The 259,232-nt window shown below is 37.7% G+C and overlaps 3 protein-coding genes and 1 long non-coding RNA gene across 8 annotated transcripts; 1 reads left to right on the top strand and 3 right to left on the bottom strand.

The window, feature by feature from the left end:
• Nucleotides 1-3,099: 3,099 nt before the first annotated feature.
• On the bottom strand, nt 3,100-88,745 carry LOC121673370 (sodium leak channel non-selective protein-like). Of its 4 annotated transcripts, XM_042046632.1 has the most exons (13): nt 88,322-88,745; nt 87,065-87,507; nt 86,473-86,582; nt 77,475-77,621; nt 74,958-75,140; nt 58,587-58,670; nt 56,869-57,008; nt 55,922-56,050; nt 36,858-37,012; nt 7,336-7,478; nt 7,113-7,217; nt 4,347-4,433; nt 3,100-3,236 (listed from the first exon to the last, which is right to left on the bottom strand). In XM_042046632.1, the coding sequence occupies exons 4-13, from the start codon at nt 77,580-77,582 to the stop codon at nt 3,156-3,158; spliced, it is 1,215 nt and encodes a 404-aa protein (XP_041902566.1). In that variant the 5' UTR covers nt 77,583-77,621; nt 86,473-86,582; nt 87,065-87,507; nt 88,322-88,745; the 3' UTR covers nt 3,100-3,155. The 4 variants fall into 4 exon arrangements, with proteins under 4 accessions (XP_041902566.1, XP_041902564.1, XP_041902567.1 ...); XM_042046630.1 differs by lacking the exon at nt 87,065-87,507; XM_042046633.1 differs by lacking the exons at nt 87,065-87,507; nt 88,322-88,745 and adding an exon at nt 87,863-87,987.
• Nucleotides 88,746-97,251: 8,506 nt separating this feature from the next.
• Nucleotides 97,252-228,840, top strand: LOC121673369 (integrin beta-like protein 1). 2 transcript variants are annotated; one of them, XM_042046629.1, is made up of 11 exons: nt 97,252-97,552; nt 98,830-99,041; nt 154,014-154,160; nt 157,401-157,523; nt 160,616-160,756; nt 163,505-163,645; nt 167,874-168,020; nt 210,918-211,034; nt 221,008-221,154; nt 226,355-226,468; nt 227,973-228,840. In XM_042046629.1, the coding sequence occupies exons 1-11, from the start codon at nt 97,479-97,481 to the stop codon at nt 228,062-228,064; spliced, it is 1,455 nt and encodes a 484-aa protein (XP_041902563.1). In that variant the 5' UTR covers nt 97,252-97,478; the 3' UTR covers nt 228,065-228,840. The 2 variants fall into 2 exon arrangements, with proteins under 2 accessions (XP_041902563.1, XP_041902562.1); XM_042046628.1 differs by lacking the exon at nt 97,252-97,552 and adding an exon at nt 98,112-98,194.
• LOC121673372 lies at nt 167,700-184,568 on the bottom strand. The gene is made up of 3 exons (XR_006019193.1): nt 184,471-184,568; nt 172,792-172,795; nt 167,700-167,710 (listed from the first exon to the last, which is right to left on the bottom strand). It is a non-coding gene; the product is annotated as an uncharacterized LOC121673372 (long non-coding RNA).
• Nucleotides 228,841-229,185: 345 nt separating the features above from the next.
• On the bottom strand, nt 229,186-238,731 carry LOC121673368 (fibroblast growth factor 14-like; the record flags this gene model as incomplete). The annotated part of the gene is made up of 2 exons (XM_042046627.1): nt 229,186-235,999; nt 238,518-238,731. Coding segments are annotated over 2 exons (351 nt in total), but the record flags the coding sequence as incomplete, so codon positions are not given.
• Between the last annotated feature and the right edge of the window lie 20,501 nt (nt 238,732-259,232).

The following is a 259,232-nucleotide window of genomic DNA, read 5'->3' on the forward strand; positions in this document are numbered from 1 at the left end:
GGAAGACATCACAGGCAAAACACACCACATCACTGCAATTCTCAGCAATTTGAGATAGTTCACAGCACACAGATTCACTTGTGTCGCGGGTTCGGTTTGTAACCGGGCGGAAACACCAATTTAGTGTAGTGGTTTGGTCCAAAATACTCATGAAATTACAGCTGCGTCAGCATCTGCCTATCTCAGCGCAGGTGCTTTTGCTCACGAATTGAACACTCCACCCCCCATATCTTCATGAAATTACAACAGGATACTCTGATATATCATAGCTTCACAACAGAATTTCAGCTTTAAGCATCTCCTCTCTCTCTTCCCTCAGGTTTTCAGCTCTTCACAGCAATAAAAGGGTTACTCTCACCTCGGCCTTGCAGCTTTACAGCTGGAATGTTGAATTTTTTCTTATCGCAGTGGAGAGGGGGGAGAGCCGAGCCGCTCCGGCTGCCCACGGCAAGGCAGTGGGGGGGGTTCCACGGCTGGAACAGGTCCATGGCTTCAGGATGGCCGTGGCCCGGCCCGGCCTGGCCCAAGCAGGGCCTGGCCGGGCCCACTGGGCCCTGCTCGGGCCCTGCAGCCACCTGTCCCAGCGCCGGAAACGAGAGAGAGCTTGGAGGGGGAGTTTGCCTATTCTTAAATGTGGATCACAGAGGTGATCACAACTTTAAGTGGCTTAGAGAAGTGTCCATATTCAAACTGGCCAGCTGATAGGTTCTATCAGTTCCCAGAGGAAACTGTAAGCACCCCTTAGCAAGGACGTCCCTTCCGGAACTATGCTTGCTAACCTATGACAACTTGGTTCCCTGCTCTTCCTTAGGTGATAAGATTGCATTCAGGAAACAAGGGAATGCCTTTGGTTGGCTTTAATTTCACTAGTTCTATTTTAGTGGAAGATTTTGTACAGTTTATATAAACAAGTTAAAGCAGACTTTATTTCATGGAACAGGAGTTCCAGAGGTCATCTTTTCCAAGCCCCCTGCTCAAGCAAGGGACACTGAGAGCCAGTTTCCCAGGACAGCTACTAAATATTTCCAAAGATGGAAATTCCACCACTTCCCTGGGCAACCTTGCCTGCACTCAGTCACCCTCAGAGTAAAAAGCTGTTTCCTGTCCAGAGAGCATCTCCCATTGTTTCATGCTGTGCCCATTGCTTCTGGTCCTGTCTGTGAAAGAGGATGTTAATACTTTTGCAAGGAACCAAGGAGATGGAAGTTAGTTTATGTATTTCATTCTAGTGTCTAACTAAGTGGGAAGCACAGGACAATCTCTGCAAAAGCTCTGGTTCCTGTCAGGGAAATAAAAAGTATGATCTACAGGAATTGCAGAGATGTCTCCAGTGCAATCAGCGACTCATGGTTGCAGTGCTTGGCACTAGACAGGTCTTTAATCTCAAATGTGTGAAATACTTCCTCCAGTTAACTTGACAAGCATTTTTCTACCAGAATTTAGCCTTCAAACCCACAAATCTCAGCAGCACAAGTCTTTAAAACCAGGCAGTAGATAGGGCCTGTTGCTTCTATTTAAAACTTTGCTGAGCTGTTCTTCAAATTTTTGCTACATCTATTTAGTTTACCTCCACAGCATTATCAGCTATTATTGTTATTTGCCTCTTCTTGCAAGGATGGAAAAACTGGAAAGATGGCAGAGCTGCAGAGCCCCAGGCAGGGAGGCATGAGATGTCTAAGGTGATGTAAAAAGACTGGTTTGGTCATTGATTCTCATTTCTCTCTTTTTTCTGTACCAACTGGAAGTTTCCTACAAGGGACAAAGGTATATCTGCCTTGCACCTTCTCCCTACTCCATCATGGGCCTGTGGGCATCTGGAAGCTCAGCGCAAAGGGATGTCAACAGCCCCCTTCATCTCCAGACCCCATTACTTTTCTACAGGCAGCTGGAAGCCTATCACAGTCATGGGCAAAGGCACCACTGTTACACCACCATATCTGTACCACACACCACCTCTGAACCCCACTAGGTTCCCACAGGTAGCTGAAGCCTATCCAGGGCCATGGAGAAATGCATCTCCACACCACCTACAAGCTCTGTATTTCACACCTCTGCACCCCATCATTGTCTTACAAGTAGTTAGACTGCATCTTTAAACAACAGTGTATACATGTATGTGACATGCAGACATATAAAAATAAACATAAATAAAGTGCATCCATGAAAAAATCTGAGAACTGCACAGAGGAACCGGGGTGGTTGGAAGCCACCAGCGCTGAGTATTTTAGGGGTTATAAGGAGCAAGCTGCACAGGTTAGCAGACCAGCCACCTCTCTGATATTGGCCCAATACCAAACAAGAAACAAAAATAATTATATAACTGATTTTTATAGTCATTTCCACATGTCTTTTAAAACAAACTCGATTGAAATTTTTGTACTCATGCTTTATAGTTCACTGTTGCTGAAGGAGGCACTTCTCACATTCCCAGACTGCTCCCACTAATGTTCTGGTCCCTTTCTTGTGTCAGAAAAAACATTTAGGCAGCTGCAGGGAGTCTGATCAATAACAAATCCACTCCTTTCCCCCTGACAACCTTGATTCCATTCCCTGAACAACTGCATAAATACTGTGCCAGCTCAGGCATGTAGTGAGGGGGAAGCATAGCAATGAGGAAGGGTAAGACTATCTTCTTTCTGCAATTCTTGCATTATAATCTGATGCAGAACAAAAAACATCCATTTCTCAGAACATTTTAAAACCATTAGACCACCCTAATATGTGTAGACCAGCAGTTAAAAAACTAGAAGAAGTACTACATCACACAGAATACTTATATTTATGAATGCAGAGGTATCTAATGCATGGAAGTTCCAAATTATAGAAAGCAAGTCTTACTGCTCAACTCTTATTTCTGATATTTGAAAGTTAGAGTGTGCACAACACACTTAAAACATAGAACAGCAATCCTCTTTACTGCCTCCATGATGACAACACCAACATCAATACAGCTTATTCGTTGATAGAGACAGTAATGCCATGAAGGATAAAGTTCCTAATAGGAATTAGGACATGGAGTTCATATAGTTAATTGAATACTGGACTAATGCACTCCTAACAGAGTTCATGTAGTTTAATGTCTTAAAACGGACACTAAAGCACTGTTTCAAAACTTCTTTTATTTCACAAAAGGATGAAGAACAAGAAGAAAACTGCTATCTGAGTGGCAAATATAAAAAGTTGAATGCATGAGGTTTATGTCTACTGGAACACAATTCACTGTGTTCACATGATTCCTAAAAGGGGAAAAAATGCAATATTACAAAGGCAGACCATGGAACTCAGATGGTATCTTAATTTTCATCTGAAGTTGTTTTCACTGTGAGTTCAGTTACACTTTATCCACATACCTGAGACCGTTACTTGAGAACACCACAAATGATGTTCCTGTTGCTGTCAAAATCAAGAATTAAATTTGGGAAGATGAATTATCTGTTCAGACATATGCTATAATCAAATATATGGCAGTGGTTTGGCAAAGCAGAGATATTTGAGAATGAACAGCTTGTGGAGGGGATTGAAGGTGCTTGCCAGCTTAGGGTTCAGCAATGTACATGCTGCCAACAAGAACGTGTATTTTAGCTTACACATTAAACCAAACATAACCAAAAACTGCCAGCAAATGCTATAGTTGATTTGGCTTTCCATTCTGAATTTAGTTTGTTTATCGAGAAATGACATTATTTAACTTACAAATAAAAATCTGAGCTGCTGTACAGTGTTCTGTACTAAAAATGGATTTATAAAAAAATTACTTATCTTAGTCTGGATTTATTTAAACAATGAGGACAGAGTTTTACAAATTAACTTATATCAAAGTAAGAATATAAAATCTGTAAGTTTCAAACACTGTATGGCTTGCTGTCTACATGCTTCTTCTCCATTTTTCTGTGAGCCTATTTTCACAAGGGAACAAGAGAAATTAGGTACTTCTGTGTTTATTATGATTATTCATGCTTCTTGGCATATTTGATTGTATTTTGCAGTTAATAAACAAGCATTTATGCTGTGAATATCCTAGGAACAGAATATGTTCGTATATAAATTCTGAGAGATAAAACATGATTAATTATTTTATATTATATTTCAAAATCTTAAATCTCTCTCTCATAAGCACACAAAACAGAGCCTAGAAGGAATGATTTTTCTAATCTTCTCCCTTTGGGAGTGGTACATTTTCTTTTGTTGATCTGTGATTTTCAAGAACAAGTCTACACTGCAGAAAGCAATGCATTTAAAAAAATATGACTAGAACTGTTGTAGCTATTTCTCAGCACAGTTTCCTTATGGCAACATTTGAGTGATGCTGGTTACACACACTGATTTATTAAAAAGCAATGTCATACCTGTAGACATGCAGGAGCTCTGCCTTGGGGTTTATTCACATCAACAGCCACAAGCTGCCAACCTCCAGCAGCATCTTCATGAAACATCTTGAAAGGGAAGACTGTTGTCAGAATGTTTTATGTGGCAATAAATACAAGTGATATGTAATACATTCCCCTTAAGGACCAGCATACATTTTCGTGATAGCTAGTTTAAAATAAGAGAGGAATGACTCTTTCTGCTACAGGAAAAAAAAAGTAACATGCTTTTTCCACCATTAATTGTCTGAATTTTACTCAGATAACATAGAACACAATATATCTCTATTAGTCCTAATATAGAAACCAATTCAATTAATCTCTGACCAGCATCATTAGATGGTGGTACCTGCTCAGAAAAATTTCGTTACTAAGGTAAGCTTATCCTAAGGAAACACAAATACATTGTGACCACAAAAATAAGTTTCATGGTGAGTTTGGCGATCGCAGAGAACCTCATCTTTTTACTGGCAAAATTATTTTACTGCAAGTACGACTTCATTTTTGTTGCACTGATGCATATCAAGAGTAGCTGTATAGTCCTTATGTTATTGTTTCACAGAGCTTATAATTCCTGTAAATAGTTGAGTATTTCCAGGCTCTAATGATGTCAGTGGAAAAGGCTCTCTTGACCACATTTTATCAATAGCCTCTGGAAGAGTAGATGTAGGCATTCTGTTTTATTGGGTTTTTTTCTCAGAAATTAGGACACAAAATGATGCAGACTGCTGGACATAAGGAACTGTGAGAAACCATGCCTCAAAGTGATTAATGCTGTCCTTGAAAATGTCCTTGAAAGAAAATGAATGGCTCCAGCATTTTGAGTTGCCACCTGCATGTACTATGTAATGAAGTGTGGCAAAGTTCCCACTTCACTCCCACCTTTTCCTTGACACCCAGCACTCAAACGAGTCACCTCAAGAACACAGCCACAGGAGCGTGGTTGAAGCTTAAAAGTCATCCTGAGAGAAGTGCTCATTAGACTGGGGACAGTGTCACCCAAATATGGTTGTAATTCTTCCAAGTCTTTATTTAGCATCTCTGCAGCAGGACGAGTTGCCAACTAAGATCAGCACAGTTACTCCTCTTTTTACCATGCTTTAAAGTGCAGCGCTGAAGTGCTTTACAAGAACCTCCTTTTATAGTTTTCTGGAGACTCCTTCTTAGACTTCAACTGCAAGGACACTCATTTTCTTTTCTACAGGAATAAGTTCAGGAAACAGCTCAATAATGTATGAAGTGGACAAATGAAGGCAGGTATCTCCAGGCTACTTCATGCACAAAACAAGCAAGGGTTTTAACTTTTGTCTGGTGCTTTAAACAAGAAATCCTGCAAGATATTTGCTGCCCTTCTTAATACAGAAAAAGATGAGTTGTTTTTGCAGTTTGGTAACCTGGACTCTCTTGATGACCCAGTATGTCAGTGACTCGAGGAACAAAGCAGTCATTCGAACCATTTGCTTGTCTGCAGCCAGTACACTATTTTAAATTTGTGTGATGCAGATTATATGCAACATGTTCATGTTCTTTGGCATGATGACATTATTTTGGATATTTTAAATTTCTTAATGTTGGCTGCTTCTTGTGTTTTCCTACATTGAACTCTCTGTTCCATCTTCTAGTTCAGAGTATGCTGGATAAGCCTATATGCTCAGGATTTGTCCTACGAACATTAAGTTCCCCAGGCTAAGCATATGTCATGTAGAAACGTCTTTTTTATAGATTTTAAATTGATATCACAAAGTCTGCTTTGACAAAGACCTATATAGAGCAGAAATTATCGCCACAAAGTCTATTTGCGGCAAAAGATGTAGCAGCCGGCAGAAAAGGACTAGATTAACATATTGATTTCAGGAATATCGAGAAGAATATAAAAACTATTAAATAATTAATTTTGAAAACTTAAATCCTCTGGCTTAGGAAAAGAAATAATCTCCAGCTACACGGTCAGAAAAAATTCCCTCGTGGGTATGTTTCTCATATCTGTCTTTCTAAGAGCTTTTTGCAGGCAGTTGGTACTAGCTCTTCACAGAGATGGCAAACCGCACTAGCCTGGAAAAGCCTGGTCCTCTGCCCATTTGGGCACATAAACTGATGGTTAAAATAATGAGTGAGAGAATTTAAATCTCAACCCAGTAGCTCTTCTTTTTTATACTGGGTTGTTTCCCTCTACCCAGCCCACCCATGGCTTCTTCTTATTCGTTATTTCTATTCAGGATCTCACTTTCTGTGATTGCCCCAGCTGTAAGCATGGCTCTTTCCTTGCCCCAAGAACTCATTTCTCTTTGGTCTCAACACACCCTTCTCAGTTCCTGGACCAGCTTCCCCAAACACTTCAGCTACCCTCTGACCTCTCTTCTTCCAGCTACAACTTTGGGATTTCAGCTCTTATTTCTTAGCACAGAAAGTGGTATCCAATAGCAACCCTGACTTCAAACCCACCAATGACATGATAAAAAAGCATTATCATACTTTGTTAAAAAGAATACAAACACAGTAATAACATACCTAGCCATATAGAGAACCATATTAACAGTCTTCTCTATTATTCCTTTCTAAGGAAGACTAGTTAGATAATGAAACAAAGAATTTATTTTTTCATGAAAATTCATATGTAGTGTTTAGAATATAGGTAGTAACATGCAAAGTCAAATGTATCACATATGACAGGAATTTTTTGCTTATTATTAATTCATAAACTAAACCAAATCAAATCCCCAAAGAATCTCAGCATCTCAAGTGCTTCACCTGGGTGGTGGCAGTTGAAGTAGTACTGCTTCTGGACCCCCACATCTGCTGGAACTGCACTCTAATTTCTGCAAATGTTTCAATGATGACTGCAATAAAAACATTCTGGAAAAAGAACAAGAAAGAATGGCTGACACAAAGCTCAGCAAGCAGAAAAGAGAAGAAATTACTTCTAATATGATCTATGTTTCAGGCCAATTTAAAAAGACATATTTTTCAGTACCTTAACAAGCCAGGCCAGAAAGAAAATTAAGGTGATGAAATAGAAATATGAACGCCATCGGGGAAAACTGTCGATTGCTCGGTACATAAGGAACACCCAGCCTTCCTGAGAAGCAGCTTCATAAACAGTAAATATACTTGTGCCTGTCAGAGGAAAAAATGAAAATGTTTGGCATTAAACCTCCCTGAAAGTTTTCAGTATCAGCAAACAACAAACTTTTATCTATCTCATTTTTGTTTTTTCTAAAGGGTGTCAGCTCTCCATTCCTCCTTCAAAGAGAAGTTTTTCAGGTGCATTTCCACATTTCTTCCTTTTGCAATTGAATATGAATTGGTTTTGTATCAAACCAGACTGATTCCCTTCCCTCCCTGGACACACATGTATAATCTCTTAGAAGGGTTCACTGGCAGTCTGCAAGTGTCTCCAAAGGCAGAATTTGTCCCATTATTTGCATTCAGCAGCATCCCTGAGAAAAGGCAGATTTAACAAGGATTAACATTCAGTAGGTTAAAGAAATCACTATTAATATCAGTAATATTGAGCAAGCAGCAATACACCAAGAAGGTGCTTGACACTAGCAAGCACAGGTAAGCATCTACAGCAAGCTACTGAGCCATTTTGAAATTCAGAAAGAAGCTGCATTAACATACATATGTTGCCATAAAGAAGCATTTTTAAGTTGAACTTGCTATATCACTGGGGAGTGGGGGGAGAGAAGATGAAAGGAAAGTTATGAAAGACCTTTTTGTGCAGAAAATACTCTCAAATAAAAGCTATAAAGCTACTAATTTTAAACGTAAAGTCCAAACTCAACCTAATGTCTGAGTGATAATATGCTTTTGCTAGCTTGCCCTTCCTCCTTATCTCTGCAATGAAAGCTTCAAAATATAGACCAGTTATGGCTTCTAAGTCATTCTTGTTTAAAGAAATTTTTTGTTCCAAGAAGAAACACAATTAAACTGTGAAATTAAACCGTGAAATCTCACAAACTGCTGTGAAATCACAGAATTGTCCTACAGCCACCCGCTAGTTCTGCTCCACAACTGTGTTTCATGGAACGTCTTCGATAAAAGAGAGGGAGCATGACAAGCACTGCCCTTAGCAAAACACAGCAGCTGCTAGCAACATAAAGACAGAAAGCTGACAATCTGATTCTTTTCACAGAGACGAAGTGGTTCTGAGCAGAAATTCTGGAGTCCAGGAGTTTCCCAAAAAATCACACCAGCCTAAAAGGAACTCTGCACTGTTATTTTCCTGTTGAATTTGCAACATCTATATCCTTTTGTCTGCTAACAGGGATGGGATGAACCTGGAGCCAGAGTGTCCCTTTTGCAGATAGATCTTCACTTATGAGAGGAGATAGGGATGAATGGCATTTTTTCTGTATAACACCTATACCTTTGATAGGTAGGTGTCAAATGGTTAAGATGGGCATGGTGGGTAGGCAAAACTGTTAATCATTTCTGTTAGTTTTTCTAGTAATTGGATTCCTTTCTTTTTACTGCATACGGTTGTCAGGACTAAGAGAAAGAAATGAAAAGGAAAGGAAAGGAAAAGCATTCAAGCATAGAAAGCAAAACCCTTTCTATTTCTTCAGAAGAAAAAGTGGTCTCTACAATACTGAAATATTCATCAGTGATTACTTCATGGGTATTTTACATTTCAAAAATTCAAAAAGTAATGGTTCAATTGTCTAATAATATACTGTTGCTGAACTGATTAAATTATTGAACAAAACAGTGCTGTTGAGGACAGGCAGAGATTAAGAAAAAAAAAGGAATCTATTAAAAGTTGCTGGCTAGGAAACTGTCATTAGTCATTACCAATGGGAAAGTCACAGTGAAGATTAGTAAAATAGAGGGGATGTCATGCAAAGTATTTATAACACATCACTGGGCCATCTGCCACAGTAAAGCAATACTGTGAATGGACAAAAATGCACAACCCAATTAAAATGAGTTTGCCTGTGACACTAAAGTAAAAATGTCTCTATAGTGTATAACTGGTAGAGTTATTTTTAAGGCTATTAGAAAGCAATCCCTCTTAAGAATATACATTCTTGCTTAACATATGTGACTAGAAAGTAATAAAACTTTCACTACTGATGCCAGGAACCATGTTGTTAACTATCTCTGGAAATCTTCTTTCAACTGGATACAGAATAAGGGATGCAACACCATGAGATGTTTTGCCTTCAAAAAGAAGAAAAATTCTTAGTTAACATCTGCCTTACTGCATGTTTTTGCTCTTCTGTTTTTTTCTGATTATTTCTTTAATATCTGACTACCTCTTCCTAAAGCCAATGCGTAAGTTATTTAAAGACTCTCCTCTCACAGCAACATACTATGTTTTTCTCACCATGTTCAAAGCCATATGGAGGGTGAGAAAATATCAAAATTTTAAGTGATGGTGGGATACATCCCAAAAAACCAGACACTGGAATGCTGCCATAAATGAAACTTAACATATGCCCCTCAGATCAAATGGCAAATTTCTCGTTTTCCACAGATGTCTGTATTCTATCAGTGACACAGTGTCTTTTTCTACTAGTTAAAAAGGCTTAAGTAATGACAGCTTAGTGCTAAGAGTCTCACGGTTAGGGCATATGAGAACATAGATCCCTCTGCAGCAGAAATATGGGTGTCACAGAATGCGGACTTGAAAACCTGCACAGCCTGGCTACTCAATATGCAACAGGCCCTGCTACTTCAGAATGCAGTCACCTCTTGTCAATGTCCTGAACATTAAGATCATGATTTATGCAACATAACTGCAGGCATCAGCGAGACTTTTCAGTCATGAAGTAGCTTTCAATCATGAAGAGAGTTAAACACATGGCTGTTATGACATTGCTTATCAGCTTAGGCATGCTGGCATGGGCAACATGCTGAATTTGAGATATAAAAATATTGACCAAATATTTATGGTAATTTTCCTACTTATTTCAGTAGATGGTTAGACCTTGATGGCATTAAATATTAATTTGGGAGGAACTTCCTGATGACAAAAGAGGTAAAATAAAGTAACATGCTTTGAAGTTTTTGTGTTTTGTTTGAATTTGTCTTATAAATTCCACATTTTGATGTTATGATAAAAGAATTCCTTTAAACACAATGATAGTAAAACAAAGAAGGAAAACACTTCTCAATTAAAACTAAATAAATCAACATAATAATCTGTACCAATCTCAAAAGACTACTTTTATCCAAACAAGAAACACTTCTACCTTTGGAAATGTTTTACAGCTGTACATGGTCATTATCAAAGAGAAAAGAAAAAAACAGTTCAGAAAATGAAAGATTTAGTGAAATACTAGGAAAGAGTTTGAATCTTGCTCAATTTATGTGACATTTTTACTTGTTCCATACTGTATAGAAGAAAAGACAGCAATGAGAGACGAACTGTATCCTTACTGATATTGTATGTTTAGTATATGGGGATTCAGCACCAGAGTGCAGGGGGCTTATTTCTTCTTCAATACATGTGCCTTTCAGATCTAGAAGATGGGAACATTAGCCTGAAGGGGTTTGGAGAAAATAATTTCTTTAACACCTAAATCATAATAATAAAAGAAAATTCTAATGGTATCCATGTCTAAACAGGAAGCAAGGTAGCCTGGCTCTTCCATGCTCTACAGATAAATAGATTACCAGGGAAAAGAAAATGATTAAAAGAGCCAGAGGACATAGGTGATGACTTTTCTTAGGGGAGTAAAGAAACACATCCTGGCAAAACCCTGTCTTTTAAATAACTAATGAATATAGAAGGTATATGTATTTTTTAAGAAAAGGACTCAAAGTTAACAGAAAAATAATATTACTATGCAGGGATGGTCTTCAACATTCTGTATTTTATATTTATACATATTTTTAAAATACATAGGATTTTCTGCTTGTTTCTGTGACCCTGACACCATCATGCTCTGTGACCATCTCCTTCTATAATCAGTTCCTTCTGCAAATGGACATCATGAAAAAGAGAGTGCACTGAATAATGCTGTAGTTTTATAATAGAAGAATTAAGGGAGCAGAGCTAAAAGGTCACATGGAAAATTCACTGAGACTGGAAACAGAACCCTTTCCTCCTAACTCGATGATGCATTCTTGCTTCTTGATTCAAAATCCTGTATTATTTGAGGAAGAGAGTGTATGGTGCTGAGGAGGTGTCTTTCATTAATTAATACCTTTGTGCTATGTGTAGCTATTCCAATTGAGAAGTAAAACCTGAAAATAGCCTTAGATATGCATTAACACTAGAAATTTCTGCATGTGTACCTATATACATACCTATATTGACTACCTTGGCTTACCATGTTAGGATTTTCTCAGTTTTCTGGTGACTGCTGTGAAGCTGCTAAGAAAGGAAATCTACAAGAGGGCCACTTCATGTAAAAAAAAACAAAAAAACCAAACCAACAAAAAACCGAACAAACCAAAGTTTGCTTTTTTAATTTCTTGTTTTTCTTTTTAATCAGGAATTATTCAGGCAAGTAAAAATCCATGCGTTGTTATTAAAAGCTTAAACTACTACCCATTGCCACGCAAGGTATGCACCAGATGTCGGGCAGTGACACGCTCCTTTCCCTTACTTTACAGCAGCCGCTAGATGGGGGTCGTGCACCTCGGGCACATCTGGAACATCAGGCGGCGGCGGAGAGCCCACCCCGCAGAGCGCAGACTGTGTCAACCTCTCGGTGCGCCGGCAAAAGGATTGATTCCTCTATTTGCCAGCAAAATTAAGTCGCCTTCTGGCAGGTGCTGCTTTCTAGTTTCACTCTGCTGTGCTGCACACTGAAAGGCAGCCTTCCTTAACACGGTTCTATGACTGATTGTCCGTAAAGCAATATCCTCTTCCTCAGCTATGGAAATGTTATCATGCCTGTTTCTGTCCCCGCCTACCTTCACTCATAAATCACAAAGCTGAACGTTTCTGCAGGGCATGGATAGTTCATTGACCAGTCACCTTTTAATTTATCTTATCTTTCAGTATTAAGATACTTGTAAAATATTGCATGCAGTCAGGTTTTCCAGGTGCTTTATACTATTGTTTCAGTGAAACTGGAAAGGACTAAAAATTGTCCAGAAATGCAAGGACAAAGCTGTTAACACCTCTGGGAAGCAACTGGCAGAGAGGACTGAAATTGACTAAAAGATCAAATCTTGAATGTCTTCATGGGGTTTCTTGCTTGTCCCTGAGTGAACAATCTATTTTACTTTCCTAAACCAACTGTCACCAGCCAGTTTGCCAGCCAGCAGAAATTAGGAAGAAAAGAAAAAAAACAAAACCATGCCAATTCTCTGCTCATCTGTTGAAACCTCAAGCCCCAGTGCCATTTTCCTGTTACTGAGCCGTTGAAAAACTGATTTACAACAGCAGAAAAAACCCACTGCCAGTCTGAACACAGTCTTTTAATCCTTGCTAAGCATAGTGACTTAAAATATACAGTAGTGATGTGGCACTGATTCTTCATTTTGAAAATCTATTTGCTTTTGAGAAGATGAAGCTTTTATGTATGAGAAAAGAGTATAAACAGAGACCGTACAGATAAAAGAACCAATATGGAGATAAAGAAACATTGCAAATACAAGTTCTCTGATCAATGCAATCTGATCTACAGACTTAGTAATGAAAAGACACGAAGTCAGTAAACTGCCAAAAAAAAAAAAAAGAAAATGGACTTCTCTGCCCTGTTTGCAAGTATTTTAGAAATGCGTTCAATATTCAGAAGAGTCAGCTTACCAACAGGAATGTAGGAATGCTGGCCACATGTATGGACTGCACAGGGTAAATAGGAGCGTGCTTTGGGTAAGTCCATGATTAGTTGTACCATTAATGTCTTACATGTGATAGTGCTTAAGCTCCCTGATGTAATATTTTACGCTTTGAAAAGAGAAACCTGCTTTACATTTTTGAACAAGTCCAAGGCGTAAATAAAGACCAGCATTCTTCAAAATGACTTTACTTGTGCTTTGTTTATGGACATTTAGCCAGACTAGCATTTATATCTGCTTTTCTTTAATAATTTTTTATTACAATAGCCATAGATTCACAAATAACTTAGCAAAGAGGGATCCAAAATGTCAGCAGACCTCATAAGCTGACTTTATATGCAGAAATACTGTCTGCTTTTTCCTTTTGGCAATTACACAACTGTAAGGCTAATATACTGTCTGTCTGACAATCACTTTTGTGAGTGTGGGGAGGCAACTTTACAAAATTTAGTGGCAGCTGGAGACAATCAAGTAAATGCTGAGCTGTGAGATACATGGCTTCCTGGAAGCTCTGCAGCACAGTCAAGTCTGTCACCTCTCCTTCGCTTTAGAGAGTATTTTTAAGGACACAACTTTTCTTGGATCTCTGGGGTCTCATCCTCAACAGAACAGGCAGAGCTTCAGGCTGAAGCCTAGAAATAGGACACTGCCATAGCTGTGCTTTTCCTTATCAAATGGTAATAATACTCTTCAGATCTAGAAACCAAGAATACAGAAACCCCTAGACCTTGGCTTTAAGAGTGACAAACACTGAAGATGGGCCAGTCACCACCTCAGTCTTTCCAATGAAATCCCTCTGATTGAAAGTGCAGTCATAGTGGAGTCAACGAGAGATTTACATTACATTATTTACATTATATTACTACATTACCTTACAATTTACATTATAGTAGATGCTATGACAAAACTGTATAACAAAAAAAGTTCAGTGGAGGAATCTCTATAATTTAGTAACTTATGCCTTTGAAAATGAACCATCTTTTTATAGGACTGTTACTTTTTCTTTTAAAATCCATTACATATGTAGAAGTGTTTAAAACTATACAGTAAAAGTAGCAGCCCAGAAATCAAAATTTAGAAATTCCCCAAAATTGTTACATCTAAAATTTAATGAGCACTTTAAGGGTTATCATATTAAAGAGAAAAGTTCAAGGCAGAAGTTTTAGTACAGATATGTATTTGGATTGTCATTCAGCCAAGTGCTAGGAATGACTATTAAAAACAAGGTAGTGATGGATTACTTTGTTAGAAAACAAAGTATGCAAATCTTCCTTGATATAAAGCATGCAAATTCAGCACTGACTTTTATACACTGTTAATCAAAACTATTCACTTCTTGCATTAGCTTTCCCAATAGTCACAGACAGAGCAATCTAATTCATTTTAAGTACAGTCATGGAACAGCAAAGCTGCTTCATCCTAAAGCTGTATTTCAGTTTCATTTGGCTCCTCTGGGCATCACCTGTGAATTGTAGGCACTTCTCCGAGGATGTACTTGCTCTCTTAAAATGAAGAGATCAGCCCCTTTCTCTTGAATGGATAACAGGTTCAAAAGCAATTGCATGAGATTTTACCAAAATCAGTGGTAAAACTGCTGTCATCTTAAATTAGATGCTTTCAAAAATTCCCCCCAAAAAATCCTAATTTGATTTGCTTCAGCTATAGTGCATATCAGAACAAGATTTTATTCTTTTATAAAAGTTTCACCAAAGGGCAACAGTAGAAAATCCCAACTAACAAGACCTGCTGAGTATTCAGTGAACAGAAATAAGGCAGCAACAGCACTTAGATCAATGCATTTCTGTAAGAAAAAAGAACAGACAGTAAAGCTCTAATGTCAAGTAGACATTATAAAAACCAATACATGTTAGAAATCTCATTAGCCTCCACATATCTGAATAACAGGAACAAATATACAGCATCAAATGCATCATAAGAGACTAATTGAACTGAAGAGACAATAACTTCCCTTCCAAAATAAAAGAAAGGAGCTCTGTGATTGACTGCTACAAGAAAACCCAAATGACACTCACTCAACGACTTGTTTAGTTATTAGTAAGTACTCCCTGGTGCCTTTTACATGCCACTAGAAGGAAAATAATTCACCTACTTTGTTGATGTGAGGGAGTGGTTTGCCCACTATCCTAATATATGCAGTTAGTGAGAGCATGGAGACACAGAGAAGTGGTTTAGTGAGCTGATGGCTCACTGAACCCCACAGCACCTTTATGAGATAAGCATATTGTCCTGCTTCAGAGACGGCTGTATTAAGTTAGGGACTCTGAGACTCTCCTCAAGCAGCAACACAATAAATGTCTAAGATGAGGCTATCTTAAAGATTTCTGATTTTAAAAGAGCTGGGTGTCAAAAGAGAAAGAGCCTGATATTTTTTAAAATAAAAATCCCATACATGGATGTCAGCAAAAAACCGAACAACTTCTTTTCCTTTCTTTCAGAAAACAAAATACTGAATTGAAAAGAAAACCAATTCTTGTAACATCTGACTTGTTTTATTCTTGACTGTCTTAAAGAAAGTATTTGCATGACCAGAGATCTACTGATTATCAAAAGAATTCTTGGAAGATGCACTAATAGACTAACGCAGCTGGCAGGTTTATTAGGAGATTAAAATCAAAATCTTTGGCAAGAAAAGCTGTATAAACTGCCAGGTTTTTCTTGGGAGAGAGTATTTCCAAAGTTTTAATACACTCTCTTTTAAACGTTGTTTTCAATATTATCTCCTTTTGCAGAAGTGCTTTCTGATCTTTATGCACTACTGAAAATAGTCCCACATACCCATAACAGAAATTTCTGGGACTTCTCACTGTCAAATCAATGATTTTTTTTTTTTTTCACAGATAGGCCTTTTTCTTGTTTTTTCAGCATCAAGTTTACCTGCAAAGATGTTTATTCTTTGAGTAGGTGTGTGTCAACTCTGTGCTTTGACTCAAAGCTGCATTAATTTCTTATAGACCAATGATATTTAGCATAGTTTTTCTTCAAAGCTTTTTGCTTAAGTGGAAAATGCGGCATTTTGTACTAAGACACATGAACACGTGATTTGAAAAAAAGGACTGTGTATGAAAAAAGACATTTTGGCATTGCTCAGTGAAGCAGTTTCACAAGAAATACAAATAAGACCTACTCCTAGCAATTTTTTATCAAAGGATGAGCTAAAGAGACCTCATTTTCCATATGAAAATAATTTTCAGTGGGTGAAATAAAAACAGAGCTTTTAGATCTGAAGGTGCAAACAAGTGCTATGCATAAATTCAGGGTTGATTTTCTGCATGCCATTTACTTCACCGTGACTACCTCTTTGTCTACTCTTCAATTAGAAAAAAAACCAACCTTGGAAGTCTATCCCCTCTCTTCACTGAAGTCAAAGGCACCTCTAAAAGCATACATAAGGATAGTTACTGCTGGACCTTATAAACACGTTGTTATCCTCAGTAATGTGTCTGCTAGTCCTACCATGGCTTGGGTAGAAATTTTGTGTTGCTACACTACGGCCCCATATTTTTCATAACATGAAACAAATCCTGATCCTAGCTTGTAAGCTCTGCCAATACATTTCTGTAATATTTTGGAGAGGAAAATTACGTTCACAATTTTTAAAACTCACTGCCCAAAGTCAGGCATGTGAGCTGATGTTGAGATAGCTGGATATACTCGGATTCTTTGAAATGCTGAAGGAAACAAATTCAAAATTTTTAACCCTGGCCTAAATGCTAGTGCTTGAAGCAAAAGAAGAATTTATCATTCCTTTAGCAGAAACAGCGTTAAATTTATGGCTCTGAGATTCTACCATTTAAGTCCCCACAAAACATAAAAGATGCTGGGAAAATGGTATATTTGATCTACATGGTGTTTTCAAAACACTTATTAAATTGCCTGCCACATAAAAAATAAAACCAGAGATTAATACTATGACATGCAGTCGCAAGAACAAAGCACAGCTGTTTCCAGACCCATTAATTCTACAATCTCTCAGAGATGGGTTTCCTAAATGAAGACAAATGCAACAGGAGAACTTCAAAGAAATATCTGCTTCCAAAAGGGACTGTCAGGCAGATCCGTGGTACCCTGGTACTGAAACCCTTTGCAGTTACTTTCCTAAAAAGCTTGCAAAAGTACCAAGTAAATCCTGTTAGTAGTATTCCTGAGCTCAGGTCAGAGATAACTGTAACAGCGGAGAAACAACTGCTAGCAGACAATAGCAAGCACTGGAATAACCAAGAGTTTGTCTCCTTGGAGTTTGTTTAAGAACACATCAGCTAAGCACCTATAAGAAATAAGATAGGCACAGGTGACTCAATCCTGGAGTGGCCTGGCAATGAGCTTGACCTTTGGATAGATATCTTTTTTAGGTTCATACTAATTTTCTCCAATTTTACAGCATTTAAGAGTTCTCTAGACCCAGTGTAGCATCTTATCTTTACTAGTTATTAAAAGAAAAAAACTTATTAACATGGATAAAGTAATCTGTATTTGTTTAGGCTGCACAACACCACAAAGAAATGAAGATCAAAGTCCAAAAAGCCCCTTGCACTAGGGTTTAGCCTGGAAAGTGTTGTAGGAGTGGTGGTGCAGAGCCAAGTTCCACTTCTTCTGAACTGGTTAAACCATAATTTTTCAGCAAATAAAACTTTTTTTTTTTTCTCCATAAAGAAAGCATTTATGAGTCATAGGTTGTGGTTCTAACTTCTGTAAAGTAAGAGATGTCAACAAACACTGGGAATAAATAAAATGTCACTCAGGACACGGTTTGATGATAAATTAACTCTGGAAGGTTCTGACTACTGTGTGACAAGCACCAAAACCATATGACACGAAGCACTGATTTGCTATAAACTGACTCTGCCCCTTAAAAACACCCTTTTATTGAGAGCTTCATTTTGTAATGAAAGGTTGAACACTTCAAGTGGCACTGTCCATCTGCACCCCAACTTGCACCAGAGCAGGTCTGCTCTTCTACCTCCAGCATAAAGTTGTCCCAAAGGCATTAAGCTGGTATAATTTCAGCATTCTGTGCCACCCTCAGTGACACTGACAGTAACACATTCATGTGCCCTGCCTCATCCTGAGCAATTGCTACTTGGGTCTCATCACGTGTCAAACCACAGCCTAGGGCTACTGCAAAGTAGCTCTCCTGTGGGCACTTATGGAGTGAAACACCTTAGCTCCTGTTCCCTGATCTTATCTTTGTACGGGTGTGCCTGGACCAAGTGTGGCTCCCTCCAACCCCAACACACACCTTCAGTACTATTCCAAATAGGCTCACATCCTCAGCATCTTCCACAGGCTGACATTCCCACATACCATGCATTCCTTCTACACTGGGTTACAAAATCACATCCCTGGTGGGCTGCGACAGCAGGAATGTGACACAATGCTCACAGGAACTTTGGACTGAAAAGTCTCCTATTTTTGAGTTATGTTTTAGGGTCACAGTGGTGACTCACGGGGTCAGTGGAAATCAAAACCAACTCCAGTACATACGGATATCAACCATTCAGCTATCGAATGGACCAGGCTTGAGCACTGTAAACACCTGTCAGTCTATATCACATTGTTTGCAGACCAAAGACCAATGCCAAGTAGATGATATTATTAGTGGAAATCCTGCCCCTGACACAGTTCCACAGTTCATGTTTCCACAGTACATGGCTCAGCAGCACTACGCATCCAAAAAATACATGGCCAAATATCTAAGTGTGAATACAACCAATATCAGTAGGAAGTTCCCAAGTTTAGCCTGTCAAAAATTAGAATACATAGAGGGCAAAACAGCACTAGGTACTTGTCTCTGGCCACAAAGAAAGGCAAAGGATAATACTGGCATTGAAAGAACCTGAGGTAGGCTGGCTTTAGGTATTTTCTAATCATCAGAGAAGTGAAGTCCTGAAAGAGTTTTTAATCTTGTTTTGCCTCTTTTGAAGTTGGGACTTCACACTTTGTATGAAGAATGGATATGACACGGTTCCCTAAGGTCACAAGAAGGAGTAGACAAGAGCATCACCAAGGTTCTTTCCAGATGAAAAACAAGGCTTCATCTGTAAATGTGATGATATAGGCTACGAACAAACCAAACCCCTTCTAAGTTCAATAGAGTGCAATTGTTTTAAATAACACAGGCTGAATCCTCAAGTCGCAAATAGTACAAAAACACAATTTCATTTTCATTGGCTTCCTGACAGAGATTTCTAAGAATGCTTCTAATGAAGTCATGTAGGAAGGATTAACACTGTGGTCTGTGCAGGAAGAACTCAGCAATGTGGCTGATTTAATAAAGTACTGCACAACAGCTGGGGAAAGTAATTCTTTGGTACAGTGTCCGGTTTCATTACAAAGTATGTGTTTACTCTGAACTGCACTGAAATTCTCCAGCGAAAACTCAGTTCCTGAGTTGCACCTTCCCACTTGTGCCTGAGGACACTGTAGACACAGGTGCAATTGTGCATGTCTGTGGAAAATGAATTGCATATAAAACTAACAGTATGTCTATACTTTGGCCAAAAACATTCACTGCACAAGCTCTAACAATTTGAACACTCTAAAAGCTGCTGTCAGCATAGTAGGTCAAACCTATTTATAATATATTTAACTGAAATGAAAGACTGCTTAAGGACTGAAGGAATCAAGCATGTGTTTAGAAGGAAGGGAGGGGAAAAAAAGAAAAAGAGGTCACAGCTCTTGGAAATATTAAGAGTCCACAAGTTCATGAAAGCCTGTATATTATGGATTTCATAGCATTTCTAAGGTATGAATGAAATCAGAAAGCAACTGGAGAAAGACATGCTGATGGAGACTAGCTTGTCTGGTATAACATAAAGCATCATATCTGACAAATTTAGTAAAGTATTTAAGCAGAGAATAGAAACAGATGGGCGTGAAGCAACTAAACCACTTCATTTAGGTTTAAGACACCTGTGAAACTGCTGTAGAAAGCAGGTTAACCACAGTTTGAGTAAGTGCACAGCAGAAGCAGCATTCCTCAGTGGATAAAATGACCAGGTAAAAGCCTGGAAAGACTAATCTGATTTTGAAATAACTGTAAAGTCATCTATTAAATTAATCCTACAAGCTTCCCAGAGCAACTATTCAAAACCAATATTCCCCCATGACACTCCAAAATCTCTTCAGAATTTCTGTGAATGCTCAAATCACTTCAGTCAATATCTTTAGCTATTTCCAGAGCATTTACCATCTTGCTTTGTGAATGTCAGTGAAATACATATTTGTGGTTATAGTATAATGATGGTAGAGTGCTGAAAATTTTTAAATGTTTTTTTAAGTATGCAATTTTCATTTATTGCCACTACCTCCCCATGAATCCTCATTATTGCTCCACAGTTTTGTATCCTATAACAAGGACAAAAAGAAAACATCCAGGTAATGACAGAATTATGATTCTACATGGAAAAATATGAAAATAGAAGAGAGAAAACGCATATGGACTTTGTTCTAGAGAAGAAGATTAAGCAGTAATTCAACTGAAGCCTTTTGCTTCAAAGAGAGATGGTAGTAGACACAGTTAATTGTCACTTAACTTCAGAATTCTAATTAAAATGCCTAAAAACATCTGAGTAAAACAAATGTAAGAAAAATGTTATTATGTACAATATAGCAATGGCTAATATGGAAGGATATGTAAGTAGTACACATACCAGTATAAAAACTATGCAAAACCTGCCACAGGCTGGTAATTAGAAGAAAATAATATCACAGTTTATCAGAAGAGACATAGAGAAGTCCTGTTGTGACTAATCTATCTTACTTGAATTTGTCAGCCCCTGGGTAACTTCTGTCAAGATGAATCAGCCATGTGTAGAGTCAGCTCCTCAAGATATAGAACAGATTTCTGAAGTTTTTATCTTGTACATATTTCCGTAGAGCATCTATGCTCCATGAACAGTTAGATGTCCCTGTCTTGGTGATGACTGACAAAGTCTTTTGACAGTAGATTTGCTAACTGTTTTCACTTTTTTTGAATTTTATGCAAGAAATAATTTTAATTCTTTCAGTATCATTAATTTAAAAAGTGTGGAGCTTAGCTGGAAATGACCTCAAAATCATCCAAGTTCACTGTAGCTGTTTAAATTAAGAGCCAAAATTTGGAGCTTAGTTACTGCAATATTCTTCACATTGGAAAGAAAAAGGTCATAGTGTTGTATGGTTAACTCATTTTTGGATGTGAGCTTAACTTGGGGGTTGATACAACGATGAAATGAGACAAAGTAATGATCATTATGGTACTTTCCACAGCAAGGTGGCAGTAGCACAGACTTGTTGGAAAAGTAGAGGATAACCTTCTAAATGAGTTTTTGGATGAGAGCGGAAAAGGCTGACTGTACTATGGGAGAAGATGTACATTGACATTTCCCAAGATGGCCAGTCACTCCTTCCCTGGAGATGGAATGCATATCTTCAAAAAGTCTTAAAATATGCTCAGTATTAAGGAGTACTTCAGAAGCAGCTTGAACAATTAAGCAGTCTTTTTAGGAAAAATAGCAATTATTTGCGTGTTGAAACAATTCACAGAACAAAAATGCCCCTGTGGCAAAGAGATCAAGATGTATTTCCCAACACTGTGTCTTGAGTAATACAGAAGTGATAACTATATGTAAGATGTGTTAAAGATTTATTAAAAAGATTTAGTTAGATCACCTGCTACTGCAAGATCTAGCTCTCAGTTTGTTTACAACCAAAACTTATGATCCGAGTAAAGAATACACAAGGTATTTAATGTTCTTAGGTAAGATTTTGGTCTTTCAAGCCATTCCAATCTTTCTCAGTTGCTATGAGAAAGGCAGTAACTGGAAGTGAATGGTACAAATGGTCTTACAGTTTTTTTAAGAAGTATTTCAATATTTCACATCAGATCCAAAATATTATACTATTCTTTTAGCTTGTAACCTAGATCTTTTCCAATACCACTCAATGCATACTAGATAGCGTGGTAAGAATTTCTTCATGAGGCAATGTCATGACATTGACAATGGAGTAGAAATACAGTAGCCACTGGAAGTCTCCAATAACAATAGAGAAAAAGCACTGGGAAAAACAAACATTCAATATTTAAATACTTGAGTAACAGAGTAATAAAGTGAGACTGTGCACTATTTAATGAGGAAGGAGCACGGCATCACACATTTGCCGCAGGGTAGCAGCATGTATGAAGCCAGTTACCACAGATGAGCTGATGTGCTGGAGAGTCACACCTAAGCTGCTGCTCTGTGTGCGCTCCCCCCTCTTGAGTGGCCATCTGTGAACTAGATTTTCTGGAATAGCATTATCCCCCGTTATTCCCCAGTAGAAGTGGGAACGCCAAGCTGCAAGCTGGCCCTGTGTTATCAAATCAAAGGTCTTAAAAATGATTTGGTAAGCTGCTCTAATTACAGTAACAGAGGGCATGTTGCATCAGTATTGCACATTGGATTTCTAGTGGGTGGCTTTGCTCATTTCCACCAACTTTATGAAAACGATGTCTAGGATAAAATAATCAAATCTCAGGAGGCAAGGTAAAAACCACATGTCCCCTGCATTACACAAGTGCTGAAGGTCAAAGCCTGTAAACTGGTCACACCCTGAAGCTCTTGTCTGAAAGTGAAAATCTTCCACTGTGAAAAAAATTACCTCTAACTCGGTAACTGCAGCTTTCATTATGCAGCGCTATATTGTCTTAATGGCACTGACTGATAATTAAACCGATAGGATCTAATTTTCTTGGTACAGAATGACAGGTTTCTAATTGCCTGACTTCCTTCTCTGTCTATTGGCTAAGTTTTCTGCTCCTTAGCATGGCTGAAATTAGTCACACCTTTTGTTTCCAGGCTGTTCACACACCTGTCACACCTTTAACTCTCTTTTTTTCTCATTGTTCTCCATTCCTTGTCAGACTGTGAGTTGTTGAGTAGCTATCCACACAAACAGTCATTGTCTTTGACACAAGCCTTTCTTCAACTCTCATGCGTAGTGAAAACTGCTGGGCTGGGAGGTTGGTTTTGCTTGTAGCAGCTCTTTCTATTTGTTTTCTTAGTAAATCCTCATTAAGGAAATTATCTTAGTGTGCATTTATTTCCCTTTGACCATGATATTCCTAGAATACATGCCCCTTGGTTGCTTTACTTAGCCTCTCAAAGTTATCTGACCCTTTGGTTACCATTCTGCACTAGGGGGAAAAAGAAATGTCATGGTAGATAACAGACCTGAATGTTTTATCTCATGCTTTCCATAGGAATTATAAATAAACTGTAGCAGCAGTAAAGCGAATTTCCTCCTCTGCCTTCACAGAACATGTATCATAAAATCATGCTGGGAGGCCTTGCTGTGCTAGAGAAGGGGCAGTAGAAAGCAAGCATGAGAAGGTCACTGTGGAAATAGTATCTACATTGCATGTAACTCTCACACAGCAGCAGAGGGCACTGGGCAGGCTGAAGGGTTTCCAGGAGATGCAGTGCAAAGATTGTCCCCAGCTAGGGATGCCCTCTGGGAGCTTGGATCCTGCAGAGCCAGCTGCAATGTCTCCAGCACCACATTTTCCAGCAAGCTCCAATCCAGGCCTCCTCAAACCATTGTGCTGTAGCACATATGTCTGTCCTCATCTGTCCTCTTGAGATGCAGTGCAGTAGGGAGCAAGGGGTGTTGATACTTAAGGGGTTCACTAAGAACTCAGCAGCTGTGCTGGTGCCAGTGAGCTCTCCAGTGCTCTGCTGCATTGGGGGGTTTTGTTCGTTTGGGTTTTTGTTGGTTTTTTTTGTTTGTTTGTTTGTTTGTTTTTTGGTTGGGTTTTTTTATTTTTTTTTTTAAATACATTTGATCTCCTACCAATCTCAGGAGAAAACTTACTTGTATAGAATTTAAGACTATGCTACTTCAGATAAATTAAGAAACAGTACATGAAGTTTTATGTCAGCAAGGCATCAATTCATCTAAGGTGATATAGCCTACAGTTGAAAAAAAATAACAAGATGCAATTAAAACTTGCATTTGACCTGCCTCAACTTTCATTTTCTTACTCCCTTCTAATAAGTTTGCCTTTCTGCCACATTTTGCTCTTTCACCTTTTCGTCTTATGACCAGTGACAGTTTATGGGCCTTTTATCTAACATCAGCGAATATGAATTTATTTTTTTTTTAACATTGTCATCATCATCACTGTAATACAAGCAATTATTAGAAGGCATATTAGAAGGAAAACTTCAAAAATAATTACTTTGATAATGAAATCTAACCAAAATATATTGGTCCAGTATGCAAAAAACTCTGCATTCTCAGGAGCAGATGGGAATGAAAGAGATAGAAGGAAGTGCACAGCACAGACATTGGATGACTGATTAAATTCTATGCAGCATACCATAACAACACAGGCGATATATCAAAATATATAAAGTAGCAAAAGATGCCCACCAGGAAAGGTCCACAATTACAAATAAAACAGAGAACAAAAGAAAAAGTAAAGTTTTTTTGAAATTTGTTTTATTCCACTATAGATCCACCTATTTAGGTACCAACACTAACACAGAACACCCTGAAATGGCAGGGGAAAGTACGTTCCACTGAAGACTCTCAGCAGCAGTAAAGTTTTCTTTGACTGTCAGTACAACTATACTAATCTATTCACATTAGTTTCACCTGATTGCCTGACTTAATGCAAGACTCAATTACTTCGGGATTAACACAGCAGTAAATTAAAATTCTGGAGGGCTGCTCTGCTCAAATTCCTCTAAGTTTCCAAAACTCTACAACTTCCCACATACCACTTCGTTAGCATAAGAGCTAACTCAACAGACATTATTTGTGCAATTTTTTTGTTTCTATACCACTGCTTAAAAACAAAAAGTCTTGATTAACTAGGCAACTAGAATGGCTTAACTGAAGAGTGAAGCCTTCAGGAACATCAAATAGCTAAGGAAGTGTCTTTTTTTGTTGTTGTTTTGGTGGGGATTTTTTGTTTGTTTGTGTGTGGCATTTTTTGTTTCTTTTGGTTTTTTTTTGTTTGTGTTTTTTGTTTGGCTTGTTTGTTTGTTTTTGTATTCAGTCCACTTTTTCACTTGTCTGGAATCAGAACTATTGTCCTAGTATCCTCTGTGGGATAATATATATAATGATAAGAAATACAAAGTGCTCACCGTGACCATGAGTAACAGCCAATATTAACATCCCAGTCATGTCTGTGGACCCACACTATACAAGCAGTTTAAGCAGTCAGTGTGTGCTGTAGAACAGCAGGACAGTGGTGCCTTAGCTGCAGGAAAGTGGGACAGCAGCTGCCTTCTGGTCCACATATCATGGTTCTTTCTGCCACAAAAATCAAGAAGGAATACTGGTATTGGGTCACAAAAATAGGTGGCAACAGACACAGTATACAGAACCAAGACCTCAGACATGCAATCTAACCAGCTGAGAAGCAACCTTTAGTTAAAGGTTTTCCATTGAAAATTCAGGGTTGAAAGGCCTGTTCAGTCCTAGCAATAATAATTTTGCCATGTGCCCTAGCATTTTTGCTGAACAGAGCGAACTACCACTCACCTTAAAACTTCTGTCAGTGCCACACTGTTTGGTAACTACCATATCTCATCTCTAGCAGGAAGAAATTGTGAATCACATGCATTGGCCTGCTTTTTATAAACCTTTTCCATAACTATTAAGTAAGAAAAACTATTTTTTAAGTATTATGTATAAGGATATTCACTTACATATATAGTTAATAGAGGGTTATGATCCCTGGCCCGTCAGGCTACAGGAGCAAGTGATTTACAAAAGATAAACAATATATATATTTATGACCAAAGGAATTCAGTAAGTACGGGCCAGTCCCTCAGTGTCTGCTAAGCAGAAACGTCCATACTGAGGATATCAGCATTTCTAAAACCAGTCTGCTGCTGGCCAGTCATCCTGGGAAATGCCTTAAGACTTGTTAATGTGATGATAAGGTTTATGAAACCTCAAATAAACTTAAATCTAAATGGAGAATACAGGTATAATGAGGGCTGGGCTGTCTCCAAATAAAGAAAAAGTTTTGTGGAGTCAACAACCCAGTGTGAGTGCCTTTGGGGCCTGCCGATGCAGCAGCACAAATGTTCTGACAGCATTATAGCTGAACAAAACATAGGCACCTCTATTTGGAGCTGAGCTAAAGTTCATAAAGCAATCCCTAAGCATTCACTTAAGGGGGTCAAGTTACAATCATAAGGTGGGACATCCTTGTCAAGACAGAAGCAGTGGACCCACCACCCACCCCATGACAGCACAGTTCTGGAAACTGCAGAACTGGTGACCCACTTGAAAAATTATGTGGCTAATTTCAAAGCTCCTGATAATATTTCTTATTCAACAGGTGCAGAAATGGGATCAAAACATAAAGTGTACTTTGCAGGATGTGGGGAAAGGCCAAGGGAAAGAAATATTGCTGTCTGTTGTCTGCAAGGTGTTGGTTTACCAGACTCTGCTTTACCATGCAATACAAGATAACGCACATGCCATGGACACTGCCAAGGATGGGAATATTTGTGTCATCTAAGCACACTTTGATAAATTAAGTTTGCCTAGTCTTCATTTCTGTTTCCGCCCATAAGCAAGTCCTTTCGTGGTGCACAAATTTGAGAATGAAATAATATTATTTTGCTTCTTACACAAGTCTGAGTATTCTGTAGTAAACAAATTTTCTACACACTGCATTGCAAAATCTCTTCGTTCTGTCAGTTCAAGATTATGTAATTTTTATTTTTTATTTCAAGGTTAAGTAATTAACTAAACTATTGGGCATGTCAGCACTGGGGGAAGGATGGAACAGAATGCCTGAAACTGTTTTAATTATTCAGTTAGTAAGTTAATGATATTAAATGCACATGGAGGATAAAGCACTCAAAAGAAAAGCCTTCTAGAGGAAAGGAAAGAGCGGTAACTTAGTCACCTACGCGACATAAAATCATGAGAGACAGCATACTAAGAAGGCATCAGAAATGTAATGACTTGGCAAACAGAGTAAAAATCTTGAATTTCTGAGAAAAAAAATCATCAAGGATAATACACCTTTATTGCTTTGGTTCGTGACAAGAGTATCCTAAATGTTTCGACTTGATTTATCAAGAAAATTTCAGTGAGAGGAAAATTTGATCTAAAACGTATTATCCTGTAACCTGTACAAGATTTAATGCCAACAAAAACACAGGCAACCATAATGTAAGACAGAGCTTCCAATGCTTTCTAACTCACCTGATGGCAAAAATTACACACTGTACAGAAGAGCATAATAGAAAAGGATGCTTGTGGGTAAAATCCTTATAGAAAGATTGCTTTCTGAAGCTAAGCTTCTACACAAACTGGCATTTGGAACCTTAGAGGAAAGAATGGCTAAACAGTGAGTGGAATCAAAGGTGAGCATCAAGAGAAAGGAAAATTTTGTCAAAAAATACAGCTTTTTTTTTGTATTCTGTGAAAACTGGATATATTGCAGATCTGCATTTTTTCACTACAGGGAGGAAGAACAGGTTTAGAATTATTAAATGTTTGGAGAACAGGAAAATATAAAACAAGGAGTAAAGTCAACACCCCCTGGTCCTTTTCTGTTGTGTCATCTTGTCATACGAGGAGATCAAGTTAGTCAAGCAGGACCTGCCTTGAATGTTCATCTTTTCCTAAATGTATCTGTCTACGTTCAACTTCCAACCACTGAATTTCATTGGTACCTTTTCTGCCAACTAAAATGAATTCCCAAAGAAAAAACACAACTGAAATAAGTTTAATAACTTCTGTTACTAAAATTTTTCTAATGAGAAACTAAACATGGCCTTGTAACCACATCCTTAAGAAGCTGAAACCAGTGAAAACAGTATAGTGCTTTAAGCCCAAACAGGGATTTGTTAGTTGACTCACTTTCAATTTGTCCATTATCTCCAAGAAACAAAGTGAACTTATACACCTTATTTACATAGCCATGTTTCACTCCTCACAGCATTTGCATCCCTCGAAACTATAATTACTTCCCAAGATGAACAACACAATGAGGAGTGCAAACTGTTCTCACCTGCACAGGGCACACAGACTGTTTTCTTTGCTCCTCTGTGCTCACCAAAACCCTGTATAACCTTCTGAAAGTGACTATGTAAAGGTGGTTGTCATGTCTAAGTTTATTTAGGTGGCTTCAGTGTGCAAAACTGGTAGGCGTTTGGTAGTAGTGGACACTCCAGAGTGGGGACAGCTGTTAAAAAACTGCTGCCCATGGCTAAGTCCATTTTGGAGCAGAGGAAATTTTTAATTAGGAAGGAGCAGCAGAAAGAGAGAAGGAGAGAAAAAGAGAGAGAAAGAGAGAAAGAAAGAAGGAAAGAAAAAGAGAGAAAGAGAGAGAGAGAGAAAGAAAGAAAGAAAGAGAAAGAAAGAAAGAAAGAAAGAAAGAAAGAGAAAGAAAGAAAAAGAAAGAAAGAAAGAAAGAAAGAAAGAAAGAAAGAAAGAAAGAAAGAAAGAAAGAAAGAATTGCAAAAAAAAAAAAAAGTATTATGGATCTACTCCAGATTCCTGTACCACTCCCCACCTCAGACGCTGCAAGAGCAGAAGAGTGGGGACTAGGACATTGGGAGGAGATGACTGAAGATGTGACAGGTGAAGGAGTAAAGGCATTTTCCCTAAATGCCTCTTAACTGTTTGCCTTCCTTAGTTCTTAATACCTGAGTGAGCGATTATACTATGTTAATTGTCAGTAAAACAAACAAGGGAAATTTCCTGATTTACCCACTGAAGTGCCTCAGCTGGTGTCAGGGCTCTATTGCTCAATGTCTGCAAGGTCTAGGAAGGAATTCCAGTGGGGAAAAAAAAAAAATCTACCACCATTTTTGAAATAATGATTTCTAGTGGTTTCTCAATCAGTGGACTAATGGGACCTGCTTTAAGTCATTCTGGCTCACATTTACAAAATACATGTTTTATTACTAGACAGTCTGAATAGCTTCCCTAATTACATTCTGACACCCTCACACATTAACATCACTATCACTTGTCATGTTACCACATGATAACTCCACAGGTTGAAGTCATGGATGAAGGGCTTCTTCCTTGACACTGTGCATGAAAGTGCCTGAACCAAAGAGCGTCATTAGTGGAATAAATTAGACCTCTTTATCAAAGTATTTAATACTATGATATACTTTCTAGAATAAATGAAGCATGAAGACTCAATACATGTATCAAGCGTATATATCATCCACAGATTAAAAGAGTCTGACTGGAAGTTTTGATGAAATCATTATTGAACCAATGCTTATTTCATAAGAGCTCAACCTTTCAGCCTTCAATGAGTACAATTAAATGGAGACTCTGACTAAACAATTACATCCCCTCATTGCTTTCTATTATCCCAGATACCAAATGACTCAGAGCCCAGGGATGCGGGCTGTGGTGGTGATGCTGATCTGCATTTCTGGCCATCTTTGTCTGTGCAAAGTGACACCAGCTTCATTCAGGAGACATGATTGTGTGAAAGAGCAGTGGAGGGAGGAAGGAGGCATGTTGGGAGGCTGACAGAAACCCTTGCAATCCTTTCAACTATCAGTTGTATCTCCTACTTTGAGCAAATAACCTGATAATATAAATTTTATTCAGTTCATCAACTCATAATTAACTGCTTCTCATGGACGTTGAAGTCTCACAGCTGGCAAAGTAGTCAGTTTCTTAGGACAATTTATCAATCATAATCCACCTGCCCCTCTCACCTATGCCAAAAGGAAAGACCAAGTGGCTGCTAATACTGCCACCAAGAGCCAAGCTGCCTGGGTCAGGTGGGTGGGTAGTGACAGAGTACCTAAACGGTCAGCCTCTGCCACCAGTGAAGGGCACTTTTCTCATCCAGTGGCAGCTGGAATGTAAATCAGATTCTCAAGCGTTCTCTTTCATCTTGGTATGCCTTGTTAACATTCTGCCTCCTAAATGCTAAAGATGGTTTTACCCATGCTGTGGAGAGGTGGTCCATGGAGAAAAACTGGTAATAATTTCATGGAAGAATGACAAGGAGCAAGTCTTTATAGAACTCCCTCTAGAACCAGTCTCCTGTTGCTTGCTTTCCTAAGGTGCCTGAAGCAGGAATTCCTGCTGCTGCAGACTCAGAGGAAAAAAGAAGGAACCACACTCTGCTTAGTCCGTACATAGGGGTTAGTAGGGAATCCTTCCAGAATGCAGGACTCTCCCTTTGACCACTGTACTACTATATAAAAACATGGGTCATTTTTACTTTAGCTTTAAGAACTTGTATCAAATTAATGATAAAGATGTCTACATAAACAAATGGACTTGATGCTCTGAACGCTCGCAGTTTCTAGAAGTACCATATTTGGGGTCTGATTTAGACTCACTTTTCAGCTTTTATTTTAGACTGGTGTGAGCATCCTTCCTCCTTCTCCAGATTTTTGCTCTTTAAGTGTTTATGACATCACACCACTCAACAAACTCTGTGGCCATTATGAATTCTAGTCCAAGAGACAGGTACCCAATTTCTAAGAAACATTAAAATCTCTCATGGAAAATTTACTTAATGGATTGTGGCAGATCCAGATTCACAGCATGCTAACTTAATCTTAATTCCTTCCTTCTGAACAATGCACCGAATGCCACCCAATCTTCCACTCTAAGAGCAATGCCTTTGCAATTCCAACTGGTTGTACACTCACAAGTATTTTCCCCATCAAAATTTAAATTGTTTATCCAATTTATGGGTAAACAAAGGGGCTATTTTGATCATTGAATGAGTCTTTTATTAAAACAATACCTATAAGAGAATTGAGGAAATTCGGTCCCACTGTGAAGTTTCCTTTCACAAACATTAAATTATGTTCACTTTTAATCTAACCATGGCAGACATTTTTCACAGTGACATACAATTTTTTTCATACAGTTATCAATTTTAAAAAGGCTCTCAAATGTAGGCATGCAAAAAATATTTAATTTCTGGGTCCCACATTAAAAGGAAGAAGTCCTTGTAATAAAAGTGGGAAATATCTGAGACCCAAAGCTCTGTTGCTGTTTCACAGGCCATAAAATCGGATGGTTTTGCTGGCTCACTGTGCCAATGAGCAGTGTTCACTTCTACTGTAAGGCAGGTAAGATTTAACACAGATGTAGTCTTTGTATATAGACTTTGAAGCACTCCTTACCATGGAAATTTTGTTATTTGTCTTCAAGATAAAGTATGAGTGTTTATCTCCTGTATGTAAAATGGTCATTAACATGGTGGTCTTTCTCAAATACTCTTTGCAGGTACAAGAAGTAATTAGTATCATTTAATAGGATACTAGCCCTAGCAATTGGAAGATGGGTTGATGATAAGGATACAATTAGATCTCCTCCTCCTCCTTTCACAATGATCTCTCATGACCTAAAACTTCTCTTTCTTACTTTGTAGAATATTTTTAAACCTTTAGGTATCTTAATTTGGGACTTCCTTTTCCTTTTGAGACTATTTGAAGCAATGCAAATCACTGTAAATCATGGAAAAAACCTTCTCCAGAATTATGTGAAGAGTGAAATCAGTGATGTGCTGCAAGTGTACATCTGTAGATGATTGCAGATGATTGCACCCATGAGGCATGTGGAATGATTACTAGCTGATGTTACAAAAACCTGAATGCAAAAGAATCTGTACAGTGTGGAAAGTGCAGGTAAGGAGGAAATCTGTACAGGATCCAACAATAGTGGGGATTCTGGCACATTTGCATCTATGAAGCACCCTTTTCAACAGAACCCTATGAATAGACCCCTCTGCCAACACCCTCAGTGTGGCCCTGATAGCAGTTACTGCCATGTTAAATATTGAGTAAAGGTAGATGCACACTCAGATAAACAGTTAGATGTAAGGTAGAAGTACTTGTCATAGCCCTCCAATTCCCAAGACTTGTATGCTCGTATTTAATTCAACAATTATATTTATGCTTTTTAGGTGCAAATACTTAAACAAATATAATCATATGACTAATAATTTTTAAAATTAGTAGTGTCTGTTCACCAAAAAAAAAAAGTAATTTTTCTCAATATTTAGCTCAACTTGTCTTACACACTTCATAATACTGTCACGGTCTCAGCTGCACCCTACGCAATTAAACATGGCTAGGAAAAATACAGAGAAGAAAAGAACACAATCAGAAAGAAGAAACAGGCTAGCTGTGAACATATCTGATGCTCCCAGTGGGAGACAAGGCTGAAGGCTGTTCTAAGATGAAGAAAACATCAATCTTTTTATAGAAGCCTGAATCAAAACCAGCTAAGAAGTCTGAGAAAGAGAAGAGCTTGACAGTACCATACAGGTACAGTCAATAGTGAGGAACTTTGCTACCCACGTCCACACAGGCTTCCAAGCCTTTCATTCATATCCTTTCTCTTACTTCCATTCAGCCCCACACGTAGTGCTCAAAAAATCTTTCAGGCACCCTGAAGAATAAAAGATTCAATTTTACATTAAGGCTCACACTGTTACAACACCTACTTAAGAAGTCAAGTTCTGTGTCAAACTGTTGGAAAGAGTAGTTGGGTTTCTACTGAGTTCATAAGCAATTTACTATGGGAAAGCAAGAACTTCCTGTAGCCTCCCATCAGGTGGAACCTGAAACAGCTGAAGTCACCTCACCTAGAGGGGTACCTTATTCTTTCCTTACTATCCTTCCTCCCGTTTCAGAACTTCAGAGACAAAAGGATTTGAGGTACTGAAAGCTCAGCTAATTGACTCCTGTTTCATCAATTCTTCAGTTTCATGAACAGTTATGAGGTAGACCTCTGTGATTTTTGCTTATAACTTTTCCAGAGGTACTGCCAGACAGAACTTCCCTGGCTTTTAGTAACTGCGCTCTCTTTAGAGATTACACTTGCAAAATTGGCAATACTAATTGGTCTTTACTTCATTCTACATGCAATCTAGAAATATGCACATTGAAGGACAGAGGCATTAGCTGTAGATATATGCTGATGTGGCCTGTTTTGGAAAATGATCTTCACAATCACCTTGTGTAAATATCATGTTATTAATATATATTAAAGGAGACAGGCACTTGACAACCTATGGCTCAAATCTTCCTGTATCGTTGCTGTACAAATGTGGAATGGAGGCCAGTTTTGTAAAGAGAAAGGAAACACTTGATGGTCTACATCTTTTAAAAGGCTTTTAAAGTCTTTTAACACTGTCTTGCCATGACAACACATAGGAATATGGCTAGGTGACACTGCTCTGTGATGTGTGCAAAACCATTTGTTAGGTGTCCTTATGAGCAGCTATTAATGAAACACTGTTAGAAAAGGAAGACTGTCAAAGTTCCAGAGACTAATCTTGGTCTGGTTCTATTTATTTCTTCACTCTTGATCAGGTTGATAGAATATAAATGATACTCATGTAATTTCAGATAAAAGTAAGATAAAAGGCAGCACAAGTAATCAGGAGGAGAGATTTAAAACTCCAAAAGATCTTTCAAATTGAAGAAATAGTCTGGAAAAACAAAAGAAAGTATGCTATTCAACAGAGACAAGTGTAAGGGTCTACATTTTAAAAGAAATAAGTAAATAAAAAAAGGATAGGAAACACGGATGGCAGCTCTTTCAGTAGGACACAAGGGCTGTAATAAATTAGAAAAACATGAATCACCCACAACATGCTGTTCTGAAAATGGAAAACATCTCACTGGGATGTAGAAATTGTAACAGAGCTTAAAACCACATAAAATTATGGCTCTACTGGGGTATTCTGACAGCACTGCATTTCAACAAAGTGTTGAATCAGCCAGAGAAGGTCTAGAGAAGGACAGTAAGAACAATTCAAAGTATAAAATGTAAGTCTTTTAGCAAAAGACTGAAACATTTAGAGCCATATGGAAGGCATAACGAAAGATGCAGAAATGCTTATTTTTAAGGTTTTGTCTATGCCAGTAGTGAATAAGGTGAGAAATTACTATCTTAAATTGCATAAAGAAGAAAGATTCAGGTTATGCTTTAGGAAAATCTTCCTAAGAGTACAGACAATGAAGCAACACAGTAAGTTGCCTGGAAAGATGATGAAGTCTGTTTCTCATCAGAAGGAGATGGTCTAAATTATCTTGACAAGATGACTTCAAGACACATTTATCAGTAGTCTATAACTATGTTCTTCCTTAAACAATATGTATACGCTTGCATGGAAACATACATAAAACAGATAAACAGAACACCTCAGAACTAAAAATAGAAAACTTGAGAAATAAATATATTTTATTTATTTGAATAAGTACCAAAACGAACACTATCATGTTTCCAACTTTCATCCTTTAAAGTCAAAGCTAATTATAAAAGTGGGACCAAGGTATGGCCAAAATCAAGGTATTTTCCAAATAGGAAGCTACCTAACTGGTATATTCACAGCATTAAAAACTCTATTAACTTTTATCTGATTAGGACAGCTTGGTCTTCACCCAGCAATAAAATTGTAAAAATCCCTTCTTTTTTCTTTCAAGAGAACAAAAATAACAGAAATGATCAAATATTCATAGCTTGTACTTATATGCCACAAATTAAGAGTTACTAATTATAAAGTAGTTGTAAAACTGCTATATTCTTGTGATTTTTGTAATGATAGGATTTCAGGATCCAACAGGACAGGCTGCATCATAATAACTGCAAATGAAATACAAATGAAAGTACAATAAAATAGTATAATTACACAGAAAAGATTTATTTCATTACTTACCTGTTAACTACATACAAAGGTGCAACACAAAAAGGATATTTATAAAATATTGATATACGTGATGGTTATAATCCTGTTTGTAACAGTCCTAATTTGAGGAAGCTTATTTAACATTTTGTAGGAAAGCTTCTGTGTCTTACTCAGTATTTTAAAGTTTAGTAATAAGCCTTCAATTGATATTCAATTTAACTTCTGGCTACTGTACTTAGAGGTGTTATATCCTGGTTACCTATTTCTAGACAAAAACAATTTATCAGCTACAGGTCTCCTAGGTCTATTAGCTATCTCTGACCTTTAAAATGCAATACTCAGAAATACACATTGATAAGGCATAGGACTATGACTCAGGAGACCAGAGTTTCAGTCCTGATTTTTTAACCAGTTTTGAAGGCATCCGTGGACAAAACATTTCACCTGCCTTTGCCAACCTGCCCCCATCACTAAAAACAAGCTGGCCTCCTTTATTTAAGCACTCTGGGTCTCATTCAACTCTTCTACCCATTGAAGCTTGTCTAAGACATTGCAACTACTTTTCCCCGTTGACCAGGTAGGCAGCTAGAACAACACCCTTCAATGCCACTAATAATTTCATATGTCAAGTTAAGAAGGGTGATTTCAATCTGAGGCCTAATTATTCTGACAATACCCCTATCTTGTGCTCCCCTTCCAGTGTGAACTCAGCCCATGTTCTTCCAGGCATGGCAGTAAATCTCAAGGTTGACTGAGAGATCAGACAGGATTATCCTTTGAGATCTACAGAAGAAAAAAATTATAGAAAATTTGGTACTATTGATAGTGTTATTCATTTAGCAGTACTGGTACAAATGGTACTCTTTTGACTCCCACAGGGAGTCAAAACAGAATGGTGCTTGGTTGAAATCAGGTTTTTCTCCCTCTCACAAGAAAAAATAAAGGACATAAATGGGACTTTTTGTTCAGAAATTATTTGGTATTACAGAGTACTTGTTGTAGCAGGACTCTGAGACTTTCTTGTAACTCTCTGGCTCATAGTGTATATTCAGCAACCTGAATATTTAGGAACCAACTGAAGCAATTTCAGCTGTAAAGACTTTCGATACTCAAAAAAACTTTTTGGATTGCAGACATTCAGTCATTAAATCTTTTCATTACCTTCAAATTCAGCTGAGGCCAGGATAACAGTCTGGAGCTCAAGCCAGAAAAATGAAAAGGAAAAAAAAAGCTTATCAGAGTCAAAGAGATGCATCAGAAAGAATTCAGCCTGTGGGTATGTTCTGTCATTTGAAGGTACTTCCCTACCTGTCCTGAAATGAAAATTTACAGCTGCAGACTCCTGTTAGACCTCTGTCTGTTAAATAAATGTGAGATAACCACAACGTTCTGACAGAGTAACTGCATATTTTCCATTTGGATGCAGATCTTGCCACGGCTGCCCATGCTCTTGCCACCTTTCCTGCTTTTGTGTTCTACACTCATTTCCTCATGGGGATGGCACAACACATTGCAGCTGTCAGAGAACGTATTCTCCTGGTAACTGCAGTGATTTGCACAGAACACAAATTGCACCAGTTTTGCAAAATCTGCCTGACTCTCAATGATTTTTCTGGCTGATGTTCTGACTTACACAGTTTGGATCAAGATTGCCACAGATAACATGGTATCATTTTTTCTCCCATCTTCTCCTTAGTAACAAGATGATTATCAAAGTAATTCTGGATGGGGTTTTTTTTGCATGGGAATTACTACTAAAATTAGACAAACAGAAGGAATTTTATACTCTAAAATGAATCAAAAATAAAACACAGAAATTAGTCATCACATTTGCATACTGGTGATAATCAACAGTTGACTCCTTATAAAGACATTGTTTTAAAGTTATTTAAATCCTGGGATCCCAGGCAATGTAAAAATATATCTTAACTGCAAAGCAAATAGCACAGCCTCTCCTTCTGGCATGTGCTCTACTTGAGTAGAATACTGATTGCACTTGATGTCTTTTCAGTACAGACATGAACTATCTGTTCCATTCATCTCAAAAACATTTTAAAATGGATACTGAAATGGATTTTACCAGTAGGACAGACCTATCTCATTAAAGCCACTGTAGCCCAGCTCTTGCCTGCTTAGTCCCAGATCTTCAAGGTCCATGCATTTAAATCCAGGTGGGCACTGGTAACCTTCTTCCAGCTCTCTGGAACAGTGGGTGTCTGGGATAGCTAAATTATTCCAGGTTACATTTCTGTGAAAAATACAAAATTAAGTTGTTACATAAACTCAGCCCATAGCAAAACTACACATCTGAAAGTGTTGAAAGTGAGAGGACTAAAGTGAAAAGTTCATCAGCAGTTATTTTTACTATCTGATGTTCTTTGGTATACGCTGTTTTCATTAATTAAGCACTTATTGTAAAGAGCAAGCTAACACTCTCCTACAACTTCAGCCTTAGGCAATGACAGTACAAATACTAACAGCAGAAATTTCATACTAATGCCTAGAGATCCCATAAAAATGGAGACTCTCCAAGAAATGGAAGAGTTAACATTCAGCTGTTCCAACTGCTCTGTAATGCAATTTGGACACGATGTTTCAAGCTCCTTTGCAGATCCTGAGAGTGTGTTCAACTGCAGCCAATATTATGACATTGACTTACAAAGGCATTACCTGTGCTTGCTTTGACACTCCTTAAAAGGATCCTTGTGGATGACTTGTCAATCACCTGAATATGTATTCAGCTTCTTGTAACTTAGTCAGGACAGGTTTCCACCATGGATGAAGGGTCACAGGAAAGAAGTCAAACCATTACTTGTGTAGTGCAATTAGTATCTAGGCACTGCTGAGACTGAAACAGATCTGATTTACTTCTAGGTCAGTCCAGCAATGATTTAGTAGAAGAGGTGAAAAAATTTGAACTGGTTTGAATTGGTTCAAACTGATTTATGTAACTGACCGTTAGTAACATTTTAAAATAGAAAGATCATGAGACAAGGGACAGTGCTCCAACACAGTGACACAGTGTTGGTCATTTTTCACTGTTGTCAGAGGCTGAGCATCACTTGTTTTCCCTGTTTCTCTGGCAGCTGTGGTTGAGCTGTTGGAGGCTTTGTCACACTGGGCAAAATGGGAATTTAGGTAGGCCCAGAGCTAAGGGCCATAGAAGCTAAAAGGAGAGGGACAAGTTTGTTGCTCTCTGTTCTATTAAATATATGCCTCTGGCATGTACACATAAATACGGGTTACCTAAGTACTCCCAAACTTTGGGAAGGAGAAGCTCAGGCAGTTGATTCCCCCTAATCACTTACAGTGCCCAGTTAATAATCACAATACACAGTCCTCTGCCAAAACCAAAGACTGGTCACCCCATTTTCCCAGAAGTCGTTTGGTTAAGAGGCAACCTCAGCAAACCATCCCACCCCACCCTGAGCAGGTCCCTGTCAGGGTCTGCAAAGCCACACAGCACAGAAGTGGGGATTCACATCACTTGTGCTGTGGGGCTGCTGGGCAAACCAAAGAGAAGAAAGGTCCAAATAAGGCTCCAACTCTGCTGAATGAGCACACAGCTAAACAACAACTGTTTTTCTCCCTGCTTGTATTCTCTCATCCAGCATATGAAAACCCTGATTTTTGGTTCAGGCCTAGGGCAATTTCAAATCAGATGTGAAAAGCTAATCACAGTGAGTTCTGGTCTGAGAAAAAAAGTCAACACCATTTTCCATTCATGTTCAGGTTGATTTTGACCTCCTGGTTACAGCACAGACTTTTGGTATAAAAACACCCAAAATGAATTGCTGAAAGTTACAAAAAAATGTTGTAGTATTCACCCTGTTATCCCAAGGCTTTAACCAGTGTCTTAAAATATATCATTTTAATCTTGCTTGTCCACAGAAAAGGGGAAACTTTTCAGCCTGCCCTTTAGGATAATTAGCATCTTATTGTTTTTCTGAAGTCCTTTTCCTTTAATCTAACTCACAGATGCATTTTGACAACTAAATTGGGTGAACAGAAGCTTTAATTACTTTATTTTTATTGCTTTTATGCACTGCATGGAATGGCAATACATTAGTTGAAATCTGTCGGTGTGAAACCAAAGCTTCCTACAAAATTTTTCCTAAGCAATTATAAATGCAGATAAATAACTATTGTCACATCTATCCTGTAGTCATTTCTTCATGATACCAGGGAGACATATATATCTGCATGGATGCACACACAGACATGCACAGTTCCAGATGGAGTTTTAAAGAACACCCTGAAATTTACAAATGTGCATAACTAAAAATACAAGATACACAAGCATATGTGTATTTGTTCCACTTTTGTAAACATGCTCAGCACATGTCACTCAAGTATTTAAAAATTAATCTGTGCACCCTAATTCCTTTAAACTAGAAGATGTTAATTCATACCCAGTTGTATGCTTTATGTTAGATTTATGATACTGCCATCCAAAAGTCATTATAATATATAGGACTAACATAAAACAATATTTTACATATATTTTTAGAAATTAAGATTAATTCATTGGCTCAGGCAGATTCAGAACCCCAGTAGCTAATGAACACTGGTACACTGGTAGTTAATGAACTTCACATCATGGTTTGCATTAGAAAATCCCTCAAATCCCAAGAGGCCAGCAGTGTGAGGGCATATTATTAAAAGCATTGCTGGCTCAATCACTGCAATGAAAAGCATTCATTTAAGTGCTTCATTTAAACCTAGACCATTTTTTTATTTAACCTCCTTCTGAAAGAAAAAAAAAAAACTGACCCCATGCATTGAGTATGATTTAGGGTAAAAATGAAGAATCTCTGCTTATAGCACTTGTACAGATACAGGCCTTTTTGGATCACTGTCACTTGGCAAATTGTGTTCTGCCTCTAGACAGTAAATAAGCATAGACTCACCAGATGTTTTCAATATAAGATGACTTAAATTTTATTCCTTCATGGGACATACTCAATATCAATTAAGTACTGAGATACTGATTCAGCACATACCTAGTTTTAAGCATCTCAAAAGTTCAATTAGGCAATGTGCTTAAATGTCTTGCTGAACAGGGTGCCCAGATAAATTTATGAACAAGAAATAATTCATCCCAATAGACCAACAATATTTCTATGCAGAGTATTCAATGTCTGTGGAGTGCAGCATCAACCCAACAAGCGAGCTGAGAAATTAGTTCTCCACAGGAATGCCAAGGATGCAGAAGGAGATAATTGACTCCACATCACTTGATAGGCATCCTTCAATAACAAGATTGTTGCAAAAGACATAGGACTGTTACTCTGACATGTTTTTAAGTGCCTGAAGAATGTTATGATTACATACATGTGTACATCACAGGAAGAACCTGAACTGTTATCTCTTGGGAGTACAGTGCCTCTTTTCCATGGCATCTGTTACAAAACTGGTCTTTCAACCACTGTGTGATGTGAGAACAATCTCTCTTTTAGTACCTTCTCCTTATTAGGGCAGTTCTTCAAAGAGGGGTTTTGACACCTTAAGAGACAAATTACCACGGTAGCTTCTAGCTTCTTGTTTTCTGCCAGCCTGACTTTCTCTGTTGAAAATAGAGATGGGGAAAAAAATGGGATTTTTTTATTCTGGTATTCTATTAATTTTCTAAGATATGACCAGAAAGCTATTCAAAATTAGCAAGCTTCTTATGTAGTTTCCAGATCCAGAAAATTTAAAAAAACCCCAAAACTAAACCTAAGAGGTATATTTATTGATAAGGTAATAAAAAAAATCATTTCAAATGGTCAGTTAGGTAAAGAAATTAATAAGTAAAAATGACTTAGCTGGAGCTGAAGGATTTTCTGCATTTGTTAAAAGGAACCTCATGTCTGTCCCTGTACAAAACCAGGCACTGCCCAGCTGCTGACTGGAGAGCTACTGCATGTTAAAAATACCACAGCAGACATAAAAATGGCTGGTACATCATGAAGCAAATAAGTAGTAACTGTGCAGCTTCCAAAGAGGGAGCAATACATTAACTGGGGTCTCAGAGGAGTTGGCACTGATTTCTGTGCGATCCATTTTCATTAGTGACCTGGGGGACCTTATGAACCCAGCTTCATCAAAATCACACCAAACATATGATGAAGGATAACAAAAAACCTTTGAGAACAGAGAAAGATTATGCAGTTCTGAAGACTTTAAAGGTTACTCTCAATAACTGTGATTTTATGTCAAGTAATGAATTCAGAAAGTGATAGAACCTAAACACAAAATGGACACTGCTGTATAGAAAGTACTAATACAGAAATAAGCTTAGATCAGATGACTGATAAAATATTTTTCTTTTAGATACCAAGAATTATAGTCTTTTCTTCTGCTAGACATCTAACTCTGAACATAAAACTCCAAAAAAAAAAAAAAAAAATCCATTCCTGTACATTTCAGAAGAGATGCTTCTGCTTTGCCATATTGCCAGAACACAAGGGAAAAGAACCAAGTTAGTGAGACTCCAGCAAGAAACTTAAAATAAATTCAGAGAACTCCATGGTACACAGAAGTTGTTCCTGAAGCTGAAATTAAATGGATGATGGGCTAGGATCTCCCAAATAAATACTTTCTGATGAAGTAATACTGTGTTTCTACATTGACTTTAGACAAGTTGTCTGATGAATAATAATACACTGCTCTCTTACATATATAGGTCAATAACATCTAATTAATTTGTATTTATTCTGATGATCAGGGTGATCTACTACTATGAAACAACTTCCCTGCACCATTCAACACAATGATTATAGTCCATGAACTCATTTTTTAAAGCTTTAAATTTTATCTTATATCAGTATTTTATGAAATGAGATGTAAACTACAAGCTGAATTCATAGTTGGAAAGTAAGGTCAACTGTGACAAGAGCATTCTGATTTTAACAGTGTTTTGGAGCCACTTTTGAAACAACAAAAGATAAAAGCAAAATATGTATAGATGTATATTAATGGTAGTGGAACCTCTCAGGTCAAAAATATGACATAGTAAATGCTAATTGCTAGGGTAGCAAATAAAAACTCCTTTTTTACAAATTTATTTATAATTCATTGAATCATACAAAAGAACAGATTTTCACACCAAATGCAGAATAAGTTAGTTTAGTCACCAACACTTCACATTCTAGATTTAAAGCTCCCTCCCACAAATGAGTCCATGAATATAGCCAAGACTTGTAATTCAATTTTGTTTTCCTCACACTGATTACTGGGGCCTTTGGGATGCCTTGTGGTAGCCCTTTTAACATTTAGATGCTGATCTAGGAGGTTGCACATCTCTGAGAGGCCTGTATCCTACTTGAGTGTCTTGGATACATCAGTAACACCAAATGCCTGCACATGGGTAAGTGCATCAAGTTTAAAACTCTTCAAGTTAAAAAAAATAACACTTCCTATCATCAGCCAAGTCATCAGCCTTAGTTTGTTTTCCCCCCATACCTCCAGCCAGTTATAGAGCACATGACCTTGTTCTCCAATCAAAAGACTTTCCTTAATGAAGATAATTTATAGAATTAGAAAGAAAAAAAACATATTCATGGCATAACCATTACTAATGGCTGTAATTTTATACCAATAAAAATGAGAAAATCTGCAATTAAGATTCTTATGACAATATCATACAGAAACATTGTGCAGAAGGGAAGTTTTAAATTTACTTTTCTATTTAGAATTTATCCTCTTAAAAGCTCAGATAGTTCATGGCAATTACTACACACCTGATGATATCATTAGGTAGTCAAAAGTATTAAAATTTTTATTTTGTATTCCAAGTTACATTTGTTTTCAGAAACTCTGGGAACTTGAAAGATAGGAAGCCTAGATGGAAAATTGTTTGTATCACCTGATTCCTTGTAAAAAAGTAAAATGGAGAAAGCTTAAAGTTTATTTGTTGCTTAGCGACCATGAAAACAATCTAAACACCTAGGCAAATTTCCTTCACTTTGTCCTTTTAAATGTGTCTCTTATTCCCAAAGCCATATCTTAATTCTTACTGTGTTCATCCAATCAAATCCTTTTCTCCTGTGGGAAACTCTGAACATACAACTGCTATTAACAGATGGTTCCTAGACTACTTCCTTACACTTGTGCTCTTTTTACAGGCCTAACAATAATAACAGCTGCTCCTGCACAGTTGTTAGAATAATAATATTGTGCTATAATAATTGCTACAGATTTGTTTCTATCATGAAGTTTTCTATTTAACATTTTCATAATTATTACCCCATTATGATCTCATCTTAAAAAGGACAATATTAATGAATAAATCACTGATATTGATAGTTCTAAAATTTGCAGTAGTAGTTTATCATTATGATTGGGCAGAATTTTTTCAAAGTGCACTCAGTGTGAGCGAACTCTCTTCTCACTGAAGTCAGACACATATATAATTGCTAACTTCAGTGAAACGGCACCATACTGCAATTGAGTTCTACTGATAGATCTTCTAGCTTGTGCAGAAAGAGACTGTGACTTAGAACCATGATGCTGCTGGAGTTATTACAGGTTCTAGAGAATACAATAACAGTGTCATCCAAACTCACTGGTGAAAGTGAAAGAAATTTCAGAGAGTACCTCTCTGGTTTAAGGACTACAGATTTGTTTAGGCACAATTCTTCCTATGATATTTTATAATTTTAGCATTTTGCTTTTGGTCAAATTTAAATCTAAAGTCATCATGTACCATACTTACAGAGCCAGTTTCCTGTTTTTAATCCAACAACAAAATCTGTGTTATCTTTTAAACTGTAAGTGTGAAAACTTCATCCATATTTAATGTTTCTCATAATTATATCTGTAATTACAACTATAAAGCTTTCAACCCTTTCTGGTAACAGATTGTCTCTTATATCTATTCATTATTTTTATCACATTAAAAGATAAGATAGGGCATGCTTAAGGACTCATGGCTTTACGAACAACATAAACACATAGCTTAAGCTTTGGCAACATTCCATATTTTACATTTTAGCTTGGCAAACACAGATTCTACTAATCAAGAATTAGTAACTGAGGAGAATATCAGACAGCATCTGCTAGGGATAATTATATTCAAAGCAACAAGCCCAAATAACTGAGGGCATCTCTTCCATTAATTTTTAATAAATCTTGAAATAGCAGGGAAATTCCGGAAGAATGCTAATGCCATTAATTTTTAAAGAACAAGCAGCCCAACTGCTTAGCCTGACAACCAAGACAAAAGAAAGAGTGAGCTGGTAAAAAGTCTAATTGCTAAAGAGTAAAGAGCATTAATGTAACAAATGGCAGCCAGAATGGATTTAGATAAAATAATTCTCATCATAGTAACATGATTTTTATAAGATTACAGATTTGTCAAATAAAATTGCCTAGCTTTGACTTTGTAAAGCAATTAATTCAGTAACACATGACTGATTAAAAAGTTGGCACTATATAATATCAATAAAGCCCCAGCTAAATGGGCTGAAAACTGATTAACTGACATGCCAAAAAAAACACTTGCCAGTGAAATGATCACCATGATCTACCGGAATCAATGAGGGAGAAACATACAAAATTAAGAATAAGGATAGAAACATAAATAACAATAAGAGCAAGACATTCTAACAAGTTGGAATTATTTGGTTACCTTGATCAAATAAACCAAAACCTGCTTTAATACAGGCAAATGCAAAGTTACAATGGTAGGAAAGCAAATCTTATGTCCTGTGGCCTATAGATTAAAAAGGATAAGAGGATGGAAATACCGTATTATAGAATACAGGTGCCACATAAAAGTTTGAGATGAGGGGATAAAACAAGGCATATATTGGTCCCAATAACATCATGGCAAGAAAAAGCCAGTGCTTCCCCTAGACTGTATACACAAAGCAATAATGAATTAATGTTCCTCTCTGTATGACACTCATACAAATTATGATTAATTTTACATACATATTTTTGATCACAGTTTAGTATTTGAAAAACTGAGGAAGTTATAGAAAAAAAAGAAAATTACAACACTGAAGAACATATTTTGCAGTAAAATACCTAAAGAGCTAAATAATGTTAGTTTATTAAAAAGCATATTGAAAGGTGCTTCAATTGTTGTAAGTGGATTCACACAGAGAAAATACTAGGAATTAAGGTTCTGTGTAATCTGGCATAAAAAAGTATAACAAGAATAGAAAGCTAACAGTTGAAGCCAGACAAATTAAAATGATGAATTAGGAACATTTTTTAACAGTGAAATGGTTTTTGTAAGAAACAAGAAGTTTCTTTTCTAATGACTGTTCTTCTGCAAACTAGTCAAGAATAGATACACACCTGGGAGACACACTGGAGTCAGACACAAGGTATACGGTTTCATAGAAGTGAAACAAATTGAAGTCTGACTAGATGATCCAATAGTTACTTTTAATTTTAAATTCAATATATAGATACAGTAATATTTTACTACTGCTAATATATTTTCTTTCAGTAATTTTTCCCAAGGTAAATGATTTTTTTAGTATCGTGAAATTCAGTTTAGCTCTTTTATTCACTCTTTATCTGTTCACTTTCAGGCTTCAGTGTTGGGGTTTTTTTGCCAGTTTTCACAATCTTGTAGTGTCTAAGATCGAGTCTGTGGATGGAACTTGGATTTTCTTCCTTTTTTTGGCCAATTTTACAAGAAGAAAATTATTTACATGTTTATTCAACAAATTAAGAAAAGTAATGGTCTTACTCACTTTCTTCTCCCACCCATATTCAGTAATAAGGCATCATTACATCAGACTGCCTATTACGTGAGGCAGCAATACTGAGTAAAGTTCGATTTGATTTTGATTGTATTATTTTTTATATTATTACCCATATTATATATTTTTTATATTATTACCCATATGTGACCTAAGTTAAGGTCTAAAAATATACCTTTGATGTTCCTTCTATTGCTACTCACTGCACAGGAATTTTGAACAGGTTGAGATTAAATCACTGAACTTATCTCACACTTCAGGATGCAAAAGTTCAAAGATCGAACACCTTTTTGCTGAACCTCTAGAAGGAGTGGCACAAGTAAAGACTGCAGCTCTGGTGTCCTGACTTACCCTACCTCATTTTAGGCAATGAAGACAGAGAGAGAGAAATACATCTCCAGAGGTTCGAGGTCAGTGGGTTCATCCACACTCCTGAGGCACCTTTCTCTCTGTGACTGTCAGAGAGGAAACTCAAGGCATTCAGGTTCCTAGCACAGGTGCTAGCATCAAAGTCAGATGATTCTCTACTCATGGCAGATCCCTTATGTTACACAAAGGCAATAGTGTCATTGCCCAAATGAAAACAGGATGGCTGCAGCTACTCAACAAATTTGACAAGCTATTGGTTTGATCTCTTGTTACTGGCACTAGAGGAAATTAAATTCAAATCACTCAGCCATTACCCTTCAAAGTAACAAAGTCACTGAAGTTCACCACAGAAAAATGAGAAGAAATATTTCCTATGGACAGGGCTGAAATGTACATCCAGGCACTAGAAAACAAAGCTCAAAAATTTCAGAAGGTCCAGTATGCATTTATGAAGTAGCATGCAAAAACAGTACTACTTTGAGATTTCAACAAATTCCACATGACATAACAACTCTCTGACACCCCATTTTTGTGACTGCAACAATCAGTCATGAGGGAGCTGAATTCAAATGACAATTGCATGATATGTATGCTAATGCAATCCTGTTTCACAGGAATCAAAACAACATGAATTAATGGCATTCACACAATGAAGGAGGCTGTCACTCTAAGTGCTTAATATACAGGAAATAAACAGGAAGATTTAAAATCAAATCTAGCTAGCTTGCATGAATCTGCATGTCACTGAGGTATATTAAATTAGACTTATTTACAAGCTGAAGTGATCTCATACATATAGTACTATTACAATCAAAACCAGCATTTATTTATAGAATTTAAAAGAAAGAGTAAAAAACCACATCTCTTCTCTTTTAAATTACAAAGTCATGAACTGAAATGTATGAAACAATCTAAGCTGAAGACTGTATCCAAGTACATTTTAAAGTACGTTCAGGACCACTTAAAAAAACCCTAATGTTACATATCGGACTTCTCTGGATGAAATACAGAAAAATATCTTCTAAGTTGCTGTCTAACCACTATAGGGAAAACACAAGGCCAATAATCTGCACTGTAGGATTTGAAAATCCCAAGATTGAAATTCATCTGGGAATTACTTTCATCAAATCTTACGAGCACTTTTGGATGCCTCACCCACAGAGCAGAGTTCTAGCTACAACCATTGAATGGGGGAGGTATTCCTGACTCTTTCTCTGGACCAAGGCACCATGCAGTTTTATCTCACTAGATTTTCTCCTTAGGCACAAGACAGGGTAATCTTCAGCATGATAAAAAAATACTGCCATGAATCCAAATCTGCACTACATGCAAAACCAATTCCTTCCTAAAGCTTGTGTTGCAAAGTGTCAAGACCATACACAGAATGCCTTCATCAAATACACTTACACACACCAGTCACAAACATCTGAAGTGTCAGGAGATGTGACTTAGCCTAGCAGAAGGGGCTGCTACCACTGAGCACGTAAGAAAAAATTTTCAACATCATCCAGCTATCTCCAAAAGGAAATTATTTAGCATGTGGTAACTGGCCAGCTGATTGAGCCCATCTGCCAAAGCTCTCACTTTACCTGGGAGAAAGCTGCTTGATATCTCCATTTGATAGCATGACTGCTACTCAAAGTGGGCAAGAAGACTTACTGCCAAAACTGATCACTGTTTTATCTGGTGAAATGGCTTCTCTGTCAGGGCATTACAGACAGCAGTATCATAAAATATGCAGCTGCAGACCTACAGTAAGGTCAAATAACTTTTTCAGGGATATAAAATATTGCTGGGTTTCCAAGATACCCAAATGTAAAATCTCAAATTGGTCTAGCCTTCAAGCCTACAGGCTACCTCCTGATCTAAAGAAAAATTAAATGAGGCATTGACAGTCTGTAACCAAAGCTTTGTCCTCAAATAGCAGCTGAAAAGCCCTTCTCATTAACCTGCCAGGTAGAAGGTGTACAATAAATTGGTTTGGATTGTAGTTTTAATACTGCTGCTGGGCAATGGCCATGACAATCAAGAAAAGAGGCAGACAGCACAAAAGACCAAATTGTAACAGGCAGTAATTGTAACAGGAACTCTTGTTCCTGATGCCTTGGCAGGCGCCCCACATAAGGAGAGAGCATGAGGAGGTTAAGCCTTTATTTGAGGTGAACTGGAGATGAAGACAAGGAGCTGAAAGGAAGAAGGTGGCAGTGATGTACAGATTTGTGAAGAAAACTGGTCAAATCACACATCAGTGAAACCAGCACAGCCTGCTACAACAGGGACAAAAGGGCGGCAAGTATTTTAGGCTCTGGAAAAGAGCGAATGTGGTGTGCATTAGTGTCAAGTACAAACAGTTGTGTCAAGTACAAACAATGTGGTTCACTGAGTATAACAGCAGGTGTTCTACAGTAAGGACTGATGTTGGATTTGGGGGCCTTTTCTTGAAATTTATTAAAAAACTTCTCTATCTTACATGAGAGAGAGAGCAGGGGAGTGAGAGACCAACTACATAAGAGGCTAAAAAAGCAGTGATAGGGATGGGAGATGTATATAAAGATTGAGTAGAAATATATTTTACATAGCTGGAACCCAAAAATTAATAATAACACCTCTGATAGTAAGAAGCGTGTTTTGGTGGGAGGTTTGGATAGTCCATGTGGGGTAGGATGAAAAATGAAGCCAGAACATTCAGGAATAGGCTGTCACCCCTACTCCAAAGTTTGTACACAAAGGGAGAGAAAGCAATAAAAACTGCAGGAAGCCACTCTCTCACTTCTGTCCTAATGTACAATAGCTCTGCATCCAATCCTCCTCACTTCCAATATGTCTCCCTTTAAAAGAGATATAGCAAAAGCAAAACTCTTCAGATGCCCAGGATAACAATACCTGACCTTTTGTTATGTCAAAAAGGACCACATAAAATCACAGAAAAATAAGGTTGGATAGGAACACTCAAAAGGACATTAAATATAGTTCTCTGCCACAGTGTATTTCTACATTTCCCAAGAGAAGTTCCCACAGCCTGTTTTAAAGATCCTCAGCAGGGAAACTGAGAGCCTCTCTAAGGAATAGACAGGTGCAACTTTATCTCTACCACTACAAACTTTTTTCCTAATATCCTATCTGACATGAAATTTTCGTCCTGAAATTTGATACATGTGTTTCCTATTCTAGGATATTACAGAAAGAGACACCAGATTCCTGTACTCTGTGCAAAAGTGCTTATCCACTCAAAACCTGTGATATGTCCACTACCTTTTTTAAGTTAAAAAACTGCTGAACACTATCAGCTCTGCCCTCTCTCTATATATTTACCTCCTTTAGACTCTCTCCAGATGATGCCTATATGATGTATGATAATACAATTATACGTTTTTACAGGAGCACAGTACTGTTGATCTCTGTTCCTTCATTATGCTCCTAAATCACTTTATGAAGATCTTTTCCACATCACTCACAATGCTGTATTTGTACAGTTGGTATTTCCTCAGTGCAGTATATTGTCTCTGCTTTCATCCAACTTTTCAGAGCATGTCTTCAATTTTTCAAGATAATTTTCATTCTAATCTTGCCTTCCAAAACATGTGCAGTCCTTCCCAACCCCCCATCATCCTCAGTGCAGTAAGTGTATCCTATGTGCCACCACGCAGGATGTTAACGAAACTCCAAAAAGCACATGGCAGGCTTATGTGGACCCCCTGCTCTTTCTGTTCTGACACTAATAGCATCTCACTGAGCAGGTTTTTTAAGCAGTTTTGAACCTATTCTACAATTATTTTCACCTTAACCATGTTCCTCCTGCCAGCTTACAAAAATGTCCTGTGAGACTGCTATAAAGCCTTTCTAAACTAAAGAAATATGACATCCACTCCTCTCCAATTCACATGGCTATTATCCTGCCATAGACAATTATATTTGTTTGACATGGTTTATTCTTTACAAATCCATATTAGCTCCTACTCACTTCCTTGTTTTCCTCCAACTGCTTACAAATTTTTTGTTTGTTTATTCATCACCAAATTCTTTCAAGGATACAGTATTTCCCTGTAATTCCCTGGCTTCTCTTGCCCTGTTACTTATCCCTTCCTCCCTTTTTAAACTTCTACTGTTTTTCTGCTTCCCACCCACCCTCCACTAGCTCTCAGAAATAATAAAATAGCTGAGATGATAGCTTCAGTCTGCTCACAAATATCTCAGGATGACTATTCCAGCATTTCCCAGGCCTTACTGAATTGCATTAATCCAAAGGATTGGGAAACGAATCAAATTTAGGCATCACATTCAGCTTCCAGAAAACAACACAAAAAAAAAAAAATCACCTGGTTTTCAAAACAGTATATGAAATTGATCACTCATGGAAAGAGATGTGAAACATAATGGAAACAGATCTCTTTTAAAACTTCTTTCTCAATATTCCTTATAAATGCTTGCACAGCTAGAAGTGACTCTTTTGCACAGCATTTCAAGGTTAAGTTAGATGTTCAGTGATAACTGCTATTTAACCCGTGAATGTCAGGACATCCACAGCCTGCTCTATTAGTTGCCTGGCTTCCTCTTGCAATATAAAGAACAGAACTTTTCCAGCTTTCTTTATATTTAAGAAATCAAACAATACCCAATCACCCATCAGGCAGATTCAGTGGAGATCATTCTTGGGATTCCATTTCTCTGGCGATGTCTGGTCTTTCCCTAAATTTTGTGATACACTGGAGGATGTTCTGAGTTCCAGCATCATGGTCTCCTGCAGGTCTCTGTGGAAAGCTCACTACCCACCAGGCCTTATCTCAGTACAGCGATTACCGGGTAAAAAATCTTGTGGTGGCTAAATATAAACTTTCCTTACAGCAGAGAGGAGATTAGGTAGTTATGTTATTTAAATTCTTGTATATATAGTGAGCCAATTTCCCAATAATCTATAACATCCACTCCAGCTTACTCAAAAGGACTTACTCTCAAAAAAGCCCCATAAAGGTTGACCGGCTGAGAAGAAATTCAATCAATTTTGACGTCTGCACTGAGACAGACAACTGTGTAAAGCTAAATGGCTCCAAATCTTAATACAGACAAGCATAAGTCATTACTGAGCCACCAGGAGCTGAGGTAATTGGGTTCTCTCATTCTATCCTAGACCATCACTAAAAGATCACCTTTTTGTTTAAAACTGAGCTGGATAAACAAAAACACTGTAAAATCTGTGTTAAATGAATCAGAAGCATACTAACTTTGAATAACTATCTGTATAACAATTCTAATAAAAAATAGGATTTCTGCTCAGAAATCACATGCCCTCTGAAAGTGATGAGAGTCCAGCTCCTGAAGGTTCTTTCCCCTGGGCACCAGTACTGGTCACCACATTAGCACTATCTTCCACTCTTCTGACAGGATTGCATTTAAACTGCATGACTTCACTTTTTGACTGATGCTGTATTTTAATTGGTTTTGGTCAGGGTCTGTTGGGGTTTTATAAACAACATCAGGCCTGGAAAAGTAAGATTTTTTCCATTCTCTTGTCCTTGAGGAGTTTATACTAGAGACATGTAACCAATAAGAGACAGTGTGAATAAATCCCAAAGACAATATTAAAGCAGATCTGGTTGTTCACTAAAATCAATAAATTAATGTGCTCTGTTAAAGAAGTCCTGTTACATTGATTTTTCAAGCTTGGTCTTTGATTTCTTCCCTGTCTCAGAAACCCGGTTACTCATTCTTACTTTCCCACTGCTGATGTAAGACAGTATCTCAAATTCCTTTTGTTCTTTTTAATCGTATTTATTTTCTCTATTAGATATTGTGGTGAACTTTCAGCTTCAGAGTCTTTGAAGTTGTTTTCTGACATTTTCGTGGCCTATCCACAGACACATGAAAATATGACCAGGAACCTCTTAGATCTTTCCATTACTCAGTAATTATTTTTTTATCTGTTTTCCTGGGCATCTCCTGCTTTAAACAAGAAACCTTGCAAAGAAGGATTTTAAATTGACTGCCATGGTGACAAGGCAGATGGGTCTACAGAAGTATTCAGACTATACCTTATCAAAAGTGTTCAAAAAAAAAAAAAAAAAGCACCTTAAAAAATTACTTTGGGAAAAGAAATAGGCAAGATTAGCATTTTCTCTGTTTATGAAGCTTCCTCTCTCCTAGCTCCAGTGCAGACTGAGATTTACAAAAGGAAAATTTGCTGTTGTGGAATAAATATACACTGATTATGCACTTTGAAATCATTCTTGTGTAGCCAAACGTATCTTGGGAGTAAAGAAAGCACTAAGTAGCTACAGCAATGATTTGGAAAAAATTTCTCTCTCCTGTCCTTGTGAAAGTTCCTTTTGTATACTGGGGGTTACCAAGAGTAAATTACAGTAGATCTAGGAACACAACTTTTTTCACCTTAATTAATTTCATCCCTGAAATTAATCTCAGATATAAAAAAAAATATCCTGCCAAACTGTTTATAATATATAGACTTATATATTATTATTTATATATTAATATTATTATCAAGATAATTGGATTATACATAGATTACATTCCAAACATACCATCTTTCAAGCAACTAGAGAAGATCCATACTAAATAAATCCATGTAATATACCAATTCTTGACAGAAAAAGATATATTGGTTGGAGATATCATCAGGAAAAAGTTTTTACAGCATAGTTGAAAAAAGGTAAGTCATAATCATGAGGGAATAGAGTAATAAAATCATCTAAGAAGAAGACAATGTTCCCTACAGGGAAGATAATTGTAAGAATGAAGGAAAAAAGGACTTATCAAACAACAGTAAACTTTTCAGCCTTTGTAAGCAAGTTAGATTCTGCTGATTTCTCAAACAGAATGAAAACTCCGACTGTGGTTAGCTCACTTAAGTATTTCTGTTTGTTGGAGTTAACATCAGAAAATGACCGAGAAGGTGGAGAGACAGGTGGTCAGGCAGTGTGGGCATTGAAAAGGATGAAAAGATAACTTGCAGTAGTCAAGAGACAATAAATGCCTGATAAGGATGTCATGTCCTTTCAAATAAAAAAGAATAGGAAGATTTTAAGACACCATTTTCAAAAGACACTTGACTCCCTCATAATAAGAATTCATAAGGCAGTAGACGTAACAGTGATTTCTAAAATGTCAGAAATAGATGAAGTCTTGACCACAAAAATCAGATTTTACCCTTGCTGCTTGCTGTGGAGTTCTGCATAATAAGAAGCAAATTACTTAAAATTAAAGTTCTCACAGGTGGTCACTAATTGGATGCTTTTTATTTCTCTAATCTTGACTTAGGAGCCTGGGATCTGGTTTGCAGAAATACTGAAAATTTACAGCTATGGCTTAGTAAACACTAAAGTTATTTAAGGACAAGTACAGCCAACTTTGGCCACTCTCCATTGCCTGGAACTGAGCCACCTGAAAGAGAGACAGACAGACTCAACCTCTGAGAGGAATGTTTAACCCTCACTATAACGCTGAGAAACTGAACCTCAAAAACAAAAGTAAAATTTGGCAAGGCAATTTTCATGCTTTTGTACTCTATTACATCCCAGCTAATATACTTTCCTGGATTCAGAAGTGAAATGGCCCCTTCTTTCTAACTATATTTTGGACCAATATCTGTCCATATTGTCCTCTTTTCGCACCAGAACTGTTATTTCTTTCTCTATATTTATTTTCCTAGCCCATGGTGGGAATTATAAATTCTGCAGTTAACTCCAGGAAGGTCAGCCTTGACCTACATGAAGGCGGCCCACTGTAACTCCAACCTGAGCTTCCACACCGCATTCCTCAAAATTTAAATAGGTGTAAGTCTCCACAATATATCACGGTAAATATTACAGACAAGAAGAGGAAATCAGTATTTTCAGAGTAGGAATGAGCAGTATGCCAAAACTGAGGTATACATTCACATGTCAAGAAACAAAGAAGAAAGTATGTTGTTCTTTGGATGAGCACCATTCATCAGAATAAATGGGGGAACACTTTCAGGGAAAAAAGTGGTGTGCAATGTAACTGTAGTCATCATGCACAATCACAGGAACCATTTAAAATTATAACTCTGGTTTGGAGATAGCAAAAGTGATTAACTGCTTGCTGAGGGTGCCAATCCCAGGTACCTTAGAAGTAACTTAAATTAGATTACTAATATTTATACAGCTAAAGCCATATATACTTGATGATATTGAAAAAAAAAGGAGTTAATGCTAGATGTTCAAACCTCAAGTCTAAAATTCCCTTAGTTCTGCATACTTGACTTTTCCAACTTTAACCCTATTTAGGCAGGTTTTAAATTTTATTTTATACACTGGACATTTGTCCCTTCTAACATTTTCCTGTAATCCAGCCTTTCAAAAACCTAAAATTGAGGGGTTTCTGTATACCTTTTTTTTTTTTTAATAATAATAATAATAATGCCTTATTCAGAGAGCAACCCAAGACATGCAGAAAAATTAGCCAAAATATTTATGGCCAGCCTTAAAGTTATAAACTTAAATTTCCATATGGCAAACATCATTATGTCACATTTCATCTTTTTCTGCTGATTTTAAGGAACAGTTATATTCAGTGACACAAGCAAGTACCTGATGCGCAATCTTTCCTGCATTGTGTATTCCATTTCTTGTTCTTCCAAAGAACATTCTTTAACTCACAGAATTACAGACCTTCTCATTACCACAAGCAAATTTTTTACAAAGAATCTTTTTCCCCATGTCTACAGGAAACTGTCAAAACATCTGTCCTATAAAGATTTTCTCTTAAAAAAGAGAGGAAAAGTTAGAATGAAAGAACTTATGTGCATGAAATATATGAAGATCAGCTCCACATTTTACTACATTATTGATTACATAATTGAGAAAATGCCCCAAAGCAATTTTTTTTAATTCAACAAAACATCATATTTTGGTATTTGGTATACCGTATTCTCAAATAATTTTATAAACATTTTTGTATCTGCTGCTTCTGATTTTATACTTGATAGTTTTTAGTTCTAGTTTAGAAAAAGCTTTAACACAGTTTTGCAATGATCAGATATTTTATTCAGCTCAGTAGCAGATTAATTGGTGTTTTGCTTTCTTACAATACTTACTCTATTAATTTTATGTTCTGACAAATTCAATACAGGAATAAAAGGATCCAATTTGACTAAAACAAAGGCCACAACTCCAGAGCCAACATCTCCCTATGCAAAGGAACAGGGACCAAACAAAGAAATAGATGCAATAGCCTCTCACAATGTAATGGTAGTCAAGGACACAGTCAAGCCCCCAATTCAACAGGACAGGTAAGCATGTTATCTGTGATTTTATGAGCCATCTCAGTGACTCAAGAGGCTATATTGTACTTTCGAGGTAATCTTGTGGTTAAGTACATGTCGAATCAAGAACGTGACGTATACTCGATTACCAGTGTAAAATATTGATCATCGGTATTTTGCCAAGGCTGGGAAAAAAGGATCTTTGAACCATAGCATCAGGTCCCAGAGAACTCTTATTTCTGAAAGGGCCTGAGATACTGGAAGAGGTTGCCCAGAGAGGTGGTAGATGCCCCATCCCTGGAAACATGCAAGGTCAGGTTAGACAGGGGCTCTGAGTAACATGATCTACTTGAAGATGTCCCTGCTCATTGCAGGGAGGTTGGACTAGATGACCTTTAAAGGTCCCCTCCAGCCCAAACTACTCTGTGATTCTATGATTCTACGGGTTCTTTAGGTCTGGCCCCATATAAAGACATTCTAGGAAAAGACAGAAGAGTGCAAAAGCTGACGAATCATCAGTGACCCAGATCAGCCACCAGTGGCAATGCTCTTCTTAAAAATCCCTTATGCTTTCCTGCTCTCTCACCTCCCTGCCCCACCCAATATACACAGTCACTCAGTCCCGTAAGTCAGACTACAGCCAAGTGCCACAAATTGTAATCTCTCTGTCACGGTTAGAATTTGTATTTTTCATAATTCTTACTATTTTTGTTTCCCCAATTTGCGTTAGTGTATTTTGCTGGACTGCTTTTAATCTATTAAGTCCATTTTACATCTACTGATGCCAACTAAAATAAAACATATGCAAAGAAAGAACAGGCCCACATCATGCCTGCACAGGTGAACTCACCCTGGCTGTGTGTCGTCAGTCACACAATGGTATGTAAAAGTTCCAAACATCTGCACTCCCAGGATCCCATACAGGAGAAGAAAGAACAGAAGGAAAATTGAAACGCTCCATATTTGCTCTCCAGAACGCCTGGCAAAAAGATAAACAGGTCACTGAAAGCACAGGCAATGTGAAGTCTCCTCTGAAAAGCTCTAAAATAGAAAATATGCTCATGCAAAGAGAGCAGTATTTCATGCTGCAGAAAATTCGTCCTTAAAACTGTTCTCTCGCTCTGTGCACAAACAGAAAGGGGGGCTGTGATTTTTTCTAAACCCTTAAGTTAGGGTAATTAAACCACCTGAAAATGGCAAAGGGTGGAACAAAAATACCCAAATAAAATGCATAAAATCTAGCTTCTGTAAAATACTATTTAACAACTTATACAGACAAGATATGGTAACGAAATAAACTTGATAGTGAATAAAGACCAAAAAACTCTTTCACTTTACCATGACATGTTTTTTGCCATTACATGCTGTACCAAACACACTTACATGTGTTTGCATCTCTGTATACACACCAATACATGCACAATCATAACTGGAATGGTTAGAGCATGTGCTCATGTACTGTTATTTACAAATATTATCCTACTAAGGGTATTCACCTTGATTATTAAATGGCCATATTAATGGAACAGAATTTACTACCATTGGTTGAAAATTGCTGGCTACAGTTACTAGCAAAATTTGTTAAAATTTATTTAATATTCGAAAGTTCAGATCATTTTCTATAAAACCTGATGATTCCTTAAATATGGAAAACAGCAAGAATTTTTTGGCCAGAACTAAAACTCAGGAGGGAAAATGCCCATTAAGCATGAAGGGTCACTGACTGACTACATAGTCAGTCTTCTAAGTCAAAACTGAAATAAGCTCTGTTATTTTTCAGACAACTGCCTTACTTACTTCAAGATATTTGTTATCCTAGTTCTTGGCAGCTCAAAACGAAAATATATCCGGAATGCTCGAATCATAATGAGCGGTCGTGGAATCCGTAACATGCCCCAAGGTGACATTTGGTCAACTATTTCAGCTATTTCAAACACCTACAAAGAAAAGAATCAGTACTTTGTCTTGATGACCCTGTCCTGCACCCATGCTCATTTAGAGAGCTTTAAAAGTATTAATACTATACATGTTTTTTATTTTCATTTTCAATCTTTTCTTAGTTTATTTTATAGTTTATGTGTACCATATTTTTTTAAAAGAAAAGTTTTTGTAAATACTTCAATCCACTTCTAAATTACCCTCATGAAATTAACAAAATATAAGCTGCTCATGTTCATAATGTCTGAGTCTCAAACAGCTCAAGAAGACCGTGCAAGCTTGTGCCATCTGCCTGTTTCTGTGCTAGTCCTACCCCAAACGTTTCCCACAATGTTGTTAGAAGTTATTAGCATCTATTTCCAAATATGAAAATCAGTATCTGTTAATGTTGTACAGCACTAAGGTTTTTACTATTATATAAAAGTACATGTACACAGATTGCCTAATGAGTTGCAACATGATTATAAATTCTCCATTCAATTCCAAGTGCATGATAAAACTGTACATCATCTTCTCCTAGACTCCACTTACAACATAAATTTCAGCCAAGGCACAGAACAGGGAACCATTTCCTCAGTACACTGACAGGTTATGCACTCCATAAAGAGTATTTAGCTGAATGATTGGGTGCAAATGTCTTGTTTTAATCCTTGTCTCTCACTCTTGGAGAGTAACTGCTTGATTTAATGTTTGCTCAAAGTACTAAGAAAATGGAAGGGGAACCTGGCAATGCATGAACTGGGTAATGTGCGGTGCTTATCTGTATGATCAAACTTCATTCTGCACGTGTACAAGGTGTACCAAAGTCTCCCCTGTGTAAAAAGCAGAAAATTACAATGTGTCTTAAATTTGTAAGAAATGTGTAAGTGCCGAACAGCAATCACTAGAGAACTTTTACAATCCTTATGCTACTTTAAGCTCAGTGTCAGAGTTTTCAACCTGTTCTTACCCAGAAAACCAGGTACAATTAAGGACTGATTGATTTGTAGGACAAAATTTGACCTACACCTTAACACTGTAATTTTTTTGCAAAATGTCCAAGTTCCCTTCTTTATAAAAATTTATCAAACTGTTTCCAAATGTATTTTTTTTTCATCATGCTTTAATATGAATTTTGGAAAATGTTTTTTAGGTGTGAGTGATATTGCATGAAATCACTCCACTCACTATATCATTACACTTACAGAATGGCAAACATCTACCATTGGAATAATTCTTCTAGGTGCCTGACCTAGTCACCATGGCATCCTGCTAGACTCACTGGAAGGAAATGAGCACAACTGTCATGTGGAGTAAGAGAGAAATGTCTCTCTGAAGATCCTCTTTCTCCTTCTGACTGCACAGGGTTTATGTTAACAAACTTCATTTTAAATAAGAAAAAATAATCAAGATAAAGTCTACTACTAATGTAGATATGCTGCAATGTGCAATTATAAACCTGTTTAATTCAGCACAGTTTTTTAAAAACAATTTGATCCATGTACAACTCTACTTCCACAACTCACATTTATTTGGTTGTGCCATGTATTTTTCACAATTAAGGAACTATTCATTGTAAAAGGAAGTGAAATGATTACCTGTAAAACCAGTGACACCCAAAGACAAAAGACCATGAATCCATCAAACACACACCAACGATCCTTTACGTAGGAGCTATCACCCTACAAGAAAGGAATGCTAAGAGGTTAATTTTTGTTTACTGTCAGAATTTACAAATATCATAAGCAAGAGCTCTTGGAAGGAGAAGAAGAAGTCTTCCCTGTGTATTTTTAAGAGGTCACTTTTGAAAGACTCCAAAAGCCTAGTATCTGGATTAGAATATGCTAGAAGCACATATACACATCTTGCGGATGAATAAATACTAACTTCATTCTTGTGCAATAATTCTAAGTTTGTTTCAAAAAGAACTTACAAAGACTTTGCTGTAAATCAAAAAACACACAAAATGAACTCTGTACTTTTCCGTTGTATTGCCCATTACAAAATACTTACACAGGAAGGTAAGTGTAAAATGCTAGCAATCTAGCAATCTGTTGTGCCATTCAATTATTTGAATACTGTTCAACAGCTTTAATTAAATCAGTATCATTTTACACCCATTTTTTCATAAGTTTTCAGTCATTTTCCATGCTCTGGAGAAGCCTTGCTATTTCAAAAACACTTGATAGTAACCACTGTAACAACATCAGAGCATGGTTTTGTGTCAGTCCAATCCAGAGATCACTCCTAAAAGGCAGCGTAGAGAATTCTGCATCCAAGCTCAGTTTCCTTTATACAACACTATTCTCAGCCTCTGTTCCAGTTTGCATGCTTCAATATCCTCATGTTTCACACCATTCCTGACAACATGTGACACAGGCCCTCTACTGCAAGCTATAAGAACACTTCTTTGTTGGGCTGCTAATGCCAGACACTTCAAACACTGAACTGAAAAATATCTACATTTATTAGATAGATTATGGCTAAGCATTAGATAGTTTTGTGGATCTCGTGGAGCACAGAGGAATTTGGGGAACAAATGCACATATAGAGAGATGAAGCTTGTTGAAAGGGAGACTAGACAAAAAGATGCCTAAGGAAAGTGGATATCCTATTCATGTAGAAACATATGCAGAGACAATGACAATGCATCTCGGGGCACAAAATCACAGCTTTTCAAATGAAGTTTCTCACAACAGATTTAATACAGCCTTCCCTGCCTTATACATTCTTTGGGTCCTCTTCTGTTAAGTGATCTTCCAGGTACATATGACAATGCTTGACATCCACTTTTCACAGGTATAATTGAGGGAAAAAATTATTGTCATGCCTCAAGAGTCTTGAAGCCGTTATTGGACTTGGCCTAATATGTGATTCCTGGCTTTATAAACATTTTTCCGTATCTCAGTTATAATTATTTCAGTATTTGTTTTTAAATGTCTCAGCATTATCATTGATTCTAAAAGCACAGACAAGATGTTTTGTTTTAATCTAATATTTTCAATGACATACACTATCCTAAAAATGATTTATCATTCCTTGCAGTAGGTGACAGCATGATATATTGTGTAAACAGAGACAAAATATGTTTTAAATATTTATTTCTGTTGCTTAAAATTATTCAGGGCAGAAGTGAACTGTTAGCGTATCAGGAAAATACAGTAAGTGATTTTCATATCAGAAATAAAGGACAGAGAATTTCAGCCAAGGATTTTCTAACACCTAAAGATGTTACAGTTCTCAATTCAAGAACTAAGAGGGGGAAGACTGCAAATCAGGGAAGAAACAGAACAGGAACTTTTGCATCATATTTTTTGCCCGTCCTTCCTGAAGAAAGTAGACTTAGTTCCCTGAGTAAACTGAGCTACTCAGTAACTCTTCACTCAGGGCTGAGAGAACTCAGCTATTTAGTTGTTATGTTCAGTACCTGTGAAGCAGAAATATGCTATTTCTCTACAGAGATTAGCTACTCACACTCTGAATCTCTTACTCTGGAGCAAATCTCCAATGAGATTTGTATCAACATGCAACTTGAGTCCTTCAATTGTGGCTCTGAACAAAAATGCTGATTGGTCTTTCTCTTGCTGAAGAACTCCTTGAAAATTACTTTTCTTCTCTTAAGCACCTTTTGTCTAAACAAAAAGTCTTCCCTGAGTTGTTCTGTACAGATCTGAGCATGAACTTGTGCAGGAGTTCCTATATTCACTCCCTTGTGAATAACCCACCAAGTTCTCACTGAAAGCCAAATCTTTTTTTAGAAACTGCTTTTTCTCTCCACAATAGGTATGGTATGATTGAAGCAGCTTTGCTGTTTTCTCCTTACAAAGGAAGATGTCATGACCCTTTCCAGTCTTCTCACCAGTTAGGCTGCTGCACCACCTCACTGCTCTCTCTCACTCCAGGCCTGCTTCCACCGCTTCACCCTCCCAGTAAGGGTGGCTTTCAGTGGATCACCCACAGAAACTCAGAGCACCTGAACTACTCAATACTGAAAAAAAGACTACTTTTAGGGGAGGTCCTGGCCCTTTCCACTTTACATGTAGAGAGGCTTTGGCTAAATCCTATTTCCCTTTTTGGCTAAATCCTGTTTGCCTTTTGTCTGGCAGTGGATGTGGTGGGGAATCTTTAATGCTTTCATACTGTGTACTGACATATTGGATGTTAGTTGCTGTTGGAAGCATTCTTAAGGCAGGACCACATTCTGCTTAATGCAAAAATCAGAATATACCTGCTACTTCCATGAAAAATCTAATTCTGGCTAAATACAGGCTAGAACTTACATATTAATAGAAATGAACAGTGAGTTTCATTCACATTTGAAAAAAAATTCTTTGGGCTGAAATACTACACTCGTGGTCAATGGCAGCTTGTTCTTAGACTTGGAAAGGAATACGCATAAATGACATTTAAATACCTCTGGTGACATTGTACCTAAAGTAGCTGAAGTATTGCAATGTGTTAACCCCACACCATTTTTTCATTGTGTCTGCTGAAATCTGAGAATTATTGAGGAAGTTTCATTTGGTATTTTTTTCTGAATGCACTATTCCAGAACATGAAGGATTAGTACTGTAGACAAGAAGCCTTATGCAGAGACTAATCAAGATATCTTAAAGTCATTAAAGTTGCTGACTTCCTACTGCCTACAGTGGATAGTGGATTCTTGTTGTGCACAGCAAGTCCTGAAAGCTTCTCCAGCAACATGATTTACAGCCTATCTAGACAACAAAATCATTTGCCACTTCTCCAAAATAAAGCACCACAAGGTGCCAGAAGATCCACTTTCTCAATTGTGCTGAGCACATTAAAGATAAAACACCTATTGCCAATATTAGGTGCCCTGAACAATCATTATACAAGTTCACAGGAAAAAAAAAAAAAATTAAGACCTAACACACTGAAAATGTGAGTCAGTACAAAACACAGAGAGAACCACAGACAGAACGAATAACACCTGGGGCAGTCTCTCCATGAGAGCCATTACAGTTTGAGTTGTACCAGAAGGGATGACTAGATGGACTGCAATTCTTTAATAAATGCTTATTTCATTATCAACTCTGCTGAAAACAAAATAGTCTGTGAAATTAACATCCAAATTGCATAAAGCAATCTGCTTAAAGATTGATTATGTCTGCTAATTTTCACAAGCAATTTCAGTATCTCTATGGTAAGGTAGATAGCTTAGCTAGATGATAGCATAGACATTCCCTAGGTCATTTCTGCCCTGCTTGTCTCTTAACACCTCAGGAACACCTTGGGATGAACAGCAAATCCCTGCAAATGAACAGCCTCCTCTGCCTCCCTTCTTGCCTTCAGGAATCTCTGTTTCTCTGTCATCCCTGACTATAACCTGTTCTCTCAACCCTTCCCTCCTGCCTCTTTCCAGCTGACTCTGTCTGAAAGCTAAATGAAAGAAGTAATATATCTGCCCTGAAAAATCAGATTTACCATCATTTGGAAAGGACTCCTGTAGTGTTGGCTCTCTCATTAGACCCTTAGTCTCCCACTTTTCCTCACAGTCTCTGATAAACAGGATATCTGAAAGAATGCAAAGAGACCAGCAAGCTCCGTAACAACAAGCTACTGAGCCATTCTGTCATGATCACTGGATCCTACATGCGCTGGTAGTGGTAAATAAAGCAGATCCAAAACTCTGGTACACCCTTCAGATTATCCTGTGGGCTACTTTGTGTAGCTCTACAAACAAGCATTAAAGTGTGGAGGCTGACATTTATGGAGATTTTAGGAGCAACAAAAAAGCATAGGAGGAAATGGAAGGAATAGAGGGAATCAGAATTTGGGAGCATATTTTTTTTTCCTCCAGATGCAATGCTCATTATAACACAGAAAAAGCAAGCTATAAGAGAGAGCACAGCTGAGTTAGGGAAACCAACCTTCCCTCCCCCACTCCCTGACTCCACACAAACACTGCTTGGCACAGAAGTCTGAGTGGGACACAAAATTAAATCAGAGCTCAAGGGAGCACCTTTCCTAAAAATCCTATAACAGTGTTTTCTGTAAAAAAATGGGTGGAGGAATTAGTAAGAGTTAAAAACCAGTGTTTTAAACCAAAACTGCTAAGTTAAACAAACAAACAACCCCCACAAAACAAACAAAAAGAAAACAGCACAAAAAAAACCCCAAACAAACCCAAACCAGAGACAAGCATCAAAGTGTTGCAGTCACTTCATCAAGTACAAAACTATCGAAGGGAATAACCATTTCCACAGAACAATGGAAAGGAATGCTACAACACACCACCTGTGTCACCCACAACATTGTAGAGCATCTCAGTTCAACTGAGTATCAAGTATTTTGGATTCACCACTATACAGACCCTCCAGGCACACTCTTCATATCTAGTCCATAGAGGAGAGATGCTAATTCCCAACAGAAATATGAGTCCTAAACCCTTGGGAAAGGGAGCTTTGCTGCTGTATCACATTGCTGCTCTCTTGATATACCACCTTACCATTGTAGCTGCGTGACAACATGCCCTGCAGAGATTTTACGGGTTACTGCACTGAAAGCCTAAATTTCATTTCCCACTCCATCTGCTCATTAGCCATCTGTATGCAGTGCCCCAGGTATTGCCTTACTAGCTGACTCAGCTCCCCTGGACATCTAAAGGGTTCAGCAAATCTAAAAGTGGTTGAGCAGGAGGAGGATTAATAGGATTCCCCTACATGGAACTGCACTCACTGTTTCCAGGAAGCGCACAGGAAAAATATCGCCACTGTGAGAATAGTTAAACATCTGATCACGCTGCCCAGAGAAATGCCAACATGTCTTTTGCTAGAAATATTTAAGACTCAGCTTCATAGGACCCTGACTAATCAACTCTGATCCCTGCTTTGAGCAAGAGGTTGGTCCACACCATCTCTTCAGGTTCCTTCCAACCCAGACTGTTCCCTGGTTGTGAGCATCTAAGCCAATCTCCTCCAAATGCCGCTTTCTTGGGCTTGACTCCAGTTCTACATCTAGTTCCACATGCATGGATATCTGCTCACGCTTGGAAGTAAACTGCAGCCCCGCAGAAGTGATGTGAAGCAAACAGTGCTGCGCTTTGTCCAGCAGTATTCTGCCCTTGCCTAGCTCCAGTGTTTATGGTGGATGCAATGGGCAGATTGGGATCCAAATGTTTCAAGGTGAAAGCTTTTACTTTGAAGTATCAAATATTGCCTGGAGGCTGAACAGGGAGATTTGATAGGCAAACAGTTTCATCTAACATGACAAAACTCAGATTTATGATTGACATTAAAAGCTCTCATTCAACAGGAAAAAAAGCCACAATGATGAGGGTTGGAATACATAAGAAGGAGCCACTTTACAGAAAGAGGATTGTATTATTTGGTAATAAGCATTATAAAAAACTGAAGAATACATTTTATACTACCGCGACCAGGAAAAGTTTATTGAAAGAAAAATCCTAGTATAGCTGTAAGAAAGCTGTATTTATATTAGTGGTGGAGAAAACAATACTCTGAAGTCCAATTTTACATTCATCTTACTCCCTTAAAAATCCCACACAAATTTCACCATTTTTATGAAAATACAGCTGCACAGAAATGTTCTTATTCCCTTCAACAGGGATTTGGATATCATTAAGATCTGTTTATCTTCATGTCTTGTTTGATCCTCTCAAATTAAGAGAGATGGCATGGGAACAAAATAAAATAAAACAGAATTTTTTAATTATAGCAAACTTCCTGGAAAATGCAAATTTCAATACAGAAAGGTACATTAGGAATGAATTTCCCTCTCTTGCTACCTGAAAACGTAATGTGTTATCCAATATGTTGGTTTCACTGCTTTCCCAGTATATGTGTCATTTTATTCTGATATGAAGTAATACATTAAAAATATCCCTCAATAATAGCTGCTTTCATGAAGAATAACAAGAAAGTAATCCTTGAAAGTGCTATTAGAGAGGAAAAAAAATAACATTACCAAAACATAATTTTTGTTCATCTAATTGGTCTGTATATTGAAAGAGCAATTTCTAGCTACACTATGAAAGTCAGCGTGCAGTATAGTTTTTGCCAGTAACTTTTAGGTTAAATTTTGATCACCATGGTAAGTCACTAAGTATTATATGGACACCTACTTCAATGCATGCCCCAGAATGACTTCTCACTAAAAACTCCCATGACCCCTTGACTGGTTAGAATAAATACCATTTTTATTTTAGAAATACTGCTTATGTACTTTCACCAAGTAATTTAAATGCCCTTGATTTTCTAATATGTTAATGCAAAAATGGTGCAAAAAGCCCCACTGTGTAATATGAGTCATTACTTTCCTGTAATAAACACTCCAATAAAACCAGACACAAGTAACCATAGAAACAGGTGTGTATATTCCAGTGCCATGGTCTCTAACCTTCCCTGGCCCACAGGCAATAACACCCAACTAGCAGCCTGCTGCAGGCGACTTCGAATTTCTTTTCCTCATGATAATCAGTTTTAATTTCTTTAATTTCCTGTGACTGGAAACAGCATCCAAGCATTTTATGAGCAACACAATCCCAGTAGGCTGGGAACAGATGTCCTTACAATGGACGTGGACACTTAGCAAAACAGCAACAAACACAGGAAAAAGGTGAGACAGAAGAATCAACTTTTGTAGACTGTCTTAATTCAGATAATGGATATAAATACTGTTTATATGAAATAATATTTAAAACTAACAATCACAGCTCCAACACTGAAATATTACAGTATTTAAGTTATATTTTAAAACAACTTGAAATAACATATTCTTTCCCAACACAGGATAGCATAGGACCTGCATGTCACATCTACGTTTCCAACACCATTATACATAGTGCAAAATTCCATTTTTGATATATATGTATATATATTGTATGTATTTTAATATATTTCTATATTTGTAAAATAATTTGTCACAAGGATAAGTAATTTTCATCTTATAATCCCAAGACATAGGGTAAAAGAGAAACTCAAATCTTATGACAAATGGTCTTTTTGTGTTTGCTCTGTTAGCTTTTTACTAACACAGGTAAGTAGTTCTCTCTTTCTTTTCCCTACACTCTGTTTAGTCAAAGCATCCCAAAATTTTCTTATCCTTGCCACTAATTCTGCTGGTTATGTCCCTGCCCTCCAGGTCAAGGTTCTCACTTGTTTGTGACTTGCACATCCCAAGACTGAGCTTTCAGCAGAGCTATCGAAAGCACATCAGAGCACGTTATTGCTGGATAACAGGAGCCACATACTCTGTTTTACTAGCCGACCTTTGAAAAGAACACAACTTTCTGATCCTTAACTCATTTATAAACTATGGGTATACAGCATTTCTAAAGTCATGGAGTAAAATTATTTTCAAAATTTCAATCTTCTATTTTCAGTCTGTAATGCAACAGAAACACCCTTGACAAAGTTATCAAAAGCTGGTGAGCCAGTTAACAGTGTTTCACCATAATTCTATTAATATTTCCATCACTTATCAGAAAGATTAAACTACTTTTGTGTTTTCTCCATTCTTGTTTGATGAAGATGGCATATTTAATATTAAAACTACTGAAAAGAAGGCAAAACAGATACTTGTAATAAAGTGCAGTAAACATGAATTCTGTAATTGATAACTCAAGACAAACTTCTGAATTAGGATGATTATGGAAAAAACTCATTTAAGCATAAAATGAGCTAATGCCGTAAGTATTAAAAAAGAATTTAGCATCCCATTGTCTCTATACTTTCTGTAGTCCCCACCTGCTCACTGACAATAAATATACAATGAGTTAGAGAATTGCTGACTGTGAGATACATGCTGGTGAGGTGTTAGCCTGTGTACTTTAAACTTCCCTTTCAGTCAATGAAAAAAAAAGACCAAATAAATTATCCTTTGAAAGAGTCTACTTTAGACACAAACAACTAATTGCAGACAACTGCAGTCCCTCAAATTAGTGCTGATGAATATTGGAGTTTTTTGCCTATTTTAAGTCTAAAAATCTATTTTTTGCAAGCTCCATTCCCAGTTCTCTCCTCTTGAGCAGACAGACAGCAACTACAGCAACCAAAGCACCTATCAGAAAAATGATGAGGAAATGACGAGGAAAATGTTCTCTCTGAACAGGACAAATGCTGCCTGGAAACACCTGATGTAGGTACAAAAATGCTGTTAGCGAGGATTTTCTTGTTATTTTCTAAGTCCGTGAGAGACTTTTCTCTCTCACAGAAGAGGTAGCAGGGAATGTAAACAACCAAGCCACCTGCAACCTTGAAAAGTCTTGTTTATGGTATAGTAGAAAATATTTTTATAATGGATGTTTTAGGATTTTGGCCAATCACCCCCAAGGGGTGGCTGGTCCTTTGTCCAATTAGACTATGAAGAAAAAAGTCTATACAAGAGTTTGTAAAATAATTAAATAAATCAATCTTGGCTGCACAATTCCTGCCTGTTGGATCTTCTCTCCTCCTCCTCCCTATGGCTGCGGGACACGGTGATATACCGTAGGAACCAGGCCTGCGGTAATAACCTGACATGCTGGAAGAGACTGATTTCAGTTAACTAAGTAATTTGTTGTCTTTACTACTAGATAGAAGCGGGTGAAACTGATCCCATCTATTTGTGACTGTGTTGGTAGAAGATGAAGCATAGTTTCAGTTCCTGCCTGAATTCACCAAGAACGCAGAAAGCTATTGGTGCAACCATTCACTTCTGCCCCTTGCAGGAGTACTGAAGTCAGTGAAGAGCACACAGTGCTACGGAAATAAGACTCTGACAAATCCACTCACAACTACTTCAGTTAGTACAAAAGTTTTGCTGTGAATGTAATTGATTTAACAATGGGGAAAATGTTAAGGACCATTACCTATGACTTTTTGCAATCTCCTTTGTTAGTTGACATGTGTCACAACTGCACAGAGAAAAAAAAGAGATACTTCTATTGAATTTAGTGCAGTGTTTATGCTGTATAAAAAAACATTCTCATTTTCAGCATTATGTGTCAAAGTGGCTTTTTTAACAGACAGGAGAAGGAACTCTCATGTTTTTTTTACAATGTAGGAGTAGGATAAACCATGCCTTCTTTTCACAACATGATTTTGGCGTAGGTTCTCTCATACCATCGTAACAGTGATGAGAAGCTGCAAGGAGGATGCAGTCTAATGAAGAAAATTTCATATACCTTCACAGTGTCTATGGAATGAAACTATATCCATTCATCTTTAATTCCCTAAAGGCTGAATTATCATCTGAGATAACTGTTACTTGATTCCTTTTTGTTATAGTTTTGGCACATTTTCCTCTTTGGTTATTTTATTATATATAATGTCACCAGTGCAACTGTGCCTAATACAATTTACCTGAAATATTTCTCTATCTCCCCACACAAAAGCCAAAAGTAAATACTTCTAATAAAGGTAAAAGATGCCTTTAAAGTAAGGTATCCTTACCTTGATCATACCCATGTGAGATTACCTTCAGAAGATGCATTATTAGAAAGCAGAAGGTATTTTTTCATCCCACTGACTAAACGAAATAAAGTCCTTCTGTCACAGTTAGGATGCCCTCTTTCTTTGAGAAGTCTGATGTTCATCTAATATCACATCTGTTTTAGGCTTGAGAGTCACCCTTCATTTCTCCAATTCCATCCCACCTCCTTTTTCAAGGAGGAGATAATTTTGGAAACTTTCCTTCAGTGAACAGACTTGTGTCAAGCACATACAGTCATGCTCTTAAGTGACATATGAGTGGGCACATCAATGAGAGCTTCGATTCTGAGGGACCGAAAGACTTGTCAGTTCAGTTCCAGGTTGACTCATGAACTATTTTGACAGACCCAAAGAGTAGTTGCTTCATGGTGCTCTCAGAAGCCTGCCAATCAATCAGTAAGTTATGCAGTAGACATAAACTGCATGTAATTTGGAGAGCACTTTAAATTTTATTGATGATAAAGTGAAGGAGATTGATCTGCTTTCATTTGACAGACAATACTTCCTTGATGCAACTGATTCTTGCAAAGCTCTTTCTGACCAAGGAGCATGAAACATGACAGGAATCAGAACCAAAGAGTCACTGAACCCTGTTTACATTCTGGGAACTAAAGAGCATGAGAACAAATCTAGGATCAATCAAAGGAAGTGGAATTCTAAACTGAAAAGATCATGAAAATACCAATGTCAAAATGAATTCAGTAAGCTTTAACTATGCACTGAATTGATTACATTTTTTATTACATTTACTATCACAAGCCATCATTCTTCAATATAGATTTTTTTTTAATTCAATATATAAGATTATTGTTTAGAATGCAAGCATATGTCGTAAGAAACAGATTTGCTTTAATTCTGTCTCTGTCTCATATAAAACTTCACAAACCACTCCAAATTCTTACTGCTTGTACATGTATTTTATACAATGCAGCCACTACATACATATACAATGCAGACAACATTAGGCAGACTGTCCTAGAATGTTTATAAGGTATCTTAATCAGTATGAAATTACAGTCTGAATTTAATTCTTTCAGATACAAGTTTCAAAGTAAAGACAGATGTATTAATAGTATTAGTTCACTTGTTCATGACGTGACAATAGCTGCATGGGCAGCCCAAATTTTGGATAGATTTTACTAACACAGCAACAATAACACAGAAGGAAACATGAATAATAAAAGACACATCACCCATGGCAACATTTCCTTCTGGGACAACAAACTCTTGGATGGAGGCATTGGTTTCTTTTGTCACTTAGTTTACCCAGGGAAAAGGGAAACATTTTACAGACAAAAGGCTAGCAGTTTAGAAAGTACTGTTCTTTCCTAAAAACCCCTTGAAATCAAATGAAGTGTATTTTTCATTTGTCCTCAGAAGGTGTTAATTAGACATGACTTAACATTTTCAAAACCTTCTTAGCTCTATACTTGCATTGTTATTAATTGGGACTTTAGTGAATGGTGCCTAACTTCTCCATAAATTAGGTTTCTTGCTGGACTGTAATTTTGCATTAGTCATGGTTCAAAGGTTTATTAGCATTTCAATTCCTAAAGCATTTACAGAAATACTGATTCATGGTAAAATTCATTAGAACCATATGGCAGTGCATTCATTGGTACTACACTCACTAAAAGTCTTGAATGCATTTAAATTAGGAGACTTCAGTAATGAACTGCCTTATATAAAAATGTTTCATATACAAACATCTTTAATAAATGCCAATAGGTTTCTAAACAGTGCCTTATTTACTTCATTTGTCACTATCTTTGGCAGCCCATGGATCAATATGTTCTTGGAAAAACTATAATATTAAACTAATATTTTCCCTAGAATCAATAATCCAAAGAATAAGTCAAATACTTCACTAAAAAGGATTATTCATTGAACAGCATTGAAAGAAACATGGAAAATTTTGATTAGCCATTAGGAGAAAGATTTTTTGCATAAGGTTGGTCAAGCACTGGAATAGGCTGTTTAGAGAGCTTGTGGAATCTTCATCCTTGGAGGAGTCTGAGAATCATCTGGACAACACAAGCCATGGGCAATGTTACCTAACTGGACCAGCTTTGGGCAGCAGATCAGACCAGATGACCTCTGGAGGTCCCTTACATCTAAGTTATTCTATGATTCCTTGAATGGCACCAAAGAAGGCACTTCATTTCAGTGTAATTATATTCACTGATGAATGCTACAAGACATTAAGTTTTAAGCAAATCCTCAGCTGTTAAAATAATGATAAATGCAGCCATTTTCTGCTTAAACTATCTTTGAGTAACAGTGGTTATGTCTAATCTATTTTACTGTATTTTTATCAGATAAATGAAGAGCAAAACGTCAGTGCGTGAAAGAAACAATCTGTGTTGTTATCTATGCATGTATAAAATGAATCGAGGCAATGGGACCAGCTCCAGACAGCTATTAATTCTGTGTGCCCAGACTCATCAGACATGCTTCAAAGACAAGCTCATCGTATGACAATCAGAGATAAGTTCACCCTGTGCAGAGCAGCTAAGGACTCCAGGTCTGTCGAGTCCAGAGAAAAGGAGGCTGAGGGGTAACCTCGTTGCTCTCTACAGCTTCCTGAAGGGGGGAAGTGGAGAATGAGGTGCTGACTTCCCTGGTACCTTGTGATACGACGTGTGGGAATGGTTCAAAACTGTGTCACAGAAGTGACTGGTAATTAGGAAGCATATAGAGGGTGGTTAAACACTGGAACAGACTTCCTAGAGAGGTGGTTGATTTCCAAACCCTGTGTTTAAGAGGCATTTGGACAATGTACTTAGTAAAACACTTTAAGTTTTGGTCAGCGCTGAATCGGTCAGGCAGTTGGACTAGATTATGGTTGTAGTTCCCCTCCAATGGTCCCTTCAAACTAATTCTATTCTATTCTATTCTATTCTATTCTATTCTATTCTATTCCATTCCATTCCATTCCATTCCATTCCATCCCAGAATCACAGAATAAGCTGAGTTGGAAGGGACCCATAAGGATCATTGAGTCCAATTCCCAACCCTGTACAGAACGGCCCCAAGAGTCACACCCTGTGCCTGAGAGCATTGTCCAAATACTTCTTGAACTCTGTCAGGCTGGTGCTGTCACCACTTCCCTGGGGAGGCTGTTCCAGTGCCCAGCCACCCTCTGGGTGATAATATCCAACCTAAGCCACCCCTGACACCACTTCAGGTCATTCCCTTGGGACCTGTCGCTGGTCACCAGAGAGAAGAGATCAGTGCCTGCCCCTCCTCCTCCCCTCATGAAGAAGTTGTAACTGCAATGAGGTCTTCCCTCAGTCTCCTCCAGGCTGAGCACACCAGGTGACCTCAGCCACTCCTCATACCAAAAGGCCCTTCACCACCTTTGGACACCCTGATAGTTTAATATCTTTCCTATATTGTGGCACTCAAAACTGCTGACTCATATTTGGCTTTCTGTAGACCTGGACTCCCAGGTCCCCTTCCATGGCACTGCTTTCCAGCATCTCACTCCCCAGTCTGTCCATACATCCAGGCTTGCCCAATCCCAGGTGCAGAATCCAGCACTTTTCGCTTGTTGAACTTCATACGGTTGGTGATTGCCCAGCCCTCTGATTTGTCAAGGTCTCTCTGCAGGGCCTCCCTGCCTTTGAGGGAGTCAACAGCTCCTCCCAGTTTTGTAGTGCCTGTGAACTTGCTCAGTATCCCTTCCAGTCCTGTGTCCAAGTCATTTATGAAGATGTTGAAGAGCACAGGGGTAAGGATGGAGCCCTGCGGAACCCCACCAGTCACAGGTCCCCAGTCTGATGTCACCCCGTTCACTGTAACCATTTGTGCCTGACTCATGAGACAGTTGTTCACCTATCACATGATCTGTTTGTCCAGCTGTGTACTGGACCTTTTGTCCAGAAGGATCCTGTGAGAGACAGTATTGAAAGCTTTACTGAAATCCAAAATGATTACATCCACTGCCTTCCCTTTATCAACTAGGTGGGTTACCTTGTCATAAAAGGAAATCAGATTTGATAAGCAGGACTTTCCCCTCATGAAGCCATGCTGGCATTGTCTTTCAGGTGTTTTTCAATACCTCCCAGAATAATCTTCTCCATAACTTTACCAGACACTCAAGTGAGATTGACAGGCCTGTAGTTTCTGGGGTGCTCCCTCTTGCCCTTATTGAAAACTGGGACAATGTTCTCCAGCTTCCAGACAGCTGGGACATCTCCAGATTACCAAGACCACTCAAAAATTGAGAGAGGTTTTGTGGTGACATCAGCAGCTCTTTGAGGATTTTTGGATATATCCCATCAGGCCCCATAGATTTGTAGGAATCCAGCTGAAGCAGCAGATCCTGCACATTTTCAGGGCCAACTGGGAGTTGATCATTCCTGCAGTCAAGGTCCTCCAGTTCAAAAGCTGAGATCCCCTTGGTCCATTATCCATGCTGAACACAGAGGCAAAAAATGTGTTAAACACCTCTGCCTTGTCCATGTCCCTGTTTGTAAGGTGACCATTCTCATCCTGTTAAGGGCTGACGTTATTCTTACACTGCTTATTCCCATTAATATACTTGAAAAAACTCTTTATATCATCCCCCACAGTTCTGGCAGGTTTAACTCCAGATGAGCTTAGCCCCATGAGTTCTCTTCCTACAATGGCAAGCAGCATCTTCCCATCTTCCCATGTCACCTGATCTTGCTTCCACTGGGCATACATCTTTCTTTTTTGCCTTATTTCCAAGAGAAGACTTCTGTTCAGTCAAGCTGGCCTTCTGCCTCTTCTGCTTGACTTCTGACATTTGGGAATTGCCTTCTCCTGTGCCCTTAGGAGATGATGATTAAAAAGTGACCAGCACTGATGGGCCCCAGTATCTGCAAAAAAATTTCCCCAGGGAACCTTACTTACTAATTCCATGAACAGCCTGAAGTCTGCTCTTCTCATGTCCAGAGCTGAGGTTTTGCTGATACTTTTCCTCCTGTCAACAAAGATTTTAAACTTTCGCCAAGATGGCCACCAATCTCCACTTCACTCATGACATCGACTCTGTTGACAAGCTGTAGATCAAGGAGGGCACCTTTCTGAGTCACCTCCCTTGGGGCTTGTTCCATAAAGTTGTCACCCAGGGTTTTTAAGAATCTTCTGGCCCAGGTTGTACCAGCTATGTGATGCTCCCAGGTAATTTCTGGCAAGTTGAAGTCCCCCATAAGGACAATGGCAGTCCTTAATATTCTTTTCGCACAAATCCAGAAATTTAAACAACCCAGTAAAGACAGTAGGCTATGCAGCAGCATATCTTTTATAGCCCCTAGGTGTTGACTGACAGTGAAGTTGGTATTTGCATACTCAAAAGCTCAGAAATCAAGCCTTGTACAAAAGTCACACTGTTGGCCAGACTTCCTTCTCTCTCTGCATTAATATCTACATTTCCTTTTCTCTGCAAAGGCTGTACTGGTTGTAACAGTAACTTTTTATCCCCACACTGTTCAAATGTACATGATGGTCACTAATTCCTCACGCATAATCCTGTGTCCACATCTTCACTTTCTTAATGGACACCTCTGAATAAGAGAGCACAGGTAGCACTGCACAAAGGATTACTTTGGCTTTATACAGCCCATGAAGATTTTCTGAGAATCATCTTATTTCAGTAACTTTCTAAATATTAATATTAATGACAATTCAACTTCTGCTATTAATATTCATTAAGTATGATGACACAGTAGCTTGGGTTTTTTGTTTGCTATCTGCAAACTCAGAAAAAATTCAAGAGCTTAAGTACAACATCAGATGGCTGGAGTCACCAGACCTTTATTTAAGGAGTTAAAAGCAAGTATAACATAACACACTGATTATCTATTATGTGCAGTAGTGATATAATTGCATTGCCAGTAAGGTCTGCATATGGATTTTCTACATGAAAGCTGAATTTGTATCTTTTTGCAGAAGACTAGAAACAATGGTACCAAATAACATTTACTAAAATATTTCACAGTTCTGCAGCCTCAAATCCGCTTACACAAATTAACCCAGCAACAACAGCAGACATATATAAGAGAAGCATTTTGTTTACCAACATGGACTATATCAAGGTAAAAAAATTCAAAGCAAGATCACTTTTTCTACTAGCTCACCATAAGACTCATGCTCTTATTTAAGTAACCATACAACAACACATCCAGCCATAGGAAACGAAATCAAAATTCTAAGTCCATATATGGACCAATAGACATTTACAAAATACTCTTGCTAATGTGTATATGGCTTAATTTTCCTTTCATTCTTTATAGTAATAAAAAGAAACTATCTGTTTCTTTCTAGAAAACCTTTATTATGAATGTTTGCATTATATTTTGGGGGGATTAAATATGCAGTAAAGCTACATCCTTATCCATCTGTCTTTTCAGTTTATACACCATGATGTTGCCTGCAGATAAAAACAATCATAGCAAGAAGAGCAAGTTAAAAAAAAATACCAAATGTCATTAGCATACATTCAGATCACTTGGAGCACACAGAGAATACTGTTTAAATGCTTACCTTAACTATCCCACGGATATGCATTTTTGCTATCATCTCTGCAGTGTAAAGAAACATCAACAGAGTATCAAGAGCAAATGTAACATACTGGAGAGGTGGATAATGCTCGAAGGTCTTTGGAGTGTTCATACATACAGAAATAACACTGATGATGGCACAAATTCGTAGTAAAGAGTGTACCCACTGGAAAAAAACAAAAACCGAACACAAGATATTGCAAGATTGCTTTGATGTTCAAAAACACCTCAAATATTCAGCCTCCATAACTTATCTGGCACTCTTTTGTAAACACACGTCTGTGTCCTTTTACATCACGATCCACATACAAAAGATCTTCAACCAAAAACAAGCACTCCTAAATTACTTATACATATATAGACCCATATATAATTTTATTAGTTAATTTGTGAGGTTGTATAATTCAGAAACCAAGAATTAAGAGCCACGAAACTGAGAACTAGGATTCCATAATTTCTATTTTGTGGCATTTGTAATTCAATTTCTTTTCAAATGACAAGTCATCACATTTATGGGCAGACAATAAGTAGAATTAGTTGAAGTTATAAATTGGGTGGATAGATTAAATAAAATATCTGTGGAAAATTTTAGCTCAACACTTAGAAGAAATTATTTTAAAATAAATTCACAATTCAAAAAACTAAGTGAGAGGCACAGGATTAAAACCATCCTTCCAGTTATGAAAATAATAATATAAAAAGAATAAATATAAAAGAGACTATGTCACAGACAGCTACTTCTTTCAGGATTCATTTTTGTTCCAATCAAGTTTTGTTGCTATAGGAGAACAGTTCATTTCTATTACTACTTAGGACTCAGTCCCACTCCTTACTGCCAGTCAGAGAGGGAGGTGTAACAAAAAAGCACAACATATCAATACAGAGGTTTAGGGTTGGATTTTTTTATTTTAAATCAAAAAATCATTGAAACATCTTGAAGCTAGACAAATATAATGAATCATAGTTGGTAAAGTTGTACTTATCAAAACAAAAAGGAAAAGATACTTCAGCAAGAAAAAAAATCTTTAAACAAAAACCACTGAAGTATATTTATCAAAATTGTTCGTCTGGGGAAAAATTCTACACTCATTTACAGTGTATCTCAGACCTTTTGATATCCAGAAGACTTAAGAACAGCTACCGAATTTAATATTCACTGTTCACTCACTTAACTACAATGATATTTGACCCAAATTGAATAGCTCTATCATTTGCATACTCTGAGCCCAGATTAATAATTTGGAAGCAGAAGCCACCTGATGAATGATCTCTAATGTCCCTTTAACATCCACTTTGTTTTGAACCTTGTTTCAACTGAAAAAATTAACGTAGGTATTAAAGTGTGGCTGATATAAACCCCATTCTCTTCCACAGTAAATTGTCAGTACTACAAACACTAAGCAATATACAACTAGTCCATCAGCACGACAAGAAAAAAATTATTCAATAAAATAAATTCCTTGTGCATTGTGTGATGAGAAATGTAGGCAAATAACCCATCAAATATTTCTGCAATGACATTTTGAGTTTATTACAGCAGCCAATATAAACAATCTACTTAAATCATTTACAAGACAACATCCATATATTAATTCATGCTAAATAGTTTTAGGTGTTAAAACTCAGCAGCAAAGCTGAGGGCATCTGGCATCCTTACTGCAAATGAGATGATGGTTCCCTTAAATGAGTGCAATGCTAACAACAGGTATTATTTCAGCATATTTTACTTTCTGCTATTAAAAAGTAAAAAATTTATACAGTAAGAGAAATATGAAAATGCCTTCTCTACAAAACCAGAAATCATTCACAATATAGGAATCCTGGATGCATGCTCACTGCATTAATAAATAATAATTATTATTCATATATAAATAAATTCAATAATCATAACTATATTTACATGGTAAAGACATTTTCTTTATACTGTACAGTCTATTAATAACTCCACTCCTAATGTAACTTTCCCCAGTTTCAAGTTGCCAGACACTTTTACACCTCTTCTTTTCTCGGGGCAGGTTTTAGGTTAAATGACACCAGAAAAACGAGAGCTGTACTTCAAAATTAACAACCAAAATACACTTTTACATTCATAGATATTGTAAAAGGAGATATTTGAAAGTCAAAAATGCTTACTGCTGTCTACCACTTGAACAATGAAAAGCTCCTTTTAACATCCTTTTCAAAAGCTCATTTTATGAACTTTTAATTTCAACAAACATTTTAGGAACAGGAGACATTGAAAGGATGGCTGTTTTAAATGAATCAATCAGATGGACTGGTGGGAACACACTGCTTAATCATCCCATAATTTTGCAACAGCCAAAAGAAACAATTTTATTTAGTCTTTGACATTTTTCAAAAAATTAACTGGTACACTAGCAACTATAATCCAAAATTTGTTTCTGACTAGTACCTAATTCAGAATTTTTTGTGGAAGTCATATTTCAACAATACAAGTTACATTTAACTTAAAATAGTAATTACATAAAGAGATACCTACTGGTTTGTTAATCCATAGAATATCTGCATTGTCTGACAAGGATTCATCGGGACCAAAATCTGTAACTGGCTGGGCTTCCACCCTTGAACTCTGTTTCCTTTTGAGCATCCTGAAGTTAACTTCTCTTATCTATAATCATGAAACCTCCTTGGTGAAAAAAAACCCAGAAAACATTAATTCACTTAAACAGTTTTACGATGCATTTTGAATTGTTTTATAAATAACCTAGAGCATTTTGTTTTCATGCATACTTTTGTACTTACTAATAGGATATTGATTTTACTATATATAAATCACTGACATGACTCTTGTTAGTTTACAAAAAAATTATACAAAGGTATGCAACACAGACAATTACCAGAAACTTAGCAATGCTGACAGAAAATTTGTTCCAATATGCAAAGAATGCTATTGCTATGAACTTCAACACTGAGTAATCATTGGATGGATTTGACCTGGAGCCATTTAATGAAATGGTGACATTTCCATTTATTACACTAGGCTAAGATAAATCCCAACATGCCAAAGGCAAACAGGTGATGTTAAGCAGCCAGTAGATGTTATTTACTGAAATCAGAAGAGCCTTTTTGCTATATACTACTATTAACACATTTTTCTAATACTTTTTTTTAATGTTAACAATTATTTATCCAACAGCCAGACAGCTGTCTGTCTGTGGGGCATGTGTTGGCACATGGAAGGATGGAGGAAAATGTGTCACTTTCACAAGGTCAGGCTGAGTCTGGATATTCCTGCATGGGGGGCAGTGACTGAGCCTTCTGTATGCTCAGCCATGTGAGCCACAGCTAGGGGACACACCAAGAGAGCAGAAAGGTGAGTTAGATCTTAGTATTGACTTTCCCACAGACACAATTCATGGATCCCAGAGTCTAAACAAATCCAAACAGATGAGGAAGATACACTCTCCTGGGAAGTAGCTGTCTGCCCGTGAAGTACAATTCTATTGTTCATGAAATACAACTCCTTAGAGATTTTTTTTTCAGCCAAGTGAGAGGGAGGAAGAAAGCAAGATCTTGAGACCTTGTTCTGGACCTTTAGTCTGGACCAAGTGCTGTTCGCAGGTGACACTGCCTTGTGACAAACAAAAGTGTATCAAAACAAGTATAAGAATCATAGAACGCTTTGAATTCAAAGAAACCTTTGAAAATATTTAATTCAACTCCCCTGCCATGGGCAGGGACATCTTTCACTAGATCAGGTGAAAGTCCCATACACTTTTCAATGATAGGGCAACCACAACTTCTCTGAACAGTCTGTTCTTGTGTCTCACCACCTTCATTGTTAAGAATTTCTTCCTTATGTCCAATGTAAATCTTCCCTTTTCCAGTTTAAATCTGTTGCTCCTTTGTCCTGTCACTACAAGCCCTGGTCATTACAGCCTCAAGTATCACAATGACAACTGCAACATGAATGCATGGAGGAAACACTGTCCTCGATTAGCTGGAGGCAACAGTGGTCTCAGGACTGCAGAAGTGCCCATGTGCTTGGTCTCAGCTGGCCTTTTCAATCCCATGGGCTGCTGCTTCATGTCCAAACACTATGCATGCATCCTTGTCTGTCTCTTCTTTTAGCTTTTATGGCAAACGTAAACCCTTAATCTTATTCCAAATCCCTCAAAGTCTACCCCTCCTCTGTATTCTCTTTCAGATTCAAGAGGTCAGTTCCTGTCTCTGTAAAACCAAGTCTGAACCACTGGTCTTTGTACAAACCACACAGTAACAGGGCTGAGGTCTTGTACTAATGTGCCCAGCTGGAGGAGCTGACATTATGCAATAACTGATTTTTTAAAACAAACAGAAATCATATAAAGGCACAAAATAAGGGACAATTTCTGACACCTATATTCATTTTAAGTGGTCATTCACAGCAACCTTAGTACAAGTGAAACTGGTAAGCTGTCACTAAAAACATGCAAATACTGGAAATGGATATTATATATTAATAACCCTTCTCTAACAAATGAAGACTGAAACAGTATTCACAGAGATTGTATGCTCTCACGTTCATGCTCAAGCTTCATGCTCTCAATTCTGTCTTCTAACTGAATTGACTTCTTCCTTCTCTTTAGCATTCTTTTTCCACTTTCTCTTATTTATTTCTGTCAGAGACTGAAATACTATAATTTATGACTTAAACATTTTCTTGAAGGACTTTTAAAACTGTATTACAAAAGCTGCAAAGAAGACTATGGCACCCTGAATGGGGGCCCTGACTGAGGCCTTACACTGCTGCTCACTGATGAAGATAAGATAAAGTAACAACTCAGGGCTGGGGACATTCACAGAGCACAGGCTTAACACCTCCAAGGTGGAGACCACAGCCCCAGGGCTATCAGCTGCCAGGCTCCCACAGACCCTCGCACCAAGGGGTGGAGGGAGGAGAGGCTTTGGGTATCTGGGAAAAGCCTGTGGTCAGAGGTGCAGTGACTGCCCATCCTCCACTGTGCAGAGGAGCCCAGCTGAGGGGTCCTCACTGGGGGGAGAAGCTTATCCACAGCAGAAAGGGGTGACATGGCCCATCACAGGGGCCCCCCTCAAAGGAGTCCCCAGACCCTGCACCAGAACACCAGAGATGATGCAACAGACCCTCTGTGTTGCAAGGGACAGTGTCAAGCCAGCCCCTGCAAGGGGAGACACGTGGGCGTTCCCACCTGGCCCGCAGTGTCTATTAATCCACGGGATTCTGCACTCTCTGGTGTGTGCTGTGGTGGGGTGTGGCAGCGTGGCCACGGCAGCGATGGGGGACCCTCACCACCAGCAGACCAAATGCAGGGGAGCTACGAGACATCATTGGGACCCTCGGATGGGTGATTGCTTCCACCTAACCCCTGTCATGTCTCCCTGTTCCCCCACCCCCCATGCACACTTCTTTTTTCCATTTCTTTCTCTCTTTCTTTTCTCTTCCCTTCTCTTTGCCTCTTTTACTATTAAATAAAATACATCCATTTTTTGGCATCAACATCTAACCTCGTTTGGTTTTAATCTCGCTTCTGGGAATATTTTGAACCTTCTAAGTTCTTTCCGGCTTATGCTCAGAAACTTAGCTTGCTTTGCTTTCCTGGGTTTAAACCGGATCGTAACAATTTCTCAGCCTAATGTATTGACCTTTTTTCTCTACTTAAGCACAACCAGAAATGCTTCAAGTCTCAGAGATGCTGGTGTGCTTTCTGAGGTCATGAAACCTTAAAATCTTACATTTAGCATAGTGATAAGAAGTTACTGCAATGCCCTGGGAACTGCATTTCCCAAACCCTTAGGAAAAAAATCCACTGCCTAAAATGTTTATTTTAAGTATGTTCTTTGGGAAACTGTTACTTAAAAGCAAATCAGTGAATTAACAAAATAATAATTTTATGTTTACTAGTTCTGGTAATTGCTATTACTGTCCTCCTAGTAAGCTTTTAAGAAAAGATGTAGAAATAAACAGAATTAGTAAGATAAGCACAATCAATAATTATGAGAAAAAGTTCAGGATTTGAAACACTGATTTTTTTTTTAGGCACTACTAATTTTTTTTTTAAATAAATGGTGGTCTAAATAAAATACTATGTCCATTTGGGGAAGAAAGCAAATTATTATCAATGCTCTTTTAGAAAGACTGTTGTTTTTATGCTTTTCTGAGAATTGCCTATTTATATATCTGATGTGTAGGAAGATTAGCCATATCCTTCTAATGAAATTCCCACTTATCCTTTTACCCAGTTCCTCTTTGTTTGTTTGTTCAAGTAATTTTTTGACTGGTCCAGGCACAGAAAATAACATGAACTTTAGATGTTCATAATAAATATCCATAACGGATTCAGTTCACATACTTAGATCACAGAAATCACAGAATATTCTGAGGGACCCAGAAGGACCATCAAGCCCAACTCTTAAGTGAATGGCTCATACGGATATCAAACCCACAACCTTGGCATTACTAGCACCATGCTCTGATCAACTGAGCTAATCAGTGTTGTGACTGAAGAGATTAGAATTCTTATTTTTAAGAGGAAGCCTTGAATAAACAAATCTCCATGTATATAAACCAAATGGAAGGGAGGAAATGTTATGGAATATAAGAATCAGCTTGTTTACTTCTCTACTTGAAATGACCAGAAATGCACACAAAAAATTCAGAATGAAGATGACAAGCCAATAATATTCTGGAAATGGTCTTCAGCAAGATTATTCAAAATACAGCATAGTTGCTTTCAAGCTTTTATGCAACTTTTTTTGTTGTTCTCACTACTTTTAGTTTACCAGGGAATACACACGCTTTTCCGTGTGCTGCAGTTTTGGGACTCTGGTATTTATGTACAGAATTTTAACCCTTGGACTACTAATTCCTTTTGCACTTGTTTCTTCAGGGAAGAACCAGCTGGAGGATGAAGAGAAGGGGAGCTGTGCACGAACTCCTTGCAGCATGTGACACGCAGTGAGCGGCGCACCAAGCTGTGCTAAAGGGGGGGATGCAGTCCTCCCTAACCCTGATACAAATCCACCCCTGCAGCTCCCGCATTGATTCCGACACACGTCATTAGCTCTTTCTTTGATCACAACCTGTTATTAATGTGAAAGGCTTAATACATTCCCTAGGATGTAGTTCTAGCTGCTGTGCTTTTAAGACATACTGGGTGCAGGGCTTTCAGACAGGAAAATATAATGGAGTTTTGGGGCTACAACCACTTCATATTTCTTTGGAGTACTTTCTTTATAGTAGCAATGAAAATTCACATTGCAGGTGAACCTTTTCAGGGAGCAAAGTAATGTCTTTGCTTTTAAATTTCTCTTATTTTTAGAAGCAAAGGCAAATTAAAAGGAATAAAACTAAACAGAAAATTACTCATACTCTGAGCCCCTCCAGATCCATTAGGCCAGCCTTTTCTCTTCCTTTCTATCTCTGAATTTGCAGGCATGTTCTGCAACCTCTACACTTTCTAAACCACCCCCACCCACTAAATTTGCAGCTTCTGCTGAAATGAAAGCATGCCAGCACAATGGTTGGGGTGAACATAAGACCCATTGTGCACTTGGGAAAAAATGATCTGAAGAAGGTATAAACCAGTTTGCAATATTCCCACTAAGAGCAAGACACTCCTTCTGATGGAAATATGCAGTTCCTAAAAAAATCAAAATACAAATTTTAAAAAGTAGCTTATCCTCCACAACATCAAAAGCTGAGAAATCTGAGTCTCGTTTATAAAGCAAGCTCACTGTATATAGCATAATCTGCTCAAAAGATCTCTATCACAAAGTCAGGGAAACATGCTTATAAAGGCTCTGGCTGATAAAAAAGGCAGCTGAAAAATGACTTCACAGAAATATAAACAGGAAAATAAAGCAGATATTCCTACCTACAACTTATGGAAAGAGTTCAAAAATCAGACAAATCCTTGGAATCAGCAATGCCTGGCTTCCAACATACTTTTCTCCTGCTGCCTATTGACTTTGTCACCTGAGATCATATGAGTACTGCCTGAAGGTCCTCCCAAGGCAGACCACCTACTAGCACTCTCTTCAATTCTCCTTTGAAAATGTCAACTCCTCTTCCAACATTTCCCAGACCAGGGACACAGAAAGTGGCACATACACTTCAAGACAATAATTACAAATGTGAGAGCTAAAATGGGTGACAGAAAGATGATGTGAATACCCGTAAGATACAGCATGATGACAAAACCCCATTTCCATACTACACATTAAAAAAGCCCCAAAGTACAGGCTACCTTAAAGAAACTGATTGCTCTTAACTGTAGCATGCATTACATGGTTATAGCAAAAATATAACTTCCCATTCTTTCATCTCACAGCTTTCTCCTTTCCTTCTTTGCAAACTGACGCTATTTATGTATTGCCTGCTCCCTCCATCCACGCATTCTTCCACCCCTGTACAGCTAAATGGCATTTCAGTATTTGTTTTCATGTAGCAAAAATTTGACGTGAGCAAGTTGCACACGCAATAGTATAGATATATTTATTTTACTTCTAAAGTAAGACAGAATTCCAGTGGATACAATCACATGGCACATGCTACCTTTATTAACTCATAACTAATTTCAAGTTAAGACTTATTTCAGTTCTTTTTATCTCTCTGTGGTATCATTGTATCTGATGAAATGTTCTGAAATGTTCTGAAAGATCTCTTTTTTATTTAAGCATGATATACCGCTAATAACTGACCAAACTTTAGTATTTATTAAAAACAAAGCTGGTTCCTCACAACGAAGGTACACTGAAGGAAACATTCTAAAAATCAGGTACATTCACATTTTCAAATAATTTAGATACAGGTAGGAAAGAACAACTGATGATATCTTGTACTTACTAACAGGATCCCAGGCCAAAGATACCAGGACTAGGGTTCATAATTATGCTGGGAAAGGTTTAACAATTGCTTGAGGCTGCAAATATAAGAATATCTAGTCTCAAAACAGACAGGTGTTCAGACTTTAGCTCTTTGCTCGCAATGCACTTCCAGTGTCTTGCCTTATTATTGACTAAGGACAATGCTCTTACAGTATTTATTTCTTACATAAATTCTTCCTCTCAAATGTAGCCAAAATAATACTCAGCAAGCAGAATCAAATATCTCATTGCATACAAAGGCAGATCTCTTGTGAGTCAGACATACAGTCTACTGCTACTGTCACATAATCTTGTTCTTTTTACTATAACCCTTCTAATATCTGGAATATACAATTTTGAAGAAACTACACATGCATGTACATGGTGCCATGATGCAGCCACAAATGGAACTTTTTAATTTTAAATAGAATTGCTTAGCTTTTCCACATTTTTTTAATTAAGAGATTTGGTTGAGTAAAAAAAAAAGCCAGAACAACTGAAGATGATTTTTCAAATGATACTTTTAGACCACACCATGTCACATACCACTACACCTGTTTAACATACAAAACAGAGATACAGGTACTCCAAAGCAACTTATGTAGTAAAAAGAAGGTACCCTCTCACATTCCAAAGTCCCAGGTCCCTATGTATCCCAAAGCAGGAACACATCCAAGCATGAAGCAGCTAGTTCCCTGTACAAGTAGCCAGCTTTTGCTTTTCAGTGGAAACCAAGGCACAAGACTGGTGAGCACCCTCCATCTCTCCCCAACAGGCTGGTTGTTGGAATGACCGGTGAACATGACAGCTTTCCAAGTCCTACAATTATGCTGTCAGAATGGCTGATAAAACACTAAAATTTACTGATGGCCACTGAATGCACAGTAATTACAGAGAAAACACCAGTGGCACTGTATTTCCTTTAGGAATACATAGCACAGTTTAACAACTAGTTTATTTTGAAAGTTCACTTTGACTGTGGGCCACCTACCCACCATTTGCTGACCTAAGATAGGTCAACTGCAATGTAGTCTATACAAAAAAATGTCAGAGCCCATTCCTGACAAAGACATGCAGCAACATCCCTAGTAAGAATCATGCTGGAAAAAAACAGAGCAGTGTTCTGGAACTTGCTTTTGCAGCCTAACCCATGTACAGGTGGAAATTGTGTTTACTCCTTCGGGAAAGTAGGGGGACAGGCAGTACCAGGTCATTGTTTGAGTGGATTCAGGGAGCAACCCATCTTCTCTCTGTAATACCCCACATTCAGTAACACGCTCTGAGTACTGTGGATCAATTTTTCCGGGTTTTAAAGGAAGGAATGAGGGTATCCTTCCCAGAATGATACAGGGGTGGAAAGGAGCTTCTCTGTAGGCAGACAGCTGGCAGCATGCCTGCTTAAGTGATTATTTTAATGTTTCTGGTATTTTGTTGTATCATTAATTATATACTAGTGTGCCTAGAACCTTGTATACCCATCTTTTCACAACTTAAATACATAAAAATTAAAATAAACAGCAATTATATTCTTTTAGACTTGTTACAATTTTTGCTAAAATAATTATTGAAAAAATTGAAATATTCTAGATCATCTTCCCTTCCCAAATTCTTCCTTTTCTATCCTTTAAGAAATTGCCAGCAAAAAAGTTAATGCCTATAGATTTTAAACTTGAAGTCCTGAAAACAGAATTAGTACTTTTTCTTTTTTATCCTCTTATCTTTCCTTTAAAACAAATTAATTGATGTGCCCTTACTGCAGGGCAGGTCCTAGAAGTTGCAGCCATAACCTCTGGTACTGTAGGTACTGTACCCAAAGGCTTTATTTTGGAATGAAGTAAAAAAAAAAAAAAAAGGAAAACTGAGTTCACAGAATCATAAGCCAGTTCAGGTTGGAAGGACCTCAACTCTACTCTCATGAGACCCCACCTGAGTTCTCCAGGGGGCCCAGCTCCAAGGCCTGCAACACAAGAAAGACATTGATCTGTTGGAACAAGTCCAGGGAGGCCACAGAGATGGGCTGGAGCACTTCGCTATGAAGACAGGCTGAGGGACTTGGAGCTGTTCAGCCTGGAGAAGAGAAGGCTCCATGGCAACCTTAGAGCAGCTTTCCAGTACCTACAGTCCCTGGGGAGAGACTTTTCACAAGGACATGTAGTGACAGGACAAGGGGGAATGACCTCAAGATAAAGGAGGGCAAGTTTAGATTAAATACTAGAAAGAAACTCTTTACTGTGAGGATGGTGAGGCACGGGAACAGGTTTCCCGGAGAAGTTGTGGATGTCCCATCCCTGTCAGTATTCAAAGGCCATGATGGATGAGGCTTTGAGCAATCTTGTCTAGTGGAAGGTGTCCCTGCCCACAGCAGTGGGGTTGGAACTAAACGATCTTTAAGGTTCCTTCTAACCCAAACCATTCTATGATTCTATAATCTCAGAAAGTCTGCAGTCGTATCTTGTGCTCAAGCGTGACAGCCCAGGCTATTGCAGTTTACTCAGGTTACTCCAGTCTGATCTTGAAAACCTCCAACAAAGGAGGTTTTTTGAGCAACTTGTTTCACTACTTGATTATCCTCACCGTGGAGGGGGGAAAAAAAGAGAGAGAGATAAAAGATGAAAATATCGTAGAAAATAAAGAAAGGAAAAAGAAATTACCTAGTAGAACCAAGACAATTTGCAACTGTAGTCTAGGACTGGTACTTCTCAAAGCAAGGCATTTATCAGTACTTAACCAATCCAGGAAACTTCAATTTAAATAAAAGGTCCTATGAAGGTAATGAAAGGGAGAACAGAGAAATGTTGAAAGGGAAAGAAAATATGATTCAACTTGTAACACCCATATTAGGCTGACTTTGCTCTTTATCTCCAAAAGATTTCATGCTCAAAGTCTATGGGAAATCCAACCATGGAAGCATTCTATCAGTAGCACAGTAAAAATAATTTTTGAATGCAGCACTTCTAGTTTATTCACAAGCACATCAGAAATCTTATTTGTAACAGACTGAACTCTTAAATACCTAGGCAGGTGTGTAGGAAACCCAAATCCCCAGAAGTATTGGTTCTATCTCATCATGAGCTACTCATGCCTCAAGAAGACATTCTCATTGGTAGAAGTCTTCCAGGGCTAGATCCAGTAGCCCATTACCCCCTACAACATAGTGTGATAGTATTCATCTCCTACTGTGAAGGTTTAAGTTGCAAAATGTCTTTGACTCAATACTTAGGTTTCGATGAATGCCATACAGACCTATACAGTCCTCATGGTACCAGCAGTGTCCTAGAGCTGGAAATAAGTCAAATCAGAGTAAGTCATATTTCCAGGTGGTATAGTTTAAATGGGAATGAACTGTGATGGACCACATTTCAGATTAAAATAAAACAGATGCACCAAACAAGAAGACTAAAGCAAAAATGACATGCTGATTGTTACAGTTTTGAAAGTTACTAAGCTCAAACGGTAAAATGAAAAAAGAAAACAAATGAAAACAAGTCCAACTGCTCCTAGAAGTCTGCAAAGGTATATGCATATTCTTGAAGAGCACTGGAGTCTTCTAGCAGCCAGAGAGACCAACTCAAAGAAATGTGAAGTTAAGAAACTTTGGCTTTGTGATTCATGCAGCAGAGCATAGTTAATTGTTAATATATATCATTTCTCTGTTGATCGCTCAGAGGGCAGGTGGAAAGGGGCTGCTGGGGAAGGAAATGAAAACAAAAAGGGGACAACGAAATGAATCAGGAAACTGACGATGCTTAAGACAAACACAAAATACTCAAACAGCAATTAGTTAGTGTTTTCTCTGTGTAAATATTTGCCTGAATGCAATAATGGTTAGCCTCCCAAATCATAGCTGACTTAAAAGCCATGTTTGCACGTTAAGGCCATCAGAAACCTTGATCCTTTCTAGAAATATGTCTCTGATTTTACTGGAGTACTAAAATAAATAGATGTCAACAACAAAAGAATATTAAGCATCTCTCTCTCGATGAACGAACCCCTGACACCGCACGTTAAAGAGATTTAGCCCAGGCCTGGGTACATCGCTACCTCCAACCACGCCAAGCCCGCAGCCCATGCGAACCAGCCGAACGCTCCCCTCAGGGAGGGAGCTCTCCACGGTGACCCCCGTCCCCATCCACAACCACCCGATGAAACGAGTGCCCCCCGAAGAGGCCTGCTCGCCCCACGGCCCGCTCTGCCTCACTGACGAGGGCTGCGGAGGGTCGCGGGGCGCGGGGGAAGGCCGACGGCGGCCGGCCCGGTGCGCCCCCTCCCACCGCGGGGGAAGGACGGCCGGGGCGGGCGATGCGGAGGGCGCCGCCGCCCCTTCCCCCTGCCGCGGAGCCAGGCGGGCCTCTCGCCGCGCCCGTCCCTTCCCCGGGAGCCGCCAGCGTTCCCGGCACAGCCGCGGCGGCCGCGGGCACCGAGGGGCCGGGGAGGGGAGCGGGGAGGCGCGGGCCCCCACCGCGCTCCGAGAGCCAGCCGCGTCCGCCGCCTCCGACCTACCGCCAGCATCTCCCTTCATGGCGCGGTCGGGAGCGGCCCCCGCGGCTGTGCGGGTGTCGCGGTGCTGTGCCAGCCTCGCACGCCGCCCTCCCCGCGATGGATCGGGGCGGCGGGGCCCGCCCGGCGGCGGCCGCGCTCAGTCTCTCGGCAACGGCGGCGGGGGCGGGCGGGGAGGAAGCAGGTGCGGAGGAGATGGTGCCGACCGCGCACGGGCGCCTCGGAACAAATAGACCCCCGCCTTGCTCAAGAATCCGGCTGGGAAGAGAGGTGGCTTAGCGGCCCCGCAGCCGGGGGTGATGCCCACGGCAGTCCCGTCACGCAAAACACCCCCACAGCGGCTTGGAACTGAGCTCGCTGAGCCCCGAAACACAGGAGCGTTGCCCGGCTCGGGACGAAGCCCGCACTGCCCCTCTGCCAACAGCAGCGCGGGCGGACGCGCCACTTGCTGCGGCAATTTTGTAGGGCTTTAGTTTGCGCTTCAGCTTTTTTTTTTTTGTTGGTTGGTTTGGGGGTTTGTTTTTGCTTTTCATTATGCTCTTAAAGTGCTAGGATAGATAATTTATTTTGGTAAGAACCCCTATTTGTACATCTTAGGGCTTCTTCTACTACTGGTGCACCTCTTTGCCCTACTTCACTGGTGGCATCAGCTGGGTGGCCTGGTTAATTTTCAGGTTACTGATGAGCCATGTAAAAGCACAGTCTTGAGCTCCACAGCAAAATAAATTCATTAAATAGTCTCCCTTGTTGGGCTAGATTATCTCAGAGGTCTTTTCCAGCCTAAATGACTCTTTGAAAGAGATATCACAATTAGACAAAAAAAGAAATACTTGGAAAATTGTTTCTGTAAATCAAGTTGACATGTTCCAATCTGTATTTTTATCTTCTTGAACAAAGAAAAAAAATAGTAAAGTTGTGTACAATTTATGTTTAAATGAAACTGGATCATGGGGAATAATGTGAGCCTATAACTTTCTGGAGATGGTAAAGATACGGAATAGGATTCAGAAGACAAAGCCCTTAGCAAAATACCCCAGAAAGCTGAAGGAAAGTGTATGGCATAAATTGTATTAGGCTCCTTTAAATTATATCTATTTGATGCTGGCAACCAAAACTAATAAGCCAGTTAGGGAGCTGGCCTCAGGATTACAGATGCAGTCCTGCCAGCACTACTTACATGTATTACCAGCATTAGCAATTCCAGTAAATTTAAGCACCTAATTTTAGTGTTTGCAGTTTTTGGTAACAGTCAGCTGATGTTTCATGAGAAAAAATTTGAAAAGCAAAACAATTTAAGAATAAATGTGCTGACAAATAATACTCTTCCCATTTTGTCTTTTCCTCCCCACTTACATTTCATTACTTGGAATAAGTTGCTAGGCAGCATTATGCTGTTGGTGATAGCATCTCATAAATGAAAACTGACAGTTGCAAACAGTGAAATGTTGCAGCTATATCTAAACAAAAGAAATCAACCTTTGCCAGCAGATGTGACTTTGTGTGGCATTTTTTCTATGGATATACTGGCCTCTGGAAAATAATTCTCGATAGAACAATTTTCCAGTTGGAAGGGACCTCAGGAGGCCATCTGGTCTGACTGGTCTGCTGAAACCAGGCTCAGAGATGAGATCACACCAGCTTGCTTAGGGCTTTATCCGGTTGGTCTTGAAAACCTCCCAAGACAGAGACTGCACAGCCTCCCTGGTAAGCCTGTTTCAGTACTGGACTGTCCTCATGCTGAAAGATTTTTTCCTGACATGCACTTTGACCCTCCCTAGTCTGCTGTCTCTCCTCCTGCAATGCACACTTGGGAATAGCCCAGCTTTGTCCGCTTGACAGCTTCGTCACAGAGCCTGGCATACTGCTCCTAGGTGCCCCCAAAGCCATCTCTCCTCCAGGCTGAAAAAGCTGAGCTCCTTCAGCCTCTCCTCATGGAGCGAGTGCTCCAGCTCCAACCACCTTGGTGGCCTGCCACTGAATTCATATATTAGCACCTGTCATGTGTTGGAGGGGGGTTTAAAATTTGCTACAGTAACTTAGATACTGTTTAATAAGTTCCCAAAAAGAGGGAATTAATTTCCTTACATGTGGTTTGTGTTATAGAATACGTATTATGTATTTCGCACTTCTCCTTTTACCTGGTGTCTTATTTGGTAGCATATTGTTACTACCTGCCCTTCCTCTGTGAACCACAAGCTGCTAATGGGGACCACACTTTCAGCAGAAGACTGAAATCTCTTTGACAGCCTATCTGTGAGCACAACTTGCATCAGATGATGCTAGTGCTGGAAGAAGCCTTTGATACCTTGATGTACCTGCCTGTGTAAAGGCAAAACCGGAGTCTTCCATTCATAGAATTGTGCAGATGTTGGAGGTCTCCTGTTGGCAAGAAAAAGCCCTTTCTTGGGCTTTCTTCTCTGCTATTTGACCACAAATTTACTTTCAGACCTGGCACGTGAAAAGCAATTATGAACATTTTAGAATTCAAGTGGCGTATAGCAGATGTGTGAGGGTAAAATGGAAAACTTGGGTATCTGTAAAATTGCTAAGATAATTTTGCAAAGAGCCTATTAGTCCTTTAAAGTCTGTAACAATGTTTAATATTTAAGGCTGAAGTCTGTTTTAATTCTGATTTAGAAAATTCACACTGACCTAAGAAACAAGCCATAAACATATATATAAGGACAGAATTTGGGAGTTAATCTTACAATGTTACTTGATGGTAATGTTAAATAGGTCAAAAGGAAAGAGATTTCTTAGTAAAGATTTACCTCTAATCTCTACAAATCAAGACCAGATAAAGGAATTTCCTTATTCATCCTTCAAACTTCAACATGTTTGAAATTGGCCGTGGCAAAATGTCCATTCCAAAGAAAATTTTGGAAAATTCCAGAAGATTTGTATGGAGAATTCAAGGGGAGAATTCTCAACCTTACCTATAACTTTAATTTCTGTAACATGATCTACAAACACAGTAAGATCTTCCTGGATAAAAGGTAATTAACAAACCAAAGTTTCCTAGACCTGCTCACTCAGTAAGTCCTGAAAAAAAGGGGAATTCAAAACATCTATTTATTTTACATGTTCCCTTACAGAATTTGGACAGCCCTCAAGCCCTGGTTTTACTTCTGAATTTATTTGAACTTTATTTGCTCACTTGTCCTTACTTTCTCATAGCATCTCTTAAGGATGAAGAGTAACGTAAACAAATTTTGAAAACATCCCAAGGAGCTGAGCTTATTGAGATTGCCATTGTTGGAATTTGATTTACCACTTATGCAAGAACGCAGTGCTTGATCAGATTTCAGATAGTCTGTAATGACTAAAAGAATTCATGAAATATTCATTTTGAAATTATGCTTGAGCTTTTAAAAAAGGTCACAAAATATCATTTAGCAATTCAGAATTAAACCTCAGACCCAAAGGAAGATTTAATCATTTTGGCATAGGATACAAGTCAAAACCTGCTAAATTTCTTCCTGTTGCTCTTTAGCCTCAGTGTCCAAGTCCTTAGTCATCTTAATGGTGTTTACCACAAAGTTCTCCTATAGTCTCAAGTCCTTCTCTACTCATGCTGAGAAGCACCTCGATATTACTGGAGTCCCATGTGAATCAGATGAGCTGAGCAGCCCAGTTTGTTTCCACCTGTCTGCTCTTTATGTCTCTGGCTAGTGGTAGTTTCACTCAGAAGTGTGTAACCATAACAGAAATGGTCACACAGCAACATCAGACTAATGACAGCAAGAGAAACTCAGTTAACGTTCATGAGTAACTTTGATTGGGATGGGTTAAAAACTGTCATTCTTGAGTGTCCGTGACCTGTGTCAACATTGATGAACCAGAATAAAGGACATGGAGTATGGTTTTCTTAATTGCACAGCTTAAGGAGAGTCCCAAGTCTGCAACTAACTGTGTATACAATTAGTTTGCTTTCAGTAGGTACCGAGTTCTCAGAAGAAGGGCAATAGTGGTGTTTCCCAACACTTCCTTTTTCTTAATTTCTGTCTCTCCTTCATTTTTGGTTTAACAGCAAGCAGTGCAAGACAGAACATTGAAAACATACAAGATGGTTGCTGTTGCCCTGGAGAATCTGGTGTGCATGTGATCAGTTTAGGCACTCAACCTGAGTTACTGCTGTTTTGCCCTTAAGAAGTCAGCAGCATCTATTTAATTAATTTGCTATCCTTAGGAAGAGCTCTTCGGTCAAAACATGAGAATGATCCTTCATTGTAACTTAGTCAGGTAACTAGTTAAAAAGATCACAAAATAGTATTTCTCACTACTTTTGATTTTTCAAGATTCCCAGCATGAAGAAACATTATCCCTTTGAGAAATAAGGCACAAATTGACCTCAGAGTAATAATTTATGGTGAAAAATTACATGCCTTTTATTTCCTTTCTTGGGCTCTTAAATGACACTGTTAGCTTGGCTTATAACAGAGCTTTATTTGCTTTCTGAAATAAGTGCTAAACAGCTAAGAATGCAATAGACTTGAGTTTAAAATGCACTGTTGTTGCTGGCATTCTGAGCTTTCTTGCAAGATCATGCTTAAATATCTTCTGCTTCCTTAAGGCCTCTGTAAAAGCAGAGTATTATTGCTGTTTAGGGGAATTCACTGAACAAACAAAAGACCTACTAGCTATTTAAAGTTTCAACTGAGGCATGAAGGAGTAAGCTACGTTTTTACACAAGAGTATAACACAATAACATCTTGATTAATGTTGGCCTATGAACTGTTTGGGTAGCATATATACTGTACTATTCAGGCCAGCAACATTCAGACCAGCTCAGCTTTTATCTTGTTCTAACCTTGATCCAAAAGCTATTTGTATTCCCTGTGTGATACCCTCAGCTGTCCCAGATTCCATGTCATGTCAGCAAAATTAACACAAGGTTTTCAGTTCTCCACAGCTCTGGTGTACTCTGTCTCCTGCTCCCTTCCAGGGATGACACTGACCAGCACAGCGATGAGTCTCGAGAGCTGCATGCATTTCTGAACTGTTTAGTTTAGACAGATTTTAGTTAACTCCATCAAGAACTTTGCTTCATGGCTGTTAAAGTGGTTTGTCACAGATCTTTACAGCCATCTAACGCAGTGATTGTATATCCTGATCAGAAGAATCACTGGACACTTATAATTCTCCTCCTTCCACATTTTATGGAGGAACAATAACTTGTTTTGATATGTGGGATTTTCAAATTCTGGTTAATTTTAGAAATTGTGATATAACTGAATGTGTCTGCATTTGAATGCCTCAGTCTCCACTCTTACAAACCCATGCTATTACTAAAATGGCTTCAGTGGAAACCCAGGAGGATTATTTGACAGATTTTGATGGTTTCCATTTTTTTTTTAAGCTTAGACTGTTCACTGTATGTGCATTTCGATTTGTTTTATTAAGGAAAAAATCCTTAAGAATGGTATGGAATGTGTTTTGCAAACCTGATGGCTTTATTAAAGTGACTACAAAATTAAAATGTTCACTAGGAGGCTGTAATAAAGGAGTAGGCAAAGTCCATCTGCCTCCCCAAGCCAAATCAAATCTTGTTCAATGGCACAGTATGGCATCAGAGTCATAGAATTATGGAATATTTGAGTTTGGGAAGGATCTCTGGAGATGGTCTAGTCTAACCCACCTGCTCAGAGCAGGATAGCCTAGAGCATGTTGCCCAAACCCTGTCCAGATGGCTTTTGAATATGTCCAGGGGTGAAGATTCCACAACATTGCTGGGCGTTCTGCTCCAGCATTAGACCAGTCTTATAGTAAAAAAGCTTTTTCTTGTTTTTTTGCCTTATTTTTTAAATACTATTCTTATTTGATTTATTCTAAAAAACAGTTCCGGCAAAGTTAAAGTTAAGATATTGCTTGCCTTTAAAAAACATTTTAAAATCACTGCCTTTGAATTACCTCATCTACTGTCAGGCCTGCAACTTAGTTTCTACACAGTTCAGAAGACTACAAAACCACAAAAATAACCTTCACCAGTTTGGATAGGAAATTACCCTACTGGTTCCTCTACTGTCAATAAAATTGCAGGGGAAAGGTTTATCCCAGTCTCTGACCATACCTAATCCTGCAAAATTTTATCAAGAACAGTAATAGGAATACACTAAAAAAAATGAGGTTCAAGTGTAAGTGTGCTTAACAGCACTTTTTTTTTTTTATTATTCTATGTCTTTATTTGAAGTAATTTTGCATCTGATAAGTATTATTTAAACCTGGTGCCTACTTTTGAAAAGGCTGTTTACTATTAGAAGCTTCTCCTCCTCATCAGCAATATGTTGACTTTCTCTTTTCTACTTTTACTCTGCAAGCAGTGGCATTACCACTTGTAAACTATACATTTATCAAGCAGCTACAAGTCAAGAACCTTAGTCTGAAACTCCAATACATAGGAAAAGTAGCATTTTACGAGCGCTGTGCTTCGTGTAGGTGTACATTATCCAGCAGAGAACAAAGTTCCTTAGGGTTGTGCACAGAAGTGGCTGAATAGAAGGGAGCAGTTCTCAAGGCAGCATGATGGGTTCCCATTTAGAAAGAAACTGACTCCTTTTAAATTGAATTTACAGTTTGTGTGGAAGCCAATTAGCTCCTGAATACATACACATCGTATGTATATATGTATGTTTGTATACGTGTATATACACACATGCATACAAACATTCTAGGCTTAAATGATTAAATAATAAATCTGAGCAAAGGTTAAAATCCATTAAGGGAGCACTGAGATATTGTATTAGAGACATGTATGCATGGAAGCATTTATTAAATTTAAGCTCTGGGTGCACATTTCAAGTACTGCACCCTTGGACTATGTGAGCATACCTTCTCCAAATTCAAAAGGTCCACAGCCAAAAGGTGTGTATTTCTTCAAAACATGACAGATGTAATTAAATAAAAAATGAGACAGTGATAAGGTCATCATATGATGAATGTCTTCTCGCACATTTGGAGTTACAGTTTGTAGGCTGCTTTAAAGTCTTCTGAATACCTGTCAGCACCAGTCTGCTCAGGGATAAAGGAGGAAGATGAACAGATGGCAACCTTTAAATTTGTAGACTAAAGATAAATTTAGTGCTAAAAGGGAATTACTACTGTTTAAAATGCAAAGCTTTCTATTTTTTCTTCTACAAATTGAGACTTCAGGCAGTACAATTTCTGACAATCACATTGTTCTTAAAAGTGCTCCTTTCTGTAATTTAAGGGGTTTTAATTGATAAATATTTTTTTACTGTAGCATTATAAATACATTTGAAAAACTATCACACAGATATAACAGATAGTGCTGCATTTAGCATGGACTTCAAAGTTCAAGGACTGTCAGAAATAAATGCCTGCCAGTATTACTTCCCTTTTCACTAGATCCATCAAAGTAAGTCAGACGCATGGGGTTAGCAGCACTGTAAACATTCACAAGACTGAAGCCAACAGATCACTCAATACAGGATATTTATGATCTGTGTTGCTCGAGAAAATATTTTAATGCATTTGTAATATGAAATATACTATAAAGGGCATCAAAACTGATAAAAAATAGATACAGTATGCAACAGCTGTATATGGGGATTTTAGATTTTTTTATATCCTAATTCTACTTGCTTGTATTTTAGGGTAAAATTGTGTGTCGTAAAGAAGGTAGTACACTATGAGTAGACAGTGAACTTCTGCAGTTCACAACTTCAAGATAACTTACTCAAATATGACAAAAGTCTTGTGTTTTAATAGTCCATTGGAATAATATTTGGGTTGAACCTGTGTATCTTCAGGAAATAAGAATGTATTTTTACAAATATGCTAGAGCAGACTTTGTCCAGTCTCTTGTGTTTCGATAAAGTTTTATCCTCCACCAGAGTGGGTACTTGACTGAAAACAGGCCCCAAACTAGACTTTAAAGGTTCTTTTGTCATCTACACGGTCAGCAGAACAAGGTCAAATGCTTGATGCTTTTTTTTTTTTTTTCCAGGAAGATAGTTGGCAAAACTAGTTATGTTAGCAGGAATGCTGTGAATTGTACCCTTGAGTTCACTATGTAAAATGTAAGACACCCACTTAAACTCATAGGAAAGGCAGCCTCTGAGTCGGAGAATTTTAACTAAATCTTAAAATGTTTTCTGGAACAGTATAATCTGTGGTATATTAGATATTTAATATGAAATTAAAACAAGAGTTGTTCATTCTGAGAAAGCTGCTGGGCTTTAATCTCCAATACTCGCTTCAGAACCAGTGAAAGCTTCTGTCAGCTGCCTGCTTTAAAAACGTGTATGTGTGTGTGTAGAGTAGAACACCTATAAGTTACCATCTTCTGTGGTCAGTTTGTTTCTTTAAGAGCCTTCCATCCCAGGGAGGTATCAGGCAATCAGCAATTTCCCAGGACAGCCAGAGGGATTGAAAACTTTTCCACAGCATAAAGAACTGCACGTGGCCATATCTGCCAAAGCTGATTCATTTGGAGAGACTATCCTTCCTTTTAGCTTAAAGGAATACAAAAAATCTCCCACTGCTGCGATGAAGTATTGGACTGTGTTTTAATAAGGCGTTAGGAAATGGCAAACTAATAATACTTTGAATGTGTGGTCACTCATGCTGGTGTAGGTTGGCAGCCTGCAGTGTCGCACGGTGCAGTGACGTGAGCAGGTGACCTCAGGGGAAGGAGGGAAGGGATGGACCTGGGAAGGCAGGCGCCGCCAGGGAGGTGCTCCAGCAGTCAGGCAGGGATGCTGCAGCTGGGGAGCGCTGGTCCTGTCTCCTCGGAGGTACAAGTTTCACAGATTATCCCAAGCAGCCATCTGTCAAAGGACAGGGGGATACACATGCCTCAAATATTTACGGTGCCTGTACTTTGAGAATGAGACAGTTCGTTCACATCTGTGAACGGGCCACTTTTAAAACATCAAAATAAACCATCTGGCTGCGCAACTGTTTCTAATTACTTCCCTGCCTAGACTGTAAACTTTGGGGTTTGGCACCGGCCTCCTTCCCAGAGTGCTGCCCAAATCCCGCTCCCAGGCAGCTAATCAGAGCCACTGCAGCACGGGGGGAGAGCGCTGGAGCCGGGCTTGTCCAGCTCGCAGCTCTCCGCGTGCCTGGCGGGTCTGTCCGGCTGTCTGTGCGCCCGTCTGCAGGAGCGCTCCAGCTGCGGCTCAGCACAGCTCGCACCATGTTCGCACGGGGGCTGCTGGGGCTGCTGCTGCTGCTGGGCCCCGCGCTGCCGGCCGGGCCCCCGGCCCTGCGGTAAGTGTGGCTCTCAAGTCTCACGGGGGGTTGCGACTGATTGTGAGGTGCCAGGAGCGTGGAAGCTGCGGTTGTGGAGGGACCAGTGGAGCAGTTTGTTGGCTCTTCCTCTGCCTGCTTAAAAGTGACAGTGAGGGAAGCGCTCTGGGTCATTGGGAACTTCAACAGGTAGGTGCCTGTGCAGACTGCAGAGTTATTTGCAACGATGTATTTGATGCCCAAGATGTACACTTTGAAAGCAGTGAAGGGGGAAGAGCTGGATAGTGATGACTCTTTCCACCCAAACCTCTAAATTCTGCTCCCTGAGTGGAACAGGCACCTAACCACAGAACCCTGCTTATTGCCGCACTTCGGTGCATTGGCACAGCAAGGCACACTGCCCTTCGCTCTCCACCTCCACCAGCCAGCACACACCGGCTCCTAGAGCCAGCAGCTCCTTTGCTCCAGAGCCTTGCAAAATCTATCTGAGAAGGGCACGTTCTACTCATCTGCATCTTTAGTATTCCTTAGTGTTGTGAAGACCTATTTTTGGCCTGAGCAGTCCTTGTTCTTTTTTCCTATTATTCAGCTCCTGATGAGGCAAAGTGTGATTTTTCCTGAGTATGTCCTGAAAGTCCTGATCTCCACGTGCTCCAGTGCATGGTACAATTGCATGGCAGAACTGCAAATCTACAGATCTAGCATTAGATTCTGCTGGCTTTACTAAAACCACAGCCACAAACTACACTGTTGCATGGAAAGCTGTGGTTACTTTGGTTTCCTTTTCCATTGAAAGCATGGATCATATATGTCTGACAACCAGAAGGATTACTTTGGAAAGCATATTTTATTAGAATCAACCATAAGTTTGCTTTATGATATATATTCCTGTTATGCTACCCAGATGTTTGGATGTATGTGGTGTCTCTAAGCTTTTTGAATTAATTAAGATCAAAATGTTTCATGATAGATAATCAAACTATACGTGTCTATGCATATATACCAGATATGCCTGATGAGAAAGTAGATGAGCCCAAAGTAGTTAAAAAGGTAAGTAAAATAAAGTATAAGCATTCCTGCAGGTAGCAATGAGATTTCTGACGAAAACGAAGAAAATTGGGTGATTTGAGGCAAGTATTAATTTGCAACCATAACTGAAGAGGTGGTAAGAACAATATTCTGGGTATTGGCTGAAGCCAGTGGAAGGAGGGTGGTTTCCCATGAGCTAAGCTCTCATGGGCTCTGAGCTGCAGCCCCTGGCTTTGACCGCAGGTTATTCTGTTTGCTGTCCCCCACAGGAATAGTTTGGGTATTCCTGCTTCCTGCCGGCTGTCCCAGGCTGAGTCGGAGCTCAGGTGCCACGTCCCAGGGGGGAAGCTGTGCAATGACAGAGGCAGATGTGAGTGTGGAGTCTGCATCTGCCAAGTGACTGAGTCTGGCAAATACTACGGCCCGCTCTGCGAGTGCCACGACTGGGTGTGTGAGACCTACGATGGGAAGATCTGCGCAGGTGAGGAAGCCCCGATGATGACAGAATCTTAGAAAATTAGGAGTGTATGTTAAAAGCAGAATTATGTTTGGAACACAGCACACTGATACAGTAGAGGTGATTATATGTGGGTCCCTGAACCATGACTCTAAAGGGAATTGTGGGCACATCCAAAGATTTTTCCAGATTAAAAGATACGTGTTACAGGTACTGTGTCTGACATAAAATGGGACTTAGCCTAGAGCAAGATTCCTCTGCATCAGGGGAAAAAGCAGAAGTTTCTTTGGGTTGGAGGCTCTGCAAACTGTGTTTTAAATCTAACACAGGATGCAATATTGCTCACATTTGTAAAATTTTTTTTTTCATTTGAACTGCTTGCCTAATAATGGTTTATGGTATCTACCCACACTTTATCTCCAAACAATCAATTTTGAGGGCATATAAATATGAAAACTCTGTTTTTGTCTAAGTAATGATGATGCTTTCCAAATAAAGACTTAAACCGATGTAACTGTATTGTGGTTTCAGGGGTTTCCTGACAGACACTGTATTCTTTAATAACATACATTTCTGGGACAGAATTTAGTCCCTGCCAGTTGTTGGAACATGTTGCTTGGTTTACATCTAAACATTATCACTCTTTCATCTTTCCAGCTGTCTTTACTTAAGTTTCTGGGTTATTTCGGTCAGATTTTCATCTTTTTTTTTTTTTTTTTTTTTTTTTAAGCAGCTTAGAATAGGATTTTAGAAAAAAGCAGGGAGAAGAAATACCATCACATTCCTAAAGGGATTCAGCCTGGAGCTTGATGAAAGGGGCCAGAAGGGTACTTCATTTCTAGTATCCCTGCTTCAACAGCTTTACCAGATTCACAGAAACGTGTCATCTTTTCAGGCCAAAACCTGCAATTAGGTCAATGGGAATGTTACAGGAATTCTTCTAGTAAGAGGACAATACAAATGCATTCCAGCAGTTGGTTTGGCAAATTATGTAGGAAAAAAGAGCAAACTTAGTTTAGCAACAATTTATCCAGGAAGTCCAGTAATAACATGAGAAGATCAAAAATGGGATTATGAGAAAACGATTTATATTTGGCACCTATGACTTTGGAGTTCTGTAGAGAAACTGATTTATAGACTCTGCAGTTAGCAGTGTTAAATCCCCCTACATAAGAAATATCATAGCATTTCAGTGCTTTCCTACGCCAAACATGAATTTTTTGATTGGTAGTGTGATTTGAAAGTGCTTGCTGTTGTTGCTGGGTTAATTGCATAAAGGGAAACTGAAAGCTCCTTCAGTTTTAATATTCTGCTGTAAATTCCACCATCATGTTCCTGTTAATGTTATGAACAGTGGCTGCAAGTTTTTTCAGTGCTTTGGTGGTAAAGGGTGCTGACAGAATAAACAGAGCCAAGAGATCTCTTAACAATATTTAGCTTTTGGGTAGCACTTCATGGAGCAGTTCAAAGATGTGAATGCTAAGTGATTAAATGTATTTTAAAAACCAATTTTCTGTACTTGTCACTTTGTCACTCCTAGCTGGAGTATTGAAGCTGCTTTACCACTGAGATGTGAAATAATTTGAATTCTCTCTTCTGGGGAAAAAAAAAAAAAAAGGTAGTAAAAAATTCAGTACAAAATCCTGGGGAGGGAAATAACTGTGAAGGGTGCAGGAGTTTTGCTTGCTTTGTTTGGGTTTTTCGACAGTAGTGCTGAAAGTCCAGCTGACTTTGTTGCAGTCCAGGGCTGCCCAGCACTGCAGGAGAGCAGCCCCTGGTAACTCTTTTGGGGCTGGGATCCAGGTGGTGAAACACTTCCTTTCAGGCTGTGCTTGTTGCCCTCTTCATTTTTCCCGTATTCATGTTTTTAGTCACTGAAATTGTGTGTATAAGGGAGGAAAGGAGCGTAGAAAAGAAGGTCAGATCTAGGATAACTGGACCTTATGTTGTATGAGTAATATTTTCCCCTACCCAACTATTCAGTGAACTGCATCCACTGATGTTTCTTAACATTATTACATCAGCAGGCTGATTTCCAGTGTGTGTGACATATTTCCCTTTCTTTGCATTTTTGGGCCCATTTTTTCACTAATGATGAAATTGTGTTTCCTCTAAGTGAATAGTCAAAATATCTTACTGCAGTTATAGTTCTGTTTCTTGCTTTGTTTTTCATGTTTGTATTTTGACATTTGCTGTCCCGTTTCATTGCGGATCTCTCCTGATACAATAACTGTAACTGCTGACTGGTACCACATGGAGAACTTCTAAAAACACTTTCAAGTGGTATTTGAGGGTAATGCTGTTTAAAACAAGCTAGTTTTCAAGCTGCCAGAGTGATTCCTTCTTCAAGTGACCAATGATGTTCATATTCAGAGATGGACAGGCAGAGTTGTTTGGGTCACAAATGCCAAAGATAGCTGTGTTTCCCTGCCAGTCAGTTCAGACATACCTCCACTTCCCTTGCCTGTCCCAAGCTAAACAAAAGATTTAGTTGTTCAATATGCAGCTCATTATCTTAAAGGCACTTTCTGTGTCAGATCCACTTTCTGGACCAGTTGTTGAACAATCATATTCTGGGGAGAGACGGCCTGAAGGTAAAGAAAACGTCAGATGTCTATCTGATTGATTTGCTTTTTCTGATAAGCCTTGTATAAAAATGGGAAAGAGTTTATGCCGTGAGTAATAAAGAAGAGCAGATGTAAATGTTTCTGTCCTTTTACTTTCCCTTGACAGTTCTTTGCTGTATTTCCCTCCCATTATGTTTCCAGGTGCTTTAGAGGGAGTTCCAATAATTTTTTTGCCTTTTATCCCACTGGGATTGATAAAGTAAGAGGTGATCCCTAATGGAGTCAGAAACAAAGAAGAGAGAAACCAAGTACTGTGGTCTGAATCACTGAGTCTCCTGTCCTCCTCAGCGGCCTTTTTATCTGCCTGATGTATCACGGGGTGTAGAGGAAATCGAGTAGAAACTGTCATTCTCTTTGCAATGTCATCTTTATCTTTTTGTTGCTGATCTTCAAGGAGATGAGCTGAGAGGAGGAAGACTGAATCCAAACCAACCACATCCCCAAAGGATTTATGCTTCATTCAGAGCAGACAATATATTTGTTGCTGTTTATTTGCAGGTAGTAGTTCTGACCTCAGACAGTTGCATATTGCCTCAGGCTTTCTTAGCATAAGTAGAGCCCATGTTGTGTGCAAGGGAAAGTGGAATACAGAACTAATTTCTGTCACATCACTGCTTGATACCTATTTCTCTGTGGGGTTTTTTGCAGTATGGTGGAAAATCAATTTTAGTGAATTTTCTTTTTGTTTTGTTTTGGTTTGGTTTGGTTTGGTTTGGGTTTTTTGGGGGTTTTTTTGGTGGTTTTTTTTTCTTGGTTTGTTTGGTTTGTTTGTTTGGTTTTTGTTGTTGTTTGGTTGGAGTTTTTTTTGTTTGGGGTTTTTTGGGGGTTTTTATTGGTTTTTTTTTTTGTTTGTATGGTTTTTTTTGGGTTTGGGTTTCTTTGTTTGTTTGGTTTGGTTTTTTTGTTTAATCTTTTTTACTGCATCTGTGGTTAATGAAAATAGAAAAATTAAACTAAGCATAGACTTCCTTGGCCAACTGAAGTGGGAACACTTTACATGTTCTTAGAGAATGGACCACGGGAACTGCCAGCTGGGACATGTGACAGGATGATTGCACTGCTTGTAGTTGGTGAGATCAAAAGACAGATAAAATTTGATGACGACATAGACAGCAACATATGAAGAAGGTTTGTCTTTGCTCAGAACTATATATTCATTATCTTTGGTTATTTTTGGTTATTAAGATTTTATAATTCATTTTTCTTGCAAACTGAAATACCTTTTACATCTACTGAAAAATGGTGGCACAGTGTGATTTTCCATAAGCAGTTGCTGTGGAACTTTAATTGCTGCTTTTCAGGCCAGTGAAAGATTTTTCTGTTTCTTTCTCCAAAGCTGTGGTTGCTGTGGGTGCTGTACCTATTTTAAGACTAGTTCAACAATATAATGTCAGTGTTAGTTGTAGGTTTTCACAGCCAGAAGTGTTATCATACACAACATGAAGGGCAAAAGGATATAAGTGCCATTATTTTCCAATCTGTAAGGTTTTAAACTATGCAGAGAACACAAGTGAAAAATTAAAGTGACAAGGAGTAGATGTAGAAAGAACAAGATAAATCCAAATTAAAGTATTGATGTAATACTGTGTATCCAATTGAGTTTATTGGATGTATGGTCCTATATACCAGTTTGAGAGAGTTAGGAATTTGAAATGGAATTTGGAGGACATTTTGAGCTGTGCTCTTTCCACAGAAGCTGAATAGTGTCTTTAGGCAGAGCTGTCGAAGTTGGAAAGGCTCTAACAACTGTGCTTTTGTATTCATACTGAAGGGAGGTCTGACATGCTGATTGTTCATTGAGCAGCATTTCTTGCTAAAAGTGTGAAGGAAAGTCAGCCTGTGACCTGCATTGATTGCCATTTGATCCAAAGTGAAATTCAAAGCCCTGGATTTTGAGAACAGATGTAAGTCTCTTCTCTGTCAGAGGCCATGTTTGTGAAGATTCAGCTGTGGCACATGTGTCCATTGGAGACAGAGCCTCCTAAAAAGCCCACGTTAAAAATAGGGCAGGAGGCTACTGATGAAAATGGAGGTGGCAGTTCTGCTGTGACCTAGTTTGCTTTAGTCCAGATTTCAGAACTTGGCATTTTGTGACATTTCCTCCTGGAGCAGGGGTGTGTAGGTGTGATAATAGCATCCATATTCACCTCAAGACAGGTTCCTCAGGTTCTAGTAGAAGTGAAATCGTGATAGCATAGACCTCATTGCAGGTTCATTGCCTTTCTAAGTGCTCGACGTGCTGGCAGACTTAAAAAGCACAAGCTAAAGCCTATATTATTCTCAGCTTTATGCTGTTGGTATCTGATCTAGGTAAAATCAAGCAGCCTTTGATACATTGACAGTTGCTGTACACACACAATTTTTCCAAATGCAGTGTATGTGTTCATAGCAGTGGTGAGTGAGGCAGGAGGAAGCTTAGACACAAAAACTGCAGGGGAGATTAATGGAAAGGAAGCATTTTAAAAGTAATTTATTAAGTGTTATGTCCCTTAGCTGCTTAGCCCTCATTTTGAGCACCTTTATCTATAGATACTACTGACCGGAAATAGGTGCTAGTTTAAAAAGTAAAAATTAGTTTGCTGGGCATATGGAAGGTAAAGGCTTTGAAAGCACCTATCAGAGCTGGAATGTCATCCCTCAGGCTGTCACCAACAGCAAAACAAGGTGGGGAGAAGCATCTCCTTCACCTTTTGTCTTTCTGTAGTCTGGGGTGACAAGCTTATCCATTGCAGAGGAAAAACAAACCTTTGTGTGAGTTTTGTCAAAGCAAGTAAGTGTCCTGAAGTGTGTTTGAATTTTTATGCTTTTTACAGTCTGATAATAAACTGAAGTATATTTTTATTTATTTGAAAGAATGCTCTTTATGAAAAAATAGCGTACACAGACTATCCTTCTATTAATATTTGTGTTTCAGTATCATTTTTATTAAAAAGATATGGTGAATAGAAAGTAGATGGTGTATTTAATGTTACAGAAGTGTTTATTAATGATTTTACCTGCTTCATCGGTGGATAGGTTTCAGTATGTGCTCTTTTGACAGCCTTTTTTGGACAAACTGACTGGCTTGGTATAATTTTCTATGCTTATTAAAAGTTTTATTGCTGATAGCTGGTTCTGTAAAGGACTTCAAACAATCATCACTTATGGCACTGGACTGTAGACCTTTCAGTGTTAGTGTTCCCAAGTAATTTGTCTTGACAAACAACATTTCACTGATTAAAAAAGTTCCCATGAGCTTTTGTGGGAGGAAAGGACGTGTTGCTAGTGATGTCCAGGAAAAAGGGCAATTTGTGCCTAAAAGGTACTGGAGTTTGAATTTGGCCATGCAAAGAAGGACCCCATAATATATATGGGGTACCAGAACTTATCAGTGTTTTAACTGGAGGGTGTGGTGGTCGAGGACATGTTATGGTGCATTTATGGTGCACCACAGCTGTATTGCTGGATTCAAATTTCCTTTGGAGGTGGAAGAACTATGAAGGAAAAAACCGTGTTCTTCTTTTAAATGCTATTTTAAAAGGTTATTTAAAAGCTTCATTTCTTAGTCATGGAGGGAGTAATTTTTGCAGACGGGGGTTTGTGTACTTTTGGTACATAGGGAGTGGGCTGGAACACCAGCTTGAACAGTTCCATGACCATACTCTTATATGTAGAAGAATAAAGATTCAAGAGAGTTTAACTGGAGTTGCACCTGTCCCCTTTCTTGAAAGAGCTGCTTTGCCCTTCTGTGTGTCCACCTGACTGGCATCAGTGATATAATATTGGACACCTTCTTGTCAGTGACCTAAAGAGTCTCAGTCAGAGTTTTTGGAGGCATATCTGGGGCATTTTAATGGGGAAGGGCACTGGGAGTGCCAGCTCTGACACTGTCAGGCATGAGCTGCGTACTAACTTAGTGATTTGGGAAATGTCACAGCCGAATGCTGTTGCCTTGGCAGCTCCATGCAGCAGCAGATGTTCTAACTGGAGCACCTGGTCACAGTGTTTTGTTCCTGGGGACAATTCTGGGGTGGGGAGATTTGTGAGTGGGCTGGGGGAGAATCCTCCCATGCCCCAAACAGACTGCCAAAGTCTACCTTTCTCAGGCATGCTTTTTCCAGTTGTCTGCCTCCAGCAGGTCCTGTTCAGTCTTTTAAACCAAGTGGTGTCTGTCATTTTAAATATTGGGGATGTTAGCTTTTATGATCCACAGTTAGAGGCTACTGAATGTAAAAATAGCTCATTTAAGTATTTTTCCTGTTTTGCATATAATTTCCTGTTTAATTAAAAGGATGTATTAAAGTTATTTAAATCTTGAAGCTGTGTGGTTGACAGCTAAGAAATGCTAAATCTGACTGTCTACCTTTGTTGAAGAGTCCTGTGCATTTGCACTATTATGCATCTTTTGATTTTGTATTCATTGTGGTTTTCTCCAGTGAACTTATGCAGCAATGACAAGAGGAAAATGGTTGCTTCCTAGTATTTGAAATGGTTTAGTTCACGAACTTGGTAACACATTTAAAGCAAGATAAAATGTTAATCATTTACCTTAGTCCATTCATTTGCCTGAAATGTGGGGAAGACATGTGGCAAACAGTTTGGTAACACAGCAGTGTCAGGTAACACAGGTTTCTTGGCACCTCATTTCCTTACTCCAAGTGTTTTAAGCAATATTTTGCAGAAAGTAACTGGATACTTGTGAAATGGAATGGTACAACCTCATTAAATCTCAGGAGTCAAAAGCCCCTCTTCTTCAGAAAACCCTGTTCCTCTTGACTTCCTGAAACATCCAGACTAATTTCTTGTCTATCCTTACCCCTTTGTAAATTACTGGATACAAGCAGAGCTGGTATATAATTTGAATGGCTTTTCAGCAGAAGAAGATACAGGTGTTTTTTAAGAGATGAATAATGAATGGTATTCTGTGAACAAGTGCTAAACTTACATAATCCAAACCATTTATATGTCTGTATCTCCTGTGAGTATGTAGTTCCTGCCCTCCAGAAATGCAAGAGCCACTTCAGGTGTGGGAAACATGCCTGATATATGGCACTGAACTGTGATGGTCACAGCATCCAGTTCTCATATCCACCTTTCTTTGCAGTTCTTGCAACAAATTACTAGAAGGTATGCATTTTTCTTCTGACATTGAAGAGAGGGGAAGTTGAGGTCAGAGATCAAAAATATACCTTCGGATCATCAAAGGCTGATAGTGAGACTCAGAAGAGAACCCAAGGATCTGAGTTCTTCCTAGGGACTCTTAAACCACCAAGTCCCTATGAGTTGTAAGAATAAAATGTGTAAGTATTAAAACTATCACTTAGGCTGTGTCAAAACACATATTATGTTTCATGTTTAGATCCTAAAAATACTATTTCCTACAAAAAGTAGTCCTATATTCCTTTTCCTAAGAACAACCTGTGCATTACATATGCAAAAATTGTTGATTTCTATGTGTATTATTTGAGTGAGAGCAAGTTGGTTTTATGGAAACACCAGTGTGTTTCCAGCTTAAAAGTGTTCCACATATAAATAGGGAGGTGAATTTGTAGCAAGTCAATCCCATAGAGAACTGTAGGTGCAGTGACATGCCTGGTAGATTGTTCCAGAGAACAGTCTTCAAAAGAGTGGTTTGTAATGATTTGTAAGGATTCAAAGCCGTGCTTTGAAGGATTACTGGAGAAGTTCAGACCTCTCACTTCAGGAACAGGAAAGAACTGAAATGGAGGAGGACAACCAATTTCATCTCATGACCTGCAGAAGGTCCAAATCATGCTGAATGGTGGTGATGCCATGACAAAATGTCATATAAGAACATATTGCACTGTAGTTTTCCTGAATGCTTTTGCAGAATTGTGCCTTTTAATCACTGTGAACTTTACATGAAAAGAACACTTATGCTGTCTTGTGGAACATACCACACTTTTACCCTAATGGTCTTGATTGACTCAGTGCTTTCTCAAACAATTTTTAAACTGGAAAGTATAGTGGCAGTGAATAAATTGTACATCTGTAGTCTGACTTGCAGAGGTAAGGCTGAGACCTTCTGTTACAGAATCATAGAAGTGAGTATTACAAATTTATTTAGGGTTTTTCTGTGCCTTTGTAGTCAGGTAAATTCTGTGGGAACCAGGTAACCAGTAAGAAATACATTTAAAATCAAAAAATGGTCTTGAAGCACTTAAGTATTGTTGTTGCACTGGTACTTCTACTGGCTGTCTTTTGATATAATTTTGTTTCATTCTCACTTCTGTTTCAAGCCACAGCCAATCCTCATCAGAGACATAGCAAGTATAATGAAGCACAACTCCCAGACTGTGCTTAGGAAGAGATCAAGGTGCCAGCTATCACTGCCCACCACCTACATCCAGTTTCTCTGGATGGGAATGGAGAATGTAGGAGCTATTGCAGTTGGGTACAACTACTCTCCATTTATGTGAGTTTGCCTGCAGCTGGTGTTTTTGGAAATCCTTTTGTCCACCAACCCCAGATACAGTGAACTTCTCTTTCTAGAACATACTAGTTTCTCATTCACAGGGCTTTAGGGCATCATCCTACAGTGAGAAGTACTGGAACATTTCTTACTGCCTTTTTTTCGCCCAAGGCTGTCTAATTAATTGAAGCATAGCAGAGAAATGTTATAGCATATCATTGGCATTGGTAATAAACAGAGAGAATTAAATGTGGCATAGATTTTTGTATCACAATAAAAAGTAATTGTCTCTTCAAGATTTATAATGTTTAACTTCCTACAAACTTTGTGTATGTGATACAGAAATACAAAAAAAAATTGATTGGAGATGGGATTGGCAAAATTACCAAACTCCAGTCATGTACTTTGTTAGATTTAGGAGTGGATCCTGCCACCCATCTCTACTTTTCAGCTTAAAAATATGTTTTAATAAAAGCAGATTGTGTGGCTTTTTTTTTTTTTTTTTTCCCCAAAGCTAAAGAGAAGCCAATGTTTTCTGCTGACAGAAGTCCACTGAAATCAATAAAGTTATGCCAACAGAGAATTGGTCTCACAGCAATTCTGGCCCTTGTTTGGCCAAAATGTCTGGGTAATAGCAAACGAAATTACAACAGCAAAATGTAAATCCTGTCATTTACCTGAAGTGGTAATGGTAAAACAATAATAACAATAATGTCATCTCCAAAGTTTTGAATGCTTTTAAGCTTGAGAACATTTTACATGATTTTCTGTTTTGTTTTTCTTCTGTGTATTGTGCTACTTTAAATAGTTATGTGTTAGTTAGTGGTAATTTGACTGGACATTTACCAAAATAATTTTTTCCTACAGTGTCAGAGTTGGATTTAGCAGGAATGAGAGTTCTGTGTGAAAATACTCTGATAAATGAAAACCAGTCTTTCAAAGATTTAGACTCAGTTGTATAAATGAAGGAATTGTTTACGCTGAGAGAACTATCCCAAGTTTTATTAAATGGTCTGCTGGTTTGGAAAGGCACAGTAAAATTAAGATTTTTTAATTGGATGAGCAGGGTAAGTCTCAAGCCCCTCTCCTCTCACCATCCTAAAGCTTTTGTATATGCCTTTTTGTAAATGAGGAAATTCTATTCTAAATGTGTCAACTGCTTTAAATGTATGTCTGGTACACTTACATGCAGGTTAGAAAAGATTTTATTTACAGATATTGGCGAGAAAATACAACATGATTTCTCTGTAGGCAGTTTCAAAAGGCCATATCACATGAGAATTTCTGAATGAAGTTCTTGCTGGATAATACCTTGAAGGATAATATTTAAATAGTACAGTGACCACAGACTTCCTTTTATTTCATTGGTGCCAATTAAAGGAGCTCAGAGGTTTTTAAAATAATATTACTGTGTATGGAACATCATTTATCAAGCTCTTTCAAAACAATATCATAATTCCTCTGGCCCTTGATATGGTCTTCCAGTTCTCTGTATTTTCCAGGTGTTGTCCTGGCTTTTCCTCCCATCTTTTTCTGCGTGAGCCATAGTTGCCACCCACACTCTCAACATTTTCGTTATCTCCAATTGCCAATTTGTTTTACTAATTCCATTCCCTCTTCACAGAGTTTTTTCTCCTTTTTGGGTGGTCTCTATCTGGCTCAGTTCCTTGGCACTGCTCCTCACAGTTTTCTTAATCCATTCCTCTGGCACATCAAAGAACAGTTGTTTCCATGAGGACCTGGGTGGAAGTCAGATCCACCTTGGCTTTCTCTACACTCCCTGGTGGCTCTTTCTCCAACCTCTGGTCTTGTGTCCCAGGAATCTTGTGTCCCAGGAATCATGCCATCAAGAGGAGCTGAACTGCCTTGGGTATTCACAGACTTTGTAGAAGTTAACCACAGTTGTATTCAATCAAACACTCTTTCTTAGCTCACGCTTTATTCATGCAGGTGTTCACATGTAGGGGCGCTTGGTCGGATATGAATCTAAACCACAGAGACTTTAAAACAGGCATAAATCAGGTGCCCACTCCTGTATCATCATTTCTGCTTGCTTCACCCCTTTCTCCTCCCTGAGACAGGTGGCACAGCACACTGAAATTTTACAGTTTGTTTTAGTTTCTCCAAACAGTCTATTAGTTGGGCTTCTTATTCCCAAGAGATGGAATGGTTTTGACCATAGTAAAAAGCTTGTCTTAGGGAGACTGTGGAATCTCTGTGGCTGAGGGTTTAATAACAGGTTGGACAAGTCAGGAAGGATCAACACACCCTTGTATGTGACTCCAAAGAAGTGGACCAGAAGATCTCTTCCAGAGTTCTCTTTGAGACTGATTTTCTTTGATGCTGCTGTGAAACCAATTCTCGGTTTGATGCTCTGCCTTAGTGAGGAGGATCTGTGGCATTTTGTCATGCAATTATGTTTCTAAATGTAATAATTTATTGAAATGGATGCATAACCACTGATTTTAATCTATTAATACTAGGAACTTTCATTTTCTGCAGTATTTATAGTACTTTATAAAACATGAATGTGTTTCAAGTTTTTAAACTACCACATTTTTAAATGACTACTACTGAGTCTCTAAGTAGGAATGATTTTGAGAACAAGCTTGCTTGTTTGAAGTTTAGGCATCTTTTCAATAGAAAGACATAAATTAATGTTTCTAGATATAAGTGGTGGATGGACTTCTGTAGCAAGCTCACAGCCATGGAAAACATATTTTATCCATTCCTTGCAATTTGATGGAAAAATAACAGTCAAAGCATTGAACAGAAACATTTCTATTTTTAAATTTGCTTTGTTTTAACAAGTGGATTCTTAGTTGACTACTGACCTTCTGGAGTTATGGCAAAATGAACAAAACACAGGGTGAAATTGAATGGTTGCCCTGCAGTTTGATGTACACCAATATAGACCACGTTAAAAATTATATTCTAGAAGCTCTTAATCCTTGTTGGGTCCATTAAACAGCAAAGAACATAATTCCTACTTAAACAGGAATCACATCTGTTCTGAATTTTTCACTGGAAGCAAATAGGTAAACATGTTTTGTCGGATAATGAAACCAGGGAAGCAAGTAGTATTGGACTGCCATTTTTTTAACTGCTGCCATGACAATGTGTATTCCCTATATTGTCTCAATGCAAAATTATACCCTCTAGAAAGTTAATTATTCTTGGACAGCAACGAACTGATCTCTGTATTGGTAGCTGAAAACAGTACTTAGATTTATGACAAGTCAGAAGATATTGCCATTGTTGGGGGACAACACTTCCATTCCATCAAACTGATTTCTTTCATATCACTGGTCACTGAGAAACTGCCCCTACTATTCCCTTCTTCAGCTAAATCACCCATGTATACACAGGACAATCCTATATACACAGCATACAGCACAGGTCTGTATGAATATTTCTTCTTCCTTCTCTCATTCTCTTGATCTTCCTGCATTCCCTAGGCATATGTTATTCATCACACTCGTGCACATTTGTAGGAAGGAAATAGGGAATTCCACCCCCACAGAAAGCTTTCCCAGTCTTCTTTTCTCCTGTATCCAATGAATGTGAAAACATTACTGCCTAACTTCTCCTTCTACCCAGTGTTCCCCACATCCCTTTGGACAAGCCCTTCATGGATCTGTGTTTTGGTCTGGCTGATACTGTGTCATTCAACTGTTGCTGCTGAGAAACAATGGTTTCAGAAAGTGCTGTGCTGTAAGGGAAGTATCTGCATTTCTGGGCTGTGTATTCTATAATGCCAAATAACTTTGTGGTGCTTAATTTTTTTTGTTAGTTTAACCTGAGAAGAAAAGCAGTACTTTTAATGGGTGATGCTACTCCATCTGTGCTATGTGACAGAATTGTCACCTCACCAGTGTAGTGACGGAAGCTGATGTTGAGGAGTCCAATAGTCTTCACATAATGCACATTCCCACTGTACCCTCTTGATCTGTCTTTTCTCCCCATGTGAGTCACGTAAGTGGTTTTAAATGTCTTTCAGTGAGTCATATAGTTTTGCTAATTCTGTCCCTACTTTAATGTCACAATATACAGAGTAATTTTCTTACCTAAAAGCTAAAATTTCATTTGGTCATCTACTTGACACCTTTATAATAAATACTTGTTTTCCTTAAGCAAACTTTTTTGTTTGGTGTGGTCATAGCAGTGTCAAAATCTCAAGCTCTTGTTTCTATTCTGAACTGTCAGTTTGAATTTTTAAATCCTTTCTCAAAAATGGATCAGACTGAGCATTACATTGGCTACATACCTCCTAACACCTTCTGGCAAGCATCAGAAGCCAAGAGTTCCACTCTGCTGTGTCTTACTGCTTGGCTGAAAAAGAATCAAAATGCACATAGAAAATTTACTGTGGTGAAAGTGAGAAGAAAAGGATTAAAGGCTGGAAACAAATGTAAGGACTTCATATACAAGTGGCAGCTGGAATGTATGAAACCTCATGCAGTACAGAGTGTTCCTCAGAACAGGAAAATGTAGGTCTGTTATAGCAGCAACAGTTTTTAAACAGTGATTTAATTTTGTGATGGTAACATTCACAAAATTCCTAATTCAGTGGTTTCATTCTGCCTGCAAATGGAAGAGACAAATGCCTGAAGACATTGTGCATGTGGTATAGAAAGGAGAGACTAAACTGACAGATGCCAAAAATCAATAGGGAAATACTAACACCTTTCTAGGCAAACAGCTGGGCAGGGAAATCTATTTTAGACATTTGGATAAGCAAGATTTATTTCTAGAAGAAATGTAAGACAGAGCCAAAAAAGATGATTTGTTTGACTGCTGTGTTGAAACATATTGTATTGGCATTATATGTTTTGACATTAAAATGAAATGAGCAAGGAAATGAGCATAGTTCAGTATCTTCATTCCTTTCCCCCCAGTACTGGATTCTTCCATGGTAGTCCTTCAATGATAAAAGCACTTTCACTCTCCTTATGTAATATAATGCAATTTAAATGTTTTTTTTTTTTCCATTCCACACCAAAAATACTGGAATGTGTCAAATAAGCAGTTAAAAGTAATACTTGCACGATAGCTTTTGAAACTTTTAAGTTTGAAAACTAAACCAGATGCTGTCCAAATACAGTGGAGTGACTTGGTGAGCAGAGCATCAGCATCTGAAAACTAAGAGTCTTTCTTCTGGTTTCTATAGAGACAAATCAGTGAAGTCAGACTGATTTTTTTTGTTGTTTTAAGATGTAAACCTTAAAAGCAAAGATTCCTTGTTTTGTAAATGGAATACAAGCATCTTTAATGCCTGTAAGGGTCATCTGTTCTGCTGTTCTTGCATGCAGTTTTTCTGTTGCTACAGCATCTACGTTGATCAAGGGTACACTTCGATATACCTGGCTTTCAAGCAGTTCCAGAGGCAGTACAGCAAGAGTAGTTCTGTCAGGAGTTACTTGGTCTACAAATGCATCTTGAAACCACATTTCTTTTCTTTACAAAATGTTGTTGTAGTGATGTGTAGAGATTTCAGTTAATCTTTTCTGCTAATTTCCAAGCACTTAATAGTAGGATGTGCTACAGAAGGCTCTCTGAAGAGAGTGTATTGCGTACCATTTATATCAGTTCAACTCTCAAATTTTATTTTCTCTTGAATATATTTCCACCTGTATTTTAATATGACTGAGAAATTTGATCATGTTTGCTGTTTTGCAAATAGTGTAAGAATGCTCTCTGATTTACAAATCCTGGGGAATTAAAAGTGATGCAGATCTGTACAGTCTGCTGAATAGGCTTGTGGGCCTGTAAACATTTTAAGCTAGTATTGCCACAAAATTTCAAGACATATTTTTTGGTTCCTGAGTAATGAAAATTGGTCGTCAGAATCTCATAAACAATTGTGCAGTTGGTAAATGAGCAGGGAATTGACAGAAACACCGGTATTGGAACAAATTGTACCGAGGATGCCTAGAGGCAACTGTTCATCCTACAGGATGATCAGGGGAATTTCATCAGAGGATGAAAGAGAGGATTTCATCACAGAGGATGAAATGAGGAGGAAGAAGATAGACATTGATATAGCTGTTAATATGTATTAAAAACAACAGTCATTTTGCTTCATTTCTCTGCCTGCCTGCAAAACTTCAGTTCCTTTGCCTGCAGTGTTTGTAGTGGTCACAGTGAAATTAGCACATGCAAAAGGGAATTAGGTGCGACTAGCAAAGGGTACATCGGTATTTGTTTTTCAGACAGCAGAAATGACAGGATTAGGAAAATTAAACTTCTGCAATATTACTATGAGCTGTGCTGAGATGGAAATTTCAGGCTCTTCTTCTCATCGCTGTTGACAGTGTCATGATTTTGTTTATGTCACACACTCAACATTATGGGCAAACTAAACCTCAGGATCAAAAGAGGAATTTTAGTGCTCTTTTCTGAAATTCAGATGTACACATCCAGTTATACTCCCCTACAGGAATCTATCACATCAGAATGAATCCGTTTTGTTTTCCCTTTTTTTTTTCTTTTTTTTTGTTTTGTGTAAAATGCTAGTTCTCGTGGTCAAGCAGAAATTTTGGCAGGAGAAAAAAGGAAAAATATATACATCAGTCAGAAACCCCACAGAAGCAAATCCCTTCTTCTATATACCTTTTATGATAAATATACAATAATATATTTTGCCATCACAAAGTAAGGCTAGTCTAGAGGTCTTTTTTGCCATCATTTTTAGCAGCATTCGCTAAATGGTGAAAACAGAAAGAACGGTCTGGTTCATAGCCAGTTTACCAGAATAGGATCAGAGAATGATTTAGGAAGGGCCTTGGGGAGGTCGGCTGGTCCAACCTCCTACTGAAGGAGGGCTCTCTTCAGAGTTACTCAGGGTTGTTGTACACATGAAGTCAAAGTATGTCTATGTGACAAGACAAAAAAATCAGAAGCACAAATTAACTTCTGCTGAAATAATGCTTAATTATCTGACTCATTTGACAAAAATTAGGAACAGTTAAAAATAATTTTTGACATGTGGAGAGGTGGCTTATGAAACTAAACTGGTTTATTTTGCCATTATTTTAATGAAAAGTATAATAATTTTATCCTGGGAGGTTGTTTTTTTTTTTTTTTAATTAAAAGGTCTCTAATTTACATCAGGTAAAAAGCAAGCACAGAAAAGAAAAAATTGTTGTGGATTGTCTTTTAAGGAAAGTCTGTTCATTAAGGTAGTTCTGCCTACCTCATTAGCACACAATCAGTCCATCTGCCCCAGGTTACTTTGTGTTTCTCATATTTCTTTGACCTCTCAAGCCACTAGAAGACTTGGCTTTTGCTATTGAATATATGCTAACTGGTTGCAGTGATTGTTTCTCTGTGGAGTGTGTGATGCACTGTTGGGCATTTCCTGTTGGAAGACGAGGGGTAGATGGTATGTGACATGTGACAGAAAGCAGAAAGTTAAACTTAGTAGTGCAAGTAAGCAGTTTTGAAGTTTGAAGATCTTAAGAGTTCATAAGTCGAAGATACATGAAGGAAGGAACATGAAAATTCATCATTCAGATGAAAAAATTTAAAAAAGAAGATTTGGGTTTATTGCTTGGGCCCAAATATGTCCCTGTTAACATAAAATGGAATCATAAAACTACTCTCTGTGTCTCTAACTTTGTACCTAGTGAGATCATGCCTTTATCAAGTTGGTTTGTCACTGGTCATGAAAGGCTTAATGACTTCAAGACTCACAGTTTCTGGGAACTTCATTCAAAGGTTTTTTCCTAGCACTTGATTACAGCCTGCAAAGGCAGCTGCTTTGACACTGCTTAAAACATGATTAAGACTTGGAAGGTCTTGTTGCCCCCGCTCAATTTGACTGTGGGATAGGTTTAAGTTAACCCTGTGTCTCATCCTTCCTTTTACAAATGGGACATAATTACCATCCTTCCATAATAAAAGCTATTCTATATGGTCGTTGAAGAACATAAAATCTTTTCATGTTAAAAAGAATGCTCAATCTGGTCTTTTCTGTTGAGCCTGATTTCAAGACTAAATCTGCCAGAAAAAAAGTTAAATAAAAAAACACCTAGGTGACCATTTGCTCTATTCATCCATCAGCAGGGAAGTAAACAGTTTGTCTATGATTGCCTGTCTCACTTATCTATTAGGGTCTGTTTGTTCTTCCTACCCTGTAATTACTCCATTGGATCTGCTGAAATATCCTCTGATTCACATTCAAACTATTTTCAGAAACACCCTTTAATTCTGGCGTGATATTTCATTGCTCAGTAAATATGAAGAGGTGCTCAAGATTTGCTTTATTACAAAGTTCTGGATGGCACTGTGAACTTATTGCTGTGTGAGGTTCCAGTTTGGCAGCAACTGAAAACTGATTTCCTGCCTGAACTGAATGCCAGGAGTTGGAGGCAGGAACAGTAGGTGGCACGAAGTTGCCCCTCCCCAGTACTAAGAAACTAAGTCAAGGCAGTCTCCCTTCAGGGGGATACTCTAGCTGGCTTTCCCAAGTGGGCCAGATGTTAAAACCATGAATAAATGAAAACCTCCCACTGCAAGGAAGTTAATGGAGGTGACCCAAAAGGATGGGTGATTGCTGGGCTGCATCACACATGCTGAAGTGAAGGTGGTGAGCACACGAAGGCAGCCACCTTGGGGCATGGAGCTTTTTTCTTTTTTTCCCTACTTGCCTTTACCTTTTAATTCTTTGTCCAATATTTCTGAGATACAGTGCTAACCTTGCTTTAGCATTTTTGGTTGTATGCTGTAATTTACTATTGGAACTGACAGGATGCTCCCAGAGATTTCTGTGTACAGGTTTTTAACGTAAAATAACTGAATAGTTATAGGATAAAAGTGTAGCAAAACCCTTGCCAAGCCAAGTAGTGGCATTTAGGACCATCTCTTATCCTTACCCTAATGTCATTTCAGAAAAAGATTTTTAAAAAGTCAACTTTATATATGAATCAGTAGAATCAAAAGTATGTTTCTCCCAGCTTTGATGAGGAAAGCAAAAACTCTGTAGTGCTCAAATATTCAGAAATCCACACTGCTTTTAATAACAAAAAGAAAAACAAAGAAAGAAAAACTACTGATATTAACTCTAGAAGAAACAGTACTTTGAGAAAGGCAACAACAGGCTTTACAAAATTATCACTTCAGTCTCTTGAATGAAGGGTAATGAATTTATATGCAGATGCACATAGCACTTTTGTAAAATGTGTCAGACTGAAAACTATCAATAAGCATTAACAACTTTTTAAAAGACAGCATTTAAAACTTAGGAGAAAGCTGGGCTTTGCTCTCATTTAAGTAGTGTGTTTTCCTTGGATGCTGCTTTCCTTGGATGCTGCTTTGTTTTATTAAGCACTGACAGACCATTTTATCATCCTCACTGCTGTCAGTCTATTCCCATGAAGCATGCTTAAATTAAAATTCTGACTCTTGCCAGTTACATCTCACACTTTTCTTGGAAAAAGATATTTCCCACCTTACGTGTTGGAAAATTTCTCTATTTATTGTGAACATTATTACAGCTAGGGTAATGCAAGGAATTGCATATTATGCCATTTTTCACTGGATTGTGCAAATAAAGACCAGAAAAAATGTATCCAACCTAGCTACTCTAACTTTATAAGGTTTGTTTGTTGTTTCCTTTTTTTTTAAAGTTGTATTTCTAATTCTTTTTACCTTATTGATTGGAGATCTAATCTGCTTTAATGCAGGTTGGTTTTGTTGTTTAAACCTTTGTTCCATTTATTTCCTTGGCTGTTACTGTAAACTGAAGTTAAATGTAGTTGTGTTTAGAAATATTGCTCTAAAATGGTGGTAAAATACTTCCAGCCAATATTAGATACCAATAGAAATGAACAGAAAAAGTAGAATTGGTCAACAGTCTAATTAAAATATATGCAGCATACAGTCTTATTACCATTAAAAAAATAAATACAAAATTGTTGGCAAGTATGAGAAAAATAAGTTCATAGGTCAAATAGAACCTTGGGAATGAAAGAAATTTTAACAGCCTTCTCAGCTGTTTCCTTTTTCCCTCATCCACTTCTTTCCCTTTAATTGGAAGACATTACTTCTTATGGAATTTAGTCAGGAGAGACAAAGATGAAACATGGATACTGAAAGACTTATTACCTGCAAGTTTAAACAGCTGCCTGCTAACACTAAATCAAAATACTTGAAGTAAAAAAGAAAGCAGGTAAACAGTATAGAAGACTACAAATTTAGGCAGTTTTAATTTGTAAGTTGTTTAAAAAAAACCCCACTTTTTGATATCAAGAATTGTTCAGGGGAAAGACAAGTAACATCTATTCCTATACTATTTTATATCTATTACAAATAATGTATCTGTCCCACTACTACAGAATAATATATAATTAAAGAGAACACTACTATTGTGACCAGTAGCTTGGGAAACGATTTGAAAATAACACATCTTTCAATTATTAAAAGATGTGTTATGTTTGACTATGCTAGTTAAAAAATCTCTTATTAAGAACACAGTGGCAGTTCTTAGCACTGCTGAGTACTTTGGCAGAAAAAGCGAATTTGTTCAATGGGTACTAATGTTCTGTATTTGGAAAGAGTGACATATTATCATGTGATGATTACAAAATACCATCTCAACCCTTTATTATCAAGGGCCAAATGAAACATTTTTTATTAGGAAAAATCATTTTATGATTAAAATTAAATAATTTAAAATTTAAGTATGAAAACTTGCACACCAAAATTATAAGGTGATGCTCAGCTTACACATTATTTTATTAGAACTAAAGAGTTATGTATAATAGTAATGTTAAAAAACTCCAAATCAAATGATCCAGGTGACCCATAGGGTGTTCTAAGTTTGGGGTGAAATAATAGAAGGACTGTCTTGTGATTGGGTTGATAAAGAATTAACGAATAAGAATTTAATTTATAACTGTCAGCCTGGTTTTATGGATTTTTTAAAATTAATTTTCTTCAAATTAACTTGAATTAATTCTCTGAAAAAATTACAAATTTCGAAGTGGTTGTTTAGCTGGGACACTGTAATTTTGTGTCATATTTGTTTTGTTACTGAAAGTCTTCCAATTTAGATTAAAATTTTACCACCATTAATGTTAACATCAAGCAGTCTCAGAACCAGGCTCTTATTTTTTTGGTGGATTCACATTTTATTGATATTAGAGTATTTAGAGGTATTTAGAGTGAACTTCTACTAACAGCCACTACTCAATTTATTTTCTCATTGAGACCTGCTGATTTAAAAAGGCGTTGGATACTGATTACAATTTACAAGACAGAGAGACTGGCAGAATGGTTGATAAAGATATTTTCTAACATTACTATTAGTACATAATCAGGGAAGCATTAAATAGAACTATAGGAATTCACAATTCAAAAAGAATGTGCAGTAAAGGAGAGCCTGAGTAGAAGGACCAAGAAAGATGCACATGATGGGGGACAAAGACTGATTCCCTGGATAAACTCGCATTTGATTGAATTAACAAGATATTACTTGTTTTTGTTAAAGTATATTAATATATTTTCAAAAAACCCTTTTCTATATAGAGATGACCACAGATGCATACTGAAAAATAAGTGTGATGCCTTCACACAGCTCAAAAATTGTCTGCCCTTTGAAGAACTGAGAGGGTTTTCTTCTTCTTCAGAATGCCACTTTTCTGGCCTGAATTGGCTTGGGTCATAGACCCCAGGATGAAGGTGGTGTTTTAAGTCAGCACCTGGAAATGAGTATGGAGCTACCTGGGACAAGAGTTCACAATGCCAGGTCGTGCCTGCACTGCTTTTTTCACCCTTAGATAGATTTGTTATTTGCAGTTGCTATCCTTGCCTTTTCAGTACTGTGTCTGAAACATGTGACATAAAAGTTCCTGTGTCCTTGCCTCTGTGTTATAGGAGGCATCCTTCTACCTGTAGTTGGCTCAAAGGGCCGTGTCACACAGCATAGCAACTGAAGTGAGCCACCTGTGAAATTATGAGCTTTTTTTTCTTTTCTTTGTCTTTAGCAGAGGTATTTGAGGGGGCACAGTGGGCAGAATTTTGCCAGTCCAGAGCCGTGAGTTCAAGCCATCAGCATGAGCATGCCTTACATGCTCTAGCTTGAGAGGTTATTCTGGCTCAGGTAAGTGACTCTTCAGTCAAGGATAGGTCCTTGAGCACATGGTCAAGTACATCTGGCCTCTGCAATTCAGGCTTAAAATTCTCCACTGTAAATCTATGAGTCTACTGAATGAAGTCCTTTTATAGGGAGAAAGCAGCTTTACAGCATTGCCCTGTAGATAGCCAGGGTTCTTTATGCTTTATTTGCCCTCAGGGGATGCCTAAGTTTTGTGAGTCAGAATGATCAGGGCATATAACACTAGAATAGTGATATGTCTAACTGTCACCAAGGATGCTTATGTGATCCATGTTCTGCTCATGGATCTAGTGTTTGATGATTAGGGGAGATACTTCCAAAAGGCAAAGAAAGCTCAGGAGTAATAAAAGAAGTGGCAAAAGGGCCTGAATTTTCTTTTCATCACTAAATTTCTAATATTGACTTGGGGTAGGGAGTAGGGAATGTCCAGCTTTTAACACCCAAAGTTCTCTTTTCAGAGACAGACATAAAATAAAGACTATATCTTGCAAGGCTCTCATGGAAGGTGGCCAATGTGTGCACATTATTTTGATTAACTCATAAAAGGATCCTTGAAAAAATAGTATTTAACAACAATTATTACAAGGACAGATGATTGCATCCTACTGATATGCTGTCTGTGGACTCTTTAAGAAAGTTACTTGGCAATATGAGCAGAGAGGAAAAACACTGATTGAAATTGGCACTGATCATTTACAGTGGACTGTCTGTGTGTATCTAGAAAGGTTGCACATTGCAAAACAGTTATAAATATTATGAATCACTGAATATGAAAATTGGAACTGAATATAACACTGAATAAAAATTAACAAAAAATATCCTTAAATTTCATGTCTGAATTGAGAAAAGAAATAATGCTGATGTAACAGAATTAATTTTTTAATGAACAAGGTTATTATTATTTATCCCTGTGTGATTTTGTTATGCACTTTAATTAGTTTAACAAGGCTAATGGATAAACTTTCAAATTTTTGAGATACTGTTCAATTAGATTCCATAGAAAATAGTGGAAAAACAAACAGTCTGACAGATTATGGAAAGATTCAGATAAATTAAATTGGTGGGTTAATAGATGGGGACTGTTATTGAATCCTTTTAAATGTGAAAAGAACCTGTAGGAATACAGAATGAAACACAGTGGTATCTGTTTGTAGGAAGCTTGTTTCACAGCACAGGAGAGAGAATGTACAAGTGATGTACTATAGAAGCAAATCACTAAATTGTAAATGCAGTTAAACAGGAGTGGTGGAAAGAGGGTCAGTAAAGAACACTACCTGGGGAGATATTCTGTGGTAGAAAGCCATCACTTCCCTTCCCAGCCAAGGGAAGGATGGCTGGGGGGCCAGCTTCAGGGAGGGCATTTGGCATTTTCAGACTGCATCATTCTCATTATCATCTCAATTTCTCCCATGTTTCAGCACAGAGGATTCTAGAGGTTTGTCCTCTGAGGTAACAAAAGCAGGTGTATAGTGAAGGTCCCTAACAGTGGCCTTTTCACCCATAGGTGGTGTTCCAGCCTTGTCTCAGGGCCAGTTTGTGCTTTCTGATTGAGGTGAGAAGGAAATTAAATCCTACTTGAGCAAATTGGAATTACTGGGTCCAAGCAGCACTTGCGGTTCCTAGGGAGGGAAAAAATAAAAAAAGCTTGTGGTTGGTTTTGAAACAGAGGCAAAAACATTTTGTTTGAGGAAAGTATGTGTTGGTTATTTAGGAGATGAGAGTTTGTTAATGCTTTGCAGACCCATGCCTCCCCTGGCAAATAGATTTACAAGGATATTGGGTAAAGTGTTTCCATGGCAATGCTCAGGCCTTTTGTCAGCATTTTTCATGCGAGAATAGAGAGGTGCAATGCTGGGCAGTAGAGGGCAAATGAAAAGGCAGGAGGCAACAAGGTGTTGGCTGTGGGAGGCTTTTGGTAGCATTGTCTCTATATCATTCCAGATAGAAAATAGCTTGAGACTGCCTTTTCAGGGAGTTCAAACAGGAGACCTTTGATGCTGATGCAAGGAGAGAAGCCACAGAAGAAGAGGTAAAAGCTGCTTCTGCAAAGGAGTAGCTGTTTAAACAATACCTGTGTATAATGATTTAGCCAGATGGTTACTGGCTGTTGGATTTCAGACCTGAACAAAGTCTGATCCATGGGATTGAAGGGATGATTATATACTCAAGTACATGCAGACAAGCAGAGAAATTCTGCTCCTATTTAACTGGCTTTTTTTCCTCCTGTGAGAAGTAGTAATTCCAGTGCAGTTGGATGAGGGATGAATTTTGCTTAGTGGCCTGTCCAGAGTTCTGAGATGTAATTTTTTTTTTTTTTTTTTTTTGGTCTTTTTAAGCCTGAGCTTGGCAATAGTCCTCCGCCTGATGCAGGCTAAACAAATGATGTGTCCTGGAAGATGGTGGAGAGGAAGGACCCCTGAGTCCTCTGAAGAGGACCATAAACATTTCTGTAGATTTTTGGATTTGCCCAAAATTTCTCACAATGGGCATTGCTGGAATACTGTTACCTGAGAGCATCTTTGTATGAATGCTGGACCATGAAAAAACTTTTAAGTTAGTGAATGAAAGAAGATGTATCTGCTTGATGTCTCTAAATACACAATTTAGACTCTCTCTTAGTTAATCAAGTTGATGACATCAGTAGGTACAAACTTGGGGAAGTCACAAGTCAAACAGGAAAGAACGCTTAAACAAAAAACTTCTGGTTTTGGACGCTGTGTATATTTTTATATTTATCAGGGATACACTTTGCACCACCAGCCTCTCAGTAGATCTTTGTGTTAGTTTTAGCTAGAATTTATGTAAAAATGGATATGCAAATAAACTCTTCACATAAGCTGGGAAGACACTGCAGTAGTAGGTGCTGTCACAGCAGGATGATAGCTGTGAGGCTGAAATGAACTAGACATACCATTTGAAAGAAAGAGCCGGGAATCGTGACTTTCTTTAAGGTGCTCACAGGCATTCTACTAAGGAATATACAGGGCATACTCAAGTGTTTTCAATGCAAATCATGAATTTATTGATTCACTTATCAACCCACAGGTGAATGATGGTAATAGGACTGCTTCTGCATCAAGCTTAGAATGGTAAGCACACCTTTTTCATGTTAATGAGCCATCAGCAAACTGCAGTAAAACCATGTGCTGGTGCTGGTGGTGTTTTACCACAGGGCAGGGTTGTTATCAGCACCAAGTGGAGAAACTATTTCTGGAACATCAGAAGCCTTAGGTCAGACAGTGGTCCCAAAAGAGAATGTAGTTCTCTGGGTCTGGGGACACAGTGAGAGCCCAGAGGCTCTCCCTAAGGCAGGGGCTGGGGAGATGGTGCCCTTGGCTGCAGGTGGAGGGTCTCTGTCACTAAACAAAGGAGCTGCAGGAGGAGGTCAGCAGCTGCACAGCATGAGATGATAACAAAAAAGGCCAGATCTTCTCCAACACCATGCAGCTACAGGAACCAGGGTGCACAGCTGTATTGAAGAAGAGGCAGGCAGTGTCTGCATTTTTCTGACTGGAAAATGATGACAAAGCCCAGAAACTTGTGACTTCTGGCACTCATAGGAGATGATCACGGTCCTGGTAGCAGATGAGAAGCTGGGAGTTACCTTCAATGACAAACTGAACTGAAGCTGGCTGATCCTGAGCCACACAGCAGCACCAAGAGAGAGAGCAAGAGATCCCTGTGGCAGGGAATGGAGGTCACAGTCTGGTGTCCTAACCTGCTGTCAATGGTTGTTTGTTGCTGGTCACAGTTATGGACCCGAGACATGGCGAGAGTGCTGAGCCTGGTCCAGCCCTCAGACTATTGACCCTGCTGCTCTTCCATGTGATACAGGGGAGACCTGGAGCTTATGAAGTGTGACTGCGTGGCTCTGGGTGTAAGGGGCAAGGCCTGGTGCTCCAGATCTTACTGGTGAAGGAGGAATGGCTCTTATTTTTAAACAAAGATCTAAATTAACTTTACAGACAGATCCATTTCTCTAGTTTTCATGACTTCTTTAGAAATGAAGTAGCTGGTAGAATCCTTGTAATTAGAATAAACTTCAGTAAGTTTTAAAGATCTTTTAAACCTAAGTTTAATGTGTACATATCATGTGCAAAAGTACTGCACTCCTTCTAAGAGCAAAGTCCTGGTCTATGTACTTTGAAAACCCATACTGCTTCTCCTTTCAGTGCCAGGACATATTTTTATTCACAAAGGCCTTCAGAGTTTATGCCAAAGGTTAGGTGTTAATTTTTTTCATGGTCATTGGGGATCCAAATTATTGTTTATATTTGCTTGAACTCACTTCTGTTGTACTTGTTACCATTATAAGATTTGTCTCTTTTCCCATGGAAAAGTGTAACTACTTCAAACATTAAAGAAAGAAAAAAACTCATAATTGATATTTGGTAATTAGAGCAACTCAAGCTAGGCTGTAGGCTGTCTTAGCATTATTAGTTATATTTTGCCAACAGAAGATATTCAGCTTGTACTGCTGCAAAGAACACTGAGAGTCACACCAATGACCACTAGAAGTTTTAGTTTTTTGATACCTTTACTATATCGCTGCAGAGAAAAGGAAGAATGAAAATTAAGGGCAGTACTTCTAATTTTGCTCCATTGGGGTGGCTGTAGGAAAGTGTCTTGCAATTTTTTCAAAGAAACAATTCCTATTGATATCACTAAGTGCTGTGATTTTGCAATGACTGTAAAGTTGTACTCTGTCACCAGTCTCTGAACTGATTTTCTAGTTTTCATAGGCAAATGTTGTGATCTAGAGTTGATTCAATATTCCTGTTACCCTACAGAAATACTGGTGAACTTGGTTTAGCTATTTTTATGATTAATCTCAGAAATATTTTTTAAAATATTGCAAAAATGGATTTCAATTACTTCTTACAGTGTGACAGTGGTTGGTTACAGTTAATTAAAGACACATTTATCAATTAGTTGTTTGATAACTTCCTTTCTCCTGTGATTATTCTAAACTTTCTTGACAACAGTTGGTGAAAGCGTGGTCTGAAATGAACATTTTTCTCTAGATTAAACGTTGGTCATTAATTTTGTACTATAGTAAGTTCTGGTAGGATTCCTGTGCTGAGTTTTGGGCTCACTTGTGTAGCAGAAACATCTGGTTATTTGGCAGAATCTTCAGACAAGTATGTTGCCAGCTTCAGAGCTGTCTCCTCGTTTGCCTTATGACTTGGCTTTTCTTGGCAGATTGACTCAAATTCCTTAATGCCATTTTTTTTCTGATTTTCTTTTTATGATAAAGGCAATAGTTCAAATGTTTTAATTCAGTGTTTATACACTGGAAGTTCTTCTTGGAATATCACTGAAAGAGCACAGGTGACTGGACTGAAAAGTCTGGAGGTAGTATAAATTATTCCATTAAAAATAAAAATAACTTCTTTCTGTTTTCATGTAGCATACAAAATAGCTGAAAATTTTAATCAGTATGATGATGTGTGCTGTCCAAACTCTAATAATTGTGGTGCTTATTGTCCTGGAAGGCATTATGTTCTGACAGTATTTGCACAAATTATATCTCAGTTTACTACTGTATGTAAATTCTTGTAATTGCAGTCACCAAGACCCATGAGAAAGCCCCAGGACATCTGACAACATTTCTCAGTGCATGCTGTATGCCGAAAAAGTAAAATAGCTTTTCAGAAAAAATAAATGGCTGAATGTGGGGAAGTTCTGATAGTAATTCTTTGAATAAGGCTGATCAGGAACAAATATCATGGTAATATACAGTGCCTGTAAACTATACCCAGTTCTGTCAAGAACATTATCTACTCTGAGTACACTGACAAGGAATAATAGTTATGTTCATGCATTTTCAACATCACAGATGGTTAAAATTTGCTAATATTTTCCAACCAAGTGCCTATCAATTGATCATTTCCTATTGACAGAATGCTCCAAATAATTTTGTTCTGTACACCTACACTGTTCTTTTACATGGCTGTTCCTGGAAAAACACAGGGAGCTGTTCTTGGAAAAGCAAGGGGAGCTGGGTGCCTTATGCCCACATTTGCTTTTACAAATTAGGTCTGTTTATAGTGAGAGATGATTATGGTCTTTTAGGCTGTGCTTTCTTATTTTTTATTACAATTTCTATAGTGAGTTCTTCTTTCTCATTACAAAGATGAGTAACATAGTCCTGCTGGATATTTAAATTTTGACCTCTTTTGTCTTATTCTTATAAATGCTCTCAAGGAGCGTTATTTGCTTCACATTAGTTTGCTAGAATAAATTTGACTAGCCTCGGAGGCAATGTTAATCTCTTCTGATGCAAGTTCTGTTTCAAATGCCAAGACCAGGTGGCAAGGTTTGGTATGAATGGGATTGTAAGGGGTTTAGGCAATTTTTTCAGCATGTAATTCCTTAGCCTGGTTTATTACAGCCAGACCATTCGTCTGGTTACACCCGCTGAACATCCATCTTCATGACTCCACTTGCTATTTCTCTCCCATTTTGCAGCACAGTGCATGCAGAGTTCCTGTGTGTTTTAGGGCTGTGTGGTACATAGGCTGACTGGATGCTTCATCTGAGACCCACAAACCATGAATTGCCTGTCCATAAAACTGTTGAGTAGCAGACAATTTCTAAACTGTGGTAGCTAAAGATTTATGTAAATGCTACATAGTGAAAAAGCAGGGAGGCTGGAAAAGATTTTGTGAGGACCTACAGGCTCATTTCAGCTTTTTATAATGAAACTCAGTGATTTGCAGTTGATCTGCCTTTAAAATTAATTCAGATTAATGTTTTAAGTTGTTTGAATGGTATCCTATTTGGACTCAGTGATCCTAGAGACATTTCTCAATCATAACAACGCTGAGATTCTATGATTCTGGGACTTGGCAGCACTCCCATCTCATCTGTCCATAAATGTGTGCTATGCTGCCGTATTTAGTGAAATATCAACAGATAGAAAAGCGGTGTTGGAGCAGGGTCTGATATATTCAGATTTAGGAAAGATGAAAGTAACCCTGTGTAGCCACTTTTGAATGCTTTTATCCCTAATACACTGGAGCAATTATTCAAAAATATGTTAGCGATGTGAAAATATGTTCCTTGTGGTGCTATAAAAATAGCTGTGCCCTCAGGGTATCTGCTGTAAAAAGTGATGGACAAACAAGCAAATGCAGCTTTAATTTACCTTTAAAGCAGTACACAAAAACGTTTATGTTATTTTCTTTTCTTTCAGACTATTTTCTTTCTTTTTTAAAAAACATCTTCCCTGTTCCCCTTCTAGACATAGGCACTTCAGTATAAATGAATACTGATGATGAATTAATTCAGTCTACAGTAGATCTGCATAGGCTAAAAGTAGGTTATTGTACAAAACTCCAGTTTCTTGCCAAAATGATAACTTGGGGCCAGCAGAGGTACTAAAGTGAAGTATGACAGTAAAAATTAATCTGTTTTTCTAAAACTGGCTTTAAAATGTCACTGTAGCATTCTATTTTTATATCCTAATTGTCTATTAGTATCTTGTTTACATGCTTTCCATAATTATCTTATTCTATAACCTTACTATTGATCTTTAAAGGTGTTAACTTTGATTTACTTTTCTTCTTTTGAAATAAATTGTGGGTTTTTCCATCCCCTACATTGGGTAAGCTGTAATTTTCTCTTACCTCCTACTAGAATTGAAGTGGGGGAAAGGATTCATCTCTGTATTTTGCAAGATACTGAAGTATGAGCACTCAGGATTCATTCCTAGTAGGGCAGTTCTGCAGGTATTTCTTGGATGGAGTCTCAGACTAAAAGTTGGAAAACAGTATCAAGTTTTGTGGCTTTCAAGGCAATGAATAGGGAGCCAGAACCACAGCTGTGGAGCTTGCAATAGAAGTATTTTGGGAGTACACTGAAGCCAGTTTAAGGGACTTCTTATAAACCCATTTTCTCTCTTTGTTGAGAAGAAAATGTATACATGCCTTTCTTTTTTTGTTGTTTTTTTTTTCTTTTCTGTGCAATGCAGTAGTATCATATAGGTATATGTGTATTTTAACTTGTAGGAACTGTGTTACCTAATCTGTACCACACTGAAAATGAGGTGCTTCATTCATCTTCCAGTGTGTGAACCTAAGGAAATTCTAAGTGTTAGAACCAATGGAAAAAAAAAACCCCATATAGCTAAATTGTGCCACTGTTTGTGGTAATGTTTGTATATTAAACTTGATGCCACTGTAACTTACATTTTTCCCTGCTGAATCCTTGCAGGAGTTAATTATCCAGTGTGGAAGTTTAAGAAAACCACTGACAGTGAATTTAGCAGGTTTTCTTAGGTGAAGAAATTTGACAGCCTTTACCCTTAGAGACCAAAAAAGCCTGGAGTACAAACTACAAAAGCTTGACTTGCACAGATTTGTGTAGTCTACCTTACTAATTGCTCTGAAATTCCTCATTGGCTGCTGTATTTTTATAAGATGAAGAGAAAATTAGCGTGCCGTTGCAATTTATAAATAATTCTTGCACATTTAACTCATAATTTTCATCATTAGTCAGGAAGCAATTAACATTTTAAATGCTAATTTTTAGACTATTAGAGAAATATCCGCTGATATTAGACTTCTGAGATGGGGGAGTGCCATGGAAGATTATTATAGCTTGAAGACTGTAGAGGAGAATACTATATGTTTCAATTCAGTGTCAGCAGGAAGTCATATGGTGCAATTCTATAGAAATCTGGGAGATTTATTTTAACCTCTGGAGGAAAAATAACGAAGCAGAGTTATATAGAAAGCCTTACCTGAGACAAAAATTGAAATGTAAAGCAAAGAAAAGTTTTTTTGAATGTTGGAGTTCTGTTGTTTTTTAAGTAGGACATTTAGATTTGTCCATTTGTGCATACCTAGAATTAGAAATTTTACCCCTGTAGCCTTTTCCTGTTTTAAAGTTATAGGGATTATGTTAAAATGATGATATCTGCAGATCTTTGATACCCAAGGCTAGTAATTATATATAAGCAGACATTCCTACTGATGGGATGTGCAAAAGACCGGGTTTCTAGTTTAATCTCCTTATTGCTGTTCATTCCAGTGAGCAGAGGAGATTCTGAAATTGTACAGGATATAAGAAAATCACAAATGAGGGCTGTTTCTAGAGAAAGTCAGAGACCTAGTCAGTAAATGATGCTTAGGGGACAGACAGCTAATGCTGGGCTTGACCAGCTTTTGGGTCCGGGCATTGCCAGTGACTGGCTCTGTGATGTTCAGTCAGGGGTTCTGCTTCTAGAAAAAACAGGGGAATGATACTGCCTTCCTTCTCAGAGCACTTTGATCTTAGTGTCTTCTACGCTCTGTCATAATTACTATTTAAAACACTAAGTAATTGCATACTTGTATCATGGACAAAGAGAACCAGAAGAGCATTATGAAAGTTACGGAGCTGTATGTAGCCTCTGTTGCCCTTCTCCCCTTCCATCTTTATTAATGCTGACATGCTCAGTTTTAGAAAATCCCAGTGTTACCTATTTAGACCTGGAAGTGTGAGAGTTACTTTGTTTTTCCATTTTATGGTGCTCCTAGTTAAGATAATTATCAGAGTGTGTTAACTACAGAAACAAATTTACTAGATCCACTGAAGGCCAGACACTGTTGGTCAGGACATATATTTTGCTTTAGGCAACTTCTCATTTCCATTTTGTTAACACTTATATAACACCTAGCCTCATAACAAATGGGTGGCTTGATGAACTAGCTGAGTGTTATGGACTCTATTAGCCCTCAAATCTCTCCTACCTGGGCAACAGAGTTTGAAGCCATTCTTCTCAAACTCCCACTTTTGTGGCAAGTTTACTAGTAATGAAACAAATTCAGTAATGAAATTCAGTTGTGTTGTCTCAAACTGACTGTTCATACATTCAGAAAAATGTTCCTGTGTAGCAAGTGTCCATGTACAGGAGCTTATTACTGCACACCCACTCATTTTGCTGTTTTCAGCAGACAGCTTCTCAGGGCCCACTGGAAGTGTTCATTGCCCTCCATCCGTGAATGTTTGTTTGCATGATGCCATATTTGGTAGGACTATCTTTGTTGAATCCAGAGGCTTTCACTTAAAACCGATTATGACTTTTAACAACTGTGAAATATTCTGTTTTCTCCTTCTAATAGAGGAGATATTGATAATTTATGTGTGAAATCCTTGTCCAGTTGGAGTTAATGTGAGTGTGAGCAGGGCCAAACTGCGAACATGTCATCAAAATTGCTTGGGTGTTTTCCACAAAGCCACTTACAAGGGCTATCAGATAGCAATAAGAGCATTCAGATGGTTCTAAAAAATAAATAAATAGTATAATATTCTAAGTTATCTAAAAATAATAATACTGTAATAAATCTTCACATGAAAAGCTTAGTAGAAAAAAACAAAGTCCAAAAGATGATGAAACCAGCAAGGACGAACATAAACAGCTGTAAGTTTAAAACATTCAAATAAAATCTGACAACAGATTAATTGAAACTCACTTTACTAGAGCAACTGTCCTCTCTAAAACACATGTGTAATGTTGGATTTACCTGATGTCCATGGCATGTTACAATGGAATTATTTCACCAGTTCAATACTTGGAAAATTAAACATTGTCTAAAATTGCAAATTTATACTAAAGATGAGAAAAGCCACTGAAGCGCCATAGCAAGCCTTAGATTCATATGTGTGGCTGCAAGAGTTTGCAAGGCCAGAAAATTACAGAGAGCAACAGATTCTTGTGCAAAAATTCCTGACTGATCCATGCAATAAATACCTACCTTAAAAACCAAATCATTTGTAGAAAGTAACAAATGCAGATGACAGGTCAAATCAGTATGTACAGCCCCTCTAGCTTTTCTTACTGGTTTAAACTCACAATGACCCACAATGTTTTCATTTGAAACAAAAATTTCTTGACTTCTGCAAAGGAAGAGGCTCTGAAGAATGTCCTGTCCTCTCTTTCTTACAGGACCCTGTAGTTACAATGCATCAGTTGACACTCATGGCAGTTTCAGACCACCAGATAAGTAAATTTGTGGAACAGAAGTGGGAAGCTAGAATTGTGAGAGATGTTTCTATCCTGCACTGGTGAAATTAGGGTGGAAACTGCCACTAAAAATAGCATAATTTTTGTTCCTTGGTGCTTTTTCCTTTCTGTCTGCTTCAGAGAGGCTGAGCTAGAGTACCGGGACAGATTGTGCTGGGATGTGGGTGACACAAGATCCTAAGGATGAAATCTGATTTCAACAAGACTATTTTTTATTTTGAAAGCTTTCACTGCAAATGAAAGCCATGGCATAGGAAGTATGACTTCACCTTGGCTTTGTAGTTAATAGCATGTGGGAGGTCTCCTGTGTTCAGGTCAGCACAAGATCATGCAGGCATCTAGAATTTCAACTTTATTCACATCCTGGTGTTCCCTTCCTACTAAGTGGGTTAACATGTTTAGAAGAATTTTCTCAGTGATCTATTTTTGCAAGAAATAGTGAAAGGAGTGATTCTGGCTGTGCAGTATGGGAGGGGAAAATGCATACTGAAACAGCTTAAAGCACAAAGAAAAAAGTATTATAACTTGATTAAGAATTGAGTCTCAATTAGCTACCACAAATGTATGGAAGTATTTGATTATTGCATTTTAATCTCACCTTAATCCCAGTTTGAAACAAGCTGAGTATCCAGATCTGTGCTTTCAGCATTCTGCAATTTACAGTCTGAAAAGCCTTAATGGTATTGCTGTTCTTAAAAAAAGAGAGTATTTCGATATTACTTACTCCTACACACATTCCCATGTGTAGTCCAGCCTAAAACATCCCAACCTGTTATATATTATTTCTGGAAGCTCTGGAGGTATTTTGCAAGACTGCCCTCACTAACATAGAAGAAAAGCACTTCCAAAGGGCCAAAGAATGTAAGAGTTTCTTGCCAAGCCACTTTCCATTGTTTACCAGCAGTCCTGGCTAAGCGGGGGGGGTGTCCCTGTTTACTGGCAGTCAGCAAATATGACACCCATCTACAAGAAGGGCTGGAAGGAGGATCTGGAGAACTACAGGCCTGTCAGTGTGACCTCAGCAGATCCTCCTGAGTGCCATCATGAGCCCACACAGGACAACCAGGGGACCAGGCCAGGCCAGCATGGGTTTAGGAAAGGCAGGTCCTGCTTGACCAACCCGATCTCTTTCTATAGCAAGGTAACCCATTGAGTAGATGAGGGAAAAAGGCTGTGAGTGTTGTATGTCTGGACTTCAGTAGTCTTTGACATTGTTTCTCACAGCGTTCTAACTATGACTAAATCAGAAGTTCTTGAGTTTTCAATGCAGCTCTCTTTTGGAAAGTGCAGAGGTGAAAAAATCAGTATAAAATCCAAGTTAACAGAATTGCATTGCTCTTTCTAGGCAGCCATTGTGTGAAAAAGGAAAAGAAGATACTTCCTATATTGAATTAATAAATAAAAAAGTATGCATAATAAGATCCTGCTGCCATTCACATTTGATTTCTCAATTTCCTTCCAAAGAAAAGGTAGTTTAAGAAAAGTCATTGCAAAAGTGAAAGATTGAAAAAGAGAGTGTACTAAGAAAAAGAACAAAGCTCAACTTGCTCTAATAGCTTCTCGTGAAATCTACTGATGATTTGTACTGAAAAAGTGCCCACTTTCTATTTCAAAAGAATTTTGAACAGACCCACTGCATTTTTCTGCTTTACCCATTAGTAATGTGTGGTTGAGGCTTATTTTCCTAATACATTTTCAGAGACCTTTAAAAAATTATTTTGACATTTTATGGCAGCATGGAGATATAAATACCTTTTTATCTTCCATTTTACTTATTTTCTATTCTTTTTGCAATACCTCTGCAAAATATATATATTTTTTGTGCTAATTAAGGTATATTTATTTTTATAGATATATATGTACCTATATTTTATATGGGGGGGGGAAGGAGGGGGATGTACATACCTGTATGTGGAAATTATTGGTTTGAAAAAGCACTGGAAAAACTTCCAGGTAACCTTTCTGGCTTGTTTAATGCCAGGAAAACAATGAGTAATACTTAGCTCTGTCTTTAAAGTTTCTGTATGCTGTTCTTTCTTTTAGACATCGTGGAGAAATTAAGCAACAGATACACATATTAAAGTGCTAAGTGGGATATTGTGTACTTTCCCTGCTAGTAGTTATTTTTATTTACATTACCAACTTTAGTGATATCACAAACTATTATTTCTATTTCTGTTATAAAAAATTATCATGTAACAGGTATTACCTGAAGAGTAATAAACACTTAATGCTAAATATTGGTGGGGGCAGGGGATGGGGAATGTAGTTTATTTGTCACTTTGGAATTTTTTAAAATTCAGAATAATAACATTATTTGTGTGGTGATGGGAAATTATAACCTGATAGACCTGGAAGTACTCTGTTCAAAATTGTGATCTTGCTCTATCATGGCTCCCAATGGAGTTATCATCTCTTAAACTGAAGAGAGCCACACCATTATCTGGGATAGTAAGATAAACTTAAATTCTTTTAGGTAGTTTTACTACCTTTGCTTCCACATGATACTCCTGATAAAAAGTTGCGTATGGAAGACAAAATTATAATAATTTTTGGTAACTTAGTAAGTGGGAGGATCACAGTTGTGCAGTGCTCTTCTGTTTAAAACTTATTTCCTGAGTCTTATCCCTACCTTCTTCTCCACCATCTGTTCCAACTTCCTTTTTTCACTTCACACAAATTTTGTGGTATCCTTTCCACTATGATCTTGCATTCCTATCACTGAAAACTAAATACCCACCTACCTGATACAAAGGTTAATATCCAGACTACGTGGTCCACCTAGGTGATATTTTCTAAATATTGTTTTTGTTTCTTTTTGACTGCAGGTGTTTTCCAGATCTCTGTTGTTTCAAAATACCTACTTTCATGAATATACATCCTAAAATATTTTCCAATTTTGTTTTTAAGATCAATAATCCCTGTATTTATGAGGGAATACTCTTTCTGATGATGCTTTTCATACTCAAGTTCTTTTGGTTTCTGCTAGCAGGCACCATTTTTAGCCTAGATTTATCTTCAAACTCTCAGTAGACCAATAAACATTAGTACTTGGTTAGTTCCCTGGTATATTTACGTATTACCAATTTTCTACCTTACATTCTAAGTTTTTAAATAATTTTCTGTTTGTTACAGTCTCCTTGGAATCTAGGTATGTCAGTATATTGGTTTCTTACGCTAAGTATGTATTTTTAAAAATATTTTTGCTAATATCACCAAATCATAGAATGGCCTGGAATATAAGGGACCTTAAAGATCATCTAGTTCCAACCCACCTGCCATGGGCAAGAACATCTTCCACCACACCAGGTTGCTCAGAGCCCTGTTCAACTTGGCCTTGGATAGTTCCAGGAATTGAGCATCCACAGCTTCTCTGGGCAACCTGCTCCAGTGCCATCACAGTAAAAATTTTTTTCGGAATATCTAGTCTAAATCTACTCTCTTTTAGTTTACAGCTGTGTCCCTTGTCCTATTGCTAAATGCCCTTGTAAAATCTCCTTAAGTAATGTGACTTTCCCTATGGGAAACCACAAGCATTTGGAAAAAAACCCAAACCAACAGCCCCTCACGTATTTATCTTTAGACACGTTCATCTATGTAACGAGATTATACACAATATTTGTATGCAAGGTATTTTGTGACTAAATAAATTCTGAGCTGCAGCTATAATTCTAGAATGCTTAAACCTGAAGCAATTTATGGACCTCTATTGTGCATGCAGGAAATGGAATGACATCTGGCACTTGTTGCTAGGCAAAGTGTGCCTACCAAATAGCACTTAGAAGTAATCCAGCAGTTTAACTAGTAGGAATGCTAAATTGCTTCCAATGCAGTTTGCCTGTGATGTATTTCTAAAATGAACATAAACTTCTTTTCCTAACCAATAATTTATGCCCACAAAATGTAAGCCCCCCTGCTTGCGTGGGCAGTCAGCTCCATGGGAGAAAAAAATCCCAGCATTTTGGGGAAGCTTTTTTCTAGGATGTACTGAGCACCTCTCGAGAACGTTGATTTCAGTTGGAATTAACAAAACACACAATTGCTTTTTAATGCACAAAATTAGGGTCTTGAAAATCAGCACCCCTATTCACTGTGAGGGATGTGGATGTAGGAAAAGAATTTAGCCGGTCTTTTCAGTAGGTTCAGCATTTGCTTCATCTCTGTTCCATCCTATGGACACTGAAGTGAAAGAGAAATGATTATGTGTTTGTGGTGGTGGACTGGAGAGATCACACGAAGACATCCTTCAGGATATTCCTGATACAGTACAAAGTAGCAATAACCAGTCATTTCAGATGAGAGAAAATAGTGTTTGAGTATTACATATGCATTTGGGTGAGCCATGTAGAAGAAATTAGAAACACCTGTGATAATTTACATCTGTTTGTCTGATCTTAAAGCCTTTCCAAGATTTAAAAAAATATCCACTGTCTAACTGGGATTAAACCAAGCCGTGTTCATAATGAATTCATGAAGATGCACATTTTCCAAGAAAATCACACTATTACACATACCTTTATTTAAAAATACTTGTAACAGAGAAAGACTTTATTAATTTATATTCAAATTAAAAAAAAACAACTTTATTTCATTATGATTTAACTGGATTTTTGGTTGTGGACCTCTATATTTTAGGTATCTACTAAAGACCCCAGCTGAATACATACTGTAGCTTTGTAGCTTTGATTGGCAGCTGTAGTAAGAATGAGATACTGCTTTGCTCAGTGATTGTCATTCAGACATTCTTTGCAGAGAACATGAATTTGAACTAATGGCAAGAAAATTAAACAGTTCTTCTATTGATTTGTTAATTCTTCTTGTTATAAAGGCATTTCTTTTAGGGAAATTGCATTCTGTTTGGGAATATCTTCTGCAAGGCCTGAATTGATTCTTGATGTGATCACATCTCATCCTTTTGACTGACAAGGTTGACTCTTTCTGCCAAGGTTTTTTAATGTTTTTTTTAGTTGCATTTTCCATGTCATTGCTTTCTTCTTTCTTCTTTAATTTCTTTCTTTATTTTAAGTATATGCTTTAACAAATGTTTATATTTTCTCACCTTCCCTTCTTTTGTTTCTTCTGAATCCTCTCTGTGGTCCTCATTATATTCCAGTCCTTTCTACTCATCTTGTCCTGCCTCTGTCTCTCCTTGGTTTCTTTGTTTGTGCCGTCAGACTCTTTAATTTCTTCTTCATTTGCTTCTAGGTTCCTTACACATACTCTATTTAATACTGTCCTCTGCCTACCCCTACTGCCACAGCCACTTAAAGCAACTGATATTTTCACCCGGTTCCTATCCCTTCCTCCCCTCTCCAATACTATGCGTTCCCCTTCCAGCCTGTGCTTTTATCTTTTTTCTTTTTTCCGATGGGAAGCCTTGACTAAAGATATTTACTAAAAAGAAATATGTTCATCTTAGCTTTTAATTTTTAAGTACTATTTGCAAAGTAGTTACATTGATCTTACATTCACATACACTTTTTTGTCTAAGCCATCATAGTCAGTCTTAACTTAATCCATATTCATAAGTGTCAGTGTTGGCATGAGTTCGTTGTCCTTGTCTAATCTATCTTTCAAATTGATCTGCTTCTTAGAACAACTAACATATCCATAATAAACAGACATTATTAATTTCTGTGATAATTGATTTTCCACAGAGTATGAAAGCTAGCCAGGTTGCACATTGAAAAAGCTCTGGGAAACAAAGCTGTGCTCCCCAAAAGGGGAACAGGGAAACTTGGAGTTGTTCATGATTTTCAAAACACTATTTTAACAGTTATTTATTGCATTATTCTTGGGTTTTGTGACTGTAGTAAGGTTTTTTTCCAAGTTAATTTTTTTTGTCTCTTTTTAAAAATTATATTAATAACCATTTAATTCTCTGACTACCCAAGGTCTTATTGTAACTAGAATGGGTTTGTGATTATGTCAAGCTTTAAAAGGCATGAATAACCAGCATGAACAGAAAAATTATGAGTGCAGTACACATTGTGTTCCTATTGGTGTGTCTCAGAAGCAGAAACAGCTTGTTTTTATCCTTGTTTTCTGAACTGTCCATACTAGCTCCTTTTAGAGTTTCTAGGCCTTTCACTCCCACCTTCTTCCTCAAAATGTTTTAAAAGCGTAGAAGTCCTAGGGAACAAAAAAAAAGTACTCTTCTATTATCAAGCCAGTTTGGTGAAAATTCTTTAATTGTTTGTCTCCTCTCTTTTTCTATTGTGTCCTTTAAAAGGTTCATTCTCTTAACCTCAAACTCAGAAAAACAATGACAGTCTTGTTTACTGAATCTGTAATTTTAGAGGGTTCTTTTCTCTTCTTTTTTTCATTTATTGCAACCAAAGTTCTTAGGAATTTTGTCTTTTGAAAGCTGACAGAGAATCTGCCTTTATGTCTGTGCATGTGAGAGATTTGTTATTAAAAGGTGCCTAACATCCTTTGTTAGAACAGCCTTCCTTTCTTGCTGCTGTGATTGAGCTTTTGAAGATCCTCTGATGGCTTCATTAGATGAGAGGACACCTCTGTCATGAGCAAGAGTGAAACCAGATATGAGAAAATCAATGTGAATTTTGCCATTGACTTCATCAGGCCAGTCTCCTCTGTATCCTTCTCTGTTTACAATACTCATTCTGTATGTTCTCTTCCGTTCCTTCCTGGCTACCTACTCTCTAAGAAGGAAATGCACAGGGCAGAGTGTAGGGACAAGCCCACTGACTTATGTGATCTGAGTGTAAAGACAGGGACTGGCTCAGCTTGAATACCTTGGGAGCATTAGCTAAACTTACTTGTTTTACATGTCTTCCAGTATGTTTTATTCCTTATTTATAAAATGTGGGTAATTTTTTTCACCACAGTTTCTGGACATTATGAATGTAAATGGCCACACAAATGCCTAATAATAGATTGTGATATGCTAAGATAATCTGACAATAGAACTATATAAATATCTGAAATTAAAAGAATTCAGGACTTCACCTGAAATTACTTCAGAACTTTGGGATATATTCTTCCCTGTGCTTCAAACTTTGTAAGGACTAGAAAATGTCATTCAATTGTTTGGATTTTTTTTTTCTAAATTCATTACTTATTAGCACTACATTTAAATGTGCATTGAGAATAACAACATGAAGAGACTGAGAAGTTCAATTATACCACCCACACCTAGAAATAATCTTTTTGCACTAAGAATCTGGAACAATGTTTTAAATGCAAATAAAACAATCTGTTCACCTTCTATCTATTATGTTCTTTTAGTTGAGAAGATTTCCCTGATTTATTTTGAACCAAGGAATAAAAATAGAGTTAATTTCAGTTTGCCATGAATTGCAGTCTCTGGTATTTTAAAAATGTATAATACTGTGCTGATTACTCTTTGTTTAAAAGGATGGTAATCTGTGCATACTATCACAGTTGGAGCTCTGTTCCCACCTGCCAGCTATTTTCTCACTCTTTCTCTGGGCAAGGAGGGCTTTTTGTGTTGCTCTTTAAGTAATTTGATGCAAAGAATAAATATAATATCTCCTACTCTGAAAAAGCCTCTGCCCAAGTTTTCTGACCTTTTACAGAAAGGTCTGAGCACATTCACCTGCCCAATTATGGTGACGTACCCAAGGCACCTAAATTAGTAACTTATCTAGCTTACTAAGATGCCTACATTGTTTTTCAGACTGTGCTGTGCAGAGCTGTGAGGTGCTATGAACTACAGGTACATTTCTAAAAAAGGCAACTGAAGAAATCAGTTCTAATACGTATTTGACAAAATATATGAGTTTTCTGAAAACAATCACATGTTATCTGGGAGATGTCTAGGGGTCTAAAAGCAAGAATATTTTATATCCTGGTAGAGACTTCTTTTCTCCAGGCATAAGCTCTGAATCAAACCAAGCCACTTTCTGGGGCCACTGACCTTAGTGCTTTCATAATTGTCTCAAAATAAAATCTATCTATCTCCCTTTATATAATTATATTACTATATATAACTTATTTATATAAAACTTTTAGAAAGTGTCCAAAGAAGGTCCATTAAGATGGTGAAGGGCCTGGAGGGAAATCAGTACAAGGAGTAGCTGAGATCATTTGGTTTCTTCAGCCTGGAGGAGACTGAGGGGAGACCTCATTGCAGTCTACAATCTTCTCATGAGAGGAAGGGCAGGTGCTGATCTCTGTAGTGAGAAGTGACAGGACCTGAGGGAATGGTAAGAAGCTGTGTGAGGGGAGGTTTAGGTTGGATATTAGAAAAATATCTTCACCCAGAGGGTGGTTGGGCACTGAACAGGCTCCCCAGGGAAGTGGTCACAGCACCAGCCTGACAGAGTTCAAGAAGCGTTTGGATAATGCTCAGGGACTTTGGACTTTGATGATTCTTGTGGGTCCCTCCCAACTCAGATTATGGTATGATTCTATGATCCATCTGGAAAAAAGTAAATTTTTTCATCCCCGACACCTTCTTGTCTCTGGCAGTCTTCCTATTTATAAAGAAAGTGCAGTGAATTCTTAAGGAATCCTGTTTTGAATGCCTGATTTCTTCACCAGTCCTCCTATTATTCCACTTGCTGAGCCTTCCTTCTGATGGAATCAAGTCACTGGATGAGGAATATTTTCAGAAGTCAGGATGCTGCCGATCTAGACCTGACCTTATCTTGAAGATACTGCAATTGCAATATATTTTAGACTCTGTTAGCTCAGGAAAAAAATTTGCAAAATACCATATACCATGTTTTGGAAGGTGAAGTCTATTTTAATTTCACTAAGGAGCCAGTGCACCACTTGGTAAATTGGTAAGCCTGTACTTTGGAGAATGTGTTAACAACAGGTGCTGCAGGAGGTTTGGCTGGACTGTAGAAAACTTGTCAACCTGAGGCATGTTCTGGAAAACAAGATCCATCTTTATTTTTCTGAACTTCAGATTCTTCTTAAAGCTGATAAAGAAAACACCATAATCTCTGAACAGGTTAACTTTACAAATATTTATCTTTTCTAAAAGCATAGGGAAAAATTTGGCAGTGTTGATTAGTATTCAAAAAGCAAGGGAAGAAAAACCTAATACCTAGAGTACAGTGGAGGAAGAGAATAGCCAAAACAAATCTCGAGAAGCCTTTGTTTAACATTTGGCAGTAGATAAATGTGGGCGCAACTTTATATGCTCAGAATTGTATTTCATTTTTCATCCATGCTGTTCATTGGAATGTTGAGGTATAACCCTTATATGTGTCCTTGGTGGTCAGATATTTTCAAAACTTTCTAGAACAAGATTTTGATGCACCCATGTTTTCTGCTCTATTAATGGTCTATTAAAACTATGTGCCATGCTGTTTGTTTTAAAATGTTAGTGCAAGCTTGAATACTCCTGCTTTATACAACTCTTATTTTTGTACTGAGTTTCGCCCATATGCTAGCAAAAGTTTTGGAGACGTTAGTGATTCAATTTCGGGGATTACTAGCTGGTATTTAACAATTTAAATTGTGACAAGCTGCTGTTTCCCATTTCTGTTTTCTGTGTTGTATATATCTGCATTGTTTTGAAGAGAAAGGCACCAGATTTCCTGCCAGACATAATTCTAGAGGACGTGGTTAATTGTATTTATCATCTTGAGCTATAGGAAGAATGTGCAATCCCTTAATTTCCTCCAAATGTAAAAACACCATTTTAATGCCATTAAATAAAATTATCCATTTCAAATAATTAACTATATTTATCATGAAATGATGGATAAATTGTTTTGTAAAGCTGTGCCGGTTTGGCCAAATTTAGAAACATATCCTCTGAGAGAAGGCACAACCACCCCTCCCCCACACCAGGTTCAGGAAAAAATAAATTTTCTGCAAAGGAAAGTGAAAGAGATAAAAACTATTTATTTAACAAACACATGGGAAAAGGATAATAATGCTAAATAATAAAATCTCTCCCTGTGGAGAAAAAACCTGGGAAACTGTTAGAGCCCTCCCTTTGGTTTCCTCAGAGCTGGGGCTTAGCCCAGGGCCAGGCCCTCTGTGCCCGGTGGAAAGTCCTCCTGATGTGCTCTGATATTGAAGCAGTCCAGCAGAAAAGGGAGAAAATCCAAAATTCCAGGGAAGGAAAAAAGTTCAACTCTCAGTCTCTCTCGGGAGAAAAAGAAACTGAACCACTGGCCAAAAGCTGACTGGGCAGCAGCAAGGTGGGTGCTTCCTCGCTCCCCTGCTGCAGCTGGGGAAAGTCGCCATCTCTGTGTGACCTTGAACAAGCTGCAAACTGCTTTGAAAAAGTTTTGCTCAGTTTTTCCTTCCCCCTCTCAGGCTCAGTTTAGAAGCACAGAAAGGCACAAGAATTAATTTCTGGGCATAGGGCAGTGATATGGGATACACATCATAAAGTCACCCCAACACACATACACAAAACTTTGATAACAAATATTAGAAATCTATCATTAACAGATAATACTAAATGTAATTCTTTCAGATAAGAAAGCACATCATCTAGGAGATCCTGAGTTTGAAAACAGAAGTCTTTGTATCACCAGTCGGTCATTTCTTAAGCACAATTACTGAATAACAATACCTTTCACAATGCTGATGGATTTCTTTTAAGTGTAGTCATTGCAGGAGGCAATGCAAAGGAGATACAACATAAAGTTTTTAGCTTCTGACTCAATGGTGGCTACACGGTCACCAAACAGGCCTTGTACAGTGCATTGGCTTTAATTAGGTATAGGTTCTCCTGTGTGCAGCTCAGTTTTGTGCCAGGCTTTTAGTTTTGACCCTTTGGCCACTAGGTCTACCATGCTGTAAATAATATCTGACTCATTTTTGTACTCCATGGAGTTGTCTTGCCCAGCTGACTTGTTCCATGCAATGTTTCTGTAACTGGCATGTTTAACGGAGACTTGTTTGACCAGCAGATAACCAGAAAATGGTAGAATGTCTGGGATTTCATTAGAGAATGCTCGATAATTGTAACACACCTGTTCTAGAGTTTGTTGTGAATCCCAGTAATAAAGGCTCTCGGACTCCATAAGGTATTGTTTAAAATACATTTTGCTGGAGACAACACGAGAAGGATAAAACGAGTAGCACAGATCTCCTTAAGCTGTGCAGCATCAGAAGGACTTCTAATCAAGGCATGTCAAGCTGCCTGATTATCTGTCCACACTGAGGTTCACCAGTGTGATGGCCTTCAGACCTCTTATAGGATTTTCTTAGAAGTAACCATTATGGGTCATTCTGACTGTCAGGCAAAAGGATGTTCACATGACAACTTCAAGACCAAGGCAAAGCTACACAGGTGGCCACTTATTTCATACATAGCAGATCAAAAGTTACAGAGCTAATCTGAGCTCATCCGCTCCTTAAAGCAAGTTTTTGGTGTCAACCTGTGCTCTATGTAAGCTGCAATACCAGCTGGATTCATTTTGAATGTGCAATGTGTATAACATAGCTCTACTCCTAAATAACTTTCTGATTTATTTTTTTTCCCCTCAGAGCTCTGATACACTGGCAACATTTGGTTTGTGCTTAGCTAGGTATATTTTAGCCTTACTGTCTGTAGCTATCTCTTCAGTACTAATGACACAGGGATTTGGAGGCACAGTTTTTAATAAATCTATGTGGCCCTTTTTTTTTGAAAATAAAAAACTATGCAGAATTTGTGGGTTTTTCATAGGGAGATGGTAGTATGTTTAATCTCACAGGGAATCAGAAATTTCTTTTCAGTCAGGTTTGCTTCATTGCTTTTAGGCTTACAGAGCCCAAAAGGTCATGTGTAGCCACAGACCATGGAAAGAGCCAGTGAAGGGTATCTGGGACAACATTTTTTAGTCAACCTGAAGTACATGGCAAACTGACTAGACTCAGGAAAGTCTGGCTTTTTTGGGGATGATTTTCCTTTCAGTAGTTGGATGTGGCTGTATCTGTGCTGGAAACAGTGTTGACAACTCAGGGATGTTTTAGCTGTTGCTGAGCAGTGCTTGCACAGAATCCAGGCCTTTTCTGCCTCTCACCCCACCAGGGTGCAGGCTGGGGATGCACAAGGAGTGAGGAGGGGACACAGATGGGACAGCTGGTTCCAGCTGACCATGGGGATATCCCATATGGTGTCATGCTCAGCATATAGAGCTTGGGCAAGGAGGAGGAAGGGGGAATGTTAAGAGTGATGGCGTTTCTCTTCCCAAATCATGTGTGATGGAGACCAGCTTTCCTGAGGATGGCTGAACACCTGCCTGCCGGTGGGAAGTGGTGAATGAACGCTTTATTTTGTCTTGTTTGTGTGCACAGCTTTTACTTTACCTATTAAACAGTCTTCACCTCAACCCACGAGTTTTCTCACTTTTACCATTCCAGTTCTCTCCCCCATCCCACCAGGGTTAACTTCTCTGAAAGTTATCTCATGGAAAGGAATTGTTCATCTCTCAGGTATAATTTTGTTTGATATGTGCAGTATCTGTGCAAAAGTCTACACTGGGAAAGTAATATATGGAAAAGCAGTCTTCTAGAGAAGCCAAAGAATACTTGCTCTGCCTATTTGAAGACCTTCTTACTCAAAAGTTGATTATTTTTGTTCTAAAAAAAAAAAAGAAACCATTTGGTTAAAAATAAGTAGGAAATCTTTTACAGAAAAATTGAATTATTAATGGAAACCTTGACTGTAGACTGTTTTGATGGATAAAACTAATTTATCTCTGTCTCCCTGAGATATTTATATCATCTGTCTAAACAGCGTGAGTCACTTTTAAAATGATATCAACTTGTGCCACCTCCAGTGTAACAAACTGGAGCTGATTCAGCTGAGTGTTGCTTTCCTTCATTTGATTCATTCACAATATCCAATTGATTTTTATTAAAATTGAGTCAGTTCACTTTACAGGGAATTTGAATCCATAGCCAAGAGGGAGAAAAAGACATGTCACTGAGCAGCGGTATAATTTATTTTCTCTTGTCTTTTGGACCTTCTTACTACAGGTAGAGAAAAAATGTGTGTTGTCTTTGATTCTTGAGTTATGTGTATGTATACATAGGCACAAACTTACTAATTACACATGTGTAGTAATAAAACATAGGTTTTTTTTTTACAAATACAACTGTGGGTTTTATATACACTTCAAGTAAAAGACTCAAGCTATGAAAGACCATTTGGTCTCAGAGCACTGTCCAGTACATAGGTGTGCTAAAAATATGTATTACCTGTCATGTGTTGCAACTGGAAACAATGAAATTGGAGTAGAAACATTTGGAAACCTTTTATATCTTGCTTAATTTTTTTTTCTTTTAAACAATTATGAAAAAACTATTTCAGAATTTGCCATGAAATGAACTTCCAAAAACATTTTTTAATGTCATCTGGAACTCTTTGATATTAAAAAGAATTATTACCTATTGTACTGTTTTTGTGTTTATTTGCTGAAAGCAGTCATTTCTAATGCCTTGTTAGGCATTTAAGTGGAAGACGGATGGAGATGTAGAAAGGGCTACACAACTGTATAACCCAACACAAAGAGTTGTGTGCAGAGAAATTTTAAGAGCACAGGAGACAATGGCACCTATATGTCTCTTGCTGAGACAGATATTTGAGGGGGAAAAATTTTTTAAAATTTATACTGTGTGAAAGAGTGAAAATACTTCCTGGCCTCTTTCAGAAACTTTTGTTCTGAAATTCTAAAATATAGGATTATAATAGCATATATTAAAAAAACAGTACTATGACCAGTATATGCAATAAAAACCTTTTATAAGCATTACTTTAGTTTCTAATCTTGTCAGTGGAATTGCAATTGCCAGTAAGTATAGTTTTAAATTCCAAGACTAAGTAAAATCATTCATGATGACCTCTTTGGGCAGAGAAAGACAACTACAGTCTCAGTACTAGAGACTATTCATGCCTTCCAGGGGGGAGCAAATTTTTTTATTTTACTTTTTGTTTTATTTTTTAAATTTCTAGCCTATTTTAATTTCTAAAGATACTGATTTTAAGGTATTTTTTGATCTGATCCATAGTTTCTTATTTATATTAGTGTATTTATCTAATACACGCATGTATCGTGTTGATGCAAATTTTAAGTGTTTTCTTAAAATACTCTTCTGCAAATGCTAATGCTTTTAATCTCCAAATTTAGCAATAGTACTTTTAAATCAGCTTATCTGCACAACTTGTATTGAGAGATGATTAGAAGATTTAAAACCTTTTGTTTTCACATTGACGCAAGTCAACATGAAACAATGATGTTATTGCTATAAATAATATTGTAGAGTACGGATAATAGTCCCTGTGTCTAGTTGATTCATAACCTGAAAATTAAATACCATCAGCAGTCATGCCTTCACACCTATCTCTGGTAATTTTTCTGTATTTTAATGTGGGTTCTGATTGATTTTTTCATTTTAAAACCCTATCTGATATTTGTTTACTAAAACATTGTTCTAAGCAATCCCTGCAGCACACAGCACAAGTACAAGAGAAATTTTTTTGCTTTTTCTTAGAAAGTATCTACAGTAGTTTATTTAGGTTTTATCCGTACCTCTGTTGGAATTTTGATTTAATGACATTTATAATGTTTTCATTGTTAAAGTGTTTCCAGTAATGACTAGATTGAAATGATTTGTCATCAGTTTTCATTTTAACTCTGAAAGTTCATTTCAGATAAATTTAAATACAAGTGGGGAATCCAATCACTAGAGTGCTGAGAGGCAGACTCTGCTAGAGACCTTGTGTGCTCTTGTCAGAGTGACTCAGTCACTCAGGCTGCCCACAGCCCAGTGCTCAGTGGTTTTGTCTGTTACTCTGGGCTACTTCAAGGTCGGGATACCCTAAATAAACACAGATAAACTGGTTTAATGTGAGAGCATTTAAGTTCCAGTGTCGTAAGTTTTCTTTTCATTTTTAATAGCCTTTTGAGAAATAAATAAGGTTAAATTTCTTTTCTTCCTTATAGGTCTCTGGGCCTATTGTGTTGCTTTTAAAATCTCTGATGAAATTCTTATCAGCACTGAGGCTTGTTGATAAAGGAGCTTCAGTGACAAAATTGGCTTGAAATGTTCTACTATCATTAGGCAGCTTTTCCCTTGAAATCTCCCCCTGGCTTTTCTGAGCATTATTTCTAAATTCCAACCAGTCCCCTTGGTCAATCCATAGTTTAACCTCATCCTGTCATCACAGGGAGAGTAACAAGAGGTTGATGTGAAGGAGGAGGAGGCAGTATTTTTGTGAAAACCCCAGCATTGCTGAACCTCCTTTCAGCAGGGGCAGAATCCCTTGGGCATACTGCAAAGGTCAAGAAGACCTGGCTTTTGCTGGAGGTAGTGCAACACAGACAACCAAGACCCCAACCCTAAAAAGAGATTAATTAAACATACAGGGATAGAGAAAAAAAGTAATAATACCAACTTTCTTCTTATTTTTTTTCCCCCTGAAACTGCAACTCTAACAATTCTGAAAAGGAGATTCAGAGAAATGCTTCATCTGAATTCCAGGCACAGTTATTGAGAATCTCAAATGCAGCTAAATAGAACAGTCTTTTTTTCAAATCCTATCTTAGTATAACCTGAAATGTTTTCACTAGCTTTACATTGGTGTAAAGTAGCATAATCTATTTCACTAACTACTAGAAAGAAAGTCATCCCGTTGGAAAGAAATATTAAAAACATCTTCACTGTGCTGGTCTAAGTTGAAAGTGCAGAACAATTTTTAATTTTTTTTCCAAAGTTGTCAACTGTTACAACTTAATCATGCTTCCTATCTAATATCCCAGTCGGAATCTGGAATCCATAACAACAAATTCTTCATATTTCTTTACCTATTTAGTGAATTGATTTTTTTAGATTTGAAAAGCACTTCAGGAATCACTCAGGGGTTGCTAAAAATGCATAGTAATGTGCCCAATTCATTTAGCATGCCAGCTGCTGATTTTCTTCTGATGACTGACTTCATGCTTGAGAGAGAAATCCTTATCTTAGTATAAGCATCTCACCTGCCTGTAGAAAATTGATTCCATTACAATTTTAAAATAAGAACTGCCCTCAATTGTGTTCTTACATAGAATAATTGGGCTTTAGTTATCAAAAATACGTGACAGCAAGGACATCTGAGTGTATTTTAATGCCTGGTCAAACAGCCTGGATCTTTGCACTCAAGACACTTCTTTTGAAGTGAAGGTTACTTTGCTATAACTAATGTGGCACAACCACATATATAGGTATTATTCCAAAACCAGTATTTCCAGTTGTGTTTACTTAATGAACCAAGAATTTATTTAAAAGCTTTGGCAGTTTAGTAAGTGCATGACCATAGTTTCACAGTTCCTTCTGGACAGGGAGTGCTCTATTCATCTTGCTGAGAAAAATGGTGACTACATGTAATTTCAAAGGTAGTATGTTGCCTCATTTGGCTGTTTGTTTTCAAATTAGCTACCTCTAGTCATATGTAACATCTGAAAGCTCTTAACTACCAAGAAGTTTATCCTTACCAAAATTTCTATTACAAAGTCAATTACCAATTTTTGCTTTGTAAAGAAGAGTTTTTAAGCTCATCCCTTGGACTCCTGGTGATGTTGTCGTGTGCTAGAGGTTATCCAGAAAATGAAACATACAGCAGTTGAACCCAGTCACCTTTCTTCCAATTCAAGCTCGTAACATCAAGATCAGTCTTTTATTATTTTTGTTCCCTGTTAAGAAGTCTACATTTCTGTGCCCCACCACTGCTCTCTAGAAAAGATAGTCATGGCAGATAAACATGCATACATTCTCACACGCACTTACCAATAGCATGAGAGGTGACAAAGAAAGTAGTTTGTTTTGACTGCTTTCATTGCCTATGGAAAGTTTAACCACAAGGATGTAGCAGATTTCAGTCACGGTGAACATTAGTCTGTCGCTAGCCGGCCGCTGCAGCTTTGCGGTGCCAGAGTGCGGGTGCTGCCACCTTCCTAAAAGCGTCTCCAAAGTGAAGCCGCTCGGCAGCATCACCACACACTCACACGCGCGTGCACGCACACACGGATAGCTCCACTAATATGAGTCGACAGCAAAGAGGCAGGAAGGGTCTTCGTATGGGGTTCCACAGATGAGGTTTATTGCAGCCACACTATGAAGGGGTCCAGGTTTAAGTATGGGAGTGGATCAAGCATCAAAGACCAATGATCTGAGGGCACGGGGGTGGTACACAGGCGGGACTAGGGAACGGGAGCCAATGGGGAAACTCTGGGAGAGTGGCAATGGGGCAAGGGCCAATGGGGGGAACCTGGCATGGGGAACCTTCGAGGGCATGGGACATATAAGGTAACAAAGGGGCAGAGGGACCACAGGCCAACCAGGGAAGGAGAACTGGGGGAGATTAACATAACCGAACAGAGCATCCTGGGAGAAGCCTTTTCTGTTCACCCTAACCTGGGGAGGATCTTTTGGTACTTGGGACTGTCCCACCAGCGGACTCTCTTTGTTTCCTGATACCACAGGCTCACTGGCCACCACACATTAGTATGTAATAAAAAAAGTTAATGAAAACGGGTACAAAGGTGGAGGGAATCTTTTCCAGTAAGACGCACAAAAATTACAATAGCACTACTGAATGCTGCAATTTCTCTAGACACATAAAAATGAAAGCAACATTCAGACTTAGTTTCTGGTCCATCCAATAATTATTTAATGTAATTGTTTTTATAAACTGATGCAGTTCAACCTATAACTAGGCTGACATCATGCTCCTTTTTTATTCAAAGTGTGTCAGAATAATTAAAACCTGACATAAAATATTGTATAGATGAGTGAAGCAAAAGAACATAAATGAATCTGTATTTGCATGCAAGTGTATCTAGTGATGCATCGAACTCCAAAGTCCCAGCTTCCCAGCAGTTTAGTGAAGAAAGACGGACAACCTCTGAGGACTGTTCAGCCTACACAGGACCTGAGTCACTCTGCAGAAGTGCCTGTCTCTCATGATGGATTACAGACAGAGCTCAGCAAAAGCAGGCTTCCAAACTGATGCCCTGAATATGTGCAATACAGATGTGGATTCAGAACTTTTCGTCAGAGATTTTACCTTTTTACCTTTGCTCTTGCACCTGTAGGCATGCAAATATATGGTAGAAAAATATTTTTAGAAGGCACTTGGGTTGAGGTCAGGTGTCTAATCACAAAAGTATGTGATCAGAGCCTAATGCTTGTGGTTTAAATTACCATCTTTCTGCTCAGATGATTTAGTTCCCAACCAGTTGTAACTTTCTACGTGGTTAAAATTCTTCACGTTTTCCCTGGGAAACTTGACATCAATCTTCCAAGGTTTAGAGACCTAATGGCAGTTTTAAAGGATAAACTGGGCTCAGGACCATATCACATACACTGTGTGCATAACTTCAGATGTGGATTTGTTACTGGTTCCGGTCCCTAATGATATCTCTTCAATGGGCACATCTCAGACACTCGTCAGCTAAAGGCTTAGTCACGCCATCTTTCCAGGACTGATGTCAATATGCAGTCATAGTCTTCTTGTTGTTTCCAACTGGAGAGATCTTAGCCTGTGACATCATTTCCTTGCCCCTAGTGTGTGATCCTGTGCTTGTATTTCCAGTTTCAATCCACTTTTACTATTTCAGTCCTTCAGATTGTCAGTCCAGTTATTTTTGTATGATCTTTCATCTTCACCTCTTTAGTGAGGTTTTAGAGGTTTGTTATTGCCAAATGTTGTTGGTGTTATCTGAATTTTTGTATCAGTATCAGTAAAACACCCACAGTTCCAGAAACATCATTTGAAACATAGCCAGTCATCATCCTCTGTTCCAGTAATATCCTCTTTTGTCCTAATGTTGTTTCCTTCCTTTAAACAACGTTGTGATTCTTTTGCATTTCTAGAGCATTTTATCCAGAATAATTTTTCTTTTCTTGAATGGCATTGTATCCAACATACATGATCCTATCACATGGATTTCATATGTTCCTTTTCTTACAATATTCATTATCTCATAAAAAGATATGCCAGGCTGTTTTGGCATAATGATAGTCTATTTTGGGTTAAAGCTGTTATTTCTTATATTCCATTTTCATTACTTCAGTGTCTCTAGCTATGCAATGCTTCATAGTTTATTTCAAATCCTGGCATAGCTCATGAGGTCACAGGCACTTGTTTTTATGTTGTCTGGATCATGTTCACTCCTTTTGCTTAAAAGAAATAAAAGCTAGGTTTTATTTTTCAGACAGTTGATTTCCAGCCTGATAGATTCATTAAAAGTCTTTGTTGTTGAACTGCCATTTATTGTAAAAGTATTTTAAGTACTCTCAAATGGAGATTATGGGGTCTTGGCCTCTAGGTCTAGACACTTCCTTAAAAATAGTTTTATGTCTTTGTTTTCTTCTCATCTTAGATGAATAATTTTCATTCCCACAGAGCATGTCATTAGCCACACTGCATTTGCTACTGGTAGTCAACATCCCCATATTAATTTTGTTTTGGACTGCCTGTAAATTGTCTTTAATCTTAACTGGGTTTTGCTGCTTGGTGAAGCCACTCTTTTTTCTGTTTTCTTTTTATTTGGATGATGAAAGTACATTTTAGAACTTGCAATTTTGCAAGATATGACCCTGCCTAACATTTTCTGTTCTCACTTTCTTCATGTATTTTCTGACATCTGACAGTTTTCCTAGCATATTAGTTTTATGTTCCACTGTACAAGCTTTCTGCATAATCTGGATATACTCTCTGAGATGACTGCTCATTTAGTTAGAAATGGAGCCCTTTGTTATGAAAGGTTTCTCCACATGTTTGAAGCTGCAAGTTTTTCACAGTCCACAGCCAGTCTTTTTCTTAAAGGAATTACCGCTTTTTCTTGAGTCTTCCTTATTTCCTTGTTTTCTATTTTTTTGTTGATGTTGTTTTGTTGGGTTTTTCTTTAAAGTGAGGTTCTGATTTATTTATGTTTAGCATTTATTTGTGTAACAGCTATTCTAAAAAAATTAGAATGAACGTGTCATCATTTTGGGATACAGCTTTCTTCACCAACTGTTTAGTGAGGTCTTATACTTCATTTCTCTCATGTTATGTGTCACATCCTCAAATACCTGGGTCTACTCTTTATTGCTAGAATTTATTTTCTGGGAAGCTTCAATCTCACCTCATAATTTTCATAGTGCTAGTTACTCCTTATTTACTATTTCATAATACTATTTGATTTCTAAATAATGCAGAAATTTGTACGCAACAAATGGGATCCTACAAAAACCTTTCTGAAAGAAATCTAAACCCAATGAGAAAACTTCTGTGCTTTCTTTAATTTTTTTACAGTTTATCACCTACTTGATTTATACTTCATCACATCATTATTTTTGCCATGAGGAAGACAATAATATTGGTACACGTGGGTAATAAGAAGAGGATTATGTCAAACTGATTTGCAGATCTACTGCATCCTCCATGTGACAGGGAAGATGCAGCAAAGTATACAAGCTATTGCAGGCAGTTTTATGGCCTTCTATGCTTCAGTATAGTCCTCTCACCCAAATTTTTGGGCAGAATGTTGCCATTGCTTTACATTTTAAAAAAAACAATCCAAATGGAAAAAGTGATATATTTTAAGGGATGGTCAAGGTGAAAATCACACGTGTAATCTTACAAATTCATATTAGTTAGATTCCTGACAATTTCTTTCAGTTGCACGCAAGTGATCTTCCATTACTTCTCAAAGTTTAATTAATTTCTTTTCTTTTGTATTTTCTTGTTAAATAAAGCCAAGAAACTGCTCTGTATAACCACTTTCATGAAAGTATTTTATTAATCTTCTTTAAATAGGCTGTGTGCATTTTAAGTGAAATTATTGTTTTCCCTTCATGCATCATGTGTTAGATTAGTGCATCTCTGTCTCTAACTGAGAGAGGTTATGCTGGACCATTGGTAATAACTTATAAGGAGTGACTTCTGCCTTACTCTGTCATTCAGACATGGGAATGGGAAAATGAGTCCTACTTTTATCAGAATATCTTTTTTTCACCAGCAGACATCAAACTGTTAAATCACAAGTGTGTCTCATATAGAGAATGCAAAGTCATAGTGACAAGTAATCCTTCAAAGGAAGGAAAACAGTTATTTTTTTTCTTTACTTTTTTTGTAAGCTGCCCTAGGATTCACCACCACTTGTCTGTCGGTGAAGCAGAGTAGCCACTAGAGTAGGTTTTTTATTCTGTATTTTATAATTTTTTTTCTTTTCCTTTACCAATGGAGAGTTATTCAGCAATTTTTAAGGTGGAAATTCATGTTCTAAAACAAGAACTAGCATGTTCTCTTATGGTTTTGGTTTATGTGTTTTGCAGCTATTGAACTATCATGTCTTAGGACCATATTGGAAGGCAAGCAAAGTTTTATTGAGCAACAAAAGAGACTACCTTTTCTAATTAAAATTGTGTATTTACAATAGTTATTTAAATTCCTTCTTACTGGCAGCAGACTGAGGTTGTGTTTTTCAGGCTGTTGACTCTAACCGCAATGCGTTAAAAATAGACCGCAATTAGATTCTGTTTTTAAGATGCAGTGATAGGGAGGGAATCTTCTGTAAATCAAATATATATTCAAAAGATATTTATTTTAAAATTGAATGCCCTAATTTAAAAGAGTTGAAACTGTTTTCACATTTACTACCTAAAATTGTATAGGAATGCTAAAGAATGAAGTGATAAAAATTTGCATCTGGAAGTTAGTGTGAGAAATGATACCTAGTATGCAACATAAGTAGTGAAAATTGTCCAGCCTCTCAACCACCAGCACCCCCAAGTCCTTCTGGGCAGGGCTACTCTTGATCTGTTCATCCCCAGCCTGTGTTGATACCACGGGTTGCCCTGACCCAGGTGCAGCACCTTGCACTTGGTCTTGTTAAGCTTCATGAGATTCCAAGGCACCTAATTCTTGAGCCTGTCCTGTGGATACAAAAATGCTTCTAGCAAGGATTTTCTTGCTATTTTCTAAGTCTGTGAGAGACTTTTCTCTCTCACAGAGATGGTAGCAGAGTTCTGTAAAGAATGAAACACTTGCAACCTTGAGAAGCCTTGTTTATACTATAGTAGAAAAATATTTCGACAATGGATGTTTTAGGATTCTAGCCAATCACTCCCAAGGGGTGGCTGATCCTTGTCCAATTACACTATGAAGAAAAAAGTCTATAAAAGAGTTTGTAAAATAATTAAATAAATCAATCTTGCTGCACAGTTCCTGCCTGCTGGATCTTCTCTCCTCCTCCCTAAGGCTGCGGGACACGGTGATATACCCTAGGGCATTTTTAATACTGTCCAGGTCCCTCTGGATGGCATCACATCCTTCAGGTGTGTCAACTGCACCACTCAGCTTGGTGACACCTTCAAATTTGCTGAGGGTGCACTTGATCCCTTTGCCTATGTCATTAATGAAGATATTAAATAACACTGGTCCCAGTACAGACCGCTGAGGGACTCCAGCTGCCAGTGGTGTCCTTCAGGACTCTGAGCAGTGGATCACTGCCCTCTGGATGTGACCACCCAACCAATTCCTTTTCCACCTAACAGTTCACCCATCAAATCCATCTCTCTCCAATTTAGAGAAGGATGTTGTGGGGGACTGTGTCAAAGGCTCTACGAAGTTCAGATAAATGACATCTGTAGCCCTTCCCTTGTCCACTGATGTAGTCACTCCATCATAGAAGGGCACAGGTTAGTCAAGCAGGACTCCCCCTTGGTGAAGCCATGTGCTGGCTGTCTCCTTTCTATTTTTTATTGTATATGAACTATGTTAAGTTAATCTGTTAGTCATGTTCATTTAACAATGTAATTGATGTAATCTATTTTAAAAGCTGGATAAGAAAATACCACTTTCTGAATGAAAAAATAAGGGACTTGACACACTCTTTCCTTCCTTTGCTAGGCCATGGAAAGTGTGACTGTGGGAAGTGCAAATGTGATGAAGGCTGGTATGGTGAAGCTTGTCAGTATCCAACTACTTGCAATCTTACATGGAAGAAAAGCAATGAAATGTGCAAGAATTCTCAAGATATCATCTGTTCTGGTGCAGGTAAGATGTCTTTTGTTGCTTTTGATACCTTAGTGGTCTCCCAGTGTTATCTTGAGAATCATTGTCGTTTCTAACTAGTAATTTTGTAGAGTATGTTTAAGAGACTGAGATATAACTGTATGTATACTAAAATGTTTAATTTTCCTAAAGGCCTGTTTCTGTGCATGTAATGTACACTGATTCAGAACACCTACTTTAGTACTCTGGTTTATCCATAGCTGTTTTGATTTGATGAGACTCCAGCTGTGTCATTTCTATTCCTCATCAAAATGTTGTGATAATGGCATTATCACAGGAAATGATGTAATTTCTATCATTGAGGAGGTATCTTTTCAGCTTTTTACCGGCTAGCGCTCGTAGTTCAATGCCTTAGAAAGCCTTGAGCAACCTAGAGAGGTAGCACGGGCAATCCAGCATTTCAGTAGCTCTAAAATCGGTACCTGTATCAGCTGCAAAGCTGATACCACCAGCAGAAGCAAAGAGGGAGAAATATAGCTCTCTGCTCGCCTAATTTCCCGCAGTTAGATGCTTTCAAAAAGAAACAGGCGACAAGAGACGTTCGCAGAAAGAGTTGAAAAGCCAGAGAGGGCGGGGCCTCCCTTGATCTTCACTTTTATTGGGAGAAGGGGAAAGGGGCGGACTGGGGGCGGACCCGGGGTGAGCGGCCAATCAGACACTTCTGAAGAGTCTGAGTTACATTTGGCTTTGCCCGTGGTTGGAACAAAGGAGCTCAGAGCACATGGCAGAGGCAAGTGTCTTGGGGAGGGGAGGGGAAGCTCAGAACAGGCAGCAACAAATCATGTGTTTGTGTTTACAGAATGAAGAAATGGCATTTGCAAATATATTTCCCAGACATTTATAAACGGTACAATTTTTTGAAACACTTTTAAATTGTACCTGTGATTATTAAAATAGTGTGTAGAAGATACGCTGAATCATTTAAAGGAGCATTTCCATCTTCACTGTTTTGATTTGGTAACAGTCTCTTCTGTAATTGTTTGGTTTTATAACAGTCCTGACTTAAATAGAAAGCCCTTTCAATAAAAAAACCCCAAAACCGGAGGAAAACCAAATGGCTTTTTAGAAAACTTCATTGAAGAATGGTACATTTTAAAGGGCATTTTCTACCAATCAAGTTTTGAGACCAGAAATTGCCTTCTGGTTTTTCCATTACATTGATCTCCAAGTGAAAGACTGTTTCAAGAACCGCACTTCTGCTCACTATTGCTGCAGAAATTAAAAATCTTTAATTTCTGTTGAGTCCATACATTTTCATGCAACTGAATTTGTCACAAGTTAGTTCCTGACATGAGCAAAGGATCCCAAGGATTTGTGGGACTTGTTACATAGAAGCTGGTTCTCACAACAGGATAAGAAACCAATTTAACATAAAACTATTAGTATGCAGCATACTGAGTAAATGATACACTTAATTTATGACAATAGATGTATGAAAGTTGTGATCAAGAGAGAAATGAGAGATAGCTAAATGAGAAACTGACTCTCAAAAATAAGTATAGTTCATGGTATTTAGTCAAAGTTCTTAAAAAAGAACCTATTTCTTTCCTTGGTTAGAAGTGGCCCCCCAGTCTTCACAGGAAAATGAACATAGCATAATAACCACTCCAAGTAGCTAAGGGGGAAGTGTTTGTGGCATCATGAAAAGAATAAATGCTTTTGCATTAAACAGGACAGGAATTCCAATGAGACTGACTAAGGAGTTTGGGGTAACTTTGATGGGCTGTAGCCATATGTATTTTGTCTTGGTGAGATTGCTTTTTGATTTGCTACTAGCGCTGTCATTAGGGTCTGAGCTCTGTTGTGTAATTGCCAATAAAAGATAGGAAGGGATGACATGAGCTGTTAAAAATCAGTGCTCTGGTGTCACACAAATAATCATTTATTGTAATTTTTTTTTTGGTAATCAATCAAGATCCACCTAAAATTTCAGTTTTCTGACTCTGTTCCTTATCATTTGTCAGAGCAACTAGGGCATCTGCCTAAACTGAGTTGTCTATGTGAGCAATATCTGCTTTTGGCAACAGAAGGAATGAACATTTTTATGATACAGAGTCTCTCTGACCTGTTTAGATACCCAATATAGGAATCAATTTTCTGTTTTATCTTCTTTCTTGTTCAGGAATTGTCTGTAATCATAACTGTTTTCTCAAAAATTGCACTTGTATTTGTTTACCAAGCAATTGTTGAAAATAATTGTAGCCCTGTAAGTTACTTATGTTGTATTATCAGTTGTATTACCTTACTATATTAGCTCCTGCAAACATTTTAAAAATTTACTCTATTGGAATGGCCATGTCTGTCACAGAGTCCAATACTTCTCTTCTTTGGATTACCGTGACGTTTATTAAAAGTTCTGCTATGCTTGTAAGGGTAAAACATCAACTGGTTTCTGCAATCTTGTGTAATATCAGCATAAAACTTATATTTTGGAGAACTTCTTTGGTGCCAATAACCGTGTTTTCTAAAATACATATGGAAGTCATGTGAAGAGTATGAATGTTGTGAATTTTTAAAAAATCTCTACTAGCTGACCACAAGGCCCCAGTAATGGCATACTGCACAAAGTTCCTACCCTTTCAATTTTAATAAAGGTAGGGACAGAGGTAGGGAAAAGGGGTTTCTTATATGAATGGCATAGTAATACTTCTGTTTCTAATGTCATTTTAATGCATTTGTGATTTTTTTTGGACTGTGGAACTCATTCATATGTTTATTTATGGCCCCAGGTCAGATAGACCCTCTGAGGAAAAAGGGGGGATTCCTCTTTCCCAGGGAGCAATAAAGCAATTTTTTCCTATTCAGGAGGGCAGGTCATGGAGGGAGGCAGCCACAGAGCTGAGGGGCAACCCTCCTCATAACACCAAGGAGCAAAAGTGTGACCAGATGAGAGGTGATAGAAGAGAGATCGGTTTACAAATCCATTTGCATTCTTTGCATTTCCTGAGTGTGCTGGCTTTTCATTATGTCAGAATGCTTTCTTTTGTGGTTTATGTTGTGAAAAAAACGGCTTTACACTTCCAAGGCACTTGAGTGCTCTATCTCTGTACAGCTAAGATTAGGCTTTTTGTTGATATGGATAATTTCTGTGTCTGTCTTTATTTGGGTGGATGATCTTTAGATTTCAGCCTTCTCGGAAATAAAATATGTACCATCTTGGACAGATTAATGAAACAATTTCTATAATCTGCAGTCATTGAGTAATCTCTTAAATGTTTACAGGCACATGTCAGTGTGGCAGGTGCAAATGTGCAAACTCAGAAGGAAATGGACTGGTGTATGGCAAATTTTGTGAATGTGATGACAGAGAATGCATTGATGATGAAACAGGAGAGATTTGTACAGGTATGTATCTTAATGAGTGCAAGAAAAATGATGAAGATTAATACAGGCTGTTATTTAATTGTGTGGTTCTATAAAATATTTTTACTGAATGTACGGCTTAAAAGTAACTCTATTTGCAAGACTTTGGATTGCAAATTGTAAGGAGAAATTTCAGATGCAAAAATGAACTAAGCATAAGGTTAAAGAATGAATAAATCCTGTGACACTGCTCTTTTTGGAAGAGCTGCGAGGAGGATTGTACAGGATAATTCACTAAGGTAATTCATAGCTTAGTGTGTCTTTCTTGAGTAGAATATATGAGGAATGTGAGAACATTGTGGCACAGATGAGAGAGAGCAGAATGGACGACATACAAAAAAAAAAACCCAAACCAAAACTAGAAAATAGATTATTAGGAATTTTTTCAAGGAAACAAAAATTAAAAATATCAAGAATAAATGTAGGATGATAACTCAGAAGCAAGAAGATAAAAAGAGAAAGGAATGAGTAAGGAAAAAAATCACCTGCGACAGGAAAGGCAAGAAAATAAGATGGAATGAACTCTGCTGATAGATAGAAAAGCAACTGAAATTCAAACTGTTTTTTCATGTCATTATAAGGCAGGAACCTGGCAGTTAAATATTGTTTAACACACAACATTTATGGCATTATAAATGCTGTTGCCTATATTACGAAGGAGGCTTGTCCTTGAGCTGGAAGGTGCTACAAACTTTGTTCAAGCTACACACGTGAAGATTGTGTCCATACGCACACAAGAGTGTTCCAGTCTGCTCCTAGACTGGTGGAAGCACTATCTGGTGGTAGTGCTTCCTCTGTGTGTGTATAAAGAGAGAGAGTACTTGTGTAAAATAGCTTCCTCTGTCTTTTCCTTATATAGACAGCAAAATAAATTATATTTAAGTGTCTTTGAAGGCAAAAAGAACTATTTTTTTAAGTCCTAGGATTAAGTAGGTATTTTAAATGAGGGTATACAGAAAGGTCCTCCAAAGTCCAGATTCAGGAGCAGGGCATAGTATTTCCAGTAATTGCCTAAAATAAAATGAATGGAGTGCAACAATTTTTATGTGCCAGTGATTCCATTTATATTTGCTTCTAACCATTGCATATGGTACCAAATATGATAAAAAAATTGTCATTCATTTAGTTCCAGAAAATTTTCCTACTGGTGTTTTTGTCTGTTTTTTTTTCCCCACGCCTGTTTTGTTGCTGGTTTGTATTGTTAGGTTTTTCTTAGCTTTTATTTCCTGTTGTCTCATCCACTCATGCTGTATTCCCGAAAAGACCAAATGCATCTGTGTATAAAACTAGTCTTATATGTATGGAGGATTCAAAGGGATATAAAGGGACAGAAAGTGTTGGTAGATTGAAGTCTCTGAAGTCCGTGATTGATCAGTATTAAAGCCATGCTACCTCATGGAATTTTTGGAGTCTTCTAAAGTAAGGTATAAGTTATAAACTAATGTTTTGCTTGACTTGGCTAGGTTGTTGTAAGCTGAAAAGTTTATGCACACAACTTATGAGTGTTATATGTTGCTTTACTTTCTAACAAATATCTACAATACAAAATCATGTGTTGAACCAGGCCTTATGCAGGAAAAATGTGTATGACAGCCCATGAACTTAAGGTCAAAGGCACATCATTTCCTCAACTGTGAGCTGGGATTTTATCCTGGAAAAGCATACAATGTTGTGCTGAGATATAGATGACATGCCTTTTAATATTTGCACAAGGGCACTGCATTTTTTTTAGCAAATCAGTTATTAGGTAGGGCAAAGTTGCAAAGATGTGTTAAGCTTTTCCATCTTCAATTGGATTTTTATCAGTCAGCTGACTATCACTTTTTATTTGAGGTTACATAAACTTTGGAATCAAGATACAGCTTATTTTTTTTAAAGTATCATATCTTCTAGCAAATTAAATTCTGGTCCTGATCTTTTTTTTAAACTAAGGCTTTTTACTCTAAGGGAGCAGTTTTTCCTCCTGTCAACAAGAGGTAGTGGCAAATTTTATTGTTTAATTCATATTTATTTGAGGAGTATAAAAGTATGAGTGAAGAATGAAGTACTGATGTTTTAATCTGTGAAAATTGCCTCTAGATCAAATTATTACACTCCTTTAGTATTTTTCCTTTTATTTGCTGTCCACTGTTAATGATCAACCTCTTGGTAATAATAATTATTTTAGATTGTCTTTGTTGTTTAATTATCTAATTAAATTAATTGTTTTTTGACATTTAACCAAACAATTGTAACAAAAATTCCATGTGTAGCTGCAAAAACAGGAAAAATTTGCAGTCTTGATAACTGAGGATATAAATTGACCAGATTGTGACAGAGGTGCCCAGATCTACTGAACTCAAAGCAAGAAAGAACAAGATCCTGACTCGATCCTTCTATTAAAGAATTAACTTTGGGCTCTAAGATTAGTAAGAATTGAAGCTACTTAATTTAAGAGCTTTGTGCCATTAAGCACATGGCACAGGTACCTTAGCAGATCAAAATGTTCCAGAGCTGGTTTCATCCAGGCTCAGATGATGCAACCATCTTTTTTGGGAATGTATGTTTTGTTAAATGAACATCTGAAAGATTCTTTTTGTAAATAATTCTCTTTTATGAGCTGGTTTAGCCATGTTCTAAAATCTTTACTGGTAAGAAGGGAAACCATATACAACATAGTCTGTGTATAATAGTTGCAGTAAAGGGACCTTGATTTTATCTGAGGAGTCAGGGACACACAATGTGTTCTTAGACATGCCAAGTATGTCTCCTGCCTTAATGTGTAAAACTGTGCTTAAATTTTATTACAGTCTTCAAAGTTTACCTATAAAGTAAAAAAAAAAAAAAAAAGTTCAAAAAGATAAAATAATTATGTCAATTAGCGTTTATTGATTACATTTAATCTGTGATTAAAGGAAAAGTATAGTTCAGATATACTTTGTCTTATTTTATGTAGTCCTACATGGTCTATAAATTGTTTCTATTCTGTGTACAGCACTAAAAGTTTTTAAGAGAAAAGATCAAAACAGTTAAATTGTTAATGCCTTTTAAAAACTTGCCTCTTTCTTACTGTACAAAATTTGTTTTGGCTTAAGGCCATGGAAAGTGTTACTGTGGAAACTGTTACTGTGAGGCTGGTTGGCATGGAGATAAATGTGAATTCCAGTGTGACATCACCCCCTGGGAGATCAAGAAAAGATGCACATCTCCAGATGGGAAAATCTGCAGCAACAGAGGTGTGTCATTTGCATGGACCTTCTACACATATTTATATAGTTGGCTTTTATTTTACTCTATGCATTCTCCACAGTAGGACATAGATTGTGTTTGCTAAGAGTTTCTCATTGTGGTCACCTATTTCAGGTCTGGATATACACTTCCAAGTGGGTAGATACCTGTGTTTTGGTATAAACTTACACAAAGCCACATCCACTTCTTGATTAAGCAAACCCAAGTTGTTCATATTCTTTATTTTTGTAGTAAGACTGAGCAGGATAATTTGTCATTTAGTACATCTGTGTTTTGGTGAAATACCTACCTTGCAAAATAAAATATTACCAGATTTTTGACTTTGAATGAACTGGTGCTGTAAGGTCACAGAACTGTATATATTGATTCCCTCTTAAAGAAGACTTAGGAACCACAGTTGAATGGGGAAAATGAATACACAAAGCATTTAATTTCCCCTACAACCTGAAAAAACACCTGTGAAGTGTTCAGTAACAATGCTGTGGAATGTATAGAGTTGGAAAGGTAGACTTCATACAGTTTTTCTAACTATATGAGGTTTTATTTGCAGAAAGTTCTGGAATTTAAATTTTACCTTATGTATCTGTCTAATTTTGCCTTTCTTTGGCAGAAAAAAAAAGAAAAAAAGGAAAAAAGCACCCACAAAATGAGGTTGCTTTTCACTAGCTGCTGTCTTCAGCTTCACTGAACAAGGAGTTAAAAAAAATACTGGGTTTTTTTTGACAATAAGCCAGAATAATTATAGTAGCACATAAGCAAGAGTCACATAGATACCTCTCTTAAAAACATCTCTACTGACAAAACCTGCTGTACTGTGAACATCTAATCATCCTGAGAGCATTTAGAAAACTCTCTTCTCATAATTGGGAGGAAATTGAAAGCTTGGCTCAAATACAGAGATCATGTAGGCTCATTTAGTCTTGGGACTTTAGCATAAAATTTTTGTGTAGTTCTGGAAATAATAGATATCAAAGTGTTTTCATATCAGATGCTTTCTTTGCACTGAGAAAGTAATTTCTTGGCAAAGAATTTCTCATCAAAGCAAGCTTTTAATCAAATTTGAAATTTTAATGTGCGATGATTTCTTTAAACTGGCATTGCAATGGGAGAAATTGTGTGAATAGCATAGCTGATGTTCTGAGTAGCTGCAACCTCCTGTACAAAGGTACATTTGTGTGATACTTCCCTGTCTTTAGCCTGTCATGTATTTGTGATTTTATCTTCATAAGAATTATGTAGGCTTCTGACAACATGAAGTTGCTTTCCAAGAAAGTATTTCTGCTCCATTTAGTCTTAATTACTGAGTGTTCTGTGTTTATACATCCTGTGATAAAAGTGCAGTTCATCTTGTCAGTCTTGAGCCCTCTAAAATCAAGTATCAAGGCTAACCTTGCTGCCCACCCTCTTTCAGTACTAAGATGGATAAATTGTTCTTATCTTTTCCCCTGCTCTATCTAGTCAACCATCTTAGACCACATGTGAAAATTTAGATTTTAAACTTTGGTGAGATCATGTTCTGCATTCTGACATGCAGGACAGCTGATCCAAATTAACTTTGAAGTTGTTTTTGGGAGGATTAATCACTCTCCAGAGGCACTTCCTCTTTTTGTTGGTTGGTTGGTTGGTTGGATGTTTTTCTTCTTCTTCAGTAATGTCACTGAATTGTTAAAGTGTAAAAAATTAGGCACAAATTTCTTGAGGGCTCTCTCAGGGTTTTTAGCACTAAACAGGGTAGTAGCCCTTCCTGCTTCATGTCACGCATGCTGGATTGTGTAGACCTTCTCCTTTTTTTAGACAATGTGCCCATATCTATGTGTACTGTTTAGTCATCCTGTCCTGTTGTCCTCAAATGCATTATATTGTTTAGAGTAACATAAATAAGATGACAGTGGTGTAGGCAGAGTAGCAGAAGGTGAAGCCACTCTGCAAGAAATGAACTGCATGCATCAGTAAGGTCAGGCTGCTTCTAAAAGCCTGTTGGCATCTCAAAAAAAGTAGTGAGTGTGTTGCCCTGAAGCATATTTGCATTTCTGAATAAAGAAAATACCTTTTTTTGTTTGGTTGAGCTTTTTTTTTTCAGATTTCCCCAAATAAGTAGGATGCATATTCTCTTCATATTAGTAAAATATGCGAATTTGTATTTCTGTCATATTCATATTTCTTCTTATTGTAAGCAACAGGGTGTGGCCCTGAATATTGACTTGGGAAAAGTGGAAAAGTATCCTTTCATGTAGATCTGTGCTGTTGTTCTTCATAGGTAAAGAATGACCTCCTAGACATTTTCGGCTGTGCTAGTTTGGATTCTCTTGTAGTTTAAATGTTTATGCTTTAACAACCATTAATTATCCCCTGTGCCCAAGCCCAAGTCATTTAAACAGAATTGATTTTCATTGTCATTACTGACAGGGCAAATTACTGTTGATGTCAAAGATGTACAACTCTTCTGTGAGGTACATTTTTTTGTTGACTCCTAACAAGGCTCAGTAGCAAAAAGAAACATGAACAGGAAGCCAATTTGTTTGTATAAAGTATTGCTACTAAATAATCATAGAAGGTTTCAAATCATAGAAGATATGCACAACGTCATGATTATCACTTGCAGCTTTGAAACTGCATTCCTGTGAGAGCTGAAAATTCACAAGTGCAAATTCCTGTAATCAGAGTGCTATTACTCTAAATTACACAGTTAATCTTCTATCTCTGTGTCTTTTTTTTTTTTTTCTTATCATTTTTAGGCACATGTGTATGTGGGGAATGTACATGCCATGATGTTGACCCAACTGGTGACTGGGGAGATATTCATGGAGATACTTGTGAGTGTGATGAAAGAAACTGCAAAGCAGTGTATGATAGATACTCTGATGACTTCTGTTCAGGTAAGGTTTGTCTATAAAGGGGACTTATGTGTAGTTTCATAAAAAACCTTCCAGCTGGTCTGATCTTCCTCTTTCCTAGTGCTCCAATTCTCATTTTCCTATCTTAAAATTCACCCAGCTTGGGGGGCAGGAGGGGAGCTTGAAGGAGGCTTTTTAAATTAAAAGACATTATTCTGGTTTTTTTTTGATGCCGTTTAACAAAATCCTGTAAATATTAAATTCTTTTAGGTGCCCATCTCCTTTCTAATACTCTTGTGTTCAGTGTAACCTAAGATGAATTGGATAATAGTTGAAAATTTAAAGTATAGATCTGTACTTTCTTGGGGAAATTTGATTTTGAAAGTTCATTAGATCAAATTGTGTTTGTTATTTCATTTTATATGTCAGGGAGATGATAATCAAGAAGAAGAAATTCAAGGAAAAATAAAAAATGAGTCAATGAGAAATGGTACCTTGAGAATTCAAATTAATATGAGAACAAGTAGAGCATCAATACTTGAAAAATATGACTATGTGGCCCAGCTGCACATCTGAAGCTGTAGCCCAGACTGTACATCGTAGACACATCCATCTTCCTTTTTCTTCTACTTGTACTTCAGAGCATTATATTCAAAACAGTTTCCATCTGTCCATCCCTCCATCCATCCATCCATGGTTTGCAATTTAGATGTTCCATGCATCAGCTATCAAAAGCTGAGATTCTGAGAGAGACTTGCATGCAATTTCATGTGTATGCTAATAAAGATGCTAATACTATGCAGGAGAGAAGGACTTTGATCAATACACAGCATGCAGTTTGTACACACAGGAACTCTGCAAAAGCAAATGAACACGGTTTCAAAGGGACTTTACAGATTAGAGGTTGTCAGCTTGAATGGATCCTGTAGAAATCTGGTCTGGCCTGATTAATAATAGGAAGAATGCAGTCACATCAAGGACAATAATGATGTGGTATATTTTCATCCTATTCCTAGGGTGAGAGACGTCACATAGAAAGATCATAGGAGTTGTCTGTAGTAGAGAAAGAAAGCTGAAACCAACATGATATATAAAGTTTTCAGCCTTTTCTTTGCCTGTTTAAAAAGTGAAAAGTTTTGCAACTGTTGTGTTTATTTTTTTTTAAATACATATTCAGGAATTGCTAGCTAATAAAATGAGGGGGAAAAAAAGCTGAAAACCTTCAGTGACTCAATTTACTAGTTACTATTCAGCCACTTGCAGATATTATATAGATTTATTTAATGAATGAGCTGGAATGATGTAGAACTGTGTGCAGTCATGAGAGCAGCAGGAAGATTGACTTTGTTGTCAATTTTTGAATGTATCACTGTGTTGCTGTCAGTTATAGCACTCAGGCACTGATCAAAATATCAGCATCAGCTAAGGAATACAAAGCTTCGAATCAACAAGGTAAATGCACTCTCTAGTTAAGGGTGAACACAGGAGTTTTAAAGCTAATTAGATTAAAGCAAGCCTGTGGCATTTACAAATAATGCTGTAGAACTGAAATAATGATGTTTGAACTCTCCCTTTCCTGGACGTTACTGCCTTTGCAGCTGCTGCTGCCCAGGATGGTAATGGTTGTAAGAAAGCAGAGGATAAGAAAGTACAGACAGTTACAAAGGGTCTTGGGAGAAGATATTGCCATTTGATATCAGATTAAGGACTGGTACATTGTTCTTTATTACAAAGACATAACTGTAAATGAGGAAAACTTAGATATAAAAGGAGGGATGCATATGGTTTGCTTAATGTGACTAAAAATCAAGTTGAAGTATAGCTTTATTTTTCTGTCAACTCGTCAAAAATTTTAGTACTAATTATTTTTATCCATTCCCTTTCCATTATATTTTAGAAAAGCCTAATTCAGTCTTAGCTGGCCATCCAAGTATACATTCCTAAAATAGATTGTGCAAAAAAATCCATTTGCACATGCAGCAGTGTGAACAATGTCTTCTAGTCCTGCTGTTTAGTCCTGTTTCAGAAATAGAAACGATGCATAAATTTTAATTTTGGTTTATTGTGGTAGACAGGCAGAATCTGCAATTAAATCAAAGGTTTGATAGAGGAATTGTAGCGGGACAGGTTTTTTAATTGCTTATATGAAAACAATTTACTTATTGCACTAAGTGTGCACCCTTAGGTGTATCTGCAAAATATCTTCATTGTTTCTCACAATTATTTGTAAATTGATTTGGAATGAATCCAAGAGTGATTTGTTAGATTAGGGAAAATAATCCATCTCTCTTAAAACCTTCATCAAACAGAAATGATACAAAATTTTCTTGTCTTGTTCTGTCTACCTAATAGGTAGAGACAAGAAACCACTTTGTCCTGAGTAGCATGTAGAAATTATAGGAAATCACGTTTTCATGTAAAGAGTTTTACTGTAACTGAATGAAATTCTATTTTCATTTAATAAAATACAAATTACAGGGGTTGACAGCCCTGATGTGAGGATTTGACATCACACAAGGGCAGCTCCCTGCAGAAGCTTCATATGGCTTGAGGTGACTGTTATTTCACAGTACATCATATTGTCAACTGGATGCCTTCTTTTAACACCTGAAGTGCTATTCAGAATGTTACTGAATTCTGAAAACTGTATTTCAGAAATCTTCTCAACATTAAAGTGATTATCTTCATTTAAAGAGATAGTAGCTTTCATGACTTGACACAGAAAGAAAACATGCTTCCATAAGAAAATTCGTATGTTCATATATTTCATTAGTTCCTTTGGTGTGGCTCTAGCAAAGAAACTATTGTATGAAAGCACATAATCTTCTCATAAGTATCTATCTGGGTCAGGGAACATAAATACAATTCACAACCTGTCAGCAGGAACACATGAAAGCAAAGGACAGAATCATGGGATCACAGAATGGTTTGCGTTGGAAGGAACCTTAAAAATCATCTTGTTCCAACCCCTGCTATGGCAAGGGACACCTTCCACTAGACTGGGTTGCTCAAATCCCCATCCAGGCTTCCCTTGAATACTTACAGGGATGGGGCATCCATAGCTTCTCTAGGCAACTTTTTTCAGAGCCTCACCACCCCCACAGCAAAGAATTTCTTCCTAATAATCTAATCTAAACTCACCCTCTAAACAAGAGGAAGCTTGTTATGCTTTTGAAAAAAAACCCAAATGACTGGTAAAGAAAAGTTGTTTTGGGAAATTAATAAAACATATTCTGGGGAGCGCTCTGATGGCTACTGGAATGCTTGCTTCCTCCCATTTTATCCTTGTGAACTGACAAAATAATATGTTTTATAAATTAGTCTTAAAATGCAAGTATGGTTAGAAAGAGATAAAATGTCTGTAACTATGGTTTTCAAGAAGAGTATGGATAGAGAAGTGGACATTGGAGCAATGCTTTGGCCCTGTGTCCAATGAATGATGACTGTGTGAAAATGGTGAGAGATTTAATCTGCTGTCCAAGCTCATGGAAATAAACATTTGATTTTGTGGCAAGGAATGTTGTTTTGCTGATTCTCAAGCTTTTCTCAGTGCAAGGAACATGTTGTATTGCCAGAATGTCACTGCTTTACGCAAAGAGCATAAAGAGGGAGAAGGACAATGATCTTTGTTTTCTTAGTTTTTCTGGAGAAAAACTCAAGAAAAATTGGATATGTTTGCATTCATATAGAGGAAATGTACGTGCAGGGAAGAGTCCAAAACATGCAACCAAAACCCATATCCAACTGTCCTACTGAAATGAGAATTGATTATGTCCAATATTTCAATATTTTATTATTTGTATATCGCTGTAGTAGAAGGCACTGGATTGAGGCTTGGCATTGATGTGACATTTCTCTAGGGGATCATGTTGATTGCAAGTAGATAAAGGATGGTATTGATATATTTCTGAGAGAATATGCTGCAACTATGGTAGAAAAAGAACACAAATGAAATACTGCCTTATGACATTCCACTTTTCGAAACAGTGTTGAAATGTATATTTTTAATCCTTCTTCCATCCTTTGCATTAGATCACATGCTAAATGGCAAAACATCCCTTAAGGAAAAAACCAGAAAAGGGAATATGGCTCAAATGGAATGGTAGACTAGTGCTATTTTCAGAAACAAAAGTAGATATAGTGAATTGGCTGTATTTTTTGCCAGTCTAATTACTGAATGAAGCCCCAAGTTTGATAAAGTTCATCCAATTATGAGTTTTTTATACCTCATCAGAATGGAGGTTAATCTTGAATTGTATTCATTGGAAAGGTCATGGACAGTGTAATTGTGGAAGATGTGACTGTAAAGAAGGCTGGACTGGGAAAAGGTGTGAACATCCACGTTCATGTCCAATGTCAGTTGAAGAAAGTGCTAAGAAATGCCAAGGAAATTCTAATTTACCTTGCTCTGGAAGAGGTAAGCACATTTCTGGAAGAATTTTCTTGCCCTTTAAATGTACTTCCATTAAAAGAATATTAACAGATGTCTAGCATTACTAGTACTAAAAAATATGTACCTTCTTGGTTTGTTAATGAATCACACCCTGTGAGTTAGGAGAAGAGAGGAAAAGAATACAAAGGTCACCTATTTTTCCTGCTATGTGTTTTATTTTACGTATCTTAATGTTTATTTTGGATGTTTTCAAGGGTGCTTTGAAAATTGCCATAGTTTAATCTTGACTAAAGATACGTTAAAAATATGAATTTATTTTGTAAATTTTTTGACAAAAGCAGCATGAGATTTTCAGCCTGTGTAAAATGTTGTGCCACCATTGTGATAAGGACTGCTTGGATTTTCTCTGCTTAAGAAACTGCCCTTTAGGTGCAGGACTGACTTCTATAAAATGCAGCTGTGCTTCAGCACAGTTTGCTAGTTGGCCACTGGCTTTTCATTTGAAGCATTTCTTTGTGACACTGTAGCCTTTTCGAAAGCTTTGTCTAAAAATATATAGTAAGTCACTAAATACATGTTGCAAGCAATTTTTCTCAGAAGGAAAAGAACCTGCTAATTTTCCTCTGTAGCTGTGTGAAAATGTGGTTTTCTGCAGAGAGAAGAGAGAAAAGTAAATACAGGACAGAATATTGCTAGAACTGGTAATTGAAGTTATGAATTCTACCTATTTAAGTGTTTTCTGGGAAAGGTCTAAAGCAACTCTTGAATTACTGCATTTGACCCTTAATGTCAGTTCATTTGTGATTTATTCTTTCACTAATGCTATCTAACATAGTCAAAAATTGTAGGCTGTCTACCCAAGTTATGTCTGTGATAATTGTACTATTCTCCCCCTGTAATTGTCTAGCAGCTCATTTACTTCATAAATGTAGCATTAGGAGTATCTTAAAAGAACTATGTATTGACAGAATTGCTTGCTTTTTTCTTAATTAAGCTACAGTTTTCCAGTTAATTGTATCTCTCTTTTCCTGCTAAAATTTTTCACCAGAATTTTTGACTACAAGTTATTTGGAAAATAGGCATCTTTAGAAAATTAATATAATTTTATTGTTCATGTTTGCAAGAATGATAACTAAAAGAAAGAAGCATTGACTTTTGACTTACTTTATTTTTTTTAATACTGGATCTTTTTCTTCCTGCCCTTATGGATGCTGAATATCTCTTCTTTCATCTGCTGCACTACAAATTGTGTATCTTGAGAGCTTGGAGTCAGCTGATTTAATTGCATGATTTAATTGCATTGTCCTCTCTGAGAGTCAAATGACAAAGGACGAATGAAAATCATAAAACCGAGTTTAATTTTAATAAATATACAGTGTTGAATTCTTTAAATTAGGCATAATAAGAAGAGTAAGTTTAAAGATTTTAACATCAATGACAATATTTCTACCCTCTTGGCTATCTGAAAAAACACCTAATGATGCTGAGAATGTTCTCCTGTTGAGATACTGGCAGAAATAAGTAATTTGCAGGTGAATTCATTTGACTGAACGATCTGTTGGTCAAAATTTTCAAAAGCAGTATCTATGGGAACAAAAGGCTTAATGGGTAGTGGCTTTCACTGAACTTTGACTTCCAAACAAGAAGAGATCACTAAGGTGTTCAAGGAGTGCAAAAGGCACAGGTGTGGATTTAGGACATAGTGTGATAGACAACTGCTTGTTCCTAATAAAGGAACAAGAAATTCTGCATTCCAGGCTTGAAAAAAATTCCCCATGAAAACTTCCATTTAAAAATGGAAAATATTATCTTTTTTTAGTCCTATGAACAATTTTGTTTAAGAAATTGGGAAGATATTTTAGTCTACTCATCTGTGTTTTACTGGACAGTGTATTTTTTTTACCTTGGATTTACTCCATGGATTTCCCTTCCTTCCGTGATATTTTGGATATAAAAAAAAGTGTAAGAAAGTTTCTGAGCTGCTAAAGTAGGGGTTAGTTCCTACGAAAAATTGTCATTCGACTTGCGCAGTTAGACTCGGTGCCATTTTGAAATCTCACTGCTTGTCACGGGCAGAAGTGTGACACAAGCAAATGAAACAAAATAAGGTTTTCCAATCAAACACAATCTCTTTCAAGTCTTCAGGAGTGGGAAAGGCCATACACTTGTAAAAACATTCCCAATTTTTCTGATGTCCTTAGAGAAGATTGTGTGACGAGGAAAGGAAAGTTTGAAAAGGGAAAGGAAATGTTACCTTTTCCATCTGAAAATGATGGTAGAGGAACAGTAATCCTTGCACAGGTCAGTAATCCACTGCACTGCTGAGAAAGTTGAGTACTTATGTCCTTATTTAGTGGGAGCTTTTGGTAAGGCAGTTCACGTATGGAATAAGACACACAACAGGATGTCCAGAGATGCAGGTGCATGACTTTATGATTTTGCCATGTATAGTGTTTCCTTAAAGAATGTTTTCTGTTCATCTGTACCTCTTTTTTTAGATTTAGATACTCTTTTTGTCTTTAGCAATGGAAACTAAGAGAATTGGCACATCTCACACAGATTTTGAGAACCCTGGGTTCCCTTAACTATTAGTCATGTAATCTCAGCAAGAGAAAAAAAGGTGTAGGAGAAAAATAACAGTGAAAAAAGCATCTTCTTGTACCTTAAATGTATCAGGGGTACATAAATTTGTATTAAAGTTTTAGAGAACTAAAAAAATGTTAGGAAAAACACAATTAGACAATCACTATCTATAAAATGCTATAAATTATAATTTCTCAGTCTACATTTTGCTCTTCTGAGAGCAGATGAAAAGGTGAACTTGGTTTTCAGACTGTAATTCCCTTCCTGGTTTTCCCTGCTCACAGGAATAACAAGCTGTTTCATGGGTGCTGGTCGGCATGTGGGGAGAACAGAGAGGCTGCCAAAAACATATTACACTGAGGTCTTACATTTCTTAGCTGCTCCAGCAGGTGAAGGAGAGAGGAGGCTTCATATTGACATACTGCATAGTAAATGAAAATGTTTACATGCTAAAATGATGTTATAAAGACAGAGGAATTAGAAATCCTCTCAGTTACACCAATCAGGCTGCCTATACCATCAGTAGTTCCTGTTATATATAAAGTGAGAAAAGAAAATTTTGGGAATAAAAACACATTAAGTACTTTCCAAAAATTACTTTCCGTACAAAAGTCTTTTGAGGACGAGGAGCGATTCTAGGCATCTTCATTCATATAAAGTGAAGAATTGCTTCTACACTTTTATTCCCAAGAATGTTGATTTTTTTTAAACTTGCTGCATGACTTTTAACTGTAGATGTAATACTGTCATTTTTTTTTCACAGTGAAAATCAGTTACTTTTAAGAGCACACTGTGCAGCAAGACCAGTGTCAGAGATAAAGGAAAAGACATACTAAAAAATCATTATGGTTAGAAATAAAGAAATACTATATTGTTATCAGGATTAAGGGAAAAGCCAAACCACTTTTCTCTTTAAAATGCACATCACTCACTTGAGTTTCCCCTTCAGGTACAAAGCAGATTTAAAAATAGTTTTAATAAAAAAGCCTTCAGGAAGAGAGCTGAAATTAAAAAGAGTAGGTTTTGAGAATAATAGATGAGAGGGGTTTTTAAAAATAATCTTGTTTTCCTCACTTACCCTTGGTGAACGCAGCCATTCCATGGAAGATTTCCAAAGATAGATAAATGAAAAATCTTCTTATTGGCATTGTCTTTTACCATTTAAATATATTTTCTATAATTGCTTTTAGTTATTTGCCACATGGAGAAAATGAAACTATTTCTTTATTGGTGAAGTTCCTCCTTACACCTGTGCTCTAACATTGGCTAACTGAAAAATGAAGGGATTTTTTGATTCTGTACTTCAAAAATTTCTGTTGTTTTTAAAAAGGCCCCTAAATCCCATTTTCAAAATACTAAATTATTAGTTCAAAAATTGTGTGGCATTTTGAAAGTTTACTGACAGAATTACTTTACAGTAACTTTGCTGTTTCTTCTCTATTTAAAATTATTAGATTTTGATTGACTTAATGGAAAAGCAACAGTGTTCAATGCATTATTAAAGATTCATTGTGTTGAACTAAGACAGAGAATAAATCCCTTGTGTTCTGTAATGCTATTGCCAGTCTGGCAAGATACCATCTCCTGAAGTCTGAAAACAAGGGTCAGTGGGGGCTCCAAAGAGCAGTGCCCTTGGCCAGTGCTTGCTGCAAAGACTTAATCCTTTTCTGGAGTATCTTGTGTGTACTATTGTATGATATGCACTTTATGCTGCTCTGAAGCATCTCATTGCATGCACGTTGTTGTTGTGTCAACTGTTGTAAATTCCAGTCGATACAACATGGTGAACATATGCAGAAGGAAAGAGGAACACACATAAGGAATTGTATCTGTGTAGTGACAAGAGTGGATGGAACCTAGATAAAAATAATGTGCTAAATAGCTGCCTAAAACCAGGTGTAACTATACAACTCTCTTCTGATCTTTGTGAAGTCTTACATGACCGACGGAAAACATGACATAAAATATTCAGCTTGTAAATAATTTTTGGGTTGGGTCATTAACTACTGTAGCTTGATATAAAGCTTTGAATTACATCATTCAGTGTATATTCAAGATTTTTAAATCTATACAAACTGTAGTGGTAATGCTGATCTCTCCCAACAGGTAAGTCCCTACAATTAGGTATGATGCCTTTAAAGGTTAGAAGGGCTGCTGGTGGCCTTTTGGTTTTTCTGTTACCACTGGAGCCTCATTGATTTTATGTCCTCACAGTCCTGGTTATTTTGTTCTAGGTACAGTTATTAGTTAAGGACTTTGGGGTCCCTCTCTAGTATGATATTGCCAAAACTGATCAACAAAAAAAGTTTCCTGTTTCTATTAGACACTTATAGAAAAACATTGCTTCTAAAACCTATGGCTTGTTGGCTTAGTAAGGGGAGATGATAGTGGAAGTTGCTATTTGAATAATTCACTATACTTTCTACATGACAGGATGGGGTCAGAGCAGAAAAGTGTAAACAATCCTAAGGTAAAGTCTAGGTTGCTACCCCTGCTACTAGCTCTTTACTGCAGCCTCTTATTATGCAAATTGTGCTGTTTAATTGAAGTGTAAATTACTCTAATGTACATCATCTCTGAATTTGGCATGCTGTTTTCATTCATTTTGTATGACCCCTGCATTCTGAAGGAGGTCTTAATTAAAGCACTATAGTCGACAGCCTGGCAGCAAGCAGCATTATTAGCTGGTGTAACAAGAACAGAACAGAAATTCAACTCATGTGTCACATCTCTAGCTTTTATCTCATCAACTTTGAGATCGAGCTCTTTTCTACATCTGTGTACTTCAAGCAGAGAGGCACTCTTGCTATGCACATGTTAATGCTGAATGAGCTGGCCTAACAGTATTCGTTACACAATTTGGAGTACTCTTATATGCTGGACTGGCACTCTGCACTCCACTTGTTGTCTGTTGAAGTCTAAGAAAGAAAAATAGAAATAAATCTTTGCATCCCACTCCTTTTAGATTTGGGTATCAATAGTTTAGATCACTGATTTTAAACAGCTTCTCTGATTCAGGCTCTGTTTGAGCCTTCGCTCTTAATTGAAGCAGGATACACTGGATGCTGTCTTTTGTTAGGAAGGCTTCTGAATTTTAAATTTTAATTCTTATCGGTTTTGGTTTTTTTTTTTAATCTGAAAGTATTCAGAAGCTCAACACTTCAGTTTTTCTTTGTATAGGAAGCTACATATTTGTTTGTGACCCACCTACAGCACTCCTTGCTATTGTTTTTACTTTATACTGTTGTGTTTTTGGGAGACATCAAGTAGGGACAGAGGAACTAAGGGAAGACTAAATCAAAAGAACATTTCATTTTTTCAGTGAACCCTTACTTGCAGTGCTTATAACTCAGTAGTAAAAAAAAATGGCTCATAAAGTACTTTGTTTCTGCATAAGTGCTTTTTAATCTGTTCTGGTAGAAGCAGGGTGTGTTGGAAGATGTCTGTTTCTGAGATTTAGGTGATATTCTAATAGTGAAGTAATTCTGTAATAGAATTTATTACTGTTCTGAATTCTCTCACTTGTTTTCATGGTGAGAATTTTGAGAAGCAGTAAAGAATTGAGGAAAAGTAATATATCTGGTTCAGGATGATACTTAGGAATTAAGGCTGTGGGATAAAAGCCCAGTATAAAAAAAGGAATCTTTAAACCATGGATGCCACCTCACCAACCAGAATAATTTGACACGCTCTTTTTCAATGTAGCATGTTTTCATTAAAATATATTTAATTTTATTCTCACCAGTAAGAAAGGCAGTAAAGGACAAAACAAATTCTGATGTTTAAATGAATATGAAAGAGGCCAGATCAATTATTTACATACGATATATCTGATTATTCATATGTGATACATTAGTATGTAATTACTTACTATGAGTGTGGTAGGTGTCCACTACAGACCATCTGATCAAGAAAGGATGTAAATGAAGCTTTGCAGTCCTTCTTAGAGCTGAAGAAAGCCTCAAGGTTGGAGGCCTTGCTAATCACAGCCAACTTACAGTTTTATTTCTAATGAGGCATATGCCTATTGGAGTGTATTTGGAGGCACTGGTTTAGGTAAGGTTAATCTGAAGGGTAAGAATGGTTAGGGTACAAAAGACACAAATCTATAAAATAGCAGACCTACTGCTCAGGGAGGAATGTGTTTTTCTGATGGCTGTAAGCAATGACAACGTGAAAGATACCTGTTATTTTCTCAGTCAGTGCCTCTGAAATGCTACCACCTCTGGACACATTGCAAATTTCTTTTTGTGTGTGATGTTGTCTTCCTCATTCTTGTTCCCTTGATTGTAATTCTTTCTCCAGCAAAGACCTCTTTCATCCGTGAAAGACATCTGTGAAAGACCTTGAAGGCCAGGACTGCCTTCTTTTTGACAGCTAGCTATCTTCTGTACATAGTCTCTTCTGTATCCCAGTCTTGATTAATCTTCTTTGCCTATATCTCCCCATTTCAATTGGCATGATTCTCCTTTGCTGTTCTTCTAAGTGTCAGTGTTCAGTGATTGTTAGTGTGTCTTTTTTTAGTTGACCTTTTTTTCAGGCACCCCTGTTTTTTTCAAATTTTTTGAACTTGATTTCTTTAGCAGAGCAGGGAACATAATAGAGAACACAAACCAAGAAAAAAAATGATATTTGCCTTTTGTTTATATAACATGAAAGTCTCAATATTGAAATCGTTATCCAGAAAAACAGTATGTGAGAAATAATAGTTTTGCCTAAAACTGTGTGTGAATTTGGGTTAAATCTTCAGTGCTTGCTCTATTTGCAATCCAGTGAGATATACAACTGTAGATGATGACTATATTTTAGAAGAATTCACCTATGTATTAATATATGTAATAGATCACTGTATTAAATTATCAAGCCAAATTATGCTGTTTACAACTGAAAGAACATGGTTAGTATTCAAAATGTTCTGGCAAAGCTTTGCATAAGTGGATACTTGCGAGACTTTGCTACAGGCTGGCAATTTTAGAATGTTTTCCTGTATTGGATTGCTGTAATTATCATAACTGCCATTACCTAATCAAAGACTGGACTGACACTCATTTATGCTAGACTTCCTCTTAATCTTTTGTCTGGTCTGTCTCTTTCATTTGATTAGACAGTGAGCTGCAGATAGACCCGCAACACATCAAGGCCTCTGATGGATGGTATGTGCTTATAGAGCCTAGAAAGCAAATACATTGTTGTCAGTGCTGGACAGAGAAACTGCATGCTCTTAAGCAGTAAATCCTGTCAGTCAGAGATTTGAGGTGGAGTTTTTTTAGTTTCTGCTGAAGGATGCCTAACATACATTAAATATCATTGCTTTTGATATCATAAACTAATTTGTAAGGTGGTAGAATGTAAGCTATGCATTTCAGTCAGAGAAGATATAACCAATTAAAATTAATAATATTTTTTAAAGTAGCTTAGATTTTTTCTGCTCCAAGTTATCCTATTTTGGTTCACTTCAAAAAGTGGTGTCTGACCAGAAGTCAGGATTTATGAACGTCTTGAGTACTTGCAGGGATATGGGAATAATTCACACTGATGAAAAAATTATTCATTGCAATGTGCAAGGGTAATTGTAATATGCTTTTGCAATGCATACAACGTGAGACATAGATGCCAGTTCATTTTGTATTTCTGGAAGTGACACAGCTATTTAAAATGGAAGTACCTTTAAGTACCTTCTCTCATGACTTTGGTATATCAACTGTTTTTAGTTTAATCACAGTAACAGGAGACATTCCAAAAGAATCTCTGTTGGAAAAAAGAAGCAAGTGAGATGTGTGCAAATGTTTATGTGGGAGAGCTGATTAGATTTTACAGCTTGTTTACTAGAACAAATATCTCCTGTAAAGTCATGAAGTTGTATGGTACAACAAAAACTGAGATTAAGGTCTGTATTGTCCAAAATGTTTACTCATCCCCTTAAGAAATGTATGTATATTGAAACATTAGTGCATGAAGTCAACTTGCATTTGGAAATGCAGAACTGACTTGTGTGTGCACAACAGAGTCAAGTCATCATGTTAGATAGATGCTAGCTATTGTAAAAACACAGAGGACTATTCTGGGTGAGGTTCATCTCAAATTTATCTAGACATAAAAACATGAGATACTTCAGCCTTTGGTTTTGGTGGAGTGATATTTTTTTTTAAATCAGAAGCAATTTGCCCATTTCTTCTATATTTCTGTGTTACTCTAAGATGAATTGTCATAATTCATACTTTACCATACTGTCCTTAAAAGAATTAATATTGGGCTAACATTTAGATGCCTGCATTTGGGTTCTATGGATCATGCCAATTTATGAAATTATTTACCCCAAATGTAGTGTCTTTCTTTAGTTTAAATAAAGTTAATAGAAGTCTGCTGGAGCAAAGAACTTCTGCTGCTGATATGCAGATAAGAGTCGTTTCCTGAATACTTGTCATTTGTAGAGTGTTTTGAGCTGCCTTGGCAGTGACATCTCTACTAGTAAGTTAAATAGTTCTATGGATCACCCTGAGGCACTGCAATCTGCTTGTCTGTAAATTTGGATTGCTAGAACAGCCACTGGCCCACTTTTGCCCTGTGCCAGCTAGTATTCTCTCCAAACAGCTCCTGATTATAGTTCAGGAATTAGTGTGGGCTAGTCACTGGTCCCAGTAGGCAGTCTGGAGGAGGCCACCTTCATGGAAGACCCCTTGATAGTACAGATGCCATTTCTTCCATGCCAGTTGGCCTCATTGCCGGGGAACTGTACCAATCCCATTTAATTGACTAGTAAAGGGACATCTATCAAATACTGTACTGTGGTTACTCTCATGAAGATTGACTTTCTTTCTGCACTGAGGTTGGTGTCTAGGTCTAGGAAGCCCTCAGGAAAAGATGAAAGAAAGACAAGAGTTTCCAGCACACGATGTCAAGGACCCACTGCTTACTCTGAACCTGTTACTTGCTCTGTGCCTTTTTCAAGGCAGCAACTTGTGTAAAATAAATGGATCAGTTCTGACCCAAAACTGATTTTGTGTAGTGTGACAGATGATTAATAGGTTTCCATGTTGATTGAGTAATTTGATTTCTTACTTCTTTTGTGCATATGAAAATTTTTACTTAAAAATATCTGAAAGACCCTGAAAATTCAAATAAAACCAATTTTTAAGCTGAAAACTGTTAAGGATTGCAAGTATTAAGATTGCTGGTGAAAACCATGATGTGTTTTTCTAGGCTCTGCTTTTTGGAAAGAAAGCCTGGACTTGATAGAATAATTTTAGAAGTGCAACTTTCTGTGGCAAAAATGGCCCCCCCCCTTTTTCTTAACTGGATTTAGGCCTGACCAAGTTCTAACCTAATCAATGCTTACTTGCTTATCTATTTTGTAATTTCTTGTTTGAGGAGTTCATTATTTCTCTGCAATTTTGCTATTTGTTTTGCATTTTGCTATGTTGTTCTTATGGTACAAAATTAGTTATTCCACTCCCATGGTAACTGCATATCAGTAGGGTATTTGAAGCACATAGGGACAAAGGTTAAAAGTTTCTTCAAATTCTGTTATGAAGAAAGCCAATAAAAAGCTAAACCAACTTTATTTTTCTGGTAGTCAAAAATAAACTTACATGTTTATATCAATAGTTATGTTCTGCTTTATTCAATTCTGAAGTGCTGTTTGCCAACTTTGCATGAAGCACTGACTGGTACATTAGAGATACAGGTATTTCTAAGAGTCAGAACACTATAAAGGTAATTTATTAAGTCAGTTAATCTCATTTTCAAAGTATGTAGGCTTTCCTATCAAGAACAAATGTCCATCTTTCTTTTAACAAACTTTTAGAAGTTAATACATTTAGCAAATGGTGAATTTAAATCAACATGACTTTGATATTTAAGCTGAACTTCTACTCTGTTACTTTCAGAGGGTGCTTCTTTGGTGTGAACATACATAGTGATCAATATGTGATTTATAAGGAAAAAAAGCATAATATCTTGCACAAGCACTTTCTTTTCTGATAAAAATAAGAAGGAAATGTTGTGAGTTGCTGTTAAGTAAGAATGTCTGTAAAAAGATGTTCTTTAGAGTTTTAAGTCTATCAAACACGAAGCAACATTTTTTGTGGATAGTGCTTAAAGTATTTTGTTCCCTGTGATTTTGTAAGCAATTGCATTCTTTGCTTTGCCTAGGAAAACTGAAAAGACAGCACAAGCACCTTGAGAGAGAGATGTATGAAATTGTTTCCCTGCTTTTACATGCTATTATAGATATTTGTGTATTATGAGACCTGAGTCCAGACTGGATTAAATATTTTAAATGGAAGAAAGGAACATGGAGAGAAGTGCAGTTGGGGGGAGTATTGGCTCTTGATCACTCATTGAGAGTTTTTGCAGTTATCAGTGAATAGTCGGAAGTATAGTTAACAAATAAAAGCCTAAACACTTTCTAAAATCTTAGTTAGATATAAGTCTAAATATTTATATGAAATTTTGGGCAATAACTCTAAGGTAAACTTGTTTTCTGCAGTTTATGTTTGGGGAAAACTTGTGCAAAGTTCAGAGACAATTCAAAATCAAGAAAAGTCAGGCTGAAAGCTTATCTCCATACTGAGAAATCGCTAATAAAAGTCTTCTTCCTAGTCAAAATCTTTGTCCCAGAATTTGTGATTCTTTCTGACACAAGGTTTCACAAAGAGGAACTAGAAATTGCTGTAATACCTTATGTCATTTTTGTTTCCTGAATGCCACTAATGCACTTCTTTTACAGGAAATGCTGAAGTTTTTCTAAGCAATAGGCCTGTGGGTTCAAATGCTCTGCCCTTTCCTTGCCACCTTCGTTTATCCAGTGCTCAGAATACTTTCAGGAGACAGCTTTGTCAGTTCTGTTAGGAAAATTATTTTTTGGCACACTTGAAGTCAGATATTTGTCCATGTCTTTGTTCTTTTTAGTTTGTCATCTAAATCACATTTCATAAAGCCAATAAAGGAAGACATGACCCCAAAAAAATAAGTTCTTCTGATTAAATCATACTTTCAGTGAAATTTACTGTTACCTCAGCTCTCCAGTTCTAAAATTTAAAGCATAATGTTGGGTAAAACCAAGCAAAACAACTGTCTTACAATACAGCTTTCCAGAAAGACAGATAAATACCAGGTTCAAGAAGCTGCTGTTTTGTAAACATAATAATCCTTGCTGAATCTGGTCCCTCTGAGACATTGAAGCAGAGACAGGCAGGCAAATCATAATAAACATTACTGGTATTATTTGAACCTTTGGATTTTTTGGTTGTTTTGAATGGGTTTTTTTTGTTTCTTTGTTGGTTTGTGGGGTTTTTTTTTCTCTCACGGGTCATAGTCATGGTTTTACAGCTAGAATATCTGAAGACATGCTGCTCCTAATTTTTTGCAAAGTGCAATATGTACTTTATTTCTCATATGTACTATAATAAATGATCAGCATCTACTTTGCTTATTATAAATCAGTCATTGCCTAATTACATGTTTCAAAATGACAGCACTTTAACAATGAATGTTTTTGAAAAGTTGTGGGACAGAGAATTTAATGTGAAGCTATGTGTCTGGTGGGGTCCCTTTATCAGTTTACTCAAGAATCTTTTAACAGCATTTTCTGCCTCATCGATGCAGGCCAACATAGGAGCTGTGCGTTAGGAGTTAATTTGTTAACAACAACCCTTTGATTGCTATACCATGTCTTTCTTCTCATTGTGAGAGATGTCCATTTAGTACCTATGCCAGTACTGTGTGTTTATAAGGCTGTGGAACACACACACAAAAAATCCTTCTTTCTAGGTGGATTATGAACCTAGTCTGTTATTTCCCACTAGGGACTTGTTTCCAAACATAAGGCAATGATTAAGAATAGACATTGAAGAGAAACGTGCAACTTAACACCTTGTTTCAAATTTAGAGATTTCTTTTTGAAGAAATGACCTTTGGACTTGTTTGCAGTGTGTGAAAGTGGCAACCTTACCCCACCTAGCAACTTACAAACAGTGCTACTTATTGTTATTGCCGGTAGATGGCATTCTTTATATTAACTAAATAACTTAAAAGTTTGAAAGTTTTTTGTCAGTTTGTTTTGGGGTTTTTTTTGCAGGGAGGGAGGGTGGATGATAGACATTTACTTTTCAGGGTATTCATGGAAATCATACATGACTGCTGTTTTGAAATATCTGTCAGAATTCCTTACTTTAATTCAGCTAAGCAGTCTTCTTTTTTTTTTTTCTTTCCAAAATGAAAATAATTATGGAATAATGGAATGATACAAATTCAACTCACGCAGTAATTTTTACTTTTATATTGGGTGAGGAAAAGGAAAGGGTTTTTCTTTTCCTCTTTTGGGAGATAGAATATTTAATAGAGAGTTTAGAGTTATATATTACTGAAGCTTTCATTCTAGAAAACTTCTTTTAAGAATTTTTTTCTCCTGTATTGCTTACTGTCTGCAACACCTACAGACTATAGACCCAGCCATTTCTTCTGTAGCAGATCTGTGGCAGAACTGAGGGAATAACTCAGTGACCCAAGACCAGGTATAGTTTATAGCTCTTCAGCTGTTTGGTTGGGTTTTTTTTGCCTATTTGAATGCTTAATCCAAAGCCCACTAAAGTTAAAAAGGAGATGTATATCGGCATCAGAAATTTTGTGGCCTGTTCCAACACACACTGAAATCAGAGGGCTGCTTTCAAAGAAAGTTATGTTGATGGAAGTTAACCAGAAGATTTTTCATGCATTAATCATATTGGAATCCATGGCCTTTGCAATGAAAAATGAACAGCTGAAGTGTAAAAGATATTTCAAGATCCATTGAAATTCAAAATGTATTGCATATTCCAGTGCGTAATCCAGATATTGATCATTGTGGCTTTTGCCTGTGCTGAATGTTTATTTCACAGGCACCAACAAGTAAATAGGACCCTGAGGTTGTGTGGACTAAAATTCTAATTTTCCCAGCTGGGATACTGGAACACAGTGCCCTTGGTTCAGTTTGCTATCATGTGTGGACACATTCCATTACGTTGTGCCTGTAAAAGTGATCTGTATCCAGATGTGAGCTCGAGGAGAGTGTGAGCAGCAGCCTCTCAGACTCTGGGCAAATGAGCCTCCTCTGGCTGGAGGAGGTACTGCCAAATGCAGAACACCTTCCAGCTACCAACTATTAGTGACAACGAATATGTATCTATGAAATAATGAATTAATGCCAGTGATGGCTCAGTTTCTAAACCCAGCCTTTGAATTGCAGTGACTTTCAGTCCTTAATAATGTACAGCTGTGTTAAACAGAAGAGCTAAGTTGATCTTCTCTGTGCCACAGGGTCAATTGACCTGGAAAGGCTTATACCCCCTAACTCTGAAGAAAAAAGTTAGACTTTTACCTGAGTGCACATTTGTGCTTACTGGGAGAAAAATCTGTTATTCCCAGGACTATCAGAAGTCCTGTGGGTTGTGACCTGGTTGCAGTGGTGATTCTTGTCACAACCCTGTAGTTAGAGGGCCAAGTTGAGACCCAGGGAAGAAGAAAGATATTTTAACTATGTTTATGATTATGCACAAAATGCCTATGGAAAGAATATTCAGGTTGTCAGTAATGCTCTGCTGCTCAGAGGTTATTCCATTTACCCAGTCTTCATTGGAAATGACCTTCAAAAATGGTGCTTTCTTAGTGAAAATACTACCTCAACACATAAGGAATCACATTAATTTTATGTAGGTATTTATCCCCCACTGCAAAAAGGTTCAGATTTTTATACAGGACATGCACTGGGGCACAGTTGAAGAGTAGCCCAAAGTGTCTCCCACCCTTTAAAGTTTCATATAAGCTTTGAGTGAACTCTGAAGATAAAGGGATTTAATATAAACCAGAAATACCACAAATATATGCATTTCTATGTATGTAATGACATACTAGAATTCTGTTTTCTGCTTTTCTGTTGAATTAGAGGTGCAATTTAATATTTGTCAACTAAATTTGATTTAATATCCTAATCGATGCCTATGCCAAAAAGCACTGACTACTAATCGTCTTTATCATTATTGGATTGATATTTAACTTGAGTTGGCATACAAATGTTACGAATTCTGGATCTTTTCATTCAAGTTTTTACCTCTAGTAACATTTTTTGAGCTTGTGCCCAGATGAGTAATAGTTTTGTTCTATTAGTTTCAGCATGTTTTAATACTTAAAAGCTGTTACCATAAGGAAGAAATATGCTGTTTTTTTCCCCTCTTCTTCTGGATGTAGAAAGAATGAGATAGCTAATCTGAACAGCCTGAACTTTATTTTGTATTAAGTATCTTTTTGTTTCACATCACAGATTCCAAGATATTTTTTGATACCTGAGTGTGACCTTAGCTGATCACTTAGCAATTGGAATGTGATGCCTAATTGATTATCATATAATACAGATATTTGCAAGAAGTAATCAACTTAGAGGCCTCTTGGTCTTGGATATATGAAGCAGTCAATTTGTTAATTAGCTTCCTGCACTGACTAGTCATAGATGACTGATTTTTGATTGGAGATATCACCATAATCTTATGGTCAAGAAGGTATTGTCCAGTATTTGTGAGGATACAGGGGAACAGTAATTGAATAATAAACATTCAATCATAACTTTATAAGAATTTTCAGTAATTAAGACAGCAAAAATGGTAATGGTGCATAGAGGTAAATCATAAGAAGTGTAAATATGGCTCTTATCATTTCCTAAGCCTTAAGAATTCTTTGGTGGCAATGTCAAAAAAGAAAGATGCAGGAAAAAAAAGTCTGAAAAGACAGAAGGAAGGGCATTAAAAATATAAATACAAATGTATTAATTAACATTAACACAGGTTTTTCAGAGGTCTGAAATTAAATGCATTATGATGAGCACTTGCACCTAAATCAAAGCAAGTTGTGCAAAAATCTGTCACCTGTAGAATTATCTCACATGCGAAACTTCAGTTATTAATTACAATTCCATTCTTGGGTCATCTCAGTGAATATATTTACAGTAATTTACAGGAATTTCAGAGAAAATCTCTCATTCCTGATGTTGAGCACTGCCAATCTTATGTGCATCTTGAAGAGATCATCAGTCTTCTGGGCAGGAAGCTTGAACACCAGTAAACTTACAAATTGTATCAGTTTCTATTGAGATCAGGTAGATCATTTATCAGATGACAAACTTTCAAGGATGATCTAATAAGCAGGTACTCTATAGAAAGAAAAGTGTTCTACAAGGGTTCATTCTCCTGTTCAGTTTTTCTTGCTTAACTTCTAAATACTTAACGATTAGAGTTATTTTCATTAGAGCAAACAGTTATGAAACTTGACATGATGTGTTTAGGTTAGCTAGACCTAGCTGCAGTGCAAAGAGGACATGCAAACATAGCCAGTGGTAAGTAATATCTTAAATAAGATCTGAGGCTCCTTTAGGGGCGGATGATAACTCATACTAAGTGAGTGACCTTATAAACAGTGCTTACTGATGTGGAATTGCATATTGACTGTCATTTTGTCATGTGGCATGTATCTGTATTTCTGAAGAGCTTTCTCAGATGTGGTTCTTCCTCAATAGGAATGACTCATATCATCACAAATTGGATATTGTGACATTTTCAGGTGTTATTCCATCTTGTCCATCTAGCTTGGTGTTGTACTCTTCAGAGTATTCAGTATGAACTGAATCAGCAGGGTGACATAATCTTTTCTAGATTAATTTAAAAGGATTGTGGAGCAATATATCATTTAGATAACGGAGAGTTCTAATGATTTATGCTACTTAAAATCCATTAAAATAGAAATTTTTCTCCTCAGAGAGGGGTGACTTCTTGACAGCTATCTTTTAGGACATAGAAAAAGGCTGTATCACCTCCATACAGCAGGTTTTCTTTGGGGTCTAACATGCCTAGATGTCCAGTGGTGGAACATTGTCACGATCCGCTAATGCAAGCGGGGGTCGTGATGGTTCGTTTATCGATCTCAGAGTGTAAAAGGACACAAGAGATTTCAGTTTTAATCAAAACAGTGCACCTTTATTAAGTGCCCACAACACAGTAATGCAATAGAAGAGAGTAAGAGAGAGAGAGAAAAACAAAGTAGAGAGGGGGAAAAAGAGGGGCAATAGCTACCAACGGATGAGACGAAGTCCTCGTGGTCTTCTGCCAATAGATTCGTCTTCTTTCCGTGGGGAGATCTCCTGCTCAGTTATTTCAGAAGATCCCTTTATAGTCCTTTTCAGAAGCGAGGGGCAACTGGCCAAGAGGTTGGGAAATCTACAGCCATTGTTATGGGGTCCGTTGCTTTGGGAAGCAGGTACAGGGCAGACGTACAAGACAGGTGTACCGGAGAGGTGTACAGGACAGGTCATTCCTTTCCACTTCAGCGCAGTCCTTCCCGCCTGGGCAGCAAGAACGGCGCAGTCCATTGTGACCTGCACTAATTTTCCTCAGGAATGCGTACCAGTTCCCAGTGGGCACACCCGTAGGCAACACTTGGCAGACAATCGCACCTCAGCCAGGCCAGGACTGCTGTGTTCAGTCTCTGTCTTCGGCGATGATCGTGAGGCAGATGAGGGATTTTCGGACCATCTCTTACAAACATTTAGTCATAGCTAAGGTGGATGACTGTAGGCATTGTATTTTCAAATGTAAAACTAAATTTTCATTTATCTTGCTTGTGCCTCTATAAGAATTCATATCTTTGAGCAGATGAGTGGAATTTACTTACACAGATATTCACAGAATCTCCATATTGCTGCATGTCTATTGTTTTAAATTTAGGGTAAAGTTTGGCTCAGAAAACCAACAGAATTTTTCAGTCTTCTTCCAGAGGCTAGTAAATCAGCCAGTCAGGGACATGATTACAGTCTTTGCATGGAATTACTTTGTGTCCGTAAGGATTGTGCAGTGCTAAAGGCAATGCACTCTGCATTATATTACAGAGAACCTTACTGTTTCTAAACTCTTCTGTCAGAATCCTAAGTGCATTGTGCCTCATGCCAAAAACCTTGCAAGGCTGACATTTCAGCACAGTGAAAGCCCTTGAGTTCTGCTGAGTATTTTCTATATAGTTTTACATTTTTATATGTAGGAGGCCTTCAGGAGGTTCTTCATTTGATGAAATAAATACTTGTGAGGAGATAATTAACTCTGTGTTTCTTCAAGTAGTTTTTGCTGAATTTTCATATTAATGATGTATTTCTAGAATATGATTTGCCTAATAATGGCAGAAATGTTTCAGTGTAAGGCACTATCATCAATACCAAAAAGTCACATAATCAATGTATGATGTAAATTTTCACTCAGCTTTTTAAAACTCCTTTGGAGACAGTGGGGGCTGAATGTAGAAACATTTATGACAAGATGAAGTGTTCCTGCTGTATCTGAATAACTACATACAGCTCAGTAGTAAAGCAGTAAAAAAAGATAAAAAAAGGATAAACTCCAAATAGTGTAAAATGGACTTTGAAATTGAAGAAGAAATTGAAATGCAAAAATACTGGGAAAATAACCATTCTCTTTTTCTCCTGTGCTGGGTGCAGGTGTCAAGGTGGTGGTGGGGGTCTCAAGGATGGCCTCTATCTTGGGGGGAGGCTTGGGGCAGCTGCAGCCCCCAGCTGAGACAACTGCAGCCAACCCACCAGAGGGCACGGCTCAGGCCCTCAGACACAGGGGTGTGGTGCCTCTGGGAAAGGGTATTTAAGAAAGGTCAGAAAATGAGGGACAGGGAGGAGGGAAACAACGAGTGAGGAACAGCGGTGTGAACATTGTGGTCAGAGAGGAGAAGGGGGAGAAGGAGAAGAAGAAGGAACAGGAGAAGGAGGAGGAGAAGGAGGAGAAGGAGAAGGAGGAAGAGGTGCTGCATGGCAGAGCACACATCCACTGCAGCCCATGGAGGACCCACAGCGGAGCAGGGGAGAAATGTGAGGAGGAAGGAGGCAGAGAAGAGATGACCTGACGAGAACTTCCATTACCCTTTCCCCCTGTGCCTCTTCTGGCAGGGGAGGAGAGGAGTCTCCTGAGTGCAGTAGTGAAGCTGAACTTAGGAAATGGATAAGATATGTTTAGTTTTAATATTTGTCTTTTTGTTTCCCAGTACCCAAATTAGTAATTAAATATCTATTTAATATTACCAGATATTAAATATTCATTATTAGTAGTTAAATATTTATATTATTTTTATAATTAAAATTAATTTTCTCCAGGTTGGGTCTGTTGTGCCCACTGAATTTAACTTTGAAAAAACAATTCACAATTCAGATGTTTAGATTCCATACAGACATGTACTGAGGTCATTAGTTTCTTTTTAATTTATGAATGAAGCTGTATCTTCAAGAAAAGCCTATGACTCTCATTTGGAAGATGAAACCAGCACTTTCTCTGCCTGCATTTTGATTTTAAAAGACTTTTTTTGCTATAACCATTTTCAATCCAATTACCCAACAAGTCATCAACACTGTCTCCTTTACTCCATACAAGAATTAAAAAATAAACAAGCATTAATTCTGGGACTGGCCCACTAGGAAAGAGAAAAAAAGGTTCCTCATACAAAGTCAATGCTGTTTTAGTGATTCATTTGTCAAATAGCAGTTATCCTTAATCAACATGAAATCAAGACTAAAAATCATTGCATGAAATTTTGGGTAATGTCGGTGATTGCTGTTATGGACTAAGACTGAATAATGACTACTAATACCTGGTCTGAATGATACAGGTAGGTAAAAGCACAGACTGTCAATACTTTAATAGAATTTCATTACAACTATGTTCTGCATGGTCTTGGTGTCACCTTAAAAGAAATTTCTTGGTTTTCCAAATAAGCAATCCAAAAGTCATCATTCAGGAGGTGTACTTTCATTGCACTGTACTTGTTTTTGGGTACTAGTATGTTTGAAATAAGGTTAAGAAGTCCCAAAGTTGGAATTTCTTTACAGTTAGTGCTAAATAGCTATCAGGATAGCAAAGAATGGTAGATAAAAAATTAAGACAAACATCTCTAACAATAGTAAAGGATGATACGATACAAAGCAAAAATATATAAATTTCTATAAACCTATACAGTCACAAAAAAAAATATTAGCAAGAAAGATTCAATTACTTCTCTTTTCTACTTTTTATTTTTTTAAAACACGGTATTAGAGGTATATACTCCCTTTGTTTACCTTTTCTGTTTTAACCTATAACAACAGAATTTAGTCAAATATTGTATCCAAGCTCGAGCCCCTCATGGCTACTGTGAAAAATTAACCCTGTCTTTGGCTGAAACCTAGAACAAAGCATCACAGGATAGGCTAAGATTGCTTTTACTGTTTTCTCGGGTAACAACAGATCTCTTGAAGTCAAGCAATGATTTTTAATGGAGAAAAACTTGAACTTTCAGTTTTAAAAAATTGGAACTTAATTGTATGGTTTTATTCCCCCCCAGCTCTATTTACTTCATTAATAAACCACCAAAATGATGAGATGATATTCTGGATGGTAGTGATGTGATTAGTGGAACCTGTTCTCCATTCCAAAAGGCCCCAGATAGTGGTGTTTCTTACTGGGCCTGTTGCAAAGTTTGCTGTGCAATACTTACAGCTGTATGCAATGCTGTGAATTTCACAAAGAAATACACTACAGGATAGTTTTGCAGTTTTGCAGGCAGCTTCAAGGTAACCTCTCACTTCAGACTGAGATAGCTCAGATCTCTTTTAATATTTGCTTTCAAAGACACCACATTAGTGTTAAGGAAGGATGAAATACTGCACAGTGAGTCTTTTAAATGGCACTATTTTTATGCGAGTAGATGCATAATGGCAGGCTAATGATTCTGCTCTATCTATATGTTCAGTAAACCAAACTGAGGTTTATATTTAGGCTCTGCATTTAGCCACCAGCTTAATTTCAATTACACAGTCATCATTTGTATTCTCTTAGTTCCTGTGCTCTCCATTGGGGAGTTACAGCAGAATTTCTTTAGGCACTGTAAGCCTATGTGGTAACAAGTGATGACTTCTGTCTGAAGAGGTTTCCTGTTTAAAGAGGGACTGCTCTGTTCCACTGTCAATAAATAAGGGCACATGGGAGCAAAAGGGAACATTCCCTTCTCAGGATTAGTGTACTTGAGATTTTAACTGTTCTCTTGTCTTCTGTGTTATAATGTCACTTTCTCTGCTCTGAGGTTTGACAGACTATATGTTGAATTGTGAAGCCTCATATTCCCCTGTAAGAAATACACAACCGGATATTTAAAAACAGCAAGATGGAATAATTTGAACTTTTAGTCTGAAATACTGACTAACATCTGCTTTCACAGCCCATAATGGGGTTCAAGAACCTTTCTAATTGCCTACCACCTTGATGGATCCATGAGGAGTAATTACAGCAATTAATATTTCAAAACAACACAGATTAATTAGATTTCACCAAACATTTATTACTATCTTCATATTTACTCTGTCAGGAATTCTTTTCACTGCTTTTTATTTAGTGTGATTTGGGTTTGTTTTGGTGTTATGAACACTTCTGACATAGACCAATATTGGGCAGTTCTAATAATGAGGACAGACTTGGTACCTGAGTGAGACATTTCAGCATGGTTATCTATTTTATTTTTAGTTCACACCTTATAGCTTCTGTCAGCTTATTCCAAGAGGACTTTGGGATACCATAAGGAACAGCAAAACTTTCAAAGCAAAATGAAAACTCTTGCAGAAATATTTTTAAGTGCTCTTTGATAGCAACTGAAAGAATTCTCTTCATTTTATGAGTGCAAAGTGCAAATGCGTCAACGGCAATGGCATTTACAATTTAACCTACAACATCAGTGTATGCAAAGTCATATAAAAGATTTCGTATTCATAGCTGTATTCAAAACGCTGCCCATAACGATGGTGCTTCCATTCTTAGGAGTCAATGAGAAGTGTCTATACGTCTTTCAAAGTTTTGACCTTCATTTGAAGGTGCTGAAATGATCTTTCTGGTTGTTTGAATTCCTCGGGGAGAAAAGGGGAAAATTTTGAGGATGGAACAAGACAAGGAGGGATTATTCCCTCCCCTCCTTTTTTTTCCCTTTTTGTTTTACCTTCCTACAAGTTTACTGCTTTGACACTTGGAAAGAAATGGGCTTCTCTGTATGTTCAATCAAGCAAGAATGGTAATAATTCATGAATGTTATATGCCCTTTTCTCATCTGATTTTTTTAAATATTTTGTCTGCATTTGGATCCGTAGGCAATCTTGAAGGGGTCCTGCTCTTCTGTTTTGTAACACAGTTTTTCATAGCAAATGGAATTATTATGAATCTTCCAAAGCTCTTCATAGTTAGTGAAGGGATACAGAATCAGATATAAGGTACCAGAATCAAGATCTCTGTGTGTTTTGGCAGATTTATTCAAACAACCAACTTATCAGATACTCCATGACAGGTGGTACCTCAGCTTCCCATTTATAAACAGGGTAGCACAAAAATCTTTTAATGTCTTCTGTAAATATAAATAGATGATGCCTTTCATCAATATACACTGTGAGGTAACAGTCAAACTGCCTTGTGTTAAAGTGACATCCATATTCCTTCTATGGATAGGTCCTAACATCAGGGAAAAGTAAAAAAAAAACGGTGCAAAACATATGCATGTATTCCTTAGTCAAGTTGTTGGGTGCAGAAATATCTGAGCCTATTTACTTAGATTTTTGTTCCTATTGAAAGTGTCTTTTTTCCCTGAATCTACATTTGTCTTCTCAACTATTTCAGACACATCCTGCAGATACAGCTAATTAAGAGCCAACCACTAGTTGGAGTTTCCCTCAGTGCTTTCCACTGATTTGTTTTTGTTTATGATGTGCTTTGTTTGCTTCATTTCAGTGATACATTTGTGCAGTCTTATTTAGCCTTTAGAGCATCAAGTTACTGGAGCATCAGTGCACACAGCATGAAAAGAAATGAGTCATTCACCCATTCCCAATCTTTTGTTTCCTCATCTGATTGAAGGGTTCAATAAATTACTGTGGTTCATAATGACTATAAAAGTTAAACACTATTTTTATCTATTCAGCTGTGTTTTAAATACAGCATTGGGATCTATCATTCTGTCATGGAGAGAGGCTCTGGAAGCATTTGACAACTTATAATCTTTCCTCCTTCACATATTCATGAGACAGAAAGATTATGCATGCAAGCAATAACTTTACACATTAATTATTGAGTCAGATATCAGGAAGACCATAACTTCATGAAAGACAATGCACAGAAATACTTTGATTTGAAGAAAAGATGAAGTTCAGGGGTAAAGATCCCAAGATCTGAATAACAGCAGATAATTTCCTGTCCTTCCTCCTCTATTCTTTAGCTAAGTGTTGGGCATAACTATGTTAGGAAAAGTCCCTAAGGAAGAGCAGAAGTGAACAGCAGGAGATACAGCTGTTCACTGGGCTCATTAATGGGCTTGGGCAATGCCTAACCAGTGCTGATTACAGATGGTGCAATGAGATCCTTCTCTCAGTGAATCAGTTGTGTTTCTTAGCATGCTGAAAGGAGTCTGCAGGGCCATGACTGTATCACTTTCTACATTCCTTTTTCCTGGAAGAAGATGAAGCCAGCCAGTTACCTTGCCTAGACCATGCAGCAAGAGTCATGGGCTTCTACTACATCCTTCTGCCCTCTATATTGCCTCATTATTTGATTTAATGAATCAATGCACCTGTCTCGGTACATCGAACACTGGTAAGGTAGCCTCCTAATTTGTTCATGAAGGTTGGTGACTCATACTACTGATTTCAAGTAATTCAACTGGCTGTGTTGTGGAAGCCCCTGCACTCAGACTATTACTGGTTTTTTGATGCTAGCATTATAATTCATCCTGGTGTTTTATACAGGAATAATTCACTGGAATAATTTGTTCAAAAGAGAGAGAAAAGAACACTTCTATTGCTGTTTCATCTACACTCTGTAACACAGAAACAACGCTTGGTAGGAGTTAACCCATGCTCCTGAATAATCTTTTGCAGATTAAAAAACAGAGGTATACTGAGCAATTATTTTCATTCAAGTGACATTTGAATTTGACACTTCCCACAGCCCTTTTTATTCCAATAACATGAGCAGGATATGAAATAAATTTAGTGCAGGATCAAAGATGGCTGTTGTTTTTAACCTGCAGAGTCTCATGATAATCTCTATAGACTAGAGCCCTCTGCTTAAAAAGAATAAATACTCTGTTTCTAGTGATTTGGGGGTTTTCTATATATTGCTTATGATAAGAACAAAACAGTTACAGTTATCTATATCCTTGTATGTAAGTGAACAAACACAGCAGCAATGACACTTTGGCACCGTTGCATAATTTGTGTGTGTTCACCTGTATATCCTGCTATACAAAGCTCAGATAAAGACATCTGAATTGTGTTATTTGGAATTGCTAATCTTTTGTATTTCAGAGGCTTTATTCTACTGTTATGCTTCTTTTGCCAGAAATTGTGTTTGTGTCTCCTAGCACACACTTCTTTTTTTTCTTTTTTTTTTGAGATGTGCATTTGAGATGTGGTGTGCTTTGAACTCCACAGCATTCTGCTGGACAAACTGACTGTTCATTACTTGGATGGGTGTACTCTTCACTGGGTGAAAAACTGGCTGAATGGCTGGACCCAGAGTGTGGTGGTGAGTGGAGGAGTTACATCCAGTTGGTGGCTGGTCATCCAGTTGGTGGCTGGTCACACTCCAGTGGAGGAGTTACATCTAGTTGGTGGCTGGTCACACCAGGGCTCAGTACTGGGACCAGTTAGTCCTGTTTAATATCTTTAGCAAGGAGCTGGGTGAAGGGGTTGAGTGCACCCTCAGTCAGTTTCCTGATGACATCAAGCAGGTGTTGATCTCCTGGAGGCCAGAAGACTGGAGACGGATGTGAACTGACTGGATTGATGGGCCAAGGCCAGAGGTGTGAAGGTCAACAATGCAAAGTGATGGGCCCTGCCCTTGGGTCAAAACAACCCCATGCAGTGCTACAGGCTTGGTCAAGAGTGTCTTGAGAGCTGCTTAGCAGAAAGAATTTTCAGCCAGCTGACCATGAGCCAGCAGTGTGCCCAGGTGTCCAAGGACATCAGTGACATGTTGACCTGTATCAAGAACAGTGTGGCCTGCAGGACCAGGGCAGTGATCATTCCCATGTACTTGGCAATAGGTGAGATCACACCATGAGTAATGTGTCCAGTTCTGGGCCTCTCACTTCAAAAAGGGCAGTGAGGTGCTGGAGTGTGTCCACAGAAGGCCAGTGGACCTCGGGATGGGTCTAGAAAACATGTGGTGTGGGGAGCAGCTGAGGGAAATGAAGGGGTTCAGAGAAGGTAAACTCTGGGGCTCAGAGAGGACTTCATCAGTCTCTACAACTACCTAAGAGGAGGTTGTAGTGAGATGGGGGTCAGTCTCCTCTGCCATCTCTCAAGAGAAAGGACAAAAGGAAATTGTCTTAAGTTGTAACAGGGAAAGTTCAGATTAGATAATAGAAACAAATTTTCACTGAGAAGTGGTTAGGCATTGGAAAAAGTTGGTAAGAGAGGTGGCGGAGTCATTTTCTCTGAGAGTGCTCAAGAGGTGTCTGAATGTGGCACTTGGAGATATGGTTTAGGGACGATTATGTTTGTGCTAAGTTGATGGTTGGACAGATAATCTTGAATAATTGTGTGGTGGAAGGTTGGACAGATAATCTTCCAACCTTGATGATTTTGTGATTCTGTGAACTTGTCTTGAGATCCTACAGTAGATCTTGTGCTAGAACATAAGACAAACCATTAGGTGTTAATTACAGTCAGTACTACCGACTGACTCAAAATGAGAACACTGAATATCTTTTTATGCAAGCTATTTGATTCTTTGATCAGAGAAAACTGAAAGATAAGTTGAAATTTCTTTATAGAACATTCAGGAAGATTAATGCTGTCATAGTTTTTAAATAAATTACTTGATGTGCAAGTGTAACTTTTTTAAAGGTAGCTGGCAAAAACAACACTCTTGAGAATTAATTTCTATGTTACTTAGAAGTAAGTAAAATATGTTGCTGTATTGATTCTGTTCCTAATTTATGTGCTTGGAAAAAGCATAACCTGTTATGAACAAATAGTATAAAGACTTTGCAAAACAAATACATATCTTAATTTTCAAAGAAGTGCAGGATGGGCATATTGATTTCTATAAACTATTGCATTTCCCAGATTGTTTCATATTTTTTTGATGAATCAGAAAATGTTGGGTGCAAATGTGTATTGTGCAGTTCCACCACAAGCTTTTGGGAAGTCTGTATTTGTTTTTCTCAAAACTCCCTTAATGATCACTAATTAATCAATAAACATTTTTTTCTTTACCACCTATAGGAGAAATATCATAATAATTCATCTTGAAATTCTGTGATTTTCTGTGTAATGGAAAGCCATGGTCATCTTGGTGCAATGTAGTTCAGCAGAGGAAAGAGTTTAAAATTAAAGAAAAATGTTTTAGTAGGAGGGTGACCACACACTGGAAAAAGTTGCCTTGAGATTTCATGTCGTCTCCACCTTTGGAGTCATTCAAAACAAACTGGACACCGTCCTGGGCAGCCAGCTGTAGGTCACCCTGTGCTGAGGAGAGGGGTTAGACTGGATGGTCTCCAGGGGTGCCTTTCCACCTCAACTATTTTGTGATCCCTGTTGATGGCACTTAGTGACTTAGATTAGCTGAAAAGACTTTCCCAACAAGGACACATTAATCTGTTGAATTTTGTGGCATGGCTTCATGGCAACAGTTTCATTTTTCCATTAATACAAATGAATTAATTTCAATTAGAGATAATGTATTGCAGTCCTGTAGGAGTAGAATACTTCGTCCATCTGTTTTCTAAGTTGAGATGGTGTGAATTCATTTTAATAGGCTGAATTCTGAGTTTTGTTATGTATGTCAATGCAAAGGAAAAGATAAAACACTCCTCAGTATGTGTATCTGGTTTACATATTTATGCAGATATTACTGTTAATTTATCTTATGCTGTGTTTTCTTTTTTACTTGTGTAACAAATACAGAAAACTGGAAGGTCACTCATCATTTGGCTACTCAGGAACTTGTTCCCTTGCAGCAGGCTCTTGCCATAACTGCCTGGACTTAACATTCACAGAAAGAGGGGAGCTGAAGTGGAGCTGAAGGGAGCTCACTTAGGAGAGCTGCTCCTCCTGTTTTTCAGGTTTTGGAAGCATACATGCCCTGTTGTCCAGTTTATGGTTCACTTTTTAGCCTTTGTGCTGCCTAGTGGGGCTCTACTTCACTGAGATATTTGGAGGCATTCTTAAATTTGAGTTTATTTTCATTAAGTATCTATATGCAGGAAACAAATATATGAGCTTCCACACAGCTTGAGTTCCAGACACATCTCCTAGTTACCATGGACTGCATCTAGTCAAGGCCTTTGTATGGTTTGTACAGCTGTCTAGGAATTAATGTGATTCTTCAGACAAATACATAATTTCATTAGGAACACAGACTATGAATGAGCTCAAAACTCTTTAGCATTGCTAAGAGTTTGTCCATGGGGTCTTATACAGAAAATCCTGAGTTTATTTCCTAGTGTTAGCCATGCCATGCAAGATCTAGCTCCAGAGATGAAACCACATTAGTGTAGCAGCATGCTTGAGTTGTTGAACTCTGCTTAAGCACCTGTGTTCATGCTGATAACTTAGTTTTTGATCCAGTTTTGTTTGGAAAGATTGTACAGATCGATCATTAAAGCTTTTATCTACTTCCTAGCAGAAGCAGAAGGAACGGGTGAAGGCTGACATGTAATTTCTTACCCTTTTGTGTCAATGCAACCAGGGCTTGTTCTGTGTGAAACTTTTTACAAGAACAGGTAGTGATAGCACAAGGGGGAATGGCTTTAAACTGAGAGTAGATTTAGATCAGATATAAGGAAGACTTTCTTTACTGTGAGGGTGGTGAGGCACCAGAACAGGTTGCCCAGAAAAGTTGTGCATGCTCTATCTCTGGAAGTGTTCAAGGCCAAATTGGACAGTGCTCTGAGCGACCTAGTGTAGTGGAAGGTGTTCCTGCCCATGGCAGGGGGGTTGGAACTAGATGATCTTTAAGGACCCCTCCAACCCAACCCATTTTGTGATTCTATGAAACACAGAATTGCACCATTTGACTTGTGAGCAGATTTCATGATGTTGCAGATTGGTGTGCACACACTACTTTATCTGCCATTCCAAATTTTTCTCTATTCAGAAGTTATTTTATTTGAATTTTTTAGGTGGTGGTGGTGTTATTTTCCCTGAAATTATATTGATCTTCAGTGTCATAAGTCATGATCATGTAATTTTGATACAGCATGCTGTGAAAGCTCAGCATTTTTGCATTTTGCCTTTAAGAAACACATGAATGTGGTCTTGCATGGGGTTTACATAAAGAAAATACCTGTGTCCATCTGTACTACCAATTTTCAGATCAAGTTATTTCAGGGGGAAAATGCTTATGAAAATGGTTTAATTTGCAGTATAGAATCAGAAGCATAGAATCATAGATTAGTTTGGGTTGGAAGGGACCTCTAAAGGTCATTTAGTCCAAGCCCTTTGCAGTGAGCAGGGACACATTCAACCTGTTCCAGTGTTTCACCACCCTCATAATAAAAAAATGTCTTCCTTATATCTAGTCTAATTCTATACTCTTTTAGTTTAAAACCATTACCCCCGTCATATCAAAATATTGTGTTTGGCTTGTCTCTTGACATTTGAGGTAGGGCTTGTTTGGTTTTGTATTCTGATTTTGTTGCTCTTCTGAACACTGAACCTCTGCTCAGCAGTGGTGGCTTTTTTTGGGTAAGCCTGGGTTACCTTTCAATTAGATACTAAAGTGAGGCTGGGTTGTATATATAGTTTCATGTGTATTACTTACACTGTATAAACTATTCAGATTGTCGATAGTTTTCCATTGTTCCATGAAACTTCTTGGGAAAATATATTTCTTTTTCATTAATTCCAGCTATAAATAAAGTAATGGAGAAACAGATAGAGATGGGTGTAATGTTTCCTGTTGTGATCTTTGAGGCAGGATGGATGAATGAGTCATTCATTTAAGTAGCAGTGCTGATAATGAAGGCTTCAAGGAAGATATTAAATTCTGTCATTGCGATCTGCCTGTGCTCGGGCTCTGGATCCTGAAAGCGACACTCCCAGACTGTCCAGGTCTGCTGCAACACAGCCTGCTCTGGCAGTTGCCTGCTGATGCTTTGCCTGTTGACCCCTTTTACCATCAAAGATACTGAAAGCCAGACTATTACTGTGTGAAGTGGAGAGTCCTTCTGGAAGTGATGCTGAAATGCATGCAGCCTCACTGCTGGGGAGAAGGCAGGGCTGCTGCTCTTGGGAAGGAAGCAGAGAGTCACTGAGTTTTTAAAATAAATGCTTCGTTTCTGTGTTTGTGTGTGCACTGAAAGAGTTTTGGTGTGTTTTGCATGCTACTGATGTTATAGTACATGTGGTTGCTGCTTGTTTTCAGCTGATGTCTCCACTGCTCTTTTTCCTCTCACAACTGAGTATCAGTTTCTGCCCTTGTCTGATCTACAATTTCCGCCCCCTGTAACTTATGCCTCCCACTATTTCTCACAGAAAAATAATGAGTTCTACTGATTATTTTCCTTATTTCTTCCCACTCCCTCAGCAACAAGCCTCACTAGCCTTTCCACTCCAGGAAGAGGGAAATGAAAATAGCAACAAAATTAGTAATTCTTCTGTGGCAGGCTCTTATTTGCTACTGTCAGTGCTCTGCCATAACTCAAATTCCTGGGGAGAAGGGCTAAAATCCAAGTAGTTGCTGTACATCTTGCTGCACAGGAATTTAATAACACACCAGTTTTTCAGTTGCATGGAGCTACTGAGGGGACACTTAAATACAATTTTCTTATGACTGTATTAGCAAGGAGGAGCCAAACCACCTTCTTTGAAGAAACAAATGCTCTTTAGATCATTACTGCTTGCTGTTAGAAAAAAACAAAGTAAAAAAAACCAAAAAACTTTATTAGATTAGGCAAGAGATTTGTTTCTTTTATATGTCTGAGTTATTTTGAGTACTTTTCTCTAGAACAGCAATAAAAGTAGATGCCACATTCTTGCTGTATTTAAAGCAATTTTCACAAATTTAAACTGGTAATACCAGGTCCATTTTGTTTCTATAATAAAATGTTTGTAGCAAGTATGGAATACTCCATCTAGGCCTGATTTCCAACTGAAATCAGGTATGACAGAGATTGTCAAACTCAATGTGTTCTATCTGGTTAACAGTAATTTTGGGTGGTTTTTTTGTTTGTTTGGGTTTTGGGCTTTCTTTTATTTGTTTTGGTTGGTTGGCTTGGCTTGAGGTTTGGTTTGGGTTTTTTTTTTTGTATTTGCTAAATAGAACTCTGACATTTCCTGGAAAAGGTCTGGGATAAATTTTTGATAGTCTGTAAAAATCCATATGAGCAAACATGGCTTAACACTAATTCATGGCATGCTGAAGTCAGAGATGGCATCCTAGTGCTGAAAGAATGTTTTTCACCACTAGGATTTGCCTCCTGTCTGTTCTTTCATATCACTTCAATCTCTCATAGTGAAAGCCATGAACAACAAATGCTACTTTGCTCATGCTCCAAAGCTTCCTGGCTCATCTCCAGTGGTTGTTGTGAATCAAAGTCTAAGCTTAACAGCTGAGTTTGTCTCCAGGGACAGCCACCTTCCCCTTCTTGCAAGGCATGGGGGGATGTGGGTTTTTTCATAATACCACTTTGCATGCCGTCTGCTTTTAATACACTGGTTGCTAGGGCTCTGCTTCTCAGGTGCTGTAATCCTGCTTCTTTCTTGTAGACAAGTAAGTGGATTGCTAAGGATTGCCTGAATTCAGATCCAAGGTGAAACTCAGAAGGTGCAACCATGCACCATGATCCTGAGGGTGGTTAGATGCAAGTGTGTAAGGGGTAAGGTGACCATAGCAGTGACAGCAAAATTGTTCTCAGACAAGAACTGGTAAAGCTGGTAAAGTTTTGAACCATGATGGTGCAGGAAATAGAGGATTTTTCTGTTGGCTCAGTGGTCTCTCAAATGATACATTGCTTCATACTTCACTGAGGTGAATGTTTTGATTAATCTGAGTGGTCTTGCTAGAGAAATTGAGTCTGATTATGTATTGTGGAAAATATATTGGCTCTTTCTATAGATAAAGTAAATTTGACTTGGATGGAAGATTTTTTTTCTTTTACAGGATAAGAAAGCATTTTTCTCTCTTCACATCACTGGTTGACCTAGCTATTGCGTTTAATTCTCTTTTAATGACACTTTTCTTCAAATTGGAAAAATTTTCCTGAGAACACCTGGGTTTCCATTTGCTGAAACATCTTCCTCAGAATTACTCATCCTCATCCCTTTGGCACACCTTTGTATTTTTGAGATTCATTCGCCTCATTTTGCAAAGTGTCAATCACAGGTTCTCCTTCTTACTTAGTTCTTTCTTTTGGCTGATCATTTTGCTTTCTGTTCTCTCACCATTACCCACTTATTCTTCTGTGAGCTCTGCTGCTTAGCTGCCACTCTTGTCTGTTCCTCAGGGATGAGAGCAGACCTCATCACTCTCTACAACTACCCAAAAGGAGGTTGTAGCAAATTGGTCTCTTCTCCAAAGTAACAAGCAGTAGAACGAGAGGAACTGGCCTCAAGTTGCACCAGGGAAAGTTTTAGACAGGATATTAGGAAAAGTTTCTTCACTGTAAGGGTGGTCAGGCACTGGAACAGGCTATCCAGGGAAGTGGCTGAGGGTCCATCTCTGAAGGTATTTAAAAGACATAGAGCTGTTGCACTTAGAGACATGTTTTAGTGGTGGAGTTGGCAGTGATGAGCTAATGGTTGGACTTGGTGTTCTTAAGGGTCTTTTCCAACCTAAGTGATTCTGTGATTCTGTGATTCAGTGATTTGCAGGCATCTTTGCTCTTCTTTCCTTCCGTTTTGCATCTTAATTTTTCAGGGTGTTTGGAGAACTCCAAACTTATCCTTTGAGCTTTATTCTTCTGTGAAAATGGTTTTGCTTTTGCGTCCTGACTTCATGGCCAAAAGTTTTCCATTCATCTCATCTAGGTATGCGCTGTCAAAATCTTTTTTTTTTTGCCAGATTTACAAGTTTTCAGTGTATCTGGCCATAACTCTACTGTCATATAATTTCATTACCCATACAAATTAAGCCTTCATCCGTATCTCTGCCATTAGTCTGGGAATACTTTCTTTGGTGGAGCTTAGATTACATTTCTTACACGTACATATTCCAGAGCATGTTTAGCATCACCTAAGTGGTTTTTTAAATGGTCTTCTCTTCTCGTCATGTCCCATCTTCTGCTGCCTCTGAAACCATTCAGATAGTATTTCCTGCTCCTACCTGTGAGTGTAAAAACACTAAAAAAGAAAGAAACAGCTTCCAGGAACCTCTCCCACCTTTAAACTGACATCTCCATTGTACTTCTGTGTTGTTGACTTTCACTGTTTTACCAGTGAGCTTTAGTTAAGGCTAAAAATGTACTGAAATAAACTTTTATAGGGTTTATTCCGCAAACATGGTTTATGTGAAGGGTTCAATTCTTTCGTTCCCCTCCACTGGAATAACCTTGCTCTAAAGTTGCAAAGAACTGTTCCTAAATAGCTGGAGGGAGTAGGGAGTTGCATCTACCTTCAGATTTCTGTATTAGGGGCTGCTATCTCTGGGAACACTATGTTCTCCATACATTCATTAGTGGGGAAATAGGCAGATTTAATTTACAAGTTACTGGACATGCTTATAAAAAGTACTTTGGGGGAGAACAGGTACACAAATTACTACAGCATGTAGCTTTGATGCATTCTTTCTCTATGCAGAAAGGTACAAACCTTCAGGGTTCACTGGATAGGCCCAGATTTCTCTGCTCAGTTGTTCTTTGGCTTGGCAGATTTTTTTTTTTTGCTAGGCTTTTATAGTGAATATTGCTTTTTCCTTGAAAGGATTGCATTTTTTTTTTTATAGCCAGCAATCTCATTTCTGATGAAGTTTTAAATATTTAATAGAGCAATTGGTCTGTAGAAAGAACTATTTGCATTGTCTTTGTGTTCTTACACGATGACTGAGGAGATTGACAAAGCAGTACTTTGTGTAGTATCTATACTTGTTTCCAAAACAGAAGAGGATAGATGTTTCCAATTTAGTGTAGAATTCCCTACAGTACTTATCAGGCTTTACAGTCTTAACATTTTTAATCAGTTGTAAAAGATCCTCTTACTCTGTGATTTATATAATAGACCTTAGTTTTTCTATTTTTGCTTCATTTGACTTCAGAATGTTTCCAATGCTATAAAAAAAATTGACATTTTGTTAATCTTACTTTCATCTTTAATTTTTCCATGTATCAAAGTTGATAACAGTATCACTGTTTAAGCAGTGACTTTTAAAGACAGAAATGATTAGTCATTTTCAACCAAAAGAGATACAATCATTAATATCATGCATATGACTGAAATTTTCCTCAAAATCTTATTGACCAAAGTTTTCAAGGGACTAATGACTGGTCATGTGTTTTGAATTCTCCAGCTGCTGGAAGGCTTTTAATGTTTTCTGGGGAACACTGGGGACTCTTCTTTCTCTCTCTTCCCTCTTGAGAGAAATTATGGGAGGAATTGCAAGTTATATAAAACTTCCCTGCCACTCCCAGAAGTTCATCTTGTGTTGTAGTCTAACAGCCTCTGTACTAACGGGAAAAATATTTCCATTCAGTTTCAAGCACCTCTTTTTCCCATTGATGGTGTTTCCTTCTGTCCAGTGCGTGACACTGGCCAAGGGCTGAGGCTCTTCCAGACATCACTGTTTTCAGTGGGCCACCCCACTGAGAACAGACACAAAGTAGCTGGTGGCAGAGTGGGTCAGGACTGATAGCAGCTGGTAGAGAAGAGCCAGGCTGGCTGCACAATGCGACTGCTGCATTTTGCATCTACAACTTAAATACACAGGTTAATCTGCTGATTGTGGCTGACCAGCAAAATAAAGGTCAGTTCCAGCCAAGGCAGAAATCTTGGCAAGAGCACATCTTCTTTAGCAGTGATCCTTCTAGAAATTTTGGGGCTAATTCACACTATAAACCTGATCTTTTGCTCTCAGAATTAGGAAGAATATTAAGGTAAGGGTAATTGCTTCAGTATTGGGCTCTTCATAGGAGTCTGAGTTAACTAAGTGGAAGAAAATTGCCTTAATTTTAGTGTTTCAGAGCACTGTTGTGTTTGTCGGGAAGGTTTGGAAACTGATCTCATATCCATCTTTTTTTGTGGTGGAAATAGGGGAGCTGTCACTGGTAGGCTTTAATTACTTGTTGCATGTGTTTCAACTAGCTTGAAAACTGCTGTCTCTGATTGCTGAATTTTATTCAGGTCATCCAAACAGGAGGCTGAGTATAAATACATGTGGCTCCTAATTATACCTGTTCTCTCCAACTCAGTCTTACCAGTGTCCTTGCCTGCTCATGAAGCTCTATCAAGACAGATGAGCAAAGAGGGAGTTACTTTCAAGGACTTTAAACAAGTGCACACCTGTAGAGTGATACATAATGTTTCTGGCTGGTCCTTTGAGAACATTTGGGTCACTGGTTTGTCTTTGCTATGCACTCTTCTTGAAATCTGTAAACTCCGGGTTACTTGCAGTGAAGAATTTACTACTTATACTTCAAATCATAGTGGGGAAATGAAGGATTGTGTTGTTTTCTAAACTTTGCTTCTAAAAAGCTGTTACTCCTTCATTCAAACTCCTTCAAAAGCTGTTATTTCTTTGTTCCATATTAGATACTTTTCTGCAGAGCCAGCCTTTTTGGGTGCTGCGGAGAAGCATTGTTTCACAGATGCCATTAAATTTGGGGCAAAGATTTTAAGAGCCATAAGTCAGTGTCTCTACAACAGATTAAATAGAGAGCCTTGTAACAAGAGGCTAGTGCACAATCTGGCCAGTTGGCAGCAAAAAAGGAAAAATTTGCTTAAGAGTGAGGGTAAGAGCATTTTAGCTTGGAACTACTCAGTAGATGATGCAGTTGCTAGGAAATGTCTTTCATTTCTGGAAAAAGTCTTGAGGTGAAAGCTAATCAATAAAGTAGATCCAGTGTGATGTCATTTGTTGCCATGGTTTCTGAACTTAGTAGTCTATTATCTGCAAATAGTATTGATGGTTGCTATGCAGTTGAATCTTTTCATATTGTTGTTTTACCATTATTAAGCACTTTAATCTTAGCTAAAGCTTCAAAGAGCAGACCACTTAGGAGTTTAAATGTTTTGATAGATAGGCTTCTATTACAACCCTAAAATATCTTGAATTTTACTACCTAATAAACAACAGGCATCAGCAGGAAGTGAACAAGGTTAACATTTTGGTGATTAAATCTCCACAAAGCAGTTGACATTTTCTAGTAAATTAATCTGCAAATTAAATATCTCTGTGGAATTAGTGCTATGACTCATTACATGGCAGATCATGTAAAAAGAGGGGAAAGCAGTCAATCCCCTGGGTGATAAGGCAGTCAAATGTATAAAGCTCTAAATGGCTCAAAAGCCATCACGGCTTCTTGAACAATGGCCTTGTGTTTCATGTATCTTTCACTATGGGATTGTGCCTCTTTATTATATTTGGCTTTTGCTGAAAAATATTTTGTAGCAGCTTATGCTAAGCATCAGGCAGCTGAACAGGCTGAAAAGGAAATGAGACTTACTTTTCCTGATAGCTGTCAAGATGAAGAGAAAGCATGCTCAGGTCAGATCCTTTAAATCAAACATAACTTCATTTTTAATATTCTGTGGAGAAAATGTTAGTTTTAGTAGAATGCTTTGTATCCTTTGTTGATTTAGTTAGATACTCTTTGCAGTATTTTTTCTTCATAGTTTGAGTTTTTGAAAGCATTTTGGGGAGGAAGAATAAAAAAGAGATGAGGAGAGGAAGGGAAGTTAAAAATCAGATGATGGCTTTCTGAATTCTAGTGTTTGTGCATCTTCAGAGTGGCATTTGCTGTGCTGTCTATTTTTCTCTTTTTCCCCCAAAGTATTCCTTTTCCTCCCCTTCAATTTCCACTGTTCTCTGCCTTAACAACACATTTCTTTAGAAAGTGTTTTGCCACCTTCTTTCTTGTCCTCTTCACACATCTCTCCTCTATGTGGTGACTTTGACTATCACCTTTCTTTCAAACAGAGAAGTAATTGCCTTCCTAGTCCTACTTGTCCCCTTAATACAGTGAGTGAACTGCCAAGGATGCCCTCCCAGTGGGAGAGCCTGAGGAAGATGTCACCAGGAAAAGTGATGCATCCGGCTAAAATCCTGCTCCTGCAAAGTGGGCAGGGGTGTTCTGGATAACTCCTCTCCTGGAACTCCTCTAGAAATTCCCTGCTGGCTATGAAGAAATGCAACTGGAGCTTTCGAGTGTATCCTCGAAGCAGGGCTACTGAGAGCAGGCAGATGGAGGAGACATGTTGGCTTGATGATGATAGCAGATGTCAAGTTAACAATCTGAAAAGGAAACTAGCAGTGCAGCAGTACTTCTTACCAAAATTTTTAAAGAGAGGGAGGGGAAAAAAAAAAAAAAAAAGAAACAAAAAAGAAAGACCACATGGAAAAGGAGATACAAATCAGTATTGCTGATTGGCAGGAGCTCTAAAAGACTATCTGATGCCAAATCTGTAAAATGGTGCTGTTGAGTGGAATTATCTAAAGAAGTATTTCACTATTAAGCTGTCACAAAGAAAAAGCATTTACTTCAGGTGCCATATGCCAACTGTGCAATCAGGTTTCCAGTCATACATCGTGTGTGTTCTAAAACTGGGGGACAAGTCTCAGCCATTTGAAGTTGCTCTTGCGTAACAATTGCTTTTACAATACTGGATATTCAGTTGCTTGCTTCAGTTCACTGTTGTGAAAGTTGTGTTGTTTGGGATAGCATACTTTTATTTCTTGAGATTTTTTATCTTAGGGTTATTTGGGTTCTTTGTGTTTTGAGGTTTTTTACCCTTAAGGACAAACTAAATTGTCAGACCTTTTTTAGTGCTCTTTCACATCATAAAGCAATTCAATTTATAAAAGACTAAAAGAAACATACCTTTTTTTTCTAAGAAAATATGCCCATTTTGCCTGTTATTTGAGGGAAAGCTTGGTACCTTGTACAAGTGAACAACTTGGTAAAACACACAGTAGTGGAAAGTCTCAGGCAGTCTTTAACAAAAGACTTTCTTAATTTGTGAATTTCTGCTGTTTTTCTTAGGCTAGATATTTATACCAAGAGCCTTTGCCAGACACTGAGTGTGGGTGATAAGCAGACATGGGAGTTAAAGTACCCTCTCTTAAAGGGAAAGGGTAAAGTCTGCAGAGCCACCATGGCATGGCTGCGTTGCACACGCCTGTGAAGCCTTTCAATCTGCCCCTGGCCTTTTCACATGGGACTCTGAAGTTCCATGTAACACTGGATGGCCCCGTGTCACTGAGAACTTAAAATAGATTTGGAGTAGGTTTTCCAAGTATGATATGAAAATTAAAATAAAAACGTGAAGCAACAAAATCATTTCGTGAAAGTACCCTGGAGATAAAGCAGCCTGGAATAAGAAGTTACCAGCTATAGCTACAAGTCTTTGAAATGTAGGATATAGTTATATGATAGTTGATTACATTTATTTCAGACCTGTTGATAGTGCTGAATGTAGTAGCTGATGCAGTTATAGCAGCTGAGAGGTGACCAGTAAGACTAAGAAAAATACAGATATTTAACCCCAATTATATGCTTCAGCTATCGTTCATGTTATTTAAATAAAAATCTCAGAATTTGCTGCTAAAAGTTTACTTTAGTGTACAAAATTCTTGAAAAAAAAGGAGTACAAAAATCTGAAGTTTGGAAATTACTTTAGATTTATTAAAGCAATTTTCATTTCATTTTATGTTGGTTTGATTCAGCTAAGCTCTTCTCTGGAGCTGTTGTATCTTTAGTTGAGGTCTTGGGTCAGTCATGCTGCAAATAATCTCTTTTTATGAGTAGACTCAAGGCATGTTTACTTTCTGTACATTGATTTAGAAGGAGAAAGATTCCAATCCAGATCCAAACAAGTAATTGTTCTTGTAATAATTGCAGAATGTTTTTTGTTATGTAGGAGGAGATAAATGCACAATTTTTTTTTTTCCATAATGTATTGCAGGAAACAAAAAGTGCTTGTTGCTTTAACATTTTGTGGAAAACCCAAGTTTCACCCAATTTCCAAATTATCTCCACACAAACAAGTCCTCCACCCCAAGCCCCTAACAGCCTAGTAGAGAAATCCTGTGCAGACCAAGAAAAGAAATCCTTTGTGGTTTTTGTATCTTGTACTGATAAGTTCATTTTTTAGAAGAGGAAATACTTTTCCCAGCATAACCGCAGGTACAGGTTCATCTCTTGCTTGCCTAAAGTCCTTGTAAGAAACTAATCCTGAGATTTTCATCATTTGGATGAGATCAGTCAGATATTCATGCACTCAAAGGGGTTCTAAGGATACTTTTGTACATACTTAAGATGCTTCCAAAGGTTCCCTTTTTCTGACTCCTCATAAACCACCCAACCAACCAGATCCAAGAATTGCCAGCATTTTAAAACCCAAGGATCCCTTCCTGTGTAAAGTGGAATTCTTTTTGTCTAGTCAGTACAATATTTTTATACAAATTTTTTTTAAAGCCATTCTAGATGGGAATTAATTCCAGGTGATTTTTGGAATAGGACATACAAAACACACAGTGCATGTCCACTGAGAAATATGTTGTTGTTTCCTGCTTGAGTTTTTCAACACTGATCAAGCTCGGCTGGAGTGTACTGGTCTGAACACCTCAGACTGAGCAAGGCATGGTGATATTGCTCACCCTACTTTTGGCAAGTGTTGCATTTTGTTTGCCAGTTTTGTGGTACTGTTTGTTCCCTTTACTGGTCTCTTTTTCCCTCCACCACTCAGTCAGTGAATTTTCTTTTGCCCTACTTGAATCTGCTGCCTGCTATTACTTCCTTCAGCCACATCTGCTTCCCCACACCTTTATGTCCACTGAAACTTTGTGATCTTCTGTACAAATTTTCCCATCCCCCTTGTCTGCTTTGCCATTTCTGAACATTATTTTAGATCATGTTCACATTCAGCATGAAATGAGTTCTGCTGGCAGAAAAACACAGCAGCTTTACTGAAGTTGCCTGAGATTACTTGATAAAAAAGAAATTGCAATTTCTGATAGGTAATGCTTTCAGATGTTAAGCCTGGGACAGCCATGGGGCAGAAAAATCCTTACTAAAGGCAGATTCCCTCCTATTTATCAGAAGCCCAAAACACCATTTTTCTGATATGAAACTTGTCTTGCTTTTGCCACAGTCTCAGTGCAATTTGGCACTGTATTTCTTACACATTAAAAAAAAAAATAATTAAAAATGGCTTTATCATCCTGCACAGAAAAATCCTTTATGTTATAGAGTTACAGACAGGGAAATACAATGAAGTATATTCAGTGTTTATTTTTACATTGAAAGCTATTGCTGTCTCTTCCTCGTATTTTTGCTGGCAATAACAGGGTAGAAATGCTTTATTCCACAAATTATGTACTTCTAGCACAGTGTTTTAAAATTACCTGTACAAAAGAGACTTTCAGTTAATCCATATAGGCATCTGGAAATTGGTTTGAATGCAAGCAGCTAATGGTCACAGCAATTTGCATGGGAGCAGGTTTAATGTAAATCTAGGCACTGTTTAGTTATGTTTTTATAAATGTTGGATGTGAGGAATGAAAAAATACTATAGTAAATGGGGAATAAAATCAAAAGCTAAATGCTTAAGGCATTTTTTTTAGAATTCTAGACTCAGTTATCTAATGAACTTGTGTTTTGATGAGATGTGGCACTTTAATTCCCTTTAAAAACAAAAAAACCCAACCTAAGCTGATCTTTTGTCACTCTTCAAGTACTAACAATTATTAGTGATAAGTTAATACTCCTATTGACATCAATGGGAGGAAGAAGTGTGAGGAAATACTAAGACTGTAGGCAAATAAATGTCTCGTATAATTATTCTATTCTTAGCATCTTGCATTGCAATAAGTAGCTTAAGCTTTTCAATGCTAATAACTCATACAACTTCCATCATAATGCTTCCTTCATCTGAAGGCATCAGTTTATGACATTTACTCTCCCTGTTTAGCAAGGAAGAGTGGAAGCTCCTTGCTATAAATTGTCTGAGGTCAACTGATTTCTTTTTGCTCATAAAGTGTAGCTCTTGCACAGATGGTTGAGAAGGTGCAGAATATTATAGTCATTCCATTTTTAATTGTCTCTATATGCCTTGGAATTTAAAGAGAATTGAGGATGTATGGCAGTCGCTTTCCCTGTATAATCAGGTTGCTATGGTAAACCTATTATTCTATACAAAGAAAAAGTATGTTTAGTAAAGCGCCAATCCCTTTTCAGTATAACATGAGCTTCAAATTAGTTTCGAATGATTGAATTTGTTTTGTAAGTATCTTATCACAATAGCTCAGAAAAGGTCACAGAATAAGGTGTGGCTTTTGGTATTTCAGTAGCAGACACATCCTATATAGTTAGCTGTTCAGAAAAAATAGGACTTTAATTCTTTGTTAAATTATCTCCTTAGAGTGAGCCCACTTCACATAATCTAACCAAAATCTCACTACTTCAGAATCTCACTACTTTTGGAGGCAAAATATCTTTATAGCCAGTACAAAGTTCCAGTTATTTAGTGACACCACTAAATTAATTTCTCATGCTGATCTTGTAACATTTGTAAAAGTAAAGGAACTAATAATTTGAGTATCAATTTCAGCAGCATTGTACTAAGCTACTGTAATTGTATCTTTGAATATTTAAAAGTAAAGAAATAGCTCAAAGAAATCCTTTTTCCAGAGAACTTGCTGACTGAGGTTTCTGTCTGCTTTCAAGACACTTTTAATTCTGCTGAGGTCTGCAGTCAGATATCTAAACTGTACCCTGAACTTAGGTGGGAGCCATGCAAAATAAAATATGAGGCACAGATTGGGAAAGTAGGGCCTAAATTGCCTTTGATCATGTATCTCTTACATGACAAAGATGTGCCTGATTTGCCTATGGATGGACTTCCCTCCATTTTTCTGCTGGTGAAACTGTTGCACATTAGCTGAAATGGATAATATTACTTGCAGCAGGGACTGAGAGGAACCTGTTCCCACTGCATCACAAGGGACCAGCCACTGGACTCTAACTTATTAAATGAAGCATTAAAGAAGATAATTCTTAGTTACAGAACATGCAGGATCCTCATTACAGGACCTTCCTTTGCTCATTCCTCTGAAGGATTTTCCCTTTCTGATTACTCCTCTAGTCAAATCAGCTTGCTTAAAATGATTTTACTATCTTCAGGCATCCTTATTATAGCAATGGCTGGCCAGGAGACCACTGCTGAGGATTCTTCTTTTGTTTATGTTATAATCTCCACAACAGGTGGGTCCTGTTCATCAGGTACCTCTCAGCCTACAGGTTACTGACTCTTCCTTGGGACAGGGTGATGCTGCATTTTTGTAGAAGTGATCAGGTTGCCTAAGATGAATGCATAAAAAGGGACAAATTAGACTCAATAAAATTCTCTGTATGTTTAAGCACTAAGGATTTTTTTTCCCAATTTCTAATGTGGCTGTCCTTGGCAAAAAATTATAGCTCAGAGAATGTAGGCAAATAACATAATTTCTTCTGTACATAATCATATCTTAGATTTTGACATGATTACTAAGCACAACTCTATTCCTTGACGGGGGAGATGCACTTACTGTAAGAAGTTTCTTTCTGGAACAAGCATCCTCATATAATTGCCAATGCAACATAATTTTTAAACTATGCATATAATAAAGGTATTAAAAAGCATTTTCTCTAATTCTCTTTATCAGCATGTCTTTTCCAAAATTCTTGGACTTTATGTCCTTCTAGATTGAATCCTGGTGCATAAAATGTCAGCTCAAAAGTGCAATGTTGAGGCTTGGGAAGATGAAGAGTATAGAAGTTATAAAATGAGGAAATATTTTTCCATAAATAATAAGATCTCTCCCTAATCTGATTCAATTAACTGTTTTCTTAAAAAAACCACAAAAAACAACCCCCAAAACCCCACAAAAAAATATAACAAATTAAGGTTAGAAGTTGGGAAAAGAACGTTAATAATTATCTGTCAGTACCTTACCCTAAAAGGTTTTATTGTCATGGCACCTACAGCTAGAAAATCTCCACTAAGGTTTTCACTAACAGTCCTGCTCAATAAAATATTTCATCAAATGCTGAAAAAAATTAGTGCGGTGTGTTGTGAACTGTCTGGTTGCATAATGAAAGGCTGCACTTGGAGGATATTTTTTACTTTCTAGCAATGCTGTAAATTTGGGGGTTGCAGTCAGTAGAGCAGTGACAAGGCCCAAGTTGAGTTTCACTGATGCTGTGATTAAATTAAATCAATAAGAGCAGGTTTTCTGCATCCTAGTCTGTGTCTCTGGTGGCAATTTTTCACACACAATATCCTTTCCCAAGCCCATCAAATGTAGGAGTTTGGTCCATGGTTGGTGCCATATTTGGAACGTTCTCACACCAGCATTGCATAAAATAATTTAAAAACATACAAAATCAAACTTTTAGAAGTTCGGGCCCATTACCTGAATTAAATTTGTCTCAGATGTGTGGAATGTATGACTGTCCTGGATATTGATTTTTTTCCACATCTGGCCATTTACGGTTTTGGGTTGAAGATCTGTCGGAGCTTGGATAAATCTGTTGTCCCTTTAAGCTCTGGGGAGCTCTCCTGTAAATAGTTTGATGGAAGGGGAGACTGTGAAAGAGGTCGTGCTTATTTCCTCAGATCTAGACAAAAATTATGGGGATTTTTGCTTTCAAAAAGCTTGACAGAATATTTGAGGAATTATTTTTCTACATGAATAAAGAGTATCTTAGGTAGCTCTGTACATAGACTATAATTCTGATCACATTCTTATTGGTGTTTCTGAGGTATGTGCTAAATATTTTAGATCAATTATAGAGGTTAATTATGCAGATAAGCATGGGCCAGCTCAGTTATGCTAAGTTCAGATATGAAAAACATGCAATACCAGTGATTGCTTATTGTTGCTGTTTCCACTAAGATTATAACAGTGATACTTTCCATCTGGTTGCCATGGAAGAGGAATAGTTTTGTCTTGCTATGTTTTTGGTTGGTTGGTTGGTTGGTTTTTAATTGTGTTTATTTGCTATACTTTAATTAATAGACCATGACTTGTTTTTGGGGATAGAATAGCATAGATTTAGGGTTTTATTCAATTTATTTTATTTTACTTTACTGGAATCATGACTCTTAACAATTATTTATTCTTGCAGGGAGATGTGAATGTGGCCAATGCACTTGTTTCCCTCCAGGAGACAACAGAGTTCATGGCAAAAACTGTGAATGTGATGATCGACAGTGTGAAAATGCAGATGGCGATGTCTGTGGGGGTATGTGTTCACTTGATATCACATAACACAGCATAGCATAATTTAACAACTTAACAGAACTAAATCTTGACACTATATAGCTTTCTGTTCCCCTTGATTTTATAGTGTAATGTCACTATAGACAATTTACATCTTTGATTAATAATAAGATGGCAGATTCTGTAAGAAACAAGCGCTAGAAACATTGAATATGTTAGGGAACATTTATCTTAAGACTTCAGGAATGTTAACACATAAATGAAAGTGCTGTAGTATATCCTAAATTTCATCAGTGTTCATTAGACAAGAATACAAGCACTTTAACAAAAACCTAAAGCATTAGGTAACTTTACACTGTATTTAGTACAATTGATGTTTTATTGAGGGTGTTGTAATAAACCTGAAGGTACTAATGACCAGAAAAACCTTTAAATATTTCATATTCACTGACAGTGATATGCCTGTTTTCTAAAAAAAGTAGCAAAATATGTTATGAAAGAATCTAAAATTCTTGAGAGTGTCACAGTAATTGTAGATGCAGATGGTTTATTTTAGTGTTGCCAGTGAAAACCTTACCTTGTGATATTTCAGTAAAGTTTATCGGCATTTAGCAGTATTTCAAGATAGTTTGGGATATATAAGTGCATACATACCACAAGGCATTTTATAAGCAGGTGAATAATATTTACCCTTAATGCTGTCTTTCTAGATTTTATTTGCTTTATTTTTAAAATGACTGTTTGGTTCTAAATATTAACAAAGTTGTTGATATGAAGAATGGCACATTGTATTGTAGTCCTTATTTCTATGTAAGAAAAAGAATGTATTGCTTCATGATCCTCTTGTACATAAAAAATTCTGACTACAGGGAATATTTCTTCAAGGTGTCTGCCATGCAGAATATAGACATATATAGAAAATTTTTCTTTGAATGTCTAACCAGCCATAAAAATAGTTTACAGCATTCAGAGTAATTCAATGATATAAGTGTGTAGAAAAAGAATAATTTGAAATTTAATTTTGTGTAAAGGACATAAAAGTACTGAGAAGCACTGAAAATCTGTTTCGTATTTGTTAGAAATTAAATAGTTGGGAAACAAAATTCATCATCATCCATGCTAAAAATATCTGTTTATATCACTCATATTTTACATTATTACATCTTCCTCTCTTTCTTTTGGGTTTGTCCATACTTCCATCTCAGCCTGAACTTCCTGAAATGTCTTTCTGAACTGCTTATTCTTTCCTCTTTCCTTGTCCTCTTTTCATTGCTATTTTTCTACCACTGTTGCTGCCTAGGCAATCACAGTAAGGACATAAGCCCTTGCTAGTAAATCTGTCTTTGGAGCATTATAAACTGGACTGTGTGGGGTCTGACAGTGAGCACTGAGTGCCTGTAAGCACAAAGAAGGAAGACCAGTGTTTTCAGAATAAATGCATGCTGAAATGAGAAATGTGAATGACAGCCTAAATGACTTGAATAGGAATTGTTGCTGTCCTCCTCCAACCAGCAGAGACTGATTAATAGCTTGCTTTCTAGACCAGCTGTCCATGCAACGAAAGAAAGACATGAGGCGAAAGCTATGATAAATTAGGGTACAACTGAATGAGACCCTATGGCCATGTTTCTGCGTGATTGTGGTGAGTCATTCACTTAAAAATTCAGCTGTCCATCAATGCAGGACCAAGAATAGAGACTTAATGTCTCCACAAAGACAGAGGTTGCAGGAGGAGTCGGCATAGATTTCACAGCACTCTGCTGTTAGAAATTGATTCATATAATTATGGAATCACAGAATAGTTTGGGTTGAAGGGGACCTTTAAAGACCATCTAGTCTGACATGGACAGGGACCATTTCACTAAGACCAGGCTGCTCAGAGCCCCGTCCAACCTGGCCTTGAACATTTTCGGGGATGGGGAATCCACGTCTCTTGCCACTTGTTGCAAGTCTCAACACCCTAATGATAAAAAAATCTCTTCCTTATGTCCAAGCTAAACCCACCGTCTTTCAGTTTAAAACCATTATTCCTTGTTCTGTCACTACAGACCTTAGTAAAAAAATCTCTCCCCCTCTTTTTTATACTCCCCCTTTAAAACATCGAAAGGCCACAGTAAGGTCTCCCCAGAGCCTTCTCTTCTCCAGGATAAACTATCTCAATGCTCTCAGCCATTTCTCATAAGAGGGGTGCTCCATCCCTCTGACCAGTTTTGGGGACCACCTCTGGACCTTCTCCAACAGTTTCATGTCTTTTGTGTACTAGGGACCCCAGAGCTGGACACAGTACTCCAGCTGGGGTCTCACCAGAGTGGAGTGGAGGGGGAGTCTCACCTTCCTTGACCTGCTTTCCCAGTCTTTCCTTCACGTTCCACTTCCTTTGTCTGTGCCTCTGTACAGAGACTTAACATGCTAAGACTGGAGGAGATGTCTCATGCAGCCTTTTTGAGATAGATATGTTCTACCTAATGGCCCATTCCCTACTGTTGAGGTTTTTTGATTATGTAAGATTTTCCCAGGTGTACTGCAGTGTTGATCCACAGAAGTATTTAACATCACATTTCCTTTGGCTTTATTTGGTTCTTTGAGTCTTTCATGTGCAAGTTAAGTGGTTTTGGTGCACACACATGACCAGAGAATCCCAGGTTTTTCAGCATAAGTTCTTGGCAAGGCTGTGTCACTTTTTTACACCAGGCTGATATTTACCTGTCCCATATACTGGTGAGATATATTTCTCTCTGCCCTCTGAGGTTATGGCTGTGCTGCTCGCCGCAGATGTGTCCTGAGCTTTCAAGTGGTATTTGTTTTCTTTCTGTGTCCAGTCACATTTTCCAGTGATTTCATCATTGGCTGCTCTACCTCATGGGGTCGACTGTTGTCCATTACAATTTTTTTCTATTTCAGGATTGAGGGCAGGCAGACAACAATAACACAGAAAAACAGTAAAGATCAATTTGGAATGGAACTCCATTCACTTCGATTTGTTCTCTGGACAATAATTGGCTTAGCTATGAGATCTTTTCACAGCCAAGTAGCAGCCATTGAAAGAATGAAACAAAACCTTTGGGGTCCTCTGCATACTACAAGTTTCTGTAGAATTATGCTGATTAAAAACTCTGCAATAAGACCCAACCCAACAAAAATAGTAAAAAGTTGATTGAAACGAGGATCACTAGCAAAGGTTTAAACTTGTAACAGGTAACTCATAACAAGACTCTTACATATTTCTGTGGATGCAGGCATTTTGTATTACATCAGTATATCATTCTGTGCTTCAAATAGTCGGCCACCAATTAGAACATTAGCTTTGGTAAGACCTTTTAATGTTTATTCATAGATGGCTGCACTGTCCTCAGCACTAAGAAACAACTAAGACTGATCATTCCAGTAAACCAGTTTTTAACTGGTGACAGTGGAATACTTTAAGTCTGATTCCTTTATTTGCAAGTGAACAATTCCACTTTGATGACTTTTAAACGAATTCTTTTGGCTACAGCACATTAGAATACAATCCTCACCAAAACACAATCCTAACACTGTAGGGAATCCAGCTGTGTCATGTCACATCAAAGAGTAAATGCAGATTATCTTTTTTGTTTGTTTATACCAATGCCTTTTGGTAAAAGGCATTAGTTATCATTAGTTTGAAATTCTGGTTATACTATAAAAGCTTGTAGAAGCTAGAGGAGTTGACTTATTCTTGGAGTAAATGCTGAGGTAATTAATATTTCCCTCCTTACTCAGATTTGCCTTCACACCTCTCTTTTCTCTAAGAAAAAAGTGCAGCAAAAACTCTGCTTGAGACTTTATGGGAGGGGAAGCTAATATATTTTTAGGAAATCTGCAAGTAAATTAATTTTCAGCACTCAGACACATCCTTTCTTTGATTTCATTTACTCATACCCTCACATCCAAATACAACCATCAAAGTGTCTGCATTTAATAGTGTGGTCAGGATTCCTTGTGTGTGATATAGAACATGGACAAGGGATGCCACCCATCAAGTTCTCGGTATGTCTTTGTTTCTTCTTGACTGACAATAGCAACCTGGTCTTTAAATACGTCTTTTATATACTTAGGACACAAAAGTTAGGGTAATCCTTTTGGCTCAGAGTTTTGCTTACTTTTATCTCTGTAAACTTCAGGCAAGTCTGGTGCCTGTTGTCTGTGCTTCCTGATTTTTGACATTCTTAGGACAAAGTTGTTCTTGTTGGGCTTATGAGGAAAAGAATGACACAAGTTATGTGCTGCATCTGCACTGACATCTTTTGTTGTTGATCAAACAGTCTTCTGCCAGCAAATCATCATGTCATTCATTATATAATTGCTTTATGAGAGTGCAGACCTTCTGATTTTGACAAAGTAATACATTCTTTAGTTTACTTCTGTGAATGTGTTGTTGGTTATCAATGTAGGTCATGTGTTTCTTCTGGTGCTTACTTACACATTTCCATCCATCCGTCATTCACAGCAGTGTTAAGATTTCCAACGTTAGTCTCTATGAATTGCCAGAGAACAAGGGAAAATCTGGAGTTTGTAAGGCATACATATACCTTAAGCCACAATTCGCAGCTTTCCAATGATTTAAACTTTTGAAACTGAGGCAGAAACTTCCATATCACATTCTTATAGTGATGAATTCTAGGATTGCACAGTCATCACCAGGATGTACAACAGTAAAGCTCCCTCTCAAAAGTCTGGTATAAGTTGCCCCTAATTGCCATGTTCATTTGAATATAAAATTTTCATTGCTATCCAGCCAGGATAAATAATTGGATTCAGAGGAAGTACTGCTTTTTTTTTTTTTTTTCTTTTTTTTTTGGAATATAAGATATACAACAGAAAATGTAAAACTGTAAAACCTTTTTTTAATGGAAGTTCTATGTCTATACTGCAGAAATTATGAATGACATTTAATTTTGTCATCTGTTCAGTGAAGCAAAAGCATGATATTTTCAGATAACATGTTCTTATGAGGACCAGTAAGACCATAACCATAGAAATGAGAAAGCTATGATTAATTAAATGCTTCATTAAGAAAAAGCAAAGTATGGTACAGTTGCTCATTTCAGTCAGACAGTTTTCTCATTTCTTGCACTGATGTTGAACCACAGAAACAGAAGTATATAAGACATTTGTGGAAGTCTCTAATATATGTAGAAACCAAATTAGGAAAGAAAAATAATACCTGTCTATCTCCCCAACAAAGACAAGTTTTGGCACTGACTGGTCTGAGAATTCAGAAATATGATTCCTGATTCTACCATGGCTTCACCAACCATATGGCACATAATTTCAAAGTCTTCAGCCACCTAAGTTAAAGCACCTTTTATCACCTGTGATTCCCACGACTACCTTTGCCTGACCCCAGCTGGGCTCCACAAGGACACAGGGGTGCCTGCCTGGCTGCTGCCATCATAAAGATGTCCTTGATGCCTTAGGGCTTGTCCAATGGCACTGGGCATCTGAATTGAAATTCTAATTTCTCTGAGGTTCCTGCCATGTTAAAATAAGAGTTTATATCCTACCCAACAGTTCTTTCATCTGTGCTATCGAGGAGTCTTTAAAGGAGGGACCATATTCTTTTGACTGTGGAATCTGAACATATAATTGTTAGAGCATTCAGTTTATATACTATATATAGAAAGTGAACATACTAGATAGATATATTATCTCTCTATATATTACTTAATAGAGAATTTTTATGATGGTATTTGTTATTGAAAAATACAATTTATTCTCTTGGGGGAAAAAAATCCAAACCAAACAGAAAACCAAACCAACAGTTCAAACACATGTTTACTGAGTAAAACTGCTACTAACAAAAGTGAAAATGATAGTATCAAATAATGGAGAACTCCTAGGCTAACTGGAATAAAACTAATGCGAATTAGGGTTTTATTTTGACAATACTAAGAGGAGAGTTAATGATTCAATGCCTGTGCCTTTGTGTTTAACTGCTTCATCCTAGTTCTGAGGCACATCCAGAGGCAGCAACAGATAAATTTGAAAGGATTCGTAGGTCTTAGATACAAGAGTGACTACTGTAGCTGGTACAGGTATTAATGGCATTGCATAGTCTGCATTAAATTAAATGAATTTTAATTTTTCTAACGTTTCTTTTAAATGCACTACAAGTTTCTGTCCTGGTCACCCAGACATTTGTGGGTGACTTTTCATTTGTCTGAAAAGTCAACACTTTACATAGATACACAGAAAACTTAGTTTGTTTAGCTTTTCAGATAGCATAAAATGTGATTCATGTTTGCAAAAAGCATTTTAACTTAATCTTTCTGCTCAAATGGGCAGTAAAGGAATTGCTAGTATTATAACATTTAAGTTGATTAATAGATATTAATATTGTGAATCCAGAAGGGGCTTTTCTGTTGAACCTCTTCTATTGGGCTATAAATAGCCATTACACTATTCCCATGCTTCCCCTACACTGAAGTCTCTGCACTATGTCTCAGCAGGCCATGCTCTCAGAACCCCTAAGACCTATGTAGCCCACACCAACATCACTTAAAAGTTTGTTCCAGTAGTCATCACCCTTGTTTGAAAAGCTGGTTCATTTCTTAAATGATTTTGTCTGTATCAGGTTTTCTCTCTTGCTTTGTCTTTCTCTGGTAGTTTGAGAATACCCTTTCTGATACCCTTTGAATTCCTTGGAACTTTTTAGTACCCTTCCAAGTCTTGCAAAAATCTCTTCAAACTTAACGCCGTCTCACCAATGCTCCAATTTTGTTCCTACTCACTTTTCTCTGGGTAGGTAGATGTGAGGATGACACTGGCCCTTTTTCCTGCAGAGTTTCACTTGAAGGTGTTACTGACCTGCCTGACAGTTGTATTACTCAAACTGAAGCCACAGTCCACCTTTATTAAAATTAGAGAAGACTAACTGACCTACTTTGAAAATATAATAGACGGTCAGTGTATAGCTTCACATTTATATTAGGCTTCTCCAACTGCAGTTGTCACAACTGTTCCTGTCTTCTGATATTCAAGAAAAACTGAAAAATAAAAATCAGTGTTCTAATAATGTTTTTAGCAACTTGTTTAGCATATTTGGGCAGGGTAATGAAGCCTGCTTGCTCAGAAGTATTTCTCCCAGATATATGTGGTTTAATATTCTCTTCTGTTAATAATAAAATGGAAAGTCCTGCAATTTAAAAGAAAAAAAAAAATGGAAGACCTGTTTCTATTTAAATACAGAGAGAAATATTTGTTTCATTTTCTGTGGTGTTCTCTATCAGGGAACCTGTGTTATGCTGCAATTTTTCATATTCTTAGTACACTTTTAAAACTTTTATTTTTCATCCAGTTAAAATACATTATATTATATTAATTTGAGAAACTTCTGTTCCTGAGGTGCCAAATTTTGCTTGGGCCTGGCCTCAATTTGCCGTTCAGGAACATCATCTGGTTGTAATAATTGGTCTGTAAAGAAGAACCAGCTTCCTCTGTAATAATTACTTCACTTTTTTCATTGTGCTGGTGCTCCCATGTAGTGGTGCCTTTTGTATTACAAAATGATCATGCAGATTTTTGGGGAATACCACCAGCAGCTGCATGAGTAGTCCTAAACTGAAATTTCCCACAACAATACAATTTCAATTCCAGGCATGGCATGAAATAATTCATCCTGGTGTCCAGTTTGGTTCAGGTTGATTTGGGTTATAATGGGCTCCTGCTAGTAATCTGTCACAGCTTGCTTTTTTGCTGAATTCATGTTTCACATTTAAATCTTGTGGTTATGTGAGTTATAATTCTAAATAAAATGATAGTGTATTTGACACCATCTTTCTATCCTTTACCTCTCCCCATCAAAGTGTTTATTCTCTGAGAATTAATTTTTAAAACATTGTTGATTATTTAAAAGTTCATTAACATAGATTTTTATGAATGAGCATTTTCAATGCAATTTGGTTTTGATTTTAACTGTTTTATGTTAGGTCTGAAATGTTAATAGACCAACACTTCCCAGTAAATCTGCTTAATCTGAGTATTTAGGGGTAAAGAAAAATCTCTAATTGAAGAAGTCCAGATGAAATGAATTGCTTAACATCATAAAACACTCATTTAACTATTCAGATTGCCCCTTTGTTCTGTGATTTGCAAGGAGGATATTCACAACTAGACCATGTAAAGCAGTTTTTCTCAGGCTACCACACACATATGAGATAGCTTAAAGTTAACAAGCACTGGGCTGAACACTTGTACACTTGCCACCCAATATATGAGGCATCCAAAAAGCTGCAGCTGCCCAAGCTGGTGTCAGGTAGAAACAAATATTACTTTTGTAAAACTGATTATTTGAGACAAAAGAATCCTTTATGATTTGGCGATTTATATAGCATAAAGGAGGAGAGAAATGGTCATTACAGAAAAATGCAAGTCAAGTTTTATGTGGTAAACAACAAGCTCTGTTTGATGCAAATTTATAGATTATTCATTACCTTTTTGACTTGTGTGAAGGCTTTACAGACATGATCAGTCTCTTTATTCATAACACATAATGACTACAAGAAAAATGCCTTAAAATTATTTTCTCAGAGAAATTGCCATGGATTTCTTACTATTCACTGCAAAAATGAGTGCAAGGGTTTGTATCTTCACAAATCATTTTCCAGCAGTGACATCCAGTTGTATATTTTGCTCTTAATTGGTTGAACTAATCTGAATTCTTATCTTTATGTTATTAATTAAAAATAAAAAAGGTAGATAAAAATTAAGCTTCTGACAGAAGCTTAATTTTAGTTAATGTAGACAATTGCATGACATATCTGGAAGGAGCATATGGGAAAGTACTTATGCTTGGTTTTTACCTCTTGTATTTTGGGTTGTCATATAGTTGTTCCTGCTTCCCAGTCTAACACAGAAATTCAAGTAGCATCAAGCTTCTATTGTTGCTAGTTATCAATTTTTAGAAGTGGGTAGAAATAATGTCATAATAGGACTGTGTAATTTTTACTGAGCCTTTAAAGGTTGTATAGATAATATGATAAAAAACCCCAAAGATCAATACAGAGTCTGGGATACAAAAGTTATTTTAAACTTTTAGGTGCTGGAAATGACAGCTCCAAGACTTTGGTGCTCCCAGTATTTTTGTAATTAGAATTTGTAAAGTATCTGACTATCAGTAAGCCTGAATGAATTCCACTTACAGCAAGCTACCAGGTTTGTCTCTCCTCTGGGCCTCTACCAGTGCTGCCTCTCAGTTTACAATATCAAGTTGCACTGGAAGCTTATAGGAAGTCCACTAATGAGAAAAACAAAATTGATGGTTTGCTTCCCTGCATCCTATGGCTCAGGGCTTTCCCAGATACTCCTACTACTTATTCCCTTCTTCCCAGCCTGTGCTCCCAAATTATCTCAGTCCCTTCATTTCTACTCCCTTGACCTACATAGCAGGTAGGATAGGACAAAAGTCACTGGTATGTATAATTTGCTTCCCAGATTAGCTCAGGAATTATTGTCTCTGATGCAGAAATACTATTCAAAGCTGAAAAATGTAATTCTGTCTGAGACATGTCTTACTTCTTTTTTCTTTTCTATTCTCCATTCCTATATTCTTGGCTGTATTTTTTGTCACTTTTCCCTTCTTCATGGCCAAATTTTCTACTCAGTTTACTATTCCACATATTTTTGATGAAATATTCAACATAATTCTTTTATTAATCTTTGTACAAATAATTCTCAAAAATTTATATTTTATCTCCCACCCACCCCCCCCTTAAAAGTGTGAATTGTGGCTTTTAGAGTCTATTTTTCACCCATGTTCTAGGGTTTCGTTCACCTTTCCCAGTGTTGTTTTCTGCACCCCACTAGGGAGCCCTGTTAAACACAAGATGAGAGAACTGGAGAAGGCCATCCTGCTGGGAAGCTGTGCTATCCACCCATCTGTCTGCATGCACTTCATACTGAAGAGGTCTGAAGCTGCGACCACAGTCACTGGTTTCTGCTTGTCTTGCTCATAACCAACCTTGGTGTCATTACAGGCCATGGTATCTGCTCATGTGGCCGATGTATTTGCCAGGATGGGTGGTTTGGAAAGTTGTGCCAGCACTCAAGGAAGTGCAACATGACGGAGGAGGAGAGCAGAAGTCTCTGCGAGTCAGCGGATGGCATATTGTGCTCCGGGAAGGGTAAGATCTGGCAGCTGAGCTACCCTATGTCAGCGCCTGCCAGAGGAAAATAATCACCTTCTGGAAGACTAATGTGTGTGGTAGGGGGTTGTTGTTTAGTAACCCTTTCCTTCAAAGGCACTCATTATTAAAAGGATGTTATATTTGGGTCCGTAACGCACTTACATCCATTTTGTCAGACACCCACCCCAGCCATACGGGTTCAGCAGCGCTGCTCTCCTATGCAATTTGTTAGTAGCATATAATTTCCTGTATGTGTTTAGCTGATGGTCTGCGTGGAACAGCTGTACATTATAAACTAACTGTTAGTGCTCCTTCCATTTTGGGGGAAAAGGGCACTACCCACAGTAACACTCTAGTGGGGAAGATGGCAAATGTAATATATTGGACAACAGTAAGTGGAGGAAAGTGTTTAAAAGCAACATGTGGTATCCTTAATCACTCTGCTCCCCAACACATCTGCAAAGGAAAAGTAGATGTCTGCAACCCCCACAAATGAATCCTGCAAACTTTCTCATTTACCAGTTTTCATTCAGATGGTTGCATCAGCTTCAGTTCAGCTCTAAAAAATTGCCACAGGGAAGAATAAAAGTTAGAAAATCTTGATAATTATCTGAAATTATTCTCTGAGGTTCTTACCTTACCATCTTTCAGGCTAGGAAATTGCATTAATGGAAAGAGGGCTTTTTAGCTCCCCCATAGTGCAAATTGCCTATTTTTGTATATGATATGTCTGAAAGAGAATAGACAAAAAAGAGACTGGTTGGAGGCTAGAATGCACCCAATCCAGACTCTCTGTGCCATTTCCTATATTTGTATGTCCCTTGCATAGACAGGAAAGAAATCTGCCAGCTGGAAAAAACAGGAATATTCTACGTCAGGCAGATTTCCAGTTTTCCCTTTGGTAACTTTTATTTCAGTGCAAAGGAAATTTAAATGCAGTTTCTAGCCCAGCCTTCATCCATCTGTATTATCACTTATCAGAATTCTCCCCTATTGCACCTTTTTTTGTTTTTTTTTGGTTTTTTTCCCCCCTCAGTTAATGCGATGTCATAAAAAATGAGAAATTTGCACTGTTTCTCTATTTTTTCTCCAGATGGGACTATCTTTAAATTAGTATATGTGTAAGAGGATGGTGAGTTACTGCAGAAATAGAAATTACTCTGTTTTACTGCAGAAGTTAACTTTTTTCCTCTTAATGTGTGTCTCACTGAGATTTTTTTTATATAAACCATGAAGGTGAGGGAATATATAATATCAATAAAATGCATGATGTAAGATTCTATATAAATATAAACATGAAAAATTATGTTGGTTTTTAAAATATTCATATAATCTGCTACCTTTTTCTAAGGATGGCTAAAAGCTATTTGTTCCAGCCTGTGGGTCTTACTGTGAGAACAATTAGCTTTGAACATGTGTATCAAGGGTTTCAATTTACTTTGAGGCTTCGGGAACAGATAATCCTTCAGGAATTTGCAGGGATACCAAGGATTTTTTCCTCTGTTGGCTATGCCACCAGCATGGTTTGGGATCTGGTCACTGATGTAATCTGTAGCAGCCTGAAAGGTGCTCTAGATTGTAATCAGCAGCAGGCAGGTTTTGCTTTTAAACTGTATGAATGGAGGTTCCAAAGGCCCAGATTTTCTAGGAAGTAGGTCTTTTGAACAGCCTTTACTTCCTATGGCAATTACTTCCTATGACAGGCTCTTGTCAGTGGTGCCAAGCAGTAGAACAAGAGGCAACAGGCAGAAGATGATGCACAGGAAGTTCCACCTGAATATGAGAAGAACTTCTTACTGTGTAGGTGACTGAGCACTGGAACAGACTGACCAGAGAGGTTGTGGAGTCTCCCTCACTGGAGATATTCAGGAACTGTCTGGAAGCAATCCTGCTTGATGTGCTCTAGGAAGACCCTGCTTCGGCAGGGAGGTTGGATCAGATAACCCCACTGTTGTCCTTTCCAACCTTACCCATCTATGACCCTAAATCCATGTTCAGCAACAGTGGTGGGATTTTTATTATTTTTTTTGTTAAGTTTCTTTGGCCTCTGAACACGTATTAGCTTCCACTGTCATGGAAGGTTGCCCTGAGGACAGTCAATATGAAAAGCTGTGTCAAATTAGATGCGATAGCAGCTTTATTGTAGGAACAGCAATTCACATGTAAGTGCCTGTCCCAGCAGAGAAATGACCTCCATAAGGCATCTTCAGCAGTGTGTGGTCAGTAAACATCCCAGAAGGCTACGATCTCCTGCCTCTTCTCTGAGCAGGATGGGGTTCACAGGCAAAGACAGTCTAATTTATCTAATTACTTATAATTTTCATTGTTACGCTTTTTTTTTATTCTTTTTTCTTTCTTGATCCTAAGATACGTGTCTGGAAATCATGTCTTACCGCATACTCATACTTTAAAACATTGTTCATAGCTAGTGAAGCACTACCCAGAAACCAAAATGGCAAATTGTTCTTTCTGATTCATTAGAGTGAGAAGAAAATAATGAGTGCTGGTCAAATAAAAGGGAATTTCAAACCTGTGCACTAATGGTGGTTATTCCATTTTTGTTGAAAACCTAGCCAGGATATGCAAGTGGTATAGTGGACTGAGGATAGCTTGAATTTCTGTGTGTAGGTTTTAATAGACTGTGAGGGGTCCTGGTTTTCAGCAGATAACTGCTGAACACTATCAGAAAATTGCACTCTGCTAATATAAGCAAAGTTGGGCATCCACTTTCCTAGGCTGTTTTCAGAATCTTGGCTTGCTGACTGTGCCACCTGTGGCAAAAGCTCTTCCCAAGGAAAACAACAACACCCACCACACTGCTGCCTCCCTGGCAGTAAAGATAGGGCTGTACATGGCGACTGTAACGGTGCAGGATGTGGGCAAGGTAATGAGCCAAATCCCATCCTAGAGGATCTGGCTGGCATCCCAGGAAACACCCTGCAACTCATTAGACTCAATTAAACTGAGGAGCCTCCCAGAGCAGCATGCCCCGTTCAGGGAAAAGACTCGATACACTCATTTCCCTAACAGATTTTGTATTTTGGAGCCTTATCTTCCTTGGTTGACTTGGTGTTAAATTTGCTGTATCTTCTGCAAAACAGTTTCAAACATCTTGGGCATCCCTCAGTAGCAGCATCAGTGCTTGCTTATGCAGAATCACTTCAGGCTTCTTACAGTGTAGCAATACTCTTAATAACTGCTTTAATTTCACTGAAATGCTCATACTATTCCTCATTATTTTCAAATGTCAGTACCTTGCAGTTTGTATAAACAGAGGTATTTGGTTTAAATTACCCTCAAATATGTCTTAGTGTATCTTACCGAGCAACCTTGTGATACGTATGCTATCCTCCACTGCCTCTTTATACAACGGCATTTTTGATCCTTGTAGGGAATGTCAATATTTTCTATGCCAGTGGCCCAGTAAGCAATATTCAGAACTCACAGAAAAAGTAGATGCTTAATCAAATACTTCCATCCTCAAATGTTCTGATCACTAGCTCTTCCTGAATATATTTACATGTTCCATATGTTACAAGTTAAAGCATTTCCCTAAGATTAGGCAATGAGTTAATTTTTGTAAATTTAAAATAAGCATTAAATTACATATTTAATTAAAAATTAGATACTCTGCTGAGGCTGTTCTGAAGTATTCAAGAATTAAGCTTCAGTATTTGTGGGAAAAGCAATGGAAAATTGGTTGATATCAGCCGATGCAATGTTTATTCTTTAAGAGTATTAGGATTATTGCTATGGATTTTATTCAGAGGTCACTGAAAGAACTGGGAAGATGGAAAAGCATAATTTTACAGGCTTTGGCTCAGGCCCTGTTAAGTAAGCCATGAATTCTGTATAGGTTATATTCTGACATAACCTCGCTTCCTTCTATATAGTTTTTCTTTAATAATGCATTAAACACATTGGTGAATTTTTAATGGAATCATTCTGGAAATATTGCAGGAAGCTAGGATTTCCAAGTGCATTTAACACATTTATAGGCATCTTCTGTAAAAGGTCAACTACTTTGGTGACATTTTTTCTTTAGCTCCACCTCTCATAGTTGAAAATTTTGCATGTATTCTTTGCTATAATTTATTTGGTGTTTATTTTATTTTTTAAACATTGATTTCTGCTCTAATCCCTTTTTAGGGCTAGGCCCACAAAAGGATTTTTGCTTAGCAGATACTAAGATCCTCACCTCAGTGTTTACATGTCTGAAATCTGTACAGGGCCAGGCTGCTGAAGATGCGATCTGTAAAAGCCAAGTCTCTTAAGCCAAGTGTTGGAATCATTTAGGAGGAATTACCATTTCCTTGTGGCATTTCTAGTTGCAGAGAAGCCTCTCTCACCCACTTCTCAGGCTACAGGCTTCCTGACACGATTGTCAGGGGGCACTTGTCACTTTCCAGGATTCAGAGCCGTGAACCTTCTCCCGAGGGTAAGAATGTCTCAGAGCCTTAAAGGGAGGCTTCTGGTGCTCCATGGGTTATGGCATTACCTGAATTTGACCAGAGAGTCCCTCCTTTGCCTGTGAGCATGTGGCCTGACATCCTTGAGGAGAAGGAGAACAGCATGTCCCAACAAGGGGCAGTAGGGCACCCTGCAGGAATGAGCCAGTTGCTGAGCTGCCATTATATGCACAAACTCTTTCTGACCTAGAGCAAATATTTAGTAATTCAGTGGGAGGTGGAAAAGCTTCATTTGTGCTGATAAGGATTTTGGGGGTCTACAGATGTTAGTCTTGGGCACTTCCGGTCTTTTGTGAACTCACCCCTAAAAGCTTTAGATGAGGAGGACTATTTTCTTCCTGGGTGTGATTTTATTGCTTTCAGTAACAATGGGTCAGGGACAATTTGAGCTTTTCTAGTAAAAAAAATGAAGTTCCTGGGAAGAGAAGTCCTGATTGTAGGTCTCTGAAACCAAAAGAAAGCTTCAAAATGTGAATCCTGATTAAGTGAAATAGCAGGATCAAAGCATTAGTAGTAACATCCCACCATACTCTAGCTCACGCCAAAAGAATCCTTCCATTCAAAAGGCTTTTAGCTTGATTATTTTCTTTTGTGCAACGGCCTCTTAGACAGCAATTTTGTGCACATGCACATGTGCGTATGTGTGCATATATGTGACCTGGGTTGTTATTTCTAGCCTGAATGTGCCAGTACTCTTTGACTGTGTGTAATAATTTTTGTGATTTCAGGTTCCTGCCACTGTGGAAAGTGCATCTGTTCACCCCAGGAATGGTACATTTCGGGTGATTTCTGTGAATGCGATGACAGAGACTGTGACAAACATGATGGTCTCATTTGCACAGGTGCAGTACAGGCTAACACTTAATTGCTTCAGGAAACAAACTGGGTTGATGGGAATTATGTTAGACAAAGCCCAGCTTCTTTCCCCGTTGACGGAGGAAGCACCTTTGCTGGTTATTCAAACCTGTTATGATTGTTTCTTCATGCAGCACGATGATCTTAAGGTTTCAAAACAACAGTTAAAAGCCTGAGTATGAATTTAAATAAGTAAGCCAGCTATGGAACCCATCAACAATTCTCACTCTAACAGACTACAAGTTACTGTTTCTTGGCAAAGGACGCAGTCTCAGTATTACAATCATTAGGTTTCCTTTGCCTTTGTTCTTTTACTGGACATTCCATGTGTCCATTGAAGTCACAGACAAGATTCACTTGTCTCATGATCCCTGGTGGGTTAGGGGCATAGTTGTGTGGGTTAACAGAGCTTCCTAGCAATCAGGCAATTGTCGGTGGGAGGCTGGAACACCTGGTAGCTTTCCTTATGATGTGATGGTAAATGATTCAAGCAGCTTCACCTTAACATTGTCTGAATATGCAGGTGGCAGATGTCGATAGAAATGGGCAGGCTGCCAACAAACCCTCATGACAAACATAGTGACAAGAAGTAGCATGGGAATTGCTAAATTAACTCACTGGCTGCTTCCTGTTACAAATCTTAATTTTAGAAAATCTTTGCTGAGCGATTATTAGATGTGAAAGAACTCTGCAAGCAGATTAGAGTGAGAGTGGAAAGGCTGACACTAGTAAATTGTGTCTTCCAGCTAGCCCTGTTTGCAAGGGTCATTTTCTGGAGGCAAGTAGCCAGTATAGCAGCAACAAGAGCCTTATCTGCAGCTCTAATGGCTAGTCATGGATCTTCATAAAGTCAGAAGGAAGAGGAGTTTACATAGATACAAAGACTACAGAGGTCTCAAGCTGAACATCTGAGAGTCATAAAAAATATTTAAATAAAATTAATACATGGATCTCAGTACTAAATGTTTCCCTGTTTCAAAACAGGGCCAAAATATTTTTCACTTAAGAGAGAGTTTGAGATAGGATTTATTTGTATAGCACTTCTAGATTTTAGGTTTAAAGATTTTGTGTTCAAAGTCATGGTTTTATTGCTATTCAGTTGGTTGCTTTTAATGACTTTTTCTTTATGAATAATAGTTAAAAGTAATCTTGTTTTTCTTTGTACTTGGAGGCACAGTGTGAACATTTAAGCCTCACCAGCTGGGTACAAACACTGGTGTACACAATTACACTACACCATACACAGTTACAATATTTGCAATACTGCTGATGGAATATTGAGAACATGCTATTAATGCCTTGTAAGTATAGGTGTGGAGTGGCTTCTTAATGCAATGGTACAGTAATTGCTTCCTTCCAAAGGAAAAAGGGGTAGGGGAATAATAAAGGAACAATGAAACTACTTTAGCATAGCTTTTTACTTCCCACAAAATACATTTTAATGTATTGCATTTCGATTATGATAATTGCCCTTTATTCATTCTATTCTAGGTAACGGTGTTTGTAGCTGTGGAAACTGTGAGTGCTGGGAAGGATGGAATGGAAATGCTTGTGAAATCTGGCTGGGGAGAGAATACCCGTAATGAAGGATGTCAAAGATTGAGGAGGGTTTTTTTTGTTTGTTTTTCTTTAGGCTGCTAGGACATTTAATTTCAGAAGTGTCTGGGTGTGGGTGTGCATGAATGCACACATAAGTGGTTGTAAATACCTTAGAACACATTTGAGGATCTGCTCATTAAAGAAATGCATCAGAAAACTAAACAAGCAAGCAGGACAACCCAAGCTCTAGAGGGTGAAGTCATAAAATACTGGCCCTATGGAACTTCTCCAGAGTTTTTTTAAATTCAGTGGAACCAATATTATACCTGTTGTGACTATTTCTTTGAGCAACCTTAGGCAAAGGTATAAGAAAACCGTTTTTTTAACATTATTTACTTGGTTGTCACATCTCCTTATCAGTATGCACCTGTAGAAGAGTAGCACTAGTTGAATATTTGTCAAATAATTAGTTTGATTTGTTTTATGGTGTTTGAAAAATACATGATTTGTCCCTTTTTTTTCTTTCCAATAATCCTAATTATGCACCAGCTCATAAAATGAGAGAAACTGTAAAGAAGCCTATAAAAATACTAATGGTTTTTTATTTGGTCAAATAATTGTGTCACTGAGGTCCAATTACGTGACACCCCTAGACTGAAGACCCAAAATGTTTGAATGGAACCTTTTCCACAAGAGAATTTTTAGTTTCTGTGGTTGATATGTCAGTAAGTTGGTTATCTAATCTACATATTACAATACTTTCAAATACATAACCTATAGAAACATAAGGAATGAAACTAATAAAGATATAAAAGTGTGATTGCCTATTCTGCATGTGTATTCTGCAGCTCAGATGTACTTCTACTGTACTGTTCTGTGTATCTACAGTTGCCTCCTACATGTAAAGCAAAGGAAAAATTTTATTTTAGTAACTTTTAGGATGAAAATTCTGTCTACTCTTAGAAATCACTGTTCAGGATAGATTGCCCTGTCACACGTGGAATTCACTGAATTTAACTGCTTTTATAGAAGTGGAGAACCTGAATGTCAACTAACTTGAAAAAACATCTGTGCTATGCTGTAGCTTGGTCTCAGCCAAAGATGTTTGGACTATGTCAACAAAGTAATTAAAGTTCTAATACAGTAAATACAAACAAAGCAGTGGTATGAACAAAAATTTTATTTTTATTTTCCAATGGTGAAATGCTGCTCAGTGTGAAATTCACATTGAGTTATGAACGATGCACAACTATTGGGACTTCCCTAACTTATTTACATATGAGTCTCTTATTTTTTTGTACATGTAGATTTGGCAGCCCTTGAATTCTTTAGAGCAAAAAAAAAGAAATATACATCTTAGTTTCAAAAGTGTTTACATTTTGTGAAACCATGATTGAGCAAGAAATTGATTAAATGGCTCAAAAATACTTCTTTTAGATACCAAACTTTAGCATTGTGGTTTAGGTGCCAAGGTCCTGATTTTTGAAGAGGTACATGACTCAGAAATAATGGAACTATGTATTAACAAAAAAAATGTATTTCCATTATCGGTCTAGAAATTAGTTTTCTTTTAGGAAGGACAGTTTTGAAATAGGAAAATACAATGGTACAGAACATGTAATAGAATGCAAAGTTTCAAATTAATTTAACTGCTCTATTATTCCCCCATCCCATATAGCTTGCTATTTAACTACCACTTTTTTTCCCCTTAACCTGGATTCTTTCTTTCTTTCTATAAATGAAGCTCATGAAGCCCATGTTTTCAGGAAGTATAATTACCAAACATCCAACTTATATATAAGCTATGCAGATACATAACTAGACATACATCCCAAAGCTGCTAGCTACTCTCTTATCAGATAACCAAAATATTAGGCAGAGTTCTAAACTGTATTCATAAAGTATAAAGAATCTTCAAAGTAAAATTCATCTTGAAATTTTATTTTATATTTTATACTTAAAACCCTTAAACTCCATGGAGTTCAACAGGAATATTTTCTTAAGTTTTAGCATATATGCATTTTGTCAACCTTAGTGTCTGGGGAGCACAAATTGTTGCTTTTATTTATATTTATGAATAAGGAATACCACTGACCTGAATCATCTTATAATCGCTGGGTTTTTTGCTTATACATTCATCTGCTGAATCAGAGTGTAAACAATGAAGGATACAAAGTTCTCCTTCCATTCCTTCCATTTGTACTTAGTACTGTATTAAGAAAATACTAGATAATCAAAACTCTTATCTGGTGTCAGTAGATGCTTTTGACTTGTTTTGTGGCATCATAACATATTTATATATACCATAGATCAGCTGTGGTATTTCAGGTACTCATTCATATATAAAAGAACAATTCTTTAGGTGGTTGCAGTGTTGTTGATGCATTTTACTTTGTCATTTGCTTTAATTTTAAATTTATATACTTAAAGAGTATAAATTAATTTTTATTTCTACTTAATTTTTTTTTTTTTAAAAACCAATCAACTCCAGCCTTTTGACTACTGGATGAATTATGTAGCCATAGCATTTCAAAAATTGTTATTCAGGTTGTTTGTTAGCTTACATATGGAAAAAAATCAGAATATCTAAGACAGCTACTCTCAGTGGTTCATGAAAATGCAATTGTCAAACAAAATGGTGCTATTACTATAAACCTTAAAGTATTTACTAAGACTACTAAAAATGTAATGTACACATTAATTCTTTTCCAATTTTTCTTCTGTTTCCTATAATGTTGCTTGAACATTTCCCCTGCTTTCTTGCTGAGGTAACGGGTGATGTGACACCCAGCATATCTATTTTTGGCTCATTTCCTCTCTAGAAAAATGAAATCAGAAGGAATAAGATTATTATTCCACATATGTGAATATAATAGCTGTATTAATACATTGTTATCTTACACCTCATTCCCTACGATGGGAATTCCAGATATATAAACTGTAAATACAGGAAGAGGCATAAGGAAGTGAAGCTTACTGCTTGATTCTTCATAACTAGTGACTGTAAAAACCTGCTTCCAGGCCTGTGGCAAAAGGCAAAACCAAATTGGATAAATGGGGACTTTTTAATGATTAGATTGATAAACCTTATAAACAAAAAGGTACTATAGCCTTGTTTTCTTCTTATGTGAGAAAGAACACAATCCAGAAGTGTGCCAATGCTTCTATAATAAACTTGCAGGATTATGCCTATTGTGTATAACATACCTGTAATATCACCTATAAAAACCTGTGGATTGATTTGCTTCTATAAATTATTAACCTGCTTGTGATCCTTCTTTTCCTGTGGCTATACTCTTTCTTAGAAACACATAGATGCATTTAATCATGTACTTGCTCTCACTTTTCTGATGCATTGCCCTTGCTTCTTTGCAGAATGACATCTCACTTTGTAGCTAAATGATACAGCTAAATGATACTGGGATGAAGAAAGCTAAGTTGAATATTTCTGTGACTAAGTAATTGAACAAAAATTTTATTACATCTTTAAAAATAAGACATAGCATTTGCATTAGTCATCACAGAAAAAAACCCCCATTATTAAACATTTTAGAATGCATTGCACGAAATATGAATTTATCTAAAGGGCCATTTAAAAGAAAGAGAACCTTCTTATTTCGTCTAATTTTGCTTCCATTCGCATTGGAATGTAGCTGAATAATATCTTCTTTATACCAATAAACAGATGGATCATCATGATACACTTTTACTGCATGGACCAAACTGCCTGCTTTCATACCTCATTTCTTAAGCTAGTTTTAAACCAAGACAAAACATTTCCCCATATATATGTATATGTATATGTATATGTATATGTATATGTATGTCAGGGTTCTTATCATTGTTTCAGGTATGACCATAGTCAAAGTGGATTGCTATACTTTTTATCTAGTGGAGGGGAGGGGCTGGGAGTGATTTATTAACAAGAACATTAATGAAAATGACAGTATATTAAAAAATCAATTGAGAATGGCTAAAAAGCCCAGAATACAAAGCAAAAGCTCTGTTATGTGAACTACAAAGCACTTAAAAGGAGCTAGAGGCCCTTCTATAGGCTCTATCACGTGAGCAATCTCATAAGGATTCTTGTGTATTTATAAAATTTTTGAAGTACAGCAAAATGGTGCTTTGTTGAAGTAGTTCATATCTCCTCAAAACTGGATCTCTAAAACTGTGCAGGTGTGACTGATTTTGCTAAATAGAACTGTAGCTGAAACACAGATTTAAAACGAGAAAAGGAGAGAATGACTTTGTGCAGTGTTAACATATAAAATGGTAAGATGAGGTTAGATTGCAGTGTGAACAGTCTCTCAGAGATTAGAGAAAATCCAGAAGAACAAAATAAAAAGCAAGCATGCAGAAGACCTGGAACGCTGCAGATTCACAGACAGCTGCACATGTAAGTACAAAAACCCCAATCTGTAAATACAAATTGATTCCATCAGGTTTACTATACAGTACTTTAGTAGTAACAGACAGTTGAAAACAGCTTTCACTTAACAGCAAAATTAATTTTAGAGGGAATAAAATGGTGAAGTCTCATCCTGGAGAACAGCAAGAGAGGTATTATATTAAGGAGCTGAAATTTTCTTTGGCATGGTAAAGGGGGAGAACTGAGTTTGCCAACCTATTTACATGAAGTTTCACCATCCTGTGGCCAGTGCAATGATGCTTTGCACAGTCTGCTTCTTACATAAACTTTTTTGTTGGTTTCCAGTATGCCTTCATATAAATGTTTTATTCATCATGTTGAATCTGTGTATACAACAAATAAGAATAAACACAAACTGTACAATGCGGACAAACTCTTTGCATATATGTATGTAAATTTGTAACACTGACCAACAGTTCTTTGACAGACAACCTACAACATGCAGTTAGTTCATCCTTGCCATACTCTTCCCATGCAACAGATGAGACAAGACAAAATTAAAGGGAGGAAACAATGCACAAAGATACCTTTGTTATGTTTAAACAGATTGTAGAAAAAAAATTAGGACATTGATTCATTGGATTAAACACTCATATGAATTTAGCCCACAGAAACAAAATCAGAAGACCATAATTAAAAAAAAAAAAAAGCTGTATTTTCAGTATGTACTAACTGCTTAAAGAAATTAAATCTGGCCTTAATTATAGCCTCCCAAACTGGTTCACAGATCATAGTTACTCAGGACCAAAAGGTTAATGTTGAAAACAATGCCTATATAGGATCAGGCAATAAACCAGATCCTCCTTGCATGGCTCAGCCAGGTCTCCAGCCCTGTCTCTCCTCAGGCTCTTACAATGGATGAGTAAAAAGACAGCTGAATGGGACATGAACTCATGTATTCCCTCCTCATGAATCAGGTGAGAGAGAATGTAGCCTTCAGCTGTTTTATCTTACTTGAAATATTGTCAAGTTCTCCTCTTATAACTGTAGGAAGGCCTGGGGCCACAGTGGGACCCTGCTGACAGTACAGCATCAAGGCTGCTGCCTCTCATGGGGCCTGCAGTGCAGAGCAAGCCCCCAGCTCACCATCTGAGTTGCTTTGGTTTGATTTTGTTTTCTCAGGGATGGTGCACAAATCCCACTGGACCAGATGGGATGAGAAGGGCACACCAGAGTTTTTAATAAAGTGTTGTTTTCCCCACGCACACAGATTTAGTGCTAGCAGGCAAGGGCACAGTCTTAAGTCAAAGTTTCTTTGCATTTTTATCACAGTTTTAGATTAGGTTTGTATTTTTTTTTCTCTACATGGATAGAGGGCTTCATGCTTAACTCATTCCCTCCCTAGAAAGACCCAACATCAAGCATTATCTTGCTGTTCTCATATCACATATACAAAAAGAAGTCTGACCTACAGAAAAAAAAGAAAAAGTTTATCTAGAATTTAGCAGCTTTACAGTAGCCTCCTTGAAGAGTGCACTAAATGTTGCTTATAAAAACAGAACACATTTGAAAAGTAGTATGAAGGGTTCATTCAGACTGAATCAGTTGTTCAGCTGAGCAGACAGGGAGTTTGAAATAATCAGCAGTCTCTTTTAGGGAATTCAGCACAAAGATGTGATAAAACAAATTGCCAGAAATACTGTGCTAAAAAAGGAATGGATGGTTTCCTCTTTTTGTCTTTAAATATCAAGGTAACAGCAAGAGGCCAAGAGAGTGTTGCCACAGTTTTCCAGACTGAGATACAGTTTGATCTTTGCTGCCATTTCTAAGAAACAAATACCTTCTTAAGCATACAGAGAGTGCCCATATTTTTAATCCTCTGAAAGCCTGTGACTAAGTGTGCAAAAACTTCAGTGGCATCTCTGTGGTGTTCTCTAAATTTTCCCCCCACCCTCCTGTCCTTCATCCCCCACAACATTGACTTAATTGTTCACAAGTGACAAACTCAAAGGGTTGATGTTGTTTCTGGTAATATGACCCAAGGCTTCAATTTTATGATGTTTTTGATTTCTTCTAGGTTCATGTAGGAGAAAGTACAGTATATAGAGATCAAGGCAAGGCACCTTCAATCTAGCAATTTGGTGGGCATGTTATCCTAGGAAGCTGGGTGGAGGTACATACTGGGATATCAGTGAAATACATAGGACCGGACTTTGCATGCTTAGCTAAAAATAAAAATAAAGTTTTGTAATATGTCCAGTTTTAAAACTTCTTTTTTAAAACACCAGAAATATTAACCTATAATTTATAACTACCCTTTGCATTGGTGCTGCAAAATAGAACACAACAGCATCCTTGCCCATGCTTTGCTAAGTAGGTGTGGGATTCAGCCAAAAATAACAATGGCATTAAGTTCGGTTCCTTAAAAACAGGAAAGGATTATATTTGAAATGGATTTAGGTAGCGCAATTCTGATTAGTCTTACTTTTTATTTTTTTTATTGGTGGTGGTTGTTTTTCAAACAATGAAGATTTAGTAGATGAAAAATGAGCCTTAATTCAGGCCTACAAGGCCTACAAAATTCTTTGGACCCACTTTTCCAAAAATGAGTGGGTCTTGCTCGCTGGGCAAGGCAAATGTTACCATTACCAGTAAGCCTGTGATATGTATAAAACACACACACAAAAAGAAACTATAGGGGGATGCCAAACACACATTTCAGAAAACTCCCCGTTGGTTGTGTTTGACACTCTTCCCTCCACTTCAATGCCAACCTCAGAAGCACAGTATCTGTTACTAAAGAGTATTCACATTTAATCAATATTTTAAGCCAGAGACAACAATCCTATTCTTTATAGATATAATTTGTAATAATAGATTTTTGAAGGCTTCCTGATTCCCTGATTGCTTTCAAAACTAAGCCACCGGCAACACTTAAGTTATAGAGAAACACAATCCTTGCAAAAGGTCACAAACAGTGGAGCGAGCAGCCTTATAAAAAAGGGAAGAAGAGAAATCCATAATAGCACAGGTTTACAGCATCTAACTAGAAATTACTTGATTATTTGTGTGCTACAAAATAGAACTTAAACACATGGATTTTGCTGAAACTGGACTCAAAAAGGGATTATGGGCAATTGTCAGCAGGCAAGGTATCAAGTGTACTTGTGAAGTATGTCATTCACATGAAGTGTCACAGTCACAGAAAAGATATTAAAAAGGCATTCCAATATCTGGTAGGGCATTCCATGGTCTGAGTTTAGCTGGTTCATCCAGGTGTCTTCTTGTTGTGGTGGAGCTACATGTTGAGATTTATCCACTTGCAACAACTCAGTTCAGAAACAGCAACGGGCAAGTTGGTGACTTGCCGCAAGCTGATCCACAGACACGGCCGAGGGGAAGTCTGGCAAGGATAAATCGCTCAACTGTACTCAGGACTCAGTAAAGTCACAACACCTGTGAGGATCTGGCTATGTTGTCTTGCTCTTGCTCACTGGTTTGCCGCCATTCATTATTGCAGATGCACTTGTGCTTTTACTTGGAGTTACCCCAGCCTTTGGCACTGTTTCTCCAATATCATGCAAAGATGGTTCTCGATACATGGCAACTGAGGAGAAAGAAGAGAAAAGGAGAGGCATTTTTAACAATGTATCAAATATAGGCATTCATCTCAAATAGGATTAATTTTCTATGTTCGTCTTGCATACCAGGGAAACTACTTATTTTGAAAGACACTGGTTTTGCACCACTGATAGAATTGTGTGACCCTCCAAAATTCTCACACTTCTGCATCTGACTTAAAAATGCAGTGGGAAACTGAATTCTTGCTTGTTTAATATCTAATATAGGTTCTTGGAAATGAAAAACCAGTGTTCTGTCTTTGCATAAGGAACACAAAAATACACATGTATATACACATGTGTATGTATATACAGTCCTTAAATGAACATTAAATAAACACGCAAGCTGTTAGAAGTAAAATGTGATAAGACGGATTGTAATTTAAAAATGGGATCATACAATACAGTTGTCTAGACTTAAGTGTTGTTAGTCATACATTGCAAGACTAGGCTAGGGTCCACTTCTACAAAGTAATGTGTACATCAGTCTCCCAAATCTGAGGAATTTGGCCATGGTCTGTTCCTAAGGTATGTTCTGAAGAAATGTCCAGGAGATGTGGAGAGTACAAAAAAGGTTTGGGGGTTTTCCTTCCTCATTTCTGAAAAAATATGCAGTAGCCACTGAGCATCACTGACTGTAGAAGTGCAGAAAACTCCAAATTAAGCTATTAACTGAATTCTTAGAGGAATTAGAAGTTTGTCTCTGGGCTTCTGTCCCTATCTAACCACTTTAAATCCTTTGAGGGAAATACATGTATTCAATTACACACTTCCAGCATTAAGCTGCCTTAATGATTAATGCTCTTGGATAATTCAATTTCATTTTCCATGTCACTGAATAAGGTAATATTTCCACTTATACCTAACTTCAGTAGCATTTATTTATATCAGAGCAATGTTAAAAGAGGTGTCACAGCAGTCAAAGGAATTAATCATCACTCTGATTTCCAGACTGGGTGTGTGCTGCCTTAGCACAATTCCTTCATCCCTTGGCTAATTAGAGTAGGAGGCTGGAGCTTCAGAGTACTGACCTTGATCTTCAATGGTGTGAAGTTTCATAATAAATGTAAAGGGCCCCACAGCATCATTAAGTAATCAAATACTTGTTCTAACATTTCCAGTGACATAATCTAAATCCTTTTATAGCTTCTGGAAGACTGAAATTAAATGTCTTCTCTAGAGTACATAAGGCTGGTTATGATCTATATCTTCAGAGTGGCCCATAAATGTGTTTAGGGCACTTTGCTGATTAATTAAAAGAGCTTGGTGAAATAACACTGTGACCTACAAAATTATTATGTTGAACAACATGAAATGGAACTATAAAGTAAGGAATTATATAGCAGAGCTGTCATATTTGATGATTCTCATAAGCAATGTAAATCAAGATATTTCTAAGCATTGTGTAAGCTATTTTGATGGAGTCTGATCATCCAAACATTATTGAAAAACAGTAACTTTTTTCCTAATCCATAGGAATTTGCCTTGATTTTAAAAATGCACTGGCTTTCCCTCCCTATAATTCTCACTTTAATACAGAGGGATCAAGATATAAAGTATTGATATTGTTGAGAGCTTATGAAACAACTGTAAGCTTCCACAAGACAAGGTAAGCACAAAGGCATCAACCTAACTTCAAATAAACATAAGATTATTCTGATTCTTTCCTTATGATGAAACTAAAGTACTTTACAAACTCCTTCAATCAAAAATTTTAAGTATCAAAAGAAATTGGACTGCTAACCAAAGCATTACTCAGGTATGCGTTTTCAGATGGTAAATAACGAGATAATTTTCAGAATGACTGAGGCTATGTGTAGCAATTAGAACAATGAGGAGTGACATCAGGACAAGAAGCAAAAAGCAGCATAGGTTTATAAAGGCCTGCAGAATACATAGGATAACAAAAAAGTTCCAAGATATAAATGGATTTTTCAGAGAATGTGACATCATTTTGGTGTCTAAGGTTACTGTGACTGCTGTTTGCTCCTGTCTTGGTTTAAAGGCCAACTTACATGAGTTGTGTACATTACTCCAATTGGCAAAGTAATACAACATGGTTTATTTTGTAGAGAGACCTTTTTTTTTTGTATTAGAAAGCTTTTACTTTGAAATGCTAACATTTCATCTATTCCCTTTATAACTCCCAATCATCCTACAACATCCATTATTTAATTCTGCCTAATGAAAGGACTGTTTTCTCACTGCAAGACTCACAACAGTTTTTGTCCCTAACAGCAGAATATTTTAAAAGCAGCAAAAGGCTCTTCCACAAAAGATTTCTTTTCTTGTAGAATGACCTCTTTGTCCCTGAAAAAGAGTTTTTACATATGCCCTTTGTAGCATCACTACACAGAAGCACAAAACTTCTCCATGAAATTTTGGGAATGGCATTGGGATTGGCCCCTGTGTGGGGCATGCACATTCAGGAAGGGCATTTTGGAAACCACTCCCTCTTCTTGTGAGATCTATAGGAAGGTCTGCCAGGGATGGACTGAGCCTCACCTTCCAATGGCTTGGGTAGAAAATGAGCTGCTGGTTTTGTTTTCTTCACTCTGTTTCCTTTCATGACCTGCCCTTCTTTGTTCAGCCCCAAAAACCAGGCCCTCCCGGACTCCTGTTGTCTGTAGAGCATGGATGAGTAGATTACATAATAATTTTCAAAAACAGACTCCTTGAATTTGCACTCTGGTGTAAAAAGTTCCTGTGGGAAGAAAAATAAATGTTAAATGGTATCTCCAAAGTGCAGGATTTGTTTTTTTAATGTACAAATACCTCGTGATAAGTTGTATATATGAGTTATGATAAGGTTCTGCTTTAAAACTAGAAGTACCGTCTTTCTCGGGAAGACCTCCAGTGAACTTATTTCACTTCCCATGCATGCCTTAGTTTACCCATCTGTGCAACAGAGATAGTATATTTTTAAAGTAGAAAGAGAGCCACACAGGCATAACAGCACTATTTAAAATACAGGCATAATTATTGTTATTATGCCTATTTTTCTGATAGGATATACTTATAAAGATTAAGAAAGTCTATGCTAAAATAGTATTAATGAGGTATCAGTTGTTCTGTTTTAACTGAATGCAGCAGACTCCCTTCGGTTAACAACAACTAATATTTGATGCTTAAAGTGCTGCTACCAACATATTGACATATACAGCATTCCCTGTAGTCCAGGAAAGTACCACCACAGGAAATACTATTCTGATGTACAAATTTCTGGACAAAGAAAAGTATTTCCTACTGGCATCCTCAGCATTCATTCCAAAACTAGAATTTTTTTTCAGAAGTTACATTCAATACCAGCAGTTGTCCTAAACTCTATATAGGTTAATCTAAGCATAAACTTCTGTAGTCCAAGAGCCAAATAATAATTAATATATATATATTAATAACACAATTAACTAGCAAAATAAACAGTGTGAACATACATAGAGATAGAGATTACCAAAATTATTTGAAAAAACCCAGCAAGTTAGTAAGCAAATAAATATACATTTAAAATATCACAAGAAAATAGGATTCTGTGTGAATATGATTTTTCCGTCTGTGGACCTATCTGCTGAAGCCTGTAGAAGAAATAAGACATAAAAGGAGAAGGTAGATGTGGGAAAGGAGGAAGTAGCTTGCTAAGTTTTCAGAGCTCAAAGTTCTCAGCCCTGAATACTCTTTTTATCTTTCTTTTAGTTATCTTTCCTAAGAAGTGAAAAAATCTAGAAACATCATATTTTTTCACTTCTCCATTCACAGTATTTTTTTTCCGTTTCTTTTTGTTCCTGGCCCCATGCAGTACTGAGTTAACACCCAGCAGGCAGTGTATTTTCAGGGTCTCTATGCCATCCCCAGCTGCTGATATACTGTAAGAATTTCACAGCTGTTTCTGCCACAGATTTACTTTCTGGAAATCAAAGTCCTTAAAGACACAGTTCCCCATACCAAAAAGCACCGATTAAAGACTTTTCTGAATGTGCACTGAATGTCACTTGGTGCACAACCTAGTTCTCCTAATGTGGTGGCGTACATGGTATTTGTCTTGCTACAGCTTAAGTTACCACCTGTAAGCAAAGCTGTCTTGAACACCGGGCACACTATTAGCATTCTCAATTATGGAGCATCTTTGAACTTCAGATTAAAAATAATTGATGTATTTTATGCAGCAAGAGACTAAAAGCAGTTATGGAGCAGCTGGGAAATAATTTGTGAGCCTGCTGTAAAATAGGTTGCTTTGGCTGTGTCAGCCAGTACACTTCGTGTCTATAGGTTGCACTCTTACAGGATGCAAAAAAATATTCTGAATTGTGCAATGGGCATTTTTTTGCACTACCACTTCTTTACCCCCATGTGTACAACTGCCTATATATAGATATGAAAATGCAAAAATGCAAACAGAGTCTGTACTAGAGGCACTGAATACTAATGACAGGAAAACACCTTAACTGCACCTTCTCCTTTGCCATGGGGCTTTTTCTCTCTGTTTGAAACTTTAAGACATCTGTTGTTTATGTTACTCTCCTTTCTCCTCCACTGATTTCAAGTCACAGTAGGGCTCAAGGAGACTCAAAATAAAACCAGAAGGCAGGGTGGCATGCTAGAGGGAATGCCTGTTAAAGCCTAGCACAAGAATTTACATGCGAGTCGTGTTCCTTGGCTGTTGAAACAGCAGATGCTTATCAGGAAATGCCTACACAGCTCTCCTCATTGCCTGCTTCACTGAAAATGCTACCCCCTGTGTTCCCCATGAAGTTTTACTTCCTTGTAACGCTCAATTACCATAAACACTACTTCTTAGCCAATACTCATATTTTTTGTGCTATAAACAAAAGCTGTTTATCATTCTATGTTCCTCCGTACTAGAGCTGGTTGGCTGCCTCTAAACACTATTTGTATGTTTTCCCTAACAATATCCATTATGATACTTAAACAAGGTTCCTTCAATTCATATCTCTTCTCTGAATCTCTCATTTCTTTGGCATTGCAGTAGTGTTTCTGACAGTGCAGAGTATATGAAGTGGTAGGCATTTACTTTACCAAGAAAAAAAAAATAGATTATGTCAACACAATTATTTGGCTACTCCTGGACAAACTGGCATCATTACTACTATGTAGTTAGGAAAACCATAATAATAGTCTGATAATTCTTCTTTTTTTTTTTTTTTTTGCATACAAGGAAGAGTCAAACCCGAAGACTGTGTTCTACCTAAAAATACTGCAGCTATCCTACACCAGATATCCACCAGATATCCAGGCAGGGCAACATCTTTGGACAGGGTTTGCATTCATCCAGTATATTCGGAGGCCATTCTACCCGAGTTAAACTCTCAGTCGAATGTCCCTTAAATATATGTTGCTTTAAAGCAGACTAATAGTTCCAGCAGTGTGGGGAGTATTCATTAATGAAAATTAGGCACCTGACAATTACTATACTCAACTGCGGACACCAGTTCCTCTAAGGAAAGAGTTAATCAGAAGGAGACTTCTGAAATGGCCCCCTTCCCTGGGGCTCAGGTGAAATTGAATATTTCTAAGTTAAGTTAAGAGTGGTGCCTAAAGTCTTGCCTCAGACACCATCTCAGCTGGCTGAAAAGCTGTACTGAATTTTCTCCAGTAAAATAGCCATAACACCTAAGATGTTGTTTTTGCATGTACCTAGGTCAAATCTAGATCTGTATATCTGACTTAACCCAGTAAGAATTCCCAGAAAATTACTAATGTGCTAACAGCACTGACTTACGAAAAAAAAATCTGTGGGCGACTTTATTTAAACCTATTGTTGGGGGAAAGGTGGTACAGTGGAGTTTTAAAAGGGAAACGGAGTGGTAAGGACACTCCCCTAGGCTACCTCCCTATCTGTATCCAACCTGAAGGAATCCAAATCTGCATCTGGCTGACATGAATAATTTAGATCTTCCCTGCAAGAATGACTTTTTGGTTTTTGATCCCAGGACATTTTGTATTAGGAAGTGAATGAATAAATTGCAAAACCAGACATGACTTGAAAACAAGAACTTGTGCTCAGGATTCCTCTTTCAAGGTCAGAGCCCAGATTTAACCTGTAGTTTTATATAAAAAATAGTTTTATCCTGTCAAAGCAACATTTGAAAAATAAAGTGCATACCAGCTGCCAATTTCCAAAACCCCAGGAATGGATTTTGACTGTGAACTGCAATCTGATACAGCTTCCTGGGTCCCAGAGTGATGCCTTAGGTTTTAACTTTTGTATTTTTCAAATCCTGAACTGCTTAGTATGTAACTCTGAAACTTCATACAGCCTTCATACAGCTAACGTAGCCTGTTAGCTACTGTTCTCTCATGCTGGTTAACCATAACAAACCCTCTCTAGGTTTGCCCTTCAAGGACACCTTGTTGTCCCAGGTCCCAAAATACATAACTAAAGCCTCTGACAGGGGGAGCAAACGTGAGGTAATTACATTACTACGTGAAATCACAATTGGAGAATTAACCCTCATATGCAAATGGACCAAACTTATAAAAGTGTTAAAAGCCTGTGACCAGGGGTCCATCTTGGGTGGAGCCCCTTGGAGGGTTTTGACTCCCAAAGCGTACCTTTGAAGGCCTTTCAAATAAATACCAGCTTTTTTTCTCTTAATCTTGGGTAGCCTCTGTTTTCAGATAGCCACTTCAAGGCATCAGGAGAAGTGAAGGATGTATTAAATTATACTTTGCTGACAAGAATTTTCTCTTGGATATTTTTTCTACATTCTCACCAAATTTTTGCTAGATGTGAGTCCTATTTGGAGATATTTTAATTCTTCTAGTTGCAGTAGCATTAATTCATTCACAACACAAAGATTGTGAGTTCAAACCTGTGGAATCAAAAGTTCAGTCATTGCAGCATTCTTAGTTTTGGGGCCCCCACCAGCTGCCAAATCTTAGCATTATAGTATTCAAAATGATGGGGTTTTACCTCATGGAATCATGTGGTGGTATCAGAATCTACTTTCATATAAGAACAAAACACAAAAGAAATAAAAAGAACCATTATCCAAATCAAAAAAGAACCATTATCTTCTCAAATCTGGGAGTTCCTGAACATCAGAGCTCAGGTTACTGAGCTGTGTGGTGTCAACACAGAGATATAAGGGTTCTTGGAAAAAAGTAATTCAGATGACAACTGAGATGAATTCCCTACCAAGTAATGTCATTCTGTCAATCAAAAGCTGAAGTCTGACATGATAAAGCTAAGCCTCAATGTCAGTCAACAATATGGCACTGTAGCAAATGGCCATAGTTCAAAATCAAAGTACAGCAAACTTTATTGTCCCACAAACCATTGAGTAATTGAAATGATTTGAATGGATTATCCCTGTAACTTCTAATTGCTGTGATTTCACAATTTAGTTTGTTCAAGTTAGCTAGCTTTAGTGAAGCTGCACATGTCCTGTCTTAGCCATGACCTTTCACTTAAAACAAACCCCACAAAGCACAGCATTTTTCTAGTACAGGTCTCAGAAAGAAGAAATATGCTGTGAACCACAGAGTTAAAAAGCAAAAACTAGCACGACAACACAACTAGCCACATCACTTCCAGATATTGTTTAAAAATTAAATGGGCACCTGCAGTTTTAAATTATATTTCTGTTCAGTAAATCAATAATGAACTGTCAGGACTGAACACAAAGTAACCTTCCATTGCACACCATGAGGGACAGCATAAGAACATGGCTCTACAATGGTCAGCTGTACCAACAATAAGGGCTCCCACAAAAGTTTCCTACCTTTGAGTCCTGAACCTTTAAGCCTCTTTAGATTTGTGTTTTATTCTGAAATATACGAAGGAAGGGCATTAGTTACAGCTCACAGAAGTGATAAAGCCAGCAGCAAACAAGGAGGCAGTGGACTCCCCTGGAGATGGGCACAACGGGACTTGTTCATCAACCAGGCAGCAAAAGCGCAGCTGTAGTTGGACTAGCTGCAGCTTCTCCTTGGTGCCATGCAGAAGACACAATTGCAATACAAGCTCAAAGAGATTGCCAGGCGAGGAACAGCCAGTCTAATCAAGCACTGTAGAAAACCCTGATACTATTCATTATTTGCACCTAAAAGTACAGATTATGGAACAGGACCTCAGTGCTTTTGAAGTACAGGCCAAGCGGAATCTGCCTGATGTGAACGCCTCACATTTCAAAAAAAACAACACATCCAATCAATGATATAAGCATGGGTAGGTGGTTATCAAATATTTTTTTTCTGTGGAAATAATGACAAAGGATTCTTAAGGACAGACTGGAGAAAGGGCAACGCTGGCTTTGTGGAGACTTATGAGAAATTTCTGCAGAGGGAGAAAAGCAGCATAGAGTCAGCACAAAAGTGTTTTGAGAGTTAGAGGCTAGCAACACAGGAATAAAAAAAGGAAATTACATTTTAATAGTGGATAGAAAGGTTGGAAATGACTCATGAAGACTGGTCTTAAAGTGGAAAAGAAGCAGTTTGCTTAATGAGGAAAATGCACTCAGAAGAGAAAAGAAATAAGTTAAAATAATGAAGGTGGGAAATGAACTTTGTGGCAGAGTTGTGAACGGAGACTGTGGAGGTAGCACTGTATTGCTCAGTGCAGGAGGGGAGGATGCTGCAGTGATCGAGGTGTGAAATTATGAGATCCCACCAAACAGCTGCAGTGCAGTGGAATGGCAAAAGGCCTTGTCATAGAGATATTTGTGCAGCAAAACCTGTAAGATCTGGAGGCTTCACCTGCACATGAGACTTGGAACACCTAAATTGATATTCCAGTGACTTGCTGCACACTGAATTAGGTGAGTTAGACTACCTTCTTACAGTAAACTTATTTGACAAATGCTGGTGCAGGAAAACAAAATAATCACTTAATATTTCCCATCCATAACACCAAATTTTCTCAACACTTTAAATGGCTAGAAGTCTGCAGTTTGAAATTATCTTGTGCATGAGCTCCTCTTCAAATGGCAGAAAACACAGCAACATGTGGTAACGTACCTTATGAATTAAGGAGAAATTTGTATTCTATTTACTGCAGGTTCAGAAGACATTTAGCATGTCTGGCCTAAAAACCCCTTAATACAAGCACAATTTTTAGACATTAGAACAAGAACGAGCAAAACTGACAAAATTTTCTATGTGCAAACTGGCCAAGTAAGATACGAAGGAACACAAGACAAGCTTTGCAGTCACTTTACTAACTAACTTCAAAATAAAAGGTAGTAATAGCTGAACCTGACAATCCTATAGATGTCCTACAAAAGCAGCGAACACTCACAGCCCCTTTCACACACTTTCTACCATTTTCTGACAGAAAAGTTCCTCAATAAATTTCTACAGTCAGAGAACACCATTATTGTCTCTTGTAAGCTAATGTTATTTCTGTCCTCTGGAAGATTACTAAACATGTGGTCTTTAAAAAAGAAGAAAATTATAAAAAGAGGACTTGCTATCATGCAGGTAAAAACCAGGGATGATCCTTGCTGGTTAAAGAATCACTGAGAGTACATTAAAATGTCAGCGTGTGAAAGAAAGCTTTTAGCTACAATTCCTGTATCTCACTTTCAACTTCTGAAAATGTGACTATAACTGCTTATAAGGAAATAAAAGACAACTTTTGACTAAATTTAGGCAAAAGTCAATGTAAATTAATTCTATTGCAAATATTAGCACTTACTTAACTAGGATTCTAATTAGTAGGGATATGAATGGTAATATTGATCATGTAGCAATTCTTTTATTCATGTACATTCATAAGCACATAAAATAAGGTCATGAATAAAATTCACATGGCATAAATAAAGATAAGTTAACAAAAAACAGCTTGAACAGATCTCTATGTGTTTAAGAGGATCACAGAATCATAGAAGAGTTAGGGTTGGAAGGGACCTCTGGAGATCATCTAGTCCAACACCCCTAACACTGATCAAATACCAAGTTTGGCTTAATTTTATGTCCAGATTGGAATCATAAAAATCATTAAAGTGAGAAAAGGCCTCCAAGATCATCAAGTTCAGCCTCTGTCTGAACACCACCATGTCAACTAAACCACAGCATTAAGTGCCACATCCAATCATTTCTTGAACAATTCCAGGGATGGTGACTCCCTGGGCAGCCCATTCCAATGCTTAACCACCCTTTCAGTGAAGAAATTCTTCCTGATGTCCGACCTGAACCTTCCCTAATGCAGTTTAAGGCCATTTCCTCTCGTCCTGTGTCTGCCTGGGAGAAGAGGCTGACCCCCACCTGCCTACAACCTCCTTTCAGGCAGTTGTAGAGAGTTATAAGGCCAAACCAAAATATAGCATCTTGGTTTACAAAAATCTCCTTATTTCACAACAGATAGGTTGCCTTGCTTACAACTAGAAGCTATGGCCATATTAACATATAATTTATAAAAGGCAATAATATTTTTTATGGAAGGCAGAGCACATGCTTTTTCATAAACTTACCATTTGAAAGACGAAACAATGATGTCAGAGAAAAAGAATATTTTAAATACTAACTGCAAGAATGATCCCAAATTACTACTTATATATACTACCCAGGAGAAGTCATCTATTTCTCTCTCCTACTTACATACAAGCTAGTATTATGTTACAAGCAGTGCTCTGGTATTAATCTTCTTTTGACCACTATATACAATTCATAGACATCAACTCAGTGGGATATGGCTGAAATAGAACAAATTTCCTTGATGTGAGAATTTCTGATATATGTTATTTAAAGTTGGACAGTTTTACTCAAAAAATGACCTAATGTTTGTGAAATGCAGCCCATCATGAATATCAGAAACATAACCCTCACACTGGGAATAAGTGAGTAGAGGTTGTTTAAACTCAAGAGAAAGTTTGGGGCAGCATCCTGGAAAAGGGTACTAATTTTCAAAACTGTCTTTATGGCATTCATTCCAAAACTAGAATACTTCACTAAATGCTCAAGAGTAGAACCACTAAAAAAGTGCTGCTTCACCTGAATAAAAGAAGCAAAATTTATTTTAGAAATATTATTGAGAAGCCAAATTTGTACCTATGGGTTTAGAATGGTCTGCAGCCCACCAAGAGCCATCACATGGTATAGAGTACTGTCAAGTATCCCCACAGACACATAAATGAGAGAGAAGCTGTGTTCTGCTTCATTCCAGCTCTGAACTTTCACAGAAATGTGTAGTTTTCGGCTTGGGTACCTCTTTGACTTTAAAGAAAACACAGCCAGAATCCTTGTATCACTGAAATGAGATATTCATTCTCCCAGAGCATAATCTCCTCCCCACCTAATCCTCAGCCTCTACCTTCCCTTAAGATTCAAATATGCAGTAAAAATTGCTTTAAGGCTTCAGCTTAAACACCAACAATAACTCCTTGCGGTATCAACACAGAGAGACATCCTTTATCTCCTGTACAGCATCTATGATTAAAGAAACCCAGTGTCAATAAGAAAGGCAGATGCCCCAAGGCATGACTAAGAGAAATTGCATGCATTGTAGGGAATATTTTCTTCCAGTATTGTCATGGGGGCTTTTGGAGAAGAACATGAGTAAACCAGCCTATATTTGATGGTCACTTCCACTCAGAACAGCTGTAATTCATCAGCTTGTCAACCAGGTTCTCATCTAGAAAAGGTCAGTGCCAAGGGAAACATGGGACAGCACTAAACTAAGAGACTGAAAGGAAGAATTTAATGACATAGCTGTTGAAACAAACCACAGTGGGATAGGGAAGAAATTCTCATCCGGTTGCCCATCAATCCACCGTTCTGTCCCTGGATGAATAATGCAGGAGGAATACAGAGACATTCAGTCATAGACCAAACCTTTCCAAATGACAGTGGCATTTTTTGACACAAGTTTATCCAGACACTTGAAGTCATTACTGTAGACAATCTTCTGCAATGCAAATGCCTTAAATAAAACTAACTATAAAGAAAAATGCAAAAAATAGTTATTGGAAGGGCCAAGCACCCAAAAAGAAGCAAGAAGGATGACTTTTTCTAGTTTTTTACCACAAGGCAATTTCTGCTCCTCTCTAATACACTGAAATATTGGATAAAGAAACATTATTCCAGTTTTTGCCACTATTGTGCAACATCACATGGGATGGTATATTTTCATATATATGGTGTTTTTGTAGACCTCCCTTAGTATGATAGTATGACATGTCCATAACCATGTACAAATCCAAAAGTAAACACAAATAAGTGCAAATTTAGAGGTATTTCTTACAGTATAATTAGGCTCCTTCAGTTCTATGTGTTCCTTCCAAAAGATGTGTGAACTTACGAAAGTTCAAAATGGGTGTAATTTACAAGCTGAGAAGCCAGAAGAAGTTGCAGGAACACCCAAGCTATATGAAGTGGCCTACTTTAGTGTACTCTTTTCTATTTCTTTTTTCTTTACAGTTGTGAGCCTGTTTTTCTGCTTGCAGCCTTTCTTTGTGACCTGTCAGTGTATGAATTATCCTGTCTAAAAATCAACTATTCTAAAAGACAGGAGCTGGAATAAATAAAATTCAGGACGGTAGTTATATGCAATTATAACTATGTTATTATTATATGAAATTCTTGCTAATGTCTCTTTCTCATCCTTTTGCTGTTTTACACTCGGTGTTCATAAAAAGAGCAGGAAAGGTAAATTCAGAGAAACCTTAGTCTGAGGAGACTTGTATAAGGCAAAACTATTGTGCAATGAATGTAATCAGATCTCTCAGAAAATGCATTAGCTAAGCCTGCTCTTGGTTTCACGACTCAATATGAGCTGCAGTTGATTACGGAATGCTGGGAAGCACAGGGAACAGAGACAACTTTTAGATGTTTGTTACTTAGCTCTTGTTATACAGCAAATATGTGTTTTAGGAGAAGCCACCAATTTCTTCCTTCTTTCACTCTGCATCTTTTTGCCCATCTTTGTTCTTCTGCTTTGGAAGCACAACTAAATATTCAACAGGCTTTCCCCATTTCCTTCCAAAGCAGCTTTCACATATGAAGACAAAGGGCTCTAAATCCATTCTCTCCTTTTCCAATGAGAGGATAGAAAATGATGGACACCAAACCAGAAAGACAGCCAAAACCTGACAGGTTGACAAGTTCTTAAATATTCTGTACCATTTCCTGTTTTCTGCATTTTCATTCTTTCACAAAGATAGATACCTATAGCACTGTTCCACTTAAAAAGAAAAACTCAGTGCACATAGGATGGGCCACCCAAAAAACTGCTGAAATATCTTTCCAGAAAATATAACACAAGAGCAAACTTGCCTGTCCTGAAATTAATAAATGTAAACACAAATCCAAAAAGTATTTCTAGTTAGGAAATATTTATATATATATAGAATGCAAATAGCAATATTCACTTAAAATATTTCAGTTCATCTAGAGATCTAAAAATATGTTCCTATTATTATTTAATTTTCACACATCTACATAATTGTTACTTCAAGTATCCATTATCAGAAGAAAGTTGAAGTACAGAGACTCATACCAAACACTCAAAAAATGTATCATGAATCAACACAAAAGAAAATCCATTCTGTCTCCTGTTTTAACTAAACAATTAATGGGAAATAAAATGCCAGCCACTAAAAAGTATTTTTGTGGAATGGCATCACACCATTAACCAGTCGGAAATTGTGAAAAGAAACAAGTCAGACAATTTTGGGTATATGTTTATATGCTAAAACCTCAGAAATTTAATGTATCTCATTAGAAAGGAGATGATTACATGCAACTCTTAACACACTCAGCAGTGATGCTTGTTTTTGTTATGGATGGGTAACACCAAGGTGGTTATAGCTACATCCTGATGCTCACATAAAATTCCTCTTTCAGCAGCAAACTTGTAAGGGTTGATGATGAACAAGGTGAATATAGATGCCTGGCAAAACCCATAAAGGTACAAAAATCAGAGTGGTAGCAAAGGATTATGGATTTTTATCTGCCTCAGTGTTACAATATGCATTGCAGAGCCAAAAAAAAAAAATTTTTTTTGGAAGTAGTTTTATCAAGTAGTTTTGGTAACAATAAACAAAGAAAGATTTTTGTCCAGAGCTCCTGCCAACTGTGTTATAGTCAATGCCACTACTTACTCAAGATGCTAGAAATCTGATCATGTCCTAAAAAATCAGTTGTATCAAGCCACTACTTAACTCATTGTCTGTTATAGGATATTCTATAGCTGTCCTGAGAAAGTCAGAGGTTAGTGTTACATAGACACAACATATTTATCCTAGAGCAGCTTCAATCTATTCATGAACTATCCCAGTGAATAATGAGATGAAAGTATCCAACTTTTAACCCTTTTAATCTACTCCTGAGGAAGGCAGACTGTAAAACATAACAGCTTTTTCAAAGAGGCTCAGCTGCTGTGAATATATTTCCAAGAAAGCAATGAGGTTTTACTTGAGATTACAATTGCTTTTATGGCTACTTGGAATTTAATTTACATCAACTATGTTCCTGAAAAATGGAGGATCTTCCTCTTTGTCAACATGGCAATAAAAACGCATTATCTATAGACTTGAGTGGCTAATTGCAAGGATAAACTGAATTAGAAAACATATATTACTATTGAACTGTGTATAAAAACAATTGGAGGATCAGGGTCAAAACTCTAGCCAATTCAAAACAGTAAGTTGATCTGTAACCTTCCCTCAGCTGGTAAAAGAGACACAATGGGTACACATATTAACGTGTTCCCTGCTACATCATCTGTAAGAAGCAGGGGCAAACTGCAAAATGCAAAGAAAAGACCGTTTTAAGGTCTTAGAAACAGTCTTCTGATTTCTACAGCAAAAAGCATGAAGGTGAAAATATCAGGTATTTTGATTTCCAAGTTTCTTGGAAGCACACTTTTTTACTGGTTCACCAAAGCTGAGCACAGTTTTCATATGTTCCTGTCACGAGAAAACTGTGCATCAAGCCATACTACACACAAATTCTGAACTTCAAGGAATAATTCAGAAGAGCTGGAAAGAGGCTGAACTGCAGACAGTGAGTTGGTGAGTCCCAGCTGATGCCTGGTGATGCCTCTGTAGTTACCCTGATCTCAGCTGTCTCCTTGCAACAATATTTTAATATTTGTTGATCTACATTCCATTTTTCTTGTCCATTTCCTTCAAGTCTTTCAAGAACCTTTTGAATCTTTCTCCCCCAATAATCAAACCATTAGCATATTAAAATATTGCTACAGGTCAGAGGAACTCCTTGTCCTGTGAAAGCCACGGTGATTGCACACCTGTTTCTATACCTGTATATGCTGAGGAACGTGTTTACCTTGACCTTAGGTTTGACTGCCTGCTTATACTTTCATATTTAGAGCTATAAACGTGCAATTTGCTTATCCTCAGCTTTATCTGGATTTCCAATTTCTCCCACTGTCCTAAAGGCATTGCATGACACACATTCATAAAATCTATCAAAGTTACATGTATGTTCTGCTCTTATTCCCATTGGATTATCTCACTAAATTCTTAAAATTGAGCCAAAACGCAGATGAAGGACCTGTGTTTAGATTTAAACTCCTGTTCCATTTGTTTACATTTCTCTTAGCTTCTACTTTTTACATTGGTCCCGATAGATACAAGCAGTCCCACATAAATCTGTGTAAAGAGCCTATTTTTCAATACTTATCACAACTGAATTTTGTCCTCATGCTTGTATTAGAGAATTAGATATGGATGTGTTTTCTTTTCCCTGAAAATTCCTAATACTGTTCCCTTTGTATAATCAACAGATTGTTTTTTTCTTGCTGCTCGTAATTCCCTACAAAACATGATTTTTTAGATACATGAGCTCTACTGAAGAGGCAAGCAAATGTGACCTTTCGACTGGGACTGGAGCAGTTGGTGTGACTCAGTGCCTGTCAAGGCTGATCTCACCGGTGCTAACTCACAGTGGTCCCGAGGGACTGCCCTGTGCTGCCACATCTCCAGCCATGCCCTCTGCATCACTGGCACACCCCGGACAAGGGGTGAGCCTGCAGAAGTGGAGTAACTCACAAATGAGCAACACGCTGTCTGTGTCCATGATCTACAAGGGACAAGGTCAGCATGGAACATAGACACAGTGTCATACCTTTTATGCTGTTTAAAATGCATAAAAACAATGACTTGGGGAAGAACAAATGAAAGAGTGGACATGGAAATGGAGCTTTGACTGCAATAAATGAAAGATTTCCCAAACTATAAACTATTTTCTGTACTGTGCTGTCCCTGTTTTCTTTTTTTTTTTTTTAATTTTTTTTTTTTTAACTGTGAGTTTTAACCCCTCATCAGTGGTATTTCCTCAGGACTTTATTCATGCCACTTCCGTTCTTTTGCAAAGACTTCAGACAGCTACTGAAAAAAACCCCACTGAAGTTGAGAGATTTTACCCATTATTGTTCTGTTCAAATCTCTGATTTCTGTAATGGATAGGGTATAAAGTGTGTGAAAATAACACTAAGGAGACCCAGTCTGCTCATAAAGGGTTGGGACTACTGTATTTCATTTAAAAAATTGAGATTGCAGAGTCATTATAGGAGAAATCAACCAACAGAACACGCAATTGAGCACCTAAAACTTACAGCAGGTGGCAGCTCCTCTTCTTCTGCCTCTCTAGTTTGCCTGTCAGGTATTTTTAATTGTACTTTTGATCTAAGCAAAAGCAAATAAACAGGAAAAAACCCCAAGCAAGCCAAGACATCCAGAAGTTTTTGAAATGTGGGTATTTTTCTACTGTATAATTTACAACAGCTTGGTACAGATTTACCACTAGGCTAATCCAGGGTTATTTCTTCATACACTGAATGTCTCAAACAGCTGCAAAAAAGAGAAAATTCTTATATCTTAACTAAATAACGATCATTTGGCAGACCTACCAGTCTTAAAACAAAATGGGAGCAGCAACTGGCTGCAGTTTTTTCCAAACAATAACACAGTCTTAATATTAAGTAAAAAATAAACATTTCTTTTTAAATCCAAATTTAGAGATTGGTTCACAGTACAGTTCGTCTGGATCCTCAAAAATGTAACATCTTTTTGGCATTTAGACCTGGTCCTCTATACTGATACTTCACCTTGCACATTCAGTATTTCACCAAGCATTCAAAGGTGTCAGCAGGAAGCAGCAAGATATTTGGAAAATCTCAGGGTGTGAAGCAGGCTGCCAGTAACAGGCTGTGACATTCCAAATGAGACTGCTAAGAAAAAGAAGAAACCCTCTTCTTCAGGATGTGCACTGACATGATGCTCTGTCAGTGATTAAGAGATGAGTGCTGCTGCAGGGAGCTGCCTCTGCAGTGCTTATAGGTGTGTCTCCTCTGCTGCTTCTGGAAACCCATCCACCTGCGAGTTGAACTCTTTCATGGGAAAAAAGCAGTAATTGAAACAATGCTGCCAGTAAACACAAAATTGGAGTCATTGGATATACCTGCTTACCCAAGTCACTAATTTCAGTGAATAAACTTTAATTCTCTTATGTACTTGCATGAGATCAATAATTAGAAAAGAGGGAGTCACCAGGAATAGCACTCACAGTTTCTGCTGAGGCACTCAGTCCCCCGCAGTAACAAGAACATGTTGTTTACACTCTGTGTGATTTACATCAATAACAAAACTGGTATTTCACAAAAAGACAAACAGAAAACTTTTTATGTTTTTCATTTCTGTCAAGCTTTATGTCTTCAAAGGTCTGTACTAGTATTTCCACCCACCATTGACAGCAAACAGAATCAGAAAATCACAGAATGATTTGGGTTGGAAGGGAACTTAAAGACCATATAACTCCAAACCCCCTTGCCATAGGAAGGGACTCCTTCCACTTGCTCAGAGCCCCATCTAACCCGGCCTTGAACACATCCAGGGATGGGGCATCCACGACTTCTCTGGGCAACCTGTTTCTGTGCCTCACCACCGTGAGGGTAAATAATTTCTTCTGAATATCCGATCTAAATATACTCCTCTTTCATTTCAAATAAATAAGTTGGGAAAAAGCTTTTGGAGCACATCTAGAAAAACCTGTAAAATTGAGATTAAAGCCAGCATTCTCAAAGGTGATCTCTGATTTTGAGATTACCTTTTAGCAGCAATACCTGGAGGCCAGATGGTCAGCTATGCAGTGCTGGGCAACCTCTGGTTTGCTCTCAGCTGCTCTGGTGCTTCTGAAAATCAGGCCAGGAATTTTGGTGCCCAAATATAGAACTGTGGAAATCTACTCAGAAACTAGTTTCTCTAAACTCACAAAATCAGTCCCATTTCTCAGTCCAGCTGAAGTGCTTTGCTTGCCAATGTTAGGCCTCCTCAGGAAGCCCCAGGAACGGGCAGGAGCCTTTTCAACACTGGTTGTCACTGTTATCCCTATGCTGTCCTGCCTATACCTCCTGTACAACACTCAACAAAGAGTTAGATATCTCACTATCTAACTTAAAAAAACCAGTCCACATCTAAACATATATGCAGATCAAATGCAAGTCAGAGCTGTGGTTGCAAATCAATCCTCAAAACTATTTAGTGTGGGGGTGAATAGATTTCCTATTGGTGTTTCATCAGTGTTAAGTGTTTAAGAAAAAGGAAATCCACTGAGTTCAGATAGATTAGGAGAAGTGCATGGGACAAAGTTGTGCTATAGGACAGAGAAAAACCAGTACAGATGTTCAAGGTCTCAGTCATATGAATCAAAAGCAGAGTTCATTTGGGCTAAGACACTGTGGGTAAATGAGCAGGTATGAAAATATTGCTTATGGAAACCTCTCCTCCCATATATTCAGTGAAGTGCTAGGCTTTGCTTGCAGAGCTTCTTGTAAATTTTATCACTGAAGAATGGCATTTTTCATCATTAAAAAAGTACCTGGGATAGGCTAAGGATATAAGACCTGGTGGTCCTCAGATGGGCCTGAGGACATCCGGATACTCAAGTAGCTGGACATGCTACAGCTCTGCCTCATTTTTTTGGCAGGAGGCTGTCAAATCTTCCTGCCACTCCTCCCTTTTTAAAAATCCCTCATCCAGCTTTCTCCAGGAGATGCTAGGAGAGGCAATGACCCCAGGATGGAAAGGCAAGCAGATATTAAGAATCTCCCTGCTTTGCCAGCCTTCTTCCCAAGCTGAATCCATGCAGGATACTTATCTAGATCTGGAAAGTGAAATATTCATAGGACAACTAAGTTGCCACAGGTTGCAGCCTGACACTGTAAAAGGGGTTAGAATTCTATATAAAACACTTTATCAGAGCTCCAAAGTGAACAGGAAGTACCTGCTGCTCTGAAGTGATATCCAGGGGAGTACCATCCACCCCCTGCCTCAGCTGATCAATTCCTGTTAGCCAAGCTTTTTCAGAATCTGAAATTACATAAATGGAGTCATGCTTACAAAGAAAAGGAGATGAAAACCCTCTGCTTTATTTTTCTAACCTATTACTGCTTCCAAAATGCTATTGTAGGTATTTAATTATCTACTCTTATCAATAATAATAAAGTGATACAATATTTGAGAAAAAAAATCTCCCTTCTCTACTCACATAGAATCTGTCTCTTGCCTGACACTACTCCGGCTCACGACTTGTATAACACCCACAGTCTGCATAACTTTTACCAAAAAGTTATCTGGTACCTCAGCTTGTGTATCTATTAGATATGACTGACTCAAACCTCATCTACGTAGAGTTACAAAGTAGAGGTAAAATTTTGAAATATTACAGCCCTCAGAAAACTGATACAAAAATACTTAGGATCCTCCCTGGGACATAAGAATTAATACTTTAAGTACTTGGCTCCACGCCTCTGATAAAAGTATACTTGTTTTTATTACTGAATGTGAGTTATTCTCTTTGGTTAAATGCTAGATTTTACATTTAGCTTAAAGGAAGAGCTATACAGCTACCCCAGGCCAGAGATTTCACCAAGTACCAACCAGTAAACACCTAATATGTCACATCAGCATCACTCCATGCCCACCATCACCTAAAAGTGATAGCCAGCCTGCAGAGTGAGTTTCAAAGGCCCTTAATTGAAGCCCTGAGTTTAGGATAAACAGATCACACCGTGAGGACACTACAGGGATGTCATTAAAGGCACTTTGTCAGGACCAGCCTGGCTCCTGCTGGATTTACATGCTCCTGGTATGGGGGAACAGGGAGTTGGTGCTGGGGCACAGCAACTGTAAACAGGGATCTGAGCCTCCCAGACAAATTGAGCCATGATTGAGCCATGACAGATATTCAACATCGTTTTCTTTTGGATTCTTCCAGGAAGCCCATCAATCAGGGTGGGCAGGTGAAGGAACCTGCTCCTAGGTGGGTCATGGCTCAATTTATGAATATTAAAATAGGCTCTCTTTCCCTTTACTGAAACTCAGAAGATACCAGACTTTAATTATCTTGGCCATTTCTTTATTATGCATTTATTAGATTCCACTTCTAAAATCATGTCCTCGAGCAATTTAATTTTTACATCTTTTTAACTTTTGGGGAGTGCTTTTGTTCATAGGTCACTCCTTGTTTAATTCTCAGGATAAAGGCCTTCTGTAGGTATCACCATATTTAAAAGTATATAGTTTACCACCTATATTTCATGAAATATATTCTTCTTCCCTTTAATTCACTGCTCCAAAAGAAAAACCCAAATAGAAAATGGAAAAAAAGGGGGAAATCATTCCTGAACAACATTCTGGTTTACATGCGTTTAAATGAAATGTTAAGCACTGTGCAAAAATTATAATATTAGTATAATTTTATGTATTTTAATAGCTTGAGTATTTCACTGACTTGCTGAAACCTCTACCAGGAGTCAATCCTCGGGGCCAATGAGCAAAACGGCAAATAGAGCTGAGTAAAAATACTCTGGAATAATTTATAGTCTTTAATGTGTTTATTTGCCTAAATGTAATATTTATATGATTCTCATTTAAGAAATTACTTAATGAAACATAAAATGTTATGAGCTGTAATTTATTTTATTAAAATAAAAATCAGGAACACATTACTCATATGGATAGTCTCATCTGAATTTAATCCCTATTGCTGGGCACTCTGATTCTTTCTAAGGTTCAGAAGCCTCAGGTACATCACTTTCAGAAAACTGTTCATCATGAAGAATAGAGAGGCCCTACAACACTCAGGAGAGATCTTATTATGTTTATTTCCCATGGATTAAAACAGCAGCCTTAAAAACTCTCAAGTGCCTTTGACAATAACGCCCCAACCTGCAAACATTTATAAATATAAATAACCTTAATTAGTATACCCGATGTTAGAAGGACACTCATATATATAAACTAAAATATATGAAAAACATCATTATCTTAAGAGAAGTACTCTGAGAAGTATTCCAGAGTATTTATTAATGCTGGCTTCCTTAAGCAGACATGGAGGTGGCCTCATCTATATCTGCCACTGAGAAAGACACAGTTGAAAAAATGTGGGATTTGGAACCTAATCTATGGCAAAACCTAATATTTGGATTAGGATGGATTGGAATTATTTTCTCTCCTATCCTTTCATAACTAAGATATTTATTCTAAAGGGAAAACTGCTCTCACAAAATACTACTGTGCATAAGTAAGTAAGCTGCACATGATGTGGATGTGAATGACAGTGCAGGGAACTAGGTCAACGATATTGTTACAGATAAGAAAAAAAAAAAAAAAGAGAGAATACAGCAGCTAATCTAAAACCAGAACACAAATAATAGCTTTTTAAAAGTCCTATCGTTTAAAATTTTTCAAAGTCCCTTCCTTTTGTTTGATTAAATTTATATTTTTTTCTGTATTTCTGTTTTCCCCATACTACAAGATGATCCAATTTTTTTCTAGTGAAAGATCAGATCCCCATTTCTTCAACAGCAAAAAAAATTCTCACATTTGAAACCGAGAAAGCATTATCATTTTATTCCATAAGTCAATATATTTAAACATCTGTTTTGGCAAACTAATAATCCCTTCTTCCATTCTAAAAATTATATACTTCCTCAAATACAATCCTTGCTAAAATATTCCCTTCCACTGCCTCTCTCTTTAACTACTGCAGATGCCAGTCTAGGCATAACTGAACTGTCTTTCTGAGCTCATCTGGAACCTGAATTAAATGAGGTTCTTCCTCCAGTGATGTGTATGTGCCTTGCTTCTTGTGTACTTCCTTTCAAACCCACTGAGAGGTATTTGAACTGGGGCACAGCTTATTAGAATACAAATCTAAATAGATGAGATATTGTACGAGATCAAAACTAAGGATGCTAGGCAGTAAATTAAGAAATAATTTCTTTTAAGTTCCAGTTCATTCAACTGATTTACAAAAACTTTTTGAAAGATAAAGGAAACTCCTGAAGTGGAACAGGCAGTAACTAACCCACAGAACTCACAAAACTATTTCCTATTGTAGCATTAAGTGTTTTAGATGCCCTGAGCAACGCTCTGTTTGGATTTTTAATGCCTCAGTGCTTAAATACATCATTGACATAAAAAGTCAGTCAGAGCTGATGTATTAGCAGGAGAAGGAGATGCTATTACTTGTATATCAGAACATGGCACTCAATTGTCAAAGGTAAGCCCAGGCTTCACTGAACAAGCTACAAGCACCATGCTGTTACTGGGTCACTTGGGCCCCTTCTTCCAATGTGAGCATCCAAAACCACAAGGATCTCTGCCTCTAGATGGACACAGCACAGCATTTAAAGACATCATTAAGTTATTTTATATTTTCTTCTTTTATATTTTCCCTTTTGATGTCCTTATTAATTAAGAACAGGTTTCAGGTGTTCCTTTATAGCTGCAAAGAAAAGCTGCAGCACCTTGTGGGATTTCTACTGATAAGCAGATGAGACCTGAGTACACAGAGAAGTGATGACCTCTGAAAAGGTGAGCTGAATCATTTTACTGTAATGTACTAAGAGCTACTCGTTCAGAAAAGCCCTGCAACAGAAGGGGCTGTGTGGAGCAAGAATAAGGATGAAGTCAAACTGGGATGCTTATAACAGCCACAAGAGTAAGAGTGAAATAATGAGTTTCCTCCTTCTTCTCTGGAGGTGAAGGAGACCCTGCTGTGACTCCAGAAGTGGAGGCAGGTAAGGGTGCTTGCATTCCACATTGCTTCCATCAAGCCACCAGCTGGGTGTTGGGCTGGTGGACAGTATTCATGACATGTCAGGCTCTATTTGGGCTTGTCATGTCCTGCCTGGAGCTTTGCTAGAGCTTTTTTGGCTGTAGCAGCAGACTTCCAGCATAACTCAGGTTAAAAGAGGCTTCAGAAGGTCCAACCAGTACTTGAAGCAGAGTCAGATATAAG

The sequence above is a fragment of the Corvus kubaryi genome, unplaced genomic scaffold (assembly GCF_017639235.1).
Source record: "Corvus kubaryi isolate FWS band 111438036 unplaced genomic scaffold, C.kubaryi_AGA036_p1.0 65367, whole genome shotgun sequence".
NCBI lineage: Eukaryota > Metazoa > Chordata > Aves > Passeriformes > Corvidae > Corvus > Corvus kubaryi.

Excerpts from the sequence above, each read along its gene's own strand:
- LOC121673369 (XM_042046629.1), top strand. The coding sequence starts at position 97,479 with ATGTTCGCACGGGGGCTGCTGGGGCTGCTGCTGCTGCTGGGCCCCGCG. Across the intron at positions 154,161-157,400 it reads TATCATCTGTTCTGGTGCAG|GCACATGTCAGTGTGGCAGG; the intron begins GTAAGATGTCTT and ends AAATGTTTACAG. Across the intron at positions 168,021-210,917 it reads TTTACCTTGCTCTGGAAGAG|GGAGATGTGAATGTGGCCAA; the intron begins GTAAGCACATTT and ends TTATTCTTGCAG.
- LOC121673370 (XM_042046631.1), bottom strand. The coding sequence starts at position 77,582 with ATGCTCAAAAGGAAACAGAGTTCAAGGGTGGAAGCCCAGCCAGTTACA. Across the intron at positions 7,218-7,335 it reads TTCTGGCCTGGCTTGTTAAG|AATGTTTTTATTGCAGTCAT; the intron begins GTACTGAAAAAT and ends TTCTTTTTCCAG. Across the intron at positions 3,237-4,346 it reads GAGCTCCTGCATGTCTACAG|GAATCATGTGAACACAGTGA; the intron begins GTATGACATTGC and ends TTCCCCTTTTAG.